Source organism: Rattus norvegicus, chromosome 5, assembly GCF_021556685.1.
Source record: "Rattus norvegicus strain SHRSP/BbbUtx chromosome 5, alternate assembly SHRSP_T2T, whole genome shotgun sequence".
Taxonomy (NCBI): Eukaryota; Metazoa; Chordata; class Mammalia; order Rodentia; family Muridae; genus Rattus; species Rattus norvegicus.
Genome location: NC_141538.1, coordinates 29,751,620 through 30,025,000, shown reverse-complemented (window position 1 = coordinate 30,025,000; position 273,381 = coordinate 29,751,620). Strand labels below are relative to the sequence as shown.

The 273,381-nt window shown below is 43.4% G+C and overlaps 3 protein-coding genes, 1 long non-coding RNA gene and 7 pseudogenes across 10 annotated transcripts in view; 4 read left to right on the top strand and 7 right to left on the bottom strand.

Moving 5' to 3' along the window:
* The window catches only part of Dlg5l7 (discs large MAGUK scaffold protein 5 like 7), a 44,542-nt gene extending 42,749 nt beyond the window's left edge, over positions 1 to 1,793 (top strand). For all 3 annotated transcript variants that reach the window (XM_087551482.1, XM_087551485.1, XM_087551483.1), the window contains one exon: positions 1,194 to 1,793. In XM_087551482.1, the coding sequence (XP_087407608.1) occupies positions 1,194 to 1,279 (86 nt within the window). In that variant the 3' untranslated portion in view covers positions 1,280 to 1,793. The remainder of the gene's footprint in view (positions 1 to 1,193) is intronic.
* A 35,114-nt stretch (positions 1,794 to 36,907) lies between these two features.
* Cd99l4 (CD99 molecule like 4) lies at positions 36,908 to 83,921 on the bottom strand. Of its 2 annotated transcripts, none has more exons than XM_087550431.1 (9): positions 83,766 to 83,884; positions 61,095 to 61,157; positions 49,557 to 49,628; positions 49,114 to 49,200; positions 47,158 to 47,223; positions 40,193 to 40,234; positions 39,433 to 39,552; positions 39,069 to 39,164; positions 36,908 to 38,831 (listed from the first exon to the last, which is right to left on the bottom strand). In XM_087550431.1, exons 1-9 carry the CDS (start codon positions 83,830 to 83,832, stop codon positions 38,788 to 38,790), a joined length of 657 nt encoding a protein of 218 aa, XP_087406557.1. In that variant the 5' UTR covers positions 83,833 to 83,884; the 3' UTR covers positions 36,908 to 38,787.
* A 2,899-nt stretch (positions 83,922 to 86,820) lies between these two features.
* Dlgap5l1 (DLG associated protein 5 like 1) lies at positions 86,821 to 130,583 on the bottom strand. 4 transcript variants are annotated; one of them, XM_087551478.1, is made up of 8 exons: positions 130,332 to 130,575; positions 128,307 to 128,402; positions 125,100 to 125,198; positions 94,084 to 94,309; positions 93,190 to 93,346; positions 91,906 to 92,037; positions 91,081 to 91,256; positions 86,821 to 87,415 (listed from the first exon to the last, which is right to left on the bottom strand). In XM_087551478.1, exons 3-8 carry the CDS (start codon positions 125,100 to 125,102, stop codon positions 87,330 to 87,332), a joined length of 780 nt encoding a protein of 259 aa, XP_087407604.1. In that variant the 5' UTR covers positions 125,103 to 125,198; positions 128,307 to 128,402; positions 130,332 to 130,575; the 3' UTR covers positions 86,821 to 87,329. The 4 variants fall into 4 exon arrangements, with proteins under 4 accessions (XP_087407604.1, XP_087407606.1, XP_087407605.1 ...); XM_087551480.1 differs by lacking the exon at positions 94,084 to 94,309 and having other exon boundaries at positions 130,332 to 130,582; XM_087551479.1 differs by lacking the exon at positions 128,307 to 128,402 and having other exon boundaries at positions 130,332 to 130,579.
* Positions 122,577 to 123,857, top strand: St13-ps6 (ST13, Hsp70 interacting protein, pseudogene 6; annotated as a pseudogene).
* Positions 130,584 to 140,858: 10,275 nt separating the features above from the next.
* On the bottom strand, positions 140,859 to 153,759 carry LOC148005678 (uncharacterized; annotated as a pseudogene).
* Positions 173,071 to 174,817, bottom strand: Rnps1-ps5 (RNA binding protein with serine rich domain 1, pseudogene 5; annotated as a pseudogene).
* On the bottom strand, positions 183,464 to 184,314 carry LOC148005677 (RNA-binding protein with serine-rich domain 1 pseudogene; annotated as a pseudogene).
* Positions 184,315 to 185,646: 1,332 nt separating this feature from the next.
* Positions 185,647 to 193,165, bottom strand: LOC148005676 (uncharacterized). The gene is made up of 3 exons (XR_015620129.1): positions 192,230 to 193,165; positions 191,341 to 191,771; positions 185,647 to 186,432 (listed from the first exon to the last, which is right to left on the bottom strand). It is a non-coding gene; the product is annotated as an uncharacterized LOC148005676 (long non-coding RNA).
* A 24,517-nt stretch (positions 193,166 to 217,682) lies between these two features.
* Positions 217,683 to 218,214, bottom strand: Rpl24l2 (ribosomal protein L24 like 2; annotated as a pseudogene).
* Positions 218,215 to 220,880: 2,666 nt separating this feature from the next.
* Positions 220,881 to 222,305, top strand: Eno1-ps21 (enolase 1, pseudogene 21; annotated as a pseudogene).
* A 22,635-nt stretch (positions 222,306 to 244,940) lies between these two features.
* On the top strand, positions 244,941 to 245,476 carry Rps23-ps1 (ribosomal protein S23, pseudogene 1; annotated as a pseudogene).
* The last annotated feature ends 27,905 nt before the right edge of the window (positions 245,477 to 273,381 follow it).

Genomic DNA, 273,381 nt, shown 5'->3' with positions numbered 1-273,381 from the left:
ATGGCTGAGCTGTCTTTAGGCTATGCTCACTGTGTACTTACCCTATTCCAGGTTTTTTTTCTTTTGCCACAACAGTAGACTGGGTGATCTCTTATATCACCATTAACTGGGAAACTAACCACATTCTGCAAAATACTCTGCTTGTATGTGTGAACAAATATATTTGGCTGAGTTCAAAAGTGTATATGTCTGGGTGTCTGTCTGCCTGTGTCTGTATACATGCTGCCTCCATGGACAATATAATCTTCTAATGGCCAGGAAGAGGACAGAATGGAGGAAAGTCTGCAGGACGCCCTGAAGCAGAAAAAACTGGTCACTGAGCAAAAGGCCTTGGCTGAGAAGATGCAGCATCATTTCGGTGTCGCTGAGAGGATTTAAACGCACAGGATGAGAGGACCCAAGTAGATTCCCTGTCCTTATAAACTGTCTTATTGGGTGTGTGACTTTCTCCATAGTTCTCAGCATCTGTCAGCTAGGAGCAGCCAGAATATTATTCTTATCCATTTTAAAAGAAATTCCATACATGAAGTGTTTGTGATCCATAGAGATTCTGGCTGTTGTGCACTGATCCCTCCAGTCTGAGCTCTCTAGTATTATCTGACCCTGTGCCTTTAAGTCTCACCACAAATAGTTTTACGATACCCATAAACAAAGGAGTGGTATAGTTTATTTTCTGCATGAGTATCTCCTTTAGAGCTCAATGCCTACTCTTGGCAAGATTTCCATGCAGCATATTCTTGCCAAATATAATATCACTTCAGTGTGCATGTACTTCTTGAGATACTGTTTCCCTGGGTCTTTGCAGATATTGAGGTTGTCAAGTGGACCCCAGGCATATTCCTGCACTGGAGGAATAATAATAGCCTTCATTTCAGTCATGGCCAGGCTTCCAATGCCTTCCTATTGTTTTCTAGGTTGTTCACATCTCTCCTCAACTGACATTGAGACATTGGTACATGATATTAAAATATAATATGTATGGACGATTGGAATTATCTGCTGTTCACTGTTCAGTTTTTTGCATTTTAAAAGCTGAGAAAATATGCAAGCCTGTGGGATCTCTTACCCTTCTCTCTTGGGCATGAGAGAATGACCTCAGATCAAAGATCATCCTGGATTATCCTTCTGAATTGTGCTGCTGTGTATGGGATATATGACATGGCAGGTCCTCACCAGGCGTTTTCTACCCCTAGGTCTGAAACACTGCAGCAGAAGCTTTCCCAGGGCCCAGATCAGGACTACAGCTCTCAGAGACAGAACTGTCCACCAGGATCACTGATGGTGCAAAGATTGACAACACCTCCCGCATGTCTGTCCTCGTAATCATACCAATCTTGGGCTGAAAGACCTTGAGGTGAAAAGACCTTGAGATGTGGCATGAAACATGCCTCACGTTTAACCTTTTGAGGACTTGTCCATCAACAACCAACCATCCTGAAAGAGGCAGGTCTACATTCCTCTTGAAGAGATTTTTACCATCTTACCTGCCGTTCTGCTGTGTTTGCAAGGCCAGCTACAGGCTGGAGTTATATGTTGAAAAATGTTCAGCAATTGAATGCTGACTAATTTACTTGTTGTATTTGGTTTTTAGTTTGAGGTTGTTTTATGCATTTGGTTTTATTTGTTTACATTTGAAATTTTGTTATTTATTTGTTAACTTTAGTTTTTTTAATTAATATGTTACATTCCTAAGGCTATATACATTGAACTCATTGACTCCCCAGTTTAAAATGTTGTTGAATAAATTAATGTTTGCCTATAAATAAAAATGTGACCTTTAACCTTTCACTCACAAGACTGTCCTGAGTCACGTGTGGTTCTTCCTCCTGTAACAGCACAAGTGTAAAGCTACAGTGGTTTTCTGCAAGTCTCATGCAGCGTAGGCTTCATCATCAGTTCACAGCCAGCCAGAGCTGCACAGGAAACTGTGCTCTTGATGTAGATATGGTGTCATGCTCTGTGGAACCCACCTTTATGATGAAAAGTATCCTTGCTATATCCTTGTGCTCACAAATTTAGCTTCCTCTATAATGACAAGCAAAGGAGAAACACAGAAGCATTTCTCTAATACATTAGAGGAAATAAAAACATTCAGTATGGGAATATAAAAAGAGATCAGGATACACAGAGTTTGATGCCTGTGGATTCCTTGAAATATAGCATCAGCTATGACTGCACATTTAATGAATTCCACCAATTTTAGAGGAATGAACATTTTTACTATTTTTGTTGTTGGTTAGTTTGTTGTTATTGATAATGATGTTTTGCTGAGTTCATTTTGATATATATCATAGCTTCTTTTGGGCGGAGGTCTTTCAGTTTTGAATTATTTCTTTTTTGCAATTTGTAATGGATATTTTTATCTATATTTCAAATATTTTGCCCCTTTCCAATTTCATCCCATAAAACCCCCTATTCTCTCCCCACAATGCCTGCCTCCATGTGGGTGCTACCCCACTTGCCTGTCCTCTCCCTCCCACCTCCCCATGTTCGTTTGCATGCAATTCTGCCAGCGGCCAGCAGAGGGCAGAGGATTTCACTCGGACCTGATGTGACAGAGAATTGTTAATTACCTCTTAAGTCCTCTGTGATCCAAATTCTCAAAGAGATGATCCATAGACCCGGGGAGAGAGAGACCCAACCGCCTGGTCAGGTGGGCACTCCTGAGGCTGCAGAGCGGAAGAGACCACCAACACTGCTCACCCCTGCCCACATCCCTGGCCCAAGAGGAAACTGTATAAGGCCTCTGGGTTCCCGTAGGGGAGGGCCCAGGAGCGGCAGGACACCTGCCTGAGACACCGCCGGAACCTGAAAGAAACAGACCGGATAAACAGTTCTCTGCACCCAAATCCTGTGGGAGGGAGAGCTAAACCTTCAGAGAGGCAGACAAGCCTGGGAAACCAGAAGAGACTGCTCCCTGCACACACATCTCGGATGCCAGAGGAAAAAGCCAAAGACCATCTGGAACCCTGGTGCACTGAAGCTCCCGGAAGGGGCGGCACAGGTCTTCCTGGTTGCTGCCGCTGCAGAGAGCCCATGGGCAGCACCCCACGAGCGAACCTGAGCCTCGGGACCACAGGTAAGACCAAATTTTCTGCTGCAAGAAAGCTGCCTGGTGAACTCAAGACACAGGCCCACAGGAACAGCTGAAGACCTGTAGAGAGGAAAAACTACATGCCCGAAAGCAGAACACTCTGTCCCCATAACTGACTGAAAGAGAGGAAAACAGGTCTACAGCACTCCTGACACACAGTGGAAAGAAATAGCAGAACAAAGTAACACTAGAGATAATCTGTCAGAAATAGCAGAACAAAGTAACACTAGAGATAATCTGATAGCGAGAGGCAAGCGCAGGAACCCAAGCAACAGAAACCAAGACTACATGCCATCATCGGAGCCCAATTCTCCCACCAAAACAAACATGGAATATCCAAACACACCAGAAAAGCAAGATCTAGTTTCAAAATCATATTTGATCATGATGCTGGAGGACTTCAAGAAAGACGTGAAGAACTCCCTTAGGGAAACACAGGAAAACATTAATAAACAAGTAGAAGCCTACAGAGAGGAATCGCAAAAATCCCTGAAAGAATTCCAGGAAAACACAATCAAACAGTTGAAGGAATTAAAAATGGAAATAGAAGCAATCAAGAAAGAACACATGGAAACAACCCTGGATATAGAAAACCAAAAGAAGAGACAAGGAGCTGTAGATACAAGCTTCACCAACAGAATACAAGAGATGGAAGAGAGAATCTCAGGAGCAGAAGATTCCATAGAAATCATTGACTCAACTGTCAAAGATAATGTAAAGCAGAAAAAGCTACTGATCCAAAACATACAGGAAATCCAGGACTCAATGAGAAGATCAAACCTAAGGATAATAGGTATAGAAGAGAGTGAAGACTCCCAGCTCAAAGGACCAGTAAATATCTTCAACAAAATCATAGAAGAAAACTTCCCTAACCTAAAAAAAGAGATACCCATAGGCATACAAGAAGCCTACAGAACTCCAAATAGATTGGACCAGAAAAGAAACACCTCCCGTCACATAATTGTCAAAACACCAAACGCACAAAGTAAAGAAAGAATATTAAAAGCATAAGGGAAAAAGGTCAAGTAACATATAAAGGGAGACCTATCAGAATCACACCAGACTTCTCGCCAGAAACTATGAAGGCCAGAAGATCCTGGACTGATGTCATACAGACCCTAAGAGAACACAAATGCCAGCCCAGGTTACTGTATCCAGCAAAACTCTCAATTAACATTGATGGAGAAACCAAGATATTCCATGACAAAACCAAATTTACACAATATCTTTCTACAAATCCAGGACTACAAAGGATAATAAATGGTAAAGCCCAACATAAGGAGGCAAGATATACCCTAGAAGAAGCAAGAAACTAATCGTCTTGGCAACAAAACAAAGAGAATGAAAGCACACAAACATAACCTCACATCCAAATATGAATATAAAGGGAAACAATAATCACTATTCCTTAATATCTCTCAATATCAATGGCCTCAACTCCCCAATAAAAAGACATAGATTAACAAACTGGATACGCAACGAGGACCCTGCATTCTGCTGCCTACAGGAAACACACCTCAGAGAAAAAGACAGACACTACCTCAGAGTGAAATGCTGGTAAACAACTTTCCAAGCAAATGGTCAGAAGAAGCAAGCTGGAGTAGCCATTCTAATATCAAATAAAATCAATTTCCAACTAAAAGTCATCAAAAAAGATAAGGAAGGACACTTCATATTCATCAAAGGAAAAATCCACCAAGATGAACTCTCAATCCTAAATATCTATGCCCCAAATACAAGGGCACCTACATATGTAAAAGAAACCTTACTAAAGCTCAAAACACACATTGCACCTCACACAATAATAGTGGGAGATTTCAACACCCCACTCTCATCAATGGACCGATCATGAAAACAGAAATTAAAGAGAGACGTAGACAGACTAAGAGAAGTCATGAGCCAAATGGACTTAACGGATATTTATAGAACATTCTATCCTAAAGCAAAAGGATATACCTTCTTCTCAGCTCCTCATGGTACTTTCTCCAAAATTGACCATTTAATTGGTCAAAAAACGGGCCTCAACAGGTACAGAAAGATAGAAATAATCCCATGCGTGCTATCGGACCACCACGGCCTAAAACTGGTCTTCAATAACAGTAAGGGAAGAATGCCCACATATACGTGGAAATTGAACAATGCTCTACTCAATGATAACCTGGTCAAGGAAGAAATAAAGAAAGAAATTAAAAACTTTTTAGAATTTAATGAAAATGAAGATACAACATACTCAAACTTATGGGACACAATGAAAGCTGTGCTAAGAGGAAAACTCATAGCGCTGAGTGCCTGTAGAAAGAAACAGGAAAGAGCATATGTCAGCAGCTTGACAGCACACCTAAAAGCTCTAGAACAAAAAGAAGCAAATACACCCAGGAGGAGTAGAAGGCAGGAAATAATCAAACTCAGAGCTGAAATCAACCAAGTAGAAACAAAAAGGACCATAGAAAGAACCAACAGAACCAAAAGTTGGTTCTTTGAGAAAATCAACAAGATAGATAAACCCTTAGCCAGACTAACGAGAGGACACAGAGAGTGCGTCCAAATTAACAAAATCAGAAATGAAAAGGGAGACATAACTACAGATTCAGAGGAAATTCAAAAAATCATCAGATCTTACTATAAAAACCTATATTCAACAAAACTTGAAAATCTTCAGGAAATGGACAATTTCCTAGACAGATACCAGGTATCGAAGTTAAATCAGGAACAGATAAACCAGTTAAACAACCCCATAACTCCTAAGGAAATAGAAGCAGTCATTAAAGGTCTCCCAACCAAAAAGAGCCCAGGTCCAGACGGGTTTAGTGCAGAATTCTATCAAACCTTCATAGAAGACCTCATACCAATATTATCCAAACTATTCCACAAAATTGAAACAGATGGAGCCCTACCGAATTCCTTCTACGAAGCCACAATTACTCTTATACCTAAACCACACAAAGACACAACAAAGAAAGAGAACTTCAGACCAATTTCTCTTATGAATATCGACGCAAAAATACTCAATAAAATTCTGGCAAACCGAATTCAAGAGCACATCAAAACAATCATCCACCATGATCAAGTAGGCTTCATCCCAGGCATGCAGGGATGGTTTAATATAAGGAAAACCATCAACGTGATCCATTACATAAACAAACTGAAGGAACAGAACCACATGATCATTTCATTAGATGCTGAGAAAGCATTTGACAAAATTCAACACCCCTTCATGATAAAAGTCCTGGAAAGAATAGGAATTCAAGGCCCATACCTAAACATAGTAAAAGCCATATACAGCAAACCTGTTGCTAACATTAAACTAAATGGAGAGAAACTTGAAGCAATCCCACTAAAATCAGGGACTAGACAAGGCTGCCCACTCTCTCCATACTTATTCAATATAGTTCTTGAAGTTCTAGCCAGAGCAATCAGACAACAAAAGGAGATCAAAGGGATACAGATCGGAAAAGAAGAGGTCAAAATATCACTATTTGCAGATGACATGATAGTATATTTAAGTGATCCCAAAAGTTCCACCAGAGAACTACTAAAGCTGATAAACAACTTCAGCAAAGTGGCTGGGTATAAAATTAACTCAAATAAATCAGTTGCCTTCCTCTATACAAAAGAGAAACAAGCCGAGAAAGAAATTAGGGAAACGACACCCTTCATAATAGACCCAAATAATATAAAGTACCTCGGTGTGACTTTAACCAAGCAAGTAAAAGATCTGTACAATAAGAACTTCAAGACACTGAGGAAAGAAATTGAAGAAGACCTCAGAAGATGGAAAGATCTCCCATGCTCATGGATTGGCAGGATTAATATAGTAAAAATGGCCATTTTACCAAAAGCAATCTACAGATTCAATGCAATCCCCATCAAAATACCAATCCAATTCTTCAAAGAGTTAGACAGAACAATTTGCAAATTCATCTGGAATAACAAAAAACCCAGGATAGCTAAAGCTATCCTCAACAATAAAAGGACTTCAGGGGGAATCACTATCCCAGAACTCAAGCAGTATTACAGAGCAATAGTGATAAAAACTGCATGGTATTGGTACAGAGACAGACAGATAGACCAATGGAATAGAATTGAAGACCCAGAAATGAACCCACACACCTATGGTCACTTGATTTTTGACAAAGGAGCCAAAACCATCCAATGGAAAAAAGATAGCATTTTCAGCAAATGGTGCTGGTTCAACTGGAGAGCAACATGTAGAAGAATGCAGATCGATCCATGCTTATCACCCTGTACAAAGCTTAAGTCCAAGTGGATCAAGGACCTCCACATCAAACCAGACACACTCAAACTAATAGAAGAAAAACTAGGGAAACATCTGGAACACATGGGCACTGGAAAAAATTTCCTGAACAAAACACCAATGGCTTACGCTCTAAGATCAAGAATCGACAAATGGGATCTCATAAAACTGCAAAGCTTCTGTAAGGCAAAGGACACTGTGGTTAGGACAAAACGGCAACCAACAGATTGGGAAAAGATCTTTACCAATCCTACAACAGATAGAGGCCTTATATCCAAAATATACAAAGAACTCAAGAAGTTAGACCGCAGGGAAACAAATAACCCTATTAAAAAATGAGGTTCAGAGCTAAACAAAGAATTCACAGCTGAGGAATGCCGAATGGCTGAGAAACACCTAAAGAAATGATGTTCAACATCTTTAGTCATAAGGGAAATGCAAATCAAAACAACCCTGAGATTTCACCTCACACCAGTGCGATTGGCTAAGATCAAAAACTCAGGTGACAGCAGATGCTGGCGAGGATGTGGAGAAAGAGGAACACTCCTCCATTGTTGGTGGGATTGCAGACTGGTAAAACCATTCTGGAAATCAGTCTGGAGGTTCCTCAGAAAATTGGACATTGAACTGCCTGAGGATCCAGCTATACCTCTCTTGGGCATATACCCAAAAGATGCCTCAACATATAAAAGAGACACGTGCTCCACTATGTTCATCGCAGCCTTATTTATAATAGCCAGAAAATGGAAAGAACCCAGATGCCCTTCAACAGAGGAATGGATACAGAAAATGTGGTACATCTACACAATGGAATATTACTCAGCTATCAAAAACAACGACTTTATGAAATTCGTAGGCAAATGGTTGGAACTGGAAAATATCATCCTGAGTGAGCTAACCCAATCACAGAAAGACATACATGGTATGCACTCATTGATAAGTGGCTATTAGCCCAAATGCTTGAATTACCCTAGATCCCTAGAACAAACGAAACTCAAGACGGATGATCAAAATGTGAATGCTTCACTCCTTCTTTAAATGAGGAAAAAGAATACCCTTGGCAGGGAAGGGAGAGGCAAAGATTAAAACAGAGACTTAAGGAACACCCATTCAGAGCCTGCCCCACATGTGGCCCATACATATACAGCCACCCAATTAGACAAGATGGATGAAGCAAAGAAGTGCAGACCGACAGGAGCCAGATGTAGATCGCTCCTGAGAGACACAGCCAGAATACAGCAAATACAGAGGCGAATGCCAGCAGCAAACAACTGAACTGAGAATAGGTCCTCTATTGAAGGAATCAGAGAAAGAACTGGGAGAGCTTGAAGGGGCTCGAGACCCCAAAAGTACAACAATGCCAAGCAACCAGAGCTTCCAGGGACTAAGCCACTACCTAAAGACTATACAGGGACTGACCCTGGACTCTGACCTCATAGGTAGCAATGAATATCCTAGTAAGAGCACCAGTGGAAGGGGAAGCCCTGGGTCCTGCTAAGACTGAACCCCCAGTGAACTAGTCTATGGGGGGAGGGCGGCAATGGGGGGAGGGTTGGGAGGGGAACACCCATAAGGAAGGGGAGGGGGGAGGGGGATGTTTGCCCTGAAACCGGGAAAGGGAATAACACTCGAAATGTATATAAGAAATACTCAAGTTAATAAAAAAAAAAAAAAAAAGAGATGATCCATGTCTCCAGTCCCTGTCCTGGACTTTTGTAATGAATTCAATTAGTTACAACGTGTCTGCCAATTCTGTGAGTTCATTGAGAGAGCATTATCTAATTTGTGATTAATAATTTTTTAAATGGCCATTTACAGAAATGGTAAACATTATTTCCCATGTGCACATTCACTAATGGGCTTATATAAAACATATTTGTAAAACAAAAACAATATATTTAAAAAGCGTGATTCAAATGGGCTATATATATAAGCATAATATTCACAGTTGAAGAAACTCAAATGAGTTAGAAACTCATAATAAATATTTATCATCCTTGGACATTACAGAAATGCAAATCAAAATTATTCTGAGATCCTTTTTCATACCTTTCAGAATAATGTAGTTTAGTAACACATGAGAGAATTCACTTTTACTGGGTTATGGAGCAAGGGGAACATTGAGATTCTCCTGGTGGCAATGAAAATTTCTGTAGCAACTTTGGAAATCAGTATGCTGTTTCTTCAGGAAGGTGGGAATGGGTGTACCCCAAGACACAGCACCAGGGCATATATCCCAGTGCTGATTTGTCCTAGTATAGAGATCCTTTCTCTACCATGTTCACTGAAGCTCTCTTATAATATTCAGAATTTGGAAATATTCAAGTGGTCCCTTACGAGATGAGTGCATACAGAAAGCGTGGTGCATTTCCAGACTGGATTGCTGATCAATAACTACAAAAGGAAAAAGGAAAGCACATAATTTTCAGGACAATGAATGGATCTTGTAAAATCATCCAGGATGTGGTGATCCAGACCAATGAGGACAAATGGGATCCATATTCACTTTAATCTGAATGTTAAATCTTCAATCTGTGTAACTGTATGATCAGTTTAGTGTAAGGGTCTAAGGAAGTGGGCCAGATTGTCCACATTTTGGGTGTTGTTTGCCTTGACTATACATTCGTACGCCTTTCTGAAAGAGAAATGTATTCATTTTTATTTATTTTGGTGAACTGTTCTTTGGCTGACTTTTGTCTGTGGTCCCTCTGCATGCAGTTCTCTCAGTGGACAGAAGAGGGCACCAGATATCCTGTTACAGATGATGGTTAAGCAGCCTATAGGTCCTCTGCGCGAGCAGCAGATTTTGCATTGTGTTCTGTTATTTATGACCTTGAGTTTGCCTCTCCCCTACTGTTTATCTCTGGTGTTAACTGTCCTGAGTGTCTCTGACTGGATCCAGCCTCACTGGAGGAATGTAGAGCTCTGTGAGCTGGGTGACAGCTGGTCTCCTGGGAGTCAGGTAATACTGTCTCTGTTTAGGGTTGGCCTCCTGTGTCTCTGGTTAGAGCAGGCCTCCGGGGTCCCTGGAGTACAAACCCACAGGCCTAAGAGAATTTTGAGAGAGTGTGTACTGTTAATTTCTAGCTTCCCTTCACATTTCCTACATCTTCCATAGAGCACAGAAGTGGAGCACAGAAGTGGCAACTGTGAATTATATTTCCTAGGTACCTCTCAAACCAAGAGTTTGCATGTGAGTAAGTTTTGGCCAGAAACATATGAACAGAGTCCATAGGCAAAATGTCTGCCACTTTCTTCTTTATGTTTAACCTCCCTAGTACTGAGGATGAAAATTCCTATATTCTTAAGGATAGTTGCTTTATTCAATATCAAGAATGTATGTGTAAAGTATCAATATCTGGTGTTGGGAATTGTCTTATTTTGGCTCCCAAAAAGCTACACTTCCAGACCTAAGAGTCCCTGAGGACTCTGAGTTGCCATTGCCAATGTTTGGACAGAAAGACAGAAAGACAGGGCAAGGGATTGGAAAAGAGGTGAGGATGAAGAGAATCACCATGATCCAGAGTTAGAAGGATCAGATTTAAGAGCTACAGGAGAGATAGCAGTATAAATGTAGGTGGGAGGGAATAGGACCCTATTGAGGATAGGGGTGTTTCCCAGAAGGTAACAGGGGAGCAGAGATAAAACATAGATTTAAAAGGTGTTAAACCTGGAATTCTGGATGGAAGGGAGATGTATGGTAGCTGTCAGGAGGATTAGAAATACCAGGCATTGATTGTGTGTGTGCCTGTGTGTGTGTGTGTGTGTGTGTGTGTGTGTGTGTGTGTGTGTGTGTGTGTGTTTCATTCTCAAAATCAGAACTCTTGGGCAGGTGCCATGACTGCAAGGAGCCAAAGCTGTTTAATTAATTCACCGCTACAGTCTGTTACAGTGAGGTCCCAAGGTCGCATTAAGCTGGGTACACAGCCCAGTCAGCCAATACACAGTTTATTTAGTTTCAACTTCTTTAAAGACAAAGCAGGATAAAAGTTTCCCACTGTTTCTAGTTCTCTCCAGAAGCTGTTTCCCTAGCAATAGCATATCTTAGATCTTAGTGACCCAAACCTCCTTGCAGACTGAGAAACATGTCAGCAGTCCACCTCTTAGACATGTTAGAGGTGCTGCTGTCTAATTAAGCTATAAAGAAAGTTACTTTCTCGTGAGAAAATGACCATGAAGTTCACATCCTCAGGTTTGCAGCTTGCTTGGCAGACAGAGCACCAGGATCCTCTGCTTGAGGACGTTGCCTCCTCTGTATCTCAGTATGGTGAGAGTGACCGAATCATCCTAGGGTGCCCTGCAGCTGGCAAGCTAGGAGCAGCCGCCTCATGGCATTTCTCTAAATTAAAGAAAAATAGTGTCAACCCTAATCCCTAGAGAATGGTTCAGCAGACAGAGGGACCTGTGGCCCTGAAGAGCCAGAGAAATGCTGCCCTCTGTGGATTGGCTGCCTACCTTTGGGCTATCACAGGCAAGGGAAAAGTCTCAATATTTGCAGCAGATCCAGTCTTTTCCAATAGCTTGGCCTGTGCCCTAATTAACTTAAGAACACTTAATAATTTTAGTATTAGTAATTTATTCCACATCTCAGCTACATAATTCACACTGTGCCTAAAACAGGAAAAATGAAAGGAGGTAAAGTCTTAGTAATCTCGGAGGTAAGCATCAGGGACTTTACAGAATTACACAATCCTTGTTGTGTAACAAAACCTTCAAGAAGTTCCGCCTAAGCCTTGAGTGTGACCAAGCAAGACGGAGCCAGAAGCAACATTCTGGTTCACGTTTATACCAGACTCAAGGACAATCACACACAATACACACATCAATAACAGACATTGTATGTCCTCCCCTGCTCCCATGGAAAGCCATGGAGCCAGAAACTCAGATGACAAACTTCAGTCCAAACAAAGGAAGCCAAATAAAATAACAACCACAATAAAGAACCCTGGTGTGGTGCACACACCTTTGCTGGGGGGACAGAGACTCCATGTCCTCCCTACCCAGCCAGCCCAGCTGACCTGTCCTATTCCCAGGCAATGAAAACTCCATTTTAAAAAATGGTGAAGGCACCTGAAGAGTAACAACAAGGTTGTCTTCCGGCCTCCACACAGGCAAGATGGATTCTGGATGGTGTTTCCTTCTCCTCTGGAAGACACAGGAAACTCTACCACTCAGTCCTCCAAGGCTTCAGGCATCCGCATGGAAGGCACAGCAAGAGGAGAGACAGTGTCAGTGCATCCACTGCTCCACCACAGTCTGCTTTCTCACTGGGAAAACAAAAGGCCTCCCAGGAATGCTGAGGCCTGCAAAGAGGAGGTAGAAACTGCTTTGAATTACTCAAAAGTGTTTTTAAAATATCTATTGAGTGAGTTCTCATTTGAAGTTCATAGAACACTCACTTCCTAGTTGAAAATTGGTGTTTGAGGAGCAAATTAAACATCGAAACTTCCTAAAACTTCCTAAAAATGTATCTTAAGGAAACCACATAGTTCCAAATGATGACTGTTCTACTGTATAGAAGACTGTTCATTAAGAATATGGAAAGCAAGACAGAATCAGAAAAGCCCACATTCTGTAATTCCTATTAAATTTAGCAATTTAGTTACTATGTTGAATTCTAATTAAAATGTTCAGTTGTTGGGACATAAGAAAGTCACATAGGAACAACAGTAACACTGCAGAGATGGCTGTCTTGTGGTTGGTGGTGAGAGAGGGGCTAAGGGATCAGTGAAAGCTCAGACTGGACCAACAAGCTCATCAGGTAAAGGAGATTGCCACCAAGCCTGGTGACCTGAGTGTGATCCCTGGAATCAGGTCCAAAGAAGAGGAGAACTCCCAAAAATTATACTTTACTACACAGTACACAGTGGCATTCATGTACACAAGTGCATACACACACACACACACACACACACACACACACACAGAGAGAGAGAGAGAGAGAGAGAGAGAGAGAGATGAATAAATATAATATATCTAATAAATAATAAATTACTAATACTAAAATTATTAAGTGTTCTTAAGTTAATTAGGGCACAGGCCAAGCCTTGTAAAGGCTCAAACATCACAATGCCTAAGAATGAATCCTACCATCCAGTCAGTGATGCAGAACAGAAGGCAGAAGCAGGCCATTCAGCAGGAGCAGCAGGCCAAGTCTTCAGCAAGCAAGCATCTTTCTAAGAATGTGGGTCCTGAGGCAAAAAATGTCGGGAACCAGGCTGTGTCTGAACAAATGGACCATCAAAGGAATTTTTGAGAACTCGATGCAGACATTTGCATTTGGACCAGAATTATTGTTAATGTTGGCATTCATTCTACACTCCACCTAGCAGTTACCTAGCAACAGCCAGGTAGGCCTGCCTTGCTATAAAAGAGACTCTTTGGCCTCTCTTATGTTCTCTGACTCTCTAACCCCTTTGCTTTCCCTGACCCCTTTCCCTTTTTCTTCCCCTCCCCCATTGCTCTTCACATGTTTCTATCCAGCTTCTTCTCCTCTCTTCTCTCTTTCTCTCTCTCTCTCCCTCTTTCCATCTTTCTCTCCTCTCCCTCTCTCTCTGTCTCCTCCTTTTCTCTGCCTCTTCTCCCTCCTCAACTCCCCTTCCCATGCCCCTAAATAAACTTTATTCTATATGAGTCCCCATGCAGGGAGGATGCCTCAGCATGGGCCCGCTGAAGTGCCCCTCACACCACACTCTATAAAATGTATTCTTTTCAAGCCAGCTCAATCATTCAACAGGTTATCCAGGGCGGGAGTGAGGATTGAAAAAAGAAAAAAAGACAATTAGACAACATTTAACATAACTCCAGCCAGTGCTGAGGCTGAAGCAGCTTTATTTCTCTCTGTCTGCTTTTATATCACTTTAATTACATGCAGAACGGTCAGATCCTTTCTGAGCCAAGGAACAAGCAAGGTGATAAACAAAATCCTGGAACCATCTTTCTGGGGCTTAATCTGGATGACCAAGACCAAAGGATGCCACACATGCTTCAGCTGAGCCTGCTCTGAGCTTTGCATTAACTCAAAAGTAAATGTTCTTAATCAGGGCCTATATCCTGAGTACTGGCCCAAAGTCAGATTTCCACCTTGAGCTGAAGTCTTTTGCCCTGATAATGTCAGATTCCTGCCAAGTGTCTAGAAGCAAGTGGCCCCCAAAGGCTCTCTACACTTTTTATAAAACACATCAATTCTAACAGGCGGAAGGGTGCTGTGTGGAAAGTTAGAGACGCTTGAGTGAAGCAAGCAGCTAACAAAACATGGTCATACTTCAGTGACACCTCACCCTCCAGTACTGAGGAGGAGCTGAGATAAAGTGTCCATAGCAGTAATTTCTCAGGGGTGGGGAGATGCTATATCATGGGATTTCTCTTTATTTTAAACAACCATGATTTTTTTCACAATGTGCACATGATATTTATTTGATTATCAGTTATTATTTATGTAATGTGTGTGGGTATTTTGTCTGCCTGTATGTGGTGTCCACATGAATGCCTGATGCTCTAGAAAACCAAAGAGGGCGTCAGATCCTGTCAGGTGTGAGTTGACAGGTTCTTCTTGAATTGAACTTGGGTTCTCTGTTAAAACAGCCAATGCTCTCAACCACTGATCCAAGCTCCCTGGGTAAGCCATCCCCAAATAGGAGTTGGAACTGCCATTTCCACATCTAGATACCAGGATAAAGAGTCCCACATCTAAATCCCATCTGTGAGTTCAGAGCCTTCCAGGATATCTGAAAAGGTCTTCCCAGTACAGGCCCAACACCTCTGAGACTTTCTCATGCTCTTCCCACCCCAGCTTTATCTCCTTGATGGTGGCCTGGGCCCTTGAAAACAAAAGAAGTAAAAAGTTCTTGAGCAGCTGTGGCTTTTTGTTTAGCTTCTGGTTTTAGTGGCTTTGATGAAAACCTGAATTATAGGAAAAAGATTTTGCATATGAATTTGGGATCATAGAATTCACATCCAAGAAAATGGTGAAACTGGGCTCAGAGCTGAAAAGGGGAGACTCAGAAGGAACTTGAGAACTGTGCAAAGCTACATCCCATTTCCCTTTGCAACTGCAGGAGCGGGAGAGGCTGATTTCACAGATGTGCTGTTTTGTGTTGTACTAGGCTTGATATTGAGAAAGCACAGTGCCTCCCTTTGTAGCCTCAAACTCCAGGCTCTCCTGTCTCGGTTCCCCAAGCATCAGGAGGGCAGGTGTGGGCTGCTACAGCTCTAGCAGGAACAGGAAGATTCCTGTGTTCTGTTATCTTCTTCATGGGCTGAGGCTGAGCCTGGAGTCTCCATGTCAGTAGCATCCTTCAAGGCTGTTCCTCTGCAGCTCTGAAACCTTTTTTTTTCTTTCTTATGCAAACCAAGTTTATTTTTCCTTTTAAGTAGTGTTCATGTAGCACTACAGCTAGGTAAACAATGTGAATTAGTATAAGTCATCTCAAAAGCCAGAGTTTTGTTTTCATTGTTGTTGTTTTTTAATGAGTTTTTAAAAAGATGCAGCCTATTCTAACAGGATAAATACTTTTAACCATTTCACTTTGAGTTATTGAAAGCTCACAAATGAGCAACTCTCCTCATTGAGGAAAACAAAAACCTGTTGTCAACAAGGGACAGCCACACACACAAACAAAAAGAACTGTGTAAAAATAACCCACTGTGCCCATATTAAATCTTGACCCCTGGGGAGATGTCTGGGGAGGTTCACTGTCAGAATATTTAAGCCCTGGGGCTCCCTCTACAGGAACAACTTGAAAACCTTCAAAACTTCATTTGGAAATAACAAGAAAAATCTGATTTTACCTAAGCTAAAATTTACCTAAGCTAACATTTTAAAACTTAGAGGTAGCATTTGAACAGTTTTAGTTGGAAACCTCTTCAGAAGGTGTCTTGCTCTAAAGCACCCATGAATGGGCGCAGCCACTGTCTTTGTTATTGTTCCAGTCCTTTCTGTACAGCAACACAGGGACAATCATCTCCAGTCTCTGAACTGCATTGCTCCAGTGTGCTCCAGTGTGCTAGCTTTCCTCCAGTTCTTAGGGATAGCATTCTTAACATGTTAATGCCTATAACATCGCTCACCTTTGTCCCTTCTTCCTCCCTCCTTCCTGTCCTTCTATTTGTCTGTGCTAGACAAGGTTCTGCCATTAGACTGTCGCCCCACATCTGAGTTTCTTTTCACAGGATTAAATCACCAAATCATATAAAGTGACATCCCCAGAGATGACAGCTTGTTTCCATGTCACTTCCTTGTGGCTGTTCTCTTGAGAAAGGCTCTCAATGCACAGCCCAGACTTAACACGACCTAGAGATCCTCCTGCCTCTGACTCCCAGTCCATGTTGCTTTCATCTGAAATGAGATTAAAAGCTCAAATTTCAACTTTTGTCCCCAGTACTGGGAGCTTTCTCTCTTGAAGATGCTCTGATAATTTAGTGGGCCGGCGTTGATTTGAATCAGTTTGACTTTGGGTTGGTAAAAATTTTCACTGAGTTCATGGACTTCATTTCTTCTCTTTGAGAGTCTCTGAGAACCTGGTTTTTATTTTGTTCTTCAGGGACCAAGAGGCCAGAGATTAGAAATATACCAAAGGTGAAGATTCTAGTAAGAAACCTTTTCACACGAACTCAGGCCTTAAAGAGAAGGCTAAGGATGAATTAGAAGTAAAGGCAATGCATTTTTACACTCTGTTCATGGGGAAAATAAAAATCAGTAAGATAGACAGAAAGGGGACACTAAAGAAAACAGAGACCTGCCCATGAGACCGTACAGGTATCTGTTGGTTGGGATTCTCTGTGAGCTTCTAGCCCCAACATCATCTCACCTGGATGTTCTACCAACAGCATGCCTGGTTGAGTTTACAGTTGTTTAAGATCAGACATAGTGCCAATGTCATAGTCAATGTTCTATTGCTATGAAGAGACACCGTGACCATGACAACTCTTACAGAGGAAAACTTTGAATAGGGACTGGCTTAACATTTTCAGTGGTCTAGTCTATTATTGTCGTGGGGGAGGGCAGGCAGGAAGCCATGGTGCTAGAGAAATAGATGAGACTTCTACATTCCAATCAGCAGGCAGCATGAAGGGAGCCAAGACATTGGGCCTAGCTTGACCATTGTCAGATTCTCTTTTTGATTACCAAAAACCAAGTAGATTTAGGTCTGTGGAGATTTCCAGGCAAATGTGGTGGTTAGGCCCTGTCATTCTAACACCCTGGAGACAGAATCTATCATGGTGAAGACAAACTTCAGCCCACAGTGAGATCCTGTCACAAAAAAAAAAAAAAAAAGAAAAATAAAATAAACAAGAGCCTAAAGAAATTTACTACATCTTGATTACATAACCTTCTGGATACCCTGAGGGATTACTGGGTCAGGCTAGTTGGACAATAAATCTTAACAGTGAACAGCACTGATCAATCAATAGGCCTTGACTGAATATAAAGAGAAAGGGGGTGGAGCATAAGCATTCATTGCTCTCTGCATTCTCAGGGTGGATACAATATAGACAGCTGCTCAACCTGTCATAGTGGACCATGGCCTCCAATTGTTGGCCAACATACACCCCTTCATTAAGTTGACTCTCGGGCATGTGTTTTAGTAATGGGGAAGGAACTCATGTGGTAGGACATCTACAAATCAGTGTGAAAAGGCAGGCATGTTAAAAGTAGGGAAAGGCTCTAAAGGAAGCTTCATAAACAAGAAAATCTCCAAATTGCAGTCTTTAAGCGTAGGGAGCGGCACATATGGAACAGTTTTCTTCAACATGGAATCAGGTATACTAGGTTGCAGTGGTCACCTACCCAGGATGGTATAGGCCCAGTCCCTCAGCCAATGGACTTCAGCACAAAGGGCTGACCTTCTTGCTTCATCCCATTCATTTTGCTGGGAGAAGGGCAAAGACACGTATACTACAAACAGTTGACATGCATTTGCCAATGCTAGTGTCCATGGGCCCTCTTTAGAGAAAGGGGACTCCTCACCTTGACAGAAAGGACACAGGAAGAAACCAAGTGACCAAAAGAAACAGGAGGCAAATGGATGGCAGTTCTTGTTGAATAAAAGACCCATACTCTCTGCTGTTATCAGAAGACAAAGAATTCTGTATATGGGTTGCCTCTACCTCTGAGATTTGACAATGCCCTCACCTTCATGACCAAAGTTTCCCCTAAATCTGGCAAAGGCCCTAAATGTTCATCTAAAATTACATTGTGCCTAGAGGCTGTAAAACTCAGGAATGGTAAAATAAATGTGTCCATGAGACCAATGAAAATTAGGCTAACCTCCTACCTTCTGCCATCCTAAGGGTCAGATGCCCCCCATATTGAGATGTTCACTAGGTAAAAGTTACTAGCCACTCCCCTTTCACATTCTTGGAGACCCTGCAACAGACCCAGAGGACTATTCTCAAGGCTGAGCCCATGCTCATGTCTGAGCTTGACCAAAAGTTCCAGACTGGAAACCTTATGGGGACAGAGAGGATCCTGACCCAGAGCTTGGAACCAATGGTGAAAGTCCATACATTGTGGCCCTCAGCACCCAGTGTCACCACACCCAGCTAAATGGGGCTACAGAATATAGGTCATCACCAGAGTCTCTAACCCACTAAAGATAAAATAGACACAGTTCTTATAATGATAGTTTTCTTATTTTCTTTAGACTTATGTTTCATTAATAGTTTATTTAATCCATACATGTTTGAACACAGAAAATATTTTAAAATAATATTTGTATGATTGTTAACAACTTTCCAAGCATAAAACTTTAAAATCATATGTACTTAAGTTACCAAATATTTTCTATTACTTCATCTCTCTTGTCTTGATCACTCAGGAAACTTGTTTTGGCACAAATTACCACATGAATGCTAGAGCCCAGTTTTATATGCTATTCACAGAATGATGCCATGGTAATGATGTCAGCCAGAGTGGGCTTCCAACCTCAATATATTGTAGTTTTCTTATGTTGTCTTTTTTTGTAGGAAAGATATTAAATCCTGATAATCTAAAAGATCAGAAGCAGGGAGCTCATAGCCAATCTAAGCTCTACCTCCAATTCTATCAGCCAGAAATAGGACCAATCTAAGGTCACTCTGGGGAATCTCCAGGGGAAGGGTACATGTTTAATGTCACCAAGACACCGGCTAGTAGTTCCTGAGTGCAGATGCTTTTAGCCATGCACAGCAGATTAATTCCAAGAATGACAGTCAAATGTTTTTCAGGTCCCAGAGACTACATAGCCTGCTCGCACTAACAACTTAACCACGGGTTAAGGAGCCAAATCTGGACCATTAGTAGCCAATGCCCTCAAGAACTGCAGGACTGAGGGGGATCCACAGCACTTATGGCTGCGGACTCACCCTGGAGCCAGTGTGGCTCTGCTTCCTGTGTCTTGAAATGCAGGTGTTGGATCAGAGAAGGCAGATCCTCTAATGCAGTGTACACAGGCCTGTGACTTCAGGATCACAGGGTATGGGCACACCTAGTTTTTATTGGCATAAAAATGTGTTCCAACTTACACCACATCCAAGGAGTTTGGGTGCTTCCTATCACTCTGCATCCTCAGTAACACTTCTACTGTTGGAGTTTTCTGTTTATGTATTCTTGACTTGTTATGTTATCTCACTGAAAAAAATTTCTTTTTGGACAAACTATAAGGTGGCTTTAACTGACTATGTAGTCCTGGCTGACCCAAACTCACAGAGATCCTCCTGCTTCACCTTCCCAAGTTCCAGGATTATACACATGTGCCACCATGCCTAGAATGTCTCTCCTTGAAATTTGGATGTGTTTTACTTGTTAATGTTGGTGTTGTACATACAGTATACTTAAATGTCACGTCCACCTCGGCCAGCAAGGAAGATGCAACACCGCTGGATTCTTCTCAACCGCCTTTATTGCAGGAACACCTCATTGTTGATACGGGACCCCGAGGAACAAAGGCGCTAGCCTTATATACAAAACAGGCTATGGCTGTATATTTGTCCTCTAGGGATTGATGGAGCATGAAATACCTCATTAGCATGAATATCACCCCGGCCTTGTAGATGCCGGAGGTATGCCAACATATGCACTGTAAAGTTGTTTACCACAAACGACCACCAGATGTCAGCGCCATCTTTTTATCTATATGTGCCGCTCCCTACAACTCCCCCTTTTTTGTTTTATAAAAAAGCCATTAGATGGAAGTAGTGGTCTGAGAGAGATCAGACATGTCTCACAGAGTGCCCAGCTTGGCCATGGCAAGCCACTCTTGCAGTTAGGACTGCACCCCAATGGCGAGAAATGAACTTATGCTGTAACACACCGTTCTAGGCTATACGTGTGTTTTTATTGGGGGAGAAACTGGGCAGAGGAGCATTTGACCACCCTGTATGTTTAAATGGGGTATAGCCACCTCTGTCTATGACTGGTCTAGATCAGGGTGTCACGTCAATATTGTCATTGCTCCTGTCTTAGGTCGTTCCTCTTGGCGACTCAGTCTTATCTGTCATAGGGTTACCCTATCGCCACCGGGCCCCATGTCTTAGGTTGGTCCTAGCCCAAGGAAAGTTGCCCGTCTCTGGATACAATGACTTCACTTGATAGTGACAAAAAAGATCTAGGGCGAACTCTTAATTTTTCAAAGAGGCCAGCCGTATGTTGGGAGAAGCACCATTTTCAATGGTGACCATAGGCTGGTAAACAATCGCTTTGTGTCTGGCATGCTCTCTTTAAACAGCAGAGGAGCCAGAGACATACTCTGCATCCCAAGAGGACAATGGCCCCCCAGGCAAACATGCCAGCCCATTCTTTAAAAAAGGAGAAAGCATTGGTAATCCATGAGGTGAAATCTCCAAACGTGATAGGTTCCAATCTAGTGTTGTTAAGGACAGCAATCTGCACCAGCAATTGTCTCGATAGTTGCTCTGTTTTCATGGACCAGTTTCCTTTCAGATAATTCGAGATTTCTTTGCTGTGTTGAGAATACTGAGAAAAATTAGCTTGTAAAAGAGTAATGCATAAACCTCTAAGGGAGGAAAGGCAGGACAGCCGTGTCATATGATATAATGCTTCAATTAGTTCTTGGATTAAATCTATCCATTGATTAGCTAATAGAAAGCCAGATGCCAAGTAGGTATTAAATTCTTCTTGTATCTCTAGTGCCACTGCGGTTCTTTCCACAATCTGATTGATAGTCTCAGCCGTCTGTACTTGATTAGTCATAGCAATTGTAGCTGTGGTAGCTGCAGCAGCAGACAGCACAATAGCTGAAATTATGGCTGCTGTAATTCCAAAATCCCTTCTGGTTCTTAGCAAATTAAGAATAGGAAAGCTATCTGGGTTGGCCTCTACTGGGATTGGCACAAAGGAGGGAATCTTGACCATCACTGTGGTATCATTGGTGCCATTCCAGCATTCAGCTAAAGAGCATACTACAGCAGAGTTATTACAATTTAAAGCATCATCGCCTACATTAGTGCTTATCAGAAAGAAGAAAGGTGGTCTAACACATACTGAAGCACCAACGGCAGTATCATTTGCTAAAAGGCCATTAATCTTTACATTTACTAAACTGGTTTTGTTATTTGTTCTAGTGGCTGAAATATTATACAATGTAAAGTCTTCACCTAATAATCGGGTAAAAGGAATTAGAGATGTATATGCTCCCTGCTCATTTGATAATACCCATTGATACCAAGGCCAAAAATTATGCTTGCCAGTCTTATTTCCCCCCCAATCAAACTGTACATGGCCAAGAGGAGGGGAAAATTCAAATCCCGGTAGGAATTGTTTTGCTCTATGGAATGGACTCTGACATGGGGTAAAATCAGGTGGAAACTTTTGATATGGGGGGCAAGTAGGTAGGACTCTACGACAGGTAGAGTTATCCAGTGTGTGATTGCCTTGCCCCGGGCGTGATGGAAAACTACAATTATGCATCATAATCAAAGTTGTAATGTTCAACTCAGCAGAATTATTGGCTGATGTGTCTCCGCTGCCTGAAGAGGCTCCTTGGGTAACTTGACTCAAAGCAGCCAGGATGGCACTAGCGCCCATAGCACTACTGCTCATAGGATCTAACCAATTAGCCAATGTTGTCCTTCGCAGCCATACACAAGCCTGGGAGGAATTTATAAGAGTGCAACATAAGGTATGTAATAAAGAAAGATTAGTGGCAGTATACCGTTGGGGCAATTCTCCATTTGGCACTATACAGGGAACATCACGCAAACAGGAGGTGGAGAAAAAGGTTGGCAAAACAGTAGAATTGCTATGAACTGGCATAAGTACTGGCCAGGATCTGGCAATAACCCACAGAGTGAGTGAATCAACCTGGATTACCATTCCCAGCAATAATAGAGTGCGTAGTTCCATTGTCAGTAGTAGCAGGAGGCAGTTTGCGAGTCAAACACTCAGGCACCCAAATTGGATTGTCTTGATTCTGTGGAAAAACACAAACAGCTCCCCTAGATCTCGAAATCATGGGATCTGGGCCACACCATTCACCAGTTAAGACATCCTTCCACTTTACTTCTGCATTAGTCATAGGTGTAGTAGCAGCATGGCGATCTGCAGCAGAGTGGCCATGCGCATCCAAAATTAAGAAATTTAGAGTAAAAAGAGCTAAAGAAAGTTGTTCTTTTGGCGTTCGGCCGCTGGCAATTCCCTCTTTTTGTTTTTGTATAAGCTCTTTTAAGGTACAATGTGCTCTTTCCACAATTCCTTGATCCTGGGGATTGTACGGTAATCCAGTAGTATGCTCGACCTGCATTGTCTGGCAAAATGACTGAAAGGACTTTGCTGTGTAGGCAGGCCCGTTGTCTGTCTTGAGACTATCAGGCTTTCCCCAAGGCTGCCCATGCCTCTAAGCAATGACTAATGGCATTACGAGCCTTTTCACCAGTCATCAGAGTGGCATGTATAATACCGGAACAGGTATCAACAGAAACATGAGCATATTTTAAATTTTCAAATTGAAATATGTGTGTGACATCCATCTGCCAAATTTTTAGCAGAATCAGACCACAAAGGTTGATTCCCACCTGAGGAGGGTAGTGAAATTGAACACAATTCTGGCAACATAATACCACATCACGGGCTGCAGCTCTAGAGATTTTAAATCGAATATGTTGTATGAAAAATTTATTTTTTCTGGCCCAAATCAATTTTTGTAATTCTAAAAGAATTTGACATACAGTACTAGTCGCCCTAATTGGCCCTGCAATTTCAAGTGAGCGCACAGCATTAACTACATAAGCAGAATCAGAAATTAAATTAAAAGGATCATGAAATCTTTTAAAAACTTCCAATACAACTTTACATTCTGTAATTTGGGGGGTGCCTGGACTGTACTGAATTAATACTGGTTCTTGAGAATCAACCATATAGGCACCTACACCTGTTTTGGAGCCATCTGTATAAATATCTAACACTCCAGACAAAGGCTCTGAGGCAGTGACCTTAGGAAAGATCACTGGATGTTCAGTAAAAAATTGTAACAAAGGATCCTTAGGATAATGATTGTCAAACTCTCCATCAAAACTACAGTGTAATATGGCCTAATCATCTATCAAGGCACACAATGTTTCCATCTGAGCTGTAGTATATGGTATAATAATTTTCTTGGGTACAATACCAAAATGCTGAATGCAAGATTTAATGCCTAACATAGCAAGCTGTTCAATGGCAGAAGGATAATATTCAGGTCTTATTAGGAGAAATATGGGGATAAATCCAAAGAAGCGGTCCTTGTTGCCATAGCACTCCTGTAGGCTGACGAAAGGTTCTCAGTATACATAAAAGGAGATCTTCCTTTTCCTTGTACCTTCTTAGCATTGCCTTTTCCAGTCTTTCTTCTACTTTCCTTAAGGATAATCATGCTTCCTTGGTTAAAGCATGGGGTGAAGTAAGTTGAGAATCCCCTTTCAGGATTTCATAGAGTGGTTGCAAATCTACATTGGGCATTTTAATATAAGGTCAAATCCAATTTATGCTTCCTAGTAATTTCTGAAAGTCATTTAATGTTTTTAAATGATCTTTTCATTTTTTTTCTTTTTTCTTAACCTTAGCCAGATTGGTGGGGCATTTTCCAGCCCCTCGGAGACCCACCCTTGGAGCCTGGCGGTAGACTTGGGTGTTAGATGTCAAGTGGCTGACAAAAGAATTGTAACCAGTTCACCTGGGACTTTCAGGACCTCAGTAGCAGCCCTTTATCAAACTGTCTCAGTGGGCTAAAGGCCCATGGAAAAGAAAACATTTATCTTGACCTTGGCCACAAGCCTCCAGTTGGAGTAAGCTGAAGAGCCGGTACCAAGACTTTCTCCTCTTATCATCTTAGAGTAAAGCCTGTTCTGTCTGGCAAAACAAAGTTACTCACAGTCTGCTGCAGACTTTGTCTGAAACTACTTCAGGGGCTCCCCTGTCCCCAAACCTGGGGCATTTTGACCATAGGGGCAGGAACTGGCTGCTGAGGGGATAGGATCAAAGGCACTCTCCATGTCAATGATGACCAACGGGAAAGGTAACTTAATGTTGGAGATCAACTCCTCTCTTGGAATAAGGCCAGCAGATAAGGTAGGCTCCCTTAAAGAACTTCTCTTAATGAACGCTCTCCTTCTGTGAGCAAGTGTTGAAGGTCAGGCCACTAAAGGCAGCAACTGGAATTTTTTTTCTTTTTTTTTTCTGACCTTGTTCTTTGACGGATGGATAAATTCCGTTCTTGTTCTTGTTTTCCTTAGAGTCCTCCCCCGCCTCACTCTCAGCCTTTTCAGATCATTCCTCCTGTAGCATTTCTAACACAGCCTGTCCCTTTTCTATAGCCTGTTGACAGCATTTCTGATCTTCTAGGCAGCTACGCACTAAGTGCCATACCGGCCGAACCCCCACCTTTAAGGTTCCTTGCTCCCAAGCAAAATCTAAATCCTTCCCCAGCTTATCCCAGCTGTCCGCCATGAGATTCCCAAGACAGCAAACCAAGGTGCAATGGCATCGCACTCACTAAGAAATCTCTCTATAGTGCTTCTTTTCATCCTAAGCCTTTTTCTTTCAAACAGCTCTTGAAGAGCCAGAAAAATTGGGTGAGACTGAGAAGTCCCCATGCTCGCTACTGGGGCTCCGTGGCTAGTTTTGCTCCCCCCTACTGTGTGGGCTGTGAGCACAAGCACAGATAAAACACTTATGCTTCAAAAAATAATGTTGGCTATCAACCAACACACTGCCACTAGAGCGGGGTCCATAAAATTAAATTTCCTACTCACTACACTTGCTCCATACCCAGAGGCCTTATCACCGCTTACTACCGCAGACTTGTATTGTCCCACATTATATGGGGAACTTTTATTTACTAGCGGTTTCACGAGCAGGGTGGGCTGCCCTGTTTATTACACACGACTTCATAGCCTGGCACTTGTTGGCTATTCCCAGCAAATGCACTCCCGTCCAGGATGGTGGCAGTTCAAAAGGAAACAAATCCACCACACAAAGAAGAAAAGAAAATTACAAGTCCTACCCACAACGGGTTAATCGGGGAGAAAAGCATTGCTCTACCTTGTATCCCCCTTTTCACTTGGCCCCTACACCGAGGCTTTCATCGTCTCTGCTCATCTCCAGAGAACTTTATTGTCCCTTACCCGGGAGCTTTATTGTCCCTTATCCAGGAGCTTTATTGTCCCTTATCCAGGAGCTTTATTGTCCCTTATTCGGGAACTTACCAACGTTGCAGTCCTGAGCCTGAAGAGTTCTGAATCCACGAGGATGTCCTCAGGTCCATGTACACGCCACCAGTTGGCACACCCACCTCGGCCAGCAAGGAAGACGCAACACCACCGGATTCTTCTCAACCGCCTTTATTGCAGGAACACCTCATTGTTGATACAGGGACCCCGAGGAACAAAGGCACTAGCCTTATATACAAAACAGGCTATGGCTGTATATTTGTCCTCTAGGAATTGGTGGAGCATGAAATACCTCATTAGCATGAATATCACCCCGGCCTTGTAGATGCTGGAGGTATGTCAACACATGCGCTGTAAGGTTGTTTACCACAAACGACCACCAGATGTCAGCGCCATCTTTTTATCTATATGTGCTGCTCCCTACACTTAAAGACTGCAATTTGGAGATTTTCTTGTTTATGAAGCTTCCATTAGAGCCTTTCCCTACTTTTAACATGCCTGCCTTTTCACACTGATTTGTAGATGTCCTACCACATGAGTTCCTTCCCCATTACTAAAACACATGCCGGAGAGTCAACTTAATGAAGGGGTGTATGTTGGCCAACAATTGGAGGCCACGGTCCACTATGCAGTTTGAGCAGCTTTCTATATTGTATCCACCCTGAGAATGCAGAGAGCAATGAATGCTTATGCTCCAAGCTCTTTTTCTTTGTATTCAGTCAAGGCCTCTTGATTGATCAGTGCTGTTCACTGTTAAGATTTATTGTCCAACTAGCCTGACCCCAGTAATCCCTCAGGGTATGCAGAAGGTTATGTAATCAAGGTGTGGTATATTTCTTCAGGTTCTTGTGTTTTTGTTTTACTTTTGTGTGTGTGTGTGTGTGTGTGTGTGTGTGTGTGTGTGTGTGTGTGTGTGTGTTTTGACACAGGGTCTCACTGTGGGCTGAAATTGGTCTTCACCATGACTGATTCTCTATCTCCAGGGTATTAGAATTACAGGGCCTAACCACCACATTTGTCTGGAAAGCTCCACAGACCTAAATCTATTTGTTTCTTGGGATCAAAAAGAGAATCTGACAATGGTCAGGTTAGGCCCAATGTCTTTGCTTCCTTCCTGCTGCCTGCTGGTTGGAATGTAGAATTCTCAGCTATCTACTACCATGCCTTCCTGCGTTCCCACCACCCCAATGACAATAATAGACTAGACCCCTGAAAATGTTAAGTCCAATTGAAAGTTTTCCTTCCTAAGAGTTGTCATGTTCATGGTGTCTCTACATTGCAATAGAACATTGACTACGACACTGGTTCTATGTATGATATTAAACAACTGTAAACTCAACCAGGCATGATGTTAGTAGAACATCCAGGTGAGATGATGTTGGGGCTAGAAGCTTACAGAGAATCCCAACCAACAGATACCTGTAAGGTCTCATGGACAGGGCTCTGTTTTCTTTAGTGTCTTCTTTCTGTCTATCTTACTGATTTGTATTTTCCCCATGAAAAGAGTGTAAAAATACATTGCCTTCACTAAGTCATCTTTAGCCTTCCTTTTAAGGCCTGAGTTTATGGGACAAGGTTTCTTGCTAGAATCTTCACCTTTGGTATATTTCTAATCTCTGGACTCTTGGGCCCTGAAGAACAAAATAAGAACCAGGTTCTCAGAGACTTTCAAAGAGAAGAAATGAAGTCCATGAAGTCAGGGAATATTTTTGCCAACCCAAGGTCAAACTGATTCAAATCAATGCTGGCCCACTAAATTGTCAGAGCATCTTCAAGAGAGAAAGCTCCCAGTACTAGGGAGATACACTGAAATTTGAGTTTTTAATCTCATTTCAGATGAAAGCGACATGGACTGGGAGGCAGAGGCAGGAGGGTCTCTAGGCTGTGTTAAGTCTGGGCTGTGCATTGAGAGCCTTTCTCAAGAGAACAGCCACAAGGAAGTGACAGGGAAACAAGCTGTCATCTCTGGGGATGTCACTTTATATGATTTGGTGATTTACTCCTATGAAAAGAAACTCAGATGTGGGGCGACAGTCTAATGGCAGAACCTTGTCTAGCACAGACAAATAGAAGGACAGGAAGGAGGGAGGAAGAAGGGCCAAAGATGAGAGATGCTACAGGCATTCACATGTTAAGAATGCTGTCCCTAAGAACTGGAGGAAAGCTAGCTGTCCCACACTGGAGCAATGCTCACAGTCGACTGCAGTTCAGAGACTGGAGATGATTGTCCCTGTGTTGCTGTACAGAAAGGACTGGAACAATAGCAAAGACAGTGGCTGCACCCGTTTCATGGGTGCTTTAGAGCAAGAAACCTTCCAGAGAGGTTTCCAACTAAAAATGTTCAAATGCTACCTCTGAGCTTTAAAATTTTATAGCTTAGGTAAAATCAGGTTTTTCTTGTTACTTACAAATGAAGTTTTCAAGGTTTTCAAGTTGTTCCTGTAGAGGGAGCCCCAGGGCTTGAATATTCTGACAGTGAACCTCCCCAGGCATCTCCCCAGGGGTCAAGATTTAATATGGGCACAGTGGGTTATTTTTACACAGCTCTTTTTGTTTGTGTGTGTGAGCTGTCCCTTGTGGACAATAGCTTTTTGTTTTCCTCAATGAGGAGTGTTGCTCATTTGTGAGCCTTCATCAACTCAAAGTGAAATGGTTAAAAATATTTATCCTGTTAGAATAGGCTGCATCTTTTTAAAAACTCATCAAAAAACAACAACAATGAAAACAAAACTCTGGCTTTTCAGATGACTTATACCAATTCACATTGTTTACCTAGCTGTAGTGCTTTAAGAACACTACTTAAAAGGAAAAATAAACTTGGTTTACATAAAAAAATTAAACAAAAAAAAAGTTTCAGAGCTGCAGAGGAACAGCCTTGAAGGATGCTACTGACATGGAGACTCCAGGCTCAGCCTCAGCCCATGAAGAAGAGAACAGAACACAGAAATCTTCCTGTTCCTGCTAGAGCTGTGGCAGCCCACACCTGCCCTCCTGATGCTTGGGGAACCGAGACAGGAGAGCCTGGAGTTTGAGGCTACAAAGGGAGGCACTGTTCTTTCTCACTATCAAGCCTAGTACAACACAAAACAGCACATCTGTGAAATCAGCCTCTCCCGCTCCTGCAGTTGCAAAGGGAAATAGGATGTAGCTTTGGACAGTTCTCAAGTTCCTTCTGAGTCTCCCCTCTCCAGCTCTGAACCCAGTTCTCACCAGTTTGTTGGATATGAATTCTATGATCGCAAATTGATGTACAAAATCTTTTTCCTATAATCCAGCTTTTCATCAAAGCCACTAAAACCAGAAGCTAAACAAAAAGCCACAGCTTCTTAAGAACTTTTTACTTCTTTCGTTTTCAAGGAACCAGGCCACCATCAAGGAGACTAAAGCTGGGGTGGGAAGAGCATGAGAAAGTCTCAGAGGTGTTGGGCCTGTACTGAGAAGATCTTTTCAGATACCCTGGAAGGCTCTGAACTCACAGATGGGATTTAGACATGGGACTCTTTATCCCGGCAGCTAGATGTGGAAATGGCAGTTCCAACTCCTATTTGGGGATGGCTTACGCAGGGAGATTGGCTCAGTGGTTGAGAGCATTGGCTGTTTTAACAGAGAACCCAAGTTCAACTCAAGAAGAACCTGTCAACTCACAACTGACAGGATCTGATGCCCTCTTTGGCTTTCTAGAGCATCAGGCATTCATGTGGACACCACATACTTGCAAAAAAAATACCCATACACATCACATAAATAGTAACTGATAATCAAATAAATATCATGTGTGCATCCTGAAAAAAAATCATGGTTGTTTAAAATAAAGAGAAATGCAATGATATAGCATCTCCCTACCATTGAGAAATTACTGCTATGGACACTTTAGCCCAGCTCCTCCTCAGTACTGAAGGGTGAGGTGTCACTGAAGTATCACAATGTTTTGTTACCTGCTTGCTTCACTCAAGCATCTCTACCTTTCCACACAGCACCCTTCTGCCGGTTAGAATTGATGTGTTTTATAAAAAGTGTAGAGAGCCTTTGGGGGCCACTTGCTTCTAGACACTTGGCAGGAATCTGACATTATCAGGGCAAAAGACTTCAGCTCAAGGTGGAAATCTGACTTTGGGCCAGTACTCAGGATATAGGCCCTGATTAAGAACATTTACTTTTGAGTTAATGCAAAGCTCAGAGCAGGCTCAGCTGAAGCCTGTGTGGCAATCCTTTGGTCTTGGTCATCCAGATTAAGCCCCAGAAAGATGGTTCCAGGATTTTGTTTATCACCTTGCTTGTTCCTTGGCTCAGAAAGGATCTGACCGTTCTGCATGTAATTAAAGTGATACAAAAGCAGACAGAGAGAAATAAAGCTGCTTCAGCCTCAGCACTGGCTGGAGTTGTGTTAATTGATGTCTAATTGTCTTTTTTCTTTTTTTAATCCTCACTCCTGCCCTGCATAACCTTTGAATGACTGAGCTGGCTTGGTCGAAAAGGAAAAGAATACATTTTATAGAGTGTGGTGTGAGGGGCACTTCAGCGGGCCCATGCTGAGGCATCCTCCCTGCATGGGGACTCATATAGAATAAAGTTTATTTAGGGGCATGAGAAGGGGAGTTGAGGAGGGAGAAGAGGCAGAGAAAAGGAGGAGACAGAGAGAGAGGGAGAGGAGAGAAAGATGGAAAGAGGGAGAGAGAGAGAGAAAGAGAGAAGAGAGGAGAAGAAGCTGGATAGAAACATGTGAAGAGCAATGGGGGAGGGGAAGAAAAAGGGAAAGGGGTCAGGGAAAGCAAAGGGTTTAGAGAGTCAGAGAACATAAGAGAGGCCAAAGAGTCCTTTTATAGCAAGCCAGGCCTACCTGGCTGTTGCTAGGTAACTGCTGGGTGGAGTGTAGAATGAATGCCAACATTAACAATAATTCTGGTAGAAATGCAAACGCCTGCATCCAGTTCTCAAAAATTCCTTTGATGGTCCCTTTGTTCAGACACAGCCTGGTTCCCGACTTTTTTGGCTCAGGACCCACATTCTTAGAAACTCACTAGCTTGCTGAAGACTTGGCCTGCTGCTCCTGCTGAATGGCCTGCTTCTGCCTTCTGTTCCGCAACACTGACTGGATGCTAGGATTCATTCTTAGGCATTGTGATGTTTGAGCTTTACAAGATATATTATGTTTATTCATCTCTCTCTCTCTCTCTCTCTCTCTCTCTCTCTCTCTCTCTCTCTCTTTCTGTGTGAGTGTGTGTGTGTGTGTGTGTGTGTGTGTGTGCACTTGTGCACCTGAATGCCACTGTGTACTGTGTAGTAAAGTGTAACTTTTGGGAGGAGTTCTCTCCTTTGGACCTGATTCCAGGGATCACACTCAGGTCACCAGGCTTGGTGGCAATCTCCTTTACCTGATGAGCTTGTTGGTCCAGTCTGAGCTTTCACTGATCCCTTAGCCCCTCTCTCACCACCGACCACAAGACAACCATCTCTGCAGTGTTACTGTTGTTCCTATGTGACTTTCTTATGTCCCAACAACTGAACATTTTAATTAGAATTCAACATAGTAACTAAATTGCTAAATTTAATAGGAATTACAGAATGTGGGCTTTTCTGATTCTGTCTTGCTTTCCATATTCTTAATGAACAGTCTTCTATACAGAGGAACAGTCATCATTTGGACCTATTTGGTTTCCTTAAGATACATTTTTAGGAAGTTTCGATGTTTAATTTGCTCCTCAAATACCAATTTTCAACTAGGAAGTGAGTGTTCTATGAACTTCAAATGAGAACTCACTCAATAGATTTTTTAAAAACACTTTTGAGTCATTCAAAAGCTGTTTCTACCTCCTCTTTGCAGGCTTCAGCATTCCTGGGAGGCCTTTGTTTTCCCAGTGAGAAAGCAGACTGTGGTGGAGCAGTGGATGCACTGACACTGTCTCTCCTCTTGCTGTGCCTTCCATGCGGATGCCTGAAGCCTTGGAGGACTGAGTGGTAGAGTTTCCTGTGTCTTCCAGAGGAGAAGGAAACACCATCCAGAATCCATCTTGCCTGTGTGGAGGCCAGAGGACAACCTTGGTTGTTACTCTTCAGGTGCCTTCACCATTTTTGTAAAATGGAGTTTTCATTGCCTGGGAATAGGACAGGTCAGCTGGGCTGGCTGGCTAGGGAGGACATGGAGTCTCTGTCCCCCCAGCAAAGGTGTGTGCACCACACCAGGGTTCTTTATTGTGGTTGTTATTTTATTTGGCTTCCTTTGTTTGGACTGAAGTTCATCACCTGAGTTTCTGGCTCCATGGCTTCCCATGGGAGCAGGAAAGACATAAAATGTCTGACTGACTGTGTATTGTGTATGATTGTCCTTGAGTCTGGTATAAACGTGAACCAGAATGTTGTTTCTGGCTCCGTCTTGCTTGGTCACACTCAAGGCTTAGGCGGAACTTCTTGAAGGTTTTGTTACACAACAAGGGTTGTGTAATTCTGTAAAGTCCCTGATTCTTACCTCCAAGATTACTAAGACTTTACCTCCTTTCATTTTTCCTGTTTTAGGCACAGTCTGAATTATGTAGCTGAAATGTGGAATAAATTACTAATACTAAAATTATTAAGTGTTCTTAAGTTAATTAGGGCACAGGCCAAGCTATTGGGAAAGACTGGATCTGCTGCAAATATTGAGACTTTTCCCTTGCCTGTGATAGCCCAAAGGTAGGCAGCCAATCCACAGAGGGCAGCATTTCTCTGGCTATTCAGGGCCACAGGTCCCTCTGTCTGCTGAGCCATTCTCTAGGGATTAGGGTTGACCCCATTTTTCTCTAATTTAGAGAAATGCCATGAGGCGACTGCTCCTAGCCGGCCAGCTGCAGGGCACCCTAGGATGGTTCAGTCACTCTCACCACACTGAGATACAGAGGAGGCAACTTCCTGAAGCAGCAGATCCTGGTGCTCTGTCTGCCAAGCAAGCTGCAAACCTGAGGACGTGGACTTCATGGTCATTTTCTCACGAGAAAGTAACTTTCTTTATAGCTTAATTAGACAGCAGCACCTCTAACATATCTAAGAGGTGGACTGCTGACATGTTTCTCAGTCTGCAAGGAGGTTTGGGTCACTAAGATCCAAGATATGATATTGCTAGGGAAACAGCTTCTGGAGAGAACTAGAAACAGTGGGAAACTTTTATCCTGCTGAAACTGAATAAACTGTGCATTGGCTGACTGGGCTGTGTCCCCTCTGTGTCCTGGTTAATGCGACCTTGGGACCTCACTGTAACAGACTGTAGTGGTGAATTAATTACAGTTTTGGCTCCTTAGTGCAGTCATGGCACCTGCCCAAGAGTTCTGATTTTGAGAATGAAACACACACACACACAAACACACACACACACACACACACACACACACACACACACACACACAATCAATGTCTGGACATTTCTAATCCTCCTGACAGCTACCATACATCTCCCCTTCTACCCAGCATCCCAGGTTTAACACCTTTTAAATCTATGTTTTATCTCTGCTGCCCTGTTACCTTCTGGGAAACACCCCACTCCCCCAATTGGGTTCTATTGCCTTCCACCTACGTTGTAGGCTGCTATCTCTCCTGTAGCTCTTAAATCTGATCCTTCTAACTCTGGATCATGGTGATTCTCTTCATCCTCACCTCTCTTCCAATCCCTTGCTCTGTCTTTCTGTCTTTCTGTCCAAACATTGGCAATGGCAACTCGGAGTCCTCAGGGACCCTCAGGTCTGGAAGTGCAGCTTTTGGGGAGCCAAAATAAGACAATTCCCAACACCAGATATTGATACTTTACACATACATTCTTGATATGAATAAAGCAACTATTTTTAAGAATATAGGAATTTGATCCTCAGAGCTAGGGAGGGTAAACACAAATAAGAAAGTGGCAGACATTTTGCCTATGGACTCTGTTCATATGTTTCTGGCTAGAACTTAGTCACATGCAAACTCTTGGTTTGAGAGGCACCTAGGAAATCTAATTCATAATTACCACCTCTGTACTCAATTAAAGATGTAGGAAATGTGAAGGGACGGTAGAAAATAATAGTACACACTCTCTCAAAATTCTCTTAGGCCTGTGGGTTTGTACTCCAGGGACCCTGGAGGCCTGCTCTAACCAGAGACACCCGAGGCCCACCCTAAACAGAGACAGTACTACCTGACTCCCAGGAGACCAGCTGTCACAGCGCTCTACATTCCTCCAGTGAGGCGGGGTCCAGTCAGAGACACACATGACAGTTAACACCAGAGATAAACAGTAGGGGAGAGGCAAACTCCAGGTCATAAACAACAGAACCCAATGCAAAAATCTGCTGCTCACTCAGAACCTATAGGCTGCTTAACCATCATCTGTAACAGGGTATCTAGTGCCCTCTACTGGCCACTGAGGGAACTGTATGCAGAGGGACCACAGACAAAAGTCAGCCAAAGAACAATTCACCAAAATAAATAAAAATGAATACATTTTTCTTTCAAAAAGGCATACAAATGTATAGTCAAGGCAAACAACACCCAAGAAAACACAAAAATTAAATATTTCATAACAGCCCCAGAGTGCAAAGAAACAGCATATAAACAATCTCGTAAACTTATAATAATTCTATATGTATATCTTGAAATAGCACTTGGAGTAAGCAACCAGGCTGTAATGCTCTTACAAGTTCCATAGCCTCATCAACCCTTTCTAACAATATCCACCTGTTTGATTTTTCCTTAACTACAAATATGTATGAGTTAGAATCCTGAGTCTGTCTGTGATCGGACTGTAAACTGTAGTCAATGTAACACTGGCAATCATTAACCACAATCTTTAAGTTTCCCTTATAATACCAGAGCACAACCACAACTTTGGAAAGCAAAACTCACCCTCCGACAAACAATCTATTCTCCAAAATCCAGTCTCTCCAAAAACTCCAAGTCCATTCCTGGTGCTATAAAGTATGACCGCCAAGTCTTGCATATGAACGAACGATGGTGCAGGCTCTAATACCTTAACAAAGAGACATTGCCCTAAATTCTTTTATAAGTCCGGTTTCCATGATAAAAGTTATATTAAAATATTATCCCAATCTATACCTGTTTCCCTGAGTTGGCTCATGCCACATGTTGTCTAGAATGACTCCAGGTTTAAGCCAACTTTCTGTTACCAATGTTACCAATTTTTAACCATACCCAATAACTTAAAAGCCAATAACCTATTGCCAATATATGTAGAGTGTATTATACATTAAAACCAAACAGAAAAAAATAAAGTGACTACATATATCTTTAGTATTTGGATCAAACACCATTCTTACTTTTTCTAGCTGTCATTTTAAAAGAAGCACCTTGTTACCTGTTGAATCCAATAATCCAAGTCAAAGATTTCTCTAAGAGAAACAGCCATCAGCTCCCTTACCATAGAAGCTTTGAAGCTGCTGGCACCTTTAAGGTCAGCTAGTGTAAACATTTAGCCAGCCGCCTGGGGAGCTTCCCCAGTGGACAGACCTAGGCTCCTAGCTACATTCCTCCATTGAGGCCGGATCCAGTCAGAGACACGCATGATAGTTAACACCAGAGATAACCAGTTATCTATGATGCAGGGATCCAAAGGTCAATTAAAACTGCTTTTTATTTATTTGTTCCTTTCTTGAAAGGACTTAAAACTAAATCAAGGGGGGAATCAACCAGCATTTAAAGTTTCAACCATTTTTTTTTCTTTTAAACATGAAACAGAAAACATTCAAGCAACTAGAAGCAAAACCTAGCCATAAACTGACAAACATGGACAGCTTGGTGCACCAAGGACAGACAATAGACATAGAGGGAAGGAGCTAGATGGTGTCCCACCAAAAGACCCAGATATCCTACGTAATGGACCCGGAGCCAGAAATAAGCAGTTCTCCAATAGGAGCCAGGAAGGAGGCAAGTGGTTTCCCACCTCCTTCTGTCCCCAGGAGAGCTCCAAAAAAGCTTAAGCTCATTTCCCTTCTTTCACAAAGCATCTGTGGAGAGTCCAGAAGGACTGTTTCTCTCAAACCCATGTTTCTAGGTTGTAAACTGTCTCTAATCAGGGTCCAAAGACTAAAAGCATCTATGGGAATTGACTTCACTTCTCTAGATTTTAGCATAACTCTAAAAGAACACATATACAAAAACATTTTATCATTATTACCTTGTCCCCTTTTGCAAGGTTTACTCACCACTAGCCCAAATCTTTATTTTTCTTTGCATGTGCTTTCAATTCCTACGGTCCTTCTGAATTCTGCTTACTGGGGCCTTTCCTGGCTCATTTTCTCCATCTCCCTGTCCAATGTTACCTCCTCTTCTGCATCAGACTCATAGCAAGTTGAATCAGAGTCACTGCTGTCCCTACAATTGACTCTTTAGTATGTTCATCCTGTGCAGTTCCAAATGTTCTTTCAATTTCCATATGTACTTTGACCCTCGCATTTTCACTAAGTAAAGCGTCCTTCACTATCCTCCATAAGGAAAAGGTAGCAATTGGAATGTTCTCTGATCCCCCATCCTGGAGGGCCTTCTGTAAATCCCATTTAACCTGTTTCCAATCTGGAATACTCAAACCTCCATTAGCTATAAACCAAGGACTGACTAGTTCTATAGTTTTAACAAACTCTTGGGCTATCTTTACCTTAATACCAGTACCTTGTTGTTTGAGTAAACTTACAAGCTGATCTACAACCAATAATGAGGAACTTGTAGCTCCCATCGCTAAGACAAAACCTTTGTAGCGCTACTTACTTCTAGATTTTCCAGTGGTCACCACTTGTCCCCAATACGTTCCGCTTCCTTGCCGGCTGGCCTTTTGGAATGATCCCGTCAGGTTGTCCTCTCTTTCCCGATCTCCATGGGACCTCCAAATGAGGACGCCTGTGCTGCCAGTGTGTAAATATCGGGCATAGGTCTGCAGGATTGAAAGAAAACACGTACACGGGTCACCCGTTTTCAGAGAGTGCCACCAAGGCTTTACTGAGATCTCCTTATATACCCGAGGCAAAAGCCATGGAAAAACAACAAGGCAGGTGAAAATCCCCAATCAGGAAAACAGGAAAAGTCTGTATGGTGGACAGTCCCAGGCCCAATCAGGGGCATAAACAACTTAACAACAAGCTGGAAGGCTCGGTGGGAGAAAGGGTGCCATGGAAAGTCCCGCCCCAAATCAGGGGCCAAGAGCAGCTGCCAAGGGTGTAAACAACTTGCTATAGCAGGCTAAAAGGCTCAGCGAAGGGGAAGGGAAACACCCCAAGGTAGGGCCCAACAAATCCTAGGAGCTGAGATGACCACCAACAACCATGGCTTCCATGGCCGGGTTCCTGAGCCGCCAGAAGACAGCATAGCAGCAGGATGGCTCATTGGTCAGGTTCCTGCTGCAGCTCAGCAGAGGTGATGTGCAGCCTGTGGGATACACGGAGCCAATCACGTCGTCCACTGTGGGCCTCGCCTTCCAAGCGGGCCGCTCCACTCTCACAAATGATTTTCTGACGTGGCAAACCATTGGGCCACATGGCATAGAAATGCCCTGAGCTCCCGCCTGCAAGGTTCACTGTAGGACTCCCGGGGGCCGAAGAACAATGCACGGTGCAGCCCAAGGAGGAGTGGTGTCAGCTTTGGTCCTGGCGTGCACACACACACACGCACACACACAAGCACGCACATGTAACACACACCTGCAGACACAAGCATGTGTGTGTGTGTCTGTGTGTGTGCCTGTGCGCGTGCCTGTGTGTGCATATGTGTGCATGTGTGATGTTTTGTGTGTGCATGTGTGTGTGCGTGTGTGTGTGTGTGTGTTACATGTGTGTGTGTGAGCATGTGTTGCAGCTGTCTGATTTGTCTCAAGTGGGCTCTGAATGCACCAGGTGCCAGCTGGGCGCACTCCTCACAGCACTCAGTGGTCAGCGCAAAACGACAAATGTGCACACAGTACTTGTCGAACCAGGGTCGCAGATCTCGGCACCGAGTCTCTCCCGAGTCCGTTTTGCACAGTGGTCAGCGCGGTCCGCACGGAAGGGCACAGAAATCGCAACTCACGCACACCCAAGGCTGGCAGGGAAAATGCGGTGTGGGGAGAAGCCAGGGGCGGGGAAGGAACCCAGGGAAAGGATGGGCCGACGATATTCGGGTGCCAAGCGCTGACCACCGAGCGGGGCCTCAGATCAGGGGTGGTTCCGGTGTCGGGGAGCTGACCACTGACCAGGGCCTCAGATCCGGGTCGGCTCCGGTGCCGGGGGCTCGGGTGCCGGGGGCTCTGCAGGCTGTGTGTGTTGTGTCGAGTCCATCACTAGGGAGAGAAGACACAGGTGAGGAGGGTTTCACCTCTGCCCTTCCCAAGTCCCTGTCAGAGGTTTAGACTTAGGCTGCGTGCACATCCCAGGCCTGCCTACTGCCCCTTACTGCCCACTGCCCCTTACTGCCCACTGCCCCTTACTGCCTCCGTGGGGACAGAGCTCAGGGCGAGCCAAGAGAAACAGAGGTGGAAGTCCGGCCGGCTGCTCAGAAAGCTGTGCCTCGATTTCTCCATCTGCAGAATGGGCTCGCTTACGCTGAGACTAGTGGATGGTGGGATCTGATGCCTTCACAGGGGTACTCATCCCTCCAGTGGTGGCTCCGTGTGATGACGACTGCTTCCGGGACCCCCCCTCCTGCACTCCACCCCTGGAAGTGCTCAGGGACCCCAGGGGTGGTTAACAGAAAGTCTGGCTTCCTCTCTTTAGCCATTTTCCCACCGAGAAGCTTAGAGACAGATGTGGAGCCACGGCTGTAAGCCCAGCCCTCAGGAGGAGGAAGCAGAGCATCGGAAGTTCAAAGCCACTTCCGGCTACAGGCGTGAGTTCGAGGCCAGGTCCAGACTCAGATGTACAGCTAAGGACAAACGACAAACGGACAGGACCGCAGTGCAGGTTCGGAAGCAAAACCCACCCCAGCCCGGAATGGGAGCGCCCAGGACGCATGTGGTTCGACAGCCAAGAGGTGGGGTGGCCCATGATGCGCACACAGGGGCTGCGTCATTTGCGTACATAGTGGCCGAATCATTTGCATATATAGGGGCTGTGTCATTTGAGTATACAGGAGCTGAGGACTGGACAGAAAAGCCCTCACCTGGGGGCGCCTCGCACATCGAGGCTTCCATCCGGGGCTCCTCGCACACCACGGCTTCCAGGTTCTCCCCCTTCATGTAGGCTTCCTCCAGGCCGCCTGCGAATGGCAAAACAAAGGAGGCCATGTGAAACAGAGGAGCCCTTGAGACTGAGCGCTGCCCACTGAGCCCTCCGTGCAGGGACATGGACGGAGGATCCAATGATTGGGCTCTGTGCTGTCCGTGGCACCACGCGAGTCCAGGGAGGGAGAGAAGGAGGCAAGCCTGAGGGAGCGAGTGAAGGACGCGGCATGTTAGGAAGGGCGGGTGGATGGGCAGGGAAGCCTAGTGGTTTCTGCAGACCATAGGCAGCACTGCTGTACTCACGCAGGACGCTGAAGCAGAACTTCCGGTGCTGGTAGGAGAGGTAGCCGGACACCGCTCCGAGAAGGGCCACGGCCAGGGTGCTGACCAGGCCCGCTATGGTGCCGGGGTCTGTCACTGCGCCTGCGTACGGAAGAAGGGGCGGAGCTGAGCACGTGACTGCAGCCTCCGGGACTCAGCTGCTCCGAGGTCCCCAGGTCACACTGGCTCGGAGGTCCATGACCTTCACGTCTATGAGGCGGACGCTCAGACCGTCCTAACCACGTGGGTCGCCTACCCTGGGGCGGGGGTCTTCATGTCGCCTGCACTGCACAGCTGAATTTCTCTGGTGGTTTGGATGCGAGCCCCGCCCCCCCAAAGCCCTGCGTTGACTACTGCAGCGTATGCGGCAGGATGGAGCAGTGGGCAGCGTCTCAGAAGGAACTGAATTCCAACAAGGGACGCAGGATTGCAGTGCAATGGATGCCAGGGATGGTTCTGTGCCCAGTGCTTACGCCTAGGGATCCCGAGGTGAGCGGCCTTTGCGGCTTAGGTGTCCACCCCCTTCACAGTTGCAAAGGGCAGCAGGGTCAAGGGTCAAGAAACCATGCCCTGTAGCCTGCAGGATCAAGAGCAACCCAGGTTTTATCTCCTTTTAAATCGTGCAGATGGCGACGGGAATTAACACTCAGGGCCGGCGGAGAAGCGCAGCCCTGAGGCCAGAGTGGGGCCAGCGTCGTTTTCCTTGTGATCCCAACAGAAACTTTGGGCCGAGGATACCCACCGGATCCAGGGTCATCATGGCTGCCATAACCACCACCGCCACCTGGAGGAAGGACAAGAGCACTTAGTGTGTGCTCTGACCCCTGTGACCCCTATGACCCCGTGACCCCGTGAGATGGTGACTTCTGTACACTGAGCCCTTGTCACACACAGTGTTCTCGAGGCCCTGGCTTCAAGTCGAGTTCTTCCCTATTCACTGGGGCAGCTGCACTGAGCAGCCCTGCCTCACAAGGGTGGGAGCCAGGGTTCTCATCCGAGAGATGAGCAAGAGGAAGTTCAATGGCACTGCAAATCTTCTCCACATCTATGCCAAACATGAGTCCGAGCACAGACAAACGCAAACACGTGAGACCACATCTGACATTTTCACATTTAACAAGTTCTTAAACGTCAGAGAGACGCAAAACAGGGGAATGCGGACAGAGGTCAGGGAGGACATCAGCCCTGCTTATAAGGGTCACAGGACAAAGGTCATCATGACAGAACGTTTCGTCTGCTTATGGTGATACACTATCACCACATGGCAAGCTGTAGGACTAACACACACAGACACACACACACTGACACACATATGCACACAATGCACAGACATACACATGCACAGACACACTCATACACACATGTGCACACACATGCACACATAGACACACACACATGCACAGACACACACACATGCACAGACACACACACATGCACACACAGACACATAGAGACATACACACACACATATGCACACAGACACACACATGCACACAATGCACAGACACACACATGCACAGACACACTCATACACACACATGTACACACACATGCACACATAGACACACACACATGCACAGACACACACACACATGTACACACAGACACACAGAGACATACACACACACATGCAGACACCCAGACACACACATGCACACACAGACATACACATGCACAAACAGACACACAGATACACACACATGCACACACAGACACACATACACACAGATGTGCACACACACACACACACACACACACACACACACACACATGAGTGCTACTCAGCTTTAATTCTCTTACCCATCTGTACTGTATGACAAATAGGAACCTGAATTAAACTGAGCTACATGGCTCTAGCATTGCAATGGCCCAGATCAAAGTCGCAGCCTTCATCCCTCTTTGGCTATTGAGCTCCACTCATTTTCTCTCCCTATGGCTGAACCCAGCCCTTTAATGGTTTGTATGTGCTTAGTCCAGGGAGTGGCACCATTAGTGGGTGTGGCCCTGTTGGAGTGGGTGTGGGTGTGGCCCTGCTGGAGTGGGTGTGGCCCTGCTGGAGTGGGCGTGGCCCGGAGGGAGTGGGTTATAAGTCTCTCAGTGCTCTGCTAGCAGCCTTCAGATGAGGATGGAGAACTCTTACCTCCTCCTGCACCATCCTGCCTGGACGTTGCCCTGCTCCTTCCATGATGATGATGGACTGAACCTCTGACCCTATAAGCCAGCCCCAGTCACATGTTGTCCCTGTGAGAGCTGCCTCGGTCACGCTGTCTGTCCGCAGCAGTAAAACCCTAAGTAAGTCAGAAGTTGATACCAAGGCCTGGGTATTACTGATAGGCCTGACCATACTTTTGTTTGGAAGAACGTGAATTTTGGGACTTTGGATTTGGAAAGCCACGAAATGGTTTGAGTGGGGACCAATGAGCCATCCTGGCAGGAAGACTTTGTGGCTGTGAGTGAATTTAACTGCATAGACCTGGCCCAGGAGGCTTTAGGGAGAATAATTTCAGTGTGTGGCCTGAGATTGTTTTTGTGGTGTTTTGGTGAAGAATGTGGCTGCTTTTTGCCCCTGTCTGAAGAGTCTGTCTGAAGAGGCTAAGGTGAAGACTCAGATTCATTGCAGCGACAAAGGAAGTCTCAGAAAAGCCCAAGAGACTTTGTTCTCTGGTTAAGTCTCAGGAGGAGAATTTTGGGCAAGTGCAGCGAGATTAGTAAAGAGACAATATATAATATATTGTTCGGGATTAAAGGGGCACCCACAAGTGAAACAGAGCCATGTCTGGACCCAGCACAGAGGCCCTAGCAGATGCTGAGCGGATGCCAATGCCCACATGTACTCAAGACAGTGAAAAACTATGCCTGTGTGAAATCTTCTATACGCCCATATACAGATGTTCACAGCAGCACAGTTCTTTCATGACGGCCTTCGGTCTGGAAGTCCATCCACTGACAAATAGCAAAGTAAAATGTTTGGTAATATATGGAAAAGGGCTCGGTGGTATAAATTATTATAAAACGATGAGGAGAAACTGGGTCAAGGGCATGAACATGAGATCACGATGTATACCGACTTTCTAAAAACACATATATTCAAAGACATGAAACTGTGACCAGGACAAATGCCCTGTTCTGATTGAATTTGCAAAGATTACAAAACTATGATGCTTGCCCGATTGAGGTTACAGGGACGTTGTCGCTATAGCAACCACCTTTACTTGGATGGACCCCATAGTATAAGAATTATTATTTCAGTGAGGAAGTTGTGCTCAGTGGTTTGAATAAATCTTGTCCCCACAGAAACTTGCAGTAAAAAGCGTGATGCTTCCGTTCGGTGCCACAAGAGCAGGCTGTGTTGCCTCATGGGTCTGTGCCCATTTGCCCTTTTGTTTTTCTGCCATGTTAGGGTGCAACATGAATCCTTCACCAGATATAGCCACCCATCTTGGTCACCCGGCTCCCAGAACTTGGAGGTAAAAAAAGTCTTTCCTTTATTAATATTACTTTAATTATTAATTATTAATTATTCTTATAGGGAAAGACAATGGGTTAAGAAATTGTGAATAAGCTCTGCTGTTAACAGAGGTGTCAGACCTTAAGCATCTCAGATACAAAGACGACAATGCATACACACACACAAATACACACACTCTCACACACACACTCATACACACACATACACACTCTCACACACACACTCATACACACTGTCACACACACATACACACACTCTCACACTCACACACACTCACTCTCTCACACACTCACACACACTCACACACACTCTCACACACACTCACACACATACACTCTTACACACATACACACACACTCACACACACACTCACATACACACACTCACACACATACACATACTCACTCTCTCACACACACATACACTCTTACACACATACACACACACTCACACACACACTCACATACACACACTCACACACATACACATACTCACTCTCTCACACACACATACACTCTTACACACACTCACACACTCACACACACAGACTCACACACTCACACACACACAGACACACACACACTCTCACACACACTCACACACACACACGTCAGCCTCCAGTCCTGCAGAGTCTGCCCCTCTCTGACTGCAACCCAGTTTGTGGCTCCCAGCGAGTGCCTGACACATCTGGTTGTGAAGGACACAGAGAATCATGGGATGGTGGAGTGATTATGTCAACAACTGCTGGGGACATCTTGAGTGTCTCAGGCTTCCAGCAAGACACAGCAAGGGCTTTTAAATATTTTTAAAACGTGCTTTTATTGTCTCAAAAAATAGCAAGAGAGGTAGGTGTTTTTAAAGTCAATAAATAAAGCTATGCCAGGTGGCGCCACCCTTGAACCTAGAGAGCTAAGTCAGGAAGCTCGTGACATCCAGGCAAGCTGGGGCTGTAAAACAAAACCCTGCTGAGAAAAAAAGTAATAAGAACAGAAAAAAGTAATAAAAAGGGGGAAATATTGCTGTAAAAAACATATAATTACTAAAAAAAAATAAAAGGGAAAATATTGCTGCAAAAAAACTTATAATTGCTAAATAAAATCAAACAGAAAAATTACTCCAAAATGTACTGTCTGGCTAACGACCAGGGAATACAGTATTCCTGCAGTTGCAAAATCTCTCTCAGCCACGTTCGTCCATTTCCTACCACAAAACTGAGACTACTTTGTAGGTAACGCGCTGTTATCTACATCAAAACACCCAGTGTTAGACATGAAGAGCAGCTCAACAACTTCCCTATGCTCATGCTGCACTCCCTGATGTGTCTCCTCACCATAGAACAGTATTTCCCCACGTTAAAGCCAGAAATATCATGGAAACAACTCCAAAGAAACCTCTTTGGACCTCTCGTCCACACTACAAAAAGAACAAGGCCATTTGCAAAAAATGGCAACAGTGTGAGTCCTGAAAGGTCAGAGGAGGAGGAAGAACGGGGGGGTGTGTTGCACACCACTCACTTCGAGAAATGCTGGAGACTCAGGTACACATTCGCAGTCAAAAATGTTGTCTTGAGGGAAAATACACAACGCATAATATATTACTTGACAAATCCATACCAGAATGACTGAAGCTACATCATAAAGCCTCGAGTCGAGGAAGTTTGCTAATTGAGCTTATAAGGTATGGAAAGTATGTGATGCTTCCCCTTCACTCCCCATCATGAGCTTGTTTTTCGGTGGAAGGGACGGTGTCTGTGAATGTCACCCATGTTCCTGTGTCGTCCTTTGATCTTCTTTTCCGACACCTACGGTGATGGGTGATGGAGGGAGTAACCATAGCCAACAATTAATTATTCTTTACAAGACGAGCTCCAACGTGAGCCCAATTACAGAATTTCCCGACACCTCTTCCTTGCTAAAACAAGTACGCTTAATGAAGAGAAGCCCCCAGTCTGTCACTCAGGCTTTCGTTCCCGTGGATGCTTACAGAGGTAACCCCTGCCCTTCTCTCCCCATCTAGAAATAACAATTGTCACCCAGGAATAATTGGCTTGTTTGCTGGGTTTGCCCTTTAACTTTTTTTTTTCTTTCCGGAGCTGGGGACCGAACCCAGGGCCTTGCGCTTCCTAGGCAAGCTCTCTACCACTGAGCTAAATCCCCAACCCCGGGTTTGCCCTTTAAATGCTCCGTGTCCTCATGACCCCTGGAAGTTTCACTTAGAGGCTTTTATGGCTTTTTCCTCAGGATGACACGTGTTTCTGGAGACAAACATGACTGCGGGACATTTTAAGCAACAAAGAACACTATTCCCATATGCAAGGCACAGCGCTTGTGAGAACGAAGCAAATGCTCAACTTCAGCCTGGACTCGGGAAGAGGGGTCTTGATGGACTCACAGCTTGAATCCTTCGGACCCTGCTACAATTTCTCCATCATAACACGGAATAATAAACAAAGGGTTTCAAACACCACAACTTATCATTCCAACATCTTGTCACAAGTGATTATGTCAAAGGTCACAACTGTGGCATGTGACACCTATGGGTTCCAACAGGAACTTGCCTCGCCACACAAGACTCAGACTTCTCACCCCATCCAAGCTTAAGATCCGATCTGACAGATGTGTGGAGAAAGGTTTCAGTCATGAACAGCTGTGGAAACTGCAAACATGAGCCTTGGGAAGGACATGACTGTTCAAGGGGCAGCATGCAGATTTTATGATAATCTCTCCCTGGTTGTGTTAATGGCTATTGAAATCTACACATGTGATAAAATTTCACACATACACACACACACACCAATACACGCCCATACACACACATAGACACACACACACACATAGACACACACACACATACACACACAGACACACACACAGAGAAACAAACAGACACACACACACATACAGACATAGACACACGCACGTAGACACCTATAGACACACACACATACACATACACACACAGACACACACACAAACAGGCACACACACACAGAAACAAACAGACATACACACACATACACACAGACACACAGACACACATACACATAGATATACACACATAGGCACACATAGACACACAGACAAACACACACACACATAGGCCCACACACATAGACACACATACAGACACACAAAGGCACACACAGGCACACACATAAAATGAGATCTAACATAATTTCCAAAATGTCAATAGGTGACTTTATTGCACAGATAACAACTTCTGATTAGAACGACCAACTCTATGGTTCTACAATAAAGGCTCCTTGGGCGAGGCCGGATGAAGATTACGTAGGAGTTTTCCTGAACCGTTTTAAAATTCTGACTGGTGCTACATTATTTTTTTAATATAAACGGCTTTTGTTTTTTTAGTTGATTGTTTTCATTTTGTGTTTTGTTTCGTGTGTCAGACTGGTAGACAGTCTGATCCTGTGGTTTAATTTTCCTATACATTTAAACACAGTTAAACCTCAGGGAAGGTTACCTTGAAATTCTATTGCAAAGTAGCAAAGCTCCCGTGATCTTTAAGGTAAGAATGGATTGTATCGGATGATAAACAGTACTTGGGGCTCAGACCTGGCAAGGAATGATGTGGGACTTTTTGTCTTTTTTTTTTTTTTAATTTTTCATTAGATAATTTTTTTATAAATTGCTTTTTGTATTAATCTTTCTTTTTTAATTTTTTATTAGATATATTTCTTTACTTACATTTCAGATGTTATTCCCCTTCCCACCTTCCTGTCTATCAGCCCCCATCCCCTGATATCCCCCACCCCCAACATTTAGTCTTTTTAATTGAAAATAGATTCTTCGCTCACACAATACATCCCAAGGACAGTTTCCACTCCCTGGGATCCAATAGGAGGGAAGTATATATCTTCCTGGGAAGGGGAAATGGAATCCAAAGGAATTTTGTAAACATCTGATTTGCTAGGGGCATCTTTAAAATGTGCGCCATGTTAAGTTTGAACCCTCGCACTGCATGGAAAACTGGCTTACGAGGTGCACCTAGGTAGTGGGGACACCAGCTCATGCTTAAAGAGCAACAGAGCAAATGGGTAGCATCCCAGGATGGCTCACAAATGAGCCCCCACCCGCAAGAATGAGAGCCCACTGCACATGACAAGTGCACATGTCGAAGGCTGATTTGCCAGAGGCTGAGAGTCACATGTTTTACCTGGCGGCAAATGGTCAACATTTTAAGGAGAATCCGTGTGTTGTCAGACAAAGCAACATTCCTACCTTTATTCTTGTCAGGTTTGTATCCCCCGCCTCCCAAGATGTCTTCGAGATCCTTGTCTGACCAACCTACAGAAAAACCACACATTTCAGTGGCAAAAAAAAATAAATAAATAAAAATAAAAAAACAAAAATCTCAGCAGCAAACATTTGGATTAAAGTTGTCCATGACATGTGAGTGTTCTTCATGGTACTGAGAGTGTGGTTCAGTGGCACAGCAGATGTAAGGCCTCAGAACCACGCCTTGTGCTCACACTAAGGATTGATGGGGGTAGAAGGAGGAGGAAGGGAAGGAGGTTGAGGGAAACGAAAAAGGATTAAGGTGGTAGGCAAAATTTCAACCAGCCCCTCAGATTGATGACTGCCGATGTATATGTTCTGTAGAACGTCCAATCATCTCGAGTGTTTGACCACAGAGAGAAGAAATACGATCCTATAATTAAGTTCAGATGAGACGCCGTCCCCCTGCCTCGATGGCAGCTCTCTGAGGCTCTGACTCTATAGAAGACTCGGCTTCCTAAATGAACCAAGGAAATTAATGCCTTTCTGCAAAAATAAGTCTCAACTTTCTCACGATCTGCGACCCAATCACAGATGACCGATACGAGAAGCAGAATCATTATTAACCATAGTTCAGTGTTTAAGTTCATATCTTCCTGAATGTCCTATGCTCTGTGTGCAAAGTGTGCTTGAAGCCGTCCCGCTGTATTCCAGAGGACAGGGGGTGATTCGCTATGGCCCCTGGAGTCACTGTTCCTTCTCTTACTTGGCTTTGTCTGCTTTGTGTCGTGAGACCACTTTTGCCAGGCAGAATGAACGTCGTACCAACTGGATGACTTGGGAAGCATTTCTTAAAACTGAATGAAATGAATCCGTCAGTCCAGGACAGCCAGTGATGGTGCTTGTCAATGAGATTGTGGGCGAAGCCTTTATAAGCTACCGTGAGTCTTTTCTCGTGGTACGGGTGGTGTTAGCAGCAAGTTAGACTTTTTATTACAGCACGCGGCATTACACTGAAGTTTTATAATCCGTAAGAGAACAAGGTTTTCCAAACGACTAACCTGCAATGCTAGAAAACAACAAATGGGCACAAGTCCATTGAACGGGTGTTGTAGTTCAAACGTGAAATGTCCCTATAGGCTCCTGAGCTGGGACGCTTGAGGCCTGCTTTTGGAAATACATCACTGAAGGTGACATCTGGGTTTTACTAGCCCACTTCCTGTCTCCGACTCTGCACTTCCTGCGTGTGGATACAACGAGAGCAGTGGAGTCGTAGCGGGGCCTCATCCCTTCTAAAATGATAAGCTGGAAGAATCCTTCCTCTTCTCTCTGCTTGCTAGGTTCTCGGTCAGGGCAACCAGAAAAGTAATGAAAGGGGAACTAAGTGAGGAAAGGTTACTAAACACTTTCTAAAATGTATTATTCATTTATATGTCTGATTTAAACCCTTTTGAATTTAATTGTATTTAAGTGTGTGTGTGTGTGTAGGTCAGAGGACAGCTTTCAAGCTGCATATCTCAATATGAGAATCCAGGTATCTCCTAGCAAGACTGACATTCTAGAAATTTCTAAGAAGTATAAAATAATGCCACTCTCTGACAAATTGTTTGTATTTTGACACACAGACTCATACAATGTGCTATTTATGTTAATATATATTTGTTTAGTATTATTTTATACTAATAATACTGATTTTTAAAAAAATTAAATATAGAGATGATAAACATAGATCGATATAATACACACAGACAAAAGTTTTTGAGATTCCCAATAATTAGGAGAATCCCAAGACCAAAATATATCAGCACCACTGTTGTGGGGTTCTCCTACAGCTCGACGTGGCCCAGATCTGGCCCAGATCTACAGTACTCTGGTGTCTCAGAACACCATTGCAGGTATAAGACAAACCATACCAGGAACTATAGCACTGGCCTGTGATATCCAGCATCTAGAACTTACCTCCTCCTTCTCCAGTACTTGGCTTTTTGGGGCCATCTAGATCGTTCCGATCATCCAAGGCATCTTCCAAGTCAAAACCATCAAGTTCTGGGAACCACAGAACAAAAGAGATAATCACTGCTGTGCTGGGTAGTTTTTATGTCGACATGAGCTAGAGCCATCTACAGGGAGGGAACCGTGTTTGAGAAAAGGCCTCCATAAGCTCAGGCTGTTAGGCATTTTCTCAGTGATTGATCAGTGGGGAAGGACACAGCACACCGTGGGCATTACCGTCCCTACGCTGGTGGTCATAAGCCAAATAAAATAAACCCTTTCTTTTCCAAGTCGTTTTAGATCATGGTGTTTAATTATCACCGTAGAAATGCAAACTAGGACACCCACTGAAACAGGTAGCTGATGTGGAAAATCCTTCCTTCCTTTTCTCCTCTGAGAGCTTGTCTTACCCATAGGATTTGACGGTGCTCTAGTTGTTCCTGGCCTTCTCGTTGTAGTAGTGGTGATGTGGTCCCATCTCTCTGAAAGTGGGAGGGAAAACAGCAATAAAAAATAATTAATAATAAAATGTATACCTACATCATAGTTTAAGGAAGTCACACCATGAATAGACCATCGTTAGTACTTATTAAAGCTCCTATACAACCTCATGACTACCTGGAAAAAGATGGCAAAGAGATGGAACAGGTTTAAGTGAGGGAGATTCTAACCATTCTTCTTCATAGGTTGGGGACCGAGAGACCCACACCTCACCACTTGACCAGAGCTAGAACATGAGCCCACATCTGCTGCACACATGGAGTAGGGAATTCTAGACGATCCCTGAGACCTTTGAGCTATGGTTTCCTCCACTGTTAGAGCAAGAACTGAACAGCAGATTACGATGCCCAGAGATGAATGTGCTGGCGTTGTCTGTAATGTGCAGAGAATGGTTTTATAAGCTAGCATTTATGTGATGTACAGAGAACTGCTTTACAAACTGAAAGTGGTTAAAGAAGCCAATTTGACCATCATGGAGCTAAGGTTCTGGTGGGCTGGTGGGGTAGCTCAGAAGCAAGCATGCATTTACATGGAGGTCATAGGTTGTTCCACAGAACAAACGGGGAAAAACAAGGGGGAGGAGAGGAAAGAAAGGAAATCTGGAGTTGGCTTTTTGAGAAAAGTAAGCAAGATTAAAAACTTGCTCTAATGACTCAAAATTATAAATGGGAGAGGAGGCATTGCACCTAATACTAAATAAGTAGAAAGGAAACTACAATGGACAATGTATTCCAACAAATCAGACACGCTAGAGGAAATGGACAGAATTCTAGAAGCACACAAACTATTAAGGTGATTATGAAAAATCAAAATATAAATGGATGAATAATAATTACAATAATCAACAACCTCCCAACAAAGAAATATCCAGGTAAGAGAAGGCTATAAAAATGAAATCAAAGAAAAGTTAAAGCTAATCCTTCTCAAATCCTTGCAGATCTGAAGAGGAGGAAATAATTCCAAATTCACTTCATGAGAACAGCATGACCCTCTCTCGAAGCCAGACGAGAATGCCAAAAACAAGCAAAACCACATGAATAGAGGCAAAAATCAAGGAAACATTACATTAGCAAAGAGAATGAACAGCACATTTAAAAGATTGCACCTACGATCAAAACTGGATTCATGTCCAGGACACAGGATTGCTCAACATAACTTAAATCATTAAACATTAAAAGTATGAAGCATAAAAATCATGTGATCATGTCAGGTATAGAAAGAGAAACTGACAAAATTTAACATCTTTTTGATGACAATTCTCCACATATCAGCCGTAGAAGCCAGAGTGGTTAGCGGGAGTTGTCAACTCAATGAGTTCTAGAACCTCCTGAGAGAGAGGCCTCCAGCAATATGGTAGGAGATCATCTTGACTCGGTAAACTGTGTTGAAAAGGAGCACCTACAGCAGATGACATGGTTCTTCGGTCTGAGATCCTAGCCTGTACACAGGTGATGGAGTGAGTTGAGTGTACGCCATCATCGCTCAAACTGGGCAAAAATAACTCTCCCTTAAGCGGCTTCCACCCTGGCATTTCTTACAGCACCTAGAAAAGTAATGTCACGCAACGGAATGAAGACCACACAGGATGAGGGACCAGGGATGTAGTCAAGGGGGAAACACTGAAAGATTTCCTTCTAACCTCTGAGAATTCAGAGCTATCCTGGTCTACAATGGTGTACCCGACATCACTGGGGTTACACAGTGGGACCTTGTCTCGGCCTAAGTGAACAAAATGAAAATCCTCTCTGACACAGGAGCGTATTTGAAAGGAACGCTCCATATGCACAGACTGACGCACTCTCAGGAGCACCAGGCGATCATCTCTGCAGAGAGTTTCCTTGAATTACAAAACAAAGACTACGGTGTTTACCGGAAGTCCCACACCCGCGGATCCCGGCCCGCAGCAGATCTCGGCCCCCAGACCCTGTGAGAGAGAGACCCAACCGCCTGGTCAGGTGGGCACTCCTGGGGCTGGCTCCTCCGCTCCGCCGGCACTGCTCACCCCTGCCCACATCCCTGGCCCAAGAGGAGGCTGTGTAGGGCCTCTGGGCTCCCGTGGGGGAGGGCCCAGGAGCGGCAGGACCCCTGCCTGAGACACCGCTGGAACCTGAAGGAGACGGACCAGATAGACAGTTCTCTGCACCCAAATCCCGTGGGAGGGAGAGCTGAACCTTCAGAGAGGCAGACAAGCCTGGGAAACCAGAAGAGACTGCTCTCTGCCCACACATCTCAGATGCCAGAGGAAAAAGCCAAAGACCATCTGGAACCCTGGTGCACTGAAGCTCCCGGAAACGGCGGCACAAGTCTTCCTGGTTGCTGCCGCTGCAGAGAGCCCCTGGGCAGCACCCCACGAGCGAACTTGGGCCTCGGGACCACAGGTAAGACCAACTTTTCTGCTGCAGGAAGGCTGCCTGGTGAACTCAAGACACAGGCCCGCAGGAACAGCTGAAGACCTGTAGAGAGAAAAAACTACACGCCCGAAAGCAGAACACTCTGTCCCCATAACTGACTGAAAGAGAGGAAAACAGGTCTACAGCACTCCTGACACACAGGCTTATAGGACAGTCTAGCCACTGTCAGAAATAGCAGAACAAAGTAACACTAGAGATAATCTGATGGCGAGAGGCAAGCGCAGGAACCCAAGCAACAGAAACCAAGACTACATGGCACCATCGGAGCCCAATTCTCCCATCAAAACAAACATGGAATATCCAAACACACCAGAAAAGCAAGATCTAGTTTCAAAATCATTTTTGATCATGATGCTGGAGGACTTGAAGAAAGACGTGAAGAACTCCCTTAGAAAACAAGTAGAAGCCTACAGAGAGGAATCGCAAAAATGCCTGAAAGAATCGCAAAAATCCCTGAAAGAATTCCAGGAAAACATAAATAAACAAGTAGAAGCCCATAGAGAGGAGAGACAAAAATCCCTGAAAGAATTCCAGGAAAACACAATCAAACAGTTGAAGGAATTAAAAATGGAAATAGAAGCAATCAAGAAAGAACACATGGAAACAACCCTGGATATAGAAAACCAAAAGAAGAGACAAGGAGCTGTAGATACAAGCTTCACCAACAGAATAAAAGAGATGGAAGAGAGAATCTCAGGAGCAGAAGATTCCATAGAAATCATTGACTCAACTGTCAAAGATAATGTAAAGCGGAAAAAGCTACTGGTCCAAAACATACAGGAAATCCAGGACTCAATGAGAAGATCAAACCTAAGGATAATAGGTATAGAAGAGAGTGAAGACTCCCAGCTCAAAGGACCAGTAAATATCTTCAACAAAATCATAGAAGAAAACTTCCCTAACCTAAAAAAAGAGATACCCATAGGCATACAAGAAGCCTACAGAACTCCAAATAGATTGGACCAGAAAAGAAACACCTCCCGTCACATAATTGTCAAAACACCAAACGCACAGAATAAAGAAAGAATATTAAAAGCAGTAAGGGAAAAAGGTCAAGTAACATATAAAGGCAGACCTATCAGAATCACACCAGACTTCTCGCCAGAAACTATGAAGGCCAGAAGATCCTGGACTGATGTCATACAGACCCTAAGAGAACACAAATGCCAGCCCAGGTTACTGTATCCAGCAAAACTCTCAATTAACATTGATGGAGAAACCAAGATATTCCATGACAAAACCAAATTTACACAATATCTTTCTACAAATCCAGCACTACAAAGGATAATAAATGGTAAAGCCCAACATAAGGAGGCAAGCTATACCCTAGAAGAAGCAAGAAACTAATCGTCTTGGCAACAAAACAAAGAGAATGAAAGCACACAACCATAACCTCACATCCAAATATGAATATAACGGGAAGCAATAATCACTATTCCTTAATATCTCTCAATATCAATGGCCTCAACTCCCCAATAAAAAGACATAGATTAACAAACTGGATACGCAACGAGGACCCTGCATTCTGCTGCCTACAGGAAACACACCTCAGAGACAAAGACAGACACTACCTCAGAGTGAAAGGCTGGAAAAATACTTTCCAAGCAAATGGTCAGAAGAAGCAAGCTGGAGTAGCCATTCTAATATCAAATAAAATCAATTTCCAACTAAAAGTCATCAAAAAAGATGAGGAAGGACACTTCATATTCATCAAAGGAAAAATCCACCAAGATGAACTCTCAATCCTAAATATCTATGCCCCAAATACAAGGGCACCTACATACGTAAAAGAAACCTTACTAAAGCTCAAAACACACATTGCACTTCACACAATAATAGTGGGAGATTTCAACACCCCACTCTCATCAATGGACAGATCATGGAAACAGAAATTAAACAGTGATGTCGACAGACTAAGAGAAGTCATGAGCCAAATGGACTTAACAGATATTTATAGAACATTCTATCCTAAAGCAAAAGGATATACCTTCTTCTCAGCTCCTCATGGTACTTTCTCCAAAATTGACCATATAATTGGTCAAAAAACGGGCCTCAACAGGTACAGAAAGATAGAAATAATCCCATGCGTGCTATCGGACCACCACGGCCTAAAACTGGTCTTCAATAACAATAAGGGAAGAATGCCCACATATACGTGGAAATTGAACAATGCTCTACTCAATGATAACCTGGTCAAGGAAGAAATAAAGAAAGAAATTAAAAACTTTTTAGAATTTAATGAAAATGAAGATACAACATACCCAAACTTATGGGACACAATGAAAGCTGTGCTAAGAGGAAAACTCATAGCGCTGAGTGCCTGCAGAAAGAAACAGGAAAGAGCATATGTCAGCAGCTTGACAGCACACCTAAAAGCTCTAGAACAAAAAGAAGCAAATACACCCAGGAGGAGTAGAAGGCAGGAAATAATCAAACTCAGAGCTGAAATCAACCAAGTAGAAACAAAAAGGACCATAGAAAGAATCAACAGAACCAAAAGTTGATTCTTTGAGAAAATCAACAAGATAGATAAACCCTTAGCCAGACTAACGAGAGGACACAGAGAGTGCGTCCAAATTAACAAAATCAGAAATGAAAAGGGAGACATAACTACAGATTCAGAGGAAATTCAAAAAATCATCAGATCTTACTATAAAAACCTATATTCAACAAAACTTGAAAATCTTCAGGAAATGGACAATTTCCTAGACAGATACCAGGTATCGAAGTTAAATCAAGAACAGACAAACCAGTTAAACAACCCCATAACTCCTAAGGAAATAGAAGCAGTCATTAAAGGTCTCCCAACCAAAAAGAGCCCAGGTCCAAACAGGTTTAGTGCAGAATTCTATCAAACCTTCATAGAAGACCTCATACCAATATTATCCAAACTATTCCACAAAATTGAAACAGATGGAGCACTACCGAATTCCTTCTACGAAGCCACAATTACTCTTATACCTAAACCACACAAAGACACAATAAAGAAAGGGAACTTCAGACCAATTTCCCTTATGAATATCGACGCAAAAATACTCAATAAAATTCTGGCAAACAGAATTCAAGAGCACATCAAAACAATCATCCACCATGATCAAGTAGGCTTCATCCCAGGCATGCAGGGATGGTTTAATATAAGGAAAACCATCAACGTGATCCATTATATAAACAAACTGAAAGAACAGAACCACATGATCATTTCATTAGATGCTGAGAAAGCATTTGACAAAATTCAACACCCCTTCATGATAAAAGTCCTGGAAAGAATAGGAATTCAAGGCCCATACCTAAACATAGTAAAAGCCATATACAGCAAACCAGTTGCTAACATTAAACTAAATGGAGAGAAACTTGAAGCAATCCCACTAAAATCAGGGACTAGACAAGGCTGCCCACTCTCTCCCTACTTATTCAATATAGTTCTTGAAGTTCTAGCCAGAGCAATCAGACAACAAAAGGAGATCAAGGGGATACAGATCGGAAAAGAAGAGGTCAAAATATCACTATTTGCAGATGACATGATAGTATATTTAAGTGATCCCAAAAGTTCCACCAGAGAACTACTAAAGCTGATAAACAACTTCAGCAAAGTGGCTGGGTATAAAATTAACTCAAATAAATCAGTTGCCTTCCTCTATACAAAAGAGAAACAAGCCGAGAAAGAAATTAGGGAAACGACACCCTTCATAATAGACCCAAATAATATAAAGTACCTCGGTGTGACTTTAACCAAGCAAGTAAAAGATCTGTACAATAAGAACTTCAAGACACTGAGGAAAGAAATTGAAGAAGACCTCAGAAGATGGAAAGATCTCCCATGCTCATGGATTGGCAGGATTAATTTAGTAAAAATAGCCATTTTACCAAAAGCAATCTACAGATTCAATGCAATCCCCATCAAAATACCAATCCAATTCTTCAAAGAGTTAGACAGAACAATTTGCAAATTCATCTGGAATAACAAAAAACCCAGGATAGCTAAAGCTATCCTCAACAATAAAAGGACTTCAGGGGGAATCACTATCCCTGAACTCAAGCAGTATTACAGAGCAATAGTGATAAAAACTGCATGGTATTGGTACAGAGACAGACAGATAGACCAATGGAATAGAATTGAAGACCCAGAAATGAACCCACACACCTATGGTCACTTGATTTTTGACAAAGGAGCCAAAACCATCCAATGGAAAAAAGATAGCATTTTCAGCAAATGGTGCTGGTTCAACTGGAGGGCAACATGTAGAAGAATGCAGATCGATCCATCCTTATCACCCTGTACAAAGCTTAAGTCCAAGTGGATCAAGGACCTCCACATCAAACCAGACACACTCAAACTAATAGAAGAAAAACTAGGGAAGCATCTGGAACACATGGGCACTGGAAAAAATTTCCTGAACAAAACACCAATGGCTTATGCTCTAAGATCAAGAATCGACAAATGGGATCTCATAAAACTGCAAAGCTTCTGTAAGGCAAAGGACACTGTGGTTAGGACAAAATGGCAACCAACAGATTGGGAAAAGATCTTTACCAATCCTACAACAGATAGAGGCCTTATATCCAAAATATACAAAGAACTCAAGAAGTTAGACCGCAGGGAAACAAATAACCCTATTAAAAAATGGGGTTCAGAGCTAAACAAAGAATTCACAGCTGAGGAATGCTGAATGGCTGAGAAACACCTAAAGAAATGTTCAACATCTTTAGTCATAAGGGAAATGCAAATCAAAACAACCCTGAGATTTCACCTCACACCAGTGAGAATGGCTAAGATCAAAGAATCAGGTGACAGCAGATGCTGGCGAGGATGTGGAGAAAGAGGAACACTCCTCCATTGTTGGTGGGATTGCAGACTGGTAAAACTATTCTGGAAATCAGTCTGGAGGTTCCTCAGAAAATTGGACATTGAACTGCCTGAGGATCCAGCTATACCTCTCTTGGGCATATACCCAAAAGATGCCTCAACATATAAAAGAGACACGTGCTCCACTATGTTCATCGCAGCCTTATTTATAATAGCCAGAAAATGGAAAGAACCCAGATGCCCTTCAACAGAGGAATGGATACAGAAAATGTGGTACATCTACACAATGGAATATTACTCAGCTATCAAAAAGAACGAGTTTATGAAATTCGTAGGCAAATGGTTGGAACTGGAAAATATCATCCTGAGTGAGCTAACCCAATCACAGAAAGACATACATAGTATGCACCCATTAATAAGTGGCTATTAGCCCAAATGCTTGAATTACCCTAGATGCCTAGAACAAATGAAACTCAAGACGGATGATCAAAATGTGAATGCTTCACTCCTTCTTTAAAAGGGGAACAAGAATACCTTTGGCAGGGAAGGGAGAGGCAAAGATTAAAACAGAGACTGAAGGAACACCCATTCAGAGCCTGCCCCACATGTGGCCCATACATATACAGCCACCCAATTAGACAAGATGGATGAAGCAAAGAAGTGCAGACCGACAGGAGCCGGATGTAGATCGCTCCTGAGAGACACAGCCAGAATACAGCAAATACAGAGGCGAATGCCAGCAGCAAACCACTGAACTGAGAATAGGTCCCCCGTTGAAGGAATCAGAGAAAGAACTGGAAGAGCTTGAAGGGGCTCGAGACCCCAAAAGTACAACAATGCCAAGCAACCAGAGCTTCCAGGGACTAAGCCACTACCTAAATACTATACATGGACTGACCATGGACTCTGACCCCATAGGTAGCAATGAATATCCTAGTAAGAGCACCAGTGGAAGGGGAAGCCCTGGGTCCTGCTAAGACTGAACCCCCAGTGAACTAGACTATGGGGGGAGGGCGGCAATGGGGGGAGGGTTGGGAGGGGAACACCCATAAGGAAGGGGAGGAGGGAGGGGGATGTTTGCCCGGAAACCGGGAAAGGGAATAACACTTGAAATGTATATAAGAAATACTCAAGTTAATAAAAAAAAATGTGTATGTATACATATATGCATATACAATATAAAAAAAACAAAGACTACTACCTAAAGATTTAATCTAAATAACAACTGTTACGCCAACTTAAATGCATGTCAGATATTTCCTTGCAAATTTATGGACTTTCCTATCACCCGAACACAAACCCTGATAGGATCTGAGTTTTTCAAAATCATTTTATTTTATGTGTCTGAGTGATTTGCCTGCAAGTGTGTCTGCGCTCCACTTTCCTGACTCTGCAGGTAGGTTTGCCGGAAGTGTAGCCAGCTATGAGCTGCCACACAGGCACTAGTGCTTTGCACCACTGAACTATCCCTGTAGCCTTTCTGATCGTATCTGCTGCCAGTAACGAAACTTGGAATTTCAATTAAAAGACAGAGTTTTCCGAAAACTTGCTGGTGGCTATGATATGAGCAGCTTTTCAATATCTAGATGGTTTTTTAAATCATTGTTTTACTCATCATTTACTTGTTTATTTGTTTTTGGACCAGAGATCTTGCTATTGTAACCCTGAGTACCCTGGAACTTGCAATACAGAACAGGATTAGCCTCAGACTTTGGGTATTCTCCCCACCTCTGCCTCCACAGTGCTGGGATTACAGGTGTGTGCCACCCTGTACAGCTTACTGAACGCTTTGTTCAATGAGATAGGTGGCAGCAGGAATCGGAGTGATTCTGTAATATATTACATTGTGCTATTTGGTCAGGGTATCAGTGTTTCCAAGTGACCAGTGCACAGCACTAGCAAACTGTGAATGATCCATTCGAAGAATAGGAGAGCTGGAGGAAGGACTGAAGGACCAGAAGAGGACACAGACTCCAAAGGACCATGAACACAGTCAACTAACCTGGACCCTTGGAGCTCTCAGGGTCTGAACCGCCAACCAGGGAGTATACACATCTGGCCCTAGGTCCACCGCACAGATGTAGTAGATATGCAGCTTGGTCATGTAGGTCCCCAAACAACTGGAGCAGAGGCCATCCCTAAAGCTGTTGCCTGCCTGTGAATCCTATGTCCCTGGTTGGGCTACCTTAGTAGCCTCAGTGGAAGAGGATGAATGCAGCCCCGCAGAGGCTCAATGTGTCAGCTAGGGGTGGGGGTGGGGCAGATAACCTGGGGGCTCCACCCTCTCTGAGGAGAAGGGGAGAGATAGAGGGAGAGACTGTGTAAGGGAGCAGGGAAACTGGCAGCAATTGGGATAAAAAGTGAGTAAATAAATAAATAAGAAAATACTAAAGAAAAAAAGCACATTGAGTTCTTTCCCCTTTTCTCCCACATATCTGCATGAGCCTGGATTTTCTCCACATGTTGTATCGGACCTCAGGAACTTATAACTGCTCAGTCCAGATGCAGATATTAAAAATCCAGGTGGAGTGGTAACACACATCTGTAATCCCGGCACAGGGGTCGGGGGGTAGGGAGGTAGAAGCAGGTAGATCTCTGTGAATTTGAGGCCAGTCTGGCCTATCGAGTAAAGTGTGGTCTACATAGTGAATCCTAGGTCTGTCTTACAGTAACACAGACACACACACACACACACACACACAGACATGCACACACAGACACAGACATGCACGCGCGCACACACACACACACATACACACACGCACGCACACACACACACAGGCACACACATACATACACACACACACACACACACACGCACGCACACACACAGGCACACGCACAGGCGCACACACAGAGACACAGGCCGGCACACAAACACAGACATGCATACACACACACACACACACATACACACACACACACACACACACACACACACACACACACACACAAAGAATCCAGATGCATTCTATTGAAGCCAGACATTACAGAAAACTATAAAATAATGTCATTCATTACTCTTATAAGCACAGTTATTTCTCATAAAAACCCACCACATATGTCTATGCATATGGTTTTTTATTTTCCTCAGATTAATAACAGTTTTCAGTTCTAAGTTCTCAGATGAGAAGTATTTATAGATGTGACCCACATACACAAACTCTACTGAGATCTTCAAAAACTTAGAGAATTTCAAGAAAACGTCTGAATATCTTCATTGAAGACTTCTTAGGCCTGAGGTTTCCCTACTCTGCTTAACTAGGAATGGCTCATGTTTACCCGGGGAGCTATGGGGATAGCCTGGGGCTTCCATCAAGTCCAGCTCACCCCTTCTGCCTCCTGTACCTGGTTTCTGGCAGCCATCGTCATAACCCAAAGCAATAGGGAAGTGGAAATGCATGGCTTTCACGTAAGGCACAGTGACCAACCAGACGGGATTCTGTTGAATTAAATCTAGCGTTCACATGGGTGCCTTTGCTGACTTTTCATATGTGCGGCTAAAACCTACAGGGCTCCTTCTGACCCTGGCCCCGATGGAGTCCCAACGAGTGCCTCCTTGTGTCCCTTCTCAGGTGAGTCTGGCCTTCCCACACCTCGTTACCTGCTGGATTTGCTGGGGCTCTGGTCATTCCTGTCCTAGTCGTGATGCTAAAGTGGCTCTCTGAAGGGAGAAGGGAGGACGAGAGGAGCAGATTGTACAACACATTGGCTGCTTTATGGTTTACAGAAGTCACATCGTGAGAATGGCCTCGGTATTGGTCCCCGAGGCCATTGTGGGGATCACACTGAAGAATCATAAAAAGTCATGGGTTCTGAAGCTAGAAATGCACATCAGTGGACAAGAGTCACTGTTGCTCTAGCACTGGACCCAAGTCAAAGCCGGCCTTGTCGGCACAGAGAATTTCAGGACAACCCGGGCTAAATCAAGAGACCCTGTCTCAAAACAAAACAGTGAAAGGAATGAAACGCCTCGGAGCTCTCTTTTTGTACAGCAGAAAAAAGGCGAAGGCAGATGCATGTTCTCTCTCTCGTGGACGCGACATAGACTGAACGAAAAAGGAAGATGACACACGTATGACGAGACGACACAAGCCTTGCACAACAGAACAAACAGGTAGATGAAGGCACAGCTAGTCTCATATGCGTGTACTTTCCTGAAGGCAAGATTGTGACTGTGGTGCATGGCCGACCACTTGTGTTTGCTTGGTGGACTTGTTGGTTTGACTCACGCTTTACTGAGGAAGTTTCTTTCAGCGCATCCTCCAGATTGAAATCATCGAAGTCTCCATATCCTGCAAAGAAGAAGACAATTTAAAGTTTAGGTAGTTTTTAAAATGAAGGTGACATTGCAATATTTTCTTTGTCCTTACCATTATAATTTGTGGCTCTGAGAACTGAACCTAGGACCTAGAACGTACTGGGCAAGTGTTCACCACTGAGGCTGATGCTAAAATATACTCTTCACATGGTGTTTGTCATTTAAAAATATAAGGGGATGTGAATGCAAACGGAAAACAAAAATCCAAAGTAGCTATACTTACGCCAAGAAAAAATAGAGCAGAAGTCAAACACTCCATTGAAACAGATCACTACATAATGCAAAAGGGCTACTTCAGCAACAAGTCAAATGCATTTGAGATATATATCTATATATGTATGTATATATATGTCCCCATTGTCAGGCACCCAAGCATATATGGCAATCATTAATAGATATGAACATAGAATGTAACACAGTAATAGGAAACTTCCACCATCAAATGGATGACCTAAGCATGGGGAGAAACAGTGGGTTTTACAAGTGTTCTTTGCAAATGCACACATAGGGAACATCACAGATCATGTGCTAATACACGAAGCACATTCCAGTGGTGATTATGGAAGAGTGGATCATATCAAGTCCCTTTTCTGACTACAACAGCATGAAACTAAGACTGAATGGTGAGAGAGAGAGCTCACAAATATGTAGAAATTAAACAGCACTCTTCTCGACAATCCATATGTCAACGAAAACCAACTAGACGGAAACCAAACAGGATCCAGAGACGAGGGCACATGGGATCACAATACACTCAAACGGAAAGCAGTCCTGACCGGAAGCCTGCATTACATCAGCCCTCATGTTACACCTCAGAAAGCTAGAAAGCAGAACAAAGGGAAAGCCAAGCAGAGCAAAGCATTTTTAAAAAAACAACAAAGTGGGTAATCTAAAGGAAATGATTGAAATTTCTTTATTTATGTGTGTGTGTGTGTGTGTGTGTGTGTGTGTATTTATGTATGTATGTTTTGGGGTGCATGTATGTTTCTGCATGGCATGCATGCAGTGCCTTTAGAGGCCAGAAGAGGGTGTGTCAACTCCTCTACAACTGGAGTTACAGATGACTGTGGTCTGTCATGTGAATGTTAGGGATCAAACAAACCCATGTCCTGTGGAAAAGCAGTCAGTGATCTTTACTGCTGGGTCATTTCTGGAACCCCACAGAAGAAGCGGTTGTATACAAGGATGAATTCAGAAAGCTGAATATCACACACTTTGTCTCAAATGAAGAGTCTAGATTTGAATTTTTATTTATTTTTAATTTTTAAAAATTACACGTATGTGTGTATTGGTAGACATAGGTACAGGTGCTCTTGGAAACCAGAAGTGAGTGTCAGTTCCCTAGGAGGTGGGGCTAGCAGTTCACCATGGATGCTGGGAACCAAAATCTTAATGACTAAGCTAGCTTTCAAGTCTGAGTCTAGATTTTAAACAAGCACTCGAGGAACGGAACAAATAAAATAAAATCACACATCACAAATCCTAGGACACAGTTCAGAATAAGTGAAAGCCCTGTGTGGCCAGTGTGGAAAGTGATAGGGTGGACATTGGTCAGTGACAGGCACGAACTATAGGTTGGTGATAATATAAAAGTCAGAAATCCAAAATGATCTAAAATCCGTATAAGCAGTACTTGACCTGTATGCTACAAAGCTGCCAAAAATAAAAGCAAAATAATAGTAGTGTAAAATACACAACCCAGAAATAAACTCGAACGTAACTCTTACGGAGAGTTGAAAATGCACAAAGGGTTAAGGATAGTGTCTTCAGGAATCACTGGTGGGAAAACACAAAAGAATAAAATTAGACATTTATTCCAATACAGTAACTGAATCATAATTAATTTGCAATTTATTAAATGCGATACCCAATCCTGAAGAGCTACTAAAAGAAGTAGCAGGCATTGGTCTGGCTGATGGTTTCCTGAAGAGCATTCCCAAAGCATAGGCAAAAAAGCAAACTGCAGCAGTGAGGTGGGGCTTACAGGGCAAGGGCTCACTCCGCAAGTGGAAAGCCCTGGGTTCAATTCCCAGCACCACAAAACAAGGAGACTAACATGCGTCCAACCAAAATGCTTCACCACAGCTAAAGGATGACCCGTGCAATTAAGTGACATTTTCCACAAAGAAATGATGTTTATGGTCAGCCGATGAATTAAAAGACAATGTACGACAACTCTAAACTTTGGGGAAAGACAAATTGCAAGTGCAATGAAGCTAGCTTTAATCCTAGCACATGGAAAACGGTGTGGACACTCCTGAAAAGTAAGCATAGAATTATCCTATAATCCAGTTATATGAAGCTTGGGAAGTGAGGTCGGTACGTCAGAGGCATCTGCACACTCACGCTCAGTGCACAACTATTCACGTAGCCAACATATGGGGAAAACAACTCAAGCTTTATCTATGTGAATGAATACAGACATTATTAGAATATATAATTATACAGAAATTATACAGAATATTAGACTAGGGAAATGGCTTGGTGATATCACGCTTACTTGGTGTGTGCAAAAGGCCCAATCCCTAGAATTACAAAGAAGAGCATATGGAAGAAAAAAGGAAATCACATCACTCACGGCAGCACAGATGGATAAATGCTTCAAGGTCCTGTGTATATGGGATCTAGACTGGCAGAGTTTTGAGGGTTTATAGCCTTGCCTCACTTCCCATTCACTCGGTTTCACATTTGCTGATGTGATCTCTCAGCTTCCTGTCCGGGACACCTGCTGCCACTTCTCCCCTGCAGACAGGGGCTGGGATGGCGGGAAAGGCCCTTGAGTGAGTTACTGTTCTATATCAAAACACCATGAGCAGCAGCAACATAAGAAATCAAGCTCACTTTGGCTGGTTGCTCCAGAGAAAGGTCATAAGCTTCCTGGCGCTTTGCAATCTACATAAGCCTTTATTTCGGCTCTGTGACTAGGAGACCAAGAACCCACACATACCTGGCTTGGACCTTGACCATTAGGAAGAGGCCTGGTAGGGCATGTGTGTAAACCCAGCAAAAAGAAGGATGACGCAGGATTGTGAGTTCAAAGTTAGGCTAGGATTTACACAGACCATGTTTAAAAACTGTGCTCCATAAATATACACAAGTGTTATTTGTCAATTAAAATAAACTTTACCAGGAGGAATAACTCAGTGGTAGAGTTCAATATCCAATACCAAATAAATAAGTAAATAAATATTTTAGATTATCTCTAATAGATTTCTAAATTATCTTTGTATGAAAAAAAATTATAGTGACACACTCTTGAGAGTCCTTATTCTCCAAACGTTATCAAAAGACAATCAGGGTTGTTGAGATGGCTCTGTAGGGAAAAGAACTTCATTGAAAAAGTCTGGCACCTGAGTTCAATCCCCAGCTCTAGAAAGTTGCTCTCTGACCTCAACATGTCTGTGTGGCATTTGTGCCTCCCCTGCCACAAACATCATGCATATCCACAAAACAATAAGTCATTCAAAAAGGCAGCCATCCAAAACCACACCAAGTACCTAGAGTTGATGTCCTTCTAAAAACAATGTACTTTCTCCGAAATCACACCAGCAACAAGGAAAATCAGGGTTGTCGTTTATTAGACAGTAGAAGGCTATTTGAAACAAACGTTGCAATCACGCAGGAAGTCTTGAGAGGACGGCTTTTGCAAGAAAGGGTGCTGTATTCTCCAGGCTCATTGACAATGAGCTAAGCCCTCTCACACTACCCTGGATTAAAGTATTTTGCCAACTCAAGGTACTTTAGCCATCACGCTGGCCCCTGGGATGTAAACTGGCTATTCTAACTGTACTCGATTGAAAAGGCTCGAGGGCAAAGGCTGTTCATGAAGAAACTGTCCTCTGAAGTGGACCCACCTATCCACCCCTGTGTCCTACTGAGTTTGATACTTACTGAGTGCTGTGGGTTCTAGGCCAACCTAGACCACATGCTGGGGCCATATTTACAGTTTTTGAGGCAAGATCTCACTATGTAGCCCTGGCTGGCCTAATACCGATTATGAAGACTTACACAGAACTTTCTGCCTTTCTTTCCAAAGTGCTGGGACTAACAATATCTGCCACTGTGCCTAGTATGGTGACACCATCTTTAAAAGCAACCAAAGCAGCAGATACAAATAATGCTTTACTTGTAGTGGTCTTTTCATGCTTCCCAATTCTCACTATAAATATGAGAAAAACAACGGACAAATCCCAACTGGGGAATATTGTGCAAAACAACTAAGTAGGCCCCCTTTCTCACCTGTTAAGGTCATGGAGACCAGGGAGAGCCTGAGACAGAATCCCTGCCTGGGGACCCTATGGGGGCAATGGCTTCAGCTAAAAGTCAAGAACTCTGTAGCACAATGTGCAGCTCTTGGGTTCCTATTGGTTAACAAGAGGATCGACATCGGTTCTTAATCTAAGATAATGTGAGTGATGACAGGGGAAGGTAGTAGAGTGCATGTAGAAATTCTCTGCTGCTTGGAACTTTTTCAAATCTAATTGTTCCGAAAGTAATTTTATTTAAAAAAATCATTTTCCTATAGCAAAAAAAGAGTATTTATCAAATAAAAATATGTGGATTATATAGCCTCAAAACAGTTAAGAAAAAACTGAAAAACAACATAAATGATGAAACTAAATCAAATCCACAAAAGACACCAGAGAGGGAAAGAAAGGCCAGAGAACACATAGAGACGATTATGAACTTTAGTGTAGGGATGTGTCCAATCAGGGAAAAGCAGCCATAAAATAGGCAAAATCCCCAAAGCAAGTGCTCTCAGAACTAAACAACCAGTCAGAGACGTAGATGCTGGCATAGTGAAGACTCCCTGGATTGTTACAAATATAGTCCAGTGTGCAGAGACCGGGGCAGCCGGCACATCAGCTAACCCATGTACACCGAAGACATCTGAGTACGGAGACCAAACACTTCATATCCTATTTGCAAAGTTCCTAGAAGTCTGTAGTTACTCCAACATTTAAATATTTTATACATGCGTTTTCCAACTTGATCATGCCACTTCTAAATATGCAATAGAGAAAAACAATAAGAGGGCATAAAGCAGAACACACAAAGATCTCAGCCTTAGCTCTGCCTACAACAGCAAAACCAGAGGCAGGCAGAGCAGCGGTCATCAGAGAGGCCCAGCTCTGTGAGAGGCGGCTCTTCCACACAATAACTTACTGCATGGCTGTGTTCGAAAAGACGGGCAGTGCCCGTACTGACATGAAACATGTTCTGAAATCCAGCAAGACACAGAGAAATCCCCTCCTATTTGTGTGTGTATATCTAAATCCTCAACCATAAAAATGTTGTAGACGTTCACACACGGGAGCTGCTAATACAGGTTATGTTTAGGAACTATTTCCTGTCAGGATGATGGCCTGCTTGCTTTTGGAAAAAAAATTTAATCATGTCCATGTCTTTTCCTTACAATAATTCAAGGTTCTATGTCAGTGTCTTCCAAACCATAAGCCTATCATTGCACTGAGTCCTTAAACACTCTTTCCCTATGTCACTGCCCAATAACAGAAGTGCACGCTCCACCATAGCAAGCTGAGCTAATAACTGTACAACTGGCCACTCCCTTACCAGCTCCTGACGTACCTGGCCATGTCATTAGGTAAGGCGTTAAGAGCAGTGAGACGCACCTTTGTAATGTTTATTAATTAATTCCTTATTGATTGATTCAACAGGCCCAAACCATCTCTGAATGAAAGACCCTCCCTCAAGCTCAGTCCTGATCTATTGACACTTGTTCAAATCCTACGAGGGCGAGAATGTAATCCGATGGTGCGGCCCTTAAGGAACATGCACGAAGCCCTGGGTTTCGTTTTTCCGAACCATAAGACACCCACAACGTAGCACAACTGAAACCCCACAGGGGTCCTCACACAACACCACATGGACCAAAGGGCACTGCTCACCCATGCTCTAACTCAGCTCTGTTTGGGCTGCCAGCACGTGTCCCGGATGCACTTTTGAAAGCGGTCAATTCATCTTAGGCCCAGTTCACAACTCATAAGCCTTGGAATCTGAGAGGACAGCCTTCCCAGCATTCAGCAGAAAAGTTTCTTCATCCACTACAGAAGGCCACTAGGAATTTAATAGGAAAACCGCACCACGCGCTGATAACACCTGTCCAACGCAGTCTTTTTCAAAGTCAAAGACAGAGAAGGATTTTGGAAATGTTCCCTGTGAACTTGTGCGTGTGCTCGAAAGGCTCTACTGAATACAATGCTGGTTCTAACCAACACACCAGGAGAGCCAGCGTCTATCCTCCAGCTCTGTTTCCTTTGAGGAGAGAAAATAAACCCGACCTCCACTGCAACCTGATTTACAGGAGTGGTGTGGGAAGCCAGAGCAGTGTCTTAGTGAAGGTTGTAAAACAAGGAAAAGTGAGCCCTTGTTAGCCATGATGCCGTGAGCTGGCTCTGTACCAGCACCTACCAAAGACTTGATGGAAATCTGCGATCCTGGACAAACGACTGATCGGCCTTTAAGCAGCCTGGCGTTTGGGCTTCAATCATTAATCACGGCTGCCTCCATTGTTCCTTGCCCATTTCACTTTGTTCATCCCAAAAGTACCCTCTTCCGGGTCAATGCATCTTCTAGGGGCATGCCCTGTCCAACATGTCAGTCTCTCACTACGTAAAATAAAATAAGGGAAACATCAACTAATGTTTAGGTGAGTGCTTCTCCCAGGCACCCGTCTCCCCTCCCCATTACCACTATGCAGTGCTGACTATGACTTGGTCAAAATCCATTTGGGGTTTAGACCAAGGGCAAATTCACCACTACAGAGGGGTGTGTTTCCTGCCGGCTGATTGGCTAAGAACTGCAGAGGTTGCTGGACCACCTTCCAGGGAAGGAGTTGCAGAGGTAATGTCGGGACATAAGCAGAGCTCAGTTTCTCTCAAGTGCATGGTGACACCCCCCCAAACACACACACAGTGAGTCCATGAGAGCCATGATGCATGCCACTCACTTTCGTCAAATCTGGACTAGTGTCTGTGTCTAAACAACTCCACGGGCGCACAGCTACTTACGACTTACAAAGAAGAGACAGACTTGGTCAATGTTGACTTAGAGGTTAAGGGCACTGACTGCTCTTCCAGAGGACCCAGGTTCAATTCCCAGCACCCACATGGTGGCTGCAGTAACCTGGGATCCACCACCCTCACACTGACATGCATGCACATAAACACCAATGCACATAAAATAAATGCAAAATTAAAAACATTGAGATTATCAGAGCCTGCCTTTGGGGACCAAGTTGTGTGCTAGCTATTTTGCCTGTGGCAGAGGTCTTCATCACGGGGACTCAAGGAAGACAGCTTAGTCAACGCTGTGTGTGCTCTGCAGGCATGAGAAGCTAAGTCTCAGATCCCACTTTCATGACCAAAGTGAGGTAAGAAAGGAAACATTTAGTTGGTGGCTTGCTTACACTTTCAGAGGATGAAAGTCCCATCAGTGGATAGTGACATGGTTGGAAGGGCAAACTAGCTGTGCATATTGATCATAGCTCAGCAACGGTGCTTCTCCCCAGCCACGGTGGCCACATGCAATGTGATTTTCTACAACCTGGAGTCTGTTACCGGGCATGGCTAAAGGAGTCTGAAAGGAGAAGGGCCAAGCCGTGCTGTTTAAGCTGCCATGGAGGTTAGGCTCATGGCCAGCAAGCAGCCACATGTGGGGTTACAGGTTTTAAGGAAAGAGTAGGGAGGCCCAAAATGCTGGGGATAAAGACCCCAGTACTAAGGAAAGAACACCTAGAAGAGAGATAGAAAATGTGAAAAATATGTATGCTTTTCTGACTTGGTCATACGCTAGACTTAGGACCTTGTACATGACTATGGTCGGTGAGCTTCTGAACTAAGCTTCTGAACTATGGTGGTGGGGATCATGGGAAAGAAAAGTACAGTGTCTCATTTTAAAAACCATTCTATCTTTCCAGTAAGGTTTTAGCTGGTGAGCCAACATTTCTGTGGTGGTCCCTTACCAAAGGGATGGAACAAGTCTCCACTCAGACCGGAGATCTTATCCTCTTGACCTACACTAACAGTACCAGAAACCAGTAGAGATGGACAGCTCTCTCTCTAGCCCTGGGGCCAAAGCAGTACCCCAGAAACACACACTTGAATGCTCGCCCAACTTTCAGAACAAGCAGCCCATTAAGCAGTTTTCCCATGAGATACCAGTCTGGAAATAATGCGAAATTACCTCGCCTGTTTTATTGCTCCGCTCCCCTTGTCACATTCTGGTCCATCTAATTACTGCTGCTCATAACGAGATGTAAGACTTGTGTGTGAGCTGGATGATGGCTTAGGGGCAGCTAAGGTTTTAGGTTTAAGGTTTGAAAGAGGAAACCTTTCCTCAGCAAAGGCAAAGAGTGATACTCCGCACAAACGAAGGCAAGAAATATATATAAATATATTTTTCATTTATTTAATATGTTATTAATTTGATAACACACATATAAAATCAACAACGTGTGTGCAAGAATCCTTGGAGATAAGAAGAGGGCATCGGACCCCCTAAAACTGGACTTAGAGGCATCTACGAGTTATCGTGTGGATGCTGGGAACTGAATCCAGGTCCTCTGCAAGAGCCTCTCTGCTCCCAGGAACTGAGAGTCAGCAGCAGACGTTCTACCAGAGGCGCAAGGAGAGCCTGGCATGCACAGCGATTTCAAGTACAGCTTGGTGTACGTGTCAAGTCCTAGGCCAGCCAGGGCTACACACTGAAACCCTACCTCAAAGAAGAGGAGGAAGGTATATAATGAAGGAGGCCTCTTGGAGGTAGAAACGGACTGGAGTGAAGCAGCTCTAAACAAGGCAGGGCAAGGATTTTAGATCCAGTCCAGCTACAACCTACCCTGTGACTCTTTACTGCACACCGTTTTCTTTAAGGACTTTTGTCCCTTCCAACAGCTCAAAGTATGGTCCTCCATAAAGCCAGTCACTGCTAATCCCTTCCTAGAGTGAGAAGGTAGACTCATAGGGCACATAAAACTTAACGAGATGCCTCTGGTTCCTCTGCAAGGTCACCAGCTTCCTCGGGCTACCTGTAAACTGTTCAGAGAGCTCTATGGCTACAGCTTCGGTGAGCCATCACCCATGCTGTGGTGGAACTTCAAAACCAAACTTTGCAGATGTATATGCAGGTGTGTGTGTGTATGTTTCTATGTTTGGGTTCACACACACCTTTGTGGGTATTTGAAGGCCAAAGACCAACTCCGAGTGTTTTCTCTTTAGAGACAGAATCTTTCATACATATACAGAACGTAGCAGTTAAGTCAAGTCAGCTTGCTACTCAGGGCCAAGGATCTGCTCTCCCCCTTTCACCAACAATGAGAGCACAAGTGTGTGCCACTAGCTTTGGCTTGTCACGTGGGTGTTCGGTATTGAGCGCAGACTCCTGTGCTTATGCAGCAAGCACTTTACGATCTGAACCCTCTCCTCAGCCTCTGTGGTGAGCCTTGGTGATGCAGCTGCCTTTCAGTCACACAGTTTCTTCTCAGTAACTGAGCCTCAATAAATTAATTGATTTACCAAGCTAATAGACACATCAAAGTGGATGAAAGCCCGTGAAGCCTCAACTCTACACAGAGAACTACAAGCAACTAAGAAATGCTGAGAGAGAGATAGTCTTCCCTGGGGAAGAGCAGGTCAATTTTTACCCAATACCAAGTAGTCAGCACTGAAAACATAAACATACAAGCAACATCACACAGGTTGAATAGGTTATATTTATGTATGTAGGAAAATCTACACAGAGTTGCAAGTAACAACAATTAATGAAAAAGGAGGTCGTGGATTTGAAAGAGAGCAAGCAAGAGTAGATGGGAGTCATTTTAATATTTTATTTTATTTTATTTTCATCCTGTGTATGTGTAAATGCCCAAGGCAGCCAGAGGCATCAGAGCCTGTGAGCTAGAATTCCAGGCAGTTGTGAACCATCTGCCAAGGGTACTAGGCACCAAACTCAGTTCTTCTGGAAGAGTGAAATACACTTCCAAACACTGAGCCATCTCTCCAGCCCACATGCAAGGGTTTGGTGGGAGGAGAAGTGGAGGGAATGGAGAAATGTTGGGATTATGTTATAATTTCAAAAGTAAAAGAGATAATTTTTAAAACACACTTAAAGCATCATGTCCCTTTTCCCCTCCCCCTGACCCCAACCAGAGAATCATTTTGTCCTGGCTATCACCCCACATCCCTGTGGGATCACTGGGTAGATGCCTTCTAACATTTCTGCACAAAGAACGCCCAAGAGGCCTGAGACAAGACACCTGTGGTAGAGCCGCTGAGACACAACCCCACTGTACACGCAACATGTTTGTCACACCTAGACCTGCATTGTGAGGAACATAGATATTACCAAATGAGACACATGCAAAAACATGAATACCAGACCTGTGCAAAATAGCAGAACCCAGGCTACACAAGAAGAAGACTGCATGCACAGTCCATTTAGCTTACTGTGTGCTCATTAACTACCACTTAGTGGAAGGAAAAAGTACTTAGGCCCCTGCAATGGGTCTGAGTCATTTCAGCTGACCCCTCACTTAACACACATATTGTGGAATTTTCATTTCTATTTTTCATAAGATCTTATACTGTTTTTAAAAACATATATGTAAGTTGTCTAGATAAGATCTTTTCTGAGAATCTATTGTGGTTTTATGTAAAATAAAAACAGTGTGACATCATGACACAATGCTAACGATATAATGTCCAATCTCCTGTAATGCACACAATCCCTCAGGGGTGTCTCATTTCCAGTGTCAGGGCATACACAGATGATGCTCTACCAGGCAGAAATCACTATAAAATGTAACTAAGCTGGTTCTAAGGTATTGGAGATACAGTTATTATCTTGTATTATCTGCACAGGCTCAAAGTGAATTCTAGGGTCACCATAAGAAAAGAAGAGTGATAATCAGAGGACATGTGGTCAGTGGATCAGGGGAAGGAGCCATGATCCATGAGATGAAGACACATTTCACAAAACAAAACAAAACAAAACAAACAATAACAACAAACTCAGGAAAGGCAAAGAAACCAGAGCCTTCAGAGGAGGACAACGCTGCTAAAGCTGAACTTTATTCTAGTGGGAATCCTTCAGCCACCTAATACCCAAAATGTAAATGGATGGATTTGTGTTGCTTTAGGCATCTAAGTTCAAAGCAGAAATAGAGAGACTATTTCCCCCTTTCTCCTATGTATATGACAACCCATCACAGGCCTGGAGAACAATAAGAACATTGTATTCTTTGCCTGAAAGAAGTTTCCACAGCAGGTGACATCTGTTTAAAATAAACCACGTGCTCGCCTTTGTTCTTCCGAGGTCTGCAGTATTCATAGGGAAATCTTTCCACATCCTATTCTGCTAACTCTTGAATGTCACACTTTTAACAAGCAGTTATTCTTCTTGTTAAAAAAAATGGAGTCCTACTTACAATTATGTATATTCTAACTGGGCAATATGACTGGCAAAGGCCTTAACTGAGGTCCATAATTCACACCTAGTGTAGTATTAGGCCTTTGCTACACATTGGCATTTGTGAACATGGTACCATGGCCCAGTCGTCTGCACAGCTTCTTGCAATTACTGTCATTATGAAGGCCTTGTGAGAGCTGAGGTGACAAAGGATGGCATTCCACTCACCTGAGGGACACATCCTTTGCTCATACTAACCTAAACCCAGAAGAAAGGCTTCCAAGACACCACATCTATCTACAGGAAACTGGTTAGCTGTTCTTATATTTTAGTGAGATACAAAGTAATTAAGAATGGGGGTCAGGGGGAGGCCGGGATGCAAGGAAGGATTCCATTCAAAAGCCAAGAGCACTCGGGAGCACGGATCTGCTGATATTTTGAACTCTGGGGAATTCTACTCTGGGGAATTGTAAAAAAATTATTATTATTTCTTTTCAAATTTTAAGTTATCTAGTTTATTATACAGTTATCTTCTGCATAAAGAGCAGAAACCCTGACAACCTGAGCTCGATTCCTTGAACTGATGTGGAGGTGAGAGAGTATCAACTCCATAACTTTTCTTGGACTTCCACAGGCACCATGGTACATAGCAATCTCTCTTTGTGTGTGTGTGTGTGTGTGTGTGTGTGTGTGTGTGTGTGTGTGTGTGTGTGTCTGTGTGTCTGTGTGTCTGTGTGTCTGTGTGTCTGTGTGTCTGTGTGCAGATGTGTGTGTATTATGTGTGTGTCTGTGTGTCTGTGTGTTTGTGTATGTATGTCTGTGTGTGTATCTGTGTGTGTGTGTGTGTGTCTGTGTCTGTGTCTGTGTCTGTGTGTCTGTGTGCAGATGTGTGTGTATTATGTGTGTGTGTCTGTGTGTGTATGTGTGTTTGTGTATGTATGTCTGTGTGTGTATCTGTGTGTGTGTGTGTCTGTGTGTCTGTGTGTCTGTGTGTCTGTGTGCAGATGTGTGTGTATTATGTGTGTGTGTCTGTGTGTCTGTGTGTTTGTGTATGTATGTCTGTGTGTGTATCTGTGTGTGTGTGTGTATTTGTGTGTGTCTGTGTCTGTGTCTGTGTGTGTGTGTGTCTGTGTGTCTGTGTGTCTGTGTGCAGATGTGTGTGTATTATGTGTGTGTGTCTGTGTGTCTGTGTGTTTGTGTATGTATGTCTGTGTGTGTGTGTGTGTGTGTCTGTGTGTCTGTGTGTCTGTGTGCAGATGTGTGTGTATTATGTGTGTGTGTCTGTGTGTCTGTGTGTTTGTGTATGTATGTCTGTGTGTGTATCTGTGTGTGTGTGTGTATTTGCGTGTGTGTGTTCTCCATGACTGAAAATCCACTCCTACATCCCCAGAGGAAGGTCAGATGTTCCTGTGTTAGTTACCTTTCTACCAACTTAAGAAGGAAAACTTAGGAAACGGTGTCTGCTCACAGCAGGAAAACCGTAAGACAGAAGTCGTGACCTGAGGGTGCACATCATTGATAGAGTGTTTGTCTAGCACACACAGGGTCATGGTTTCCAGCCTCAGCAGTCAAAAGAATGGAAAGAAGGGAGGGAAAGTTGAGGAGGGCATGGTTGAAACATTAGAAACTATAGCGTTTCCAAATGACCATCTTTCCAGTATCTGTTTCTCCCTCAATGACCTGCTCCTCCTCACACTGTACACGGTGTACTAATGAACACTCACGAACAGATCATAAGCACACAAACACACGTGTCAAATTATACGTTGAAGACGAAGCAAGTTATAATGTGGGATGGCTCAATATGCATGGTTTCTAAAAGCAAAGATAGATCACCTTCGACTGGTCCTTTAGTTTTTATCTAATACCTGTCTGCAATTTTCATGTCCTCTTTACATGGGTACATGGGTATGTTACCTTCTTCATCTTCTAGATTTTCCCAGCATTCTCTGCTGACTTAACAGTCAGCCTGTAAGAGAGGGTGTGTGCTCCTGGCACTGTTTGTTGCCAGCCAAGGCAGGCTGGTGTGCACTCGTGTGTTCTTTCTTCACACTCAAGAGAGAGGAAAATGGACTCCCATTTTGGAGTGTTTTCCTTAGAACTATCTGCAAAAGCAAAGAGACTCTTAAAAATCCCTCCGGTGCATTTGTATCTTTGGCCTTTTGCAGGAAAGGGAGAGAAGGAAGAGAAAGGACGACTAACTGAGAAGGTCGTTCTCATTCCCACTGCTGGCCAGGCATTTGATTTCCAAAGTATTAATCAAAATCACTCTTGATTATAGCAAAAACAACCTTTGCTATAATTTTAATGCAATTAATGAGAATATATGGTAATTCTGAGCAATCTTGCTCTAGAGATTAAAGAACAGCCTGCCAGGAAACAGGAATGAAGCTTTAAGATCAAACTTTGCATAATTAGGTTTCTTCCCTACACTGCCCACCCCCACCCCCACCTTCACTAGCTGTGCTAAGTTCTACGAAAAAAGATGTTTAAAGTCAAGTTGACAAAGCCTCTAGCCTGGGATTCCCCCTGGGCCCGAACATCCTTTTCCAATACTGTTTTCGTGTTTTTATAACTCATGCCTGCCAGACTAACAGATAGCCAATGACGATTGACCAAAATTACAGAGTGTAGAGGGTTTGAGCCCTCCTCTTAAATTCTTAAGTGAATGAAAAAAAAAAAAAAAAAAAAAACAAGACCTTCTCCGTCAGGAAACTGCTTTCCTGCCACGTTGGTACCATACAAATCTGTGTGTCCTGCTCTATAGAAGTGTTCTGCTAAGCAACATATCAAAGCCCCAAATGACAAGCATTGTTTAAGAATACCGGACAGAAAGGCTTCCCAGAGGCTGTGAAGGCCTCACCCCAGTCTACCTCTATCAGCACAAGGAACTCTGGTCCTTTCAGGAGGGTATGTGTTTGTTCCAAGAGTACAGACAAAGCAGTAGCCGCCTGTTTCCTGAGAATGTAAGGACACTCAGAACAGTGCACACATTACAGGTGTTCGTGCAGTTGGCCCCACCCTTACAAAGATCTTTAACATTTCAAAAAATCCTGTAAAATGTCAACAGGCCCATTTCCCCCCTTCAGTGAGTACTTCTTGGCTTTGTGATAAGGCTATAGCTGAAAGGTTAACAGTCTTTGATCAGAGGGAACAGAAATCATCATTTTTTGTTATCTGCCTCTATTCAAAGAAAAAGCAGAGAAGAGGAAAATGTCTGGAACAGCTGGCCCTGTTTACAGAGAACTTCAAGCTGGATGCCACACACATCTGTGTAATTAAAACATTATGTCCTCAAGCATGCATATCTGTATCCTTGGTCTGTCCAAACACCTGGGAAACAGTAGAAAGAAAGAAAGGAAGGAAGGAAGGAAGGAAGGAAGGAAGGAAGGAAGGAAGGAAGGAAGGAAGGAAGGGAGAAGAAAGAAAGAAAGAAAAAAGAGCACATGGGTGTCCACAGACACTAGCTAGACACAGGAGGCATTCCAAAGTGCTTCTACCGTGGGGGTTGGGGATTTAGCTCAGTGGTAGAGCGCTTGCCTAGGAAGTGCAAGGCCCTGGGTTCGGTCCTCAGCTCCAAAAAAAGACAACAACAACAAAAAAAGCCAAAGTGCTTCTACCATTTTTCTGTGTTTTAGTCAACATTTAGTGATTCAAAGCTCTTCTTGAGTGAATTTGTATTTCTGATTTAAGCCACTTCTGTTTCTCTGGAAGTTCCTCTTACTCTTAGGAAGAATGGAATGTGCCATGCATTGCTGCTGAGAGTGTAACATGGTAGGAACACTTTAGAAACCCCCAGAAGTTTCTTAAGACATGAGACATATATGTGCTCCATTAGTCAGGAATGCCCCCCCTTGGTCTCTCAGACGTGTTTCATTTGTAATAAAAACAAAACAACTCAAGCACCTATTTTCAGGATAAACACGTGGAATAGGGAAAATTACCCAAGAACAATGAAAAGGGTGATGCTGGCCAATCACATATCACTTGTAACACTACTGAGCAGACAGCAACACAGCTATCTTCCATTGCATGGCAAGCAGAAATGCAGGGTCACTGGGGCAATCCAGTCTGCTGAAAGGAATACAAGAAGAAACGGGGTGGGGGAGAGAGGAGAAGGAAAGGAGAGAAGTAATACTAGAGAAAGGTGAGGACAGGTCATCTCCTATGATGCAGTCCAGCTACGCAGTGGGCTATCAGTCAGGTGCAAAGGCACAGAGTCCTGAGCCATGCTGCAGCTAGAATGCACCTTGACAGCGTGTGTAACTGCAGTCTCTGTGCCTGGGATTACCTGATGGTAGGAACCAAGCAAGTTCTGAACCAAGTGAGGAACAGCCCAGCCCATCTCTCCACTCTCGGACTTCTTGTCTTGTGGCTGGGACAAACACTTGACAGAAGCAACTTACAGAGGATGGCCTCACACTGACGAGAGTCTTAGAGGATAAAGTGCATCATGGTGAAGGGAGGCCTAACAGAGTGGCTCGGTAAGGGACCACAGGAGTCAGCAGATGACATGTCTCACGTCTTAGTGGATCAGGAGTTCTGCAGCTCCCATCTGCATCAGTGATGCCCTGTATAATGTGTGCCGAGAAGAAGGATGAGAAATGGCCAAGTATTCAGGGTGTGAGGTGGGGAGAGGGAGGCCTTATGTCTTAAGGACCATAAATATACCTGGCTTCCAACCAAAACCTAAGCCTGACTGCCCAAGCACGAAACCAGCTGTGCACATGAGCACGAGGAACTGGGCGCTACAATTCCAATGTCAGAAAAGCCTATTCTATTTCAAGCAGTCAAACAGGGTCAGGGAGACCGCTGAGTAACGTTACTGCTGCACAAGCATAAGAGCCTGAGTGAGTTCAGGTGAGCAGCAGCCATGTAAAGGCCGGATGTGGTGGTGATAGGCTATAAATCTAGCACTGGGTCTATGGATTTAAGTTCAGTTCCCAGAATCCCATGTTACATGGCTTACAACCATCCACACTCCAGAAACACTGTGTGACTGTGAAGGCCACAAAGGGCAGATATGCAGATGTATGGAAAAGTGGAGTCAGGGTTTCATATACCACAGGGTAGCCTCTAATTGGCTGTGTAGCTGAGGCTAACCTTGAAGTCCTGGCTCTCCTGCCTCCACTTCCTGAGTGTTGGGATTACAGAATTCACCAGAAATCCAATGGTGATCTTATATATACCTACATTAGAACAACAAATCCTCAGTCAGTGGACCTCTGAGCAGGCTTCTGGAAGAGCTGTGTCTAGGATAAACAAAGGTTCAGGAGCCTCCGAGCCAGGCTTTCTGGAAACCCAAGAGCAGCAGAGGAATGGCATTCAAAATGTACAAAGTGACAGTAGACACAAAGTTGGAAAAGCCAAACCATCAGGTAGGAAGCACAACTGGAGACAGGAAAGTCAGTGTGTCTAGAAAGTCTCCTCTCAGAACCCAGTGAAGCTCCTGGCTTCAGGCCCCTCTGAGCAGCCTTTTTCTTGTCATCTCACACTGTGACCCTTTAACACCATTTCTCATGCTGTGGACACCCCTAACCATAACTTTCTTTTTGTTGCTACCCACAAATATCCATTCAAATGGCTTCTGTACACTGGTTACAGGTACCTGGTGTCTGTCTTGGGCTGAAAAATGAAGACATGGCCTATACCACCAAAGGAGGGGCTGAAAACTTATCAAACGTCTCAAGACTGAGGCTCTAGACCCTGTGGAGGACTGCCTGACAAAATGGTGACCCCAGAACCACTGAGGGAAAGAAAATTCTCTCTGTCCTCATGATGCCCAATTCCCAGGACCGATGAAGGCACTCAAGGAGCTTGAAGCCAATCCCACACTCTTTCTGGGGCACATCTAGAAAGCTTGATAACCCCAAATCAGTGCACAAGTTCCTGTTAGGAACCCAGCCTGGCCACTCAGTACTTAGCACCGGGGTCACTGTGCTGTTACCCACAATTATGTGTACCTAATTCTGGTTGGCTGTTTGCTGAGGGGAGTCTAGCCCCAAATTCAAGATCCTCCTGACTCAGCCCCTGGAGCACTGAGATTAAAAGGCATGTGTCACCACATCAGGTATAATTAGAAAAACATTTGTTTTCTTTTTGATGTGATGTGGTCTTTTGGATTCCTTTCCTTTCCGTAGGCTAGCCTGGACCTCATCATGTAATCTAGACTGCTCTCAAACTCACAGCAATCCTTCTGCATCATCCCCAAATGCTGGGATTACAGGCATAGGCCAACACATCCAGCTTACCTTTTAAAAAACTTACATTTATCTACTCATTTCTTTCTTTGTGTGGTACTGATGATAGAACCCACGGCCTTGCACATGTTAAAGATATATTCTACCTGACAATGAGCGACATCTTCAACTTTTGGGAATTATTTTAAATGAATATAGAATTCACATAACACAAGTCACCCTTTCAATGTGTCTAATTCAATGACTTTTATGGTACTTTAAGAACGTACAGCATTACCTTTCTCTATTTCTAGAAGGTTTTTATTACTCCCAAAAGCTTTTGGACTTTAAGCAGTCAGTTACCATCATCCCCTTCCCCCCTTTTTCTTTGTATAGGTGTGAGATCTCTGACAATTTCATGTAAACAACACTGTCAGGATTTGCAAAGTGTACTTATTAAAATGTTGCTTGGGACATCGAAGAAGTAAGATTAATATGTACTAATCTGAAAGGGGCTACTGGAAGGTATGTCCTGTGCTAAGCACTTTAGACACATTTATTTAATCCTGATAACTGCCACACCAGGAGAAGAGGGCCATTATCCCCATGGTATAACTGAGGAAACGAATAGTAACATCCCCAAAAGGTTGCTAAAGCCTTTGGAAATACATGTTGCTTACGTAGGAAGTTGGTTACTGACCAGTACTTTTATTTTGTTTTAAACTTAACATATAAAGTAATGGGCTTCATTATGACATTTCACATTTCACTCATGCTCACCGTCCCCATTATCCACTGCTTAGTCTCCCTTCTGATTTCACATCTGAGAAAAATGTTCTATTTATCTTGTCCCTATTAACCTTCTCTTTTTCTTGCCACATTACTACTCCCTTACCTCTTCTCAACAGTCCTGCTTTATATTCATGGCTTATAAATATAAACATATACATGGATACACATATAGACTTAGCATATGAGAGAAAAAAACTTGGGTATTTGTTTTCTGGGTGACGTATTTTATTTAACATGATTATATCCAGTTCTATCCATGATCATATCCAGTTCTATCCATTTTTCAGCAAGGAATATAACTTTTTTTTGTTCACAGATGAATGAAATCCACTGTGAGGCTGGTAAAATGGTTCAGTCGGTAGAGGCACTTGCCATCAAGCCGGATAACCTGAGTTTGATCTCTGGGACCTGTGTGTTGGAAGAAGACAATCAACTAAAGAAACTTGTCCTTTGACTTCCATGTGTACCCTGCGGTGTGGCTAGACATATATACCCCAATAGTAAAATAATAATAAAAATAATGATAATGATAATCGTCTCAAAACTCCATTATGTGCATGTATATACCACATTGTCATTAGCTACCTGTCAACTGATGGGAGTCTAGACTGATTCCATACCCTGGCTTTGGGAAAGTCACAAACATGGTGCACAACTATCTTCATGGTCTGTTGACTTAGGCCCTTTAGGTACATGCACAGGAATCGTGAAGCTGAATCATATGGGAGTTCTATTCACAGATTTTGAGGAACCGCATACTAATTTCCACAGTGGCTGCACCAATGGTGAGTAAGCCCCCCCCCATCCTCATCAACACCATTCTAAGCTCAAGCAATTTTAATTTGCATTTCCCCAAAGACCTAGGATATTGAACATTTCCTCAAATATTTATTAGCCATTTATATTTTGTCCATTGAGAGCTGTCTATTTACTGATCGGATGGTCCTGACTATGGCGAGATAGAATTGCAAAGCAGTTTGAAACAAGTCACTATGTACGTTGAGTGTCAGAGCAGATAACTGTGGCAACCTTCCCATGTTGGTACATGGCATACATGTGTGTGATGCACCTGTCCTCAAAGGATGTTTCAGAAGCACTAGAACACATTAACGTTAACTCCCCTTTGTCTCTATAGAGTGACTTTTTTTATCTTTATTAACTTGAGTATTTCTTATTTACATTTCGATTGTTATTCCCCTTCCCAGTTTCCAGGCCAACATCACCCTAAGTCCTTCTCATCCTCGCCCCATTAACACCCACCCCCCAACAATCACATTCACTGGGGGTTCAGTCTTAGCAGGACCCAGGGCTTCCCCTTCCCCTGGTGCTCTTGTAGGCTATTCATTGCTACCTATGAGGTTAGAGCCCAGGGTCAGTCCATGTATAGTCTTTAGGTAGTGGCTTAGTCCCTGGAAGCTCTGGTTGCTTGGCATTGTTGTTCATAAGGGGTCTCGAGCCCCTTCAAGCTCCTTCAGTCCTTTCTCTGATTCCTTCAACGGGGGTCCTATTCTCAGTTCAGTGGTTTGCTGCTGGCATTTGCCTCTGTATTTGCTGTATTCTGGGTGTGTCTCTCAGGAGACATCTACATCCGGTTCCTGTCAGCCTGCACTTATTTGCTTCATCCATCTTATCTAGTTTGGTGGCTGTATGTGTATGGGCTACATGTGGGGCAGGTAGAGTGACGTTTTAATCACCCTTTCAACTTTTGAGAACTAAAATGTGTCACTACTTCCTAGACCCTGGAGGGACTTTACACCTTATCCCCAGAAGTGTTTCTGGAACATTCTGCATGCCTTCTAGGGCTGTTCAGGTACAACCCATTACTGAAGACCAGGAACAAGAATAAAGGGACCCTGGGGCAGAGCTCGCTGGACCCCACTACAGAAAAATTAGGTCCCTACCTTCAAAGCAAAGATATTTCTGGTTCAGTATTCTTAGGTCAAACAAAACAAAACAAAAAGGTCACAGAGTGGCGTTCTTACCTGGTTGAACCCTGCTATTCTTTCTGACGTGTAGCCACAGTCCCCTTACTTGGAAGTGAGGATATCTAACTAAACAGTTGTAGTGCGGATTCAAAACAAGAGGCAGTCAGACATGGGGGCACATAAGTGTAACTCCAAGTATCAGGGGGGAGAGGCCAGAGAATCAGGAAACTAAGCCTAGGTCTCAGGAAGCAGAGGCAGGAGGATGAAGAGTTCAAGGCCAGCTTTGAACACATAGCAAAGAGCTACATGAGACTCTGTCTTTTAAAAAAAAGAAAGCAAGCAAGCAAAGAAGGAAGACATATAATGAGCACAAAAAACACCCAGGGAGTAGTACTTGATCTAAGATGGACACATTCCTGGACCAGAGACATCTTTTGCGATTATTAGTCATTGTATGGACTGATTGAACGGGTTTAGAGAACTCGTTTTCAGAAAGCCACAGAAGGGTAGAAGTGGGGCAGCCTCCAGGTCTAAATGAATTATGCCACGTATTTTAAGATGGTGACTCTGGAGTCATAGAAGCCTGGGAGCAAACCCTGGCTGCCAATTAATCACTGTATGGCTTCGCCTCTACCAGCTTCCCCATCTCTCTCACTTCCAAGCAGGAAAAGCTAAGGGCACTCACAGTCTAGTTTCAAAACCTCCGTGCTATAAGATGCAATCATCTACCATGCACAGGGCTTCGTGTCTCAACTCAGCAAAGGAAAAACAATTGACATTTACAGTCTCAGGCATCACCCGCAGTGTGTGGGACACAAACCTCAAGGATAAGGTGGGCTACTGGATACTTTTCTCTACCAAAGGCCACTAGACAATAAAAATTTTATCCCCAAAGGGAGACTAAAATCATGAGCCACTCTTTATCCCTGTGATTGTTTGCTTTCTTCCCTCCATAGCAGTCCATGACCTAGATCTGACGTTTATGCTGGGTTTCTTCCTCTACCATATTGTCATCGAAGAGATACAAGTGTTGGCTGTCTTCACCCTCTGCAGCATCAGTTCCTACAACCCAGAACCCAGACTGGCCATCTCTCTGTAGCTCACTGAAAGGTACTTGTACCAACACCAGCAGAGTTGCCTTAGGAAAACCATTTCTGCATTCATCCATCCATCCATCCATCCATCCATCCATCCATTGATTTATCATAATGACCTGGGCAAAGAGCTCTCTTTCCCAGTGTTCCTTACATGTGACATAAACCTTGCTAGAAGTCAGTGCTAAGGCCAAGTTTGGTTTGCCTAAGCCTATGTTTCTCACTGGTTGGGTTTGCCTTCATTTTTAGAAAGCTCAAAGCATAATGCTGCTTTGAATCACCTACAATTGCACTGTTTTCTTGAAGCCATTTTCCCCTCCGGATGTGGAGACCGGACATAATAAATGAAAGAAGACCCTGCTGGTCCAGGCTTAAGATGCTATTCTGAATCACAGATTGTATTTATTATAAGAAGACACTACTCAAACTTGAATGTGCCGGAAAATTCCTGGGGATCTGATTACTATGCTAAATAGATCACTGAATCTGACTCAGTAACTCAGGAGCTACTGCATTTCTAACCTTAGACCCCAGGTGATTCCACTTAGGCCTGGTCTACAAATTGAGTTGCACAAGGTGAAAGAAACGTGTTCCCTTGATTCAGCACAATTTCTGTGTCCACCTCCTCCACAAAGTATGACCAAAGTCTCCAGAAGTGTAGGGACAGACACCAAAAGCACTAGGAGTCTTTTAAGACATACAAGTCGCCCCCACCCTAGTTTCCCTTTGTCTCTCTACAAACCCTCCGAGATCCCGATGAAAGTGGCCAGAAAGTCTCCTGGGAAGCTAGCTCTCCAGATGCTTTTGCTGCAGGTGGCCTCACGGCCAATTTTCAACCTGACTGCTTTTTCCAAGGTTTTTTCCCAAGGTACACTGTTGGGGACAGCTGTTACCACTAATGCTTGGCTAGGATTTTAACACCCTAATGTTTTCATACCAGCCCTAAGAAGGTCCCATCCCTCATCTTCAATTCAGAGTTGGTTCAGTTCCAGAAAATCTTAGACCCTCACCCCTAGGCCCAGAGCTGCCAGGTGTCCCTATTCCTACCCCTACCCCACACCTCAGGCCAGCCAGAGGGAGACAAAGCCGCTCAGGCACATAACGACACCCCCCCCCCAGGCCCCATGGCGGGGTCCCCGGGTGCCGCAGCCCTCACCCACCTTACCTCTCTGGACCAGAGTAGCCAAGGAGAAAACGAGGCAAACGAGAAGAGCGGTGAGCCTGGCCACCATGGCTGGGAGCAGGTGCAGGATCCCAGAGGAGCACAGTTATCCCAGGAGGGACAGAGACGCAGGTGGAGCCGGGGTGGAGGAGCCAGAGAGGAGGAGCCTATCACAGCCGGGCGGGGGCGGGACTCACAGACACCATTGGGTCTCCTGATTCGGATTGGGTGCCCTGTCTACTTGCTGCCCACAGACCCCTCCCCATCCCGCCCCACCCCGCGTTGCTGTGGGAATGTCAAAAGCGGCCTGGGAGTCTCAGAAGCCAGGGGGTGAGAAACAGCAGCTGAGATGATGCTCAGAAATGGCCACCTGTGAGACCACCACACCCTGGCCCAGAGCTTGCGACCATGGGCCGCACCTTCTCCTCTACTTCAGTTCTCCCAGCTGCGAGGACCCCAGCGCCTCAGCAGCGCTTGCTACTCCAGGTTGAAAGCTGCAACAAAATCCCTGCCCCAGACTAAAAGAACTGGTCTGTTTGTGTAGCTGCTGGGAACCAGGTAGAAGCTGAGGATCAGGGCAGGCAACAGAGAGGGTGGGCTCAGTCCAGAGTAAAAGCTGTAGGGAACAGTTGCCGAGGTTGGAGTTAGAGATGGCCTTAGTGAAGGGAAAGTTCACAGCTGCTCAATCTACTGAGACTAACAAACTCACTGCAGGCTTTCCCCATGAATCAATGCAAATGGAGTCCACCTCCCTGCAAAAACTCATTGCACTGTTTTGTTTAAAAGTGATTGCTGCAGAAAATTAAATATTCGCAAGCAAACTACTTCCCAAATAGAAAAAGGAAACAAAATCTAGCAGGCAAAATTGACACATCTTTGAGCCTTTAGCCCATACAGACGTATGAAACTGGCAGAACATACCCCATAATCAAACAGCAGCTCTGGAAAAGGAGCCCCCCTTTCTCTTTGACTTGCAAGTACATTATCCCCAGATTCCCCACAGACTCCCCATAAATCATCTCTGGATTTGGTCAGACAAGGCCTTGAATACCAAGTCAACAGCAAAGGTTTGATTCAGAAAAGAAAGGGAAAGCATTGAAAAGCATCCTGTAGCATGACAAGGCCTCTGGTTGATGGAAAAATGTCAGAGGAAAGGCTAGGTCTGGATTCTAGACTAGTGCTGCCCTTGTCCTCACCATGGTGTGGTACATGAGGTGCTGAGAAAGGCCCTCACACCCCAGGGGAAGGCCATGCTGCTCTGTGGTTGAGTACATGCCTTGCATGTGTGAGGCTTTGGAGGCATAGGAGGGTAGGAGGAGTTGTCTGGGCCTGGTTACAGGGCAGAGGAAATGAGAACATTCAAGGACAGAAGGAATTGAGCCAGGAGAGGGAAGCAGTTAGAGTCAAGGCCCTGTGGAGCTGCCGGAGCAACCCTGCCTGCAGAGGAATGTCCTGTAGAATTGATGTAAAGGGAAAGTAACAGTTCACCCAGCCAAAAAGAAAGGAGTTCCCAGAAAAAAGACTAAGGCGAATGCAGGAGGGATTGGAGATAAGAAAAGACATGAAGTAGGGGTTGCCAGAACTACTTCGTGCAAGACTTGGGGACCAGGTGGAGCTCACACTCCCCTAAGGCAGCTGAAGAGGTTTAAGCAGGAACAGGGTAGCACTGCAAAGAGTACAAGACCAGACGACTGGGATTTTCTAGATCAGTTTCTCCAAGGAACCTCAGAACCCTACTGTGTAGAAGCCAGCATTTGCCTTAGAAAACCCTGCTCTACAAGTGTGGGGGAAATTCTGCCCTGGATCCTTAGCAGAAAAAGAAGAGGGGAGGGGAGAGGAGGTGGAGAGAGATGGAAAGGAAAATGGAAAAGGAGGGAGGGGGAAGAGGGAAGCTGAGGAGAGGGAGGAGGGAGTAGAAGGTTAGAGGAGGAGAGGGTGGGAAAGAGAGGCAGGAGGGAGGGGACAGAAAGGACTGAACCCAAAGCCTCACACATGCAAGGCATGTACTCAACCACAGAGCAGCATGGCCTTCCCCTGGGGTGTGAGGGCCTTTCTCAGCACCTCATGTACCACACCATGGTGAGGACAAGGGCAGCACTAGTCTTAGGGAAGGGTGCAGAAGGAAAACAGGACGGAAAGTGCAAAAGGCCACTTGGTCCTTACTCCTTGTTGAGGCTCCTTATGATGAGAAGGAGCCTTCCTCTCTGTGACCCACATGCAGAGTCCCCTGTGTCTTTGGTCAGGCAGGACAAAACCTTCCACCTGCTTGTTTTCCTAAAGTGAGAGGCTCTCTGCACTGCTCATGTCAGGGCTCAGTCAAGTTAATATGGAATTTGCATAAGCACTTGGCAAGAAATAACTAACATCTTCATACTATTCCCAAGGCACCATTTTCTACCCTGTATCCTGACCTCAGAAGAACAAGAGGCAGGGGTTGTAGGGAGAGAAAAGGGGGTTTTATGGGATGAAACCAGAAAGGGGCATAATATTTGAAATATAGACAAAATATCCACTAAAAATTGCAAAAAAGAAATAATTCAAAACTGAGAGACCTCTGCCCAAAATAAGCTATATAAGTTCATATACATCAAAATGAACTCACCAAAAATAACATTATCAAGAATAACAACAAACAAACCAACAACAAAAATAGTAAAAATATTCATTCCTCTAAAATTGGTGGAATTCATTAAATGTGCAGTCATAGCTGATGCTATATTTCAAGGACTCCACAGGCATAAAACTCTGTGTGTCCTGATCTCTTTTTATATTCACATACTGAATGTTTTTATTTCCTCTAATGTATTAGAGAAATACGTCCGTGTTTCTCCTTTCTTTGTCATTATAAAGGAAGCTAAATTTGTGAGCACAAGGACACAGCAAGGATATTTTTCATCATAAAGGTGGGATCTATCTACATCAGGAGCACAGTTTCCTGTGCAGCTCTGGATGGCTGTGAACTGATGATGAAGCCTACTCCGCATGAGACTTGCAGAAAACCACTGTTGCCTTATGCTTGTGCTGTTACAGGAGGAAGAACCACACGTGACTCAGGATGGTCTTGTGAGTGAAGGGTTAGAGGTCACAGTTTTATTTATAGGCAAACATTAATTTATTCAGGAATATTTTAAACTGTGGAGTCAATGAGTTCAATGTATATAGCCTTAGGAATGTAACATATTAATTAAAAAAACTAAAGTTAACAAATAAATAACAAATTTTCAAATGTGAACAAATAAAACCAAATGTATAAAACAACCTCAAACTAAAAACCAAATACAACAAGTAAATTAGTCAGCATTGAATTGCTGAACATTTTTCAACATATAACTCCAGCCAGTTGCTGGCCTTGCAAACATAGCAGAACGGCAGGTAAGATGGTAAAAATTTCTTCAAAATGAATGTAGACATGACTCATTCGGGGTGGTTGGTTGTTGATGGACAAGTCCTCAAAAGGTTAAACGTGAGGCATGTTCCATGCCACATCTCAAGGTCTTTCAAATTCAGCCCCAGATTGCTATGGTTACGAGGACTGAGATGCAGGAGGTGTTGTCAATCTTTGCACCCTCAGTGATCCTGGTGGACAGTTCTGTCTCTAAGAGCTGTAGTCCTGGTCTGGGCCCTGGGCAAGCTTCTGCTGCACTGTTTCAGACCTAGGGGTGGAAAAGGCCTGGTGAGGACATGCCATGCCACTGTGTATCCCATACACAGCAGCACAATTCAGCAGGACAATCCAGGATGATTTTTCTCTGATGTCATTCTCTGATGCCCAAGAGAGAAGGGAAAGAGATCCCACAGGCCTGCATATTTTCTCAGCTTTTAAAAATGCTAAAAATTGAACAGTGGACAGCAGACAATTCCAATCGTCCATATATATTATATTTTAATATCATGTACCAATGTCTCAATGTCAGTTGAGGAGAGATGTGAACAACCTAGAAAACAATAGGAAGGCCTTGGAAGCCTGGCCATCACTGAAATGAAGGCTATTATTATTCCTCCAGTGCAGGAATATGCCTGGGGTCCACTTGACAACCTCAATATCTGCAAAGACCCAGAAAAACAATATCTCAAGAAGTACATGCACACTGAAGTGATATTATATTTGGCAAGAATATGCTGCAAGGAAATCTTGCCAAGAGTAGGCATTGAACTCTAAAGGAGATGCTCATGCAGAAAATAAACTATACCACTCCTTTGTTTATGGGTATCATAAAACTTTTTGTGGGGAGACTTAAAGGCACAGGGTCAGATAATACTAGAGAGCTCAGACTGGAGGGATCAGTACACAATAGCCAGAATCTCTATGGATCACATGCACATTATACAAGAATAATATTCTGGCTGCTCCTAGCTGACAGATGCTGAGAACTATGGAGAAAGTCACACACCCAACAGACAGTTTATAAGGACAGGGAATCTACTTGGGTCCTCCCATCCACTGCTTTTAAATCTTCTCAGTGACACCGAAATGATGCTGCATCTTCCCAGCCAAGGCCTTTTGCTCAATGACCATTTTTTCTGATTCAGGGGGTCCTGCAGACTTTCCTCCATTCTTTCCTCATCCTGGTCATTAGAAGATTATATTGTCCATAGAGGCAGCATGTATACAGACACAGACAGACAGACACCAGGACATACACACTTTTGAGCTAACCCAAATATATTTGTTCACACATACAAGCAGAGTATTTTGCAGAATGTGGTTAGTTTCCCAGTTAATGGTGATATAAGAGATCACCCAGTCTATAATGTGGCATAAGAAAAAAAAAACCTGGAATGGGTTAAGTACACAGTGAGCATAGCCTAAAGACAGCTCAGCCAATAAAGTGCATTACCGTGAAAATCAGAAATTAGAAATGTGACATCCAGGCCTGTTAGCCAAGCCTGCTTAGCAAGTTCACCAGGCTGTGCACAGGAGGCTGATTTCAGGCAACAGAGCACTGGGTGGGGGCAGGTGAGCCTCTTCTGTCCTCTGCTCACTGTTTCCCAGTGCATGCAAGTGAGCTGCATTTTTCAATATGAGGTCCCTTTACCATACGCTACCTGACAGGGGAGCCAAAACTACCAGCACAAACAGCTAGGAAATCTCCATAACCACAATCCAAGGTAAAACTTGTAATGGGATGCTATCAGATATAATTCCAGTAAGATAAGGCTGACTAATTCAAAGCCAAATGCTGGCAGGTATAATCAAACTCAGCCACAGTCCATGGAAGGGCTGGACAGCATTGTACCTTTTCACTTTCTGACTGATGGACATCTGGATAATTTTGCTTCATGGCTGCTCTGAGGTGAACCACTACAACACTAATGTGCCACAGTTTCTCTGCTGACACCTACTTCTTCTTCTGGAATCGCTGTGTCAAAAAGTTGAACTTTCAGAAGAGTTGTACATGGCTTCTCACAGGGCTACCCATTTGACACCTCCAGCAATGTCTGAGGGTCATCACTTTTCTAAACCCTCCTTACAGGTGATTTTCACTCAGATCAAATGATTTTTAATAACAGTAGTTAAGAGTGCCACCGACCCAACACAGGATGAGTGCTTTGGACTATTTTGAGCCTAAGGATCTGTCTGAGGCAAACACCTCAGCATAACTCCTGGACATCTTCTGCTTGCACATTCAACTCTAAGCAAATTACGGTTTCAAATAACAAATACCAGGCCAAACTCCAAAGCCAAGGTATATTCAAACAAGTTTAGGACAATCTGGAAAGAAATCGGTGGCAGGTTAATGATTAACATAACCCGGATGTTGAGAAGATACAACAAGCCCAGTGACCTTCCAGTGTTACTATACACCGAGAGCAAAGGAGGCAGAAGAGCCCTGAGACAGCAGTTTCCACACTCAGGTACATGGATTTCACACAGCAGCCTCTCCTCACATCCCTGTACCCCATTCCCGAGTTTTACTCCAAGTAATGTCAATGTCGATGAATAGTTTTCCCAGTATAAATATTTTCAATAGTGATCAAGACCCCATTAAGAACAGTTTAAAATTTAATTGGAAAAATTGTGTTTTCTCTTCTCTCTCTCTCTCTCTCTCTCTCTCTCTCTCTCTCTCTCTCTTTCTCTGAGTATATGTGTATATATATATATATGTGTGTGTGTGTGTGTGTGTTTGTGGTTTCTATTTATGTACATATAGACTTACACAATATATATAAATATATGTATATGTGTCTGTGTTCAGAAACCTGAGGAGTTCACACACACACACACATGCACAAAAACACACACACATGCACAAACACACACATATACACACACTTCTATATATAAGCACCCATAGCACAAACACTTAAAACAAACAACCCCAATGTACAATATGCACCATAGCCATAAACATGCTCACACATATCTCTGCATACAGGAACACACAAAAAACCCCCACACATACACCCACACACACACAGAGTCAAAGAGAGATGGAGAGGGGGAAAGAGAGATAGAGGGGGAGAGGAAGAGACAGAGAGAGAGAGAGAGAGAGAGAGAGAGAGAGAGAGAGAGAGAGAGAGACCAGAAATCATAATTGAGAAGCAGAAAAGAATGAGGAGGCCATCATGCTGGAAGAACAGTTGCTGAATACAGATTAGGCAAAGGAAATGGTTCAAGTGAGAGCTTAGACACTGCTATCCATCCCTTATACAGTAAACCTGTATAGGGTATGCACTTCTTGGGCACACTAGGATGAGAGAGTTGGAGAAAATTTCCTTCCAATCCTCACATATCTCACACAAACCCTCACCCTGAGAAAAGCCTTTCTTACATCCCTGTTCATCCAGTCAGCTCCAGGACATAAGCCTCAGGAGAGAACACTAAACCAGTGACATAAAACAGGACTGACAAACTGCTTCTCAAGATCTGTCCCTATAAACTACGATTTGGACAGTCAGAGGGACCATTCTCAATGTACAGGGAAAAGGAGAGAAAGTACACAAGCCCCATCATAATTGACAATGAGAGCCATTCTTTTGGCAATTGAACTGAACTCTAATCAGTTCTGTGCACTACAAAGATGGATATCCACATGGCATCCCTCTAGCATAATGGCCTGTAAGTGTGCAATGTGTGATCCACAGATCCCCCTTAAAGAAATGCATTTTCTAGTTGAGCAGGAGGATTTGGTTGTCAATCCTCCAGTTCCTTGCATGAAGCCAACATCACAGAAAGTTTTGTAAAAAGTCAAAGAATTGAACAACTGGATGAGTCCTAGGAGAGTGTCTGGATAAGGTGGAGAATGGTTAAGTTGGTTTGACTTGGTTTACAGTTAGATATCAGGACAACCTGCCCTTGATGCTTCATTCATCCTACCTGTTCTGCTTGTTACACGGATTTTCATACTGGCTTCCCCACAGAACCTTGTTGTTTCCTTAATGGACTCTTCCAGTGCAATCTGATCCCACAGAAGCTCCCTGTTCTCATTCCGTGCTCTCTGGGCATTGTTCTTCAGTTCAAAAAACTCAGTTATGAGGGGGCAGAAGCTGCGGCTGAGACACAAAGAAAAAAATGGTGAATCCCAGCCAGGCTCCAACTTCCTCCCACGTCTCCAAGTCCCTTACTCCTTCTAGGGTCCTGATCCGAAGAGAGCCCCAGATTATACTCCAAGTCCACAGTAGCCATGGAGCATAACCTAGAGACAGGTCAAATGGAGAAAAGAGCAACATTCCAGAAGACTCAGGTCACTTCTCAAAACCTGACACCATTGAGTCAAGTTTTTCCCAGAGGAGGTCTTAATCCCTATGTGTGCTTATATGTCCATTTTATTAGAATGTCACCTGGAGGCCAGTCTTTCTACATGTCGTGTGTGTGTGTGTGTGTGTGTGTGTGTGTGTGTGTGTGTGTGTTTCCTGTCAGAGCCCCAGGGCATCAAGATTGATTGATAACTCCATCACTGTGCACACGTTTTCTATGTACAGGGTCTCTATCTGGGAAGGACAATGATTGAAGAATCTCACAGCCTCTTTCCATTTGGTCAAACTATCTACAAGAGGTAAAAATCCTAGAGCCTTCCTTAGAGACAGGCTTCCTGGTCTGCTTCAAACACTATAAAGCCTGATCCTCACTTTACTTCACAGATAAGATGGGCTGACACATGCTGTGCCTAGTGCTGGGGTCACAACCTTGTAAGTTACTCACCAGTACCAGTCATTTTCCAGTGTAAGGTGTTTGCATTTGATCAAAGCTCTATTGATCTGCCCCCTCATATTCTGCATGTCAGTCATCACGTCCTGGTGCTGCATCATGAGCATCTCGGACTCAAAGTTGTTCCTGTGGTAGGGCATGGTCCAAGGATAAAATAACATAAATGAAGGATTCAAGAATTACATGAATTCAGACTGAATCCTGAACTACGACAGCCTAGGACATGCCACACCCCTGCTCCTTGTACAGGGTCCACTTGGTATTTATTAAGTTTATTATTATGAACACGAGGACAGCAGTGCCAGCAAACAAAAGGAGGGAGCTGATTTGCTTGAGCTCCCTGAGGGGGTTTAAAGGAATAGACTAGCTTGCCAAGAATATTCGAGGACCCCGTGCCACGATCCAGGCTCCAACTTAAATCCATGAAGACTATTCTCCTGTTCTTAGGTAACAATTCTCAATCATAGAATCTATTGCTACATGAAAGCCCAAAGGAACATGAGCAGTATTTACAGGGAAAAGAATTTATACCACATACCGGGAGATACCCATGTGCATACAAGCTCAGCAGAGGTGAGATGTTGTACTGCTCAAAGGGAGGCTCTCAGCCGCATCATTATCATGCCATGGAAATTGACACAGGATAATTCTCAGGCCAAATCAGAACATAGAATACCCAGATCTTCAGTGATACACACAAACGCACTCACACATGCATACACACACACAAACTCACACAAAACTCTCTCTCTCTCTCTCTCTCTCTCTCTCTCTCTCTCTCTCTCTCTCATACAATTAGAATGCCAAATAAATACAAGGATGTGGCATTTTCTAAAAATACAATGAATAAAATCAGAGAAAACCCATGATACCCTGATGTCAGTCCAGTCACACACTGTGTGGCCGCAAGTGGGGTTAGGCCCCTCCAGCTCTTCACAGGACCTATTGAACCCAAAGCACCTCCACGTCAATTACAACAATGACTGGTCAGAATCAGAGCACCTAGAAATTCCCACAAGCCAACACCTGTCCAGGCTTCTTAAAACACACAATGAGAGCTCACACACTACTACCCTCATTCCCACACTGTGATTCAGGCCACAGGCTATGATTTACTTTTGTAGGAATTAAAATAGCCTGTGCCACCATCTCATTCCCATCTGAACTTCACGTTCTGATGCAATCAGGAGAGTGATTTTGACTATGTGGACACCCTGGAGTTGTGGCCTACTGTGATGTGAGGAAATGTGGATTTAAAAGAACTTGCATTGTGACTACCTGTCATTTAAATTCTTTCCAGGGTAATCTGCCAGGATACTCCGGAGTTCATCTCTCTCCTTTTGCATCTTGTGGAGAGCAATTTTGAGGTTCTCCAAACGCTTAATTCTCTCCTCCTCAACGGGGTTTGTGGAGGGTTGAGATGATGCCCTCTGATCTGTAGGTAGATAAACACAAGGAAACAGACACATATGTGGACACAGTGTCAGGAAAAACTATGCTTAGTCTAAAACAGAAGTCTGAGGATGAACAGTTGTACAGATACAGTGAATCCCTGACAGAGCAAGAAAGCTATCTTTAAGCTGAATTCAGCCAGGTCCCTGTTCCCCACCATCATAGCCATATGATGACATATGCCATCATAGATAGAGACCACACCTCCTAAAGCCATTCGTCTGGCACTGAAATTCTAAAGCTGGCCTGAACATGAAGAATTGGAGGACCTACTTAGCTAATGTCTGATGTGAGGCAGGTAAGTCCTTGAGTCCAAACTGCTTAACATCGTGAATCCCTTATCATGTGAGTTCAAAGTAACTGACTACCTGATATATGACCAAGAGAGTATCCCTCTTGGCATCAATTACCCACGTAATCTACAGGACACTGCTGAGAATGAAGTGCTTCAACAGCCTATCCTCAGAGAGACACATTGTTATTCTTACAGAGGCTCATCCTGGTATTCTTTGACACTCCCCATGACATTAAAGTGGTCCAAGGAAAGCCCCTTGACATATATCAATTCTTGGTTCTCTGTCAAACTAATGATCAGAAATTGTTGAGTCTGGGTCAGCCATTTAGGAAGACTGAGGCTCCAAATCATACGTCCTAGTCCTGGAAGGACCAGCTCAAGCCAACCTCCTCCAGGAAGCTCCCCTTGCCCTGCCCAGTACTCACTGAGTCTTCTCAAGGACCTTTCCATTCGTCTTGTTCTCCAACGTGATAGAAGGCTGGCCTCCCTCTGCCTTGGTCTGGAGGCATGTGTACGATCATCCCTCCGAAAGAGACTGAGGATCCTGGAGAACATGCCTGCTTCTGAACCCATTAGTCTTTGAAGGGATAGCACACTGGCAGTTGGTGTCACCACAACACTGGTGACATCACTGAAGATTCTAGTGTTCTCCTGGATACGAGAGAATTTCCAGGGAAGACCCTAACGGTGATGTCACTGGGAAATGCCGTAGCTTCCTTGCTAACTCCCTCTACCCTGACTGACCAGTGTCTGCAGTGCCTTTTCCAGAGACTCACTTTTGAGTCAGGGAACACCCATTCGCACACTCTCCTTCCAGAGCTTCAGAGTTCTCACTGCTCCATTACCACTCAGTTCTGAGGACAGGGAGCGTTGGTTAAGGCCTCGATATGGATAGAACATCTTTGTTAACACCCAAAGATCTAAAGACCTTGGATGAGGGAGATTCTTCTCCCTGAAATGTATAAACCCAAGGTCCATGCATGTGCCATATAGTGAAATTCCCACCGTTTTTACTGTTTCCTGGAGCCCAATATTTTTCCTACTCCCTTAAAAATATGCAAGTTGGAGGATAATGTTTCATGGAGTCTGCATCGAGAGGGGGCTTGGTTTCAATATATTCACTGATGCTTTTACCTGAAATCTCTGTCTTGCAATCCCATTGTGTGCAATGAAAACTCCCTTGTCCTGGCAACATAGGTGCTCAGGTATAGGGCACACATCAAATTGTAAAGTTTCTGTCCATTCTTAAAAGTTAAAATCCCCAGAAGTGATGGAACCGAGACCCAAGCGAGAGCCATGGGGGAGCTGTATGCAGAGGAGCTGCTGGCCAAGGAAGAGCAGGAGGAAGCAGAGAAGCTGTAGCACATCATGGTGCACAAGGAGCTAGAACTGGATTCAACCTGGGCAACCTGCTGGCTTCTGACAGCCACCCCTCGATGGTGCTGTGCCAGGCCAGGGCCTCGCTGGAGGCCAAGCTGCGTGCACTGGCATGGGAAAACCAGTTGTCATTTTGTTTGTAGCTGGTGGCTTTTGTTTAATTGGCTTGGGTTTTAGATTTTAGCAAATGCTGGGCTGGAATTCGCTATGGAGTCAAGCAAGGCTGCCTGGACTCACTCAGGCCAAGTGCTGACATTATAAATGGGCAGCCACACCCAACAGGTACCATGTTTCTTTCTGTCCTAGATGTTGTTCCCTGTTTCATTTGTCTTTTTTATCTTAATAAACTTTTCTTCCCCTAAGGAAAAAAAGTTAAAGTCCTGCATCCTTACAAACTCTCAAACAACCAGAAAATTAAAGTAGATATCATGAGCACATTCAACAGGGACTGTCGTTTGCTGCTCTGTGGTCTCATCAACTATGACTTCTCCATTATCTTCCTTCCTGAATTCCCAGGTCCAGGCCTGAGTGAGTTTGGGGTTGGACCATGAACTTCTAGTCATAATGTAGCTAAGACTAACAGGGATAGAGGGGGGGGGAAAAAGCTTCAGATCTAGTGAAACCTCGATTGTCATGTGTTCTTAAGTGCCTGAGGGAGTCCCGTAGACACTGTCATCTGGGGATTCTGCCTTCTTGACAAGGGTCTGCAGAAGCCATGGTAAAATGCTGCCTCACCACACAGGTGTACGAGTGGGAGAAGCCTGTAAATCCTTTCCAAATCGATTTCATTAACTTAGGATACTTGAGCGGGTGGTAACACAATGACAAGGCTCAAAATGGCAACTGGGGGGATGTGGGGGAAGTCAGAAGACCAGTGGATCTCTGGGATAGTTCAATGAATAGCCCTTATGGAGAACTAGAGGGCCTGGATAATGGAAAAGAATTGGTTATTGATTTTGGCCAACTGCTTACCTGTGAGCCTGAGAAACAATGAAGGAGGTACGTCAAACCTAAAATTATATGGATGAATCCAGCCATGTATGTGGTACAATAAACACAGGGTAACTAGGAGGCCTATACACCTTTTCTTGGACACTACTCAGAGTTTTGTAAACTGTAACATCGTTTTCTTTATTTTCACAGGACCAGAACTCTGAATCTGCATGCACCATTAATTTGCCATGCATACATTTATCATTACCTTCAATTATCCAGTTTTGAGTATGAATGTTCAGCTATTATTTGAGACAATCTTGAGAGAATGGAAAAATGCTTGAAACAGTACCTGGAGGAACTTGTAGCTGTTTTTTGAGCATTTTCAGTTTGATGAAGAAAACATCTTCCCATCCAGAAAAGGCTTCATTAAAAACAATCATGTATTCTTAAGCTCCCCTCTCTGGCAGATATCAGCGAAGAGTTTCCCAGTCTTGTCTGCAGCCTAGGCCTCGCATATCTGCCCACTTCTGAACGAATTATCACTGTTTAAGATTTACATTACTCCAAACCTGACACATTGCTTACATATACAGGGCCAGCCTATCAAGTCTACTTACACCATATTTAAGTATTGTGGACCCCAGACAGGGAGCCTGGTTAAGGTTTGTTATCAGAGCCCTGCCAATATTTTCGGGCACACCAATCCTTCCTGTGGTGTCCACCACCGACCTTTGGGCTCAAGTTCTCCTTTTGTCCTTTGTACATTCTCAGCTTTCCCACGGTTACACCATGGAGTCTGAGGCAGCAGTGGGTCACAGGATGTGAGCAGAATGTCAGTACATCCCACTGTTCTTTGGGCCAGTTTGGGGCAGACAAGTCAGTGCCATGTTAACCTCTGGCCTCTATACAGACATAAATTTGTTATGCTAAACCCTGAAAACAAAGAAATGCTGGAGGAATACAAATATTCACCAGGAAACCTAAGAGTTCTCTTTTATTTTGATGTCCTTCTGGAAGCTGTGAGGACAACTCTTTCCCTTTAGATCACACCATGTGCATGGGCAGTAACCAAAGGATAGTGACTTTGCTCACATGCAATGACAGGTATTCATTTTCACCATGTATTCTGGCTCTAAGTCTTGGGTCCATATCATTTCATTTGCAGTAACTCACCAGAGCCCATTTGTACCTGGTTCCATGTTTAGTTAGGTCATTACCATCCATGTAGAGCATTGCATCCGAACCTTTCTTAGGATGTAGGGTGTCCAATAAGTCTAGACAGATTATTTAAACCATGTTGCTTTCATCATACAATCATTGATGAGCATGTTTGGGTCAACACCACGTTAGAGCGTAGCAGCATCGATAGCCGTGGGTTTTCACTCCATACTCCAGGATGGTTCAGGAGTAGAACCAGCTACAGTATCCAACATGCAATAAAATTTGTTTCTTTTGTTCCTTTGAGGAGAGCCTCAACTGCATGGTGTTATATGAGTTTCAGCTTCTGACACAGAGTTAACTTCTCTAATAGGGGTAGCAACCACAGCTCTTAGACAAGTGGGCCAGCCTGATGCTGCAGGGTTCATTCATTGGAAAGGCACATTACACAGCGATTGCACGTCACTACAGTGAGTGGTTACACAGGTTTTGCATTTTGTAGTAAAATTTCTGTCATGATCTTATGGATGAAAATATTTGGACACGTCAGTCCTGGGACGGGATCCAAGTATCTGTCTTTAAAGCTTCCAAAATGTTTTGTACACTCTCCTTTCGCATTAGAGACTTCGTGAATTGATTTAACTTTATACATGGTGTCTGTCTGTGATTTCATTTTTTCCAGATTTCCCAGTACTGTTGAGTATAAGCTTTTCTATTGAGACATGATTTTTTTTGACATTCCTCATTTTCTGTTGTTTTTTACCCTTCCCCTTGCTGATTTTGTTTGGATACAATCGCTGTGCCTTTTAGTTTGTTAGTCTAAAGGTTTCTCTATCTTATTGAGTTCTTCAAAGCACCAGTTCTTGGTTTTGTTGACTCTTTGTATCTTTCTTTGTGTTTCTATTCCAATGAATTCAGCATTGTGTTTGATTATTTCCTCCCTTCTACTCTTACCTGTGTTTGCTACTTTTTGTCCAGGAGCTTTAAGATATGCAGTTCGTTTGCCAGGATGGAATCACTCCAATTACTGTATGAACACTCAGTGAGGATCCCTCTTTCCCTGTACATCATAGCATACATACATGCAGTAACAAATGCATAGGGATTTTCCTGGTCTATGATGATACACTTTCCTTTTCACAATCTGGCCATCTGAGTCTGAGTCATTAAGTTCTTCTCTGTGGGAACCAAGACCTGCATATAAGTTTTGAGGACGGGCTGGGGATTTAGCTCAGTGGTAGAGCGCTTACCTAGGAAGCGCAAGGCCCTGGGTTCGGTCCCCAGCTCCGAAAAAAAGAACCAAAAAAAAAAAAATAAGTTTTGAGGACAAATCATTTCACTTATAATAACTGCTGGAGCCCATATGTATGTGGTTCTACATTAATGATGAAGCTCCCATCTAAGAAATAAGTTGACTCAAATTTTTGATCCGTTGAGAGAATGCACATTAGGTATAGAAAGATGCCTGGGACTATGGTTGTTATCGCATACAATCATTGATGAAGTCATAAGGAGGCCAGACAGGAACAAGATTGATGTCAGTGGGTTTCTCAAACTGGACTCCAGGATGGTTCAGGAGAAGCAGCTGCTACGTTTCACACATGCATTAAACAGCCAGAGCTCCCCTGTCTCTATGAAGAAAGACACAACTCTATGGGGGATGTGTGTTTAAGATCCTAAACCAGACTCAACTTATCTGCTTCTTTCACTAATAGTGGCAGTCACCTTAGCTCTGAGACACATGGGCCAGCTTGGTGTTATAGGTTCCAGGAGTTTGGACATGCGTAATCCAGGGCCATTCCCTGGCCCTGAGTTTGGTTTAAACACTCTTTGCAGTGCCTTTACTTTCATGAACAAACAGATCAAATTGTTTAGAAGCATCTGGAAGTTCTAGGTCTATATGAAAATTCACCTCTGTTGAAAGAGCTAAGCACATTTGTTCATATCATTCCTCGTTAGGGGATAAAGTCACTCATTTCTGTTGGTGTAGAGAGGTTTTGCTCTATCTGTAAGCCCTAGTATCCGGGGTATGCAATACCCAAACCCATGGGATCAGATAAACCTTCCTCTCAGTATGGTATCTACAGGATGTCAGGATTAGTTTGCTGTGCACCTATGCTTCCACTAAGTTGGTATCTAATATAGGGATGCTCTTATCAACAAAGCTGGACTTTCTCAGCTCACACTATGTAGCACATGGCCTGTACCTCATCCACAAGTTTTTTTCCAGGCCCCTTTAGAGTATGGTTCAGGATGAAAGATAGGAGGACATCATGTACATAGTGAAAGAGTTGGGTCATGAGAAACTTCTGAAAAGAGGGGAGGAGGTCAGCACTTCCTGTCTCATCAAACAGGGCTAGAGAACTTTAAATCCTTGGGAAAATCTGTTCTAAGTAAATTATTCACTTTAACCACCCTCTGATTCTGTCATTCAAAAGGTAATTTTATCAGCTTTGCTTAAAAGTAGCCTGAAGAAGTTCTGTCTGGATGTTGTGTAGTGCAGAGCCACATGGGTTTTGCTTACTCAGAATCCTGTGATGTTTTGATGAGGCCATCCTCTGGGGAAAACATGTTATGTTTGGAGAAAGTATAATAGGACTCATGGACAGTGATGGATGCTTGCATAGCTAGATTTGAAAAGCTTCCGTGGTCTCCAGTCTTTGCCTTCACTGATCTTCACTTTTTGAGAGGAAAGAGAGAGCACTTCTGATGTCTCAGATGATTCTGTTGCAAGGCACAAACCTAAACTAACAGAAGCAATGTACAGCAAACCAACAGCAAACACCAAATTAAATGGAGAGAAACTTGCAGCAATCCCACTAACCTCAGGGAAACACAAGGCGATCTCCACTGTTTTCCTATTTACAAGACAGAACATTCAAAGTTCAAGTTGGAGCAATTAGAAAACCACAGGAGGTCAAGTGGATACCAGACAGGAAGAAGTTAAGTTTTCACTCTTTGCAGATGATATGATAGTATACATAAGCAGCCAACATATCCTACCACAGTACTCCTTGCTTGATAAAAAACTTCATCAAGTTGACTATACATAAAATTAACTCAAACTGAACAGTGGCCTTTCCTTCACAAAGGAAATGGCAGAGAAAGACATTAAAGAAACAACATCCTTCACACTACTTGCAAACATTATAAAATATCTTGGCATAACTCAAACCAAGCAAGTAAAAAACCATATGACCAGAAATCAAAGTCTCTGAGGAAAGAAATCAAAGAAGACATCAGAAGATGGGAGGATTCCCCATGTTCATGGATCAGTAGAAGGAACATAGTCAGAAAAGATCATCCAACAAAAGCAAACTACAGATTAACAAATGTCCATCAAAATTGCAACTCAATTCTTCACAGCAAAACGAGAATGGCCAAAGCACTTCTCAACAATATAAGAACTTCTGTAGCAGTGACCATTCCTGACCTCAAGATTCACTACAGAGAAATAGAGAAAAACAACTTCATGGATTTTGTAACATAGACAGGTAAATAAGTGGAAGAGAATTGAAGGCCCTTTAATAAACCCACACACCTATGATCACTTGAACTTTGACAAAGATTCCAAAATGATTCAGTGGAAAACAGAAAGCATTTTAAGAAATGATGCTGTCCCAGACCCGGTGAGAGAGAGACCCAACCGCCTGGTCAGGTGGGCACTCCTGAGGCTGCAGAGCGGAAGAGACCACCAACACTGCTCACCCCTGCCCACATCCCTGGCCCAAGAGGAAACTGTATAAGGCCTCTGGGCTCCCGTGGGGGAGGGCCCAGGAGCGGCAGGACACCTGCCTGAGACACCGCCGGAACCTGAAAGAAACAGACCGGATAAACAGTTCTCTGCACCCAAATCCCGTGGGAGGGAGAGCTAAACCTTCAGAGAGGCAGACAAGCCTGGGAAACCAGAAGAGACTGCTCCCTGCACACACATCTCGGACGCCAGAGGAAAAAGCCAAAGACCATCTGGAACCCTGGTGCACTGAAGCTCCCGGAAGGGGCGGCACAGGTCTTCCTGGTTGCTGCCGCTGCAGAGAGCCCCTGGGCAGCACCCCACGAGCAAACCTGAGCCTCGGGACCACAGGTAAGACCAAATTTTCTGCTGCAAGAAAGCTGCCTGGTGAACTCAAGACACAGGCCCACAGGAACAGCTGAAGACCTGTAGAGAGGAAAAACTACACGCCCGAAAGCAGAACACACTGTCCCTATAACTGACTGAAAGAGAGGAAAACAGGTCTACAGCACTCCTGACACACAGGCTTATAGGACAGTCTAGCCACTGTCAGATATAGCAGAACAAAGTAACACTAGAGATAATCTGATGGTGAGAGGCAAGCGCAGGAACCCAAGCAACAGAAACCAAGACTACATGCCATCATCGGAGCCCAATTCTCCCACCAAAAAAAACATGGAATATCCAAACACACCAGAAAAGCAAGATCTAGTTTCAAAATCATATTTGATCATGATGCTGGAGGACTTCAAGAAAGACATGAACACACTTAGGAAAACATTAATAAACAAGTAGAAGCCTACAGAGAGGAATCGCAAAAATCCCTGAAAGAATTCCAGGAAAACACAATCAAACAGTTGAAGGAATTAAAAATGGAAATAGAAGCAATCAAGAAAGAACACATGGAAACAACCCTGGATATAGAAAACCAAAAGAAGAGACAAGGAGCTGTAGATACAAGCTTCACCAACAGAATACAAGAGATGGAAGAGAGAATCTCAGAAGCAGAAGATTCCATAGAAATCATTGACTCAACTGTCAAAGATAATGTAAAGCGGAAAAAGCTACTGGTCCAAAACATACAGGAAATCCAGGACTCAATGAGAAGATCAAACCTAAGGATAATAGGTATAGAAGAGAGTGAAGACTCCCAGCTCAAAGGACCAGTAAATATCTTCAACAAAATCATAGAAGAAAACTTCCCTAATCTAAAAAAAGAGATACCCATAGGCATACAAGAAGCCTACAGAACTCCAAATAGATTGGACCAGAAAAGAAACACCTCCCATCACATAATAGTCAAAACACCAAACGCACAAAATAAAGAAAGAATATTAAAAGCAGTAAGGGAAAAAGGTCAAGTAACATATAAAGGCAGACCTATCAGAATCACACCAGACTTCTCGCCAGAAACTATGAAGGCCAGAAGATCCTGGACTGATGTCATACAGACCCTAAGAGAACACAAATGCCAGCCCAGGTTACTGTATCCAGCAAAACTCTCAATTAACATTGATGGAGAAACCAAGATATTCCATGACAAAACCAAATTTACACAATATCTTTCTACAAATCCAGCACTACAAAGGATAATAAATGGTAAAGCCCAACATAAGGAGGCAAGCTATACCCTAGAAGAAGCAAGAAACTAATCGTCTTGGCAACAAAACAAAGAGAATGAAAGCACACAAAAATAACCTCACATCCAAATATGAATATAAAGGGAAACAATAATCACTATTCCTTAATATCTCTCAATATCAATGGCCTCAACTCCCCAATAAAAAGACATAGATTAACAAACTGGATACGCAACGAGGACCCTGCATTCTGCTGCCTACAGGAAACACACCTCAGAGACAAAGACAGACACTACCTGAGAGTGAAAGGCTGGAAAACAACTTTCCAAGCAAATGGTCAGAAGAAGCAAGCTGGAGTAGCCATTCTAATATCAAATAAAATCAATTTCCAACTAAAAGTCGTCAAAAAAGATAAGGAAGGACACTTCATATTCATCAAAGGAAAAATCCACCAAGATGAACTCTCAATCCTAAATATCTATGCCCCAAATACAAGGGCACCTACATACGTAAAAGAAACCTTACTAAAGCTCAAAACACACATTGCACCTCACACAATAATAGTGGGAGATTTCAACACCCCACTCTCATCAATGGACAGATCATGGAAACAGAAATTAAACAGAGACGTAGACAGACTAAGAGAAGTCATGAACCAAATGGACTTAACAGATATTTATAGAACATTCTATCCTAAAGCAAAAGGATATACCTTCTTCTCAGCTCCTCATGGTACTTTCTCCAAAATTGACCATATAATTGGTCAAAAAACGGGCCTCAACAGGTACAGAAAAATAGAAATAATCCCATGCGTGCTATTGGACCACCACGGCCTAAAGCTGGTCTTCAATAAAAATAAGGGAAGAACGCCCACATATACGTGGAAGTTGAATAATGCTCTACTCAACGATAACCTGGTCAAGGAAGAAATAAAGAAAGAAATTAAAGACTTCTTAGAATTTAATGAAAATGAAGGTACAACATACCCAAACTTATGGGACACAATGAAAGCTGTGCTAAGAGGAAAACTCATAGCGCTGAGTACCTGCAGAAAGAAACAGGAAAGAGCATATGTCAGCAGCTTGACAGCACACCTAAAAGCTCTAGAACAAAAAGAAGCAAATACACCCAGGAGGAGTAGAAGGCAGGAAATAATCAAACTCAGAGCTGAAATCAGCCAGGTAGAAACAAAAAGAACCATAGAAAGAACCAACAGAACCAAAAGTTGGTTCTTTGAGAAAATCAACAAGATAGATAAACCCTTAGCCAGACTAACGAGAGGACACAGAGAGTGTGTCCAAATTAACAAAATCAGAAATGAAAAGGGAGACATAACTACAGATTCAGAGGAAATTCAAAAAATCATCAGATCTTACTATAAAAGCCTATATTCAACAAAACTTGAAAATCTGCAGGAAATGGACAACTTCCTAGACAGATACCAGGTACCGAAGTTAAATCAGGAACAGATAAACCAATTAAACAACCCCATAACTCCTAAGGAAATAGGAGCAGTCATTAAAGGTCTCCCAACCAAAAAGAGCCCAGGTAGAGACAGGTTTAGTGCAGAATTCTATCAGACCTTCATAGAAGACCTCATACCAATATTATCCAAACTATTCCACAAAATTGAAACAGATGGAGCATTACCGAATTCCTTCTATGAAGCCACAATTACTCTTATACCTAAACCACACAAAGACCCAACAAAGAAAGAGAACTTCAGACCAATTTCCCTTATGAATATCGATGCAAAACTACTCAATAAAATTCTGGCAAACCGAATCCAAGAGCACATCAAAACAATAATCCACCATGATCAAGTAAGCTTCATCCCAGGCATGCAGGGATGGTTTAATATACGGAAAACCATCAACGTGATCCATTATATAAACAAACTGAAAGAACAAAACCACATGATCATTTCATTAGATGCTGAGAAAGCATTTGACAAAATTCAACACCCCTTCATGATAAAAGTCCTGGAAAGAATAGGAATTCAAGGCCCATACCTAAACATAGTAAAAGCCATATACAGCAAACCAGTTGCTAACATTAAACTAAATGGAGAGAAACTTGAAGCAATCCCACTAAAATCAGGGACTAGACAAGGCTGCCCACTCTCTCCCTACTTATTCAATATAGTTCTTGAAGTTCTAGCCAGAGCAATCAGACAACAAAAGGAGATCAAAGGGATACAGATCGGAAAAGAAGAGGTCAAAATATCACTATTTGCAGATGACATGATAGTATATTTAAGTGATCCCAAAAGTTCCACCAGAGAACTACTAAAGCTGATAAACAACTTCAGCAAAGTGGCTGGGTATAAAATTAACTCAAATAAATCAGTTGCCTTCCTCTATACAAAAGAGAAACAAGCCGAGAAAGAAATTAGGGAAACGACACCCTTCATAATAGACCCAAATTATATAAAGTACCTCGGTGTGACTTTAACCAAGCAAGTAAAAGATCTGTACAATAAGAACTTCAAGACACTGAGGAAAGAAATTGAAGAAGACCTCAGAAGATGGAAAGATCTCCCATGCTCATGGATTGGCAGGATTAATATAGTAAAAATGGCCATTTTACCAAAAGCAATCTACAGATTCAATGCAATCCCCATCAAAATACCAATCCAATTCTTCAAAGAGTTAGACAGAACAATTTGTAAATTCATCTGGAATAACAAAAAACCCAGGATAGCTAAAGCTATCCTCAACAATAAAAGGACTTCAAGGGGGAATCACTATCCCTGAACTCAAGCAGTATTACAGAGCAATAGCGATAAAAACTGCATGGTATTGGTACAGAGACAGACAGATAGACCAATGGAATAGAATTGAAGACCCAGAAATGAACCCACACACCTATGGTCACTTGATTTTTGACAAAGGAGCCAAAACCATCCAATGGAAAAAAGATAGCATTTTCAGCAAATGGTGCTGGTTCAACTGGAGGGCAACATGTAGAAGAATGCAGATCGATCCATGCTTATCACCCTGTACAAAGCTTAAGTCCAAGTGGATCAAGGACCTCCACATCAAACCAGACACACTCAAACTAATAGAAGAAAAACTAGGGAAGCATCTGGAACACATGGGCACTGGAAAAAATTTCCTGAACAAAACACCAATGGCTTATGCTCTAAGATCAAGAATCGACAAATGGGATCTCATAAAACTGCAAAGCTTCTGTAAGGCAAAGGACACTGTGGTTAGGACAAAACGGCAACCAACAGAATGGGAAAAGATCTTTACCAATCCTACAACAGATAGAGGCCTTATATCCAAAATATACAAAGAACTCAAGAAGTTAGACTGCAGGGAAACAAATAACCCTATTAAAAAATGGGGTTCAGAGCTAAACAAAGAATTCACAGCTGAGGAATGCCGAATGGCTGAGAAACACCTAAAGAAATGTTCAACATCTTTAGTCATAAGGGAAATGCAAATCAAAACAACCCTGAGATTTCACCTCACACCAGTGCGATTGGCTAAGATCAAAAACTCAGGTGACAGCAGATGCTGGCAAGGATGTGGAGAAAGAGGAACACTCCTCCATTGTTGGTGGGATTGCAGACTGGTAAAACCATTCTGGAAATCAGTCTGGAGGTTCCTCAGAAAATTGGACATTGAACTGCCTGAGGATCCAGCTATACCTCTCTTGGGCATATACCCAAAAGATGCCTCAACATATAAAAGAGACACGTGCTCCACTATGTTCATCGCAGCCTTATTTATAATAGCCAGAAAATGGAAAGAACCCAGATGCCCTTCAACAGAGGAATGGATACAGAAAATGTGGTACATCTACACAATGGAATATTACTCAGCTATCAAAAACAACGAGTTTATGAAATTCGTAGCCAAATGGTTGGAACTGGAAAATATCATCCTGAGTGAGCTAACCCAATCACAGAATGACATACATGGTATGCACTCATTGATAAGTGGCTATTAGCCCAAATGCTTGAATTACCCTTGATCCCTAGAACAAACGAAACTCAAGACGGATGATCAAAATGTGAATGCTTCACTCCTTCTTTAAATGAGGAAAAAGAATACCCTTGGCAGGGAAGGGAGAGGCAAAGATTAAAACAGAGACTGAAGGAACACCCATTCAGAGCCTGCCCCACATTTGGCCCATACATATACAGCCACCCTATTAGACAAGATGGATGAAGCAAAGAAGTGCAGACCGACAGGAGCCAGATGTAGATCGCTCCTGAGAGACACAGCCAGAATACAGCAAATACAGAGGCGAATGCCAGCAGCAAACCACTGAACTGAGAATAGGTCCCCTATTGAAGGAATCAGAGAAAGAACTGGAAGAGCTTGAAGGGGCTCGAGACCCCAAAAGTACAACAATGCCAAGCAACCAGAGCTTCCAGGGACTAAGCCACTACCTAAAGACTATACATGGACTGACCCTGGACTCTGACCCCATAGGTAGCAATGAATATCCTAGTAAGAGCACCAGTGGAAGAGGAAGCCCTGGGTCCTGCTAAGACTGAACCCCCAGTGAACTAGACTATGGGGGGAGGGCGGCAATGGGGGGAGGGTTGGGAGGGGAACACTCATAAGGAAGGGGAGGGGGGAGGGGGATGTTTGCCCGGAAACCGGGAAAGGGAATAACACTCGAAATGTATATAAGAAATACTCAAGTTAATAAAAAATAATAATAATAATAATAAAGAACAAAACTATAAAAAAAAAGAAATGATGCTACCCTAACTGATAGTCTGCATGTAGCAAATTGCAAATTTATCCAGTTCTACCTCTTTGTACAAAGTTCAAGTCCAAGTGGATCAAGGACATCCACATAAAACCAGATATGCAGAAACTAGTAGAAGGGAAAGTGTCAGTAAGTGCCTAGAACACATTTGCACAGGAGAAAATATGCAGAACAGAACACCAAAGGGTCAGGCTCTAAAATCAACAATCGATACATGAAGTCTCATAAAACTGAAAATTTTCATTAAGGCAAAGGACACTGTCAATGGGACAAAACAGCAACCTACAGATCGGGAAAAGAGTTTTACCAACCCTACATCTGAGAGAGTGCTAAAACTCAAAATATACACAGAACTCAAAAGTCACACTCCCAGACAACCAAATAACCCAACTTTCAAATTGGGGTAGAGAGCTAAACCAATAATTCTTAACTGAGGTATCTCAATGCCGGAAAAACACATAAAGAAATGTTCAACATCCTTAATTATCAGGAAAAAGCAAATCAAAACGAAATTGAGAATCGACATTACACCAATCAGAACGTCTAAGATAAAAATCTTAGGCAGTAGCAGATTGGCTAGGATGTTGAGGAAGAGGAACACTCCTCCATTGCAGTGGGATTACCAGCTGTATAGCCACTTTGGATATCAATGTGGAGGATCAGAGAAATTGCAAATAGCTTTACCTGAAGATCCAGCTATACCACACACTTCTTCGCATATACTCAAACATGATCCACATGTGACAAGGACATGTGTTTGAATATGTTCATAGCAGCCTTACTTATATTAGCTGTATGCTGGAAACAACCATGATAGACCTCAACTGAAGAATGAATACGGAAATGTACTATATTTACACACGGGACTACTACTCAGGTATTAGAAATGAGGACAGCAAGAACTCTATAGGCAAAGGGATGGAACTGAACAACTGTGAATTTACAGAGATCGAAACGGACATAAAATGGGATGTACTTAGTGACAAGTGTATGTAAGCCCCAAAGAACTGAATACCCACCATACAAATCATTGATCACATGGGGGTTAACAGTGTAGAAGGCCAAATTGTGGATCCATGAAACCCACTTAGAATAGGGAACAAAATAATCAGGGGAGACGGAGGGATGGATGGAACTAACTAGAGGCAGAGAAGGAAGGACAAAGGGCAGTAGCAAACATGGGGAGAGACAGGAGAGAAATCCAGAGGAAAAGGGGAATCAATAACAATAAGCATCAGTGGGGGGTGTGGAACTTGGGTGACCCCTGGAAAGTCCCAGATGCCAGGGAGGCAAGAGGATCCCACAAACCTACTGGATGATGTTAGCTGAAATACCTAGCAGCAGGGATAGAAACACAAGAGAATGCCTCTGTAGCTAGAGATGCCCTGCATTGGAGGGATGAAGCCACCCAGATATCTCAAAAATTTTAAACTATAATTGCCATGTCTGAAATAACGCAAAGACAAAAAAGGAGTAGAGGCTGAAGTAGAGGCCATCCAGAGACCACCCACCATGATAACCATTTCATCCAGACTCCAAATCCTGGCACCATTCCTGATGCCAAGATGTGCTTGCAGATGAGAGCCTGAAATGGCTGTCCTCAGAGGGGCTCTGCAAGCACCTGACTGAGACAGATGCAGACATTCAGAGCCAACCATTTGACTGGGCCTGATGACCACGAAAGAAGAATTAGGGGAGCGCCTGAAGTGGCTGAAGGGGATCGGAACCCAATATGAAGAACAGCAGTATCAATTGTGTTTACCCTTCAGAGGCTCAGGAACTTTATCACCAACTAAAGAGTATACATGGGCCAGTCCATGGCTTCTGCTCCATAGACAGCAGAGCATGCGGAGAAGACAACTGCCTCGTCTGCATCTCCGGAAAGGGAGGCAATTGGTCCTGTGGAAACTTGATATCCCAGAGAAGTGCTAGAGGGCTGAAGAGGAAGTGGGTATGTAGATGGGGGAGCCCCCTCTTAGAAAAAAAGGGGATCAGAATGATTTGGAGGATTCAAGAAGAAAGACCAGTTTGGAAGATGACATTTGCAATGTAAACAAATAAGTCGATTTTTACATATATTTATTATATATATATGTCTGTGTGTAAGTATATATAATGTTTATAATATAATATATTTATATTTCCAAGAAGAGGTTCACATATGTCTCCATAAGGACCAGATATTTTTTATCTGTTACATAGGTTTACTAAAATTAAACTCAATAACTTTTGTGACTTACTTTTATTGAAATTTCACATAGATGAAACCAATCAATATTTTATCTTCTGTTCTTGCACCTATAATAAATGTTTAGTTACCTTTATAAAAAATTTGAAAAAATAATTTGAATTTCTACTCCATTAGGCTTCCAATCAATACCTCAATTTTTCCTCAATTTTAGCTGTCCCTTTCCATATTTCCTCCATTGTCAACCTCTTCCCTGTCTCTTCACATTCAACATCCCTGTTCCTGACAGTGTCGCTTAGCAATCCATAAGTAAACTTGTACTTCCCAAAATGAGGACAGTCTGGCCCACTTCCCTAGTCTCTTACACTAAACTGATCTAACAGTTACACAGATTGAAGAATTAACATTCAGATTAAAGTGAATATGTATCCCCTTTGTCCTTTTTGATCTGGATCACCTCATCCAGGATGACTTTTACAAGATCCATTCATTGTCCTGAAAATTACAAGCTTCCCTTTTTCCTTTTGTAGTTATTAATCCACAATCCAGTCTGTAAATGCACCACGTTTTCTTTATGCATTCATCTGTTAAGGGACAACTTGAATATTTCCAAATTCTGAATGTTATAATAGAGCTTCACTGACCACGGTGGTGCAAGGGTCTCTGTACTAGGATGAATCAGCATTAGGATATGTGCCCTGGAGTTGTATCTTGAGGTACACCCATTCCCACCTTCCTGGAGAAACAGCACACCGATTTCCAAAGTTGCTAAAGAAGTTTGCATTGCCACCAGGAGACTCTCAATGTTCCCCTTGCTCCATAACCCAGTAAATGTGAGTTCTGTCATGTGTTATTAAACTAAGTTATTATGAACGGTGTGAAAATATATCTCAGAATAATTTTGATTTGAAATACTGTAAGGTCCAAGGATTATAGATATTTATTATGAGCTTCTAAGTCATTTGAGTTTCTTCAATTGTGAGTATTATATATATATATATATATATATATATATATATGTTGCCCATTTGAATTACATTTTTCCCTTATACATAGTGTTTATCTTTGCAAATATATTTTATATAAGTCCAATGTTGAATGTGTACATGGAAATAATATTTCCTCTTTCCATAAATGGCAATTTAAAATTATTAATGATGAATTAGATAATGCTCTCTCATTGAACTCACAGAATTGGCAGATATGTTATAATTAATTGAATTCATTAAAGTAACTTAATGAAATATCCCTATATAATAAAACATTCTCTATGTCCATAATATTGAGGAATATACTTTAGATGTTTTATTGAGAATTTCCACCAATGTATTTTGATGATAATTCTCCCATTTATTCCACCCACATCACTCTCTATTTCTTTGAATCCTATTTTTTATATCTTCTACATTAAATTACTGTTTAATAGCCCCATGATAAACCCTTACAAAAAATTGTTCAACCCTTGAACAGAAGACAGTAACTGTCCATAGTATGTCAGTTAGGAGTAGGGGCTCTCAGGCTTTTCACTGCACTCTTGACTGTTGACTGACTTGAAGCTCTGCAGGGAACCACAGCTGCTATGTGCCATGAGGGCAGCACTCCTCATATCCAGAAGATACTCTTTCCCTCTGATCCCCCCTCAATTTGGGAACCTATAGTCTCTTTGCCCCATCTTTTAGGTCGGCCTTTGAGCCTTGTGGAAGGGGTATAACATGTATATCCAACACATCATGGCTGAAATCAATAAAATGAGGACAAAATATAATGAATGAAATGAAGAGTTGGTTCTTGGAAAATATTAACAAGATTGTCATAACCTCTGGCCAAGTCAGGTAAAAGAAAGGCTGGAATTACTAAAATCGTGGAGAGGAAAGGAGTCATGGAGAAAACACGTCTTTTTATATTTACATTCCCAAGACTAGAATATTCTTTTAAGGTATTCATGATGTACTGGATGTACTTGATGTACCAATATTAAATCAGCTCAAGGTGCATAATTCAAACAGCGCCACAGTAACCAATGACATAGAGGTAGGTGTTTAAAGTCTCCCGCCTAAATGATCATAGGACCTCACGTGCTCAGTTTTACAATGGGATTAGACATTAAAAGAGCATTTAAAGTATCTTAGACTATTCCATAAGGTAGACAAAAGGATTGAATACATTAAAATTCTATGTTGAATCTGGTATTTTCCAACAAATGATAGAGAAAAAAGGAGAGAGAGGGAGACAGGGGTAGAAAGAGGCAAACCGGAGAGGGGAAAGAGAGAGAGAGAGAGAGAGAGAGAGAGAGAGAGAGAGAGAGAGAGAGAGAGAGGATTACAGACAAGTGACAGAGAGAGAGGAAGAGAGAGTATCACAGACTAATTTCCACCTATACACACATTCTCAAAAAAATCCTCGTAACAGATTCAAGACCACAATAAAAAGTAATGTTTGACCAGGTAAGCTTTCTTAAATCCAGACATACAAGGTTGATTTAACATAAATGTATGTTGAATACAAATACATAAAATGATTAAAGGCACAAAAGACACCATCATCTTTTTAGGTACAAAAAAAATGACCTGGAAAAAAATCCATCATTCATTCATGACAGAAGTCCTGGAGAAGCTATAGTCATAGAGGATATATTTCAACATAATAACGCAAGGTACAACACGCCCACTGCTACCTTCATGCTAAAGAGTGAAAAATTCAAATCAGTTACACTACAATCAGGAACAAGATAAGAATGTACATTGTTTCACACCTATAAAGTACAGTATTTGTATAATTAGCAAGAACAATATGACAACTGAGGAAGATCCAGGGAATAGAAATGAAAAATGGAGAAGTCAAAATATTCTCATTTGCAGATGTCGTGATTCTATTTTAAAAACTCGAAAAATATATCACCGTCTCTTAAGACTGATAAATACATTCATAAAGGCAGAATACAATATGAACACACAAAAATCCTTAGCCTTCCTGTATGCCAGTAAAAATCATACTGTGGAAAAGTCTGGAAAAAATTCCCCTCAAAATAATCTGAAAATATAAAACAAAATATTGCATTTGTTTAACATACAACCAAAAGGGTAACTCAGTTCCAGGTGGAGTTCACTGCCCCGTAATGGCCTATCTCGGAATTGCATGTATGTGGTGCACAGTACTTACAGCAGAGATAACACTTATGTATAAAAGAAATAATGCTTCACTCCTTCTTTAAAAGGAGAATAAGAATACCCGTGGCAGGGAATAGAGAGGCAAAGATTAAAACAGACACAGAAGGAACACCCATTCAGAGCCTGCCCCACATGTGGCCCATACATATACAGCCATCCAATTAGACAAGATGGATGAAGCAAAGAAGTACAGACCGACAGGAGCCGGATGTAGATCGCTCCTGAGAGACACAGCCAGAATATAGCAAATACAGAGGCGAATGCCAGCAGCAAACCACTGAACTGAGAACAGGACTCCCGTTGAAGGAATCAGAGAAAGAACTGGGAGAGCTTGAAGGGGCTCGAGACCCCATATGAACAACAATGCCAAGCAACCAGAGCTTCCAGGGACTAAGCCACTACCTAAAGACTATACATGGACTGACCGTGGACTCTGACCTCAGAGGTAGCAATGAATACCCCAGTAAGAGCACCAGTGGAAGGGGAAGCCCTGGGTCCTGCTAAGACTGAACCCCCAGTGAACTAGATTGTTGGGGGGAGGGGGGTAGTGGGGGGAGGATGGGGAGGGGAACACCCATAAAGGGGGGAGGGGAGGGATTAGGGGGATGTTTGCCCGGAAACCGGGAAAGGGAATAACACTCGAAATGTAAATAAGAAATACTCAAGTTAATAAAAAAAAAAGATATCTGTTTTTTAGCCCCCAGCAGGCTTTGGGTCCAACTAGAGAGTTGTTTGTTATTACTAATATATGACTACCATTATTGGATTCTTGTACTTTAAAAATAACACCTCTTATTTATAGTAAACATGGCAATACTATTTTCTCATCTAATCTCTTTATTAACCATTTGAATTGGAATGATAAAATGCTAATAAATCAAAAATCCAAACAGGAAAAAAAAAGATATGGCTTTAGTTGTTTGCTAGAAAGATGTAGTAAAGTTAAAGAGTAGAATGTTTCCATTCCACATAATAGTAAATAAAAGCTGTATAATGAGAAATACAATTAACTTTCATTATTACACTAAAAAGAGGAATAGGTTGGGGACAAATTTGTATTCAAGGTAAATTTCAGGACCAAGGATGAAGTCATAAGTGTGCACTATGATAAAGCAAGGCCATAGGAAACTGTTGCTTTGAACTTATAAAGAGCATATAGAATGAAACACCCCTTTGAACAACGTCCTTCTGTAACTCCCATTCTTTGTAACATTTTATCTCTGAGGTAATTTTCTAAGAACATTTGTGTAAGAAGGTATAAAAATGCTACAGAAAAGAAACAAGGTTGGTGGTTTGGGGGGCTCTCTCTCTACCCAATCCATCCATCCATCCACCCACCCACCCAAATGTATATGTCTGGTTCTCTACATGTATGTCTCCACATACATGTAGGTATATTTGTATATATGTAAGTATGCATGAACAACTGTGGACAAATCAGGTACTGGCCAGAATGTGTGCCTCTATAAATGTATCCTGTCTGTGCACATTTTCCTATGTAAAGGATTTAACAATTTCCTTTGTATCATTTTTTCTATGAGGTATTCTTTTTTACATAGAGAAGATATTGTCTAAAAGCTATGAAAAACTAAAAGCACAAAACAAAAGGGGCTGCAGCCGTTTTCTGCTTCACCTGGTATATATGCGTCTGTGAGAGTGATGTCTTTCCTTTCCTTTTTATCTCAGGTTCAAGAACAGTTAAGGAGCTCCTTGGCCAGCAAGAGAAAGGAGGAATAAATATTTTTACTTAACTCCCACTGCTGAACAGCACGTGTTAGTCACCAGATATGAGCACTTGTTTAAGCACAAGTAATAAAGAGCTAAGGTTTTAGCACAGAACAGTAGGACAGAACAGCAATAGGAAGTTAAGAGTCAAGTTTGTAGCCTGTAGCAAAACAGAGAACAGCAAGAAAAGGTAAGTTTTTAACCCAGAATAGTAATAAAGTTATTGTAGCCCTCGACAAAGCACTGAACTGTTAATAAAGAGTTAAGTTTCAGTGCTTACTGAAGAACATAACAACGATAATACAGTTATAAAATAAAGATACAGCATTTAATAAAGCATTTATAAAGTGTAATAAAACACATAATAAAGCACAGAGATTTATAACATAAAAATAAAACACAGAGGAATAATGGGTAATGAAGACAGAGGGTTAAAGAGAAAAGAAGGCAGTGGTTTTCAGTCACGGAGTAAGCAAGAGAGTGTTCAGTTTTCAGAAGCCTCTAGTAGTTAGAGGCAGTTACAAGGCCAGAGATCATTAAATAGTCTTTTCACCTTTTGTTCAATTCTGTCCCACCTCAGCTTGTTTGAGGCTGGGTAGGCCCCAGAAGTCCTTAGAACATAAGATGTTTAAGTACTGCTGCCTTAGACTTGTGCGCAGAGGCCTGAGATCATACTCCCTGAGAATTTAAAATATAAAATAGGTAATAACAGTAAATGAGTGACAATATTAGTAACAGTACTAATGTTAGTGAGGCTAGGCACTGGGTTCTGTGGTATACACACAGATATAAACATCTTCACACACACACACACACACACACACACACACACACATACACACACACACACCGCAAGCTGTTTGAAACTAGAAAAGTTTTTGTTTTTACCCAGAATGTGGAATAAAAGTATAACAGCCAAGTATAACAGCCACCAAGTATAACAGCCACCATTTTCATGAGATGTATGTCTCTCATACACCTATGGTCTGAGGGTGTCATTTTATATATTTTCACACAGACACAGTGTTTGGACTCCAGTTGTGGGAATTTCCCACTTGCAGCCAGACAATGTTTAATACATTTTAGACTATGAAGCATTTTGGATTTTCTGCCCAAGAATGCTCAGTGTGGGCTGGGGACACAACCAGGTAGGTAAAACTCCTGCTATGAAGGCTTGGGAACCTGAATTCCACTCTCCAGAGCCCAGGTCCAGCTAATGGTGAGGCACATTTGTCATTCAAGAGCTCCTATGATGTCCTGGCTGGGATTTTTGTCAACCTCATAGAAGCTCAAACGGTGGTTCTCAACCTTCCTAATGCTGCAATATTTTAATACCATTCCTCATGTTGTAGAGACCCTCAGCCATTAAATTATTCCATTACTACTTCATAACTGTGATTTTGACACTGTTGTGAATCATAATGTAAATAACTGATATTCAGGGTATATGATATGTGGTCCCCAAAGGGTCCATGACCCACAGGTTGAGAACCAGTGAGCTACAGCCATCTGAGAATGCAGAACCTCAATTAACAAAATGCTGTAGGCAAACCTGTGGACAATTTTAGTGACTGAGGCAAAGGGCCCATCCCATATTTGGCAATGCCACCCCTGGGCAAGTGACCCTGGGGTGTATGAAAGGCAGGTTGAGCAAGCCACAGGGTGCAGCCTGTAAGCAGTGAGCCTCAGTGGTCTCTGCTTCAGTGCCTGTGTCCAGGATCCTGCCTTGATTTCCTGCCCTGACTTCCTTCAGTAGATTGTGCTATGGAACTGCAAGGTGAAATAAATCCTTTCCTCCCCAGTTCCTGTTGGTCATGGTGTTTTATCCCAGCAACCGAAATATTGCAAGATATGACGCTGCCGGCCAGTTAGTCTGGCACACACACCAGTAAACCAAGGACCCTGTTCGATCAAGTGGTGGTGAGCATCAACAACTGAGGTTGTCCTCTGACCTCCACATGTGCACCACGGAATGCACATGTCTGTCCTCATATGGATGTGCACACACACATACATGCACAGCACATACTCCATACATAGAGCAAAGGAAGATCCAACTTGTGTATGTATGTACGTGTGTGTGTGTGTGTGTGTGTGTGTGTGTGTGTGTGTGTGTGTGTGTGTGATATTTCAAACCTCTGTTAATCCTACAGAACTAGTGTGCTTACCCCTCAACAGCTGAGGTCGGCCAATAACTAAGCCTCTAGCACAGCCAGTCAGGACTGAATCTTGACGCAGACCAACAGTCAGTGCTGTTCCTCTGTCTAGGGAGTCATGGCTCCTGAGAGGCATCTACCTGGGTGACAGTTATCCAGAGCTTTACACACTGTTTCACAGAATGTTTTTCAAATATATTAATTCCATTAACTCTCACAGAGCCATACGGCACTACGGATCCCCTTAGAGCTGGGTTCAGTCCCTGTGCTCTTTCCTCATCTCACTATTTGTTGAGCTCTTCTCACTGAAGCAGCCAACGCTGCTCCACATTTCCATGGACTTAGTAGCTGTTTGCCTTTCTCACACCATAAGGAGGCTCCACTTAGTTTGGAGCTGTAGTCTGTAAAGGCCATAGATTGGGAGGTTCAGGTTTATAGGCCAAGGGCCCACATGATGGGTGTTTGGTAGACACTAATAGAACCGGAGATAAAACACATCCCTGCAGACTTTTATTTCTTATCTTAGGTCTACAGGGGTTTTGTCTGCATGTATGTCTATGTGCTATGAGCTGTGAAGTTCCTGTGGGGACAGAAGAGGGGGTCTGATCCTGGGGATTGGACCCTAGTCCTCTGGAAGAGAGTAGCTAACAATGGCTTCCGAGCCATGTCTCCCCACAATTGTTACTGATAAAATTAAAGATGTAATCTTTTTAAAGCACAAACCCAAGAAAAAGGGACTTAATTCTTTTTAGTAGTTTGAATACACCTTAGCTTAATTGGTCAGGAAACTGACTACAAACAATCATTTGTACAAACCTCTCTTAATTCCATGTTGCATCGAGAAGTGAAAAGCGGGCAGAGGTGGCCCGTGGGCTACATTTGGCTGATGTAGCATGGCTGTGCAGATGTGGTCCCTAAAGCAGCTGTTTCTTTGCCAACCCTCTCTGCTGTCATTTCCCTGAGAAATTGGAAGCCAAGGGAATGGGATTCCTTGCCATCTCATTGGCCAGGAGAGAAAAGAACAGATCAAGAAGGTAAGGAATCAGCTGGCTACTTCAAACCTCTCATCCTCCACTGCCAACCCTTCGCCCTTACCCAGGGCACCAGCAGCTGCAAAAACCAGTTTTTTGTTTTTCTGGGTTTTTTCTCCAGAACTAAATCTGTGTTTACCACAAACTTCTGGAATCTTCTGGAGATGAAGTAACTTTTTTCTTCTCTTAGTCTTTTTCCAGGCCAAATTCTGGAAGGTCTTGGGGCATTTCCGGTGAGGATAGAGTTTCATTTTTGTTAGTCATGATATCTGTCATCTCTAGATCACAATTTCCTTGGGATGAAGGATCATTTGTCTTCAGCATGCTTTAGAAACACCTGCTGAGAAGGCTTTACTCTGTAGAACCCAAAGATTGGAGGCAGAGAACTGACTCCTCAAATTTTTCCTCTGATCCCACATACCCACAGTGTACTCCCCAGTATCATATGCACACAATGAAAATTGTTTTTAGTTTAATATTATTTTAATTAGAAATATCTGGAAAGCTGGGTGGACATGGAAAATAAATTTAATTCTAACAAACAATTTTTTTGTTTTTTTAATTACCCCCCCCCAATTGTTCTGCACCTGGAAGGTTAATGCTATGTCTATAAGGCTTTCTACTATGCTATTCAATGCTTTTATTCTTATCAACCAGGCCAAAGAAGCTGCATTATTTATTTTCAAATAAGGAACTCAGAAGCTGAATCCACAGCCCCAGAAGTGAGAAACATCCCACCCTCTATATTCCTGTGGTCAATCAATAACTTATGCTCTAGTCTGCTCTGGTATCATTTCAACGAGTTGGCAAAATGTGTTATCATATTCATATAGTCTTGTCTTCTGTATTCCAATCCTCTACATATATAATGTACACACACACACACACACACACACACACACACACAAATGTACACAGAGAGAGAGACAGAGACAGACAGAGACAGAGAGACAGAGGCAGAGACAGACAGAAAGACAGAGAGGTAGAGAGTATTTAGTCCTTAAATTTAGAAATAAAATTGCCTAGAGATTTTGAGACCTTAGTAGGTCTTAGCCAGTCTTCCTAACCTTGTGTGTCCTTGTGGAAGTCAAGAGAGGTTTCTCTGTTGTGCTGGGGACTGTACTTCAATAAAACCTAATTTTAATTCTCAAGTGGATGTAGCTTAAACTCTAGGGATCAGGTTGAAATCTCAACTTGCCTGTGTGTGATGACTCTAGAGTAAATACACAGCAGAACCAATCATTGTTATCCTGGTTGCAGGCTGTGGGGCCCCCACAGGTCACTGAGACTTTTCAGCAGTTTGGTCCTGGCTGTAAAGCAGCTCTTGGCGGTGCAATTGGTTAAACTTGCTTCATGGCAGACCCCTAGCAGGGAATTAGAATAAAATGTGTAGGCTGTTTACTTTGATATTAACACCGAGAGAAGGAAGGCTGGGTTGACAAAAAGACAGGATTTTGGTCCTTCTTGCAAGAGTCCTTCACTGGAGTCCTGGAATTATTGCTTAATGGCTACACTACTGGCTTTGATTTAGCCGTCTGCACCTTGGTCTCAGACTCTTAGTTCATCCCTCTGAAGACTCAGCAGTCTTCAAATACTTCTGGGAAGATTTTTGGTCCTCTTCCAAACCTAAGTTACTGTCTCTCAGGCCCTGTGAAAAGCCCACAGTACCTATGGATGATGTATTTATTGTATATTATATATTGTATATTGTATATTAGGTGATGTCTCTCAAGGGCTTGGTCTTTCTGTGTCTGAGTTTGGCACAATAGGGTCTTAATGAATGTTTCCCAAATGAGTGATGACTCCATGAGGCCTTCAACTATCTTTCCATACCTAGACAGAAGGAAACTATTCCTGAGTCTTAACCAATTTGAGGTTCTTATTCCAGAAATCAAAGATCCATGCAGCTATTAGACAGACTCTATGCTAAATAAATGCAAATTGTATGAAGCAGTCTTGGACCCAACAGTATTTTAGATACCTAAAGGGAGCGCTAGAAGAGTCAAATAACACTGTTTCTGCATCTGTGATATCAGCTGATGCTAATGTATTAGTCACAAAATATTACAACCTTACATTTCATCAGGATAGACTCTGGAATACTCAATCAGATGTTTAAACACCCGCATTCCAGAATGAATGGTTATCACTGGGATGGAGAGGAGGGGAGGATAAATTACTTCTTTCTGTGATCATCTTGAACACAAACAGAAAACCACACCATACCACTATCCAATGGTTTAACAACAAACAGTATACTCTAGCCAACTCCATAAGCATGGGAAGACAAGAGGGGGCTGGCAGTCAGAGACAAGGAATCGCACATGGGCTCGGAGTGAGTTAAACTGACAGGAGAGTGGTTGGTCTACACAGAAGACACTAATCTTTGTGTTAAAATACTCTTCTGTACCTGTTTTTTTTAAGTTTTGGAAAAGTATTATTACAAACTAAAATTAACGTCACTAAAACTTTGTAAGTTGCCCATCACTGCAGGCTTGAAAACACAACCAAACTAACCTGTGTTTTTATCTCAGACTCTTGTTCTCAAGCTTCATTCTCACAGCTGTAGAAGCTCAGGGGTGCTGGGGATTGGGACATTGCTTCAGATTATACCCCAGGGCAAATGAACTCTTGGATTAAGACAGAAATAGGAAGAAAATGGAAATGTTGACTCCTATGTCTGTTATGACAGAGAGTGAGAAACACATGCTGATCTGAAGCATAAGGGACAGATCGGGTGAGATTTTGTGCCCAGGAATACACACAGTTGGGGAGCAGTGTGCATGGTTTGCTCCTGCCATGCCTACTGGTCTAACTGGCCAGATCTGGGTGGCCAGGTGACAAAGTCTTATGGCAAAGACTGCCTTCTCTTGGACCAGACCAGTTTCCTCGTTTCTGGCACATACATAAAGTACAATCTCTGCTCTCCTGGTAGTTATGTGTTATCGTATTGCTGAGTTTTAACTTTCCTATTGCTGCCTAGTCTCTGATGCTTTTCTCTGCCCTGGCTGAATAGAGGCCATCTGAGGTCATAGGAACAAGTGAACCTGGAGAGAACCTAGGCCTCAGAATGACAGTGTTGGGTGGTTACTGCCTACATGGGAATACGCATATGGATCATATGTAAATCAAGCAAACACAAAGAGCACTATCATGTCATGCTGATTAGAATTTAACATGGACCTTACAGGATGTTGGGATGTCTGGGATTAGCCTAATGAGTGTGACAATGTCACCTGCATTTCCTCTGCATGGGATGCTGGTAAAGCTGAGTCTTTAATTGGATATATATCAGCTGTACTGGTCAGTGATATTTGGTGGAGAACTAGCAGAATTGCCCACAGTACAAATGGTGCAGGGTTTGCACAGTAATCAGGAGAAAGGAGGACTGAAATAATTCCCTGGAATTTGTTATGAGAAAGTCTGAGAGTTTGTAAGAGCCTAGTGTATTGTCATCAGACTGAAGATGTAGGGATGCAGGAACTATGAGTCACCAGAGGTAGAAGAGTATTCTTGGGTATGAAGGAACGAAATGAAAACATGAGAAGCCTGCTTCTTCAAACCCAGCAAGAGCTGTTCATAGTCTGAGGTTTACAAAGGGAAATGGTTTGGTTGTGGTACAGAGGCACATTCAGTAAGGAGGGCCCCATGTTAAGATAACTTGAAGTTTTAGTATTCCTTACAAAAGTCAGTAAGTTTGGAGTCCCACATCCCTTCATCCTTCCAGTGAAGTGTTTGGGGTTTGAGAAATCACAGAAGCCAGACCGCAGAATCAAATAGTGTATAAGTACAAAGAGAGTTTATTCTGCAGAAAAGGCCAGCATGCAGGGGTCACCACATCAAAATGGCAACCCAGACAGAGATGCTCAGGCTTCTTTTATAGGGAACTGGGATAGTTTTCTCTAATATGATTCATAGGGGCCAAAGCTCTGAAGTTAGGACAATTTATTGGCTATTATGTCAGTGTGACATAATATAAAACTCCATTGGTATGGTGAGGGGATGCCCCAGATGGACTGCATTCCTGCCTCAAGAATGAGAAACCACAGCAGAGGCTGCCCAGCACAGATGTCCAATCCTGAGGTAAGTTACCTCCCATTCATGTAGCTCTCTTCTGGCTGCTCCTCAGTTGGGGATCTTATTCTCTTATTCCTGGACTTTGGGGGTCTGTTTCTGGAGCAGATGTTTTATGGCCTAGTTTCCTGGTCTGCTCCTGGTACTGATGACCTATGGACTCCTTTTGGAGTGGAGCAAAAAAATGAAATAAATAGACCCCTTCAGAAGCTTCTCAAGAGGAAAAATACAATACTGAAAGAGGAACTGGTATTCTAAATTGTAGAGCCTGTAAAAAGGACTACCATTTAAAGATTTAAATAATACCTAGCAATCAATAGGTTCAAGATCTGTGGAACAGAAGGAAGCTAGTACATCAGAGCTGGGAAGATGGTTCATTGAATAAGGTATGTGCCATAAAGTGTGAGGACCAGAGTTCGAATAAATCTGATAGCTTGTCTGTCATTCCATGGAAGATTCAGGAACAGAAACAGGATCCTCAGCATGAGATGGCTCACTAGACAATAAAAGGGCAAGCTGCTAGGTCCACAGGAGACCATGCCTCAGGAAATAAAGTGGAGAACAACAGAGAAAGGAAACTAGCAACCAGCTCCTTCGAGTTGTCCTCTGTCTTCACATGTGGAATGTAACATATGCATGCACACATAAATAAATCATCAGATAAATTAATAAAGAAAGAAATATTATTTTACAGGGAAAGAAAAGCTACTCAGCTAGTCAGTTGCTTTACCACAAGGTACCTAGTAATGTAGAGTCAAAGGACAGCAAAGGTCAAAGCAATCATTAGTTCCAGACTCATATATCTAGTACATATCCACAGAAACTCTTATATCTGTACATACCAACTTTGAAAGTTCATATGCAGTAAGAATTCAATTAAGAGAATATCGAAAACAAAAACTAAAAGCCTAATGAAGAATTATTAAATTTGTGTTGTGTAGTACCCAAAGGGATTGAGCCGTTAGAATAATGGGTTTTTGGTTCTGAATTAGTTGGTGGTAAATATAAAAGTATATAATGATTTGAATGGTGGATCCTTATGTAAGAAATAGGTGTTTAGCCCCTTCTACTTGGTCACGTTGAGCCGCTCCCGGGCTTGGCATCGGGCCTCCGCAGCCGCCCACCGCCAGAAGCTTCCAGCCTCACCACTATGGATCCCCGCAAAGTGAGCGAGCTTCCGGCCTTCGTGAAGATGTGTAGGCAGGACCCGAGCGTCCTGCACACCGAGGAAATGCGTTTCCTGAGGGAGTGGGTGGAGAGCGTGGGGGGGTAAAGTACCGCCTGCTACTCATAAAGCGAAGTCAGAAGAAAACACTAAGGAAGAAAAAAGAGACAAGACGACAGAGGACAACATAAAGACAGAGGAGCCATCGAGTGAGGAGAGCGATCTAGAAATTGACAATGAAGGTGTAATTGAAGCAGACACTGATGCTCCACAAGAAATGGGAGATGAAAATGCAGAGATAACTGAGGCGATGATGGATGAAGCAAATGAAAAGAAGGGGGCTGCCATCGACGCTCTAAATGATGGTGAGCTCCAGAAAGCCATTGACTTGTTCACAGACGCCATCAAGCTAAACCCTCGCTTGGCCATTCTGTATGCCAAGAGAGCCAGTGTTTTCGTCAAATTACAGAAGCCAAATGCTGCCATCCGAGACTGTGACAGAACTATTGAAATAAACCCTGATTCAGCTCAACCATACAAATAGAGAGGGAAAGCGCACAGACTCCTGGGTCACTGGGAAGAAGCAGCTCGCAATCTTGCCCTTCCTGTAAACTGGATTATGACGAGGATGCCAGTGCAATGCTCAGAGAAGTCCAGCCTCGGGCTCAAAAGATTGCTGAACATCGGAGAAAGTATGAGCGAAAACGTGAAGAGCGAGAGATAAAAGAACGAATAGAAAGGGTGAAGAAGGCTCGAGAAGAGCATGAAAAAGCCCAAAGGGAAGAAGAAGCCAGAAGACAATCTGGATCTCAGTTTGGCTCTTTTCCAGGTGGTTTTCCAGGGGGAATGCCTGGAAATTTTTCTGGAGGAATGCCTGGAATGGGAGGGGCCATGCCAGGAATGGCAGGAATGCCTGGACTCAACGAAATCCTCAGTGACCCAGAGGTTCTTGCAGCCATGCAGGATCCAGAAGTCATGGTGGCTTTCCAGGATGTGGCCCAGAACCCATCAAATATGTCAAACTATCAGAACAACCCAAAGGTTATGAATCTCATCAGTAAATTGTCAGCCAAGTTTGGAGGTCACTCATAATGTCAAAGCCCTTGCTGAATGAAGAACAGCTTAGCTCACTTACTGGATGTGGCAATAATACAAACCAGTGTACCTCTGACCTCACCGGAGAGCTGGGGCGCTTCGAAGATAATCCCTACCCTCTGCATCATATGCGGCTGAGGCATTTTACAGTGGTTTACCATTAGAGTGTTCGTTCAGATAATGTTTTCCTACTAGGAATTACAAACTTAAAACATTTTTCAACCTTAAACATATATTTTAAAAATTTAGGGGATGTCAATTCCTACATTTTTCTTTACTAATCTTTTTGGGTTTTTCCTTTTGAATTACTGGGCGAGGAAGGTGAATGTGGATGATTTACTGCTTTCATGAATGAAATAAAGATTTGTTAGTGGGAAGCAAAAAAAAAAAGAAATAGGTGTTTAGTTTTTCCTCTGGCTTCATACTTTCTAAATATTATGATTCCCCAAATGAGGAAGTGCTGAGTGTATCTTTTATTCTAATAGTTTTGGGGACACTTTGTGACATAAGCATCTGAGACCTCTATGATCTCTAAACAATAGGAGTATGTGTGTATGCTATGAGATGACTGGTGACAGCAATCAAAAGCACAAATTAGAGATGAGAGACTGAGTCTAGAACCAGGTTTTACCTCCAATCACCCTTTAACTTAGCTGTGAATAGCTGTAGCTAGGCTCTGTCCCTGCTATCCCAGTGGTGACTTGGAGTTCACCAGAGAGCCCTGAGCAAAGCAGCCACTAGCAGCCATGCCTGGTATCTCTTGGTACAGGGAATTTTGATCTTTGGGAGAAGATTAATGTCAGCTGTTGGGAACATACCCAGACGGGGTTCTTAGGAAATGAAGAAAGGGTTGATTCTTATAGGACCATCATGAAGTATTAAGAAATCATCTATTTGTCTAGATAGCATGACTACAAGATAGTGCACCTTTGTAATTCTGCAGAAATCCGCTCAAAAAGGTGTGCTAATACCTAGTGATTGTTATGTATATTTAATAATTACTGGAAAGCAAATTAATAGCAAGAATCTTTGCCCAGATGTAATCGCCTCAGCCTTGCCTGAAGATGGGAATCCAACATAACTTTTCAGCCCTTGGTGGAAACATCTCAGAAAGGTCACCTGCTAGTGTCAGCTTCTCCTAGATGCCTCCTGGCACCAAAGCTTCCTGTTAAAGTTGATTTCTCTCATACATTGTATCACAGAAATGGCATCCCACTAGTATAAAAGATCAGATATCAATGTGGCAAGGCATAGCATAGCTAATAACCCACAATGACAGCATTTGGTACCTCTGGGGTACATATTAACCACATGATACTCACCATTGTTCTCTTCACTTGGATTCAGGTCTGTAAGATGAATGAATAATTTGTGGGGTCCTCAAATTGGTTTTTCAAATAACTCAGCAAGTGTTGATTGATCTGAAAAATCAATATTATCTTTGATCTTGACATTTTGGTCATCTGAGGGGTTTGTATAAATCTCATTATGTACAGGAGAACATTGGGTGGCAAACTCAGGACATGCCCATGAATGTCATGTGTGCTGTGACTATCTAGTTGTTATACTATCAATGAATGAACAAGTGATTCCCATATTGCTTTATTTACAGTCACCTGGTTCTGATCGCAATCTAGGAATCTAGGAATCACCTTCTTTGTGCTGGATGTAGGTCCCCAAAAATGCCTCTGGATTATTTTGGGATTGCATCTTGTATATACATGCTTTTTGGCTGATTTAACAATATCCAGAATCATTCATCATAGCACTCCAACATCATATTATCTGATGTTTCTAAGCAAAGAGATTGCTAGTCCCTACTGACCATGGCATATCATTGTATGGTAGTTGTTAGAAAATTCATTGTAACTACTTAACCTGATAAACAACTTCAGCAAAGTGTCAGGGTATAAAATTAACTCAAACAAATAGTAGCCTTCCTCTACTCAAAGGATAAACAGGCTGAGAAAGAAATTAAGAAAATGACACCCTTCACATAGTCCCAAATAATATAAAATATCTTGGTGTGACTTTAACCAAGCAAGTGAAAGATCTGTATGACAAGAACTTCAAGTCTCTGAAGAAAGAAATTGAGGAAGATCTCAGAAGATGGAAAGATCTTCCATGCTCATGGATTGGCAGGATTAATATAGTAAAGATGGCCATTTTACCAAAAGCAATCTACAGATTCAATGCAATCTCCATCAAAATTCCTACTCAATTCTTTATAGAGATAGAAAGAGCAATTTTCAAATTCATTTGGAATAACAAAAAAACCAGGATAGCAAAAAATATATTCAAAAATAAAAGAACTTCTGGGGGAATCACCATCTCTGACTTTAAGCAGTATTACAGAACAATAGTCATAAAAACTGTATGGTATTGGTACAGAGACAGGCAGATAGATCAGTGGAACAGAACTGAAGACCCAGAAATGAACCCACACACCTATACTCACTTGATCTTTGACAAAGGAGCTAAAACCATCCAATGGAAGAAAGATAGCATTTTCAACAAATGCTGCTGGTTCAAGCAGAGGTTGGCATGTAGAAGAATGAAAATCGATCCATTCTTATCACCATGTACAAAGCTTAAGTCCAAGTGGATCAAGGACCTCCACATCAAACCAGATACACTCAAACTCTATTAGTTTGAAAGTAGAAAAAGTGGGGAAGAGTCTCAAAGACATGGATGGGGGGGTGGGATTTCCTGAACAAAACACCAATGGCTCATGCTCTAAGATCAAGAATCGACAAATGGGACCTCATAAAAATGCAAAGCGTTTGTAAAGCAAAAGACACTGTCATTAGGACAAAACGGCAACCAACAGATTGGGAAAATATCTTTACCAATCTTACATCTGATAGAGGGCTAATATCCAAAATATACAAAGAATTCAAGAAGTTAGGCTCCAGAGAGCCAAGTAACCCTATTAAAAAATGGGGTACAGAGCTAAACAAAACATTCTCAGCTGAGGATTATCGAATGGCCAAAAGGCACCTAAGGAAATGTTCAACATCCTTAGTCATTAGGGAAATGCAAATCAAAACAACCCTGAGATTCCACCTCACACCAGTCAGAATAGCTAAGATCAAAAACTCAGGTGACAGCAGATGCTGGCAAGGATGTATTAGAGGATGTATTGAGAGAGTTGAAGGAGCTTGCAACCCCATAAAAAACAATAATGCCAGCCAACCAGAGCTTCCAGGGATAAACCACTAACCAAAGACTATACATGGACTGACCCAGGGCTCCAACTGCACATGTAACAAAGAATAGCCTTGTTGGGGCACCAGGGGAAGGGGAAGCCCTTGGTCCTGCCAAGGTTGGACCCCCAGTGCAGGGGAATATGGAGGGGGCAATAAGAGGGATGTGTAGGAGGAATACCCATATGGGCGAGGTGGGGGTAGGAAATGGGGGCTTATGAACAGGAAACTGGGAAGAGGAATAACATTTGAAATATAAGTAAAGAATTATATCTAATAAAAAAATTTTTTAAAAAGAAAGAAGATTCATTGTAGCCCTAATTAATGCTTCTTCATAAATTATCACAGCTGCTGGTGTAATACATAGCCTTTGACCTGTGAAAAGGAATAGCCTTTACAGCAGGCTGATCGTGTACTGTGTTGGCCACTATGTTATTCTTTCAGCCAACACCTGCCTCTGTGTGCTTATTTGATACTAAAATACTGTATTGGAGAAAATCTGCCTATCCAAAAATGGCAAATAAAACTTGGATGTCCTCTAAACAACCTTCCTAAGGATCAATCCTTTAATCCAGGCTTTGAGACATAACAATATACACCAATTTTCCTTATGGAAGAACAAATTACTGCTAAGAGGAGTGAGGGATTGTTGTCATCTCCGTAGAGCATTAATGTCAGCATCCCATGGGTGTGATATGGCGTGGCTTCAATACTGTACTGTAGAAAGAATGTGATGCTTTTTGGTATAGTGTGTCTAAATAACAGTGTGACATCAATATAGTCCTCCATCCTACCACATATGGAGGAATGAGGATTCAGTCAACTTGCGAAAGCCCCTAATAGAGGAACTTTGCTCACCAACTCCTTGTTGTTGTCCCCCTTACTGGGACAACTTGCTGGTGGGTGTCAGAATTCTGAGCAACTCTTGTCTTTGGCTTCTTTATATGTCAGGCTAATTCCTGATGCTTTCTTTCCATTGCAATGGTTAGCCAACAGACTCATGCTTCAGATTAGGGCTGTATCCCCTAGAGTTCAGTTGGGATTTGCCTCACTGGTGAGTTCACAGCTACAGGACGTGTCTTTTCCTGAGGAGGCCTTGATCTTAGAGTGTGGAATGTTGTTTCCAGTTCTCTGTGGCTTTCGTTTGCCCCCTCAGTTTTCTCATGGGTGCTATCCGTGAAGGAAAGGCAGTCAGACACAGAAGCACTCTTGCTGGGCCACAGGCTAGACAAAATCAGGGCCTATTTGCACACAGCAAAGCAAAGGAAGAAAACCCACCCACAACTGCCATGCTTGCTGGGATTGGATGCAATGGTGGCTTACTTGCTGTGAACACTCAGTGCTCCTGCTGCAGCAGCTCTGTCTGAGGGAGCGCTCATCCTAGGCTCTGCTACATCCTCATGCTAGGGGATTTTAGACCTAGAGAAAGAGGGGACGGACCTGGTGATGGGCTGCCATGTCAGCCGCAGAGTCTGAATCAGCTCTGTTCTGCTGCACAATCTAGCAATAATTTTCAGTTGAGGTCATTCCCTGTATCCCAAGGAAATAGTCTCAGAGAACGTGTAGGCTTAGATTTTTTTCAGCTATAAAAATGTTAGAAACTGAACTGTGAACTACACACTATGAGGGACTAGAAAAAACAAACAAACAAACATCACCTTTCTCCAATAGTTTCTTGGATGGGATAAGAACATAGTGGTCAGGAGATACAGACAAGTATCGATAAGTGCTTTTCCTGTACACCTAATGAACAATAAAGTTTTACCCATGAGGTCTTGCCAGCGAGCTATGCATGCTTAGCAAGTTCCCAAGACTGTGAAATGTAGGCTTGGATGCCAGCACATCCTTAGACCAGCATCTTGTATGGTAGTGGACCAGCATCTTGTATTGTGCACTGTTTCCCAGTTGCTCCATGGGGAGCAGCTTCCTCCAAATGAAGCTCCCTTTAACATAGCCTGCCTGACTTCAGGTCTAAAGCTATAACCCCAGGCAACTAGAAAATCTCCATAACAAGGAGCCAAAAATAAAACTTCCCTCCCTGTACCGTGACTGTGTCAGGGATATTCTGAGTAAGGTAAGGATGACTAGTTGAAGGCCAAGTGCTTACAAGTATTATCTCGTACTGACCAGTAGTCCATGGAAGGGCTGCTCTATGTTATCCTTTTTCACGCAAGATTCATGACATCTGTATAGTTTCTCCTTCAGGGCTGCTCTAAGGAGGACCACTACAAACCTGATGCGCCCTAGTTTCTCTGAGGACACCTACTTCTTGTTCTGGAATCCCTGGGTCAACAGGGATTGCAGTTCATATATCTGAAGAGTTGTTCATGGCTTCTTCATGGGGACACCCCATTTTACATCACCAGCACAGTCTGAAGGCTCACATTTCTTGCAACCTTCCTTGTGGCTGATTTTAACTCAGAGGGAATGATTTTGAAATACAGCAGTTACAGAGAGCTACAGACAGGACACAGTGAGCACTTTAAACAATCACAAGCCTAAAGGGGCTGTTGGAGACCGCCCTGGTTTTGCACCTCAGCACAGCTCTGGGAATTTTACTGGATGCAGATGCAACTCCATCTCTCAAATAAAATCATAGCAAACTCCAAAGCCAATGCTAACTGAGTCAAGATTAGGCACAGCTGGAAAGAAAATGGCAGGAGGCGCTGAGGAAAACCATCCGGGATGCTGAGAAGGAACAATGAGTCCCCTGACCTTGCAGTGAACAGTCAGCATGCACCAAGGGCAGAAAACACACATAAACACTTAGGCAGTGTGTCCTGACCTTCAAGAACATGGATTTGCCACAGCAGCCTCCTTCTCTCCTCCATGTACCCATAGTCCTTTGTTTTATCTCTAACGAATCTCCATGCAGATATATAGCTTGCCTCTACAAATCTTTGAAAATCTGTGTTCACAGCAGGTTTTATTTCTGTTTGTTATAGGGAGCTAGGTGGCCATGTAAAATGTTGGTCTGCTGTACTTGACAATTCATTGGATGCCAAGTGAACTGACAGAGTACTTTTCTCATTAAAATTGGTCTTTACCAACTTTAACATGTTTCCGGAGCAATTGAACATACATGTCTTTAGAAACACAAATGAGTGTGTGCCTGCACATACACACACTCACACATAAATGCATACAGGCACACATGCACACATACTTGTATATACAAGCACCCAGACCATAAGCACCTATGCAAGCATGTACCTACACATATGTACAACATGGGCACCATCATGCTCTCCTACCTCTCTTACATCTAGGGACACACAAACACACACACATACTCACACCAGAAAGAGAGAGAGCGCGCGCAGAGGAAATATTGCTGTGTTGCAGTACCTTTCCTGATGAATGAATGAGGAGATGTGGGGACCTATTCCGTGCACAAGGCTCATAGACTCAGCCAGGACCTGCTCCCTTAGCCTGTACTTATTTTTTCATCCATGAACATTTTCCATGCAGAGTCTCACTGATCTACAGGTAAGTTACAACCTCTGCATAGCTAAGCAGAGCCACATAGGAACAAATTCCTGCAGTAAGAAATACTTTATGTGCCTGGCCCTTTAAATGACCCTATGCTCTTCAGTGACAGTTGGCTCTTGGACTTCTGGGAACAGAATTGGGTAGAAAGCCAACAGAAGCTGAGAGGGAGGGGAGAAGTGAGAAGGAAGTGGGAGAGAGTAGGAGGAGAAGTAGGGTTCAGGAGACAGAAGAGTGTGTCAGCAAAGAAGAAAGAAGACCTTAGGCAGGGCTTGAAAAGAGTAAAGAAGACATTTTGGAGAGTGAAACTAAGAAACAATTAGAATGAGCTAGCAGTGAGAAGACAGTTGGTCACAGTTTACTCAGGAGAAGCTGGGCAGAGGCAGAGACAATAGTGTTAGGGAACAAACAAAAGAAGAACCCATGAAAAAACCACAAATGAAGTAGCTATATAAGTTTATAGAGACAAAGAACTATAAAACAAAAAGGGAAAAATTTTAAGCCAAAGGAAAATTGAGCACCCAATGTGGAATCTGTTTGAAGGAAGAAAAACAAATCAGAAACAAAACAAACCAACCTTACATTAAGAGAAATTTGGCCACCATTGTGGCTAGGCAGGATGGGAAGCTTTATTTCAAGTACGATCAAGGAACAGAAAAGAAGGGATGGGTAATTTGTTTGAAAAAGCTGACAGTGTATTTACAGATGCTGTTGTTGGAATATACCCTCCATTGTTTTTAGCCATTTTCCCCCGTTTTTCCTTGTTTTGACTTAATTAGTTTATAAGAATGTTAAAACACTGGTTAGCCAACTGGAAACATTACTGGCGGAAACAGAGCAACTTGGTAATAAGAGAGCATCAAGAAAAAGGAGAACAAATATGTTCATTTCCAGTGACTAATTCAAAAGAAGGGAGTTTCCCCACATAGAAAAAGAGGGAGGAAATGTGTCAATGGGCAGTTGTATCAGAGAAATGAAAAAGAATGGTCAAATAAAAGCTTTTTTTTCTTCAAGAAATAGGGATAAACCCACAGCAGTCCTTGGTCAAAATCACCAAGAGCGTTCCCAGTACTTACAAAGCATATGCCTGCTAATGAGGATAATCCACAAGGTTATCATGAGAGAGGTTGCATTCTATAGAAATGGAAGGCCTAAAGCAGTTTAAGGAGGCAATGATATTTTATTTGATGCACCCAGCATAAGTGAAACAAACGCTACATTGGAATATTCAGAATAGGTGTATTCCCTAAGAATGGAGGGCATTGGTCACAGTTGTACTAGAGGCTGGTCCTTAAATGGCAATGGTTTTCATAGTGAAGAGTAGTCAGGAATTTGGAACAGCACAATAGAGCAAGAGAAATTAATTTGGGGAGGAACCGGTTGATAGGTAAAAGTTATTATGCTGATATGCAAGAACAGGTTCAATTGAAGAAGCAATCATAGAACAATGTTTCTTTAAGAGCATGGGGCAAAGTTTACAAGCCTGAAAAGAAATCAAACATCATTTTCAGAAATTCCGAGGCTTTGAAGAAGCCATCATTGTTTTTTTTACAAAGATTAATCTCAGCAGTAAATAAGATTATACCATACTCCAATACAAAACAAGTGTTGATAGAGACCCTAGCAATCAAAACTGAAAATGTGGAGTGTAAAAAGTCATAAGGCCAGTGAAGGAACAGGCTAAGCCCATAGATGAACAGATAAAGAACATGAATGATATTGGTTCTAACTTATACACAGCTAGTATAACAGGTCAAGCTACAGCTATAGGTCTCCCATAACAGAGGGCCTGGTTCTTTAATTGTGGGGAATAGGGACATTTGAAACAAAATTGTGGCCAAGGCATCTCTAAGGGCAATTGTCTTCCAAAACATAATTCAGAAAGTGCAGACTTCCAGGAGGGTGCAGATGATGTGGCAAGGGTTACCATTGGACCAATGAACTTAGGTCCAAGAGAGATATCCAAGGCAATGTCTTGCCATCGGGAAACTATATGGGGGTGGGGGTTTTAATAGAGTTAAACTTAATAGAGATATCAAGATGCACACGTGGATCACAGAGAACCCAAACAGGACTCTCTGTTGCCTTCGACTAATTCTCCTACTGGGCTCATTATGCAAAGGAAAGATAGTATTTTAGAATGGATTTTCATAACATACAAAGTAAAAAATTAAAGACAAAGAAAATGTTTCTGACTCAATTATAAAATAAGACTTTATGAACTATCAGGCATAGACCCAGCACAAATCATAGTGCTTTATACTAATGCTAAGATTACTATGTTATGGGTAATCAATAAAGAGTGGGAAAGAACTTGTGGAATCTCTCTGGGAGAAATTAACCATCTAATATCCTAAAAGCAAATGCCTTTATTTATAAAAAGAACTAATGGGATTCTCTTATGTATTTTAATGTGAATACCAATTCCTGAAGTGCCTACATTATTTTTACTGATGCAAATAAATTAAGAATGGCCAGTTATACAGCAGAAAAATAAATTAGCAAAGTAATCCAAAGCCCATGTAATTCAGTTCCAAAATAAAAAAAATTGAAAGAGAGAGAATTGTATGAAGTTTTTATGGTTCTATTTGATTTTTCTGACCTATTAACATAATTACTCTCCCAAAAAAAGAATTATTTTGCAGACAGAAACTGCTGGTAACTAAGAATTAACATTTTTATACAACTGCAATAATTAGAAACAAATTATTAAGTATGACCCATATTTGATCTCCTACACGCTTGCCAGGTCAACTAGCACAAGAAAGTGAGGAAATTGACCATTAGTAAAACAAGAGCTAGAAGCCTCAAAACTTCATAACCAATACTGTGTTAATGGTAAAATTCAAATTTTTTCTATCACTTGGCAACAAGACAAGTAAATTATGAGAAAATGTCAATCTTGTTTTTTGTAGAACCAAACTTCATTACAAATAAGTTACCATCAGAGTACCAAAAGAAATGAAATGAATATGTTTCACTTTGCAGAATTTGACAAACTAAAGTTTGTACACATACCATTGATATAGGCTCAGGATTTCAATGAGCAACTATTTTGAGTTCTGACAAGGCTGATTTTATAATTATAAAATTATTGGAAGTAATGGCAAGTATGGGGGTACCTGTACAATTTAAGAATGACAGTGATATATGTCTCCAATAAGATGAAGGAATTCTTTGCATATTATAATATAAGCCACAATACAGGTATATGACACAAGACTACAGGACAAGTAGTTGTAAAAAGATTTAATTGTGCAATCCCCATCAAAATACCAATCCAGTTCTTCATAGAGTTAGACAGAACAATTTGCAAATTCATCTGGAATAACAAAAAACCCAGGATAGCTAAAACTATCCTCAACAATAAAAGGACTTCAGGGGGAATCACTATCCCTGAACTCAAGCAGTATTACAGAACAATAGTGATAAAAACTGCATGGTATTGGTACAGAGACAGACAGATAGACCAATGGAATAGAAATGAAGACCCAGAAATGAACCCACACACCTATGGTCACTTGATTTTTGACAAAGGAGCCAAAACCATCCAATGGAAAAAAGATAGCATTTTCAGCAAATGGTGCTGGTTCAACTGGAGGTCAACATGTAGAAGAATGCAGATCGATCCATGCTTATCACCCTGTACAAAGCTTAAGTCCAAGTGGATCAAGGACCTCCACATCAAACCAGATACACTCAAACTAATAGAAGAAAAACTGGGGAAGCATCTCGAACACATGGGCACTGGGAAAATTTTCCTGAACAAAATACCAATGGCTTATGCTCTAAGATCAAGAATCGACAAATGGGATCTCATAAAACTGCAAAGCTTCTGTAAGGCAAAGGACACTGTGGTTAGGACAAAACAGCAACCAACAGATTGGGAAAAGATCTTTACCAATCCTACAACAGATAGAGGGCTTATATCCAAAATATACAAAGACCTCAAGAAGTTAGACTGCAGGGAGACAAATAACCCTATTAAAAAGTGGGGTTCAGAGGGGGCTGGAGAGATGGCTCAGTGGTTAAGAGCACCGACTGCTCTTCCAGAGGTCCTGAGTTCAAATCCCAGCAACCACATGGTGGCTCACAACCATCTGTAATGGAATCCAATGCCCTCTTCTGGTGTGTCAGAAGACAGCTACAGTGTACTCATATACAAAATAAATAAATAAATCTTTTTTAAAAAATGGGGTTCAGAGCTAAACAAAGAATTCACAGCTGAGGAATGCCAAATGGCTGAGAAACACCTAAAGAAATGTCCAACATCATTAGTCATAAGGGAAATGCAAATCAAAACAACCCTGAGATTTCACCTCACACCAGTGAGAATGGCTAAAGATCAAAAACTCAGGTGACAGCAAATGCTGGCGAGGATGTGAAGAAAGAGGAACACTCCTCCATTGTTGGTGGGATTGCAAACTGGTACAACCAACCTGGAAATCAGTCTGGAGGTTCCTCAGAAAATTGGACATTGAACTACCTGAGGACCCAGCTCTACCTCTCTTGGACATATACCCAAAAGATGCCCCAACATATAAAAAAGACACGTGCTCCACTTTGTTCATAGCAGCCTTATTTATAATAGCCAGAAGCTGGAAAGAACCCAGATGCCCTTCAACAGAGGAATGGATACAGAAAATATGGTACATCTACACAATGGAATATTACTCAGCTATCAAAAACAATGACTTTATGAAATTCATAGGCAAATGGAGGGATCTGGAAAATATCATCCTGAGTGAGGTAACCCAATCACAGAGAAACACACATGGTATGCACTCATTGATAAGTGGCTATTAGCCCAAATGCTTGAATTACCCTAGTTGCCTAGAACAAATGAAACTCAAGACAGATGATCAAAATGTGAATGCTTCACTCCTTCTTTAAAAGAGGAACAAGAATACCCATGGCAGGGAATAGAGAGGCAAAGATTAAAACAGACACAGAAGGAACACCCATTCAGAGCCTGCCCCACATGTGGCCCATACATATACAGCCATCCAATTAGACAAGATGGATGAAGCAAAGAAGTACAGACCGACAGGAGCCGGATGTAGATCGCTCCTGAGAGACACAGCCAGAATATAGCAAATACAGAGGCGAATGCCAGCAGCAAACCACTGAACTGAGAACAGGACCCCCGTTGAAGGAATCAGAGAAAGAACTGGGAGAGCTTGAAGGGGCTCGAGACCCCATATGAACAACAATGCCAAGCAACCAGAGCTTCCAGGGACTAAGCCACTACCTAAAGACTATACATGGACTGACCCTGGACTCTGACCTCATAGGTAGCATTGAATATCCTAGTAAGATCACCAGTGTAAGGGGAAGCCCTGGGTCCTGCTAAGACTGAACCCCCAGTGAACGTGATTGTTGGGGGGAGGGGGGTAATGGGGGGAGGATGGGGAGGGGAACACCCATAAAGAAGGGGAGGGGGGCTAGGGGGATGCTGGCCCGTAAACCGGGAAAGGGAATAACACTCGAAATGTAAATAAGAAATACTCAAGTTAATAAAAAAAAAAAATATATATATATATATATATATATATATTAGGTTGTCAAGGATAACCTCTGACCTACTTTGTTTTCTGTTGCTGAAATAAAGCATTGACTAAAAAAAAAAAAAGAAAAGAAATACTCAAGTTAATAAAAAAATAAATTTAAAAAAAAAAGATCTAATTGTACCTTTAAAAATGCTGATACAGGGGTTGGGGATTTGGCTCAGTGGTAGAGCGCTTGCCTAGCAAGCGCAAGGCCCTGGGTTCGGTCCCCAGCTCCAAAAAAAAAAAAAAGAAAAAAGAAAAAAATGCTGATACAGCAAAAAGGAAGGACAAAGACCCCAAGGGGTGGACTAAATAATGCTCTGTTAACTTTAAATTTTCTGAACATTAATGAGAAAGGAACAACAGAGGCTGAAAGACACTGTTTATAAAATGTTTATAAAAAATGTTTATAAAAAAACATTGGAATTAAATCAATCTACACACTATAAGGTTGTGTTAACATCAGAATGAAAGGTGGCAATGTGTTGTGTTGGGGACATGGAATTGTTGGATCACAACAAGAAATGAGAAGCTATGGACACAATTACAACTAAGAAAGCTCAGATCATCTGAAAACCTTGAACACTGACCAAAAAAAAGAGTAGAAAAGAGATCCTCACCAACCACAGCATTTCCCTGCCAGTCAGCAGAGCCAAACAAGAAAAGTTGAGCACCCAATCACTGGCAGGCCTATGGGGATGACTTTGGTCTTCTACAAAAGACAGCCATGCTCAATGCAGATCAACAACAGGCTAAGGAGCAGGACAATAAGGGAGACGATGCTGAATACAGCATCCTGAAAGCCGACATGGAGACTAAGCAAAGCTTCACAGAGCTGGGGACAGAGACTGAGACTTAGAAAAGGAACTCCAAAGAACAAGATGTTGGAAGATAAGGTGGCCCAGAAAATAAGAAAGGTTCATGAGGAAGGACCCAAATTGCAGGAAGGAGATCATCCCTGTGAGGGTCTTATGTTGTGGATATGCTTCTGATCGATCATCAGAAAGATCACATCAGACACCCAGAACCCTGGGAAAGACATTGGAAATAATTGAGAAGCAGCTGCAAAACTGAGCACTGAGCTACAACAAAAGGGAGGAAATGCACTGTGAAATATTGTATGTGCCTGGCCCTTTAAATGACCCTGCACTGGAAAGTGAATTGGGCTGGCAGACTGAGAGGACAGTTGGTGACAGCTTGTCAAGGAGAAGCTGAACTGAGCCAGAGAAGATCTTAGGAGACAGATAAAAGGACACACAATGTAGCTAAGTAAGTTTATAGAGAAAAAGAAAAAATGCAACTTTTCCTTTTTTACAAAAAAGGAAGAGGCCTCCAAACAAAGCCTCTAGCAAGCTTCAAGTGGAAACATGGTATCAGCCCCACTAAACCTACCCTGACTCCTGCACTGCAGACCTTCCACCAGCAATGTAAGGCAGTGACTCGTGCTCCTTGCCCAGGAACTTCTCACCACAGTTTTTGTGATGTGAAAAGTGCCCCAAGGTCACCTGAAGGAGGCTAATGAATTCACTGCAGTGATTTTACTGAAATGCAGCACACTGCACAGCTGTGAGGGAGAATCTGTCCTGAAGCCCAGCAATGCACATGCTCTACTCAGCAGCACAGTGTTAGCAGAGGGATGCATTGTAGGAGTCCATGCATCCTTAGGGTGAGGCCAATAAGACATACCGGGAATTTCCATGGGCGTACTCTGTGCAGGGAAAGTAAACTAAACTTCTTTAGTTTACTTTTATTTTATTTTTTTGTAAGTGTTTTTATTTATTATATGTAAGTACACTGTAGCTATCTTCAGATATACCAGAAGAAAGCATCAGATCCCATTACAGATGGTTGTGAGCCACCATGTGGTTGCTGGGATTTGAACTCAGGACCTCAGGAAGAACAGTCAGTGTTCTTAACCACTGAGCCATCTCTCCAGCCCTTACTTTTATTCTTTTAAAAAGCTATATTGAAGTTTTAGTATATTAAAAAATGTTAGTTACAAAACAATAAAATTGTAAAGAAAGCCACCATGTTCTTCCTCTCTCTGAACAAATAAACCTTGTAGGAAATGAGACAAAACAGTCTACGTGAGAGGGGACAGGGGATCCAAAGAGTGCTGGTCAGCCAGCTTTGCCCACCAATATACACATCTGCACAGACAGACACACACGTCATAGAAATTATAAATGAGCAGAGAGCACTGAGGGCATCATGCTGGCTGAACAGTTGGATTTAGATTATGCATAGGAGATATTTCAAGTGAGACCCATGACTCTGGTGTTCAACTTGGGGACTGCAAATGCCTAGGGACCACACTGTTGAGGTCGTTGGAGAAATTTTTTTCTCTTGAATCCTCAAATCTGTCACACTAACCCACAACCTGTGAGAATCCTTTCCCAGATCGCTGGTCATCCAGGCAGCTCAGGAAAGAATTCTCCAACAGGATGCACAGAAATAGGGCAGACCTGCTGCTACTCAGGCCCTGTGTGAACCAAGATGTGCAAAGGCTGAAGAGACCATCTTGGGATGCAAGGAACAAGGAGAAAGGCCACATGCCACTCAAAAAGGAGACAATGAGAACCACTCATTCCAGTGGGCAATATCTTTGCAAGTTGCTTCCTACCTGTGACCTCACATGACCCCTCTAAAACCAATGAGCCACAGGCTCCTGACCACGTCAATCAAAGCTCTGTGCTTGCTCCAGAAGTGGCTCCCAATTAGCACAACTTCTGAGTCAGTGGCGTATCAGGGTGTGCTCTGTGATCAATCCATCTCCCTTGATGAACTGCAGCTTCAGTTAGAGCAGGAAATTGTCCTTGCCTATCATTCATTTTCATAATAGAGGCTAACTCCAGAGAAAGTCTTGTAAATGACCACAGAAATGAACTACTGGATGAAACATGGTTGAGCGCCTGTATAAGGTGGAGGATGGTTGCATGGGCTTGACTGTTTATGGTTAGGCACGAGGGCAACCTGCCCCTGCTTGGTACATAGATTTTCCTGCTAGCCTCCCCTCTGAGCCCTTCCGTCTCCTCCCAGGACTCTCCTGTAGTGTAGTCTGCCCCCTGCAACTTTCTGCTCTCCTTCCTTAGTCCGAGAGGTACAAGTCCAAGAGGTTCAAGTCTCCGGGCAAGTCTTCTGCTAAGAGGCAGACAGTGTGGAACCAGAGATATCACTTTGGTTCAAAAGCAAAGAAGGGAGAAGGATTCCCTGCCAATTGCTGCGGTCCCAGTCCTATCAGTCCCGAGCAGTATTCATTTTCTAGTGTGAGTTCATTACATTTACCCGAAGACTCTTATGTGCGATCACTATGCTGCATCTGAGTCGACTCCCTCAACCCAAAACTAAACTACAACCAAAAAACTGGTGAAGCCCTGCCAGCCTCGATCTGCCTCCCACTACTTCACGTACTTTTAAGTACTAGACAACCAACGGGATTCAGGTACCTCGCAGAAGAGGATGTGGTCCCCACTTGTGCGTATATGTCTGTGGTTTTAGAAAACCATGAGCAGGGAGAGGGCAACTCTACTTCTCAGAGATGAGACAAGACTGAACAGGAATGCAATCTTTCTATGTCTCATGGAACCCAGATCTCTAAATCCGTGGTCAGAGCCCCATAGGCTTAGGGCTGATTGATCTCCCTCTCATAATGCACCCCCTTTTCTTTCTAGAGGCTCTGGAGTTGGGCAGGACAGTGCTTGGGTGGCTCACGGATGGGTCACATTCAGGAAAACTGAGTCCGAGAGGTACAAGTCCAAGAGGTTCAAGTCTCCGGGCAAGTCTTCTGCTAAGAGGCAGACAGTGTGGAACCAGAGACATCACTTTGGTTCAAAAGCAAAGAAGGGAGAAGGATTCCCTGCCAATTGCCGTGGTCCCAGTCATATCAGTCCCGAGCAGTATTCATTTTCTAGTGTGAGTTCATTACATTTACCTGAAGACTCTTACGTCCTGGGTGAATTTTCTGCAGGTCCCACATACCCTTCTGATGTTGCATATTTAGCATCTCCAATTCAAAGTTCAGCCTGAGGTAGGGCTCACCACTGTGTGCAAAGAACCCCATGAATACAGGATTCAAGGCTCAGATTAATTCAGGTTGCAGCCTGGACTACTCCCTTCCAGGACATGCAAAATCCTTGCTCCTATGTGCTGGTTCTCTTGATGCTTACAAAATGTATTATCCATGTCCAAGACCAAAGGAGGCAGGATATAAAAAGGAGGGATCTGGGCTGGATAAGCTTAGTGGGACTGTAGGAAGACACCAGTGCTCTAAGAAGTTCCCAGAAGTCTGTACCACAGTCCTAGGCCCACCAGAAAGCCTTGATGACATTTCTTCTGTTTTCAGAACAGGGATTCTCCGTACTGGGTTCCTATTGCTACAGGAAAGCCCAGAGGACATAACCAATATTTCCAGGGAGGAGGCTTTATAAACTCACCAGGTGATTTCAATTTGTCACCAAAGAGAGCAGTGGGACAAAGGGCTCTGCTGCTCAAAGTGGAGTTCTGTGACTTCATCATTGGGATCACCTGGAAACTTCAAGGCTGGCAAATCTTTAGGACTGACAATCACAGCACCTAGCATCTTGCATGAGCCAATTCCTGTCAAAGCCTCGTAAAATACATGAGAGCTCACACACTACAGCCCCTATGGCCCAGACCGTGATTCCGGTGACAGATTATGCTTCTCATTTGGAGGAAGAAAATTAGCTTGTGTCCCCATCCACTTCTATCTGCTGCTATGCTCTGCCTCTGAGAGGCAAACAGAAAAATGAGTTTCTGTGTGAGGACTCCCTAGATGTGCAGCCTTCTGTGACATTAGGAAAGCTGAGTTAACAGAAAGTTAACAAGACAGCCAACAGGCAACTGGGGATAGTGACTCCCTGTTGTTTAAATCCTTTCTGGTGTAATGTGACAGGATTTTATGAAATTCGTTCCTTTCATTTTTAATTTTCTGGAACTCAAATTTCAGTTTCTCCACCTTCTTCATCTGATGCTCCTGCTCAGTGAGGGTGGAGGGTTGGTACGATGCCTTCGCAGCAGACCCTATAGGTAGATAAAAACAAGTGAAAAAGCATAGTTGATGTCACAGGCCCAGGAGAGACCATGCTGAGTCCCCAATAGAAGCCTGAGGAAGAGGGAATACTAGAGACACAGTGAATCCCTGACAGAGCAGGAAAGCTGTCTTCATGCTGGTCTCCTCAGCTATGTCCCTGTTCCCAAAACTACCATAGCTAGACATATGCCTCACTCACTCTGCCATTCCCCCAGACCCAAAATACATAAGCTGGCCTAGGCAGGAGGATTGGAGGGCATTGTCAGATCTTATCTGATGTGATACAACTAAGTCCTGAAGTCCATAGTGCTTAGGACCACCGAGCCCTAATCCCGTGTTCAAGTTCAAAGTGTCTGAATGATTGAGACCTTGATACATGACCAGGGAGTATCCCTCTCTGTTCTTGGCATCGCATAGCCATGTAACTTAAAGGAGTCCATGGAGGATGAAGGGCCTCAACACCCAATCCCGAAGGGAGACTTTACTTCCTTCTGGCATCCTTTGCTACTCACAATGAAATTAAGGAGCTCCCAGCAGAATGACTTCATGTTTGTCAGTTCTTGGATCTCTGCCAAACTAACCATCAGAAATCCTCGGCTCTGGATCTGCTCTTTAGGAAGCCAGAGGCTCCAGATTACAAACCCTACTCCTGGAAGGACCAGTTCAAGCCTACCTCCTCCGTGAAGCTCCCTATCCCCAGCCTGTGGTTTATTCTGCCTTCACCAGGATCATTTATTTCTTCCCCTTTATGCCAAGTCCAAAGGTCAGCTTCCTTGTACCTCTCTCTGCTCTCTCTATGCACTCCATTCTCCCTCCGAAATGGACTTTGCAGTTGAGACAATATATCTATGAGCAAAACCTCAAGGCACTGAATGCCCTAAATACAGTTACTGTTGCCACAATCCCAGTTACTGTTGCCACAATCCCAGTTACTGTTGCCACAATCCCAGTTACTGTTGCCACAATACTGGTGGCCTCACAGAGAATGCTAAGGAATCTCAGAGATACATTGGAAGCTCCAGAGGGGGGACTATTAGCTTCCCCTCCAGAAGCCCCAAATCACTAGAAGCCAAGCTGTCCTTTCCAGGAGCCTCCTGGAGACACAAGAGAAGACCTTCAATCGCCCCCCTTCCAAAGGCAGAGCTCTGTCTGCTCCATTAGTAACTTTTCACTCCTTCATGAATAGTGAAGATACACGTTCCAAACACAGACTAGAAATGGCCCTTCCCCTCCTAAAGATCTTTAATCAATGAGTTGATGAATAAAGGTTACTAGGACTATAGGTCAAATGGTGAGGAAGAAAGATTGCTCCCCTGTAGTGTTAATCATATCAGGGTAGATGTACAGGGCTCTTTGAATAAGTTGGGGTGATGAATGATTGTGGGTGTTCTGTCAGAACAATGGGACCCTAAGAAATAGGATCTATCTCACTTTACAGAAGCTCTCAGATTCTAAGCTCCTTTCCTGGAAGACACAGTTCAAGTCTACATCCTCCAGGAAATTCCTGTTTCCATGCCCAGGACTCACTCACTGCATATTCTCCAGAACCATTTGTATCTTCTTGTACACCAAGATCGAATGCCACTTTCCCACTGCTCATCCTTGATAACATGTCTGCAGGTAAACTCTATAGGCGCTGAAGGAATAAGCCACAGGCAGTTGGTGTCAACATAGTGACATCACTGAAGATTCTAGGGCTCTCTTGGATACAATACATTACCCAGAGAAGGGACTACATACTAATGACATTATTGGGACCTGCCATAGCCTACCCACTAACTAGCTCTCCTCTAATTGAACAGAAGCTGTGATGCCCTATTCAGGAACCTCTCCTGTGACATGGGGAATCTTTCACCACTTCCTCCTTCCCAACCTGGAGATTTCTCTATGCCCTTGTTAGAGCCTCACTTTTCAAACACTGCTCAGGGGTTAGTCATTCCACTCAATTGGCAAAAAGGCTTTCCCTGCAGTGGACTCCCTTTGTAAACTTTATGTACTGTGTACCAATTTTGTAAACCCTCAAGGCAGGAAAATAGCCAGGCCCCTGCCTGAGAAGCTCCAGCATCCATGCCTCTCCCCTGAACCTCCCTAAGTGTCATAACTGTCACAAAGGTCATCTTCAGACCCTCAACAGGAACCTCCTCATATTATGCTAATATTAGGTGAAACATTTGAACAAAAGCCACCAATCCCTGAATAGAAAAACCCACCAATCCCTGAACTTCAAAAGGAAACTCACCAATCCCTGAACTTCAAACAGAAACTAATCCCTGACCACTAAAACTCACCAATCCCTGGACAGGAAATGTGCTAATTCATGAGCTCCCCCAAACTCAGGACTTGAAATCCCACCAATCCTGACTCTGAAAAATCTCCATTCTAGGAAGCTCCCCTTCCCTACTCCCAGGACCCTGTATAGGTCCTGTTCCTTGCCCAATTCTTTTTTTTTTTTTTAGAATTTTTTTTTTTTTAGATTTATTTATTGATTTTTTTTCATGTATGTGAGTACACTGTGGCTGTCTTCAGACACACCAGAAGAGGGCATCAGATCCCAGTACAGATGGTCGTGAGCCACCATGCGGTTGCTGGGATTTGAACTCAGGACCTCTTGGAAGAGCACTCGGTGCTCTTAACCGCTGAGCCATCTCTCCAGCCCAATTCGTGGTGTCTGCTCCCACCTGGGAGCAAAGTCAGGCACTCCTGGATTCAACCATTCACATGCTGGACCCTCCAACCAAGCCCTTTTTTGAGCTATGCTGCCCAGGGTGACTGACTCATAGGATGACAAGAAGCAGTGAAGAGGAGCAGGAAAGAAGTGAGGTGAGGGAGCAGGGCTGAGGGTCCTGAGCTCCTGGCCTCAGCTGGGGAGACCCTCCTGTCTTAGGATTTCCATTGCTCTGAGGAGACATCACAACCAAAGCATCTCCTATAAAGGGAGACATTTAATTGGAGCTGGCTTACAGGTTCACAGGTTCAGTCCATTATCATGGCAGAAGCACGGCAGCATCCAGGCAAGCATGGTGCTAGAGGAGCTGAGAGTTCTATGTCTTGTTTGGAAGGCAAACAAGAGAAGGCTTGGCCTCTCCTGGCAACTAGGAGGAGGGTCTCGAAACCCACCCCCACAGCAACACACTTCCTCCAACAAAGCCACACCTCCTAATAGTGCCACTCTGTGGGCCAAGCATATTTAAATCGCCACATTCCACTCCCTGGTCCCCCACGGCTTTTTCAAACACTTAAGTCTATAGAGCTATACCCAGCCATAGCATAATGCAAAATGCATTTAGTCCAACTTAAGTCTCCACAGTCTATAACAGTACCAATAATGTAAAATGTCCAAAATTCAAAGTCTTTTTGAGATTCATCCAATCACTTAAATATAATCCCCTATCCAATAAAAATAAAAAAGCAGATCACATAGCTCCAGCCTCATAGGATAAATATTACCATTCCACAACATCATAGTGAGGAAATGCTGAAGCAAGGCAAGATCAAAACCCAGCTGTGCAAACTCCAAACTCTGTCTCCACATCTGATGCGAAAGTGCTCTTCAGCTGTTTGACTGAAGCACAGTTCTTTCTGGTTGGTTCCACTCTCTACAGTCGCTTTCCTCAGCAGGTGTGCCCTGCCTCTGTCATCTCTAACATCTTGAGTGTTCCAGGGCAACTTTAAGCTTACAGCTTCTTGTTCCAATGTCTGTGATTTACAAATGATCTTCTCTGCACTTCCAAAAGACTTGGGTTCCATTTCCAGCTCTGCCTTCTGGAGCTCTCTACACTCTGATTGGCCCTACTACACTGCTGCTGGATTGGGGCGTCATCCTATAGCACTGGCATCTTCTGTATGCTGAGTTGTTCTTTTGCAACTAGACTTCACCCTTCGTGCTGTCATTCATCCACTTTTTGGCATGATCCCTTAGTCCTGGGCTATGAACTGCAACTGAGGCTGTGACTCCACCAATGGCCTTTCCTGACCACTCACAGTACCAAGCACCAGTTGCTTTCCGTGACCCTTCATGCCTTCAAAACCAGTACCACCTGGGAAATTGTCATACATTACCAAGTGCAGCTACAGCACAAGGTACAACCTTGGCTGTCTCTGGAGCACAGCTTCCTTGTATTCTCGGAAAATGCCTCTCAGAACATTTCACCTTCTTTGTACTCTCAAAAGTGTTTCCCATAAGATTTCACTTCAGTGATGCTGATCTCTCCTTAGTCATTGTTAATTTTTTAGCTCCAGCCAATCAGCATCAATTTCTACTCTCAACTCTTAAACCCAGAGCCATGGGGTCAAAGCTGCCAAGTTCTGCTTGCCAGAGGTGAAATATGGCCCCCTTGTTCTTTTATCGCCAGCTCATGTTTTCCTAATCCTTCACTTCCTAAGCCTGGCTGTCCTGGAACTTGCTCTGTAGATTGACCTTGACTTCTGAGATCTGTCTGGATATGTCTCTTGAATGCTGGGATTAAAAGCATGAATGGACCTAAGCTTGTCCTTGGACTTCCTCTGTACCAGGCCGGCCTTGAACTGCCTGCTCTGTCTCTTGGGATTAAAGCATGTGCCACGCTGCCTGGACCTAAGCTTTTCATTATATATCTTAACAAAGTTGAAAACCAAGAATAGCCATCACAATCTACATCTTGCCAAGTTGAAACAGAATCATATCTCCTTAGGTCCAAATGAAAACAGCAAACAGGTCATAACGCCTAATATGATAAAGTATCCCTTGTACACCTGAAAATGCATAAATTTATATGGGTGGGGTCTTGCCTTAAAGTTGTCACTCCCATAATTCCATTTAATATCCTTAAACACGGGATTTGGCTTCATTCCGCTTCCAGTGCTTCTTTACTCTTTGACCTATACATTTTGTATTTTCACTTTCTAAACTTGCTACATTTGATTAAACTGCTCTTCGTTAGAGTAAACCTGAGGATAGAGTATGCTGGAAGTTTTTGAGATGTCCTCTGTCAAAGCAATTAGAATGAATTTCTTCACCTTACCTTAGGCAGACTTTGCCCAAGGGTGAAAGGAAACAAACTCTCCACCAAATATCACAAGAACACTCTCTAGACAGCATATTGAAATTCTTCTCCTCAGAAACCACTTGGAGACCCCCAGACTTCAAATCACCATCGGCACCAATGTATTCCATATTCTTTCTAGGATGGCCCATTAAGTCCTGCTTAAAGCATTCCATGTCCCCAAATCCACATTCTTCTAATCAAAACATAGTCTGGCCTGTTACAGCAATACCTTCCAGTCTCTGGCACCAACTACTGTCTTAGGGTTTCCATGGCTGTGAAGGGCCACCGTGACCAAGGCAACTCGTACAAAGGACAGCTAATTTAGTTGGGGCTGCCTTACAGGATCAGAGGTTCAGTCTATTATCATTTGGTCGGAAGCATGGCAGTGTCCAGGCAAGTATGGTGCTAAAGCAGCTGAGAGTTCTGTCTTTTTTGGAAGGCGAACAGGAGAAAACTCAGCATTCTCAGGCAGCTAGAACAAGGATCTCAAAGCCCACACCCGCAGTGACAGACTTCCTCCAAGACCACACCTACTCCAACAAACCCACATCTCCTAATAGTTCCATTCACTGGGCCAAAGATATTCAAACCACCACACCTCTCCTGGGAGCTACAAAGCCTCTGCTAAGGAGGCTTCCTCTTACAGCTGTGTGGCTTCTGGACTCCCGTGTCTCTGGATACCCTTCCATTTGGACACTGATTCAAAACTGTGTGGATCCTGGTCTTCCAAGTCTCAGGACACCTTCCCATCCCAGCAGAAAGTCCAGCATCTTGCTGTCATGACTTGCTTAGACTCACTCTGGCGCCTGTGCTTCCCCTCCTCTGTAAGGATTGAACTGTGCGAGGACTGTGTATCTCATCTCCACTTGGCCTGCAGCAGCCTCACCTTCCAGCTCACCTATAGCTTAACACTACATCCAGAAGCATCAATTGGGTAAGCTTCCCCTCCCAGTTGTTGTAATGCTTCCCAGTGACTGTTGAGTGTCTCTGGTATTCTTAGAGGTGGAAGTCCCCTCGAAGTCCCCAGCCAAGTCCTTAAAGGCTATGGCTGGCTCTATTCACTTGATTCCACTAACCTTGTTCCCCCTTCGCACAACATCAACACCACCACTAGAGCTGCAACCTTATAACTCCTCAGGACCTACAGGGCCATTGCACCCCTACCTGACCTCTTTGTCTGACCAGTCTTAGAGCTAGAACCTGGCAGTTTCTTTAGCCCCTCCTAGGCCATTGCAACCCTTCCTACCTTCTTCACCTGACCTTGTCCTACCAGACTTGGAGCTTCAACTTTGCAGTTCCTTAGGCTCTACTGGGTCATTTCACCCCTACCTACCCTTAAAGTACTTGGCTGTGGGTACCTCCACCACTACGAAAAGAAGTATGTCACAAGGAGTTGTTTTCCATCTGGAGTCCCAGGACCCAGACTGGAATGTTGTCAAAAGGTCTTAGAAAGATGCTCTGGGAATTAAGGTCAGTTTTTGTTTATCCTGGATGACCTCTTCTACATTTTCTGCTTTAGGAGAGGCTTTACAAACTCATGGCAGGTAGACAAGTCATAAATTGATCCACAGTTAGGTTTAATATACCCTGGGTTGTTTTAATTCCATTCAGGGTCCTGGCTGAGGACTGCCTTGGTCCCAGTAGGGTGGGCAGTGTCAGTTTGGTGGATTTCATCTGTATGTGCCCTAGCGTGATCCCAGACTTGCCTGTGCTCCTCAGGAAGAGGATTGTCTATAAGGATCATATGGATATCATGCAGAGTGAGATTATAACTTTGGGCAATATGTTGGAATTGCTTTTAAAAGGTGGAGTAACTACCAGTATAGAACCCCATTCCCTTCTCTATCTGAGTCTGCTTAAAGAACTCTGTATGTACTCTGACCAAGCCATCCACTCCAAGTTCCTGCAAAGGGAGAGCAATAGTTTTTGCTTAGGATAGGTACATGGAGGGAAAGGAGGTCCTTTTGCAGAGCACGAGTTAGCAGCAGGAAGAGTAGGGGGTGACGGTGTGCTTAAAGTGGGTCCCAGGGAGAGCCGATTTCAGCAACCTGTTGGTGAAGAGGGATAAAGGGAAACTGAGGGAGTGGAGGAGAGTAAGCTGTGGGTTTAGGCCAATATTGGGGAGGTTCATTAGTGGAGTGAAAATAGTGGAGGAATCCTCTTGTCCAGGCTTTGTAGCTAAAAGGAACTAAGTGGGGAATTTTCATATTGCAATCGAGGATCAGTGGCACCCCAGGTGGGAGGCAGGAGTCACTGGTCATTTTTACTATAACATTCATCACTCATACCCATTAGCTACTATCTATCAATATGCAATTCTCTCAACCCTTGGGTATAGACACAGAAAAGGAAGTAGTCCTGTCCCACGCACAACCTCTCGCCGGCAAGAAAACACGCAGGGACATAAGAGTCCTTGCTGTAGCAAAACTTTTATTGAAATCTTAAGGAGAAGCCCCACGCGCCAGCATGGCGCGGCTTATATACACCCTAGCGTGGCGCATCCACACCTGATTGGTCGCTTACCCATGATCTCATTAGGCACGCCCCAGAGTGGGCAAAGACCTGGCACGAAGGTACTCTTGCACATGTGCACACAGTTAACTTCCTGAAAGGAAGTCAGCTGGCGTGGCGGAGGCCAGCGCCATCTTGTAACGGTGGAAGCTGTCCTGGCCTTCCACGTGGGGTGCAGTGGAAGCCAGCGCCATCTTGTGGTGGCGAATGTTAAAGCGGCCCTCTACATCTCCCTCTTATTATTTATATTTTTATAACAATCATGATCACCCTATCGCGTGCAATGAGGAAACCTCAGCGATGTGGAAGGGCTGATCAAAGGAATCATTGAGTCTCTCTCATCCCAGTGCAATGGATCCACAGATCCATGGGGTGCAAGAGCAGAGAACTCAGATACCGACTAATTTTTTGAAGATAGATAACCAAATTCCAGGGGAGGCCCCTTGTACAATGGCCACAAGTGCTTGAGTGATAACGGCCTTGTCACGTTTCTGTTGAGATCTGAGTTTGCAAACCAACCATAGCATGAACACTAATCCACAGCATAGGGCTGCACCAAACAGAGCCACTCCCGAAAAGTAGTGGGCACCTCATTTGGTTCTCTTCAGCTGTTACCACCGAGGGCCGCAGTCAAGCCACTCCTATAATAAAATTTTAGAATTCCCAATTGTTAGTAACTACTCCAGAAAGTTCTCCCACTGTGTTTGTCTAACAATAGATTGGGGGGAGGGTAACTCCAGACACTGTAGACACAATGTCTGCAGCATTAATGGCTGCTACAATAGCAGCGAAAGTGTCAAGGTCTTTTCCAGGACAGTTCAAGATCAGTCATTTTTCTCTGGAACAACCAGCAGACAATGGAACCATTTCTGAGATCTGTACAACCAGGGCAGAGTTCCCCAGTCCACAGCAGCTTTACGCAGGTGGCATTCCTGTGAAGCTACAGTCTGTAAAATGACCAGTTAAGGCAGCAAGAGTCACCAGGGAAATGAGGGAGGCAGCAACAGCTGGAGTCCAGTCTTCTCCAGCAAGCAGCAGTGCCAGAGGGTCAGAGAGCAGGCCACAGTGGGACGGGACACACGCAGCGGTAACACAGACTGCAGCAACTGCAAAAATCTCTGTGATGACAAAAGGTGAAGGGGAATCTTCTATCTTCCTCTCAGAGCAGAGGAATGACTCCAGGGACCCGAACCAGGAGAGCTAAATCTTTATGCAACCAGGATCAGCAAGTCTCACCAACCACCTCTGGCAGCTGGCACACTCTTGTAGCATCCTGTAGAAAAAACACAAACATTCCCTCTTCCCCATATAAAATACCTGGATAGGATCATGTCAGTATGTGGATCTCTCTATTTCACCTAGGCAGAAGTATGCCTAGTTGTAGGGTGCCATAAACTTTGGCATCCAAATTTTAAAATTGAAATAAAAGGAGCATTATTTAGCATACAGGGATAACTCCCCCTTTTTATTTATTAAGATATAGTAAAGATATTAAGGTAAGTCCTCGAGGATTAAATTGAGGACACTGAGCACTTGTATTTATAAATTGACTTGTATACCAAATTATTGTCTCCAGCATTATTGTTTTGGATATATAAAGAATGAGATTTCTTGACTAATTGTTCCTATGTAAGGCCTATAATCTGTCTGGTATCATTGTCCTACCTTGCTAAAGAGCCCAGGCAATCCAGTTTGAGTTCTTAAATGGTCTATTAAGGAACAGTACTTAGTGCTCTTAACCACTAAGCCATTACTCTAGCACCTCACAAACTTTATTTACCTAAACATAAGCATTAATTAGAAATGTCAAATCTTGTAAATATTGTCCAGATTCAGTCGTACTAGAAATCCCTGAGCTGGCAGGGCAGGGCTGAGAATTTAAAGTAAGCAAATGGAGTCTTCTTTTTTTCATATCAACTCTATAACCATTTTCAAAGTTAGGTATGAGCCTAAGGTTAAAATTAGTTGTCTGAGCCAGAGCACTGAAAGGACAGTGAGTTGTCAGACATTCACACTGAAATCACTCGTTGATTTTAAGTAGAAAACCTGTCTCTAATAAAGCATTAAGTAATTGAAATCAATTATAAACCACAAGCCACACATTGGCTATCAGTATGTGAATTGAAAGCTTGATTTAAAAACAGTGGCTAAACCACGGAATTTAATAATCTGTGTTGAAGCAACAGAAGCTCAAGAGAATAAATAAGTGATCCAATCATATATGTAGCCTTTTCATTAGATGTACCACCTATAAATACAGTAAGCGCATTTCCTATGGGTAGTATGCACAAATATACAGGAAGTATAAAAGCATGTAAAAGTAAAATTATCAATTTTGCCTGAAAAATTTGTATATGTAGTAGGCCAAATATCAGTATTTTGTAATAACCAATTAACTGTTGTTTGGAATAAGATGTTTCACCAGGTTTCTTTTTAAAATACTTCCATGACTCTAGGCCACAACTCTGTATTAACACAGCTGAAGCTTTATCTCCAATGTGCATAACAAAGACCTAAGTCCTCTGGTAGGGTGAGGTACTTAGCCAATTAACATATCCTTAGAAGCTTAAAATTAGCTTCAACTATTCTTTTCTGGAGTAGTGCAACAGCTACTCCCCAAATATTAAAGCTCATTTTGAGAGCAAAGGTTTGTAGTAAAAATTTCCATATACACTGAAAGATTTAAAGTTGCTTCTGAAGAAGCAACAAAATTACATAATATAAGGCTATTAGCCATTCTTTTTTTTTTTTTTTGGTTCTTTTTTTCGGACCTGGGGACCGAACCCAGGGCCTTGCGCTTCCTAGGCAAGCGCTCTACCACTGAGCTAAATCCCCAACCCCGCTATTAGCCATTCTTAATGATATCACTCTATGGGCTCTCTAAAATTATAAGCAGGCTCACGAAATGAAAACTCAAAATCAATCCTCTAAATCTATGTTGAAATGGCAGTTGGAGTAAGTAAACTGGCTGTAATGTTCTCACAAGTTTCAAAACCTCATCAATCCTTCCTGAATCCTGTAACAATCTCTACCTGTTTGATTTTTTCTTAATTAAAAATAAGTTTGAGTTAGTCAATGTAACACTGGCAATCCTTAATCACAATCTTTAAGTTCTCTATGTAACACCAGAGCACAACCACAAGGTCACCTGAGTTCTGAGTAGTGACTAGGCAGCTGTCCTTGGGGCAGTGGAATTAGCATTAAAATACAGATAGCTTCAGGGCAAACCACAACTTTGGAAAGCAGAACTCGACCTCCAACAATCTAGTACAAAGTTTGACTGCTAATTCCTATATATGAAGGCACGATGGTGCAGTCTCCAGTACCTCAACAAAGAGACATTGTCCTAAATTCTTTTAGAAGCCTGGTTTCTAGGATAAGAATTCCATAAAAATATTACCTCAATTTAGACCTGTTTCCCTGGGTTGGCTCATGCCACATGTTGTCTAGAATGACTCCGTCCAAATTACCAGTTTTATGTCAACTTTCTGCTACCAATATTATACCTTTTTAACCATATCCAATAACTAAAAAAGCCAACAATCTATGACCAAGGCAAGTAGAGCATATTTACACATTTAAAACCAATGAGAAACAAAATTGAAGTGGCTACACATATCTTTAATATTTAGACCAAAGACCATTTTTACCTTTTTTAGCTATGATTTTAAGAGAAGCACCTTGTCACCTGTTGAGTCAAATAATAAGTCAGGGATTTCTCTAAGAGAAACAGCTCTCAGCTCTTGTACCAAAGAAGCTGAGAAGCTGCTGGCGCCTTTAAGATCAGCTCGTGCAGACACTTAGCCTCTGGGCAGCTTCTCCAGCTAACCTAAACTCCTGGCTGTAGGTACAGGGCTCTAAAGGCCTGATTGAAACTGTTTTTTATTCATTTGTCCCCTTTTGAAATGAGTTAAAACCAAATCAAGGTGTGAACGACCAGAAGATAAAGTTTTTACCATTTTTTCTTTTGAACATGAACATAAAACATTTAAACAACGAGAAACAAAAACCACAGACATAAACTGACAGACATGGATAGCTCGGTGCACCAAGGACAGACAATAGACAAAGAGGGAAAAAACCAGATGGTGTTCACGGTGACTATCCACTCGAGTGGAGTCGATATGGACGATGGATTGTCTCAGTTCCTGGACTAGTCCATCAGCGTGTTGAAACCCAATTCCTGTAAGATACTGAGATATATTACGAGATATCTGAGCAGCACAACTGACATTCACAAATGGTATGGAAGTGAAACACAGTCCTGAGTATTTTTACTCACAACCCAATTACATTAACTCCATCAAGCTGTGCATGGGCATTGAGATGTCCTTTTGTTTGATTCTCCTGAATAAATTTTCAGGTGGTCTGCCTCTATCAAGTCTAATCAGTATGACTCTGCAAAGCTTCCAGAGCCTAATCACGCCTTTTACAAGCACAAAGACAAAGTTTTTCTCCCAAAATACTGTGTTCCTTTTATCTCCTTTTCTTTTCGTTTTTTCTTTAGAGACCTTTTCTCCCTCTGACATACTTTCTTGTTGCTCTGTAAGGACCCTCTGACCTGTCCTAACGGCTGTAATGGCTTCCCACACAAAGAAAAAAATAAACAAAATTTCCAGCCTTTCCACGAAGGATCCATAACTTTTGGTTTCTTCACAGTGGCTCTCCACCTAGGCCCATATCTTTCTTCTTCATAGCGAGTTGCCTCATCTTCTAAATCCTCTTCCTCAGAGGAGCCAAGCTCGTCTGTTTCTGAACTATCAAGCCCCAAGACCTCTAACTTTTTTTAGATAAAGGCTTTTTTTAGGGGTTTTCTCCTCCTTTCCCTGTTTATTTAATTTAATCTTAGCAGGGAGGCCCCCTTTTTTATTCAGGGTCCCCTTTGTATTCGGGGCCCCCGTTTTTGCAGGGGTCCCTCCCTCAGTAGCCGAGGTGGCCACTGTCCCCAGGGCGTCCTTTCCCCATTCTATCACCTCTGACAGTGGTAAGACCGAAGAGGGGCCTGGTGCTTGAGATCGATCAGTATCATTTTTTCGTTGCAACCTTTCACTACGCTCCGTTTCTGACATGCTTTCCTGAATTTCGTCCAGGGCCTCTTGGCCTGCCGCTATTATAGGACGAAAAATGTCTTTACCTAAACAATCCTTAACCATCTGCCAAATTCCTAACGTTCCCGGCCTCAGACTACCATGTAATAGAGGCCTCAACAGCACCCTCAGAAGAAGGAGAAAGATACGATAGGTCAAGACCAAACAATTCGGAAATTATCATGTCTCTCGGAGCTTACCTCAATTCCTGCCGCTTCTAGATTCTCTCCGCGGACGGAGGACTCCCTCTCGGCGCCTGGCGATGGTGTGGCATTTTTTATCTCGGGTTTCGGCACCAAATATCCCACGCGCGACCTCGCCAGCAAGAAAACACGCAGGGACATACGAATCCTTGCTTCAGCCAAAACTTTTATTCAATCTTAAGGAGAGCCCCGCGCACCCGCATGGCGAGGCTTATATACACCCTAGCACGGCGCATCCACACCTGATTGGTCGCTTACCCATGATCTCATTAGGCACACCCTGGAGTGGGCAAAGACCTGGCATGAAGGTACTCTTGCACATGCGCACACAGTTAACTTCCTGAAAGGAAGTTGGCTGGTGCGGCGGAGGCCAGCGCCATCTTGTAATGGCGGAAGCTATCCTGGCCTTCCACGTGGGGCGCAGTGGAAGCCAGCGCCATCTTGTGGTGGCGAATGTTAAAGCGGCCCTCTACATAGTCCAATATTTCTCAAAGGTCCTTACATCACCTAACATCATTTGACAATACTGATCCCACCTATCTTCCATAGCATCTCTTACTTCAGACCTCAACCTATGCATTTCAGTTAATGAACAATGCTCTGCCTTACTGCTTTGGAGAATGATGGGCCAAGCTCACATCCACCACGCATGGCCTTGTCTGTTGGCTTATTAGTTTCTTTCACCTCTCTGCTCATTAGTTCCTTTAAATCAAACATTACAACCAGCATATGTCTTTTCCACATCCCTTGTTTTGGTATTGCAGACTGCTTTAACTCCTCAGGGGCATTTTGTGGGCGCACTAGATCCTGCAGACTGCAATGACACCATAACCCTTAGCGCTACCACCCAGACGCTCTGTCAAAGTGTTAACCATGCCTCTAACCTGTGCAGCACTCAAGTCTATCACTGTGTACCCACCGAGTGGTCTGGGACATGTGCTCTCGTATTCTGTCCCTTTTTGTAAAGCCAGGCGTGGTACCTGGTGAAGAACCTTGCCAGGTCCCAACACAGGGTTTATAGCAAAAAAGGCATAAAAATGACCATTTCATATCATGCCTTTGCTTGCAATCCTGGTCATAACTGCTGGTGTTGCCACTGGGAAGGCAGGACTGACGACTTCTCTATTTGCCATCGGTTTTTCTCTCCTTCATTAAGTTCTCCAATGAGTGGAGCAGATCATCCTCATTCTCCAGGGCCAAATAAACTCACTGACAGCTCCGGGGTTACAAAATCAGCAAGGATTAGATTTTTTTAAATGGGAGAGAGATGGAGAGGGAGAGGGGGAGAGAGAGAGAGGGAGAGAGAGAGAGAGAGAGAGAGAGAGAGAGAGAGAGAGAGAGAGAGAGAGAGAGGAGATCCTAGAACTCCAAGTAAGTCTCTGAAAACATGGAGAACAGCTTGATGCCTCTGGCAAGTGGTTTATCAATAAATCTGGTATGGAATTGAAGACTCCCTGTTCCCCCTTCTCCTCCTTTTATTAATCCTACTCATCCCATCCTGCCTCATACACTTCCTGATTAGACTCCTTCCATAAAAATCCAAAAGATTTAACTAGAGTTTAATCAATTATTTTTACAGGATTACCAGCCCTTAACTTAGTTCTGGAACCAGAAACTGCCACTGCTGGTTATACCCTGAGAGTGAAGATTGAACTTGCTCCACAGACTTCAATCCCACAGAGCAGTAGGAGAGATGAAGAGGATGGGGCCTCTACACCCACACTGAGCAAGACATAGTCTAGTGATGTGGCACCCTTCCCCAGCCCTGACTGCTCATCAATAGTAAACAAAAGGGGGTGGAGGGGGACGTTATTTTATTCAGGCCACACAGGTGGCAGGAATGGATTTCCCTACTATGGATTCCATTTGTAATGTTTTATACTTTGCACACTTGAAAATAGCAAATTACAACAACAAGAACAAAACATAACAAAACCTCAACTGAGAAAGAAAACCAAGCACCCAAGGCAAAAAACAAAACAAAACAAACCTCAAACCAAAAACCAAACACAATAATTAGGGTAAGCAGCAGATTTAACAGCACAGACCTCCAGCTTGTGACTCACCTTGGAAACATAACAGAAAGGTGCTCAGTGATTAATACTCTTGAGGTAAATGCAGCGTGCACCTGGGTGGAGTGGGGGGTTGATGGACAAGTCCTCCCAAGGCTAAGCACAACACATGTTACAGGCTTTAGCTCAAGGTCTTTCAAGTTCTCTTGACTGATCTCCATGAAACTATTCTTGATGACTGCAGTGGCCATTCCTGGTCATCAACTTGACTATATCTGGAATGAACTACAATCCAGAATTGAAGTCTCACGTTTGATGCTGGTCTTTAGGCTGAGAGATACAAGTTTCTGACCTGTATTTTGACATGGAGATCTAAAGGCAAATGGCTATGAATCCCGGGAGCCTAAGGCAAGAGATCTCTGAGTTCAAGGTCATCTGGAACAGGCAAGTCTCAGATCCAGTCATGTTGGTACATGCCTTTAATCTGGGACACACCTTCAGCTGGAGACCTACATAAAGACATTGGAAGAACAAAGACTCTTTTTTTCCCCCTATCTCCCTTGTGGGACTGAGCCACTGTTAGATCCTTGGATTTCCATTCACATCTGCTGCTGATCATTTTGGGGAGTTGGACTACAGATTGTAAGTCATCAACAAATTCCCTTTATAGAGACTACCCATAAGTTCTGTGAGAGCCCTGACTAATACAATGACCCATCAGGACAAGCACAGATTTACACTGTCAGATTCCTCCTGGATGCCCAGCAGTTCTTGATTTGCCTCAGCACTTTTCTGAAGTCCCTTCAGGTGCATATTCAGCAAGAGGGAACCTCTTACCTCTGTGTGGAAACTCACTTCCCTTTTCTACCAGGGCCACTGCATTTACTCAGTGTAAATCTTCCCACTCCTAAGGATTTCTCTCCAGTATTCTTTTGTGTATTTGGAGACTACAGTTTTGGGAATAGGCTTTATCACATTCATTTGAAGGGTTTCTCTCCAGTGTAAATTCTTTTACACACTGGGAGATTATTGTGTCCTGAATAGACTTTACCACATTGATTACATTTGTAGGGTTTTTTTTCTGTATGAATTCTTTTATGCCTTTGTAGAATAATACGTTGTGAAAAGGCTTTACCACTTTCATTACATTTGTAAGGTTTCTCTCCGGTATGAATTCTTTCTTGCCTTTTGAGAGTACTGTGTTTTGCAAAAGCTTTAACACGTTGATTACATTCACAGGGTTTCTGTCCAGTTTTTCTGTAGAGACTTGTGTAAGGTGCAAAGGCTTCAACACGCTGAATAACTTTGTAGGACCTCTTATCTGAGTGAATCCTTTCATGCCTGTGAGCATGCCTGTGAGCATGCCTGTGAGCATGACTGTGAGCATGAGACTGTGAGCATGCCTGTGAGCATGACTGTGAGCATGACTGTGAGCATGACTGTGTGAGCATGACTGTGAGCATGACTGTGTGAGCATGACTGTGAGCATGACTGTGAGCATGACTGTGAGCATGACTGTGAGCATGAGCGTGACTGTGAGCATGAGCGTGACTGTGAGCATGAGCATGACTGTGAGCATGAGCGTGACTGTGAGCGTGACTGTGAGTGTGACTGTGAGCATGACTGTGAGCATGACTGTGAGCATGACTGTGAACATGAGTGTGAGCGTGACTGTGAACATGAGTGTGAGCATGAGTGTGAGCATGAGTGTGAGCATGCCTTTGAGCATGACTGTGAGCATGACTGTGAGCATGACTGTGAGCATGAGTGTGAGCATGAGTGTGAGCATGACTGCGAGCATGACTGTGAGCAAAGGCTTTACCACAGTGAGTATATTCGGAGGGTTTCTCTGCACTCTGACTTCTTTCATGTCTTTGTCTTCTAGCTCTTTGACAGTGTTCTTCAATATTTTGGTCTTCCTAATTAAACCCTATAGCATAGAGGTTCCTGTAGGTCTCTAGCATGACATCTTTGTAGAGCTTCTTATGGGAAGGATCTAGGAACTCCTGATCTTCCTGAGTAAAGTTCACATGCATGTCCTCATAAGTCACTGCATTCACACTGGGATTTAGTAGCTCAGCCACTCAGCACTCCTCAGAGCCATCCAGCAGCAGAGGTCAAAGCACATCACACCAACCACTCAACAATGCAGGTGAACCTGCAGCACCAGTTTCTGAGGTTCTTGGCTTGAAGAATTCTCAAAGCTCTTCCTGTCCCTAGACAGGTATTTGTAACAACGACCTGGTGAAATCCCACAGCCTTGAGAACTGAGCAACTGCAGGCAAACATGGTCAAAATTGAGCTAGAAGACATGTCTGAAAGGCATTTTCACAGTGGATCCAATTGTTAGTGTTTTTGGTGGTCATTCCTCTTAAACTTTAAAATGTGAGCCTCCATCACTCACAGAATGCTTTATTGAGAGAGGACTTGGAATCCTGAATTCTCTCACTGACACTGGATTTACCTTACTTGTGGAGTATACACTTCATATCCTGGATAAATCTTTTACACACAACAGAGATGAAGTCAATAGCTTGTAATGTATGCATGAATGTCTAGATCGGTCCTTGGTAACTCATGCCACATGTTTTAGGAGCACACATTATCAAAGTTAGCATTCACCATTCACATGCTTTAACACCTACTTACCTCAAAATAAACCATTTGCTGACACCTCTCAGGTCCATATTAACCACATAATAGCCAACACTAATCTTCCCACTGGAATTCAGGACATCATGGTGAACAATTTGTGGGATCCTCAGACTGATTTTTTTTTCCAAAAACGCCCACCAAATGACATATTTGCTGCTTGTTGTTGTACTGTCATGTATAAGAGATTCCCCTTGGGATGGCAGGCTGCTCAGGGCAGCTTGGCTTGATCCAGAGGTCTCAGATGGGAGTGGGGGATGGGGGAGGGATGTCTAGGGAAAGGGTAGCTCACTTATATAGTTCAGGAACCTGATGGAGGTAGAGGAGAGGCAGCAGGAGAATGGAGGGTCACCTCGTGTTGAGACATAGAGATACAGCTCCCAGGCAGGGTCAAGTATGGACTGGTGACAGTTGCAAGTGGAGCTGGAATGCTGCCCTTGAGAAGAAAATGTTTTCCTCACTTGACCTTAAACTATGTTCTTTCGGTGGAAGGAGTTCTCATGCTCTTTTGGTAATGGCAAGTATATTTTGATAATAAGAAGAGGGGTGATTTGTTACATGAATACTTTGAGGAGAAACTTTTTTTTTGTTCTTTTTTTCGGATCTGGGGACCGAACCCAGGGCCTTGCACTTCCTAGGTAAGCGCTCTACCACTGAGCTAAATCCCCAGCACCGAGGAGAAACTTTTGTTTAGTCGTATTTGTTTAGTCTTGCCTCAGTTGTTCTTGGTATCATAGGAATAATGATCTTATGGTATCTTGCCAAAATGGAAATTGAAGTAATGCATATTCATATCTATATAAGGATTAATAAAGCTTGCAACTATGTGCAGTTGCTTCTGCCTTTGCTCTGCATCCCCTGTGTCCTGCTTGTGTGTGACCGTATCCAGGGCCCCCAACACACTAGACGTTGACACCCTGGGATGACAGGCTGCTCAGGGAGTGAATTGGGAGGGAGGGGGAATGTGGAGAGAAATGGGGATTCAGGATCTGGTGTACTGAAGGCTAAGAGAGGTGGGTAGTGTAGGCATAGTGCAGTAAAGGTGTAGTGGAGGCTGGAGGACCATGGCCATGAATGGAGATCTGCAACTGATGAGGGTGAGAAGGTGGGGGGCATCTCTAGGTGAGGGACAGAAACCTGGGATAAGAGAGGCACCCAAGAATCAATGAGGGTGACCTTAGATGTGGCTTACTACATTGGAACCTGAAGTGGTCACCATCTGTAGCTACACAGGAACCTGAGTGCATCAATAGAGACACCAACCCACCTACAAAAAGTTCAACCCGAAATGTATCCTGTCTACAAGTAATGCAGGCACAGGGGAGTAAGCAAAGACTGAGGGAATGGCCAATCAATGAGTAGCCAAACTTGAGGCCCATCCCATGGGCAGGCAAGAATCCCTAACACTGTGAATGACCCCGTGTTATGCTTGTAGATGGGAGCATGTTGTTCTCTGTTAGGCAGCACCTAGCAGCTGACTCAGACACCCACAGCCAAATGGGAGACAGAGCTTAGAGCCTTATATGAAAGAATAGGGGAAGATTTCAAGCCCTAAAGGGGATAGGAGCTCCACAGGAAGACCAACAGAGTCAACTCATCTGGACTCTTGGATCTCTCAGAGTCTGAACCACAAACCAAAGAACATATACAGGCTGTACCTAGGCTTCCCTGCCCAGATGTAGCAGATGGGCAACTTGATCTTCATGTGGGTCCTAAAATAATGGAGCATGAGCTATCCCAAAAGCTGTTGCTAGTAAGTGGGACATGTTCTACTAGCTGGGCTGCTTTGTCTGGCCTCAGTGGGAGAAACATGAAGCCTCAAAGAGACTTGAAGTGCCAGCGCAGGGGGATACAAGTGCTCTCTCACTGCCCAAAGGAGAAGGGGAGAGGGAAAGGATTATGGGAGGGGTTAACCAAGAGGAGGGGCAGTGAGTGGGGTATAAAGTGAATAAGTAAAAAACAATAAAATTTTAAAAAAAAGATTCCAACATAGCTTTCATTTATAATCAGCTGGATGTGATCAGATTCTATGAAACCAAGAGCCAACCTCTACACAGGATGAAGGTCACCACACAGCATCTGGATAATGATTCTATACAGATGTTTTTTAGCACTGATTTCACATTATCCAACACTCCAAATAGCCATTGAGCATCATAATAAGTAGTTTGCCAGACAAATGACTTATATTTCTATTGCCCACAGGCTTATCATTATATGGGAATTCCTAGATCATTCTTTGAGACCCTAAGGGATAGTTCCGGATAACCTGTCACCTACTTCTGGCATAATATACACAGCATTTTATACAAACTTGACATGGATAAAGAATAAAGTCTACATCAGGCTGATCCTGTAATGTGGTGGCTACTACATGATCCATTCAGCCAACACATGCCTGTGCATGCTTATTCTAGACACAACAAATGCAGAGGGATCATTCTCCTGTCACAAAATGTCATAGATGACCCAGATGTCCTCTATAAATCCATTTTAGGAACCAGTCATTTTAGTCCAGGTGTGAAACTGAAGAATACCCAGCTGTTTTCTTTATGGAAAAATAAATGACCAACACGAGGAATGAGGGACTTTTGTCATCTGTGTAGAGCATTAACTTTAGCATCACATATGTGCGACAAGGAGTATCTTCAACACTGAACTGCAGTAAGAATATGATGCATTTGGGTGTGCTCTGTTTGGATAAGAGTGTGGCATCAACACAGGATTCCATGACAGCTTCACCACCTTATATTGAAAACTGAGGACTCAGTCAGCTGCCAAAGCCTCTGGTAGAGTAACGCTTTCCCAACAACCTACCTTCCATATTGTTGTGCCCTTTACTGGGGTTACTTGTTGTTGAGGGTCAGAATTCTGAGCAATTCACGTACCTCGCTTTATGTATCTGAAACTAATTTTCTTTCCCCATGGAGTAGTTAGCCAACAGACAGTGGATGAGATTCCGGCTGCATTGCCAGACCTCAGTTGGTATTTGCCTCACTGATGAATTCACATCTACAAAAAGGTGTCTTTCTGAGGAGGCTTTGATCCTAGTGCAGAGAATGTTGTGTTCAAGTTGTCAGGGCATTCTTTGCCCCTTGACAGTTCTCTCAAAGGTGCTGTCAGAGAAGGAGAGGCAATCAGACCAGAAGCACTGTGGATGGGTCAGAGGCTAGGCAAAATCAAGACCTATTCACAAATAGGAAAATAAGTAAAGGAAGAGAATGCAGCTCAAGTTTGCCATGGCTACAGGGATGAGAAATAATGGTGGTTCACTTGCTTTGTGCACTCAGTGTTCCTGGTGGACAGTGCTCTCTGAGGGAGCTCTCGTCCTGGTTTGTGCCCTGTTTGAGCTTCTGCTACAGTATTTCAGACCTAGGGGAGGAGGAGAAAAAGGCCTGGTGAGGACCTGCCATTTCAGCTATCCAGCAAACACCAGCTTGATTCAGCAAGAAAATCCAGTATGACCTTTCAGCTGAGGTCATTCCCTGCACCCTCAAGGGAGAACGGTCAGAGAGCACCTGGGTCTGGATCTTTCCTCACCCTATAATAACTGAGAGAAACTGAACTGTGAACTGTCCACCGACCTGGACTACAAAACAAACAAAAAAATATTTCTCCAATAGTTCAGATATACTATATTGAAAAATAAAAGTGTAGCAGTGGCAGAATCTCAGCTTAGGAGAGATGTGAGCAACCTAGAAAACAATGTGGAGGCCTTCTACTGAGCTTGAAGAGCATTGCAGTGAAGGCTTTGACCATTCCTACAGTGAGGAATCTGCCTAGGTTCCACTTGTCAACCACTAAATTTGCCAGCACCTGGAGAAACCATTTCCCATGAGTCCATGCACTCTGCAGAAATCCTATAATCAACAAGGGTGTGCTGCACGCAAATCCTCCCAAGGGTAGACTCTGACCTCTAAGAGTGAGGTGCATGAGGAATAAAAGTAGCCAGAGGACTCACTGTCTTCTGTAAGGAACTATGCCCCCTGCAAGGTTTAGCACTACTGAAAGGACTATTTGTGGGAAGATTTAAGGAACCATGTGCTCAGAGAGCTCAGAAGGGAAAAAGTGAAACACGTTCCCCTAAAACTCTAAGCATCATATATATTGTTCATGGACAGAAGTTCTCGTTTAGTGGGCCAGATCAATACTCTGAAGAGGTCTTTAGCTGACCCAGGCTGAGAGCCATGTAGATGGCCATACACCCCCAAAGGACAATATACAGGTGCAGGAAACCCACTTGGCTCTTCTTAGCCTTACTTCCTACTAATTTCAGAGACATCACAAAGATCTGTAGCCTTTTCTCCAATCCTTCCTACTCCTGGTTATTAGAAAATTGTACTATCAATGTAGGCATGCATGCATTGTGCACACACATACACAAACATACACACACACACACATACACATAGACTCTTCTGAACACACACAAGTACATGTGTGCACACAGACAAGCATAGTACAGTGTAGTAGCATGCTTAGTTACCCCGTTAATGCTAATAGAGATAAACCAGGATACTATGGTGGTATAAGTTAACATTCTTTGGATGGGATAAGAACATAGAGGTCATAGGGTACAGACAGCTCAGTCAATGAAGTGCTTTCCCCTAATGAACACATTGGAACCATGAAGTCTTATCTTGTTACCCAAACCTATCTAGCAAGTTCCCAGAGTAGGTTTGATTTCCAGCAAAGACCCACTGGATGGTGGTGAACCAGCCTCTACTTCTTGCTCACTGTTTCTCAGTTGCTTCAGAGAGAGCAGCTTCTTCCAGTAGGAGCTCCCTTTACCATAGCCTGCCTAACTTTGGGTACAAACCTATGAGCCTGACAACTAGAAAATCTCCACAACCTGTGTCCACACTAAAACATTTGTCCCTGTAAGGTGACTGTGTCAGGGATAGTTTGAATACTATAAGGCTGACTTGATCAATGCCAAATGCTTGCACGTGTTATCTCACATTGAGCAGTAGTCCATGAAAGGTCTGGGCCACACTGTAATTTTTACTGAATAGACGATGGACATCTGAATGTTTTCTACTTCAGGGCTGTTCTGAGAAGTAATGAGAAAACCATGATGTGCATTAGTTTCTCTGTAGACACCTACTTCTTGTTCTGGAATCACTGGGTCAATGGGGACTACAGTCCAACTTTTTTGAATGGTTGCACATGGCTTCTCATAGGGCTTCCCCATTTGACACCACCAGCAATGTCTGATGGGCCTCATTTCTCCCAACCCTCCTTGAGGCTGATTTTTATTTCTAAATGAATGACTGTGAAAAATGGAAGTTACAAAGGGTCACACACAGAACACAGGGTGAGTGCTTTAGACTCTCATGAGCCTATAAGATCTGTCTGAGACAACCCTGTTATTTCACCTCAGCATAGCTATGGAAGCTCTGCTGGATGCAGGTGAAACTCTGAGCAACTGAATCTTTCAAAGAATAAAATCCAGTCCAAACTCCAAGGCCAAGGATTCTAGGCCAAGGTTTGTCAAAGCTGGAAAGAAAATGGTAGCAGGCAATAAGGAAAACAAACCAGGGTCCTGGGAAGACACAATGAGGCACCAGAGCTTTTCATGGGCAGTCACTATTCGCTAAGAGCAGAGGGGAGATAGAAACTTTAGTCAGCCTTCCTTACCTCTCAGGCACATTGATTTGCAAAGCAGCCTCCACGTACCATGCTGTTTTGGTCTCATCCAAAGGATTTCAATGCAGATAATTATTTTTGTCTCCACAAACACTTGAAAATCTAACTTTATAGCAGTTTCAGTTTTTGTGTCCTTTTGTTCTTGGAGCTAGGTCGAGATGCAGAATAACGGGGTGCAGTATTTGACATTTAATGGATGCAAAGTGAACTGACAGAGTACTTTTCTCATTAAAGTTGGTCCATAACATCATCACTATGGTCCTTGAGCAAGTGAACATGCAAATATATAGAAAAAATGAGTGCATCTACACAAACACACACACACACACACACACACACACACACACACGTATATACTAGCACTCATAACAAAAAGATCTACAGAAGTACCTACCACTACACACACACATTCTGGTCACAAATATGCTGGCCCATACCTTCGTACATGCACACATGCACACACAGACACAGACACACACATCAAAGACAAAGACAGTCAGATATATTCTGTGCCTAGTGCTGAGGTCTTGGCCTTGCTGGTCAATCACCAGTATCACTGATTTTCTTCAGTAAGCTTCTTGCAATTATCCAAGGCCTCATTTATCTCTGGGGGCATTTTCTTCAGGTCTCAACCACCTTCTGCTGTTGTATCTTGTGCACCTCAGCTTCAAAGTTTAGTCTGTAGTTGGGCCTGGCCAAGGGGCAAATAACCCTCCGAACTTAGGATTCATGGATCACAAATTCAGGCCAAATCCTGGACGACCCCAGCCCAGGACAGGCCATATCCTTGCTCTTTGTTCCTGGGTCTTCAAGGTGCTTATTAAACCTATTGTCCTTGACCCCGGGGGCAGCAGATCCAGGGAACCAAAATGAGTGAGGGGGACATGCTTGACCTCCTTGAGGGGGCTTGAAGGAATAAACTACCTTTCCAAGAACTTTCCAGGAGCCTGTGCCCCCACAGGCCTGGCCCCAACTTAAACGTGATGACTATCTGCAACTTTGAAACATGACCAGTGGCGTATCCCTCTTATTCCTGGGACCACATACTCATGTATCCTACAGAAATCTGCTGTGGATGAAGGGCTTCGACACCCTGTGCTGAGCAGGACATTGTTCTTCTCACCCAGCTCCTGGAGGCAAAAGAGTTCTCAGCAAGGCAGCTGCAGGCTGGGCAATTCCTGGCCATCTGCCAGACTAACCATCAGAAATTCTTGATTCCGGGTCTACCATTTAGGAAGTCCTAGGCTCCAGATTATAAGCCCTTGTGCTGGGCTGCCAGGCTCAAGACTACATGCTCTAGGAAGCTCTCCCCAAACTGCCCAGGCCTCACTGTGCCTTCCCCAGGACCATTTCTTTCTTCCTGTTTTACACAAAGACAGAAGTCTGGCTTCCTTCTGTATCTTCTTTTCCTTCAGTTTTCCTCCAAAATAGCCTGAGCAGCCTGGACCATTTGCCTGATTGCGAACCCAGTAGCCACTGAAGAAATACCTCACAGGCAAGTGTAACCAAAACACTGGTGACATCACAGAAGGTTCTAGAACTCTCCTGCATACAAGACATTGTTTTAGGGGGGTTGGGGATTTAGCTCAGTGGTAGAGCGCTTGCCTAGCAAGCGCAAGGCCCTGGGTTCGGTCCCCAGCTCCAGAAAAAAAAAAAGAGATTGTTTAAGGAAGATACAACTGATGATGCCACTGGGAGTTGCCATGGCCTATCTGCGAACTAGCTCTCCACAAATTGACCAATTTCTGACGTGCCATTTCTGGGAGCTTCACCTATGACCCAGGGGAAACCCCTTGGCACCCTCTTCTTCCAAAACTGGAGATAGCTCTCTGTTCATTACAAGTCAAGTGCTTTGGAAGGGGAGAGTTGGTTACGGTCTTTACATGGGAAGGAGATCTTTGTTGGACCCAAAGCTCTAGTGACCTTGGATGACAGAGATTCTTCTCCAAGATACATCTACCCCCAGAGTCCATTCATGTGAGATACAGTCCATTTCTCCAGGTTTTCCTTTTTCCTGAAGTCCAGTATCTTTGTCATGCACATTTAATTTTATGCAAGTTCCATTATATTTTCTTAGTATGCATGCTTTGAGTTTGGCCATTTTTTGAATTATTCATATGTGTGTTTTCACAAAATCTGTTTTTCAATCCCATTTTTTTTTCAATAAAAATCCCCTTCTTTAGGCAACATAGGTGCTGAGGTTAGTGTGAACATCAAATTGTAAATTTTGTGTCCCTTCAAAAGATAGTCCCACATCCTCACTTTCTCCAATATAACACAGTTAAAGTAGAATCGGTGAGTAAAAGTCAATGTGGCCTGTAGGTTGGTGGTCTGTCACCACCTTAGCTATTTACCTTCCTGAGTTCCCAGATGCAGGCTTTAGGGTGTTGGAAGTTGGACCAATGTCCTGGACTGAGACAAAAACCTAAGACCCAGGAGGATGGGCAGGGAGTGGAAAGGCCTGAGGTATGGGCAATCCTGAATTTTAATGAGTCCATAAGTTCAGGAGGAAGATCGTTTGGCACTGTCATCTGTGACTTTTGCCTTTGTTACCTGGTTTTACTGGTAAATGTGCCTAACCTAATAGGTATAAGGGTGGAAAAATCAGAAAATTACTTTCCACATTGGTTGCACTGAATTTGGCTACATCTTGAACCATGCCTGATCACTATGACAAGGCTCAAAAAGGGGGCATGTTGGGGAAGTCAGAAGTCCACTGATTCTCTCGAGTAATCAAATGAAGAGTTTTTATGGGAAACTGGATAGCCTGAATAATGAGAAAGATATGGTTAGAGAATTTGACCAACTTCTGATCTCTGAGACTGCAAAGCAATGGGGAAGATATTTCAAACATAATATTATAGAGTTGAATTCCTCCCTATGTAGGCTACAGTAGACCCAATGTAAGAAGGAGGCCTTTCTATCCTTTCCTGGACTCTAATGAGAGTTTTATAATGTTTTCTTTATTTGCATGTTGCCAGAACTCTGAGGTCTGTGTGCATATTGAAGGTTCATATCTAGGCATGTATCATTCACTGTTAATTGACAAGTTTTAGCAAGTAATGCTCAGCTATTGTGTGACACAATTCTAAGGGAGTGGTAAAATTGTTGAACCAATACATGGTGAAGCTGTTTATCCTGTCTTTGAGACTTTCATTCTGGTGGAGAAAGCATCTTCCCACCCAAAAAAGGTATCATTAAAACAAGCATGTCCTGGGGTTGGGGATTTAGCTCAGTGGTAGAGCACTTGCCTAGCAAGCGCAAGACCCTGGGTTCGGTCCCCAGCTCTGAAGGAAAAAAAGAAAAAGAAAAAGAAAAAAAAACAAGCATGTCCTTTTATCCTCCTTTGATCCTAGGAGGCTAGAGATCAGTGAAGCCAGTTTATCAGATTATCAGAATTGACTGAAGTGTTGGCTCTATTCAGGGTACAGTATTTCTATTTATATTTACTCTACTACAAACCTGACACTTTGTTTAGATATTTCAGGCCAATCTGTCAAGTCTCATTACAACATACCTTGTCCTGAGCAACTCAGCAAGTATTGTGGATCCCAGACAGGTAGCTTGGTGATGGTTAGTTACCATAACCTGACCAATATCCATCTGGCAGACGGATTATTTTTCTGGTGTCTACCAACATGCTTTTGGTTCAGTCTCTCCTCTCGTTCTTTTTACATCATCTATCTTGGTATTGGTTATACCATGGAGTCTAAAGCATCAGTGGGTCATAATGTGTCTCCAGAATGTTATTAGGCTCTACCATTCTTTGGGACCCTTGTCAGGTAGCCTCATCTGTGCCCCAGTTACCTCTGGCCTCAGGGAAAACATTAAGTTAATGTCCTCAGCTTCGTAACAAGGAACTCATGGAGGAAAGCATATAATTTCCAGGAGAGCCAAGAACTCCTCTTTGTTTTTAATGTCCGTTTTTTCAGCAGTGAGGAGACATCTTTCCCTAAAGATCATACCATGCACATGTCCAGTAACAAAAGTATAGTGAGGGGGTTGGGGATTTAGCTCAGTGGTAGAGCGCTTGCCTAGGAAGCGCAAGGCCCTGGGTTCGGTCCCCAGCTCCGAAAAAAAAAAGAAGAAGAAGAAGAAAAAAAGTATAGTGAGTTTCTTGGTATGTGATCATAAATTTTCCTTTCCACTATCTATTCTACCTATAAGGGTCCAAACCATTTCACTTACAGTAACTGTTGAAGCCCATGTGTACCTGGTTCCATATATAACAAAGATGCCCCATCTGTGAAGAACACTGCATCAGCAGAATCAGTCATGGCACCCCAAGAATGGTGGGAGTGTCCATTAGGTCTAGAATGATGCCTCGGACTATGACTGTTTCCTCATTACTCATCAATGAGCTTCTGCGTGTCATCATCAGACAAGAGGTTAGCAGGATGGATGGCAGTGCTTATTTTCAAACCAGCCCCCAGGATGGTTCAGGAGACAGACCTGCTCCTCTTTCCCATGTGCATTACACAGCCAGGGTTCTCATGGATCTTCGAGGAGAACCACAACTGAATGGGTATTTATGAGTGTAAGATTCTGTCCCACCGTTGGGGGAAATGTATGACAAGAGGGCAGGGGGTTACCACTGAGTGTCTCATCAAACAGGGCTGGAGAATTTTAAATCCTTGGGGAAATCTGGTCTAAGTATGTTGCTCACTTTAATCAGCCTCTGGATCTGTCATTCAAATTTTAATTTTCTTTAGATTGTTGAATTCTTTTTTGTTTTTATCTTTATTGGATATTTTCTGCATCTACATTTCAAATATTATTCCCCTTCCCAGGAATGCTCCAACAAATAACAAAGACACGTGTTCCACTATGTTCATCGCAGCTTTATTTATACTAGAAGCTGGAAAGGACCCAGATGCCCTTCAACAGAGGAATGGATACAGAAAATGTGGTACATCTACACAGTGGAATATTACTCAGCTATCAAAAACAACGACTTTATGAAATTCGTAGGCAAATGGTTGGAACTGGAAAATATCATCCTGAGTGAGGTAACCCAATCACAGAAAAATACACATGGTATGCACTCATTGATAAGTAGATATTAGCCTCAAAACTCGGATTACCCAAATCACAATCCACAGACCACTTGAACCTCAAGAAGAAAGCCAACCAAAGTGCAATTCTTCAGTCCTACTTAGAAAGGGGAACAAAAATATTCATAGGTGGAAACATGGAGACAAAGTTTGGAGCAAAGGCTGAAGGAAAGGCCATCCAGAGAATGCTCCACCTGAGGATCCAGACCAGGCAATATTGCTGGCGCCAAGAAGTGAGTGCCTGATAAAGTTGTGTCCTGAGAGGCTCTGCCAGAGCAGGACAAATACGGAGGCAAATGCTAGTAGCCAACCATTGAACTGAGAACAGAATCCCCATTGGAGGATAGAGAAAGGATTGAAGAAGCTGAATCGGCTTACAACCCCATAAGAACAACAATACCAACCAACCAGAGCTCCCAGGGACTAACCTACCATCCAAAGAGTACACATGGACAGACCCATGGCTCCAACTGCATGTGTAGCAGAGGATGGCCTTGTTGGGCACCAATGGGAGGAGAAGCCCTTGTTCCTGCCAAGGCAGGATTACCACTGTAGGGGAATATCAGAACAGGGAGGTGGGAAGGGAGAGGTGGTTGGGTGGGCTAACAAGCTCGTAGAAGAAGGGGGAGAGGGTATGGAATAGGGAGTTTATGAATGGGAGACCAGAAAGAGGATAACGTTTGAAATGTAAATTTAAAAATTATGCCATAATGAAGCAAAGAAGTGCAGACCGACAGGAGCCGGATGTAGATCGCTCCTGAGAGACACAGCCAGAATACAGCAAACACAGAGGTGAATGCCAGCAGCAAACCACTGAACTGAGAATAGGACCCCTATTGAAGGAATCAGAGAAAGAACTGGAAGAGCTTGAAGGGGCTCGAGACCCCATAAGAACAACAATGCCAAGCAACCAGAGCTTCCAGGGACTAAGCCACTATCCAAAGACTATACATGGACTGACCCTGGACTCTGACCTCATAGGTAGCAATGAATATCCTAGTAAGAGCACCAGTGGAAGGGGAAGCCCTGGGTCCTGCTAAGACTGAACCCCCAGTGAACTAGTCTGTTGGGGGGAGGGCGGCAATGGGGGGAGGGTTGGGAGGGGAACACCCATAAAGAAGGGAAGGGGGAGGGGGATGTTTGCCCGGAAACCGGGAAAGAGAATAACACTCGAAATGTATATAAGAAATACTCAAGTTAATAAAAAAAAAATATGCCATAAAAAAGAAAGCTAAAATTCATAATATTTGTGACTTACCTATTATTGAAATTTCATACATAAACCCAATTTTATCTTCTGTCCTTGCATTTATAATAAATTTTTAGTTACCTTTATAAAAAAATTTAAAAGATAATTAGTATTTTTACTCAATTAGGTTTCCATTCAGGGCCTCAAATGCTCCTTAATTTTAGCTGACACTCTCTATATTTCCTCCATTGTCACCCTCTTCCCTGTCTCTTCACATTTGTCATCCCTGTTCCTGACAGTGTCTCTTAGCAATCCATAAGTAAACTTGTACTTCCCAAAATGAGGACAGTCTGGCCCACTTCCCTAGTCTCTTACACTAAACTGATCTAACAGTTACACAGATTGAAGTATTAACATTCAGATTAAAGTGAATGTGTATCCCATTTGTCTGTTTTAATCTGGATCACCTCATCCAGGATGACTTTTCCTAGATCCATTCATTGCCCTGAAAATTACAAGCTTCCCTTTTTCCTTTTGTAGTTATTAATCCGCAATCCAGTCTGTAAATGCACCACATTTTCTTTATGCATTCATCTGTTAAGGGACAACTTGAATATTTCCAAATTCTGAATGTTATAATAGAGCTTCACTGACCATGGTGGAGCAAGGATCTCTATACTAGGATGAGTAAACATTAGGATATGTGCCCTGGAGTTGTATCTTGAGGTTTACCCATTCCCACCTTCCTGAAGAAACAGCACACCGATTTCCACAGTTGCTAAAGAAGTTTGCATTGCCACCAGGAGAATCTCAATGTTCCCCTTGCTCCATAACCCAGGCAACTTGAGTTGCCTCCTCTGTTATTAAACTTAGTTATTCTGACAGGTGTGAAAAGGGATCTCAGAGTAATTTTCATTTGCATTTCTGTCATGTGCAAGAATGATGAATATTTCTTTTTTTTTTTTTTTGGTTCTTTTTTTCAGAGCTGGGGACCGAACCCAGGGCCTTGCGCTTCCTAGGCAAGCGCTCTACCACTGAGCTAAATCCCCAACCCCATGATGAATATTTCTTATGACTTCCGTAGTCATTTGAGTTTCTTCTATTGTGAAAATTATGTTTAGATATGTAGACCATTTTAATTTTTTTCTTGATATATAGTGGTTTGGTTTTTTGAATATATTTTATATAAGCTCATCGTTGAATGTGTACCTGTAAATAATGTTTACTATTTTTGTAAATGGCCACTTAAAAAGTTTATTAATGACAAATTAGATAATGATCTCTCATTGAACTCACAGACTTGGAACACATGTTCTAGCTAACAAAATTCATTACAGTTACTTAAAGAAACATCCCTCTGTAATAAAACGCTCTCTATGTCCATAATATTGATGAATAAACTTTAAAAGTTTCATTGTCTGAGAATTTCCACCAATGTATTTTGATGATATTCCTACAATGTATTCCACACACATCACTATTTCTTTGAATTCTATATTTGCATATCTTCTACATTAAATTACTGTTTAATAGCCCCATAATAAACTCTTACAAAAATTGTTCAACCCTCCAACAGAAGACAGTAACTGTCCATAGTATGTCACTTAGGAGTAGGGGCTCTCAGGCCTTTTCAGTGCATTCTTGACTGTTGACTGGCTTGAAGCTGTGCAGGGAACCACAACTGCCATGAGGGCAGCACTCCTCGTATCTGAAAGATACTCTTTCCCTCTGATCACCCCCTCAATTTGGGCACTGACAGTCTCTTTGCCCCATCTTTCATGATGGCCTTTGAGCCTTGTGGAAGGATATATTACATATATATCCAACTCATCATGGCTGAAATGAGTAAAATGAGGACAAAAATATAATCAATTGAAGGAAGAGTTGATTCATGGAAAATAATAACAGGATTGTCATACCTTCTGGCCACGTTAGGGAAAAGAAAGAAAGGGGTGAAATAAAATTAAAAAGAAGGAAGGAGACTGGAGAAAACACAAGCCTTTTTAAAGTTACATTTCAACAAACTAGAATATTCTTTTACAGTATTGATGAGTTATTGGATGTATATGATATACCAATATTAAATCAGCTCAATGTGCACAATTTAAAAACTGGCCATACTAACCAATGACATAAAGGTAGGCATTTGAAATCTCCCACCTAAAACATCACAGGACATTGGGTATTGAGTTTTACAATGTGATTAGACATTGGTTTGAGGGGGTTTTTTGCCTTGGGTGCTTGGCTTCCTTAAACCACATGGGTCTTAGGGAAGGAGCTCAGGTTTGGAGAGTTGGAGGCAAATCCTGGACTTGCTGAGACGGCTCACACTCTGATCACCTCAGTCATAAACAGAAGGAGCCCTGCATCTACAGTGATGTTCTCTGTGTGTATCTCTCTGTCACTCATGAAGAGTAGATTCGTTTTTACCCTGGTTTGACACCATAAATCTGGAGACCCATGGGATTCCTTCCTCCAAGCATCATGATATAGTCTTAGAAGTTACATGGTTGAGGGGAGCATCAGGAGAATCACTTGCTCATCAGAATGAAACACTTCCCAATACACTGTGAGAGCTGCAGGGGTAAAAGAGCAGCATCTACCACTCCTCTCCCTTCTTTTTTTTTTTTTTTTTTTTTTTTTTGCATTCTAACCCTAGGTTTATTCAACAGTCCTTTCACTCTACACAAGTACAAACACAACCTTATCTAAAATGCTACAAAGTTATAAAACTCAAAACAGATTTTATAGTACTGACTGTACAACAAAAGCAAAGAGGCAATGCACACATTGCCAAGGCTAACCTGCGACATCACCGCGAATGGCAGGTGACAATGGGGTGGGCTAGGTTTCATGAGGACCCTGTAGAACTGGCTCACCAATTCTAGAAAGTAACAGAGACACAGGGACAGAAAAGACAACCATTTATGGAGGAATCCTCCAAAGGTTTTAACCCTAGAAGTTGAAGGGTACTCAGCAGGGGCTGGGGATTTAGCTCAGTGGTAGAGCGCTTACCTAGGAAGCGCAAGGCCCTGGGTTCGGTCCCCAGCTCCGAAAAAAAGAACCAAAAAAAAAAAAAAAAGAAAAAGAAGAAGGGTACTCAGCAGGACTCATGGGCATGCCTAACAGAACAGAGGCATGGTCCTTTCCACTGGCTGGTGTGGCACAGCAAGGGTTGGCCAGGTTGTCTGATGGGTCCTAGGTCATCTGGAAAACGGTGTACTGGCCTATGTTCCAGTTGGCTTTGCTACCAGACTAGCAAGAACTGAAGGGGCGGACTGAATCAACAGTACCTCTATAAGGCAGAACCCTCTTGCAGAGGAAATATCTCAACTGCTGTCTTCAAAGCCTACCCTGCTAAGGGATCCTTCCTTACAGATCCTCATTTGCCTAAAGAAAAGGACAAAAAACTGAGTCTGGGGAACATAAGTTACAGAGGTACGAATCGATGTCCCTGCTTATCGGGAGGAATTGGAACTGGATCGGCTCCTGTGTCGGCTGTGGCCGGGGGATCGAGACCTCCTTCGCACAGGGGACCTGCGTCTTGGGGATCGAGACCTTCTCCTCATCCGTGGGGGTGACCTATGCCACATGGGAGGTGGTGGAAGCTTTCTCCTGGGTTGGCTGAATAGCTGAAGCGGTGGACCAGGCCAGGGTGCCAACACCGCAGTAGCAGTGATCTCTTGGCCATCAATTTGTCCTCCATCCATGTGTTTCAGTGCCTTCTCTGCTTCATCTGGATTCTCAAATTCCACATACGCATAGCCTTTGGATAGATGAGGATGCATCCTTTCTACAGGCATGTCAATCATTTTAATTTTCCCGTAAGTAGAAAATATTTCCATGATGTGATCCTTGGTCACATTCCTGCTGAGCCTCCCAATGTGCACTTTGGTAGGTTTAGGTGAAGGACTCTGCCTTTTCCTCTCTTTTTCATCTCTTTTAGGTGGTTCGGATTTGGAGCCGGAGCTCCGCCTTTTGTCATGTCTGCGCCCAAAAGGGCTTGGGAAGCAGGAGCTGCTGCTAGAACTGGAGCTTCGGGATGTGCTGGAGCTTGTTGAGCGGCTGGATACAGAGGACAAGCTAGACCCACTGCTTGAGCCGGTGCTGGTGCTGGAGCCCGAGCTGGAGGTCGAATTGGACCTAGACCTGGTGCTGCTGCTTCTGCTTGAAGCACTGCTTCTCTTCAGAGTCTTATCTCTTCCACAATCCTTCTCACTGGACTCTTTAGTGGCCCCTTTATCTTTAGATCGATCCTTGGACTTCTCATCAGAGTGGTCTTTTCGTTTAGTAGGAGAAGGAGCCATCTTCCCAAAGCCGCCACCTCCTCCTGCTCTTCTCAGACTGGGACGCCGGCACAACTCTCCTCCTCTCCCTTCTTAATGTAGAGAGGAAAATTCTCCACCAGAGGTGTGTGGGCTCTGCTGTAGACTCCATACCCCCAGGCTAGCCTGAAGCTTTCCCTCAACACTGCTTTGATTGCTCATCAACAGGATTTACTCACCAGCTCCACTCCCAGGAGAGCTCCTCAACTCAGCATTTCATCTGATGGTCCTCATCTGCATGGCCGTCCAGGAAAAGTTGTGAGAGATTTGCCGGAACCCTAAAAATGCTGAGATGCTGAGGCCTGATCCTGAACGCATTAATGCCTAATTAGCATAACTATTCCTGTATGTGTCCCACAGGTCTCAAGAAATTTCTCCCGTGTGTGTGTGTGTGTGTGTGTGTTTCAGTCCAACTAATTCACCCCACGAAGGACAAAATCCAGGACAGCTCATCAGTTTGATAATTTGAATCCTAGAGAACCTAAGGGGCAATTAAGAGTCCTCTCTCACTTCGGGTCCAAGTGGAAATCACTGCCCTCTGCTGGCCGCTGGTAGGATTGCATGCAAACAAACATGGGAGGGTGGAAGGGAGTGGGTGGGCTGGTGGGGGAGCACCCTAATGGAGGCAGGGTTTGGGGGGATAGGATAGGGGTTTCCTGACTGGAAACTTGTAATGGGCAAAATATTTGAAATTTAGATAAAGAAAATACCCACTTATAAAATTAAAAAAGATATAATTCAAAAATCAAACACCCTCCCCCAAAAGAAGGTACCAAATATATAGAAAAGGACTCAGCAAAAATTGTCATTATTGAGAAGAACAAACAAACCACCAACAATAATACTAAAAATATCTGTCCCTCCAAAATTCATGGAATTTATTATCTCTGCATTTATCGCTGACGCTATATTTCAAGAAAAACGGAGGCATACAGCTCTCTGTGTCCTGATATCTTTTATATACCCTTACTGCGTGCTTTTATTTCCTGTAATGTATTATAGAAATACTTCTGTGTTTCTCCTTTGTCCAACATGATTAGCCACAGAGTAGTTCATTATAAAGGTAGCTAAAATTATGAGCACAAGGATACAGCAAGGATACTTTTTCATTATGAAGTCGGGATCCACAGAGTATGACATAATAATCACATTGAGGGCACAGTTTCCTGTGCAGCTCTGGCTGGCTGTGAACTGATCGTGAAGGCTAAGCTGCATGAGACTTGCAGAAAACCACTGTTGTCTGAGACTTGTTCTATTACAGGACAGGGAACCACGTATGAATACAAGAGGCTCTTGTGAGTGAAGGGTCACATCTTTACTATAAGCACACATTAATATATTCAACAACATTTTAAAGTGTAGAGTCAATGAGTTCAATGTATATAGCCCTAGGAATATAGCAAATTAATTGCAAAAACAAAAAGATAACAAATAAATAACAAAATTTCAAATGAAGACAAAGAAAACGAAACACGTAAAGCAATCAAACTTCAAACCAAAAACCAAATAAAACAGGTGAGTTAAGTAGCATTCAATTGCTGCAGATTCGCAACAAACACCTACAGCCTGCTGCTGGCCTTGTAAACACAGCACAAGGGCAGGCAAGATGGTATCAATTTCTTCAAGATGAGTATAGACATGCCTCATTGGGGGTGGTTTATTGTAGATGGACAAGTCCTCCCAAGGTTAAGCCTGAGACATGTTCCGGGCGATATCTCAAAGTCTTTCAAATTGGCATGATTGAACTCCATGAAATTATACTTGATGACCCATCAGGACTAGCAAAAATTGTCACTCTTAAGACTCCTCCTGGATGCCCAGCAGTTCTTGATGTCCCTCAGCACTCCGCTGAAGCCCTCCAAAGAGACTTTTCCTGGGTGAGACGCTAGACGACATGAAGGATGCCTCACACATAGGAAGGCAAAGGAAAGAACAAAATGCAGCCCAAGATTGCCATTAGGACTGAGATTGGGGAGTCGTTGTCATTTTTGCACACTCAGTGATCCTGGTGGACAGTTCTGTCTCTGCGAGCTGTAGTCCTTGTCTGTGCACTGTTCAAGCTTCTGCTGGAATATTTCAGACCTAGTGAAAGGAAGACATAAAGGCCTGGTGAGAAAGAAAATACTGGATATCCAAACACACCAGAAAAGCAAGATTTAGATTTAAAATCACATTTTTTGATAATGATGGAGGACTTTAAGAAATAAATTGGGGTTGGGGATTTAACTCAGTGGTAGAGCGCTTGCCTAGCAAGCTCAAGTCCCTGGGTTTGGTCCTCAGCTCCAAAGAAAGAAAGAAAGAAAGAAAGAAAGAAAGAAAGAAAGAAAGAAAGAAAGAAAGAAAGAAAGAAAGAATTCCCTTAGAGAAATGCAGGAAAATACAATTAAACAAGTAGAAGCCCTTAGAGAGGAAACACAAAAATCCCTGAAAGAATTACAGGAAAACACAACCAAAGAGGTGAACGAACTGAAAATGGAAATAGAAACAATAAAGAAAGCACAAAGGGAGACAACCCTGGAGAAGAAAACTTAGGAAAGAGATCAGGAGTCACAGATGCAAGCATCACCAACAGAATACAAGAGATAGAAGAGAGAATCTCAGGGGCAGAGGATACCATAGAAATCATCCACACAACTGTCAAAGACAATGTAAAACACAAAAAGCTCCTAGCCCAAAACATCTAGGAAATCCAGGACACAATGAGAAGATCAAACCTAAGGATAATAGGTATAGAAGAGAGTGAAGACTCCCAACTCAAAGGACCAGTAAATATATTCAACAAAATTATAGAAGAAAACGTCCCTAACCTAAAGAAAGAGATGCCCATAAACATACAAGAAGCCTATAGAACTCCAAATAGATTGGACCAGAAGAGAAATTCTTCCCATCACATAATAGTTAAAACACCAAATGCACAAAACAGAGGAAGAATATTAAAAGCAGTAAGGGGAAAAGGTCAAGTGACATATAAAGGCAGACCTATCAGAATTACACCAGACATCTCACCAGAGACTATGAAAGCCAGAAGATCCTGGACAGATGTCATACAGACCCTAAGAGAACACAAATGCCAGCCCAAATTACTGTATAGCCTATATTCAAGAAACTGGAAAATCTGCAGGAAATGGATAATTTTCTAGACAGATGCCAGGTACCAAAGTTAAATCAGGAACAAATAAACCATCTAAATAACCCCATAACTCCTAAAGAAACAGAAGCAGTTATTAAAATTCTCCCAACCAAAAAGAGCCCAGTGCAGAATTCTAGCAGACCTTCATAGCAGACCTCATACCAATGCTGTCCAAACTATTCCACAAAATAGAAACAGACGAAGCACTACCAAATTCATTCTATGGGGGATTTAGCTCAGTGGTAGAGCGCTTGCTTAGCAACCACAAGGCCCTGGGTTCGGTCCCCAGCTCTGAAAAAAAAATTCATTCTATGAAGCCACAATTATTCTTATACCAAAACCACAGAAAGATCAAATAAAGAAAGAGAACTTCAGACAATTTCCCTTATGAATATTGACATAAAAATACTCAATGAAATCCTTGCAAACCGAATCCAAGAACACATCAAAATGATCATTCATCATGATCAAGTAGGCTTAATCCCTGGGGTGCAGGGATGGTTTAATATATGAAAATCCATCAATGTAATCCACTATATAAACAAACACAAAGATAAAACCCACATGGGCATTTTATTAGATGCTGAGAAAGCATTTGAAAAAATTCAACACCCCTTCATGATAAAAGTCCTGGAAAGATCATGAAATCAAGACCCACACCTAAACATAGCAAAAGCAATATACAGCAAAACAGTAGCTAATATTAAACTAAATGGAGAGAAAGTTGAAGCAATCCCACTAAAATCAGGGACTAGATAAGGCTGCCCACTCTCTCCCTACTTATTCAATATTGTACACAAAGTCCTGGCCAAAGCAATCAGACAGCAAAAGGAGGTAAAAGGGATACAAATTGGATGGGAAGAATTCAAAATACTACTATTTGGAGATGATATGATAGTGTATGTAAGTGACCCCAAAAGTTCCACCAGAGAACTACTTGACCTGATAAATAACTTCAGCAAAGTGTCAGGGTATAAAATTAACTCAAACAAATCAGTAGCCTTCCTCTACTCAAAGGATAAACAGGCTGAGAAAGAAATTAAGGAAATGACACCCTTCACAATAGTCCCAAATAATAAAATATCTTGGTGTAACTTTAACCAAACAAGTGAAAGATCTGTATGACAAGAACTTCAAATCTCTGAAGAAAGAAATTGAGGAAGATCTCAGAAGATAGAAAGATCTCCCATGCTCATGGATTCGCAGGATTAATATAGTAAAGATGGCCATTTTGCCGAAAGCAATCTACAGATTCAATGCAATCCCCATCAAAATTCCTATTCAATTCTTTATAGAGATAGAAAGAGCAATTTTCAAATTCATATGGAATAACAAAAAAACCAAGATAGCAAACCCTATACTCAAAAATAAAAGAACTTCTGGGGGAACCACGATCCCAGACTTTAAGCAGTATTATAGAGCAATAGTCATTAAAAACTGTATGGAATTGGGACAGAGACAGGCAGATAGATCAGTGGAACAGAATTGAAGACCCAGAAATGAATCCACACACCATGATCACTTGATTTTTTTTGACAAAGGAGCTAAAAACAATCAAAGGAAAAAAGATAGCATTTTCAACAAATGGTTCTGGTTCAACTGGAGGTCAGAATGTAGAAGAATGCAAATTGATCCATTTTAGTTTAAATTCAAGTGGATCAAGGACCACCACATCAAACCAGATACACTCAAACTATTGAACTAAGAAAAAGTAGGGAAGAGTCTCAAACACATGGGCACTGGAGAAATTTTCCTGAACAAAACACCAATGGCTTATGCTCTAAGATCAAGAATCGACAAATGGGGGCTGGGGATTTAGCTCAGTGGTAGAGCGCTTACCTAGGAAGCGCAAGGCCCTGGGTTCGGTCCACAGCTCCGAAAAAAAAGAACAAAAAAAAAAAAAAAAGAATCGACAAATGGAACCTCATAAAAATGTAAATGTTTTCTAAAGCAAAAGACACTGTCATTAGGACAAAATGGCAACCAACAATTGGGAAAAGATCTTTAGCAATTCTACGTCTGATAGAGGGATAATATCCAAAATATACAAAGAACTCAAGAAGTTAGCTCCAGAAAGCCAAATAAACCTATTAAAAATGGGGTACAGGGGGCTGGGGATTTAGCTCAGTGGTAGAGCGCTTACCTAGGAAGCGCAAGGCCCTGGGTTCGGTCCCCAGCTCCGAAAAAAAAGAACCAAAAAAAAAAAAAAATGGGGTACAGAACTAAACAAAGAATTCTCAGCTTAGGAATGTCAAATGACTCAGAGGTACCTAATGAGATGCTCAACATCCTTAATCATTAGGGAAATAAAAATCAAAACAACCCTGAGATTCCACCTCACACCAGGCAGAATGGTTAATATGAAAAACTCAGGTGACAACAGATGCTGGGGAGAATGTGGAGAAAGAGGAACACTCCTCCATTGTTGGTGGGATTGCAGACTGGTACAACCACTCTGGACTCAAGGAATGGCCATTCAGAGCCTGACTGACATGTGGCCCATATATATATATATATATATATAGCCACCAATACTAGATAAGATTGATGAAACTAGAAAATGCATGCTGAAAGGGACCGGATATAGATCTCTCCTGAGAGACACATCCAGAACATGTCCAATACAGAGGTCAATGCTAGCCACAAACCACCAAACTGAGAATAGGACCCCCTTGGGGGGAATTAGAGGAAGGATTGAAAGAGCTGAAGGGGTTTGCAACCCCATAAGAACAACAATGCCAACCAACCAGAGCTTCCATGGACTAAACCACTACCCAAAGACTATACATGGACTGACCCAGGGCTCCAACTGCATATGTAGCAGAGAATAGCCTTGTTGGGGCATCAGGGGAAGACGAAACCCTTGGTCCTGCCAAGGTTGGACCACCAGTGCGAGGGCATAGGGGGGCAGAAAGGGGAATGTATAGAGGGAATACATGTATTGGGGAGGGAGAGGGGCGGCAATGGGGGCTTATGGACAGGAAACTGGGAAGGGGAATAACCTTTGAAATGTAAGTAAAGAAATATATCTAATAAAAGTTTTAAAAACGCCTGGTGAGGACATGTCATGCCAGTTATCCGGCCCACAGCAGCGCTATTCAGCAGGATAGTGCAGTGTGATTCAGCTGAGGTCACTCTCTCATGCCCAAGGGAGAAGGGTAAGAGATCACACAGGCCTGCACATTTTCTCAGCTTTAAAAACTGGAGGGTTGGGATGCGGCCTTCTGAGGAAACTCTGTACGTAGATAAACACAAGTAAACTGGCATTGATGAGGACACAGTATCAGGAAAAACTCTCCTTGGTCTAAAAGTGAAGTCTGAGGACACACAGTTCTAGAGAGACAGTGAATCCCTGGCAGACCAAGAGAGCTATCTTTAAGCTTAACTCCTCAGCTATGTCCCTGTTCCCAACCATCATACTCCTATGACGACATATGCCATCATAGACATATACCACACTTCCTAATGTCATTCCCCGGGCACTGAAATGCTAAAGCTGGCCCAAATGAGAATTATTGGAGGACATTCTCAACTAATGCCTGATATGAGTCAGGTAAGTCCTAGAGTCCAAACTGCTTAACATCGTGAATCCCTTATCATGTGACTTCAAAGTAACTGAGACCCTGATATATGACCAGGAGAGTATCCCTCTTGGCGTCAATTACCCACGTAACCTACAGCACACTGCTGAGAATGAAGTGCTTCAACAGCCTATCCTTAGAGAGACAGTTTGTTATTCTTACAGAGGCTCATCCTGGTATTCTTTGACACTCCCCATGACATTAAAGAGGTCCAACAGAAGCCCATTGTCATATATCAATTTTTGGCTATCTGTCAAACTAATGATCAGAAATTTTTGAGTTTGGGTCAGCCATTTAGGAAGACTGAGGCTCCAAATCATACGTCCTCGTCCTGGAAGGACCAGCTCAAGCCGACCTCCTCCAGGAAGCTCCCCTACCCCTGCCCAGTACTCACTTGTCCTCCTCCAGGACCTTTCCATTCGTCTTGTTCTCCAACGTGCTAGAAGGCTGGCCTCCCTCTGCCTTGGTCTGGTCTCTGCATGGATATGATTGTCCCTCCGAAAGAGACTGAGGATCCTGGAGAACATGCCTCCTCGGGAACCCATTAGGAAATGAAGGGAAATCGCTCAGGCAGTTGGTGTCACCACAACACTGGTGACATCACAGAAGGTTCTAGGGTTCTCCTGGATACAAGAGAATTTCCAGGGAAGACCCTACCGGTGATGTCACTGGGAAATGCCATAGCTTCCTTGCTAACTCCCTCTACCCTGACTGACCAGTGTCTGCAGTGCCTTTTCCAGAGACTCACTTTTGAGCCAGGAACACCCATTCGCACACTCTCCTTCCAGAGCTTCAGAGTTCTCACTGCTCCATTACCACTCAGTTCTGAGGAGAGGGAGAGTTGGTTAAGGCCTTGATATGGATAGAACATCTTTGTTAACACCCAAAGATCTAAAGACCTTGGATGAGGGAGATTCTTCTCCCTGAAATGTATAAACCCAAGGCCCATGCATGTGACATATACTCCAATTCCTTGGCTTACACCATAAATCTGGAGACCCATGGGATTCCTTCCTCCAAGCATCATGATATAGTCTTAGAAGTTACATGGTTGAGGGGAGCATCAGGAGAATCACTTGCTCATCAGAATGAAACACTTCCCAATACACTGTGAGAGCTGCAGGGGTAAAAGAGCAGCATCTACCACTCCTCTCCCTTCTTTTTTTTTTTTTTTTTTTTTTGCATTCTAACCCTAGGTTTATTCAACAGTCCTTTCACTCTACACAAGTACAAACACAACCTTATCTAAAATGCTACAAAGTTATAAAACTCAAAACAGATTTTATAGTACTGACTGTACAACAAAAGCAAAGAGGCAATGCACACATTGCCAAGGCTAACCTGCGACATCACCGCGAATGGCAGGTGACAATGGGGTGGGCTAGGTTTCATGAGGACCCTGTAGAACTGGCTCACCAATTCTAGAAAGTAACAGAGACACAGGGACAGAAAAGACAACCATTTATGGAGGAATCCTCCAAAGGTTTTAACCCTAGAAGTTGAAGGGTACTCAGCAGGGGCTGGGGATTTAGCTCAGTGGTAGAGCGCTTACCTAGGAAGCGCAAGGCCCTGGGTTCGGTCCCCAGCTCAAAAAAAAAAAAAAAAGAAGAAGGGTACTCAGCAGGACTCATGGGCATGCCTAACAGAACAGAGGCATGGTCCTTTCCACTGGCTGGTGTGGCACAGCAAGGGTTGGCCAGGTTGTCTGATGGGTCCTAGGTCATCTGGAAAACGGTGTACTGGCCTATGTTCCAGTTGGCTTTGCTACCAGACTAGCAAGAACTGAAGGGGCGGACTGAATCAACAGTACCTCTATAAGGCAGAACCCTCTTGCAGAGGAAATATCTCAACTGCTGTCTTCAAAGCCTACCCTGCTAAGGGATCCTTCCTTACAGATCCTCATTTGCCTAAAGAAAAGGACAAAAAACTGAGTCTGGGGAACATAAGTTACAGAGGTACGAATCGATGTCCCTGCTTATCGGGAGGAATTGGAACTGGATCGGCTCCTGTGTCGGCTGTGGCCGGGGGATCGAGACCTCCTTCGCACAGGGGACCTGCGTCTTGGGGATCGAGACCTTCTCCTCATCCGTGGGGGTGACCTATGCCACATGGGAGGTGGTGGAAGCTTTCTCCTGGGTTGGCTGAATAGCTGAAGCGGTGGACCAGGCCAGGGTGCCAACACCGCAGTAGCAGTGATCTCTTGGCCATCAATTTGTCCTCCATCCATGTGTTTCAGTGCCTTCTCTGCTTCATCTGGATTCTCAAATTCCACATACGCATAGCCTTTGGATAGATGAGGATGCATCCTTTCTACAGGCATGTCAATCATTTTAATTTTCCCGTAAGTAGAAAATATTTCCATGATGTGATCCTTGGTCACATTCCTGCTGAGCCTCCCAATGTGCACTTTGGTAGGTTTAGGTGAAGGACTCTGCCTTTTCCTCTCTTTTTCATCTCTTTTAGGTGGTTCGGATTTGGAGCCGGAGCTCCGCCTTTTGTCATGTCTGCGCCCAAAAGGGCTTGGGAAGCAGGAGCTGCTGCTAGAACTGGAGCTTCGGGATGTGCTGGAGCTTGTTGAGCGGCTGGATACAGAGGACAAGCTAGACCCACTGCTTGAGCCGGTGCTGGTGCTGGAGCCCGAGCTGGAGGTCGAATTGGACCTAGACCTGGTGCTGCTGCTTCTGCTTGAAGCACTGCTTCTCTTCAGAGTCTTATCTCTTCCACAATCCTTCTCACTGGACTCTTTAGTGGCCCCTTTATCTTTAGATCGATCCTTGGACTTCTCATCAGAGTGGTCTTTTCGTTTAGTAGGAGAAGGAGCCATCTTCCCAAAGCCGCCACCTCCTCCTGCTCTTCTCAGACTGGGACGCCGGCACAACTCTCCTCCTCTCCCTTCTTAATGTAGAGAGGAAAATTCTCCACCAGAGGTGTGTGGGCTCTGCTGTAGACTCCATACCCCCAGGCTAGCCTGAAGCTTTCCCTCAACACTGCTTTGATTGCTCATCAACAGGATTTACTCACCAGCTCCACTCCCAGGAGAGCTCCTCAACTCAGCATTTCATCTGATGGTCCTCATCTGCATGGCCGTCCAGGAAAAGTTGTGAGAGATTTGCCGGAACCCTAAAAATGCTGAGATGCTGAGGCCTGATCCTGAACGCATTAATGCCTAATTAGCATAACTATTCCTGTATGTGTCCCACAGGTCTCAAGAAATTTCTCCCGTGTGTGTGTGTGTGTGTGTGTGTGTGTGTGTGTGTGTGTGTGTTTCAGTCCAACTAATTCACCCCACGAAGGACAAAATCCAGGACAGCTCATCAGTTTGATAATTTGAATCCTAGAGAACCTAAGGGGCAATTAAGAGTCCTCTCTCACTTCGGGTCCAAGTGGAAATCACTGCCCTCTGCTGGCCGCTGGTAGGATTGCATGCAAACAAACATGGGAGGGTGGAAGGGAGTGGGTGGGCTGGTGGGGGAGCACCCTAATGGAGGCAGGGTTTGGGGGGATAGGATAGGGGTTTCCTGACTGGAAACTTGTAATGGGCAAAATATTTGAAATTTAGATAAAGAAAATACCCACTTATAAAATTAAAAAAGATATAATTCAAAAATCAAACACCCTCCCCCAAAAGAAGGTACCAAATATATAGAAAAGGACTCAGCAAAAATTGTCATTATTGAGAAGAACAAACAAACCACCAACAATAATACTAAAAATATCTGTCCCTCCAAAATTCATGGAATTTATTATCTCTGCATTTATCGCTGACGCTATATTTCAAGAAAAACGGAGGCATACAGCTCTCTGTGTCCTGATATCTTTTATATACCCTTACTGCGTGCTTTTATTTCCTGTAATGTATTATAGAAATACTTCTGTGTTTCTCCTTTGTCCAACATGATTAGCCACAGAGTAGTTCATTATAAAGGTAGCTAAAATTATGAGCACAAGGATACAGCAAGGATACTTTTTCATTATGAAGTCGGGATCCACAGAGTATGACATAATAATCACATTGAGGGCACAGTTTCCTGTGCAGCTCTGGCTGGCTGTGAACTGATCGTGAAGGCTAAGCTGCATGAGACTTGCAGAAAACCACTGTTGTCTGAGACTTGTTCTATTACAGGACAGGGAACCACGTATGAATACAAGAGGCTCTTGTGAGTGAAGGGTCACATCTTTACTATAAGCACACATTAATATATTCAACAACATTTTAAAGTGTAGAGTCAATGAGTTCAATGTATATAGCCCTAGGAATATAGCAAATTAATTGCAAAAACAAAAAGATAACAAATAAATAACAAAATTTCAAATGAAGACAAAGAAAACGAAACACGTAAAGCAATCAAACTTCAAACCAAAAACCAAATAAAACAGGTGAGTTAAGTAGCATTCAATTGCTGCAGATTCGCAACAAACACCTACAGCCTGCTGCTGGCCTTGTAAACACAGCACAAGGGCAGGCAAGATGGTATCAATTTCTTCAAGATGAGTATAGACATGCCTCATTGGGGGTGGTTTATTGTAGATGGACAAGTCCTCCCAAGGTTAAGCCTGAGACATGTTCCGGGCGATATCTCAAAGTCTTTCAAATTGGCATGATTGAACTCCATGAAATTATACTTGATGACCCATCAGGACTAGCAAAAATTGTCACTCTTAAGACTCCTCCTGGATGCCCAGCAGTTCTTGATGTCCCTCAGCACTCCGCTGAAGCCCTCCAAAGAGACTTTTCCTGGGTCAGATGCTAGACGACATGAAGGATGCCTCACACATAGGAAGGCAAAGGAAAGAACAAAATGCAGCCCAAGATTGCCATTAGGACTGAGATTGGGGAGTCGTTGTCATTTTTGCACACTCAGTGATCCTGGTGGACAGTTCTGTCTCTGCGAGCTGTAGTCCTTGTCTGTGCACTGTTCAAGCTTCTGCTGGAATATTTCAGACCTAGTGAAAGGAAGACATAAAGGCCTGGTGAGAAAGAAAATACTGGATATCCAAACACACCAGAAAAGCAAGATTTAGATTTAAAATCACATTTTTTGATAATGATGGAGGACTTTAAGAAATAAATTGGGGTTGGGGATTTAACTCAGTGGTAGAGCGCTTGCCTAGCAAGCTCAAGTCCCTGGGTTTGGTCCTCAGCTCCAAAGAAAGAAAGAAAGAAAGAAAGAAAGAAAGAAAGAAAGAAAGAAAGAAAGAAAGAAAGAATTCCCTTAGAGAAATGCAGGAAAATACAATTAAACAAGTAGAAGCCCTTAGAGAGGAAACACAAAAATCCCTGAAAGAATTACAGGAAAACACAACCAAAGAGGTGAACGAACTGAAAATGGAAATAGAAACAATAAAGAAAGCACAAAGGGAGACAACCCTGGAGAAGAAAACTTAGGAAAGAGATCAGGAGTCACAGATGCAAGCATCACCAACAGAATACAAGAGATAGAAGAGAGAATCTCAGGGGCAGAGGATACCATAGAAATCATCCACACAACTGTCAAAGACAATGTAAAACACAAAAAGCTCCTAGCCCAAAACATCTAGGAAATCCAGGACACAATGAGAAGATCAAACCTAAGGATAATAGGTATAGAAGAGAGTGAAGACTCCCAACTCAAAGGACCAGTAAATATATTCAACAAAATTATAGAAGAAAACGTCCCTAACCTAAAGAAAGAGATGCCCATAAACATACAAGAAGCCTATAGAACTCCAAATAGATTGGACCAGAAGAGAAATTCTTCCCATCACATAATAGTTAAAACACCAAATGCACAAAACAGAGGAAGAATATTAAAAGCAGTAAGGGGAAAAGGTCAAGTGACATATAAAGGCAGACCTATCAGAATTACACCAGACATCTCACCAGAGACTATGAAAGCCAGAAGATCCTGGACAGATGTCATACAGACCCTAAGAGAACACAAATGCCAGCCCAAATTACTGTATAGCCTATATTCAAGAAACTGGAAAATCTGCAGGAAATGGATAATTTTCTAGACAGATGCCAGGTACCAAAGTTAAATCAGGAACAAATAAACCATCTAAATAACCCCATAACTCCTAAAGAAACAGAAGCAGTTATTAAAATTCTCCCAACCAAAAAGAGCCCAGTGCAGAATTCTAGCAGACCTTCATAGCAGACCTCATACCAATGCTGTCCAAACTATTCCACAAAATAGAAACAGACGAAGCACTACCAAATTCATTCTATGGGGGATTTAGCTCAGTGGTAGAGCGCTTGCTTAGCAACCACAAGGCCCTGGGTTCGGTCCCCAGCTCTGAAAAAAAAAATTCATTCTATGAAGCCACAATTATTCTTATACCAAAACCACAGAAAGATCAAATAAAGAAAGAGAACTTCAGACAATTTCCCTTATGAATATTGACATAAAAATACTCAATGAAATCCTTGCAAACCGAATCCAAGAACACATCAAAATGATCATTCATCATGATCAAGTAGGCTTAATCCCTGGGGTGCAGGGATGGTTTAATATATGAAAATCCATCAATGTAATCCACTATATAAACAAACACAAAGATAAAACCCACATGGGCATTTTATTAGATGCTGAGAAAGCATTTGAAAAAATTCAACACCCCTTCATGATAAAAGTCCTGGAAAGATCATGAAATCAAGACCCACACCTAAACATAGCAAAAGCAATATACAGCAAAACAGTAGCTAATATTAAACTAAATGGAGAGAAAGTTGAAGCAATCCCACTAAAATCAGGGACTAGATAAGGCTGCCCACTCTCTCCCTACTTATTCAATATTGTACACAAAGTCCTGGCCAAAGCAATCAGACAGCAAAAGGAGGTAAAAGGGATACAAATTGGATGGGAAGAATTCAAAATACTACTATTTGGAGATGATATGATAGTGTATGTAAGTGACCCCAAAAGTTCCACCAGAGAACTACTTGACCTGATAAATAACTTCAGCAAAGTGTCAGGGTATAAAATTAACTCAAACAAATCAGTAGCCTTCCTCTACTCAAAGGATAAACAGGCTGAGAAAGAAATTAAGGAAATGACACCCTTCACAATAGTCCCAAATAATAAAATATCTTGGTGTAACTTTAACCAAACAAGTGAAAGATCTGTATGACAAGAACTTCAAATCTCTGAAGAAAGAAATTGAGGAAGATCTCAGAAGATAGAAAGATCTCCCATGCTCATGGATTCGCAGGATTAATATAGTAAAGATGGCCATTTTGCCGAAAGCAATCTACAGATTCAATGCAATCCCCATCAAAATTCCTATTCAATTCTTTATAGAGATAGAAAGAGCAATTTTCAAATTCATATGGAATAACAAAAAAACCAAGATAGCAAACCCTATACTCAAAAATAAAAGAACTTCTGGGGGAACCACGATCCCAGACTTTAAGCAGTATTATAGAGCAATAGTCATTAAAAACTGTATGGAATTGGGACAGAGACAGGCAGATAGATCAGTGGAACAGAATTGAAGACCCAGAAATGAATCCACACACCATGATCACTTGATTTTTTTTGACAAAGGAGCTAAAAACAATCAAAGGAAAAAAGATAGCATTTTCAACAAATGGTTCTGGTTCAACTGGAGGTCAGAATGTAGAAGAATGCAAATAGATCCATTCTTATCACCATGTACAAAGTTTAAATTCAAGTGGATCAAGGACCACCACATCAAACCAGATACACTCAAACTATTGAACTAAGAAAAAGTAGGGAAGAGTCTCAAACACATGGGCACTGGAGAAATTTTCCTGAACAAAACACCAATGGCTTATGCTCTAAGATCAAGAATCGACAAATGGGGGCTGGGGATTTAGCTCAGTGGTAGAGCGCTTACCTAGGAAGCGCAAGGCCCTGGGTTCGGTCCACAGCTCCGAAAAAAAAAGAACAAAAAAAAAAAAAAAAGAATCGACAAATGGAACCTCATAAAAATGTAAATGTTTTCTAAAGCAAAAGACACTGTCATTAGGACAAAATGGCAACCAACAATTGGGAAAAGATCTTTAGCAATTCTACGTCTGATAGAGGGCTAATATCCAAAATATACAAAGAACTCAAGAAGTTAGCTCCAGAAAGCCAAATAAACCTATTAAAAATGGGGTACAGAGCTAAACAAAGAATTCTCAGCTTAGGAATGTCAAATGACTCAGAGGTACCTAATGAGATGCTCAACATCCTTAATCATTAGGGAAATAAAAATCAAAACAACCCTGAGATTCCACCTCACACCAGGCAGAATGGTTAATATGAAAAACTCAGGTGACAACAGATGCTGGGGAGAATGTGGAGAAAGAGGAACACTCCTCCATTGTTGGTGGGATTGCAGACTGGTACAACCACTCTGGACTCAAGGAATGGCCATTCAGAGCCTGACTGACATGTGGCCCATATATATATATAGCCACCAATACTAGATAAGATTGATGAAACTAGAAAATGCATGCTGAAAGGGACCGGATATAGATCTCTCCTGAGAGACACATCCAGAACATGTCCAATACAGAGGTCAATGCTAGCCACAAACCACCAAACTGAGAATAGGACCCCCTTGGGGGGAATTAGAGGAAGGATTGAAAGAGCTGAAGGGGTTTGCAACCCCATAAGAACAACAATGCCAACCAACCAGAGCTTCCATGGACTAAACCACTACCCAAAGACTATACATGGACTGACCCAGGGCTCCAACTGCATATGTAGCAGAGAATAGCCTTGTTGGGGCATCAGGGGAAGACGAAACCCTTGGTCCTGCCAAGGTTGGACCACCAGTGCGAGGGCATAGGGGGGCAGAAAGGGGAATGTATAGAGGGAATACATGTATTGGGGAGAGAGAGGGGCGGCAATGGGGGCTTATGGACAGGAAACTGGGAAGGGGAATAACCTTTGAAATGTAAGTAAAGAAATATATCTAATAAAAGTTTTAAAAACGCCTGGTGAGGACATGTCATGCCAGTTATCCGGCCCACAGCAGTGCTATTCAGCAGGATAATCCAGTGTGATTCAGCTGAGGTCACTCTCTCATGCCCAAGGGAGAAGGGTAAGAGATCACACAGGCCTGCACATTTTCTCAGCTTTAAAAACTGGAGGGTTGGGATGCAGCCTTCTGAGGAAACTCTGTACGTAGATAAACACAAGTAAACTGGCATTGATGAGGACACAGTGTCAGGAAAAACTCTCCTTGGTCTAAAAGTGAAGTCTGAGGACACACAGTTCTAGAGAGACAGTGAATCCCTGGCAGACCAAGAGAGCTATCTTTAAGCTTAACTCCTCAGCTATGTCCCTGTTCCCAACCATCATACTCCTATGACGACATATGCAATCATAGACATATACCACACTTCCTAATGTCATTCCCCGGGCACTGAAATGCAAAAGCTGGCCCAAATGAGAATTATTGGAGGACATTCTCAACTAATGCCTGATATGAGGCAGGTAAGTCCTAGAGTCCAAACTGCTTAACATCGTGAATCCCTTATCATGTGACTTCAAAGTAACTGAGACCTTGATATATGACCAGGAGAGTATCCCTCTTGGCGTCAATTACCCACGTAACCTACAGGACACTGCTGAGAATGAAGTGCTTCAACAGCCTATCCTTAGAGAGACAGTTTGTTATTCTTACAGAGGCTCATCCTGGTATTCTTTGACACTCCCCATGACATTAAAGAGGTCCAACAGAAGCCCATTGTCATATATCAATTTTTGGCTATCTGTCAAACTAATGATCAGAAATTTTTGATTTGGGTCAGCCATTTAGGAAGACTGAGGCTCCAAATCATACGTCCTCGTCCTGGAAGGACCAGCTCAAACCGACCTCCTCCAGGAAGCTCCCCTACCCCTGCCCAGTACTCACTTGTCCTCCTCCAGGACCTTTCCATTCGTCTTGTTCTCCAACGTGCTAGAAGGCTGGCCTCCCTCTGCCTTGGTCTGGTCTCTGCATGGATATGATTGTCCCTCCGAAAGAGACTGAGGATCCTGGAGAACATGCCTCCTCGGGAACCCATTAGGAAATGAAGGGAAATCGCTCAGGCAGTTGGTGTCACCACAACACTGGTGACATCACAGAAGGTTCTAGGGTTCTCCTGGATACAAGAGAATTTCCAGGGAAGACCCTACCGGTGATGTCACTGGGAAATGCCATAGCTTCCTTGCTAACTCCCTCTACCCTGACTGACCAGTGTCTGCAGTGCCTTTTCCAGAGACTCACTTTTGAGCCAGGAACACCCATTCGCACACTCTCCTTCCAGAGCTTCAGAGTTCTCACTGCTCCATTACCACTCAGTTCTGAGGAGAGGGAGAGTTGGTTAAGGCCTTGATATGGATAGAACATCTTTGTTAACACCCAAAGATCTAAAGACCTTGGATGAGGGAGATTCTTCTCCCTGAAATGTATAAACCCAAGGCCCATGCATGTGACATATACTCCAATTCCTTGGCTTACACCATAAATCTGGAGACCCATGGGATTCCTTCCTCCAAGCATCATGATATAGTCTTAGAAGTTACATGGTTGAGGGGAGCATCAGGAGAATCACTTGCTCATCAGAATGAAACACTCCCCATTACACTGTGAGAGCTGCAGGGGTAAAAGAGCAGCATCTACCACTCCTCTCCCTTCTTAATCCGAGGGGAAAATTCTCCACCAGAGGTGTGTGGGCTCTGCTGTAGACTCCATACCCCCAGGCTAGCCTGAAGCTTTCCCTCAACACTGCTTTAATTGTCCATCAACAGGATTTACTCACCAGCTCCACTCCCAGGAGAGCTCCTAAATTCAGCATTTCATCTGATGGTCCTCATCTGCATGGCCGTCCAGGAAAAATTGTGAGAGATCTGCCTGAATCCTAAAAATGCTGAGATGCTGAGGCCTGATCCTGAAAGCATTAATGCCTAATTAGCATAACTATTCCTGTATGTGTCCCACAGGTCTCAAGAAATTTCTTCCGTGTGTGTGTGTGTGTGTGTGTGTGTGTGTGTGTGTGTGTGTGTTTCAGTCCAACTAATTCACCCCACGAAGGACAAAATCCAGGACAGCTCATCAGTTTGATAATTTGAATCCTAGAGAACCTAAAGGGCAATTAAGAGTCCTCTCTCACTTCGGGTCCAAGTGGAAATCACTGCCCTCTGCTGGCCGCTGGTAGGATTGCATGCAAACAAACATGGGAGGGTGGAAGGGAGTGGGTGGGCTGGTGGGGGAGCACCCTAATGGAGGCAGGGTTTGGGGGGATAGGATAGGGGTTTCCTGACTGGAAACTTGTAATGGGCAAAATATTTGAAATTTAGATAAAGAAAATACCCACTTATAAAATTAAAAAAGATATAATTCAAAAATCAAACACCCTCCCCCAAAAGAAGGTACCAAATATATAGAAAAGGACTCAGCAAAAATTGTCATTATTGAGAAGAACAAACAAACCACCAACAATAATACTAAAAATATCTCTCCCTCCAAAATTCATGGAATTTATTATCTCTGCATTTATCGCTGACACTATATTTCAAGAAAAACGGAGGCATACAGCTCTGTGTGTCCTGATATCTTTTATATTACCTTACTGCGTGTTTTTATTTCCTGTAATGTATTATAGAAATACTTCTGTGTTTCTCCTTTGTCCAACATGATTAGCCACAGAGTAGTTCATTATAAAGGTAGCTAAAATTATGAGCACAAGGATACAGCAAGGATACTTTTTCATTATGAAGTCGGGATCCACAGAGTATGACATAATAATCACATTGGGGGCACAGTTTCTGTGCAGCTCTGGCTGGCTGTGAACTAATCGTGAAGGCTAAGCTGCATGAGACTTGCAGAAAACCACTGTTGTCTGAGACTTGTTCTATTACAGGACAGGGAACCACGTATGAATACAAGAGGCTCTTGTGAGTGAAGGGTCACATCTTTACTATAAGCACACATTAATATATTCAACAACATTTTAAAGTGTAGAGTCAATGAGTTCAATGTATATAGCCCTAGGAATATAGCAAATTAATTACAAAAACAAAAAGATAACAAATAAATAACAAAATTTCAAATGAAAACAAAGAAAAGGAAACACATAAAACAATCAAACTTCAAACCAAAAACCAAATAAAACAGGTGAGTTAAGTAGCATTCAATTGCTGCAGATTGGCAACAAACACCTACAGCCTGTTGCTGGCCTTGTAAACACAGCAGAAGGGCAGGCAAGATGGTAACAATTTCTTCAAGATGAGTATAGACAGGTCACATTGGGGGTGGTTTATTGTAGATGGACAGGTCCTCCCAAAGTTAAGCCTGAGACATGTTCCAGGAGATATCTCAAAGTCTTTCAAATTGGCATGATTGAACTCCATGAAATTATACTTGATGACCCATCAGGACTAGCAAAAATTGTCACTCTTAAGACTCCTCCTGGATGCCCAGCAGTTCTTGATGTCCCTCAGCACTCCGCTGAAGCCCTCCAAAGAGACTTTTCCTGGGTCAGATGTAGACAACATGAAGGATGCCTCACACATAGGAAGGCAAAGGAAAGAACAAAATGCAGCCCAAGATTGCCATTAGGACTGAGATTGGGGAGTCGTTGACATTTTTGCACACTCAGTGATCCTGGTGGACAGTTCTGTCTCTGTGAGCTGTAGTCCTTGTCTGTGCACTGTTCAAGATTCTGCTGGAATATTTCAGACCTAGTGAAAGGAAGACAAAGGCCTGATGAGAAAGAAAATACTGGATATCCAAACACACCAGAAAAGCAAGATTTAGATTTAAAATCACATTTTTTGATAATGATGGAGGACTTTAAGAAATAAATAAAGAATTCCCTTAGAGAAATGCAGGAAAATACAAGTAAACAAGTAGAAGCCCTTAGAGAGGAAACACAAAAATCCCTGAAAGAAATACAGGAAAACACAACCAAACAGGTGAACAAATTGAAAATGGAAATAGAAACAATAAAGAAAGCACAAAGGGAGACAACCCTGGAGAAGAAAACTTATGAAAGAGATCAGGAGTCACAGATGTAAGCATCACCAACAGAATACAAGAGATAGAAGAGAGAATCTCAGGGGCAGAAGATACCATAGAAAACATCAACACAACTGTCAAAGACAATGTAAAACACAAAAAGCTCCTAGCCCAAAACATTCAGGAAATCCAGGACACAATGAGAAGATCAAACCTAAGGATAATAGGTATAGAAGAGAGTGAAGACTCCCAACTTAAAGGACCAGTAAATATATTCAACAAAATTATAGAAGAAAACTTCCCTAACCTAAAGAAAGAGATGCCCATAAACATACAAGAAGCCTACAGAACTCCAAATAGATTGGACCAGAAGAGAAATTCTTCCCATCACATAATAGTTAAAACACCAAATGCACAAAAAAGAGAAAGAATATTAAAAGCAGTAAGGAAAAAGGTCAAGTAACATATAAAGGCAGACCTATCAGAATTACACCAGACTTCTCACCAGAGACTATGAAAGCCAGAAGATTCTGGACAGATGTCATACAGACCCTAAGAGAACACAAATGCCAGCCCAGGTTACTGTATCCAGCAAAACCTTCAATTAACATAGATGGAGAAACCAAGATATTCCATGAAAAAAAACAAATTTACACAATATCTTTCTACAAATCCAGCCCTACAAAGGATAATAGATAGAAAGCTCCAACACAAGGAGAGAAAGTACACCGTACAGAAAGCAAAAATATAATTTCCTTGCAATGAAACCAAAGGAGAGACAAACAAACATAATTCCACCTCTAACAACGTAAATAACAGGAAGTGACTCGATATTCCTTAATATCTCTCAACATCAATGGACTCAATTCTCCAATAAAAAGGCATAGACTAACAGACTGGATATGTAAAGAGGACTCAGCATTCTGCTGCATGCAGAAAACACACCTTAGAGGCAAAGACAGACAGTATCTCAGTGTAAATGACTGAAAAACAACTTTCCAAGCAAATAGTCCAAAGAAAGAAGCTGGAGTTGCCATTCTAATATCAAATAAAATTGACTTTCAACCAAAAGTCATTAAAAAAAAAAGATAAGGAAGGACACTTCATATTCATCAAAGGAAAAAATCCACCAAGATGAACTCTCAGTCCAAAATATCTATGCTCCAAATGCAAGGGCAACTACAATCATAAAAGAAACCTTACTAAAGCTCAAAGCACACATTGCACCTCACACAATAATAGTAGGAGATTTCAACACCCCACTCTCATCAATGGACAGATCACGGAAACAGAAATTAAACAGACATGTAGAGAAACTAACAGAAGCTATGAACCAAATGGATTTAACAGATATTTATAGAACATTCCATCCTAAAACAAAAGAATATACCTTCTTCTCAGCACCTCATGGAACCTTCTCCAAAACTCACCATATAATCGGTCACAAAACAGGCCTCAACAGATACAGAAAGATAGCAATAATCCCATGCATCCTATCAGATCACCACTCGCTAAGACTGGTCTTCAATAAAACAATGACAGAAAGCCCACATATACATGGAAGTTGAACAATGCTCTACTCAATGACAACTTGCTCAAGGAAGAAATAAAGAAAGAAATTTAAGGCTTCTTAGAATTTAATGAAAATGAAGATACAACATTCCCAAACTTATGGGACACAATGAAAGCTGTGCTAAGAGGAAAACTCACAGCTCTGACGGCCTGCAGAAAGAAACAGGAGACAGCATATGACAGCAGCTTGACAGCACACCTAAAACCTCTAGAACAAAAAGAAATAAATAAACCCAAGAGGAGTAGAAGGCAGGAAATAATAAAACTCAGAGCTGAAATCAACCTAGTAGAAAAGAAAAGGACTATACAAAGAATCAACAAAATCAGGAGCTGGTTCTTGGAGAAAATCAAAAAGATAGATAAACCCTTAGCCAGACTAAGCAGAGGTCACAGAGAGTGTATCCAAATTAACAAAGTCAAAAATGAAAAGGGAGACATGACAACAGAATCTGAAGAAATTTTTTAAAAGATCATCAGATCCGACTACAAAAGCCTATATTCAAGAAACTGGAAAATCTGGAGGAAATGGAAAATTTTCAAGAGAGATACCAGGTACCAAAGTTAAATCAGGAACAAATAAACCATCTAAACAACCCCATAACTCCTAAAGACACAGAAGCAGTTATTACAAGTCTCCCAACCAAAAAGAATCCAGGTCCAGAATTCAGTGCAGAATTCTATCAGATCTTCATAGAAGACCTCATACCAATACTGTCCAAACCATTACACAAAATAGAAACAATCAAAGCAATACCAAATTCCTTCTAAGAAGCCACAATTATTCTTATACTGAAACCACACAAAGACCCAACAAAGAAAGAGAACTTCAATTTCCCTTATGAATATTGATGCAAAAATATTCAATAAAATTCTTGCCAACCGAATCCAAGAGCACATCAAAATGATCATTCATCATGATCAAGTAGGCTTCATCCCAGGTATGCAGGGATGGTTTAATATACAAAAATCCATTAATGTAATCCACAATATAAACAAACTCAAAGATAAGAACCACATGGTCATTTCATTAGATGCTGTGAAAGCATTGGAAAAAATTCAACACCCCTTCATGATAAGAGTCCTGGAAAAATCAGTAATTCAAGGCCCATATCTGAACTTAGTAAAAACAATATACAGCAAACCAGTAGCTAATATTAAACTAAATGGAGAGAAATTTGAAGCAATCTCACTAAAATCAGGGACAAGACAAGGTTGCCCACTCTCTCCCTACTTACTCAATATAGTACTCGAAGTCCTAGCCAGAGCAATCAGACATCAAAAGGCGGTCAAAGGGATAAAAATCAGAAGGGAAGGTGGGCTGGAGAGATGGCTCAGCAGTTAAGAGCACCCGACTGCTCTTCCAGAGGTCATGAGTTCAATTCCCAACAACCACATGGTGGCTAACAATCATCTAAAAGAGATCTGATGCCCTCTTCTGGTATATCTGAAGACAGCTACAGTGTACTTATATATAATAAATGAATAAATCTTTTTAAAAAATCAGAAGGGAAGAATTCAAAATACTACTATTTGCAGATGATATGATAGTGTACATAAGCGACCCCAAAAGTTCCACAACAGAACTACTTAACCTGATAAACAACTTCAGCAAAGTGTCAGGGTATAAAATTAACTCAAACAAATCAGTAGCCTTCCTCTACTCAAAGGACAAAGAGGCTGAGAAAGAAATTAAGGAAATGACACCCTTCACAATAGTCCCAAAAAACATAAAATATCGTGGTGTGACTTTAACCAAACAAGTGAAAGATCTGTATGACAAGAACTTCAGGTCTCTGAAGATTGAGGAAGATCTCAGAAGATGGAAAGATCTCCCATGCTCATGGATTGGCAGGATTAATATAGTAAAGATGACCATTTTGCCAAAAGCAATCTACAGATTCAATGCAATCCCCACCAAAATTCCTAATTAATTCTTTATAGAGATAGAAAGAGCTTCATCTGGAATAATAAAAAACCCAGGATAGCTAAAGCTATCCTCAACAATAAAAGGACTTCAGGGGGAATCACTATCCCTGAACTCAAGCAGTATTACAGAGCAATAGTGATAAAAACTGCATGGTATTGGTACAGAGACAGACAGATAGACCAATGGAATAGAATTGAAGACCCAGAAATGAACCCACACACCTATGGTCACTTGATTTTTGACAAAGGAGCCAAAACCATCCAATGGAAAAAAGATAGCATTTTCAGCAAATGGTGCTGGTTCAACTGGAGAGCAACATGTAGAAGAATGCAGATCGATCCATGCTTATCACCCTGTACAAAGCTTAAGTCCAAGTGGATCAAGGACCTCCACATCAAACCAGACACACTCAAACTAATAGAAGAAAAACTAGGGAAACATCTGGAACACATGGGCACTGGAAAAAATTTCCTGAACAAAACACCAATGGCTTATGCTCTAAGATCAAGAATCGACAAATGGGATCTCATAAAACTGCAAAGCTTCTGTAAGGCAAAGGACACTGTGGTTAGGACAAAACGGCAACCAACAGATTGGGAAAAGATCTTTACCAATCCTACAACAGATAGAGGCCTTATATCCAAAATATACAAAGAACTCAAGAAGTTAGACCGCAGGGAAACAAATAACCCTATTAAAAATGGGGTTCAGAGCTAAACAAAGAATTCACAGCTGAGGAATGCCGAATGGCTGAGAAACACCTAAAGAAATGTTCAACATCTTTAGTCATAAGGGAAATGCAAATCAAAACAACCCTGAGATTTCACCTCACACCAGTGCGATTGGCTAAGATCAAAAACTCAGGTGACAGCAGATGCTGGCGAGGATGTGGAGAAAGAGGAACACTCCTCCATTGTTGGTGGGATTGCAGACTGGTACAACCATTCTGGAAATCAGTCTGGAGGTTCCTCAGAAAATTGGACATTGAACTGCCTGAGGATCCAGCTATACCTCTCTTGGGCATATACCCAAAAGATGCCTCAACATATAAAAGAGACACGTGCTCCACTATGTTCATCGCAGCCTTATTTATAATAGCCAGAAAATGGAAAGAACCCAGATGCCCTTCAACAGAGGAATGGATACAGAAAATGTGGTACATCTACACAACGGAATATTACTCAGCTATCAAAAACAACGAGTTTATGAAATTCGTAGGCAAATGGTTGGAACTGGAAAATATCATCCTGAGTGAGCTAACCCAAACACAGAAAGACATACATGGTATGCACTCATTGATAAGTGGCTATTAGCCCAAATGCTTGAATTACCCTAGATCCCTAGAACAAACGAAACTCAAGACGGATGATCAAAATGTGAATGCTTCACTCCTTCTTTAAATGAGGAAAAAGAATACCCTTGGCAGGGAAGGGAGAGGCAAAGATTAAAACAGAGACTTAAGGAACACCCATTCAGAGCCTGCCCCACATGTGGCCCATACATATACAGCCACCCAATTAGACAAGATGGATGAAGCAAAGAAGTGCAGGCCGACAGGAGTCGGATGTAGATCGCTCCTGAGAGACACAGCCAGAATACAGCAAATACAGAGGCGAATGCCAGCAGCAAACCACTGAACTGAGAATAGGTCCTCTATTGAAGGAATCAGAGAAAGAACTGGAAGAGCTTGAAGGGGCTCGAGACCCCAAAAGTACAACAATGCCAAGCAACCAGAGCTTCCAGGGACTAAGCCACTACCTAAAGACTATACATGGACTGACCCTGGACTCTGACCCCATAGGTAGCAATGAATATCCTAGTAAGAGCACCAGTGGAAGGGGAAGCCCTGGGTCCTGCTAAGACTGAACCCCCAGTGAACTAGTCCATGGGGGGAAGGCGGCAATGGGGGGAGGGTTGGGAGGGGAACACCCATAAGGAAGGGGAGGGGGGAGGGGGATGTTTGCCCGGAAACCGGGAAAGGGAATAACACTCGAAATGTATATAAGAAATACTCAAGTTAATAAAAAAAAAAAAAAAGAGCAACTTTCAAATTCATTTGGAATAACAAAAAACCCAGGATAGAGAAAACTATACTCAACAATAAAAGAACTTCTGGGGGAAACCATGATCCCTGACTTTAAGCAGTATTACAGAGCAATAGTAATAAAAACTATATGGAATTGGTACAGAGACAGGCAGATAGATCAGTGGAACAGAATTGAAGACCCAGAAATGAACCCACAAATCTATGGTCACTTGATTTTTGACAAAGGAGCTAAAACCATCCAATGGAAGAAAGATAGCATTTTCAACAAATGCTGCTGGTTCAACTGGAGGTCAGCATGTAAAAGAATGCAAATTGATCCATGCTTATCACCCTGTACACAATTTAAGTCCAAGTGGATCAAGGACCACCACATCAAACCAGATACACTCAAACTAATAGAAGAAAAAGTGGAGAAGAATCTCAAACACATGGGCACTGGGGAAAATTTCCTGAACAAAACACCAATGGCTTATGCTCTAAGATCAAGAATCAACAAATGGAACCTCATAGAAATGCAAATGTTTCGTAAAGCAAAAGACACTGTCATTAGGACAAAACAGCAACCAACAGATTGGGAAAAGATCTTCACCAATCCTACAACTTATAGAGGGCTAATATCCAAAATATACAAAGAACTCAAGAAGTTAGACTCCAGAGAGCCAAATAAACCTATTAAAATGGGGTACAGAGTTAAATAAAGAAATCTCAGCTTAGGAATATCAAATGACTCAGAAGTACCTAATGAGATGCTCAACATCCTTAATCATTAGGGAAATAAAACAACCCTGAGATTCCACCTCACACCAGGCAGAATGGCTAAGATCAAAAACTCAGGTGACAACAGATGCTGGGGAGAATGTGGAGAAAGAGGAACACTCCTCCATTGTTGGTGGGATTTCAAATATGTACAATCACTCTGGAATCAAGGAATGGCCATTCAGAGCCTGACCCACATGTGACCCATATATATATATATATATATATATATATATATATATATATATATATATATATATATATATATAGCCACCAAAACTAGATAAGATTGATGAAACTAGAAAATGCATACCGAAAGGGACCGGATATAGATCTCTCCTGAGAGACACATCCAGAGCATGTCCAATACAGAGGCCAATGCTAGCAGCAAACCACCGAACTGAGAATAGGACCTCCTTGGGGGGAATTAGAGGAAGGATTGAAAGACTTGAAGGAGCTCCGAAGCCCATAAAAACAACAATGCCAAGCAACCAGAGCTACCAGGGACCAAACCACTACAGAAAGACTATACCCAGGGCTCCAACTGCATATGTAGCAGAGAATAGCCTTGTTGGGGCATCAGGGAAAGGGGAAGCCCTTGGTCCTGCCAAGTTTGTACCCCCTGTGCAGGGGAGTATGGGGGGCAGAAAGGTAAATGTATAGGGAGAATACCCATATCGGAGAGGGAGAGGGGCGGGAATTGGGGCTTATGGACAGGAAACTGGGAAGGGGAATAACCTTTGAAATGTAAGTAAAGAAATATATCTAATAAAAATTTTAAAAAACGCCTGGTGAGGACATGTCATGCCAGTTATCCGGCCCACAGCAGCGCTATTCAGCAGGATAGTGCAGTGTGATTCAGCTGGGGTCACTTTCATGCCCAAGGGAGAAGGGTAAGAGATCACACAGGCCTGCACATTTTCTCAGCTTTAAAAACTGGAGGGTTGGGATGCAGCCTTCTGAGGAAACTCTGTACGTAGATAAACACAAGTAAACTGGCATTGATGAGGACACAGTGTCAGGAAAAACTCTCCTTGGTCTAAAAGTGAAGTCTGAGGACACACAGTTCTAGAGAGACAGTGAATCCCTGACAGACCAAGAGAGCTGTCTTTAAGCTTAACTCCTCAGCTATGTCCCTGTTCCCAACCATCATACTCCTATGACGACATATGCCATCATAGACATATACCACACTTCCTAATGTCATTCCCCGGGCACTGAAATGCAAAAGCTGGCCCAAATGAGAATTATTGGAGGACATTCTCAACTAATGCCTGATATGAGGCAGGTAAGTCCTGGAGTCCAAACTGCTTAACATCGTGAATCCCTTATCATGTGAGTTCAAAGTAACTGAGACCTTGATATATGACCAGGAGCGTATCCCTCTTGGCATCAATTACCCACGTAATCTACAGGATACTGCTGAGAATGAAGTGCTTCAACAGCCTATCCTGAGAGACAGTTTGTTATTCTTACAGAGGCTCATCCTGGTATTCTTTGTCACTCCCTATGACATTAAAGAGCTCCAAGGAAAGCCCCTTGACATATATCAATTCTTTTTTTTTTTTTTTTTTTTGGATCTGGGAATCAAACCCAGGGCCTTGCCCTTGCTAGGCAACCGCTCTACCACTGAGCTAAATCCCCAACCCCCATATATTGATTCTTGACTCTCTGTCAAACTACTCATCAGAAATTGTTAAGTCTCAGTCAGCCACGTAGGAAGACTGAGGCTCCAAATCATACGTCCCACTCCTGGAAGGACCAGCTCAGGCCAACCTCCTCTAGGAAGCTCCCCAACCCCTGCAGAGTACTCACTGGGCTATACCCAGAACGATTTCTTTCGTCTTCTTCCCCAACATAATAGAAGCTGGCCTCATTCTGTCTTGGTCTGTTCTCTTCATGTATATGATTCTCCGTCCAAAATAGACTGAGCAGCCTGGAGAACATGCCTGCTTCTGAACCCATTAGACTCTGAAGTGATATCACACAGGCAGGTGGTGTCACCACAACACTGGTGACATCACAGAAGACTCTAGGGTTATCTTAGATACAGGAACATTTCCAGGGAAGACACTGGGAAATGCCATAGCTTACTTGCTAACTACCTCTACGAAGACTGAAAAGTTTCTGGAGTGCCTTTTCCAGAGACTCACTTTTGAGCCAGGGAACATCCATTTGCACACTCTCTTTCCAGAACTAGAGAGGTCTCACTACTTAATTACAACTCAGTTGCTGAGAATAGGGAGAGTTGGTTAAGGCCATGATATGGATAGAACATCTTTGGTAACACCCAAAGATCTGAAGACATTGGATGAAGGAGATTGTTCTCCCTGAAATGTATAAACCACGGTCCATTCATGTGACATATAGCCCAATTCCCAAAGTTTTTGCTGTTTCCCAGAGGCCAGTATCTTTTTCCTACACCTTTAAAAGTATGCAAGTTGGAGTATATTGTTTCATTGAGTATTCCTTGAGAGGGGGCATTGTTTCAATATATTAACCCATGTGTTTTTATGAAGTCTCTCCCTTACAATCCCATTTTGTGCAGTGAAAACTCCATTGTCCCGGAAACATAGGGGCTCAGCTATACGGTAAACATCAAATTGTAAACTTTCTGTCCATTCTGAAAAGTTAAAGTCCCCAAAAGTGAGGGAACCAAGACTCAAGCTAGACTCAATGCTTCAGGTCTTTGTAGAAGGGGGGGCAAAAATACTCACAGGTGCATATATGCAGGCAGTATGTGCAGCAAAGAGTGAGGGAAAGGCCATCCAGAGACTGGCCCAACCGGGGGATCCAACCCATATAGAGACACCAAACCCAGACAATATTGCAGATGCCAAGAAGTGGATACTGACAGGAGGCTGATATAGCTGTCTGCTGTGAGTCTCTGCCTGGGCTTGACAAATACAGAGGCAGATACTTGCAGCCAATTGATAAACTGGAAACTGAGTCCCAATGTGGGAATTAGAGAAAGGAATGAAGTAGCTGAAGGGGTTTGCAACCCCAAAAGAAGAACACAATATCAACGAATCAGATCCCCCCCAGAGCTCCCAGGGAATAAACCACCACCCAAAGAGAACATAGAGATGAAGCTATCGTTTCATCTGCTATGAATATATAGCAGAGGATAGCCATGTCTGACATCAATGGGAGGAAAGACCATTGATTCTCTCAAGGATCAATTTCCTAGAGTAAAGGAATGTCAGGGTGGCACAGAGGAGAAAGTGGGTGGGTGGGAGAGGGACCACCCTCATAGAAGCAGGAATGGATGTGATATCAAGTTTCTGGAGGGGAAACCAGGAATGGGGATAACATTTAAAATGTAAATTAAAAGAATCCAAAAAAAGGCAGTGTATGAATTTCAGCTCAGTTACACATTCTCAACGATCACATTCCCTTAAGCCATTGGTTCACGGGATGAAATGCTCTGCCGCAGCCCTTCCTAGTTCCCATAGCTTCTAGGCATCAAAAATAAATACCAATGAAATCCCTCAAATGAAGCACAAACTAATATATCTTCACGATTACGTCAGATGGAGGGATTACAGCATGAGATAGGAATATTAGATAGATGTCTCAGTCTCTGTGGGCTACGACCTTGCACCTACAAAAACGTTAAAATCAGAGGACAGTGTGTGGCAGGTTTGCTCTTTCCTGAAACCACATGGGTCTTAGGGAAAGAGCTCAGGTTTGGAGAGTTGGAGGCAAATCCTGGACTTCCTGAGACGGCTCACACTCTGATCACCTCAGTCATAAACAGAAGCAGCTCTGTGTCTACAGTGATGTTCTCTGTGTGTATCTCTCTGTCATTCATAAGAGTAGATTCGTTTTGAACCTGGTTTGACAGCAGATGTCTATAGACTCATGGGATTCCTTCCTCCAAGCATCATGTCCCTGACATATGGTCTTAAAAGTCACATAATGGGGTTGGGGATTTAGCTCAGTGGTAGAGCGCTTGCCTAGCAAGCTCAAGGCCCTGGGTTCGGTACCTAGCTCTGAGAAAAAGAAAAAAGAAAAAGAAAAAGAAAAGTCACATCATTACTGGAACTGCACAGGAATCACTTATTTATAGGGGAAAAAGCACTTCCTACTATACTGTGAGATCTAATGTGGTAAAAGAGAAGCATCTATCACTCCTCTCCATTCCTAGACTAGAAAACAAACATTCTCCAGAGGTGAGTGGTCTCTGCTGTAGGCTCCATATCCCAGGCTAGCCTGAAGCTTGCCCTTAACACTGCTTTGACTGTTCATCAATGTGATTTACTCACCAGCTCCACTCCCAGGAGAGCTCCTCAATTCTTCACTTAATCTGATGTCTTGAATCTGCATTGCCTTCCAGGATGAGATGTGAGAGATCTATTCCAACCCTGACAATGCTGAGAATCTAAGGCGGGATCCTAACCCCACTAATGCCCTCCATGGATACCTGGCAGTTTAGACCATTATCGTCACTACTCCTGTGTCTCTACAGGTCTCAAGAAACTTCTCCCTGTGTTTGGGTGTGATCCGGTCCAACTAAGTCACCACAAAAGGAAAAACAAAAGTCCAGGATAGGGACTACAGACATGGCTCATCTGTTTGAAATTTTGAATCCCAGAGGACCTAAGAGGTAATTAACAATCCTCTGTCACTTCAGTTCCAGGTGAAATCCACTGCCCTCTGCTGGCCACTGGCAGAATAGCATGCAACCACACATGGAGACATGGGAGGAAAAGTGTTGGCCTATAGGGTAGCACCTTCATGGAGGCAGGGGTTTGTGGGGAGAGAATAGGGGGTTTTATGAGCTGAAACTGGGAAGGGGCATACTATTTGAAATATAAATTAAAAATCCACTAAAAATTGCAAAAAAGAAATAATTCAAAATTGAAACACCTCCCCCACAAAAGAAGCTATGATGCATATCAAAAAGAACTCAGCAAAAATATCATTATCAAGAATAACAACAAAGGGGGCTGGGGATTTAGCTCAGTGGTAGAGCGCTTACCTAGGAAGCGCAAGGCCCTGGGTTCGGTCCCCAGCTCCGAAAAAAAGAACCAAAAAAAAAAAAATAAAAAAAAAAGAATAACAACAAAGAAATCACCAACAAGAATAATAAAAATATTCGTTCCTCCAAAATTGGTGGAATTCATTAAATCTGCAGTCACAACTGATGCTATATTTCAAGGAATCCACAGGCATACCGCTCTGTGTGTCCTGATCTCTTTTTATATCCCCATACTGAATGTTTTTATTTCCTCTAATGTATTAGAGAAATACTTCTGTATTTCTCCTTTGTTTGTCATTATAAAGGAAGCTAAATTTATGAGCAAAAGGATACAGCAAGGATATTTTTCATCATGAAGTTGGGATCCACCGATCACGACACACTGTCTACATCAAGAGCACAGTTTCCTGTGCAGCTCTGACTGGCTGTGACCTGATAATGAAGCCTACGCTGCATGAGACTTGCAGAAAACCACTGTAGCCTTACACTTGTGCTGTTACAGGAGGAAGAACCAGACATGACTCAGGACGGTCTTGTGAGTGAAGGGTTAGAGGTCACAGTTTCATTTATAGGCAAAAATTCATTTATTCAACAACATCTTAAAGTGGGGAGTCAATGAGTTCAATGTATATAGCCTTACGAATATAGCATACTAATTAAAAAAAACAAAAAGTTAACAAATAAAATAACAAAATTTCAAATGAAAACAAAGTAAACCAAACACATAAAACAATCAAACTTCAAACCAAAAACCAAATAAAACAGGTGAGTTAAGTAGCATTCAATTGCTGCAGATTTGCAACATACACCTACAGCCTATTGCTGGCCTTGTAAACATAGCAGAAGGGCAGGCAAGATGGTAACAATTTCTTCAAGATGAGTATAGACAGGCCTCATTGGGGGTGGTTTATTGGCAATGGACAACAAGTCCTCCCAAGGTTAAGCCTGAAACATGTGAGAGGCGATATCTCAAGGTCTTCCAAATTCAGCCCACGATTGCTATGGTTATGAGGACTGAGATGCAGGAGGTGTTTGCACACTCAGTGATCTTTGCACACTCAGTGATCCTGGTGGACAGTTCTGTCTCTGAGAGCTGTAGTCCTGGTCTGAGCCCTGGGCAAGCTTCTGCTGCAGTGTTTCAGACCTAGGGGTGGAAAAGGCCTGGTGAGGACCTGCCATGTCACTGTGTATCCCATACACAGCAGCACAATTCAAAAGGACAATCTAGGATGATCTTTCATCTGATGTCATTCTCTCATGCCCAAGAGAGAAGGGTAAGAGATCCCACAGGCCTGCATATTTTCTCAGCTTTTAAAAATGCTAAAAATTGAACAGTGAACAGCAGATAATTCCAATCGTACATGTATATTATATTTTAATATCATGTAGCAATGTCTCAACATCAGTTGAGGAGATGTGAACAACCTAGAAAACAATAGGAAGGCCTTGGAAGCCTGGCCGTCACTGAAATGAAGGCTCTTATTATTCCTCCAGTGCAGGAATATGCCTGGGGTCCACTTACAACCACACTACATGCAAAGACCCAGAGAAACAATATCTCAAGAAGGACATGCACACAGAAATGATATTACATTCAGCAAGAACATACTGCATGGAAATCTTGCCAAGAGTAGGCATTGAGCTCTAAAGGAGATGCTCACGCACAAAATAAGCTATACCACTCCTTTGTTTATGGGTATCGTAAAACTATTTGTAGGGAGACTTAAAGGCACAGGGTCAGATAATACTAGAGAGCTCAGACTGAAGGGATCAGTACACAATAGCCAGAATCTCGATGGATCACATACACTTCGTGGACAGAATTTCTTTTAAAATGGACCAGAACAGTATTCTGAGCTGTTCCTAGCTGACAGTTGCTGAGAACTATGTAGAAAGTCAGACGCACAAAAAGACAGTTTATAAGGACAGGGAATCTACTTGGGTCCTCCCATCCACTGCTTTTAAATCCTCTCAGTGACACCGAAATGATGCTGCATCTTCTCAGCCAAGGCCTTTTGCTCAGTGACCAGTTCTTTCTGCTTCAGGGGGTCCTGCACCCTTTCTTATATTCTCTCCTGATGCTGGCCATTAGCAGATTATACTGTCCACGGAGGCATGCATGTATTCAGACAGACAGACGGACGGACGGACGGACGGACGGACAGACACCCAGACACACACACTTTAGAACACACCCAAATATATTTGTTCAGACATGGCTGTCACTTCAGGTCCGGGTGAAATCCACTGCCCTCTGCTGGCCGCTGGCAGAATGGCATGTAAACAAACTTGGGGAGGTGGGAGGGAGAGAGTGGGCCTGTGGGTTAGCACACTAATGGAGGCAGGCATTGTGGGGAGGGAATAGAGGATTTTATGAGCTGAAACTGGGAAGGGGCATAATATTTGAAATATAGATTAAAAATCCACTAAAAATTGCAAAAAAGAAATAATTCAAAACGAAACAACTCCCCCCACAAAAGAAGCTATGATATATATCGAAAGAAACTCAGCAAAAATATCATTATCAAGAATAACAACAAACAATCCACCAACAATAACAATAAAAATATTCATTCCTCCAAAATTGGTGGAATTCATTAAATGTGCAGTCATAGCTGATGCTGTATTTCAAGGAATCCACAGGCATAAAACTCTGTGTGTCCTGATCTCTTTTGATATTCCCATACTGAATGTTTTTATTTCCTCTAATGTATTAGAGAAATACTTCTGTGTTTCTCCTTTGCTTGTCATTATAAAGGTAGCTAAATTTATGAGCACAAGGTACAGAAAGGATATTTTTCATCATAAAGGTGGGTTCCACAGAGCATGACACCATATCTACATCAAGAGCACAGTTTCCTGTGCAGCTCAGGCTGGGTGTGAACTGATGATGCAGCCTACGCTGCATGAGACCCTCAGAAAACCACTGTAGCCTTACACTTGTGCTGTTACAGGAGGAAGAACCACACATGAGTCAGGACGGTCTTGTGAGAGAAGGGTAAAAGGTCACAGTTTTATTTATAGGCAAAAATTCATTTATTCAACAATATCCTAAAGTGGGGAGTCAATGAGTTCAATGTATATAGCCTTAGGAATATAGCATATTAATTAAAAAAAACAAAAGTTCATATGTAAATAACAAAATTTCAAACATAAACAAAGAAAACCGAACACATAAAAAAAATCAAACTTCACACTAAAAACCAAATACAGCAGGTAAGTTAGGCTGCATTCAATTGCTGCATATTTTGCAACATATACCTCCACCCTGTTGCTGGACTTGCAAACATAGCAGAACGGCAGGCAAGATGGGAAAAATCTCTTCAAGATGAATGTACACATGCCTCATTTGGGGTGGTTAGTTGTTGATGGACAAGTTGTTAAAAGGTTAAACGTGAGGCATGTTCCATGCCACATCTCAAGGTCTTTCAAATTCAGCCCAAGATTGCTATGGTTACGAGGACTGAGATGCAGGAGGTGTTGTCAATCTTTGCACCCTCAGTGATCCTGGTGGACAGTTCTGTCTCTGAGAGCTGTAGTCCTGGTCTGGGACCTGGGCAAGCTTCTGCTGCAGTGTTTCAGACCTAGCGGCGGAAAAGGCCTGGTGAGGACCTGCCATGTCACTGTGTACCCCATACACAGCAGCACAATTCAGCAGGACAATCCAGGATGATCTTTCATCTGAGATCATTCTCTCATGCCAGAGAGAAGGGAAAGAGATCCCACAGGCCTGCATATTTTCTCAGCTTTTAAAAATGCAAAAAATTGAACAGTGGACAGCAGATAATTCCAATCGTCCATGTATATTGTATTTTAACATCATGTTGCAATGTCTCAATGTCTATTGAGTATGGATGTGAACAACCGAGAAAACAATAGGAAGGCCTTGGAAGCCTGGCCATCACTGAAATGAAGGCTATTATTATTCCTCCAGTGCAGGAATATGCCTGGGGTCCACTTGACAACCTCAATATCTGCAAAGACCCAGAGAAACAATATCTCAAGCAGTACATGCACACTGACGTGATATTATATTTGGCAAAAATATGCTGCATGGAAATCTTGCCAAGAGTAGGCATTGAGCTCTAAAGGAGATACTCATGCAGAAAATAAACTATACCACTCCTTTGTTTATGGGTATCGTAAAACTATTTGTGGGAGACTTAAAGGCACAGGGTCAGATAATACTAGAGAGCTCAGACTGGAGGGATCAGTACACAATAGCCAGAATCTCTATGGATCACATGCACATTATACAAGAATAATATTCTGGCTGCTCCTAGCTGACAGATGCTGAGAACTATGTAGAAAGTCACACACCCAGTAAGACAGTTTATAAGGAAATCTACTTGGGTCTTCCCATCCACTGCTTTTAAATCTTCTCAGTGACACCGAAATGATGCTGCATCTTCCCAGCCAAGGCCTTTTGCTCAGTGACCATTTTTTCTGATTCAGGGGGTCCTGCAGATTTTCCTCCTTTCTCTCCTCATCCTGGTCATTAGAAGATTATATTGTCCAAGGAGGCATGCATGTATACAGACACAGACAGACAGACACCAGGACATACACACTTGTGAACTCACCCAAATATATTTGTTCATACATACAAGCAGAGTATTTTGCAGAATGTGGTTAGTTTCCCAGTTAATGGTGATATAAGAGATCACCCAGTCTATATTGTGGCATAAGAAAAAAAAGGGGGGGCTGGAGATTTAGCTCAGTGGTAGAGCGCTTACCTAGGAAGCGCAAGGCCCTGGGTTCGGTCCCCAGCTCCAAAAAAAAAAAAAAAAAAAAACCTGGAATGGGGTAAGTACACAGTGAGCACAGCCTAAAGACAGCTCAGCCAATAAAGTATATTCCCTTGAAAATCAGAAATTAGAAATGTGACATCCAGGCCTGTCAGCCAAGCCTGCTTAGCAAGTTCACCAGGCTGTGCACAGGAGGCTGATTTCAGGCAACAGAGCACTGGGTGGGGGCAGGTGAGCCTCTTCAGTCCTCTGCTCACTGTTTCCCAGTGCATGCAAAGTGAGCAGCAATTTGCAATAGGAGCTCCCTTTACCATACCCTACCTGACATGGGAACCAAAACTATCAACACAAACAGCTAGGAAATCTCCATAACCACAATCCAAGGTAAAACTCTTGGACTTGCTATCAGATATAATTCAAGTAAGAATTTGTCTTGTTCTCCAACTTGATAGAAGGCTGGCCTCCCTCTGCCTTGGTCTGGCATGTATACGATTTTCCCTATGAAAGAAACTGAGGATCCTGGAGAACATGCCTGCTTCTGAACCCATTAGTCTCTGAAGGGATAGCACAGAGGCAGTTGCTGTCACCACAACACTGGTGACATCACAGAAGATTCTAGTGTTCTCCTGGATACAAGAGAATTTCCAGGGAAGACCCTACCGGTGATGTCACTGGGAAATGCCATAGCTTCCTTGCTAACTCCCTCTACCCTGACTGACCAGTGTCTGCAGTGCCTTTTCCAGAGACTCACTTTTGATCCAGGGAACACCCATTCGCACACTCTCCTTCCAGAGCTTCAGAGTTCTCACTGCTCCATTACCACTCAGTTCTGAGGAGAGGGAGAGTTGGTTAAGGCCTTGATATGGATAAAATATCTTTATTAACACCAAAGATCTAAAGACCTTAGATGAGGGAGATTCTTCTCGCTGAACTGTCTACCCCCAGGGTCCATTCATGTGACAAACAGTCCAATTCCCACAGTATTTAGTGTTCCCCAGAGGCCGATATCTTTTCCCTACACCTTTAAATGTATGCAAGTTGGAGTATAATGTTTCATGGAGTATGCCTTGAGAGGGGGCATGGTTTCAATATAATCAGCCATGCGTTTTCATGAAATCTCTCTCCTGCAATCCCATTTTGTGCAATGAAAACTTCCTTGTCCTGGCAACACAGGTGCTCAGGTATAGGGCAAACATCAAGTTGTAAACTTTCTGTCCATTCTTAAAAGTTAAAGTCCCCAAAAGTGAGGGAACCGAGACTCAAGCTAGACTCAATGCTTAAGATCTTCTTAGAAGGGGGAGCAAAAATACCCACAGAGGCATATATGGAGGCAGTATGTGTAGCAAAGACTGAAGGAAAGGCCATCCAGAGACTGGCCCAACTGGGGGATCCAACCCATGTAGAGACACCAAGCCCAGACAACATTGCAGATGCCAAGAAGTGGATGCTGACAGGAGGCAGGTATAGCTGTCTGCTGTGAGTCTCTGCCTGGGCTTGACAAATACAGAGGCAGATACTAGCAGCCAATTGATGAACTGGAAACTGAGTCCCAATGTGGGAATTAGAGAAAGGAATGAAGTAGCTGAAGGGGTTTGCAACCCCAAAAGAAGAACACAATATCAACGAATCAGATCCCCCCAGATCTCCCAGGGAATAAACCACCGCCCAAAGAGAACATAGAGATGAAGCTATCGTTTCATCTGCTATGAATATATAGCAGAGGATAGCCATGTCTGACATCAGTGGGAAGAAAGACCCTTGGTTCTCTCAAGGATCAATATCCTAGAGAAGAGGAATGTCAAGGTGGCAGAGAGGAGCAAGTGGGTAGGTAGGAGAGGGACCACCCTTATAGAAGCGGGATATCAGGTTTCTGGAGGGGAAACCAGGAATGGGGATAACATTTAAAATGTAAATTAAAAGAATCCAAAAAAAGGCAGAGTATAGGTCTCAGCTCAGTTACACATTCTCAATGATCACATTCCCTTGAGCCATTGTTTCATGGGATGAAATGCTCTGCTGCAGGCCTTCCTAGTTCCTACAGCTTCTAGGCATCAAAAATAAATACCAATGAAATCCCTCAAATGAAGCACAAACTAATACATCTTCACGATTACATCAGATGGAGGGAATAGAGCACGAGATAGGAATATTACCTAGATGTCTCAGTCTCTGTGGGCTAAGACCTTGCACCTACAGAAACGTTAAAATCAGAGGACAGTGTGTGGCAGGTTTGCTCTTTCCTTAAAGCACATGGAGAAGGAGCTCAGGTTTGGAGAGTTGGAGGCAAATCCTGGACTTGCTGACACAGCTCACACTCTGACCACCTCAGTCATAAACAGAAGCAGCTCTGTATCTACAGTGATGTTCTCTGTGTGTGTATCTCTCTGTCATACATGAAGAGGAGACCCTGGTTTGACAGCAGAAATCTGTAGAACCATGGAATTCCTTCCTCCAAGCATCATGTCTCTGAAATATAGTTTTAAAAGTCACATCATTAGTGGAACAACACAGGAATCACTTATTTATAGGGGAAAAAGCACTTCCTACTAGACTGTGAGATCTAATGTGGTAAAAGAGAAGCATTTACTACCCCTCCATTCCTGGTCTAGAACACAAACATTCTCCACCAGAGGGGTGTGGTCTCTGCTGTAGGCTCCATACCCCAGGCTAGCCTGAGGCTTGCCCTCAACACTGCTTTGATTGTTCATCAATGTGACTTACTCACCAGCTCCAATCCCAGGAGAGCTCCTCAATTCTTCATTTCATCTGATGGGCCTGAATCTGCATTGCCTTCCAGGATGAGATGTGAGAGATCTATTCCAACCCTGACAATGCTGAGAATCTAAGGCGGGATCCTGAACCCACTAATGCCCTACATGGATGCCTGGCAATTTTGACCATTATCGTGACAACTCCTGTGTCTCTACAGGTCTCAAGAAACTTCTCCCTTTTTGTGGGTGTGATCCAGTCCAACTAAGGCACCGCACAAGGAAGAACAAAAGTCCAGGATGGGGACTGAGACATGACTCATCTGTGTGAGAATTTGAATCCCAGAGGACCTAAGAGGTAATTAACAATCCTCTGTCACTTCAGGACCATGTGAAATCCTCTGCCCTCTGCTGGCCGCTGGCAGAATAGCATGCGACCACACATGAAGAGGTGGGAGGGAAAGAGTGGGCCTGTAGGGTAGCGCCTTCATTGACACAGGGGTTGTGGGGAGAGAATAGGGGTTTTTATGGGGTGAAACTGGGAAGGGGCATACTATTTGAAATATAGATTAAAAACCCACTAAAAATTGCAAAAAGGAAATAATTCAAAATTGAAACACCTCCCCCACAAAAGAAGCCATGATACATATCAAAAAGAACTCAGCAAAAATATCATTATCAAGAATAACAAAAAAGGGGGCTGGGGATTTAGCTCAGTGGTAGAGCGCTTACCTAGGAAGCGCAAGGCCCTGGGTTCGGTCCCTAGCTCCGAAAAAAAGAACCAAAAAAAAAAAAAAAAAAAAAAAAAAAAAAAGACCTTAGCTCAATGTGAAACTAAATAAATAATAAATAGATGAACCAACAAGGTGTGGCTCAATGGCACACTTCTAAAAAAAAAAAAAAAAAAAAAAAGAATAACAAAAAAGAAACCACCAACAAGAATAATAAAAAAAATTGTTTCTCCAAAATTGGTGGAATTCATTAAATCCGCATTCACAGCCGAAGCTATATTTCAAGGAATCCACAGGCATACCGCTCTGTGTGCCCTGATCTCTTTTTATATTCCCATACTGAATGTTTTTATTTCCTCTAATGTACTAGAGAAATACTTCCGTGTTTCTCCTTTCTTTGTCATTATAAAGGAAGCTAAATTTGTGAGCACAAGGACACAGCAAGGACATTTTTCATCATGAAGGGGGTTCCAGAGAGGATGACACACTCTCTACATCAAGAGCACAGTTTCCTGTGCAGCTCTGGCTGGCTGTGAACTGATGATGAAGCCTACGCTGCATGAGACTCGCAGAAAACCACTGTTGCCTTACACTTGTGCTGTTACAGGAGGAAGAACCACACGTGACTCAGGACGGTCTTGTGAGTGAAAGGTTAAAGGTCACATTTTTATTTATAGGCAAACATTAATTCATACAACAACATCTTAAAGTGGGGAGTCAATGAGTTCAATGTATATAGCCTTAGGAATACAGCATATTAATTAAAAAAAGAAAAAGTTAACAAATAAAATAACAAAATTTTGAATGTAAACAAAGAAAATCAAACACAAAGAAAAATCAAACTTCAAACCAAAAACCAAATACAGCAGGTAAGTTAGGCTGCATTCAATTGCTGCATATTTTGCAACATGTACCTCCAGTCTGTTGCTGGCCTTGCAAACATAGCAGAATGGCAGGCAAGATGGTAAGAATCTCTTCAAGATGAATGTAGACCTGCCTCATTCAGGGTGGTTGGTTGTTGATGGACAAGTCCTCAAAAGGTTAAACGTGAGGCGTGTTCCATGCCACATCTCACGGTCTTTCAAATTCAGCCCAAGATTGCTATGGTTACGAGGACTGAGATGCAGGAGGTGTTGTCAATCTTTGAACCCTCAGTGATCCTGGTGGACAGTTCTGTCTCTGAGAGCTGTAGTGCTGGTCTGGGCCCTGGGCAAGCTTCTGCTGCAGTGTTCCAGACCTAGCGGTGGAAAAGGCCTGATGAGGACCTGCCATGCCACTGTGTATCCCATACACAGCAGCACAATTCAGCAGGACAATCCAGGATGATCTTTGATCTGAAGTCATTCCCTCATGCCCAAGAGAGAAGGGTAAGGTGAGTCTCTTCCGTCCTCTGCCTCACTGTTTCCCAGTGCACGAAAGTGAGCTGCATTTTCCAATATGAGGTCCCTTTACCATACGGTACCTGACAGGGGAGCCAAAACTACCAGCACAAACAGCTAGGAAATCTCCATAACCACAATCCAAGGTAAAACTTGTATTGGGATGCTATCAGATATAATTCAAGTAAGATAAGGCTGACTAATTCAAAGCCAAATGCTGGCAGGTGGGTTGGGGATTTAGCTCAGTGGTAGAGCGCTTGCCTCAGAAGCACAAGGCCCTGGGTTCAGTCCCCAGCTCCGAAAAAAAAAGGAAAAAAAAAAAACAAATGCTGGCAGGTATAATCAAACTCAGCAACCGTCCATGGAAGGGCTGGACAGCATTGTACCTTTTCACTTTCTGACTGTTGGACATCTGGATAATTTTGCTTCATGGCTGCTCTGAGGTGAACCCCTACAACACTAATGTGCCAGTTTCTCTGCTGACACCTACTTCTTCTTCTGGAATCGCTGTGTCAAAGGGTTGAACTTTCAGAAGAGTTGTACATGGCTTCTCACAGGGCTACCCATTTGACACCTCCAGCAATGTCTGAGGGTCATCACTTTTCTAAACCCTCCTTACAGATGATTTTCACTCAGATCAAATGGTTTTCAATAACAGTAGTTAAGAGTGCCACAGACCCAACCCAGGATGAGTGCTTTGGACTATTTTGAGCCTCAGGTTCTGTCTGAGGCAAAGATGTGATTCCACCTCAGCATAACTCCTGGACATCTTCTGCTTGCACATTCAACTCTAAGCAAATTAATCTTTCAAATAACAAATTCCAGGCCAAACTCCAAAGCCACGGTATATTCAAACAAGTTTAGGCCAATCTGGAACGAAATCGGTGGCAGGTTAATGATTAACATAACCAGGATGTTGAGAAGATACAACAAGCCACATGACTTTCCAGTGTTACTATACACCGAGAGCAAAGAAGGCAGAAGAGCCCTGAGACAGCAGTTTCCACACTCAGGTACATGGATTTCACACAGCAGCCTCTCCTCACATCCCTGTACCCCATTCCTGTGTGTTTCTCCAAGTAATGTCAATGTTGATGAATAGTTTTCCCACTGTAATAATTTCAATAGTGACCAAGACCCCATTAAGGACAGTTTAAAATCTGATTGGAAAAATTTTGTTACCTCGTGTTCTTTGAATATATACATGTTTTTTCATGTTTATATATATATATGTGCATATAGACTTATCCAGGAACTCAGTCTGTAAACCAGGCTGCCTTCGAAGTCAGAGATCTGCCCGCTAGAGTTCTGGGACTAAAATGGCACCTCCATGCCCTTTTGTTGTGGTTGCTGGGGACTGAACGCAGGATCTCATGCTAGCATGGCAAGCACTTTGAGTGCTCCCAGCCAGGTACTTTCCTCGGATACCGTCAGGTCCGCAGGCTTTCCCAGTCTATTCTCTCAAGTATTTGTCAGTGTGACAAAACGGATGTTCTAAACGGAGCTCTTAGGACCCAAGTAGAAGTTACAATGAAAACCACAAGCGAACTAAGCTTGTGGTTTCACACAGGTATATCCCGCTTTTAGAATCTGAACAGAACATTCTCCAAGGTGCTGAAAAGCTAACATTGCTTCCGCCTTATTTCAAGCAACACTGAAACCACAAAGGACCAACGAACTCAGAACGCTGCCTACCCTCAGAAAACTGCCTACCCATTTCACAGATGCAGATCTGGGAGGATAATTTCACATGTGGGAGTTCCAGCTACTAGTGCAGACACCTGACAATTGATGGGCAACAGGAGCTGTCCCAGCATTTATAATAATAACTATGTAACGACAGAGGCGCCAAAGGTTATTTTATTATGAGCGTTCAAGTTCATGGGAATGGGACTCCATTTCATACTGCTACTGCGGACTACTAAATGGAATGGGCCTAGAGTTATTTAGCTCTCAGGAGAGTCCATTGTACTGATTCCTTGGTTTTATTTACTTTTATTTAAGGTAATGGTCATTGAGCTTGGGCCCTTAAAAAAATACTAAGTGCATATTTTATCTTCAAGCTAAACTTATAACTCTTCTCCTTTAAAACAAAGCAAAACCAAACCAAAATCCCTTATCTATAATTGTGTCTTTGGGTTTTCTTTCTTTTTTTTTTTTTTTTTTTTTTTTTTGCCTTTGGATTATTTTTTTTCTTTTTTTCGGAACTGGGGACCGAACCTAGGGCCTTGCGCTTGCTAGGCAAGCGCTCTACCACTGAGCTAAATCCCCAACCCCGTCTTTGGATTTTCTTATGGTACTTATAGAAGCAAATCTTTCATAGCATAAAAATAAGAGTTTATTGATTAAGCTTCAGTTTAAGTAATTTTTTTTTAGAGTTAAAGACAAATCTTTATTTTTAAACTCTCATCTACCAAATTAGCGTTTCCCACCAACTCTGGGAGCAGAGACCTTGACAGGCTTCACCATCTTTTCTTTAGTAGCTGCCTTTTGGGGGGACCTTGGCAGCAGCCATTGCTGTCTTCTTTGATGCCTGCTTAGCCTTTTTTGCTTCCTTGGCAGCCCTGATAGCCTGTTCTCGCTGAGCTTTCCTAACTTCTGGTTTCTGATTCCTCTTGGCCATTATATCAGCCAGAGAAGCGCCCGTGATGGCCCGCTGGAATTTGACTGCACGGCAGGTTCTTTTCTTTTGAATTTCTTCCGACTGCCCTTTCTTGTGTTTTCTTCTGTAGAGGACAGTCCAGTTAATTTGCCAAGGGTTCCTTTTGGAAAGGAATGCAGACTCACATTTGGCATTAGGAAACTGGAAAGCCTTCCCATCGGTCCTGGCATAGCGTCGCCCGTGTCCCGGGTAGGTCTTGTATCCGCTAAAACTGCACACCTCGACCTTCATGGAGACAGATGTCGGCCTGCCGGGGGAAAGATGGCGAAGAGGCAGTTTAAGTAATTATGTAGTTACCCTCTAAGGAAGACTGTCTTAAAGCTCTCTCTTCCTTCCGTTCCGCTGACCCACACACCAGGACCAAACTGCTCATCTTCATTGATCTCATTCCTGGTTTTCTTTCTCAGTTTAGTAATACTCTGTATCAGGCTAGGGAGATGGCTCGGCAGTTGGGAGCACTGACTGTTCTTCCAGGTCCCAGCAGCCACATGATGGCTCACGGTCATCTGTGATGGGATCTGGTGCTCTCTTCTGGTGTGTCTGAAGACAGCTATATTTAATTATATTAATATAATATAATATTAAATTAATATATATCTATTTAATATATATATTAAATAAATTAAAAAATAACACTATCTACCAGGGCCCTGGTTTTCCTAAGGCTCCCAGTTTCATTAATTCACTCACTCATTCATTCATTAAACATTACTAAAGGCTCGCAAGTCTACTTGCTACTGTTTTAATTTGATAGGAAACGTAGACATTAGAGAAGGCTGTTCCATTGACAACACATAGGAATATCATTATGGAAACATTTTTAGAACTAAAAATCTATTGTACAATTTCAGAATCACATATTAAACAGACATGTAAAGCAAATACCAGAATATATATCCTATATATGGTGCTATTTACTATTTACATCATAATTACAAATCATGATTGCACTGGCTGGTTTGGCGTGCCAACCTTACACAAGCTAGAGTCATCAGAGAGGAAGGAGCCTCAGTGGAAGAAATGCTTCCTTAAGACCCAGCTATAAGGCACTTTTTCAATTAATGATTGATGGGGGAAGGCACAGCCCATTGTGAGTGATGCCATCCCCGGGCATCACTGGTGGTCCTGTATTTGCGTAAGAAAGCAAGCTGTAAGCCAGGAGGACCAGGGCAGTAAGTAGCATCCCTACATGGCCTCTGCATCAGCTCCTGACTCCAGGTTCTAGCTTGAGTTCCTGTCTAGACTTCCTTTAATGATTGACTATGATCTGAAAGTGTAAGCCAAATAAACCCTTTCACCCCCAACTTGCTTTTTGGTCATGATGTTTCGCCACAGCAACGGAAACCCTAAGACAATAATTTACATCTGTATAATTAAGACAATAATGCATTTGTCAATGTGTCCCTCTTTCCCCTTCTCCTATTTTACAGTCAGTGCATTGGAGGAGTCAGGCATGGCAGCATGAGACAGAAATTCCACAATTGGGAAACTGAGGCAGGAGGATTAAAAAGTTCAAGTCAGGCCAAGCTACATAGGGAGACCCTGTCTCACAATAAATAAATAACAAGCCAGGTACAGTGGCACAGTGGATGGAGAATACAAAAGAACTGGGACACGTTTGAGGTCAGCTGGCTTACATAACAAGAGCCCATCTCAATAAAACCAAGCAAATATTAGCCCAAAGAAGAGAGTGAGCGAGGGATTAGTGCTTTTTAATATATATATAATTTGCTTATAACGTTTATTTATTGATTTAGCACGCAGGAGAGAACACTAATGCTGCAGCTTCCATATGGAGGTCAGAGGACAACTTTCAGGAGTCAGTTGTTTCTTTCCAGCATAGGATCCAATTCCGGTCATCGGGCTTAGCAACTAGTGTTTTCACCTGCTGAGTCACTGCCTTAGTCAGGGTTCACTGCTGTGAACAGATACCGTAACCAAGGCAACTCTTATAAGGACAACATTTAATTGGGGCTGGCTTACAGGTTCAGAGGTTCAGTCCATTATCATCAAGGCAGGAACATGGCAGCATCCAGGCAGGCATGGTGCAGGAGGAGCTGAGAGTTCTACATCTTCATCTGAAAGTTACTAGCAAAATACGGACTTCCCAGCAGCTAGGATGAGGGTCTTCAAGCCCACACCACAGTGACACACCTACTCCAACAGGGCCACACCAACTCCAACAGGGCCACACCCACTCCAACAGGGGCACACCCACTCCAACAGTGCCACGCCCACTCCAAGAGAGCCACGCCCACTCCAACAAGGTCACACCTTCTAACAACGCCACTCCCTGGGCCCAGCATACACAAACTACCACAGCCATATTATTGGCCCAGAATTTGGTACTTTTTATTTCATCTTATTAAGTAGTTAGTCACTACTGATCTGAGGTGACTTAAGTCTCAAATACTTACTTTGTTAATGTATATTTTCACAAATATTTCTTCCAACATTTATGTAGTTCTACACACTGAAAGTACATTAAACTCCTTTATCTTTAAATGTTTTATGAGCTGAACATGCTGAACATGCATGTGTGTTCCTCTGACCTCCATAAGTGTCTTCTGATGTCTAGATGTGCTCTTTACTCTGCACAACTGAGGCTTATTTTTTCTTAGATTAATATATTAATTATTATATGTTAATGTATTATTATATGTTAATTGCATATTAATTGTACTATAAACTATATAATTACATATTGGTATAATTAATATATGTGCATGTATATATATGTAATTATATATGTATACCTGCATAAACATATATAATGAATATATATGCATATACACATATCCATATATGTCCCAGTGTTGGTGGCACACACATCTTTAATCCAAGAATTTAAGATCTCCGTGGCAGGGGGATCTCTGTGAGTTCCAGAGCAGCCTGATCTACAGAGCAAGTTCCAGGACAGCCAGAGCTACACAGAGAAACTCTGTCTCAAAAAAAAAAAAAAAAGGCTCTGTTCGGTGTCTACAGAACCCTCTTTCCTTCTCCTGCAGCGGTCTGACTACCAGAACTTCACCATGTCCATTCTCAGGGTCCATACCAGCGAGATCTTTGACTCTCATGGGAATCCCACCATTGAGGTGGATCTCTACACCACAAAAGGTCTCTTCAGTGCTGCGATGCCCAGCGGTGCGTCCACTGGCATCTACGAGGCCCTAGAACTCCGAGACAGTGATAAGACCCGCTTCATGGGGAAGGGTGTCTCAAAGGCTGTTGAACACATCAATAAATAACACTATCACACCTGCTCTGGTTAGCAAGAAACTGAATGTTATGGAGCAGGAGGAGATTGGCCAGCTGATGATCGAGATGGACGGCACCGAGAATAAATCGAAGTTTGGTGCAAACGCCATCCTAGGAGTGTCCCTGGCTGTCTGCGAGGCTGGTACCGTGGAGAAGGGGGTGCCCCTTTACCGTCACATTGCTGACTTGGCCAGCAACCCTGAAGTCATCATGCCCATCCCAGCTTTCAATGTGATCAATGGCGGTTCTCACGCTGGCAACAAACTGGCCATGCAAGAATTCATAATCCTGCTTGTGGGGGCATCCTCTTTCTGGGAAGCCATGTGCATTGGAGCAGAGGTTTACCACAACCTGAAGAACGTCATCAAGGAGAAGTATGGGAAAGATGCCACTAATGTGGGTGATGAGAGCGGATTTGCACCTAACAGACTGGAGCTGCTCAAGTCTGCAATGGCAAAGGCCGGCTCCCCTGACCAGGTTGTCATCGGCATGGATGTGGCTGCCTCTGGGTTCTACAGTACTGGCAAGTGTGACCTGGACTTCAAGTCTCCAGATGACTCCAGTCGCTACATCACACCCAACCAGCTGGCTGACCTGTACAAGTCCTTCATCAAGGACTACCCAGTGGTATCCATTGAAGATCCTTTGACCAGGATGACTGGGATGCTTGGCAGAAGTTCACAGCTAGTGCAGGCATCCAGGTGGTGGGGGATGACCTCACAGTGACCAACCCTAAGTGGATTGCCAAGGCTGCAGGCGAGAAGTCCTGCAACTGCCTCCTGCTCAAAGTGAACCAGATTGGCTGAAGTGCCATGGTGTCCCATCGATCTGGGGAAACTGAGGACACTTTCATTGCTGACCTGGTGGTGGGGTTCTGCACTGGGCAGATCAAGACTGGTGCCACTTGCCGATCGGAGTGCCTGACCAAATACAATCAAATCCTTAGCATCGAGGAAGAGCTGGGCAGCAAAAGCCAAGTTTGCTGGCAGGTCCTTTAGGAACCCGCTGGGCAAATAAAGCATGGACCAGAGATCCCTGGAGCTACCAAATCCTCTGTCCCTGATGTCATCCAGGTGGCTCAAGGTTGGCCCAGTGCTTGCCCCCCTCCCTTGTCACTGCTTCCTTAGACATCCACCCCTGACTGCCTGGAGCCCTGCTGGAGATCCCAGCTTTGTAATCATGTGATCGGTCTGAATCATTGTTTCTGTCACCTGACTTCCCAGCCAGTGTCTGGAGCCCTCAGAATTCAAGTGTAATCTCTAGGGTGCCCACACCACCAAGACTCCCTCCAGTGGTTTACATGCAAAAATAAAAGCCTCAGAAGTCAAAAACAACAACAACAACAAACACCTGCCTCAAAAAAATCAGAAATGAGAGCAAAAAATTGTAAGAGAGAGAGAGAGAGAGTCTGTCTGTCTGTCTGTCTGTGTATATGCTTAGGAGTTCAGGTATCCAAGGAAACCAGAGGCATGGGTTCCCCCTAGGAGTTGGAGTTATAGGTTATTTTGAGCCATCTGATATGGGTGCTGGGAACAAAAAAACTCCAGTCCTCTGCAAGATCAGTCCATATATATTCTTAACAGCTAAACCATCTCTCCAGCCCTGGGGCTCACATCCTGTATTATCTATGTCAGTAGACTGAGACCTCCTTGAACAACTTTTTATGCAACTCTTTGATGCAGATTCTTTGTGCATTCTCTACAATAACCTGACAGCATTAGGTGACAAAATAAAACCCAGAACAATTTTGTCTTAAATGTTGTATGAAATCCTAAACTGGATCACTGCACCTAAAACAGAAAAAGAGGAGGAATTTTAATCTCCAGTTAGGAACACACAAATGAGAATTTCTGTACATGGTAAAAAAGAAAAGTATAGACTCAGGGTCCCCAAGTCCGAGTTCTCAGGACAAGGGAGATGTATTCACCCCAGAAACAGAAGGCAGAGATAAGGGACAAAGACAGGAGACAAAGGAAGACAGAACAAGGGAGGGGGGAGAAACAGGGCAGGGAGGGAGGAAGGGGCATTTGTCTTAGGGTGGGGGAGAAAGGACTGCCTCTGGATAGAGAGGAGACAGACATGGCCCATAGGCAAATGGCAGGTTAAAAAGGTAAATAGGGAAACCTCAAGGTAGGATGAGATGTACAATTTTAATTGGGCATCTTAATTAGGTGAATGAGAGGGTGCTTTTGATTGCTGGACTTTAATTTTTTGATAGCTGGACCTTGGTGTTCAGCCTCAGGAGGAGGAAGTGGCCAAATAAGGGAATATACCTTGGTGGCCTGCTTTAGGAATGCAATCTAAAGGTTTTTAGCAAGGCAGACAGAATTGGGGAGAACAGCAAGGCCTGCCAAAGCCATGCTTGCCACTCTTGAGTTGGCTAGAGTCCCTTCCTGTAACTGCTGGAGATTAAAGTCAGGTCCTCACACTTTGTAGGCCTTATTGACTGAGTCATTTCCCCAGTCCCTGAATCTTGATTAATGTGTCACAGTGTTGTAACATGGTAACATTAGGAGACCCTGGGCGAAGGGACAAAGTCATCCCCCACCTACGCACATCCAACTTTTGTGACTTTGTGGTTTACAAAGTATATACAACTAAGCCCCTAAACAGATATTCTCCTGATGTAAATTTACAGTTTTGTATTGGGTTGTGTTCATAGCTGTCCTGGGACACATGTAATTCAGGGCTAGAGGTTGAACATACCTGCAGGATGCTATCTGGGCAATTCCTTTTTGTCCTCTCTCTCTCTCTCTCTCTCTCTCTCTCTCTCTCTCTCTCTCTCGTGTGTGTGTGTGTGTGTGTGTGTGTGTGTGTGTGTGTGTGTGTGTGTGTGTGCGCGCGCACACGCGCGCACAGGGGGGTGGCAACAAGGGTGGCTGAACATCTGACCCTCCTGCCTCCTGCCTCATGCCTCCTGCCTCCACCTTTGCATTTCAAAGTGCCAGGGACCATGCATGTTAGGCTAATTTCCCTACCAGCTGGCCACATCACTAGTCTTCTTCTATAAACAAAGTTTCCAAAATAAAAAATGTAAGCCAGGTGCAGTAGTGCACAGCTTTAGCTACAGCCTCAAGAGGCTGAGGCAGGAGGATTATTTAAGTCCAGGTATTACGAACAAGCCTAAGCGATAGAGAAAAATCTCACTACTTAAACATCTAAAAGTAAAATGAAACGGGCTGGAGAAGTGGCTCAACCTCAATCAGTCAATCCACCTACAAATAAAAGGCTCTGAGAGTAACAATGTTTCACTAGCCTACAAGATCCCGCAGAGAGGAGGGAACAGTGCCAGGAAGACTGGTATTATACAACAGTTTCCTCTGAGATTGAAACAGTCCATCCTGCCAGAAAGCTCCTTAAACAGGAAGGTAAACAACTCAAAATTGCTTTAGGAAGTCCCTGAAACTGAGCAGATGCCCTAGGTGCCTCCTGCCTAAGTAAACAATAAAGGTTGAACATACCTCTCAGACTAACTAAGCCAAGTTGCAAAGAAAGGTCTTAAAATCAGACCAGCTGCCAGCAAGAAACCAGAAACCAGCCAGTCACCTGCTAGATGTTTGGACCAAGAGAGGTGGCTGGAAAGGACACTTTTCATCGCTGCCTGCAAGCTGTGCAGTATTCTCAAAGTTCCCAGGTTTTGTGAGGTGTCACCCATGCTGGATGGAATTGGTGATGCCAATGTCTTTGAGTCCTTTCCGCTCCTCTAAGTAGCTCTTCACCCATACTCCGGTAAGTAACCCTTCACCCATACTCCTGTAAGTAACCCCTCACCCATACTCTTGTAAGTAACCTGAATAAAACTCATTGGCTCACCATGTCGGACTTTGATGGTGTTGGTATTTTGTCCTGCCATGGACTCCGTATTTGGGATGAGCAGACACGCATGGTTTTTTTCCCTAGGAAAAGTTTTGTTACATAATGACCAGGGGGAAAGAGAAATGTTTCTGAGAGTAAGAACATTTGCTGTGCCTGCAAAGGATCTCACTATCTGTAACTCCAGCTCTGTTCTGCAGAGTATTGAAGTTCAGGAATCAACAGCTCTCTTTTGACTCACCTAATTAACCTGTCCAATCAAAATTAAATACCTCATCTTAGCACAGGGTTTCCCTGTTTACCTTTATAATCTGCCATTTGCCTATGGGCTGGCCATGTCTGTCTCCTTTATATTCAGAGGCAGACCTTTGTACCTATGGGGTGCATATCCTTTCCTCCTCTCTTGTTCCTTTTCCCTTCTCCCTTGTCCTCTGTCTTCTGTCTTTATCTCTTATTCCTTTCCCTTTGTCCCTCTGGAGAAAATTAGCCTCCTTTGTGCTAAGAATTCAATCTTGGGGTGTTGTGCATTGATAATGGTATTTTCAGAAACCTATGAGGCTTCATCCAAAGTTGCACAGCTCCAATCACGGTCAGCATTAGTCCATTCACTCAATGCCAGCACCCAATGCCAGATGCACAGCAGGGACCATACACTCTGGGTTGTTGGTGCCCCTTAGTTCCAGGCCCATGCAGTCAAGACTGTAGTTTCCATGTGCTCAAGGTCCATGCATGTAACCATGAGCTTTCCCACCTGTGCCCCAGTTGCTGAAATATTAATTCTGAGACCTAATTATATATGAATAAATGCCTACATCATAACCTTGAGCTTGTTCATAACTAGCTCATAACTTAATTAACTCATTTATTCTATTCTATGAGTGCCACACAGCTGGTTACCTCTTCTCAGCTCCATGTATCTGTCTGCTGAGAGTTCAGGCTGAATCTCTTCCCACACCTGACTCTATCCCAGAGTTCCTCTCTCCCGACTGGAGCTCCCACCCCAGCTCATTGACCAATCAGCTTTTTATTGACAGGTGATGCTTCCATAGACAAGAGACTCTCTCTGCACGTCCATGCTTAGCCCAATAAAAAGTAATTTCTCTTTCAATAACTATAAACAATAATAACAATACTGAAAACTGTCAGGTAAGATTTACACTCAGAATGTCCAGTCCATATGTATTTGGCAACCTTGGAGAAAGCATTCTACTGTCTATCATATCTTGGTGACTTTAGAATTCTGTACCCGAATCATTTTCTATCACAACTTGCATTGCCCACCTAAAGAAAAAACGTTTTCTAAAATTCTAAGCCATTTAGCTTAATTGTGAGATTATAACTAACTCGCCTTCAATCCCATCAGAGATCTTAGAAGGAATAGATATCCGGAGTAGGCAGGAAGCGCAGCAGTTCCCACAGCTATAGAAATGACAGAGAAAGCTGTCAGCTTGGACAACCCCCACACTACTCATAGGTTTCTCCGTGTCACTGGAGCATCAGCTTCTGCCCTCTGGCCCCGAATATCTAACAAACTATTCCGTGAAGCAAGAATTATGAAGGTTTGTGTCCCTTGTCCCTGTAAAGCTTGGCATTCAACTTCCCTGCATCCTGTTTGTCTGGTTTGGACAGCATGCTGTCATTAGTTGAGGAAAGTGTAATTTCTTGCCCACCCCCAACTCTCCACAGTGGCTAGCTTGCCACACATGAGGCAAAGTCCATGAGGAGGTGTGGGGAGCGGGTGTGGCGGCAGTCCCAAGATGGCACCCAGGACTGCAGCTAAGTCTCATGACTAGCACCTGACTTCCTCACACACCTGAAACTAGCCACGTCCATTGTGAGAGCTGCGCAGGCGCACCATGACGCAAGATCAGGCCATGTGACGTGGACCTATGAACTGAGATTACGCGGTCTGGACTGAGGAGGCAGAGTTGAGGGAGGATATAAAGGAGTGTGCTCAGGGGTTAGAGGAGGAGTAGAAGAAAATAAATATTCCTGCTTGCATGCTGTAAGGTTCCTGAGTAAACTGCTTTGAGAAGAATGATGTCGTGTCGCTCTTTTCTGTGGGTCGGAAACAGAAGCGACAAGGAGGTCCTTGGATGTTCATCATCTTCTCTGAAGTGGAATCGGGGTGCTGTCTCACTGTCAAAAAACCTTTTGTTAACAAAACATTATTAAATGCCACTTTTAGAAGTTTTGAAGACCATCTCTTTGTCTATAGTATATCTAGTTTGTTTCTAGATACTTATTACTGTTCGACTTTGAAAACATCTTACTATAAGTAACTAGACAAGTATCTAACATGACCCTGAGTTTGGTTGTCTGACATGCATTTTCTTTTTTTTTTTTTTTTTTTTTCCACGTGGAGAGGTTTAATGAGTGAAGAAGAGTAGAAGAGGGGAAGAACAAAGGCCGGCCCTGAGCACGTGGAAGGAAGGGGTGGGGAGAGAAGGGACAAGGACAAAGAGAGCAGAGAAGAGTAAGGGCAAGAGAAATGCTCAAAGTCTTTTTTTTTTTTTTTTTGGTTCTTTTTTTTTTTTTTTTCCGGAGCTGGGGACCGAACCCAGGGCCTTGCGCTTCCTAGGCAAGCGCTCTACCACTGAGCTAAATCCCCAACCCCGTGACATGCATTTTCTAATTATCCTTAACAGTTTGCAATAGCAGCTTTCCAGGATTAGAACTTCCACTCTATAGGTACAGTACCTTAAACAAGAGTTGAAACATATGTACATTATATGCTGGAGCAAAATATGATCCTAAATCTGTATTAATATACAAAGTCCATACCAATGTAAAAATATTTGTCTCATTGATGTTCTTTGGTCTAATAGTAGATTCATTAATCTACCCTTCTGTACTGGCTGGTTTTGTGTGTCAACTTGACACAAGCTGGAGTTATCACAGAAAAAGGAGCATCAGTTGAGGGAATGCCTCCATGAGACCCAGCTGTAAGGCATCTTCTCAATTAGTGATCAAGGTGGGAGAGCCCAGTCCATTGTGGGTGGTTCCGTCCCTGGGCTGGTGGTCCTCGGTTCTATAAGAAAGCAAGCTGATCAAGCCAGGGGAAGCAAGCCAGTAAGTAACATCCCTCCATGGCCTCTGTATCAGCTCCTGCTTCCTGACCTGCTTGAGTTCCAGTCCTGACTTCCTTTGGTGATGAACAGCAATGTGGAAAGTGTAAACTGAATAACCCCTTTCCTCCCCAACTTGCTTCTTGGTCATGATGTTTGTGCAGGAATAGGAACCCTGACTACGACACCTTGTTTCCTAGTATTCTATTTCCTCCCTCTTTTTCTTCACTCCTTCTCCCCCTTTTTCTCAACACTAGATAAGAAAGAAGGAATAGAGGAAAGAAAAGAAATCCCTGGATCTAACCTCCCTTATTTTGCTTCCTCCTTGCCCAAGACCATAACAACGTGTAATTGTCCCCCTTAAATAATGACAAACATCCACCATTCATTGAATGACCAAAAAAACACCCACCACCTCTTGGGAATGGGGGGCATCACCTTCTTAAAATTGCTTCCTGCTGCCTGGAGGCATCGTTTACTTTTGGGTGCCCATAAAAATTGAGATAGTGGCCAGGCTTAAGAAAGCCAGCTGTAGGGGCTGGGGATTTAGCTCAGTGGTAGAGTGCTTACCTAGGAAGCGCAAGGCCCTGGGTACGGTCCCCAGCTCCGAAAAAAGAACCAAAAAAAAAAAAAAAAAAAAAGAAAAGAAAAGAAAAGAAAGCCAGCTGTATCCAGTCTCTGTGTGTTGAGAAAGTTCAGGCTTAAATGAAGTCCTGACTGGAACAGTCTGAGAGGCTGAACCAATTGGGGTCATCTGGGGTCAGCAGCTTTCTTTGAAGCTGTCCTGGAAGTAGGTTTTTGATGAAACGGCTATTAAGGCAGTCAGAGGTTGCATCAAGCAGGATGCCAGAACAAACAGGTGTCAGCATGTCAGCATCTCAGCATCGTCCAGGATGAATCCTGTCAGAGCCTCTTTAATTTCATCGGTGTCTGCAGACATAGAAGCTTTTACTACTTATATACATGTCTGCATTAATACACGTACGGGATGTGCAGTGTGCACAGTTCAGCTAAAAAGGATGCTTTGCTCTCTGTTAGAGCAGGTAAAGCATGTGTCTTTGGACTGTATAACCATACTGTACTATAAAGTTCTCTGCCGTTTGATAGGACGGCGTGTTAAGTCCTGAGGATTCTGTAGCCAACAAGATTTACTGGCTATGTTTAGCTGAAGTCCTGGCTGGAAAGATTTTCATATCTCAGCCAGTTTCCAAGGCGTTCCCTTGTAGAGGGATCAGCAACACAAGTTGCCTGTTTTGTTGGGCTCTGTGATTTCTTTTTTCCTGCCAGTAGTGAGGATCTTTAGAAGATCTCCTCTGGTCAGATTTGATTTTTATCAATTTGGAATAAATCCACAGTTTTTCTTCTCCTGTTGAAACAAAGACAAACCTTTCACCATTCTGAGGTAAGGGCATCCTTAATATTGATAGGCTGATGTAGTTCAAGCATTTTTTTTCCCCAATAATCCAATGCCTGTCCCTCCCTCTCTGTCTCTGTCTCTGTCTCTCTCTGTCTGTCTCTGTCTCTCTGTCTCTCTCTCTCTCTCTCTCTCTCTCTCTCTCTCTCTCTCTCTCTCTCTCTCTCCCCATAATTGCTTGACCTGTAGGATTCTAAGCTATACTTGTAACATGTTTTCTGCCAAAATGTCTAAGAAATCATTACATTTTAGTAGATATATGTGTTGAAGCACCATCAGCTTCAATCTGCATAGGCATTTCCGAGATACCCACCATCTCTGACAAATGTGCAATCCCCATCAGCCTTTTCAGGATTTAAGTCCAAAGCCCATTGGATTTCTAGATACGTTTGAATAGTACAGTGCATCAACGTGTACACATATCTTAATTCTCCAAACTCTACAAAATGAAACACAATCTAGTGTATGACTCTAAGGTAGCATTCAACATAATTTGTACTCTTAACTCAATATATTGCATCTGTATGAGTTGCCATTCTGGTTCCTCGAGCCTATGTGGGTTTTTTCCATCTAGAATTAGCTTGTTATTGTAAATTCCAGATTGGATTCTTCTGAAGGCTCTTTATTCTGATTTAAAGAATCCTCGGGGCTGGGGATTTAGCTCAGTGGTAGAGCGCTTACCTAGGAAGCGCAAGGCCCTGGGTTCGGTCCCCAGCTCCAAAAAAAAAAAAAAAAAAAAAAAAAAGAATCCTCTAGGGCTGGAGAGATGACTCAGTGGTAAAGAGCATTGACTGCTCTTCCAGAGGTCCTGAGTTCAATTCCCAGCAACCACATGATGGCTCACAACCATCTGTAATGGGATTCAATGTCCTCTTCTGGTGTGTCTGAAGACAGCTACAGTGTACTCATATACATGAAATAAATAAATAAATCTTTTAAAAAATGAAACAAAATCATAGACATTGTAGATGCCCTCTGTCATGGCATTTTTCTCCATTCTTCTCTTAAGTCTTAAGGACTTAACTTTCTTATTTTCAAGCTAAATATTTCTTCCTATGATTTTTTTTATACCCAGCTGTGGGTTGTTTGGTGGTGGTGGTGGTGGTGGTGGTGGTGGTTTGGTTTGGTTTGATTTTTTTTCTTGCCAGTTTAAAAGTTTGGGGCTTTTCCATCCTATCAAAGCTCTGGGGAAATTTTCCTTTTGCCCCTCTGTGTGTCTGCAGTCTCCTCAGGTCAGCAGGTGTCTGTGGCACCTAACTCTGCCCTCTCAACTCAAGCAGTCTGCTTTTGCAGGTTTTTAGACTGGGTCCTCCTACCCATGTGTACTGGCTGGGAGCTAAGCCTATCTGTCCCAGCTGTGGGAAGTTTTTCTTTTTCTTTTCTTTTTTTTTTTTTTTTTCCGGAGCTGGGGACCGAACCCAGGACCTTGCAGTTGCTAGGCAAGCGCTCTACCACTGAGCTAAATCCCCAACCCCTGAAGTTTTTCACCCATAGGACGCGGTGGCCCTCACTGCCCGCTGCTCACAGGCCTCTGCTTTCTCTCTATCGAAGGGCTGTAGTGTCCTGCCCTGCTAGGAAATTGTGTCCAGCTCTGGAAAGTGCTGGTTTCCCTTCTTTTCAGTGTCTTCCATGGCTTTCTTGCCTAGGTTTCTCAAGCCCTATGCTTGTATAACATGCCCCACGTTGGATGTCATTTATGACCACGGGCTTTTCCACTCAAGCCCCAGTTCCCAAAATAACAACTCTGAGACTTAATTGTATATGAATAAATGCGTACGCCATATCCTTGGGCTTGTTCCCTGACTAGCTTGTAACTTAATTGATCCATTTACTCTATTCTATGAGCGCCATAATGGCTGGTTACCACCCCTCAGTTTCATGTGTCTGTCTCCTCTGAGTTTGGGGAAAGTCTCTCCCTGTTCTTGACTCTATCCCAGAGTTCTCTCCCTCCCAGAACTCCCACCTCCTATTTCCTGCCTCAACTCATTGGCCAATTGTCTTTTTATTGACAGGTGATGATGCTTCTATACAGTACACAAGAGATTATTTCTCCACATGCATTCTGGGTTGTTGGTGCCCATGAGCTCTAGACCTGTTACATACAGTCTATCATAAGGCTTACATACTCCAGGCTGATCTCCACGCCTGTGGGCACCGTGGAATCCATGCTCTGGCCCACAGACTCAATGACAGGGCCCATGCGATCTCCGCCAGATCTCATGAGCTCAATGGTTTGGCCCACAGTCAATAGGCATAGCTATACGCTCCAGAGCAAAGCCCACGCCAGTGGTACATACTCTGGAGGCAGAAGCAGGCAGATATCTGTGAGTTCAAGGCCAGCCTGGCCTATATAATGAGTTCTAGGACAGCCAGGACCACGCATAGACTGTAGAGTAACGGGGCCAGCAGAAAATCACCCGGCCGGTTCCCTAGTTGAGACCTGGAAATCCCTGCCCTGTGGCTGACTCAAGTGTTAACCGCCAAACAACGTTACAGTGCTAACTACCAAACGATACTTTTGGCTGTTCTTTTGCACTAACTCACTGGACATACTCCAAAGACCTGTTCCTCTCTCTAGCCCACTGCTGTCTCTACATTCTGTTCTTGTCCCGGATAAATCTCTCCTGTGAGATTTGTCGTGTGGTGCAACTTGCGGTATTCATTGTGACTTCTGACTGCCAAAATGCCTTCCAGAAATACTGTATAAAAAAAAAAAAAAAAAAAAAAAAGGAAGAGAGGAAAGAAATTAAAATTCAACTTTAAAACTTAAGTGGAAAAGAAAGTGATTTATACAGATAGATACATGCTTATGTATAAAATAGAAATTAGGAACAGGACCTAGATCAAAATGTTACAGTCTTCATTCTTCAGGCGATGGGTTATACGGCTCATTTCTGAGCATCTTTACTTTTTAAATTTTCTACAATTTAAAAAAAAAAACCACCATGTTGGCAGTAAAATCAGTTTTAAAAGATATATATTGTTTTCCAGTATAGTTCTAGGCAAATAAGTGAGATGGAGACTATACTACTTATTTGATAAGCTTAAGGCTGAATAACGAGGCAATTAATAATCTATTTTAAGCCTCTGAGCTAATGTGGCTACCCGCCAGCCAAAATCCCTGATATACTTGTATTTTAGTTTTGGTCTGGCTCTCTGGTCTTCTCTCCCCCTCCCAATCCCCTGCCTGGCAGAAGTCCCGCCCTATTCTCTCTTCTGCCCAGCCATTGGCTGATCGGCTTTATTGACAAGTCAGAGAATAAATAGGAAGCAGTGTTTACACAAATTTGAAACAGGAGATACCTAGAATAAGCATTACAATGCCATGACAGGATTGCAACAAGATCTGGGGGCAGAGAAATCAGCACTTGAATAATACAAGGGTAATCTTTACACAGTACACAAAACATTAAGTGTAACCAGCAGTCGCAAGATTTTTCCAATTTTCTCTTATCAAAGAGCACTTTCAAGGACCCGCTGTGCTTAGCAATAGTATGGGTATTTCTGCTCTAGGCGGCAGTTCAGAAGTTAACAGTATCCCTCATGTTGGAGCAGATACAGAAACAGTTCAGAAAGGCCCAAAATGAATTTCACCTTGAGAAGTCACCCTAAGTGAATTGAGGCTGGCCACACACCCTCTTGGTGTGCCTGCTGAAACACACGTAAATTTGATTTTGTTTTGTGTTGTTATTCTAGACAGGGTTTTTCTATGTGATAGCCCTGACTGTCCTGGAACTGCCTTTGTAGACCAGGCTGGCCCCGGAACATCCACCTGCCTTTGCCAACTCTTGAATGCTGGGATTGAAGGTATGTGCCACTATGCCCAGCTAATACATACCGATTTCCATCATCTGTGAGTGTTCTGTTCAGCTAACACTTCATAAGGTTGAGCAACTACAACTGATATCTGACAGAATTTTTCATAATGGAACCAGAAACTACCCAATAAACAACTGCCGGTTTCCCATTCCCTGGCAGCAACTACTTGGCTTTCTGTGAGTGGATTTAATGACGCCCAGCGATGTGTTTATATAAAGATAAAGAGAGGGAGGATATGTTCTATGGAGGTGTTGGGGAAGGAGGTGCCTCGGCAGGCCCATGCTGAGACATCCCTTCCCCCTGAGGGACCAGCCACAGGATAGTATAGTATAGAACAGAGTTTATTCATGGCATGAGGACGGGAGTCAAGGGGGTAGTAGGGCAGAGGAAGGCAGAGAAAAAAGAGAGTAGAGAAGTAGAGGCCAGTCATGAGAATGTGGGTGGAGGGGAGTGACGAGAGGACGGACAGAGCAGGAGCAGGAAAATATGAGCAAGAGAGAGAGGAGGGGGCTAGCAGTCCCTTTTATAGTGAGTCAGGCACACCTGACTGTTGCCAAGTAACTGAGGGGCGGAGCCTAGACAGAATGCTAACACCCGGTACTTCAGATTATCGGGGGTCATACAGCATTCACATCTGCTTAGCTCATTAGCATACTTTCAGTTGTCATTGTTTGGGGGTTTCATTTGTTTTTGTAGTCCTGGCTGGCTCTTGTTATGTAGATAAGGCTGGCCTCAAACTTTCAGCAGTCTTCTTGCAGTGTCTTAAGTATTGGTACTAGAACTGACTGTACACCACCACACTCGGCTTTTTGTCTAAAAGCACGTTCATTTGTTTGTTTGTTTATTCTGTGCTTGTGTGTGTTGTGGGTGTGTGCAAGCTGTGGCATATGTGAAGGTAGGAGGACAACTTGCAAGAGATGGTTCTCTTCTTTCACCGAAGAGGTCCCAGGGATCAAATCTGATCAGGTTTGGCTGCTGGTGTCTTTATCTTTGAACGAGTTGGTACCCTCATTGGTTTCTTTGTCTGTTGTTGTTGTTTTGTTTGTTTTTCAAGATGGGGATCTCCGTGTAACCCTGGTTGTCCTGAAACTCACTCTGTAGACTAGGCTGGCCTCGAACTCAGAGATCCACCTGCCTCTGTCTCCCAAGGGCTGGGATTTAAAGCATGCGCCATCACTGCCTGGCTGATGCCCTAGTTTTGTTTTCTGATACAAGGCCTCACTATACAGCTCAGGTTCAGTCACATTCAAACGTATTTGTCAACACAGGCCGACCGGACTGGCAATCCTGCCACCTCAACTGGGAGAAAAGACACGCGTCACCACGCCCATTTTAGCATAATGTTTTTAAGGTTCATCCACATTGTAGCCTGTGTCAGGATTGACTCACTTTCAAGATGCATAGCGTTTTAATCTATGTATATCTCACATTTAGCTCATCCCATTGTCTGTATGTAAACACATACTGACTGTCTACGGGCTCAGCACTGGGCTAAGTAAATGGCTCAGTGTGTGTAGTGTTGATTCCCTACAACCTATTTACAAAGCCAGACATGGTGCAATGCATCTCTAATCCCATTACTCCTACGATGGAGCTTGAGGGCCGGCTACTCTGGACTGTCTAGCTCCGCAACCAGAGCAAGAGAGAGAGTCTCACCTCAAGAGACTCAAGGAAAGAGCCGGCTTCCGAAATGTTCTCTGACCCTCACAGGCACAGCACGGCACATGTGTGTGACACACACACACACACACAGAGACACATAGACACACACAGACACACACACATACACACAGACACATACACACACAGACACACACACACACAGGCACACACTAAGTCTTTTTTAGCGTTTGCTGTTTCCACCACTTAGCTATTACGACTATTTCCCGTATCCTGTATATCCTTAACAATTACACTTCTTTGGTAATGTCATTACTATCTCTCCCACAGCAGTTGAAACGCAAAGTTCGCTCTGTTTAATCCCTACTCCAGGTCACCTCCCAGGCACTTTGCCTAGAGACAGGCACAGAATTCTGCCTTGGGAGGCAAGACAAGGGTGTGCAGACAGATACCAGAGAGATGCTGCAGAACGCAGAGCCCAGCAGAAACTGAGCCAAGACTGGCTGGGGGTGATTAAAGAGTTAAAGAATGGGGATTAGATCTCAAATATTCAAAGGAGGCTTTGCCCAAACAGATGTGTCAACAACTGTCACTCATCTGAACAAAGCCTGCCACCAGAAAAGCCAGTTTGACAGCTTAGAAGTTGGAGAGGGGAGAAGTCAAGGCTTCTGACGTGAACATTACAAACTCATCTGGACAGGACCCTCTCCGAGTTTGCAACTCTCTTGTTTCTGTTTTTGTTTGTTTGCTTTGTTACTCTGCTAATCTCTACTGTGCTGTAGGTAATTTCTGAAATTAACCTGAGGTTACAGATGCATAAGTCCTTCGGGTAGCCACGGTTAAAGTCTTTCACCAGCCTTTGACAAAGTTTGTCTGGGTGTGCGGAAACAGGGAATTGCCAAATGCGCATGTCACATATGTTAACTCACCCACAAGGCATTTCACGAATCAGTAGCATGCTTTCATTTTTTTTTTTTTTTGGCTCTTTTTTTTTTTTTTTTTCAGAGCTGGAGACCGAACCCAGGGCCTTGCGCTTCCTAGGTAAGCGCTCTACCACTGAGCTAAATCCCCAGCCCCATTTTTTTTTTTTAAGAAAAAACTTCCCGTTTCTCTTTCTTTTTTCCTTTATTTCTGTTAGAAATGTTAATCGTGTGTGTGTGTGTGTGTGTCTGTGTGTGTGAGTGTGTGTGTGTGTGTGAGTGTATGTGTGTGAGTGTGTGTGAAGTGTGTATGTGTGTGTCTGTGTGTGTGTCTGTGTGTGAGTGTGTGTCTGTGTGTGTGTGCCTGTGTGTGTGTGAGTGTATGTGTGTGAGTGTGTGTGTGAAGTGTGTATGTGTGTGTGTCTGTGTGTGTGTCTGTGTGTGTGTGCCTGTGTGTGTGTGAGTGTGTCTGTGTGTGTGAGTGTGTGTGTGTGTGAGTGTCTGTCTGTGTGTGTGTGAGTGTGTGTGTGTGTGTGAATGTGTATAACCTTGGATAACACTACACAGGAGCTGTCTGCCTAGTGTTTTTTGACACAGGGTCTCTCATGAACCTAAATCTTATCAAGTAAGCTGGGCTAGCTGGCCATTGATCCCTGGAAACCTCCTGTGTCTGACCCTGAGCCTGACCCAAGGGACATGCACAAGTCACCTCATGGACCTTTTTTTTTTTTTTTCTTTTTTTTCGGAGCTGGGAACCGAACCCAGGGCCTTGCACTTCCTAGGCAAGCGCTCTACCACTGAGCTAAATCCCCAACCCCCCACATGGACCTTTTTACGTGTGGGTCCTAGAGATCAAACTCAGGCCCTCAGGCTTATGTAGTGAGCACTTTTCCAACTGTCCTATCTCCCCAGAACCCCAGAACCCCTATATCCAAATATTAGATGTATTTTTAGACATGTTCTTATGTGTAAACTCTGACTGGCCTAGAACTTGCTATGCCACCAACCTTAGATCTTCTTCTCCTCCCCGCTCCCTTTCTCATCTTGAAAGTGATTTTTGCTGTGTGTGCCAGGCTGGCTTCCAGCTCACAGTAATCCTCCTGCCTCAGTAAACTTTGTGCTAGGATTACCTGCATCATCTTACCTAGATGCACCTAAGTGGTAGATTATTTATCTGGCATGTGCAAGCCCTGAGTTCTACACACACACACACACACACACACACACACACACACACATACACACTTCACACACACTCACACACATACTCACACACACACAGGCACACACACAGACACACACTCACACACAGACACACACACAGACACACACACATACACACTTCACACACACTCACACACATACACTCACACACACACACACTCACACACACACACACAATTTTAACTTCGGTGAGTCTGAAGTATTGGTCCACTCCTGTAATCTCAGCACTGTGGAGCTTATGTTTAAGGCCAGTCTGTGCTACATAGTAAATTCCATGAGCTACATGGTAGTAAGACCCTGTGCCCAATAAACAAACCAAAACCAAATGCCTTACTGTAAAATAAAAATGTAATATAATTTTATTTTATTTACTTTAAGTAAAGCCTTAAAGTAAAAAAATTAGAAATCTTACATTTATAGTTGCCAAAATTAACTTGTATTTCCAGTGATGCCTGATCTCTGTGGTCTAATAGACACTTCTGTTGTGCTGGGTATGGGATCCAGGGCCTTGTGCAAACTTGACAAATGCACTACCACTGAACTATATCCTCATCTCCCTAAGGAGGTTTGAAGGAGAAAAAGGAAGTAGGAATAATGGCTTTAGACATGTGTGAGGCCCTGGGGTGGGATCCCTACGGAACACCATAAAACCACAACCAAAACCAATGCTTATGTGGGCTGAGGTCTAAGAGTTGTCAAATCTGTATCTGGAGTGAGTAGATATTTCTCATTTCTCCCCAGGAACAAACAGAGTCACACAACAAGAAGAAAAAGTTATTGGCTCAGAAAGGACACACACACACACACACACACACACACACACACACACTCCCCTAAGATGAGAGAGACCACAAGTATCAACTCAGAAGGCAGGAGGACCGATTCCAGAGATATTAAAAGCTAATCACAGGCTTGGTGTCCACTGACTGTGAGAACCGTGGAGACAGTAGCATGGTCTAAGGTCAGGGGCAAATCACTAGGTGATTTGTGATGACTAAGGTGAGCCAGGCGAGCAAAGATCAGGGCTGGGAGAGATAATGTGGCAGCTTCAGGGGTGTATGTCTGCACAGCCAGCCCAGAGCTCAGGAGCTGTCTAGGTAGGAGTCCCTGTGCACCAGTAATTACAGGTCTAGTGGGAGCTGAAACTGCATGGAAGAACACAGAACAGGGATGAACAAGTGTAGCAAGTCTCACCTCAGGTCTCTGCACCTCTCACCTCGCACTAGGGTTGAACTGGTTTTGTCTATGGTTTTGACTGTAGAGAACTATCCACATCTAAAGACAGATTGAAATGTGTACTTAAAAAGAGATGGAGCCAGGTGGCGGAGTCACAGGCCTTTAACCCCAGCACTCAGGAGGCAGAGACAGACAGATGTCTGTGAGTTCGAAGCCAGCCAGGTCTATAGAGCAAGTTCCAGGACAGCCAAGGCCACATAGAGAAACCCTGTATCCAAACCCCACTCCCCACAAAAGGAGATATGGTTTGGGAAGCTGAAAGATAGTACAGTAGTTAGGAGCATGTTACTCATGTCAAGAGGACCAAGCTCAGGTCCCAACACCTACATGGTGGCTCACAACTGTCTATATGTTTAGTTCCTGGAGATGTGATGCCCTCTTCTGACTTTCAAGGGCACCAGGAATACACGGGGTGCACATACATACATGTAGGCAAGCATTCATATGCAAAAAGATATTTAAGATGACACAGTTTGAACATCTATAAAAATTAAAACATGGGATAGTGGGAAGAAGGTTCTGGGGCGACTGACATGGTGGTGTTCAGTAGAGTAATTTATAAAAAGGAAGGTTTTGCGTGTGTCCTTTTCCACTCAAAATAGCCAGGCTGACATCCTACCTCTTGGGGGTTTGCTCCTTAGTTGAGTGTTATCCATCTGAAAGCTCTTTTAACAGCAGCGTCATTGGGTTCTGAGGACCCTCAGTTGGCTGCTGTACCTCCATACACGCTCTTAAACAGTGAGGCCTGCTCAAAGTCCTGGACCTCAAGATCAGGGCTTCCAATTCTTGGAAACATGGAGATTTAAAAAAAATCTATTTCTTACTTGATAATTTCATCCATGTATTATATAATAGATTCTGGTCACACACACACACACACACACACACACACACACACACACACACTTTATCTTCTTCCGACATCCCCCCTAAGTCCCCATCCCATTGTCTTATCTGTGTCTTTTTCTTTTGACCCATTGGGTTTAACCAGGGCCTCCCCAGTGGGCATGGGTGTGGAGCTATCCATTAAAGTGTGAGTCACTTATCAGTGACTTCATCTCTGAAGACAGGCACTTTCTCTACCCAGCAGCCTTCACTTGCCAGCAGCATCCATGGGAGAGGCTGAGAGCCATGGGCCTTCCTCTGTCTGAAGACTGAGCGTTTACAGGGTTGGCCTGTGCAGGACCCCTGCGTGCTACCACAAGTTCACAAGTGACATGGTCGTGTCATGCCCGTATAAAAGCACGTCACAAACCTTCTCCATCTTCCTAACCTTAACACTGTATTTCCTCTTCTCTTCAAAAGACTTCCCTCAGCCTTAAACAGGGAGGGTGTTTGGATGGAGTAACATGGAGGCCACAGTTAAGGCTGGGCACTCAAGAGTCACTGTTGTCAGCACAGTGACCAGACACGTGTCAGCATTTACCTGCTCTCTGTTTCGAAGGAGAACATCTTTGCTGAAGGCTAGGACGACGTGTCCATTCAGTAGAACAAAAAATAAGGTTCACACCTAGGGCCTTTAACCTCCCCTGACCAGGTCCACAGTACTGGGCATGAAGAGAAGGCCTTTAACCCCAATCAAAAATCAATTGGCTACACCCATAGTGGTCATACCGGAACACACCTCTTGCCTGGGAAGTTGGCACTGTAACATGTGAGATGCAAAGTTGAGAAAGCCCAGTGTAGGCTGTTCTCCTCCAGCAGCCTACAAAACAGGCTGCTATGAAGGCTAGTCAGATAGGAAGGAGCTTTCCCCCTCAGTTCCGGAATGACTTTTCTGTTTTCTACAACCAGAGTGTGTGAAGTCTTCAACAAGAGTCTTGCCATCCAGTCTTTGGGAGACCAAGACATTGGCCATAACCTATTAGTTTTGGTGGGGGGCTAAGGAGGGAACCTCTGGAGTTGTTTTTGGCTATCATCTCTTAAGGAGATGTACTACACCTGACACGTGGGTTTTGTTTAATAACCCATAGCTTCTGGGGTCATTACCCACGTGGTGTGTCTATTCAAACTCTTCTAAAATTAGGTACATGAATTTTGTTTTTATTTTATCCTAAGGGTCTCACTATATAGCCTTCTGGCCTTGGTCTTGACCTCAAACTCACAGAGATCTGCCTGCCTTTGCCTCCCATCTGCTAGACTCCATATTTGCCTTTGTTCTTTATTTTTATGTACTTACTTGAGCGGGGGGATTACACAGACCACCATAAACATGTGGAAATTAAAGGAGAACTTCTAGTCCATTCTCTTCTTCCACCCTAGGGTCATAGGTTCAAACTCAGGTCGTTAGGTTCCACAGCAAATGTCCTTATCTGCTGAGCCATCTCACCAGCCCAGGAACATAGATAGGTTTTTTTCTTTTCTTTTTTTTTTTTTTTTTTTTCCCCCGGAGCTGGGGATGGAACCCAGGGCCTTGCGCTTCCTAGGCAAGCGCTCTACCACTGAGCTAAATCCCCAACCCCATAGATAGGTTTTGATGTTCACCTCAGTAGAATTGCTTCATGGAAAGAAAGCCAAGTTGAAAAAACTTGGCAGAAAGTCCATCCAGCACTCACAAATTGTGAGTTCCTGATGGCATGATACATGTGACTGAATTACAAGGTAGTGATGTGCCTGCAGAATGAGGAATTAGCAGGGGTTGGAGAGACAGGTCCATGGATTAAAGCATCTGCCAGCAACTGTGTGGGCCTGGATTCAGATTCCCAGAAGCCACATAAGAGCTAGACAGGCAGGCAGCCACCTGCAAACTGAGCATACAGGAAGCAGACACAGAGAGGGGGATCCCCAGAGCAAACTGGTTAGTTTCATCAGCTAGAATTGGCAAGCTCTGGGCTCAACAAGAAACCCTGCCTTATTAAGTAAAATAGAGAATGATCAAGGAAGACATCGGCCTTGGACCTTGCATGCGTACACCATGTGTGCACCCCTCCCCCTCCCATCCACACGAGAAGAAAAGACAAGTTGACAGGGAAGAACAGTGCTCTGAAGGAGGCAAAGTTGAAAATGCAATCCAATGTGCTGGAGATGGCTCAGTGGCTAAGGGTACTGTCTGCTCTTCCAGAGGTCCTGAGTTCAATTCCCAGCAACCACATGGTGGCTCACGACCATCTGTAATGGGATCAGATGACCTCTTCTGGTGTGGTCTGAAGAGAGAGGACAGTGTACTCACATACATACACACATACATACATACATACATACATACATACATACATACATACATCTTGAAAGAAAGGAAGGAAGGAAGAAGAAGAAGGAAGGAAGGAAGGTAGGAAGGAAGGAAGGAAATGCAATCCAAACACACCAAGAACTTGCAGAGAGATTTGGAATCTCTCCTTCCAGAAGTGATTGACAGCAAATCAACAGTGCTACGTGACTTGTTTGTTATTTGGTTTTTATGACAGGGTTTCTCTGTGCAGCCCTGGCTATCCTGGAACTCCCTTTGTAGACCAAAACCCAGAGATCCTCCCTGCCTCTACCTCCTGAATGCTGACAATAAAGGCATGTGCCACTAACGCCTAACTAATTTTAATTTTTGTCACTGTGTTGTTTTGCTTTTGAGACAGTCTCATGTAGACCAGGTTAGCCCAGAACTCACTATGTAACTCAGGCTAGCCTTGGCTCCTTTGTAGTAGGTTTACAGGAGTGCACCACAAAACCAAACGCAAACTAGTGGTTTTAAGGGTAACACAGGAGGACGCAGAATCCTCCTCAGAAGAGCCCACTAATGCTGCTAAAGACATTGGTTTATGCCCTTCGAGCTTGAGGCCAGCCATCGGGCTGGATTTACTGTCCATCATCTGGTTTGAGTTTTGTTGTGTTGAACACGCTTTTTGAAGCACATACAGACATTAGGATTTTCAGTTGATGATCTTGGCTTCTGGAAAGTGGTCACCTGTGAGGAGAGTTTTCACTGTAACACTGGACGGCCATAGTGTGAAGAAAGTAAGAGGCAGGTAGGTAATCATGTCATTTCATGTATCTGTATGTGATGGGTTGTTCTAAATCCGCACTGTCAAAGACTTCAGATTTTAAAATGCACGCAAAAGCATGGGGTGTTCAGAATGATGACACAGAGACCTTATATGTATTAAAGGCTTCAGGCGGGCTGGAGAGATGGCCCAGTGGTTAGAGCACTGACTGCTCTTCCAGAGGTTCTGAGTTCAAATCCCAGCAACCACGTGGTGGCTCACAGCCATCTGTAATGGGATCTGATGCCCTCTTCTGGTGTGTCTGAAGACAGCTACAGTGTATGCATATATAATAAATAAATAAATCTTTAAAAAAAAATAAAAGGCTTCAGGCACTGTACCTGGGCAGATGCTCAGCTGTTCTAACCTGACAAGGCTGGCTGACCTACTTCCCAGACACGTGGTCCATTACCTGCCATCTTAGTTTCTCCTGGTTACCTCCTCCTTCATCCCCAACCGATGGCCACTCCCTCCTTCACCACCTGAGACCTGAGACCTTCTCTCTGGGCCAGGAAATCCTGCCTTTCCTTCTCCTGCCCAGCTAAAGGTTGTTCAGCTCTTCATTGAACCAATCAGAACGTGATGGAGAACAATGTTTTACCAAATACTGAGTCATACCAAAGTCCCAACTGCGACCAAATCTCTGGGCAGAGAAATCTGCACTTGATACGCAAAATGGACAAAAACACCCTGGGTGTTTATTTAAGTTTGGGAAGGAGATATTAGCAAAGCACTTGGTATTTTAAGGTAGCAAATGGTATTTAGACTACTGAACACATATCTATTCTCCTGAGTGTGGTGAGCAATGTGCAACCAGGATATGGTCATGTATTGTTAATTCTCTTTTACTGGAAAAAAAAAAAAAACCTTGGCTTTGATTTTTTTCCCCCAAAGCTAAATTACATATTTGGTTTTGATAACTTGGCTTATTCATTGATATATATATATATGTATATATATAACTTCCTTTATATATATGAATATAAAATATTTTTTGAAGTATTAGGTCTTGCCTTAGCTAGCCTGGAACTCAATGTATAGGCCAGGGTGCCTTCAAGCCAGGAATAATCATTCTGCCTTTACCTTGCAAGTCCTCGGGTTATAGATGTACTCCACAGTGGTCAACTTTTCAACTGCAGCATTTTAACAATATGGTACATTCATGTGTGTGTGTGTGTGTGTGTGTGTGTGTGTGTGTGTGTGCAATGCAGGTACATGGAGGTCAAAGGTTAACCCCTGGTTGCTTCTGAAGAGCAATATACCTTGTTTTTTTGAGACAGAATCTCCCGGTGGGACCTCGAGCTCACCAATTATGCCAGGCTGGCTGGCCGGAAACCCTCGGGTTCCTTCTGTCTCCAGATCCCCAGCACTGGGATTGCCAGTGTTTACAACCCATTTGGCATCTTTATGTAGTTACTGTGGATCAAACTCAGGGCCCCACACTTGGGTGGCAAGCACTTTGCTGAGCTAGCTCTCCAGCCTCTAAAAATACCGTTTTAAAATACATTAACAAATCAATAGTGGTTCACACCTTTAATCCAGCGCTCAGGAGGCAGAGGCAGGTGGATCTCTGTGAGTTCGAGTCCAGCCTGGTCTGCAAGGAGAGTTCTGAGACAGCCAGGGCTGTTATACAGAGAAAGTTACTTTTTTTTTTTTAATTCAGAGAGGTGTCATGTAGCCCTGGTTGCTGTCAAGCTCAGCGTGTAGCCAAGGATGACTCTGAGTTAGTGCCCCTCCTGCCACCAACCTTCTGAGTGTTAGGACTACAGGTTCTCGCCATCATACACAGTTTGTGTGGTTCTGGAGATTGAATCCAGGGCCTCTATAGTCTTAGCAAGCACTTTAAAACGAGTTAGAGCTACAGCGCCAGTTCTTATTTTTATAACACTGTAAGCTTAAAAAAGAAAAACTATCTTTAGTGAAGTTCTTTTGCCAATAAATAAATAAACACCACCACCCCCCAAATAGACCAAAAAGAAGCTGCTGCCAACTGAGTTTACTGGAGTTTTTCTTCTTTAGCGATATGCTTGCTTTTAAAAATATTATATAAGGATCCAGAGCGATGGCATAGCTTGTGAGAGTCTCCACTGCTTCCTCAGAGGACCGTGTTCAGTTCCCAGCACTGACTGGTCGCTTACAACCAACTTAACCCCGGTACCCAACGATCTGAAACCTTCTTCTGGTCTCCATAGACACCAGACATGCACATGGCATACAAATGTCCGGTCACACTGAACACTCTCAAACAGGAAATAATAAAATAAATAAGCATTTTTAATTACAGAGAGATGGCCAGCTGTTTAATCACAACTGCCTTTAGACTTCTGCCCAGTGTGTGAGATACCTTTGTTGTTGCTGTGGCAACATATGTGCCAGAGGGCAGCTTATGGGAGGAAGGGTTTCCTTCGGCTCACAGTTTGAGGGAAAACAGTGATGGACTGACTGGCCCTCAAACTTAGTTAATGTGTAGCTTAGTAATTTAGCCTTGCTTGTGAACCAAGCATTCAAGGACACAAAGTTTTTATCATGAAAAGTGTGAAGCAGTGATTTGCACAGGTTTCCGTTGTACGTCTCAGTTTCTCGTGGATGTATACTGTGTAAAGTCGTCTATTAGTACTGTTCTCCCTCTTCCTCTCAGGCCCATAGCACCAGCAAAATGGGGAAATATTGTGGTCTCTGTACTACCAGGAAGCTCCACAGTCCCTGACAGGACCAGACGTGGCATGGTAAGCAGTACAAGAAATCCCCCTTGGGCATAGTCCTGAAGGCCAATCCTTTTGGGGCCGCCTCTCACGCAAAGGGAATTGTGCATGGGAAAAGTAAGAGTTGAAGCCAAAAAGCCAAATTCTGCCATCGGGAAGTGTGTCAGGGTACAGACCATTAAGAACCACAAGGTTGGGGTTGGGGATTTAGCTCAGCGGTAGAGCGCTTGCCTAGCGAGCGCAAGGCCCTGGGTTCGGTCCCCGGCTCCGGGGGAAAAAAAAAAAAAAGAACCACAAGGCCACAGCATTAGTGCCCAGTGATGGCTGTTTGAACATCATTGAGGAAAACAATGAAGTTCTGGTTGCTGGATTTGGTAGAAAAGGCCATGCTGTAGGTGATGTTCCTGGAGTCCGTTTTAAAGTGGTTAAAGTGGCCACTGTGTTTCTTTTGGCTTTGTACAAAGGCAAGAAGGAAAGGCCAAGATCATAAAATTTGGCAAAGGAAACACAGTAATAGATTTTTCATATTCTAAAAGAAGGAGAAGAAGGAAGGAGGAGGAGGAGGAGGAGGAGGAGGAGGAGGAGGAGGAGGAGGAGGAGGAGGAGGAGGAGGAGGAGGAGGAGGAGGAGGAGGAGAAAAGATCGGGGCGGAGGCGGGGGCGGGGCGGGGGCGGGGCGGGGCGGGGCGGGGGCGGGGCGGGGGCGGGGCGGGGGCGGGGGCATTTTCCACCCAGAATGGAATAGCTCATTCTGTCATGCGCAAGGCTGCAGGAACTAGAAAGGAAGACATAGCAGAGAGGCAGAGAGAGACCTTGGCTTGAATACGAAGACAGTGTGAACTGACCTTCATGGTATCACAGAAAAAGCTGGGTTCCAGGACCCTTTGAGCCCCCGAGACAGTAAACTGCTCCTTCTTCAAAGGGTAGACAGACCACAAGCAGGAGGGTTACTAGGAAAAGAGAGAGAGGGGCTGTCATTCCAGGGACAGCTATGCATTTCCAATTTCAGCTACTAGGGGGCAGAATTGCCACACTAGTAATGGCGAAAATGTTTCCAGCCCTGAAGAAGCTGGTGGCCAAACTAGGCACACATCCAGGCTTTTTTTTTTTTTTTTTTTTCTAAAAAGAAAAAAAAAGGTAAGGCGCCGGCCAGGAAAGGTACAAGAAACAAGGGTAGGGCAGGGCAGAGCTGGTGATGGGTGGAACCAGGGTGTGGACGGAGCAGGAACGCACTGCCGAGGTGGCGCCTAACAACGGCTGACGGGATTCAGGGTGTCCCCCCCAGTCCTGTTGTCGCCTCAGTTGAGTGTCTAAGGTGTGACCACCGCAAACAAGAGTCTCCGATCCTGGATCCTGGAAGCTCCGGCTTCTTTCAGGGTTGGGGGGTGGGGTGGTGGGTGGGGAGTCCACCTAGGGAAGAAAGTTTTCCAAGGGAAACTCCCAGGAAAGTTGGAGGGGATCCAGAAGCAAGTATAGACAGAGTATGGGGTGGCCTGTAAGAAGCAGATGACTTTTCAGGGGAGTGGTGAAGAAATTCTCCTCAGTCAGTAAGCTGATAATTAAAATCCTGCCAGCCTGCTTCTTCCTGAGCCCGAAGCCCTGATCCCAGTTCTAAATCAAGGCCCAAGAAAGATAGACTCTTCTGGGTACCAGTCATCTAGAGTGTGCTGTGAATTCGTGACTGTCCAGAAACACTAATTGACATTATCTTGCACAGAAATTGCATACTATAAAAAAGGTTTTAATTTATAAAAAAGAAGACATCTTAATTGAAACCAAGCACAATTGCACAGGACAACAATCTCTGATACCCAGGAAATTGAGTATTAGTTCAAGGCTTACCTGAGCTATTGAGTGAGTTCAAAGCCAGCCTGGGTAACTGATTGAGAACCAGGCTCAAAATGAAAAACTAAAAAAGAGCAGAGGACATAGCTTTGAAGTAGAATACTTGCCTGGCATGTGTGAGGCCCTAGGTTTGAGACCCAGTACCATTTTAAGGGGTGTGGGGGACAGGGTAGCATAATTAGCCAAGTATGCCAGTAGAAACCTTTAATTCTAGCCCTGGAGAGAAAACGTAAAGTCCTTGGAGGCTTCCTCAACATGTGAAGTCAGCCTGGGCTACCTGATAACTTGTCTCAAAATTAGTTCAACCCCCAGAATCTTGGTGGTGGGGACTGGTTTAAAAACTAATTGAAGGGGTTGGGAATTTAGCTCAGTGGTAGAGCGCTTGCCTAGCAAGCACAAGGCCCTGGGTTTGGTCCCCAGCTCCAAAAAAAAAGAAAAAAAAAAAAAAAACTAATTGAGTACATGGTTTATGGAGCTAGAGTGTCATCTGGGCCATCTGGAACAGCTGTAAACGATAAACAAGAATATAAATAGTATGCTCATATCGAGAGAGCACAGAAGAGAAAGGAGAGCTGGGCAGGTTGGTGGGTCCCTAGGAACATGTGGCGGCAAGGCATCTCTCCAGATGATGTTTGAACCAAGGCTAAATGCTAAAGAGCCGACAGTGCAGAGACCTGTGGGGGAGCCTTGTGGGCCTAGGGGAAGCACTGTGCATGTGGGAGAGCCTTGTGGGCCTAGGGGGAGCACTGTGCATGTGGGAGAGCCTTATGGGCAGAGGAGGAGCGCTGTGCATGTGGGAGAGCCTTGTGGGCAGAGGAGGAGCACTGTGCATGTGGGAGAGCCTTGTGGGCCTAGGGGGAGCACTGTGCATGTGGGAGAGCCTTGTGGGCCTAGGGGAAGCACTGTGCATGTGGGAGAGCCTTGTGAGCCTAGGGGGATCACTGTGCATGTGGGAGAGCCTTGTGGGCCTAGGGGGAGCATTGTGCATGTGGGAGAGCCTTGTGGGCCTAGGGGGAGCATTGTGCATGTGGGAGAGCCTTGTGGGCCTAGGGGGAGCACTGTGCATGTGGGAGAGCCTTGTGGGCCTAGGGGAAGCACTGTGCATGTGGGAGAGCCTTGTGAGCCTAGGGGGAGCACTGTGCATGTGGGAGAGCCTTGTGGGCCTAGGGGGAGCACTGTGCATGTGGGAGAGCCTTGTGGGCCTAGGGGGAGCACTGTGCATGTGGGAGAGCCTTGTGAGCCTAGGGGGAGCACTGTGCATGTGGGAGAGCCTTGTGGGCCTAGGGGGAGCATTGTGCATGTGGGAGAGCCTTGTGGGCCTAGGGGGAGCATTGTGCATGTGGGAGAGCCTTGTGGGCCTAGGGGGAGCACTGTGCATGTGGGAGAGCCTTGTGGGCAGAGGAGGAGCACTGTGCATGTGGGAGAGCCTTGTGGGCCTAGGGGGAGCATTGTGCATGTGGGAGAGCCTTGTGGGCCTAGGGGGAGCATTGTGCATGTGGGAGAGCCTTGTGGGCCTAGGGGGAGCACAGTGCATGCTTAGGGCTTCAGTATTTATGACTTAGGCTTTCTCGGCTCTGAAATAAGGAGCTGGGTTTTATTCTGTCACAAAGTAGAGTCCATAAGAGATTTAAATAAAGACACTGGTTTGAATTTACTTTTATTTAGCATTGAGGTCAAATTTAGTTTCAAACATGCCAGCACTCCCAACCCCCCAAATTCATGTCCCCTCCTTCCCCTCACATTTTTAATAGTGTTCATGGTGTCTCATGCCAGCTGAGTCAGGAGGATCATAGCAAGTTCTAGGCCAGTCAAGGTTATATAAAGCAACCCTGTGTAAAAAAGCAAAGCAGGGGCTGGAGAGATGGCTCAGGGGGCAAAGGTATCCCCTGACAAGATGATCTGAGCTCAGTACTGGGGATCCAGGTGTGGGAAGAAGAGAACTGACCCCCACAAATTTTCCTTTGACCTTGTCACACATGCCATGACACATAGGTACACACTTATGTGCATGTAGGCGCACACAATATAAAAATAAATAGTGATCAGTGGGATAGTAACTCTGAGGAGACAAGAATGGGAGCCAAGCAGAATGGCACACGCCTAGGAAGGCAAAGGCAGGTTGTTCTTTGTGAGTTCAAGGCCAGCCTAGTCTACACAGGTAGTTCCAGGACAGTCAGGGCTGGAGAGATGGCTCCGGGGTTAAGAGCACTGACTGCGGGGTTGGGGATTTAGCTCAGTGGTAGAGCGCTTGGCTTGCCTAGGAAGCGCAAGGCCCTGGGTTCGGTCTCCAGCTCCAGAAAAAAAAAAAAAAGAACAAAAAAAAAAAAAAAAAAAAAAGCACTGACTGCTCTTCCGGAGGTCCTGAGTTCAATTCCCAACAACCACATGGTGATTCACAATCTGATGCCCTCTTCTGGTGTGTCTGAAGACAGCTACAATACACACACGTAAATAAATAAACCCTTTAAACAGCTGGCCCTGTTCAGTCTTGAGCCACCACAAGCCTTCAGTGGAATTCACCTAAGGACAGCATATAGCTAAGGCAGGGAAAAACCTGAAGTCCATAACTGGAGAGAGGACTTGTGGCTGGATGCTTGGCACCTACCTTGTACAAAGAGAGAAATAAGCCCGACAATTGACCTCTGAGTTCCACATGCACACCATGGGACCTGCAGGGCCATACACCATTTAAATTTAAAATAAAACAAACCAACCATCCAAACCTGGAAGTCAGGAAAATGGTATGGGCTCAGGACCCCCAAGACCACGGTCTGAACACAAAAGAGATTCATTTGCCCCAGAGGGACAGAGAGCAGGAAATAAGAGACAAAGACAGGAGATAAAGGATGAGGGAGAGGGGGAAGGGAACAGGAAAGAGGGGGAAGGGGTATTTGTCCCAGAGGACAAAGGACTGCCTCTGGATAGAGAGAAGACGGACATGGCCCGTAGGCAAATGGCAGGTTATAAAGGTAAAAGGGAAGCCCTGTGTTAGGATAAGGTGTTTCATTTTAAATGGGCATCTTAATTAGGTGAGCCAAAAGGGGCTTTTGCTTGCTGGACTTCAATACTTTGATAGCTGGACCTTGGTGGTCAGAGGAGGAAGTGGCCATATAAGGGAATAGACCTTGGTGGCCAGCTCTACGACTGGAAGCTAACGGTTTTTAGCAAGGCAGAGAGAATGAGGGGAAAAAGGCAAGGCCTGCCAGAGCCATGTTTGCCACAGTTGAGCTGGCCAGGGTCCCTTCACGGGACAAAGGCTTTAGTAGAGGGAGGGAGGAGACAAAGAGGAAGATCAGACTGAGGGTTCCAAGACACTACCATCAGGGAAAGGGCATCTGAGAGCGTCTTGGGCTAAGAAGTGTAGCCCACCATACCATGTATCTGCTTCAGAACTACCAAGATGAGAGTGTAAGGGTCGCCAGGACAAAGCATAATTCCATGGAGTGTGAAGAACCTGAACCATCCATGGAGCTTGCAGAGTCCCTTTATGGCTTTAATGGGGCTCAGTGATAGAGCAACGTGAAGTGGAAACTTAAGGGTTCTTGGGAAAGTCAGTTGTGTCAGACGGTGTTTTGCCGGGGCAAACACATGAAGGCGTGTTTTCCTGACGCAGACACAGTGAAAGGATGTTTTTGCTAAAGCAAGCATGTGAAAGGTTCCTTCGCTAACAACACACACACACACACACACACACACACACACACACACACACACACACACGTATTGGTCTGCCTTATATTGCATAGTTGAGCTCCATTTGTCGGGACTCCATAGAAAGAAACACACCAAAAAAACTCCTGCTGGTACACTGAGGCTTCTTGCCACTTCTGAAGACTCAGGCCGATGGTCAGAGTGATGTCAGCTGAGACCAGACTCACATGGAGTTTTGCTAAATTAGACTCGAGTGTTGAGACGAGACATGTGATGAAGTAAGACCCATGGAGGACAGGTCGTGTTTGGAGGGAATATCAATAAGACTCTGTAGGCCAAGAGAGGGGCTTGCTGGCACGGCTTGCTCTGCAACGACTGTTGGTCTCTAATCTTCTCTGATCTTTGCTTCCTTGAGTGAGGTGAGAACTTCTCCTGGTGTTCCTGTTGGTCCTTGTTCCTCCTGCTGACTCATGCTGATTCAGCTGAGGTTTGGCTGTCCCTGCTAGGTTATGGCACAGCCACTGCTATCCCGACACAACTGAACTGGACTGCTGGTATACCTGTGACCTGTTTGTGAGTGGATCGAGCTGCTACTGCTGACCTATCAACTGAACTGCTGATTTCCTGACAACAAAGATGGGATTTTAGAAAGAACCGCTTCTAAACAGGTCCACTTCCCCCATATCCTTTCTTTTTCACTAACTCTAATGAGTGGTGGGCTAGAAGAGAGGTTAAAGCATCCAAGTAAGCATCATTAAAATTAGGATTTTAGCAACTAAAGTTACGATGACATTCACAGTACCCTGAGTTCAATCCCCAACACCGCTCATAAAAGAAAAACACAACCATTTTTATCTCTGGTATTGGGAACAAACCCAGGTTCTCATGTATGATACAGAAATAGGGGCGTCTGTGACGAGGGTGTGTTTCTGCTCATACCCCAACCCTAGGAGGAAAACTGTGAAAGAGATCTTACAGCAAAGAGATGTCATACTCAAGAGATGTCAGACCGAGCTAATCTAAGAACCAGGGACAAATCCTAAGTAGGAGAGGGCCCCAGCTTGCTTGACTACTTTAATCTTCCAAGGAAGTTAAAACAAAACGAACAAACACATGGGAGGGTAGAAAGGTGGGTAAGCCAGATGACAGGAGTTTGATCCTCAGGACCTGACATGTAGAAAGTTTTTCTCAGACACACACATACATACACATATCTCACACACACACACACACACACACACACACACACACACACACACACACATACACACACACACACACACACACACACACACACACACACACACACACACACTTTCTAGTCCCATCCTATATCTGTTGAGGTAATAGTAAGAGAGCATCTGTGTCTGTATTGGCATCCTGAGGCAGCTGTATTTTAGCTCATTTAGAGCAGAAGGCGGGGAGGGATATTCCCTCTGCAGCAGAGCACCCTGACCCTTCTTTGACTGAGGAGAAGTACACAGGTAGAAGACTCAGATTTCAAGTTTCTCTCCTCTCAGTGTTTTCTTTAACCTTTAGGTCTTGCTATCGCAGGTCTTCGGTGAACTCTACTGGAAGGCAAACCCAATGTTTACAGGAAAACTCAGAACCAATTCACCCTCAATTCACCTTTCTCCTTTTTCTGTGCATGCGTGCTGTGTGGTGGTGAGATGCAGTATGCACAGAACTAGAAGGCTTTTCTTTACCTAATGGTGAAGTTGGTTGGTTGTAAGGTTTTGTTGGTTCTGCACATTGCACAGACACTGTCAGGACTCTGCACCACAACAGCCTGGAGAATAACTGAAAAGAGACTTATTGTTTTCACCGTGTTTTACACTGTGTCTCACCTCCTCGAAAGCCATTTTTTTATAGGTGTGATGGTTTGTATATGCTTGGCCCATGGTGTGGTCCTATTAGGAGGTGTGGCCTTGTTGGAGTAGGTGTGTCACTATGGGCATAGTCTTAAGACCCTCACCCTAGCTACCTGGAAGTCAGTCTTCCGTTAGCAGCCTTCAGATGAAGATGTAGCTCAGCTCCTCCTGCACCATGGCTGTCTGGATGCTACCATATTCCTGCCTTCATGATACTGGACTGAACCTCTGAACCTGTAAGCCAGCCCCAATTAAATGTTGTCTTTTGTAAGACTTACATTGGTCATGGTGTCTGCTCACAGCACTAAGACAATAGGGTTTCTCAGTGTAGCCCTGGCTATCCTGGAACTCTGTAGACCAGGCTCACCCTGAATTCAGAGGTCTAGCTGCCTCTGTCTCCTGGGTGCTGGGATTAAAGATATGCAACACCATGTCTGCTTGCCTGCCTGCTTTCCTTCCTTCCTTCTTAAAAACAAAAAATAACAACAAAATCTAGGCCTCACTCTCTAGCCCAGGCTGGTCTGAAACTCATTGTGTAACCAAAACTGGCCTCAAACTTACAGCAATCCAGCAATTCTTTTATCCTCCCATCTTCCCAAGTGCTGGGATTATAGGTTGGGATGGGTTCTGCTTTAATTGTTGCTTCTTTCAGATGGTCTCACTAAGTGGATGAATTAGAATTCTCCATCCTCTTCCCTTGGACTTCTGAGGGTCGCCATAACAGACATACAGTGACACAACTCTACGCCTGGCCCGCTTAATCATTATATCAACCCCGAAACAACGCTATCATCAGCTTCCTTCCACTTAATACTAGTTAGAACAAACAAACAAATGAAAGACACAGAAATGGAAGCTCAGAGAGTTATGACAGTCTGTTTCTTCAGACGGGAAAGTAACAGTTCCTAAGTGACTCGTTCACAATCACAGAATTTCAGGGCTGGCAACAGTGGCTGCCAAGAATGGGTTGGTATCATGGGAAGAGGTGGAGCAGGAGAAATGGGTTCCATTATTTTAGGGGAGTGCAAAGGATGCTGACGGAACTGTTCAGTATCCAGACTGCACCGACCTTCCCATGACCATCTCTACACTTAGAGATCTAAACACTAACACAAGTCATACTGGGGACCTTTGAATAGTGTGTTCTATTAATAATCTCGTTGTAAAATGCTGCTGTTTGGGAAAACTACGCAGGTACAGAGACTTTCTCAGTATAATTTCTCAGAACTTTGAGAAACCATAATCTCAATACAGTCTTCCATTAAAATAAGGAAGAGTCAGGGGTTGGGGATTTGGCTCAGTGGCAGAGCGCTTGCCTAGGAAGCGCAAGGCCCTGGGTTCGGTCCCCAGCTCCGAAAAAAAAAAAGAACCAAAAAAAAAAAAAAAAGGGAAAAATAAGGAAGAGTCAGGTTGTGTCGCTGGGTCTTGCCTGTTGTACTGTACACCACCCTCAAGTGTCACAGAGGAAGATATGTTCTGAGCCTTACAACCCCGAGACTGACTCAATGAGTTCCAGACTGGAGAGCAGGCATCTCTAAGCCCTACCCTAGGAAATATAATTAAAGACAGAAAAGTGTATTTCCCAGAGTAGACTTTCTAAAATGTTCCCATCTTGAAAGCCAGGTTGACCTAAACTCTACGAAACACTGAAACTTTTTTGTTTTTGTTTTTTCAAAACAGGGTTTTGTTTTGCTTGTGTGTGTGTGTGTGTGTGTGTGTGTGTGTGTGTGTGTGTGTGTGTGTCTGGCTGTCATGGAAATCGCTCTGAATCACTCTGTAGTCCTTGATCTGAGAGGTCCACCGGCCTCTGCCTCCTGAGTGCTGGGACTAAAGGCATGTGTCACCCTGCCTGACAGACATTTTTGTTTGTCTGAGTCAGTTATTCTGATGCATCCTCTCTGAGTTTCCTTGGACTCCTGCGCCCAGGTACTGACTGGGGATAGTAGTAAAGGTAGTAGAAGGTACAAGAGGTAGCTCAGAGGTTAAGAGCTCTGACTGCTCTTTTAGAGGGCTGAGTTCCGTTCCCAGCACCAACATTGGATGCTCACAACTGCCTGTAACTCCAGCCCCAGAGGACCTGACTCGCCCTGTGGACTCTGAGGGCACCTGCTTGTGTGCCCAGTTTGTTTCTGTCTTTGTTTTGTTTTTTTATAGTAAGAGAGGAAGAGGTTGTCCTTGGGCTTTAAATTTGTGAGGTAAGGCTGTTGGTGTTGATGGAAGAATGAGGATGTTCTCCAAGTGATAACGTGGGACAGAGCCAGAGGTAAGGCTGGCCCTCACCCAGCTGCTGGTACCACAGCCTTCACTGCCACAGGCTCCACCTGGGTGCTCCTTCTTCTCTTTCTTTCCTATCGCTTTTCTGCCTCTTTTCTCTTCTCTCACTTTTCAACTTCTCGATACATCTTTCTATGACCATGGTCTCATTTCGACTAAAATAAAATGTTCAAAACTCACCAAAAAGCTAGCAAGGAAGTCACGAAAGCCCTGAGACACACGTGTTGGTGTTCAGTCCAGTTTTTCTTGTAAGGCTCAATGACCTCCGTGTCAGACTGCAACTCTAGCAATGAGTGCTGCCGTGTGCAGCAGCGTCCTGTGTAGCACGGCTTTGCTGGTGATCAGAAAGCCTGACTTGGTGTCTGGGCCACCGTCCCGGCTTGCCACTTGGCCTACAGTGTCCGTCTCCTCACTGATACAGGGACCCAGACCTCAGCACTACTGACTCCGTGGCAGAAGTTCCATTCAGACTGTAAAACTTAGCACGTAGGCAGCACCACCTGCTAAAATTAAAACAAAGGCCTAATCCATCAAGTTCCACAGTCCTGGGTAATTCTCTAAATGTACTAACCTTGCCTCTTGGCTTTTGTAGCTCTGCTTCTGGATCACTGTTCTTGTGAACTGAAGTATGTCAGCCCAGGGCATGGTTTTTGTGCTTAAAAGCTCACCCTGAGAAAGGCTTGGGGCTACACCGGGATCCTGACAACCCAGTGTAGTTGCCGGCCAGCTAATAAAGACTTTCTATTCCCTTCGACCCATGTCTGAGCAGTCCTATTTGATGGACACCCCATAACACTCACCTATAATACAAAAGAGACCCACAATTCTCTCTGAAGCTACTTTCAGTTTTGTCTGGGTCTAGGAAAGCATGCCTTCCTAGCAAGGAGTGGTGGGATACTGGGTAATCTAGGGCAAAAAGAAAGAGTGTGGAGGGCCACTTCATCCAGACTCTTCTTGCAGGCATGGTGGGATTTTGTTTTGTTTTTGATTTTTTTTTTTTTTTGAGACAGGATTTCTGTGTATCCCTGGCTGTCCTGGAACTCACTCCATAGACCAGACTGGCCCTCAAACTCATAAAAATCCCCCTGCCTCTGCCCCCCAATTGCTGAGATTAAAGGTGTGCACCACCACCACCAAGGCCAGGTTCTTAATAAGCGTGATCTTGGAGATTATGAGCAGAGCATGCGCCAGCCCAACATGTAATCACATGTGGACATACCTGTGAGTGACATCGACAGTGGAGGTGTCTCATCGGAAGGGGAAGGGTGATGGGTCAGAACCAGAAGAGAAGGAGGGATTTGGCAGAATGGCTGTCACTAGAAAAGGAGGAGATTCACTTCATGTACCCAGCAAAGGTACAAGAAGAGGCAATTCAGGGGCTGGGGATTTAGCTCAGTGGTAGAGCGCTTACCTAGGAAGCGCAAGGCCCTGGGTTCGGTCCCCAGCTCCGAAAAAAAAGAACCAAAAAAAAAAAAAAAAAAGAAGAGGCAATTCAAACAGTGGAAGGAGAATGAAAACCGCCACCGAAGTAAATTGCCTGACACTAGAAGACTAAGTTAACCTTCTGTGTTATTCATCTGTCTAAGACTGACAGAAAGAATACCCACCACTAAAATGTCCTCTGGCAGCAGAAACCACACTGCAGGCCCTTTCGAGTAATGGCTTCCCTGCCGCTTCTGGTATAGTCACTGTAGCAGCAAAATGAGTTTCACTGTTCTACGAATGTCTTGGCTGGAGTGAAAAGAATCTGAAGTTACCTGCACCCCTTGGCTCTAGGACTTCTGAACACTGGAACCCACGGTATTGGAATTTCTCCATGAACCTCACGCTGTGGGGAAGGGAAGGCTGAAGGCTGGAGCAGCCACAAGAGGAGCTTGTCTTGCAGGGAAATACTTCACACCGTCTGGCTTCTCGTTATAGTATTTACCTTTCTTTTTTTTTTTTTTTTTTTTTTTTTCTGGAGCTGGGGACCGAACACAGGGCCTTGTGCTTGCTAGGCAAGAGCTCTACCACTGAGCTAAATCCCCAACCCCTTATTTACCTTTCTTTTGCAGTAATAAAACATGACTGAAGACAACTCACTTAAGGAAGGGAGAACCTCTGAAGACAACTCACTTAATGAAGGGAGAGCCTCTGAAGACAACTCACTTAAGGAAGGGAGAGCCTCTCTTGGCTTACAATTCCAGAGAGTCCACCATGTTGGGGAAGCAGGAACAGGATGCTGAGATCACAACTTCTACTGTAAACACAAAGCAGAGTGTGAACTAAATGTGAGATGTGGCTAGGAACTCTCAAAGTGCCCCGCCCAGTGACATCAAGTTTACTCCTCTTACAGTTCCATGGCATCCCCCAAGCAGCAGCACCTGAGCCTGCAAAGACATTTTCATTCCAGCCACCACACCACTTTTCAAGAGAGGTCAAAGCAGACACAGTAATGGACCAGTTGTTGGCCAGGACTATAATTACACATCCCTCTTGCCCTTTGTTTAAACATAAACCCAGGGCAGGGTTTTAAAGATGGATTGGGGGTGGGGTGGAATCGCTGGACCCCTTTATTTGTTCCTTTTCTGAGTGTGGCCACACTGAGTGAATCTCATCTCTCTGCTTTCCCATTACATGTCTTTTTAACTGTCCTCTTAAGGACTGGTGGCCAAGTCTGCTTTGTTAGGGCTGGGAGGGCCCGGACTTTGACTGTAGCAATTCTGGATACAATGTACCAGACAAGTGGGCTGTGTTGTTTTCTTCCTTTCTTGGCTTTTACCTTTAAACCTGTATTGCAGGTCATGGGCATGACAGGCAATAAAAAAGTGAAGATGCAGGGGAAAGTGTTCAAGAATTTCTGTGTGAGCTCACGGGCTTCTGGACACATCACTGTACTACTGCACAGAGAAAGTTGGGGAAGAAGCAAGGCTGGCGTCTCTTTGGATTTTACATTTTTTCCAATTAGAACAAACAAATAAATAAATAACAGAAGAATGTTGGACATAGTAGATCATGACTAGAATCACAGTACTTGGGAACTGAGTCAGGAGGATTGCCATGAGTGGGGCCAGCCTGAGCTACATGGTGGGTTTCAAACCATCTTGGGCTGAGTTTCAGGCTTTCCTAGACTACAATGTGAGATCTTGCTTCAAAAAGAAAATCTTCAACCTCTCTGCCTTCTCACTGGCTGGAAGATGTGGCTGAAAGGGCCAACCCTCTAGTGTGTCTTTGGCCTTTCTAGTGACCAACCCCAGAAGCTACTAGGGGCTACCAACCATCAGTCAACTCATTAGTATCAAAAAACTTTAGGGCTCGATAGATTCCAGGGACTTTATGAGCTACTTGGGAAATGGGTCCAAAGATGAAATACATACATGTAATATATTATCTCACAGTATCCCAGGAGCTCAGCAAGAAGTCACCAAACTGCAGTCCATTCAGAAATGAAAGAGCAAATGTAAGACCCAGGGGATGGGAGGAGAAAGACAGGTGAGTTGTAACTACTGGGGATGGCAGAGCTGCTGTACTCCTGGAGCCAGAGCAGCTGTCATGGGACCCTGCTCCCACCAGAGGACTTACACATAACTAACAATTGATGGTAGAGGGAGAGACATTTTTCTCAGTGGCACAACCACTGGTAAGATACAACCATGTTGATAGTCCCTGGGACACACACACACACACACACACACACACACACACACAGGACATGAATGTAGACGTGGCGGTGCCTGGGAAGAGGAAAGAGATTGGCAGGATTGGAGACAGGTAACAACTTGTGTGGAAGAATATGATCAAAATACAGTATATACATATATGCAAATATCATAATGAAGCCCATTACTGTGTATATGGTATAATAAATATATTATATTCATATTTATTTATATTATGGTATAATAAAATATTCTAAAAGGAATCACAATGCTTTGTTCTTTTTATAATGCATCGAGTGGAAAGAATGAAAGACGAGGGAAAAAGTCTAGCATTAATCAGGATTCTACCTAGTGTGGCCCAGAAGAGGATTTACAAAGGTGAATAGGAACTCAGGGCAGGGAAAATAGTACATTTAGGAACTTGTAGGGTTTAGGTTAGTTATGTTGTTATTGTTAATATTTACCTATTTCATTTTATGTGTGTGAGTTACCTGTATGTATGTATGTATGCATGCATGCATGCATGCATGTAAGTATGTATGAATTCCCATCATGTGAATGCCTGGTGCCTGCTAATGTGAAAACAGTGCGTCATCAGATCTCCTGGGACTGTAGTTGCAGATAGTCGTGAACGCTGTGGGTACAGAGTCGAACCTGGGTCCTCTGCCAAAACAACGTGGGCTTTCTATTTGTGTCTGTGTGTGTTTGTCAGTCATGGTTCTCCTGTGGAGGTCAAAGACAATTAGTGGGAGTCCGTTCTCTCCTTCCACTGTGTGGGGCCAAGGAATCAGACAGGTTATCGGGCTTGGTGGGCACTACATCATCCAGGACACCTTTTTAAAAAAGATTTATTTTTATTTTTATTAATATTTATGTGTCTGATTTATGAGATGCTACGGGCCTACAGAAGCCAGAAGGGGGATTCCCCTGGAGCAGGAGGACAGGTGGTTATAAACTACCCAACCTGGTTCTGGAACTCAACCTCAAGTCCTTTGGGAGAGTAGCAAGCCTCTTAACTGCTGAACAATTTCTCCATCTTGCTAAGGTCACCTTTTTAGTGGGTGGTAAAATCAGGACTGAAGTCAAGACTGAAGAGCTGGGTGAATGGTGCTCATGCCTAAACCCTAGAGCTCAGAAGGCTGAGGCAGGAGGTTGGAAAGTTTGAGGCTAGGTTGGACTACATAGAAAGACACGATCATTTATAAGTAAGTGAATAAACAAATTAATAAAATTAGGATTGAAGTCCAGGCTCCGAACTCAGATTTACTAGCACAGGAACCAGAGATCTGCATCAAAGACCAGGCTCCAGAGTTCGTAAACAAGTGAAGATCAGTTGGCATCAGGAGAGAGGGTGAGAAAGGGGACAGAAGGAGATGGGTCTTTTATGAAATCTACTAAGAAAATCTTGCCAAAAGGCAGGAGGAAGATTGAGACAGGACAGTCTGTTCTCTTAAAACCGAAAGGAAGAGCCTTTGCATGTGGAGTGTCCTGGAGGGAGGGCTAATGGAGCAACTTTAAATGCGACTTAGCCTCTCCTGGTTCTCCAGGCTGTGCTGGCAGCACGTGGGGCCCTCAATCTGGAAGCCTGCTAGACTGAAAGATGGACTGGGAAAACGGGTTTTTGATGGTTTGAGGGTGCTGTCCAGTGGCAGAACCCAAGGTCCTAGGTTGATGACCAGCACTGCAAAAACAAAACGATGGGGAGGAGATGTTTGGACAAGCATAGGTAATTGCCTGCAGAAGTCACAGGACTGCGTCAGCCTCTGCCCATATGCAGATATTAAAGCTATGTATTGTGTAACAGTTTCCTCCGAGATTGAAACAAATCATCCTGCAGGGAAGCTCCTTAAACAGGAAGGCAAACAACGCTCGATATCGATTCAGGAAATCCCCAAAACTAACAAGATTCACTGTGCCCCTCCCTGCCAGACTAAGCAATAAGAAGGTGAGCATCCCTCAGAACTAGCCTACCAGAACAGAGCTGCCAAGAAAACCCAGACAAGTTGAGCTGCAAAGAGGCCTCTGTTACCAGACCAACCAGCAGTTTGGAAGAGGATTAGACCAAGTGGGGCGGCTGGAAAGGACACTTCAACCTGCTTAGCTGCCTGCAGGCTGTGCGGTCCCAGCTTTTGTGAGCACATATGGGCTGGGTTTTGGTAAGAAATGGCTGTCCGAAAGTCATTTCTGCTCCTGTAAGTAAGCCCAATAAAACTCATGGCTCACCAAGTTGGACTTTGGTGGTGTCTGAACTTTGTTCTTTTGGGGACTCCCTATTTGGGATGAGTAGATGTGACTCCCTAGAAAATGTTTTGTCACACGACCCCCAAATAGCTTATTTTTTTAAGCGTGCGTGTGTGTGTGTGTGTGTGTGTGTGTGTGTGTGTGTGTGTGTGTGAACTTTAATTAGTCCTTTCTTTAATGTAGATTCTAAGCTCTGAAACCTGGTGCAGCGTTTCGTTCTTGTTCACGTTTCAATGGGCCAGGCATTTTGCAGGTTAGGTTGGATTTAGAAAAATTCATTCACAGACAAGATCCTTGGAATGAATGACAAGTGCCTCTGTAGCCAGCTGTGTGTGACCTACCCTGGTCGACTGGGAACTATACGCTGTGCTACTGATGGTCCGCAGATCGACTTCAGTTCTCATTAACTGTGCACTTTTTTAAAATTTATTAATTTTTTTTATTTATAGGAGTGCACTGTGTCTGTCTTCAGACACACCAGAAGAGGGCACCAGATCCCATTACAGATGGTTGTGAGCCACCATGTGGTTTCTGGGAATTGAACTCAGGACCTCTAGAAGAACACAGTGCTCTTAACCACTGAGCCACCTCTCCAGCCCCATTAACTGTGCACTTACAAGTCTCATGGAAACCTGTCTTCTCACCGCCACGTGCGGCTCGCTTCCTTGGCTCCTTGATGGTTGCCTGCCTGTAAAATTGATAATGCATGCAATGTTAGTTGATTGACAGTTTTAAAAGAGTGAAAGTTCTTAAAGGGAACCTAACAGTTCTCTGATGCATTATTGTTTACAAATAGAGACAGCTGCTCTCTAAGCAGTCAGAAGTTCCTGTCTGGGAAGGAGTGATAGGAAAAGCAGCCTGGTAGCAGCCTTAGCAGGGGCCAAGAAACTTTTGTTTACCAGCTGTGTGGACTTGCAGGAAGCACTCCAAACTCAGCACTGTAGCCGTAGGATGAAGACAGTGCCTGCCTCCGTCACTTCAGTAGATTTGAGTATCAAGCGAAACACTGCACATGAAACCTTTGTGTGGACACTGGGGATTGTGTGCCGAGGGGTTTACTCCTTAGGCTGCATCCAAGTCCTTGAATAGTACCATTCCAATGCAAAGGGGTGTTCTCAAGAAATTCTCAGAGAAATTTCCTGAACACTGGTGCTAAAGCAAATAGAAATACCTCACCTGACAAGGGACACTATGACATCTGTCAAGAGCATGGGACACTATGACATCTGTCAGGAGCATGGGACACTATGACATCTATCAAGAGCGTAGATTATTTACAGACACAACTAGCACTGGGAATAACCCCTGGGCAGAAAGTAAATATCGAATTAACAGAGGAAGAAATTTGCGTAGCTAGACACAAACAGGAGGTTTCTGACTTTATTGCTTACTGTTCATTTGTTCCTTCATTCGTATTCTCTCTCTCTCTCTTTCTCTCTCTCTCTCTCTCTCTCTCTCTCTCTCTCTCTCTCTCTTTCTCTGAAGGGGAAGCATGCCATGGAACATGTGTACATGTGTGGCAGTCAGAGGAAAACTGAGATAGTTCTCTCCTTTTCGTTTGTTTGTTTTTTGTTTTTCTAGACAGGTTTCTTTATGTAACCCTGTCCTGGGTCTCACTATGTAGACCAGGCTGGCCTCCAACTAGGATCTACCTGCCTCTGCCTTTCGAGAGCAGGGATCAAAGGTGAGGCTAGTCCTCCCCACCTAACACGTGGGACCCAGAGATAGAACTCAGGGTTCCAGGCTTGGGGCTTTTACTTGCTGAGCCATATCACTGCCTGGAGAATCCTGACTTCAGATCTGTGGGAAAGCAGGGAAGAGTAGCTACATGAACGGAGCATACCATTCTTTGTATGTCAGAAACATAGATGATCAGATCTGTGTCTTCTATACCACCAGAATTTATTGTATGACAATAACCTCACAATCTATTCAGTTCTGCTGGCTGCAGTTTGTCATGTAGCCTCTGTCTCCCTTGATTCCTGGCCATTGGCAATCACCGTGTCTTTTATTCCAGTCTTAATTACTAATATTAACTCTGAGGTCATACCTTACACTTCACATAATCCCTATGCAGGTAACAGAACGTCAGAGAAAGGGTTCAAAGCTTCAAGAGGTCAGAGTGCTTGTCCTGATAAGCCAGGAGATGGGACAGACTGAAGGAAGTCTTTAGCTGACCAGATAATTGCTGTTCAGGTGTGATGTCAGGGGTAGACCTGGGTGGCAGGCCATCTGAGGGTCAGCTAGAAGAATGCTCCTCAGAGGAGAAACTGGGTTCAAGCATGGAGACAGAGGTAGGGCTCCTTTATTGTGAGGTTCTCCTAGGTGAAGATCATTGGCAAGTGTCTGGGTGACTAGTCAGTGTGCCTGCTACACGGCAGTCTTAGGGTGCTTCTTTGCAAGGACGTGACAGACAAGCTTGTGTCAGGCTTTTCCCCTGACTTGATAGATTTGCAGGGGTGATTCTTTCCTGGCACAAATCAGTGATCAATGTGTGCCTCCTGGTATATAGAGGGCTGCTTGCTTGTGTAAGCAAGATATGGAGTCATCGTTCTTGGCACTTATACTCAAAATGGAGTAACTCGGGTTGCAGCTGTTGCTTCATAAAATGGGAGTCATTCGAGGCCAGGCACAGCCTGGAAGCCGCTCCTCCATGCCACGTGAGAATGACCCAGAGGAGCCCTGCCTGTTCTCGTGTGGTAGCTACGAGAGACTTCTGTGTGTATGTGTGCACATGTGAGTACGGGTGACCGAATTCAGAGCTGACATTCGATAAGCTTGTGCCTCACCGTCTAGCCACACCCCTACACCCCACTCTGAGGTTTTAAATCAAGGTAGTCCAAGTGGGCAGAGAGAGCTGTGGGCTGTCAAAGACAGAGCTGGCTGTAGGGCTGGCAGGATGGCTTCTTGGGTAAAGGCATTTGTTGACAAGCCTGATTATCTGAGATCAGTCCCTGTGACCTGCTTGGGGGATGGGGAGAGCCAACTCCTGAAAGCGGGCCTCTGACTCCACGTGCTGTAGTATAAATACAACACGCTCTTAAGCGCCTTCTGTTTATTCTAGCTAGATCCTCAACACTGGGGAAAGGGAAAAGACAAGATGGCTTTTGACTGGATGAATGAAGGAGGCAGAAAAGTAGAGGAGAAAGGAAGAGGGAGCACTTTGTCTGAACTCAATTTTAGCTAAACCCCATTGGTTTAATTCCGTCAGTCAGTATAATCAGTGAGCACTTAGCAGGCTGTCCCACACTCTGATTTCCTCTTCTGCTACTCAGAGGATGATGGAAGGTTGCTAGGGCCCAGGGCTGTGACTCTCTGACTTCTCCTCAGTTGTAGCCTCTGTAAGAAATAATCATCCTTCCCAACTGCCTGTCAGGGTTGGGGATTTAGCTCAGTGGTAGAGCGCTTGCCTAGGAAGCGCAAGGCCCTGGGTTCGGTCCCCAGCTCCTAAAAAAAAAGAACCAAAAAAAAAAAAAAAAAAAACCCAACTGCCTGTCAGCTGTTTAACTCTTTCAAAGATTACATCAGTGCATTAATTACAGGTTATCATGGTTTGTTTGTTTTTGCAGTAAGGGGAAACTTGAACCCAAGTCATGTCACATGCAAATAAGCGCTCTATTGCAGAATCATATTTACACCTTCATCAAGTTTATTGCAAGTTTGTTATACACAACCTGAGGAGAATGAGGAAACAGTGTTAATGTGTGCAATCTGTTCTGGGTTTTAGATCAGCTTTACTGACACCTTGTTTACACATGATAAAATGTATCCTTTCCATCCTGCTGTTCAGTGGTCTTCAGTATATCAGAGTCTAAAAATCAACTTTACCATGTAGAATGTTCTAATTCTAGAACATTCCATCACCCTCCTAAAGAAACCTGGGATTTGCTCTTTTCCTCTAAACCCATGGTGACATTTAATTTTTGTCTCTATGAATATTCCCGCTGGGTAATGGTGGCAGTGCACCCAGCACTCAGGAGGCAGAGGCAGGTAGATCTCTGAGTTCGAGGCCAGTCTGGTGGTCTACAAAGCGAGCTAGTTCTAGGACAGCCAAGGCTACACAGAGAAACCCTGTTTTGAAAAACCAGAAAAGAAAATAAGTAGCCCCTTGGGTTGGCATATTTGGTATTTTCAAAGTTGATGTGTGGTAGCACGTACCCATAATGCATCACCTTAACAAAGTCTTTTCCCTTTTCCCAGTGCTGAGGATCAAACCCAGGGGCTGTGAACATAAACATGTACTAGGCAGGCTCTCTACCGCCAAACAGCATTCCCAGCCTCTGTCACTCCTTTTCTATAGCTGAGTAATACTCCATTGTAGGGATAACACTTCTTAACAGCTCCTTAGCCAGGGAGCATGCACGTTGTTTCTGTGAGCGTTGTTGCTGTGAAGATCTGTACACAAACTCTGCACAGACTTGTATGTTTATACTTCTGTTTCCTTCCTTCTTTCCCTCACTCCCTCCCTCCCTCCCATCTTTTTTCTTTCCTTGTTTCTTTCTGCCTTACTATTTTGCTTTGGCTAGCATAGAAACTCTCTACGTAGACTGGGCTGAGCTCAAACTTGGCACAGGTCCTACCTGTGTCAGCCTTGTGGGATTATAGGCAAACAGCAACTGTGCCATCTGTTTTCATGTTTCTAAGTATGTACTTGGGAGCGCACTGGCCAGATTGTATGTTAATTCTATGTTTAACCCTTTGATAAACTGAGTGTTTCCTGGTATGGCTATACCACTGAACAATCCTTCCAATAATGTATATATAATGTATACACAATGTATATACAATGTATACAATGCCTCTTTAATCTTAGCTAACCTAATTCTAACCTAATGTGCTTAAATAGTACTTGTTTTTTAATTTGAATTTCCATAATGACTAATAACATCAAGCATTTTCATGTGCTTATTGTCTAGATGCACATATACTTAAACATATCAACACAAATGTATTTGTGGCAGGGTCTAATTGTGTTGGAGAGAAATTGGCTTCAAATTCCCAATCATCCTGCATCAGCCTCTCAAGTACTGGGATTACAAGGTGTCTGCTACTATTCCTTTGTATATATTTCTCCCCTAACACTCCCTGACCTGTTTTTTTGCTTCAAATGCCAGGGACCACACCCAACACCTATCACAGAAGGCAAGGTCTCTTGCACTAAGTTGACACCCCTACCTCCCAGCCCATGTATATACATTCCTTTGGTAAGGAAATATTTACTGATGCCAGTTGTATGATACATGTCTATAATGCCATCATTCAGGGGGCAGGAGGCAGGAGGCTTGAAATTCAAGGGTAGCCTGGGCTACATAGTGAGCTCTCATCTCAAAACGAAGAGGAAGGTGGAAGAGGACGCAGAAAGACTTTTCTTTGTATTTCTGGGGCTGTCTTGTGGGAATGTAGAGAAGAGAGGCTAGACAGGCAGTCATGATAAGTGAGTCAGCTCAGCAGACAGTCAGTGACTTCTCTCAGGTGGTTGCTGTCACTGATCTAAAGGCTTTACACAAAAGAATGGAGCCTGTGACCAAGCCATAGGAGGAATTCTGCAAGCACACTGCCAGTCAGCAGGAACCGTGCCTTGGGGTGAAGTGTGCAGCCCCACTGACTAATTAAAGTAGGTAGAACCAGTTGGAGGAGGTAATGAAGTGAGGACATGAAATAAATAGCCATGCTGGGCACCAAAGGATCAGAAGAGCCTTCCTAGTCAGGTGTGGCAGCATGTGCCTAGAGTCTCGCTAGTCTGAAAGTCAAGGCAGGAGGACATCTTCAGCTCAGGACCTAAGGCCATCCTGGCAAGACCTCGTTTCTAATAAAAAGAGATAGGAGTTTAGGAATGTTTGGCTAGAATGCACAAAGCCTCAGGTCCAGCCTCTATACCTGGAAAAGGAATGAGCAAATCTTAGCTGTGTGCCTTGAATCCCAGCGTTCAGATCAGATGTTTGCTTTTGTCTGTAGTCATATATCGTTTGCCAGTTTTATGCATTCATATAATGAGTTTTAGTAGCTTTCATGTCCTATTATTTGTCCCTGGGTTTGACCTTAAGAGAACTAATTTTAGGGTTGGGGATTTGGCTCAGTGGTAGAGCGCTTGCCTAGGAAGCGCAAGGTCCTGGGTTCAATCCCCAGCCCCGAAAAATAGAAAAAAAAAAAAGAGAGAGAACTAATTTTAAGCAGCTACACAGGTGTCTCAAAGGCCTGTCATGAAAACTTAGTGTGTTTTACAGGTACAGAGACTGAACCTGAGGCTTTGTGCATTCTAGCTAAACATTCCAGTAGCCATGGCACTGACAGGGAACGAGCACTGGCCTGGGAGCCGGGAGAGCTGAGCACTGCTCATAGTAGTGCTACCAGTTAGCTGTGCCTTCTTGGCTGAGCAAATAAATCACTTTGCTCCTTTGGCCTATTGCAAAACAAGGGCATTAGAATAAGACCTGACTATTCCTAATACGAGAGATTTAAGATTTGATGGCACACTTACTGCTTATTTTAAACATAGTTTTGTAAAGTTATTCTAGAATGCAACTTGATGTGTCTCAAATGTTCTTCCCAACCCATGACTAAAATGATACACAGTGCCAGTACCTTATAGAGTTTAGATGTGATGTTACAATAGTAAGTAGGCTTACTGAAGCTTTCTGTTATGGCTTAGTACGCTGACACAGGGAAATATTTTTATTTATTCATTCTGGTTTTTTGAGGCAGGGTTTCTCTGGGTAGCCTTGGCTGTCCTGGAGCTTACTCTGTAGACCACAGAAATCCCCCTGCCTCTGCCTCCTGAGTGCTGGGATTAAAGGCATGTACCACCACTGTCCAGCTGGGAAATATTTTTATTAATCGTATTACTTATTACTTTTTATTAATCTTTTTATGTGTACAGGTGTCTTGAGTATATGCATATGTGTATGAGGGTGCATTGGCCTTTGTGCACACATAGAGGCCCAAAGAAAGCATCCGATGTCCACGTCTACCACTCTGTCTACTCCTTTGAAGTAGGGCTTTCCTTAAACTTAAGACCAGGATTTTCTTGGCTAAAAACCAACCAACCCCAGTGCTCCTTCTAATCTCTGCCTCCCTCAGTACGATTAGTCATGCACAAGGGATGAACAGCTTAATATAACATGGGTGCTGGGATCTGAACTCAGGTCCTTATTATTGTTCAGTAAGCATATTCTTAGCCATGCACCCATCTGTCTGGTCCTGAGGATTTGCACGGCCAGGGAGCCTAAGGTATTCACTGGTGTCCACCTCCCCAGCAGTGCAGATGAATTACCCAGAAAGAATTTGTTTGTTTCCATAACACTTGATCTTGATATATATATATATATATATATATATATATATATATATATATATATATATGTAGTATTTATACATATATAAGGGTACAATATATATTTGTATAAAATAGTATATATGTGTATAGTATTATATATGTATGTATTGTCTTTAAACTTTTCCTCCCCATCTCTACTCCCTTCACTGCTTGAACCTCCTATAACCATGTTCCTCCTATGTAAACGTCTTTCCTCTTTATTGTCACTTCTCTGTATTACCTGTGCTCTAGTAGGTCTTGTGTGAGGAGGTCTTGCATTTTAATGACTGACCCATCTCTCCAGCTCCAGAATAGTGTTTTAATTTGCTTCTAGAGGTTCTCATTCAGTGTGGCACAGTAGTGATAAACAGAGCTATTGAAATTAGAATCCCTAGGTACAGACCTCAGTTCTATTCATATCACCCAAGTATATTGACATTTTAAAACAAAAAAGAAATGCACTGGTACTTTGGGGGGGAGTTGGGGGGTGCATGAAACTGTGTGTGTGAAGTCAGAGGACAACTTGTGAGAGTCAGTTCTTTTGAGTCCACTACGTGGGTTCCAAGATTCGGTTTTCAGGCTTAGTAGCAAGTACCGTTTCCCGATGAGCCAGTTCAAGTGACCTCTTTTTTTTTTGAGACTGGTTCATGGCTTCAAATTGTTGAGTCTCAGCTTTCCAAATCCTAGGATCACAGGCATGTGCTAAGATGGCTGGGGTCTTGTTGTAGTTTGGTGTTTGTTTATTGACGGTATGCACGGGTGCTGAGACAGTTCCTGCATCTCGGAATAGGGAAGGACTTTTCTTCTCTGGGATTTCCCCCTAACTTGAGTCTTTTTTGAAAGGCACCTCTAACATTTTGTAACTGGACGTCTTGGTATCTACGTTGGCCTCTTGTTCCCATAGCAACACTCACTTATCCCTGTGCACATCTTCAAAGTATCACACTGGCCCACAGCTGGGTTGCTCAGTGGCACCGGTCTACTTGATGTCACCAAGATGGTGACAGTAGACGTGGCCTCGTAGTTTATCTAAACACCAGCTGGGTGATAAATCCATCAACCCAGGGAGCTATCTTGCTGGCTCCAGATTATACTTACACTAATGTTTAATAATAGTAAGTGCAGGTTGGGGATTTAGCTCAGTGGTAGAGCGCTTGCCTAGGAAGCGCAAGGCCCTGGCTTCGGTCCCCAGCTCCGAAAAAAAGAAAAAGGAAAAAAAATAATAATAGTAAGTGCACAGTATTTAGAAATGAAGAGATGACCACAGGGAGGCACTGCCGCTGGGAAACAGGGTCGGAGTTTAGGAAGAGTGCGGGTAGGAGGCTACAGACTTTATTATAAATCATGTAGGAGCTGGGCGTGGCTACTTAGGTCTGTAACTTTAGTGCTCGGAGGCTGAGAGTAGAGTTGTCAGGAATTTGAAGCCAGCCTGGGGTACATAGCGTCAGAACAACTGGGAACACAGAGTAAGATCCTATTTAAAAAAAAAAAAAAAAAAAAAAAGAGGAGATGAAGAGATGGCCCAATGGTTAGGAGCACCTACTGATCTTCCAGAGGACCAGAATTTGGTCCCTGGCACCCAACATGGTTCACGAGAACCTGTAACTCAAGTTCTGGAGGACCGGATACCTTTGCATTTTCAGGGCACAGCAGCAGGCACCTGCAGCAGGGCTGGGGACACAGCTGAGTTGGAAGAATGCCTGCTGAGCAAGTCTAAAGCCTTGGGCTTAATCCCAAACAGCCACCACGTGCTAGGCTCATAGCTCAAGCCTGGAATCCTAGCACTCAGCAGGAAGAGACAGGAAGATCAGAATTCAAGGTCATCCTCCACCACACAGCAAACTAGAGGCCAGCCTGGGCTACGTGAGAGCTGTCATTAAAAATATAAACAGTAACAACAAGAAACCGTGTGAGGTATATAGAGTAGTAAATAAATATATGGAAAACAATCAATTTGTTCATAGTTTCCAGAGAGACAGGAAGGCAACACCCTCACACATGTGCGTGCATATGCACACACACACACACACACACACAAACACACAGTCACACTTGTTAGGATCCAACGAGCTCCTTTCACCTTGGAGACCACGTGAACCCCATCAAGAGCAACCCCCAAATTCTCCCCTCTATAGACTGTTGGGCCTTTCCTTATTTCTTTTAGTTTGGATGCCCTCCCATCCTTGGCTCCAGAGCTTGCAAGCAGAGTTCTGTTTTTTCTGTTATTTCACCTTGACTAGTGGACTGGAATTCAAAAGCCATTTCCTATCTGCCTGGAGGAGTGTGCCTATCACAGCGGGAGACCCACAGCACTTTCGTGCCTACGCTGTTTCTGCATTTGTTTTTTTGTGATGAGCTGTTTGTTCATCCCCCTCACTGAGTGAGCGCCATGTTTGTTTTTAATCACAATTGACCCAACACCTTGTTTGGTGCAAACAAGCCTGTGCATGGTAGCAGATGAACAACTGAATGCACTTACCAAGACAGACCATCACTCAGAAGGCCACAGGTGAAAAAGTGTGCCACCAGTACACTGTAACAATCAGATATAGACCCATCATAAAAAAAAAAAAAATTACCTTCCTTGTCTCCAAACAGCAGTTTCTGCCAAACGTCCTCTCTCAGTGTAACACTATATACTTCAAACACACACAAGGCAAGGAGAAAACTGTTTCCTGGTCCCTGGGTTATAGTTTGCCAGACTAGCAATGTTAACCCTTTGTCAGTCAAGGGGTTGGCTGAGTTGACAACAAGGAAGTCTGAGACCTAGGAATTAAGAGTCAATATTTCCTTTCCCTTAAAACTCCTCAGCTGGGGTTGGGGATTTGGCTCAGTGGTAGAGCGCTTGCCTAGCAAGCGCAAGGCCCTGGGTTCGGTCCCCAGCTCAGAAAAAAAAAAAAAAATTCCTCAGCTCTCTTTTGTCCCCTTCACACTCCTCCGGGCCCCACTCCTTAAACTCTTCCCCCTTCTATCTTCAAGTATTTGAATTTCATTAGAATTGCTTACAGGAACTGGACAGGTTTGCTACGAGGAGCGAGGGGCAAGGGAGGGGCGAGGGGTGAGGAGCGAGGAGCGTGGCCCATGTTCCACCTGTTCACCTGACCTTGACTTAAAAGGTAAAGCCTGCTGCTGAGCTGTTTCTTTTGAACTTGTAAATGGCTCACAGTAAAGGAATAGGTGGGAAGAGGGTATTTAGGCCAGAGTAAGGAAGGAGGAGTTTCTGGGTGGCCTCACTTCCTCTCTAGATGCCCAGTGAAACAGATGTTTCTGTCATCCCCATGGGCCAAGTGCTAACCAGACTCCTTGTGTTTTATATCCACACTTTTCTCTAAGTTTGCCTATGGCAAGCAGTGTGTTGGGGCGAAAGTCTCATTTGAGCACCTTGCCAGTGTCTTTTGCAGGGGTTGAGACAGACTCATGTAGCCCAGGCTTGCCCCAAACTTCCCACATTCGAAAGAGTGCTGGGCTTGGCATCTTTAAGACAGAGCCTGAGAGTCAGTGGTTTTGTGGTTACCTTGAGTAACCCTGACCATCTCAGTAAGTCCTCTAAGTAGAACCTTCCTGGCTCATGAGTGTATTCTTTTGTAAGGAGACACTTTATATCCCCACTTTAGAGCCCATGAAGTACATGTCATCTTCACAGGTGAGAAACCAAGTCCCTTTGAGACTAAAGGACAAGTCCAAACCACTTGTAAGTTTAATAGGGCAAACTATTAAACTTACATTTTTCTATATTGGTAGTCTATAACAATGGCTATAATAAAGGCTCAGGCCAGTAATTTGTCTAAATATGGAATATACAGAATAGAAAAATGATAATTTAGCCATCTGGACTATCATTTTTCCTTACTTCCCCATTGCACAGATTTGCCGAGAATGAGGCATCCTACAACCCCATCTACGGAAACAGCTAAGGACCACCGGTGACTTCTGATAGCTTCAGAAAATAGATTTTTACCTGATATTTAAAAGCTGAGATGCGAGTTACATACTGTAATATTTCTTCTATTTGGGGGTATAGTTTCATTGTTCTTTTTTAAAAAAAAGATTTATTTTATTTATTATATATAAACACACTGTCGCTGTCTTCAGACACACCAGAAGAGGGCATCAGATCCCATTACAGATGGCTGTGAGCCACCATGTGGTTGCTGGGATTTGAACTCAGGACCTCTGGAAGGACAGTCAGTGCTCTTAACCACTGAGCCATCTCTCCAGTCCCAGTTCCATTGTTCTTAGTATGTTCACAAATGGTCACAGCCAAGGGCATTAAGCATTTCGTGCACACTTTCATATTTTCCTTTTCTGACAGGGAGACCCTGGGCTCCCGCAACTGGGCAGAGGGAAGTACAGGTGGATCTGAGATGGTTGCGGAAATCATGACAGCTTTGCTACAGAGCATGCCTGGACATAGATGGCTCTCTCAAATGTGTGGTTGAATAGTGTTTTCAACATCTTGGCCTCATTTCCCATCTGGGATATATATATATATATATACATATACATATACATATACATATACATATATATACACATATACATATGTATATGTATATGTATATATATATATATATGGAGAGAGAGAGAGAGAGAGAGACAGACTGTATCTGTCTTTAGACACAATCTCATTACAGATGGTTGTGAGCCACCATGTGGGTGCTGGGATTTGAACTCAGGACCTCTGGAAGAGCAGAGGTCTTAACCACTGAGCCATCTCTCCACCTGGTAGAGATTCTTATTCAGAATCTTGATGTCTTTCTGAGTAGGGAGAGGTCATCAAACTCCTGCTTCTGAAAGACCTGGCTAGTAAGTGACACAGGGCATTAAAGGACATTCTCAGAGAGCCAAGCCTGTTCACAACGGGTTTTTGTTGTTAAATACTCAAGTTCTTCATTCAACCATCCCTTCAGCCCCTAGTTGCCTGATTGCTGCCGCCATTGTTCCTTGACCTGCAGTCTTCTGGCCCCCTCCCTCTCTGGTGGATCTCTGATGGTGAGATACATGATGGGATGCATGCTCTGAGGTCTCAGTTCCTGTCAGAGCGGTGTCTCCATCTTTTCTGATGTGTCCTGCTCCCAAGTACTCAACTCCTCCAACTCCTGACAACAGGCCAGCAAGTGAGCTCTTCAGAGAAGCAGCACACTTTCTCTACCTGATTGGTCTCTATGCGTTTGTACACACTGATCTAGTTCGATTTTGAAGACTTGCGTAGGTAACAACCAGGTGTGGGCGGGTGAGAACCCTAAGGAAGGTGTAGACAGGCAGACATTGCAGACGAAACTGGAATCATCGATGTAGGTGCCCTGTAGCCTGTGCATGTACCACCCACTCTAAAAGTGGTGACTGGAAGTTCAAGGCCAGCCTCAGGTATCCAAAGGCTATCCTAAGACATCCTTTCTCAAAACAAACAACATCCCTTAAACTAGCAAGAAGCTCTATTACTTAAATCACACAATACCCCCCCACAATACACCCTAAAAGGGGATAAGATAATGAAGGTCATTAAAGAGCAGGAAATGAAGAGGTTGCAGCCATTCGGTCTAGGAAAGGTCACTTGACGACAA

Coding starts and splice junctions, on each gene's coding strand:
- Cd99l4 (XM_087550431.1), bottom strand. CDS start 83,832: ATGGTGGCCAGGCTCACCGCTCTTCTCGTTTGCCTCGTTTTCTCCTTG. Junction 49,201..49,556: donor AGCACCGTCAAATCCTATGG/GTAAGACAAGCT, acceptor TGTGGTTCCCAG/AACTTGATGGTTTTGACTTG. Junction 40,235..47,157: donor CAAACCTGACAAGAATAAAG/GTAGGAATGTTG, acceptor TCCTTCCTCCAG/GTGGCGGTGGTGGTTATGGC.
- Dlgap5l1 (XM_087551479.1), bottom strand. Junction 92,038..93,189: donor GGAAAGAATTTAAATGACAG/GTAGTCACAATG, acceptor GCCCTACCACAG/GAACAACTTTGAGTCCGAGA. Junction 91,257..91,905: donor CTGGAAAATGACTGGTACTG/GTGAGTAACTTA, acceptor TTTGTGTCTCAG/CCGCAGCTTCTGCCCCCTCA.